At 41.4% G+C, this 288,358-nt stretch overlaps 1 protein-coding gene across 3 annotated transcripts; it reads right to left on the bottom strand.

The window, feature by feature from the left end:
* Positions 1 to 10,552: 10,552 nt before the first annotated feature.
* HPCAL1 (hippocalcin like 1) lies at positions 10,553 to 182,956 on the bottom strand. Of its 3 annotated transcripts, none has more exons than XM_075201441.1 (6): positions 182,537 to 182,956; positions 113,074 to 113,136; positions 65,701 to 65,778; positions 17,381 to 17,783; positions 14,828 to 14,933; positions 10,553 to 11,582 (listed from the first exon to the last, which is right to left on the bottom strand). In XM_075201441.1, the coding sequence occupies exons 4-6, from the start codon at positions 17,756 to 17,758 to the stop codon at positions 11,485 to 11,487; spliced, it is 582 nt and encodes a 193-aa protein (XP_075057542.1). In that variant the 5' UTR covers positions 17,759 to 17,783; positions 65,701 to 65,778; positions 113,074 to 113,136; positions 182,537 to 182,956; the 3' UTR covers positions 10,553 to 11,484. The 3 variants fall into 3 exon arrangements, with proteins under 3 accessions (XP_075057542.1, XP_075057543.1, XP_075057544.1); XM_075201442.1 differs by having other exon boundaries at positions 113,069 to 113,136; XM_075201443.1 differs by lacking the exon at positions 113,074 to 113,136.
* Positions 182,957 to 288,358: the final 105,402 nt, after the last annotated feature.

The raw sequence follows: 288,358 nt of genomic DNA on the forward strand, positions 1-288,358 counted from the left end.
CTGTTGACAGGTTCAGCATGGACAGATTGACTAGATCCACCACCCTTACCCTTACTACCAAATACCCGTTCCTTGTACTGTTTCTTTTTCTCTTCTTAATTATTATAAACTGCCTGTTGCTACTTTGTTATGTACAGATTATGTGATTATTTCTTTAATTACCAAAACTCAATCAAATTAAATGACCAAAAAAAGCAAAGGTCTCAAGTACTGAAAGACTCTTAAGTTTCTAATCCAATCTACTTAACGCTTCCAAAAGAATAGTTCTTTCTCCCATAGTCTAAGCCACTCTTTCCAAGCTTCATTCTGAACTGGTTTATTAAAAGAAAGAAATAAAAAGTCGAAATTGTCGGATCTTGTTGTAAAATTCATCGAGAGGAAAATATCTGTTGATGTGACATCCAGGAAACGTACGCTCAGAGGACAAGCTAATCAAAACTAATAAGAGCTCTATCACGTCATCTCCTGACTGACAGTGATTGCCTTAACAGCTCACAAAAACGCTACCACCATGTTTAACTTGATTGTTGTAATATCACACTTAAGAATTCAACCTATTCAACAGTACATGTCTAGATATCTGAAGGGCTTTGTATCGCGCAGAGCTCCCACATCAGACAAACACAGGCATCAAAAGATAAATAGCACTTTCAGAAGGCCCCATATAATTTTCTTTGCAAGAGTGAAAATATAAACCTTTACCAGTGTATGTTTTGACACACTTCCCCTCTTTAAGTGCACAGTATACTATTTACTTTAAATCTAAATCTATTTATTGACTCAAATTGAAAAGGAGGAAATTATACACACAAAAGACTCCATGAATTATGACCCATCTTATTTATACTTCCATAACCTCATTACCAACCTTCCACTGCTAGTTTACAGGCGGGAAGAGCCGCCTTATTAGAAATTGTCACAAAGGGGAATGTTATTACACATCAGTTCACAGGCTATGATTAGCCTTTATTGCTGAACTACATCTATATCACTTATAGACTTCTAAATGCAAGCTCAATTTATCTTAAAAAATGTTCATTCGGAAAGCAAGGAGAAAGGTTCAACGTGTGGTGTGTAATTACATTGAAGTCTGTATATTGTCCTTCCTGGAGGATTGGGGGAGCAAAGAGAGACAGATTGTGCAATGTGACGTCTGTATATTGTCCTTCCTGTGGATTGGGGGTAACAAATAAAGGCAGATTGTCCATGTTGGAGAGATAATGTTTCAATTGGAGCTTAGTGCTGAGGAGTGAAAGGAGGGAGAAGACAACCCCACTGGCCAAATGCCACCCGTGCTTATATTGCTGATATGAGAGTTGGGGGAAATGTATTTTGTTGGGAGGGGCTCACGAGAGCCCCCTGTCTCCTTTTGACCCAGGAGGGGGGAGGGATGGGCACGCACAGGCAGGTGCTACCTTGCTTTGGCATAAAGCCACATTTGTATGTTCATTGTAAAAAAACAGAGGACACCTGTGACTCAAATGTTCACATTCATTAGGGGTACTGTGGGGTATCATGTAATGTGAAATGTATTTTATATTCATACTGCCATGGTATTGGTATGCTGTACAGCTTACACTGTGATTTTTCAGGCAAATGTGGTGTATAAATTTTTCAAGGTTACATGTGTGTGCGCATATGTAAGTTGTGTGTGAGTGAGATTAGCTAGGCAGCCCCACTATGGTGTAGTTTAGGGTGCCCAGCAAATCAGGGGAAAGTGAAAGGCCCCCTATTGGTGTTTTAGTAAACCATGCACCCCAGTGAATACAGAAGGGGTCACCTGATGGGCGAGTAAGGTGTTTGTGGAAATAGAAGGGACTCAAGCTTGTTGATATGGTGACAACCAGTCTGCTAGTGACTGAGAAGGAGGTGCTGTAAAAAGAGGGAGGGGGTACAGAGGAAACAGTGAGGGAACAGAGGTGATGTGAGAAGCTGAGGACCTCCCAGGCTTTCCCTGGGAACCCGAGCGCAATGACTGCGCCAGGGCAAGTATTGTGTGCTCTGAATAGGGAGAGAGTCCCCAGAGCAGAGAGCCAAGGAGAGTAGTGGGGGATTGCTGCAATTGGCAGCATGTATGCAATAAGGGATGTAAGAGCAGAGACCCCTGAAGAGAAGGAGATTGCTGCAAGTGGCAGCCTGCATACACTAAGGGATGTAAGAGCAGAGACTCCTGGAGAGGAGATTGCTGCAAGTGGCAGCGTGCATACACTAAGGGATGTAAGAGCAGAGACCCCTGGAGAGAAGGAGATTGCTGCAAGTGGCAGCGTGCATACACTAAGGGATGTAAGAGCAGAGACTCCTGGAGAGGAGATTGCTGCAAGTGGCAGCGTGCATACACTAAGGGATGTAAGAGCAGAGATCCCTGGGGAGAAGTGGGGGTTTCTGTAAGTGGCAGCGTGCATACACTAAGGGATGTAAGAGCAGAGACCCCTGGAGAGAAGGAGATTGCTGCAAGTGACAGCGTGCATACACTAAGGGATGTAAGAGCAGAGACCCCTGGAGAGAAGGAGATTGCTGCAAGTGACAGCGTGCATACACTAAGGGATGTAAGAGCAGAGACCCCTGGAGAGAAGGAGATTGCTGCAAGTGGCAGCCTGCATACACTAAGGGATGTAAGAGCAGAGACCCCTGAAGAGAAGGAGATTGCTGCAAATGACAGCGTGCATACACTAAGGGATGTAAGAGCAGAGACCCCTGAAGAGAAGGAGATTGCTGCAAATGACAGCGTGCATACACTAAGGGATGTAAGAGCAGAGACTCCTGGAGAGGAGATTGCTGCAAGTGGCAGCGTGCATACACTAAGGGATGTAAGAGCAGAGATCCCTGGGGAGAAGTGGGGGTTTCTGTAAGTGGCAGCATGCATACACTAAGGGATGTAAGAGCAGAGACCCCTGGAGAGAAGGAGATTGCTGCAAGTGACAGCGTGCATACACTAAGGGATGTAAGAGCAGAGACCCCTGGAGAGAAGGAGATTGCTGCAAGTGACAGCGTGCATACACTAAGGGATGTAAGAGCAGAGACCCCTGGAGAGAAGGAGATTGCTGCAAGTGGCAGCCTGCATACACTAAGGGATGTAAGAGCAGAGACCCCTGAAGAGAAGGAGATTGCTGCAAATGACAGCGTGCATACACTAAGGGATGTAAGAGCAGAGACCCCTGAAGAGAAGGAGATTGCTGCAAGTGGCAGCGTGCATACACTAAGGGATGCAAGAGCAGAGACCCCTGGGGAGAACTGGGGGTTGCTGTAAGTGGCAGCATGCATACACTAAGGGATGTAAGAGCAGAGACCCCTGGGGAGAAGTGGGGGTTGCTGTAAGTGGCAGCATGCATACACTAAGGGATGTAAGAGCAGAGACCCCTGAAGAGAAGGAGATTGCTGCAAGTGGCAGCCTGCATACACTAAGTGATGTAAGAGCAGAGACCCCTGGGGAGAACTGGGGGTTGCTGTAAGTGGCAGCGTGCATACACTAAGTGATGTAAGAGCAGAGACCCCTGGGGAGAACTGGGGGTTGCTGTAAGTGGCAGCATGCATACACTAAGTGATGTAAGAGCAGAGACCCCTGGGGAGAAGTGGGGGTTGCTGTAAGTGGCAGCGTGCATACACTAAGTGATGTAAGAGCAGAGACCCCTGGGGAGAAGTGGGGGTTGCTGTAAGTGGCAGCCTGCATACACTAAGTGATGCAGAGCAGAGACCCCTGGGTAGAGGGTTGTAGCAAATGACAGCAGTTGTGGGAAACCCAGAGAGGGGCAGAGAGAACTCTAGAGAAGAGTGTTATAGCCCAAGGGATTTTAGCCCTGCTTGCAAAGCTGAAAGCTACACAGAGAAAGGGTCAGAGCTACAAGTGTGTTGGAGATAAGCTACACTGTGAATCCTTACTGTGTATACTGGAAACAGACAGAGGCTGGACTGAGTATCTGTGGAACTAGTGTGACCAGGAGAACCTAGTATGTACTGTGATAACACCAGCAGTGTAAGATGTGTGCAGGAGGAGCAAGGAGCTGTACTTGTAACCATATTCATATTGCTCATTAAGAACTGTGCTGTAAAGAGTAAGGAGCTGTATATACTGTGTATATATATATATATATATATATATATATATATATATATATATATATATATCTATCTGTATTGCTGCCACCATTATGATTAACGTGCTGGAGGAAGAGGAGTGTAAATAAAGAGTTCAGCTTTTCATAGAAAAAAAAAAACATGTTCATTCTGCTTTTGAAGGAAGACCCCATATTGATGCACAAGAAGGGAAAGGTCAGCTGTCCACATTCAGTTTTTGATGGGATGCGGAAAATACGAGCTACAATATATAGTATAAGGGATTTTCTCTAGCACACGGTGTCCTCTCATGTAAGTAGATCATGTAGTTATCGGATCGCTCTGTATATATAAAATGTGGAGATGGACGTGATGAACCTCGGTCATGAAGGGCACTGGATGGGATCTGGTGCACAACCAAGGAGTCTTGCGGCATCCTAGATGGACCTTCTAGTGCTCATCGAGGTTCATGCCTATCGCCTCTTTGTGCACCTCTGTAAACTGGAAGTGTGCTTAGTTGTGTGTAGAGGCGGATAAATATGGCTCTATATAAAGGAGGATAATAGACTCTGATTTGTTTCTAATAAAGATTTATTTACACCACTGGAGTGCTGGCGTTCTTTGTATTTTAGTTTCTTACATTCATCATTTATCTTGTAAAATAATGAACGGCTAGACTTTCTCATTTCCTAAAATTTGCCTAAATATTTACTACCTCTTAAGGGGGAGATCTATCATTGGGCGATTTTGTTCAGAATTGTTAGTTCTTCCCGCAAACTCTCCAATCTATGAAAAATTTATTTATTTTCAACTAAGGTAATTTTTGCAGATTTTACAATAAAATGAATGGGACATCTCATTCATCTGTCTGAAACTACTGAGATTATTTATGAAAATTTCCATAGTGTTTTTGTAAACACCCTTTAATAGCATCCCCCTGGTCCACATTTCACAATGCAAAAATCAATGGTTCCTATGGCAACCGGGATGTCATTTCTGCTTCTCGGCCCGACCGTTGCTAGGACAACGGTCGGACGCTGAGCTGTCAGTGTTTCGCACCCCGGTGAACAGAGGGCAACCGGGCGCATGCGCCATTAAGCCTGCGGGCTGTTATCTATAATTATATTTATTGGGCCACACCTGGGGAGGTCATTATATCAATTCATTGCATGTCCCAGTTAGTCACGAGGTCCCACTGACCAACGCCTCGATGTCCGGGTGTTTACTTTGCCAGTTAAAACAGTACAGAAATATCTGCTCATTTTCCCTCACATCTCTATTTTAGTAAAACTCTGATGCGATGTCTCCGTGCACTGTTCCACATCATTGTGTCACCTCACAGCTAATTGAATCTTCCCATGAGACTACAGTCTCCTTGAAGTTTAAACTGTACCTCAAAAGTTATATCCTTCCAGGAACCACCTACCACTTTCTGGCTGCACTGAGATTTTCTGCAAGTAACTGGGAATTCTATCTCAATTTCTTGTTCCAGTGATGTCATAACTCCTCCTTCCCAGCCTGGAATCCCTGTTCTGCTCTGGGCCAATCAGTACAACTAAAAATAGCCCAAGTTTTAGGTCCTTACCTCAGTGGCAGTAATACTGTCCATGAGATTAAGTATATATACGAGCCGCGGGCTGTTATCTATAATTACATTTATTAGGCCACACCTGGGGCGGTCATTATATCATTTCCTTGCCTGTCCCTGATTGGCTGTCTTGACTATTTAAGGCAGGGAGGGCTTAGCCTCCCTGCCGGTTATAGCGTGGATTCTGTCTGTTGCTGACCTGCTCCTGTCCTGCTCCTGTCTAGCCCCAGTGTTCCTGTGGATACTCTGCCCGCTTACTATTGGACCTCCTGTTGTGACCTTATTGCTCCATTTCTGGATTCTGCTCTCGTGCTGGTGACCCTGACCCTTTGGCGTGTTATTTGACTATTCTGCTTGCTTCTGACCCCTGACCTCGGCTTACGTCTGACCATCCGTTACCATCTGCACAGCCTCCTCTGGTCCTACCGCTGCAGTATTGTTAATGAACTTGGCAGCCTAACAGTATAATACTGACTCAGTGGTGTAAAGAGGTGCTAAGTGGAGGAATGATGCTTTCCTCACCTTAGAAGGTGGTGGTACAATGTCGTGATACAACGTATCTTAGGAGGTGCGGGTTAGCCAGGTAGCAGAGCATCTCCTGTGCACCCCTGCTCCCTGCCAAAATATGTGAATCATGCTATCCAGAACTATCTTCTATAGAATACATCTATTATTACCAGCACAATTCCAGAATTCTGGACATTTTCTAAATCAATTATTCTGTACAGTCAAAATGGGGTTTATTATTTAATTACATATGCTTTATTATGTTAAATATTCTTTCTGTTGGATGTATCCTAGCCTCAACAACCTTCATCGTTTCCTTCATAATTCCCAGACGACAAGTTCGGATTTAATGACCCAATCAGCGCTCTCTTGTGCCATTACAATTTGTTATTGATAATTAGAAGTGATTTGCTGTGATACAGGGCGGCTTTACACATCTAACTCACAAAAGCCAGTATGTCCGGATCACAGTATATTATTTTATGGAGCGACGTTTGGCCGCACGTTTCCAGAGCACTACGGTATCCAACATTGCAGATTTTCCTGTGCACCTCTATGGGTGAAATCAAAACCCCAAGGGGGTAAATTTACTAAACTGCGGGCTTGAAAATGTGGAGATGTTGCCTATAGCAACCAATCAGATTCTAGCTGTCATTTTTTAGAATGCACTAAATAAATTATAACTACAATCTGATTGGTTGCTATAGGCAACATCTCCACTTTTTCAAACCTGCAGCTTAGTAAATATACCTCTAGGAATTGAATCGGGCCTATATGTTCAGTATGACTGGTGCTTGTCACAATATAAGGATTATTTATTAAACTTCATTGTGACAATTTCATTCCATGTAATAGCAAATCCATCTTTTCACAGAAACACAACATGGGATACATAAATACATGGGTTAAATTGGTCTTTTACATATTTTGCAAATCAATACATTGCAAAACCCATCTCTGCAGTCGGCTCAAGCAAATTTACTTTACATAAAGACATTTACATGAAGATTCATTTCGTCTGCCTATTTTACGTAACAATTGGTTGATATACAGCATAGAGCTGTTTTGTTATCCAAGGAGGTTTAAATTCCTTTACTCTTGTTTTTCGTCTAATAATATTGTTCCTCCCAAACCTTGCGATGTACTTATATGAAACCATCATCACCCCAAACTTCACAACTGTATTTCACTATCTTAGGGATTCTCATTTTTCTTTTACACAGGACCAATATCATGAATCACATTAGGGACCACTTGTTTAGTACTGAATACACGTATTTGTTTTACTGTGCTCAATAAAAACATATTAAGAAATGAGGTACAAAATAACACAAATATCATAATTAGATTATTAGCTGGAGCTACGCAATAGTTTTGGAGAAAGGACGCTCTTGGCAAAACCGGCTGTAATCTGCATTCATAGGTTGAGAACCCCCCAATCTAACCTATGCCTATTATCATGAAGATGATATCTACCCAGAATGAATTTTAGGTTTGGATTAGATCACTATGCTAAGCTAAATATTGTTTTACATACTTGGGGTGGAACATTTCCCCAGTTCTTCCAACAGACCAACGTTGGTCCACTCTACGCTTATCTGTTAATGTTATCTGTCTGAAACTTACCTGTCCGATTTTGGCAGGTAAGGGTATTGCCAAGGCCCTCCACTGAGAATTTGCCAATTCTAAGTTAAGCGCTTAGAAATAAAGACGTGATGCAGTGACGGAACTTTGGGGGCATGTCCGGGACTTGCCAGATGAGGCGACCACCGCACCCTGGTAATACTAGTATTATATGTTACTTCCCGGTATGAAGAGGAGATCCAGTGACATCACCAGGACTGACTTGACACATCACAGGGCAGGACCATGGGAAGTCCCAGAGCAGTGCACTAGTGATCTGTAATAGGTCTGTTCTGCATGATAGCTCTAGGACAGGGGTCAGGGAACTTTTTTTACCTTTAACCCCCAAATATATTTAGATACGCCGACGTTACCCCCTTGATTTGAAACGAAGGAAAACAAAATTTTATTCAATCTATTCAAAATTTCTTTGAAAGCTTCAACTTCAAAACTTCAGGTTTTGGAGAAATGATGTTGCTTCATTTTTGATACGAGAGCATCAATTGATGTCAGAACAATTTGGACACAGGCTTCGGCGTCCAATCTATTTCTCTGCTTTGTTTTTAATGTTCGTTAGAGTGAAAAATCCTTGTTCGCAAAGGTAGGTTGTGGCCAAAGGCAGCAACTTTTTGACTGCCTCCTCATGTGCAGTTTTGAATGACTTTGCAGCTGTTGACATCCAAAAATATGACAGATCTGCTTTGTTTTCAAATGCAATACGTTCTTCATTATTGCATCGAAGCTCAAGAAGTGCCTCTGCCAACCCTTGAGGCTCTTCTGGTACAACAGCAATTTCACATTTAAAGGGCTCTACAATCCAGCTGACAGCATGTGAATCAGCAGCATTACCCCCAGGAATTTCATTTTTACCCCATTTGGGGTAATTTACCCTCTGTTCCCTGACCACTGCTCTAGGAGATCCATCTAAATTACATCTAATAGGTACATCTCTATCCAATTTACACTGAATTATTGAGTGCTGTCAAACGGGAATATTTATAAAACAAACCAAGGTCTCCAACACTAAAAATAACTACAAATAAGAGAATCCAATATAAAATATTTTTTTAAAAAAAGTCGAAATAAATGCATTTTTCTTTGGCTTTGCTCGAGATTACCAATACCATTCTGAATATGTCCACAAGTATGTAATCTGTTATTCAAAGTGGAATAATACATTTCCTGGATACATTTTTTTTCACAGCTGGGAAAACCGTATCTAAAAAATACTGATTTAAAAATTCCTTTGCTTTTCCCCAATATTGCCTTGCCACTGAACTCCTATGCACACGTTTACCAGTGCTCCTCATAGTGTCCGTAGGAGGAGGGACTTGTAGACAGTATAAATGCTCCGCTTTTAAGGACTCTGGATAACATTTCACCAAATAAAAGATAGATGAATTATATTATTTTAATTGAATGTCCTAATTCTTAGGATTGGAACACAAAGATTTCTAAACGTTCACATTTTCATTGCAGACCCCCCCAAAAAAACAGGTTATTAAATATAAACTTCATTAAAATATCTGTGAAAAATCCAAAAAAGAGAGTGTGGTCCCGCAATAACGGATGTAGGCTCCGCTTCATAAAACCTGAAGCAATATTTCCTCTATTCCTGCCCACAGTCTCATAACACTACATCAGCTTTTACCTGAAAGAACCTGAAGAAAATTAAAATATAAGTTTTAGATTCAATTTCACAACCAGCAAAGGAAGGGGTTCTTTACAGTGAGGGCAGTCAAGATATGGAATTCATTGCCAGGGAAGGTTGTGATGGCAGATTCAATAGATATGTTTAAGAAAGGGTTAGACAAATTTTTAGCGGAATGGTGTATCCAGGGATACGACCGTTAATTAAAATGTAGGATAGTAGTGGATATAGGGTAAAAATAGGACTGCAGTATTGAGTCTGGGGGGATTTTCATGATTGAAACAGATTGGCGGTTGCTTACTCTGGATGAATTTCAAATATAAGTGCAGGATCGCAGGAGATCCAAAATAGGTTGAACTTGATGGACTGGTGTCTTTTTTCAACCTCATCAACTATGTTACTATGTTAGATATGAGCCATGAAGGTAAAATACTTTAATAACTAGACATCGCACTCCTACCTTTGTAATAGCTTCATCCAATTCAAATAGGACATAAGCAATACTGCAAGAACAGTCCCAAAGTCCCGTAACCCTCATGAGTAATTTAAGCCATAAATTATGCTAAATTGAGCAATATTTTAGAAGTAACATTCAATGCATGGTTGTAAAGTGGTAGGAGGTTGGATTATCCTGTGACAACGTTGATCAGTGCTCATTATGGTTCATCAACCTGCATGCACACCTAGTCGCTCTTCTAGATGTGGAAGTGGAGTTGTCTCCTGAGAGTGGTGAGCAGGAGTGTACTGGGTGGACCACATAGAAGTAACCAAAGCAATTAGCTGGGCACATCAACTGCAATTCTTAACTGGCTTCCACTGCATTATTGTCAAGCAAGTCAGCAAACTGTCAGTCACTCTGTGTCTGTGGTGGTTAGACCAGTACCTCCCTGCAAACATGGAAACCTGCTGTTGTGGAGTGTCAAAGAGCATGATGCATTTAAATAAGTATAAACATTTCAATGTTCTCAGATATATTATTTAAATCAGTCACACATAACCTTTGACATGTATTAGATAGTACTTGACTTGCTTTTTAAACTGTAATTATGATTCATTACTCCTAGATCCTAAATCTAGGATCAATCTACTTAATATGGACCAAAAAAAAGAGATACATTCTGAGCAACAACGAACGTTTTTTTCGTCTTTATTTTTTTTTTTTTAACACAATAGGCTCTGGAACAATTCACATAAGACAGGAATTTTTCTCCAAAAAAAATAAAATAGTTTGCATTCTGTAATTAAATAGTGAAAAAGCCACAATATAGCCGGTCATGCAGTTTCTGTTTAAAACAGCACATTTTTGTTTCCTCACTAAATGTATACGGGTCACAGGAAGAAATGTCCATTGAAGATTATTTGTAAAATCACATATACTGAAAGGATGGTGGATGGGAGGGTAAGCTTATGTGTACTGTCTCCACTAAGCCCATTAATAACAAAGGAGGTCGTCCCCTGCCATAGAAGGAATCAACTGGGAGACAAATGATAGATATATAATATACATAGAGCTGTACACGCACACTGTACATACACACACACGCACACGCATACACAGTAGGGTGTGTCTGTCTGTCCATACATGTACATGTGCAGAATAATCATTTCATTCATTACTAAATTTCATGCCATTTAAGAATTAAAGGAAGGAAAAGAAACAAATATTTATACTCTTGTGCTTTCAACATTGTCCGTATCTCCTTGTCGGCTTTCCTTGCAAAGTGAAACAGCTATCTATGTTCTTAGTTCAGTATAGTGTCATGACAGAGAATAATCGGAATTATTTCACATATTTAAAATCCAGGGCAGCGACTTTGTGTAGATTTTCCTCTGCGTCCGGATGTAAACATAACCTGACACTGGATGCGACATACGTGGAAGGAATGTTGTGGAAAATAAAATGGTTGCCAGGCTGTTTTCTCTCTTATACATAGAAAACAATCTGGCAAGGGTTGGTTGGTTATCCACTATACGTAGAGGAATGACTGAGAAGGCATTCACTTGCAAGCAAAGCTTGATTGACAAGCCAGTGTTTGGTTGCGGCTGTCCGTACGGGCGGAAATCTTTAGAACTGGCTTGTGCTGCTGGGGTCACATTGTAACAATCGCACGATTGAAGGATCACTCTTGGCACCTTTAATAAATTCTTCCAGGGAAAGTTTACCTAAAAAAGAGAGAGACGCATGGTGAGCCAGGAACTGGAAATGCTGCAATGGGATACAAATTTCACTTTTTAAATATGTTTTTGCTTTATTTAAACAAAATAGTTTTGTACTGGAATTGTGTGGTTAATAAACACAATGTTTTCTAGTAGTGACGTTCCTTTCTACTGTAAAATAAGGTAGTAATATAATATTGCCAAACCAACAAAAAGTAGCATCACTCTGTGATAGCTGTAACCATGACATATAAGATACATCTAAAGGCAGATGTATCTAACATTATTTTATCTATTCACAGCATCTTTATGGTGGAGGACAATATGCCATGAAAGTGGTGACCTTTAAGATATTCTGTATAACGTCATAGGCAAACCGAGGGGGGGGGGAAAGGGGGTTACTAGTGCCTAGAAACCCCCCCAAGCCTGGGGCACTGTATGATTGAGGTGGCTGGACCCTGCCCCCGCTTCACACAGCTCTGCTTGAAATGGGAAAGCTGCGAGCACCTAACAGTAGTCCACGCAGAATTGCCCATGTATATTATGGGGATAGGAACAGTTGGAGAGCAGCCAAGCACGGTCTAAAATTATAGCCACGCCCCCATGCATGCTGGTCACGCCCAATGGCGGCGTGGTGTGGAAAGCCCCCTCTTCAAATCTTGCGTTTGCCCCTGAACGTGGTCTTAATTTATCAACATATTGTACTTGACATCCCTGACTTTTATTGTGAACCCCCCCCTCCCCATTTTCTCTTCTGTACCCTACACTTGGAAAGGACTGTAAACCAATAAGGATCAATGAAATAGCATCAACAAAAAAAGACTAAGACACAAATCCATTGTAATGGATAAAATGCTAGTCTATAAGACTAAAAGTGGGCTGTCAGGGGAGGGCTTATAACTTGTGGCCCGAGCAAGTAGACGACACCAAGACCAATAATGTGAGAGTACCAGGTATCAGTCTATAGTCATCTCAGTGATTCCGTGCAGAGATGAAAGGAACCTCAATGCAGATTGTGTTAAAGTACTTGCACGAAAGCCACTTCCCCAGCATGTAATAGACTTTCTGCGATCCAGTGTTAGACCATCCTATAATCACTCTGCATGGACTGCTGTGATGGTCTGACTGGGCCAACGTCTACAGCAGCGGTCAGTCACTCACTCTCTCTATAAAAGTGCTACCAACGATTCATTTCTGGTACCTCATACTTATATAAACTTACTAAAAGTAAGTTCTACACTATTAAAGTGCCCCATTTTCTCCCTTCGTTATAGAATACAATATGTTGTCTTTTGTAAATGATGTCTGAATACTATACTGAAAGCGTATGAAATGAATGTTTTCTTTCCTGCTCTGGTTTTGTGTTTTACACTGATGTTTGGTTTAACATATAAAATATTTGTCCCCGATAAGGTTTTATAAGTGAAAATCAAAAAAGACGAGTTTCACGGATGTCATATCCTGCAACCTACTTTCAATTATATTATGTTGATAGCTGCAAAGCATCAGACCTGCTCCTAAATGGCATGTCATTATCTTACAATAATAGTCCATTTCTATGGCAACATGCTAATGGGTATCCAAATTGCAAAAAATAGATTTGCAGGAAGACTGCTCTCCTGTAGAGGTTTATAATTATAAAGCTTTTTCCTGCTATAAGTAAACATCGGGTAATTCCTAGTTTTCCCGAAATACTACTAACAAGCCTCTTTGTCGGAGCCTCTTTTTAGGGTATAAAACATGGGCAGAAGATGGATGAAGCTCGATGGGGCTGATTTCATAGACAATAACTCATAGGCTCATGTAGACTTGGAAGCAAATTGCATTTATAGTGTAGAATTCGCTTTTTTATCTTCTGAACACGCTCACAAAGCACTGGCTATGGTTGCGACAATATGAAGACGCATCTTACGCTTAGGGCCACTTGGGGCCCCTTATGATTGAAGAAGGGGAGCGGGGGAAGGAGGGGGTGTGTGTAAGGCCATGTTGGAGCAAATGAGACTTATGTAGACTGAGATTCAGAGGCGCTTACGCCTGTCAGGGGCCGGAAAACTTGTGGGAGCTCAAATAACTGGTGTAAGTTACAAACTGATAGTGATGATGATCAGCTTTGATGCATCCAGCTCAACATATCTATGTAAAATGTATCTTTTACGGATGCAATTTCTGATGACAGCACACACACATGCTGAAGCTCTTATTACCTGACCAGATTTTTCATCTTGTCCAATCAGATCTGCTCCAATCAGATCTTAATACCACAGTAAAATGTAGGTTGTATTTGGTTAAAATAACCAACCATCTTAGAAGCAGTATAACATATTCTGGCCAAACATTTGCTCCAAATGAATGTAGCAAACAAAAAAAATCAATATTTGGGCAGCACGGTGGCGCAGTGGTTAGCACTTCTGCCTCACAGCGCTGGGGTCATGAGTACGATTCCCGACCATGGCCTTATCTGTGTGGAGTTTGTATGTTCTCCTCGTGTTTGCGTGGGTTTCCTCCGGGTGCTCCGGTTTCCTCCCACACTCCAAAAACATACTGGTAGGTTATTTGGCTGCTAAAAATTGACCTTAGTCTGTGTGTGTGTGTGTGTGTATTAGCGAATTTAGTCTGTAAGCTCTATGGGGGCAGGGACTGATGTGAGTGAGTTCTCTGTACAGCGCTGCAGAATTACTGGCTCTATATAAATGAATGATGTTGATGATAATAATATTTCTTATCAAAATGTAAGGAGCACATATTTGTCAGTTAATCTAGCAGGGCAAGTTTAAATACAATTTTTTGGGGCTTTTTAATAACAATAATAGCTTCAGTTAATATAATATATTTGAACATTGCAATGTGTTTCATTAGAAAGAAAGGACATAGATTTGATTAAATTTAGTGTTTTATTCTGAGGCTCAATTTCCGTGTTGTCACCAGAAGACAGAGCTAGCGGCTTGTTCACACCTAAGCATGTGCCCGAGGTGCAATCACTGTGTGAAAGAGTCTCTAAAAATACGACTGTCGTAGGGATGATTGATCCCTATGACAAATACTCCTTTCTGTTATCTGAAAGCCCAACGCACTGAAAATAGCAGTTGTAGGGTTCCCAGCGTGTTAAACTTTTATGCCGCCTCGGGAAAGATCAACGGGCTGGGTGTTGGTTGCATTTTAGTCTAACATGTAAAATATATAGAATACAGTACATGCAAAAAATAATTGAAAGACAAAAGTTTAGTTTGCTTTAGTTTTATACAAGCAGTTACCATCGTTATTTGTGTCCATTTGCTTGAAGATTTTGTCTGTTCTCTTCTCCGGTGTAGACTCATCTTCCGGCATCTTCATCACAGATGACACCATCTTATAGATCGCCTGAGAAGGAAGTGGAGGAAAACAATATCTGAATTAACGTAATGTGAGACATGCTTTACTTCAGATTTATTTTAGTTTAGCCTTGCCTTCTTTACAAAATCTGTTTTATTATTACCAAACCTCCATATCCCCGATATAACTACTTGTTCCATGTTCCAGCCCTCGGTCCCACCACTTATCACAGCCGGCCTGCATTGGTTTCTCCCAGTTATACACCACTGTGTAAATGAATGACAATAATAAAGATGCACTGTGCCTTAGGGAATATGAGGAGAGACAGTGGCGCACGCAGGGGGGGTTTCTGGTTCCCCAGAAACCCCTCCCCTCCGGGAACCAACGGTACTCCACAGCAGCCGCGGCGCTGTCAAAGAAGCGTCTGCGGCAGTGCTGTATTGTAGTATAATACAGCACTGCCGCGAATGCTTCTTGACAGCGCCGCGGCTGCTGTAGAATTCAGACTCGCAGCAGCTCTCTCTCTCGCTCTATTTTTTTTCACCCGGGGGGGCGGAAACCCCCCCTTCTAAATCCTGCGTTCGCCTCTGAGAGATAACATCTAGGTCCACAACCTGTTGTATGTGTATTCCAATGGGTATCTCAGACAGCTATGAGGGCTACGTCAATCTGTTAACACTCAAAATAACACTACATTTATTAGTAAATAAACCCAATAAAAAGGGTACTTGTAATACATTTAAAAGCATAACAAATGGCTTGGAATACATTTACTCAGATAACGGGGTAATGTGAAGAAATGTACACACATTAGAAGGTACTTGGTATAAACAAACACAGTTTAGCGGAATATTTAATAGCACAAGTCAATGTGATTAATTCAAAAAGTTAGAGAATCCCTAAATTAGGAACCATGAATAATAAATTACACTGCAGTTTTTACTTAGGATAGCAATCTCCTTTGCATTTTCAACACACTCATAATTTAAGCATATTCTCAGTCCATACAATGCACGTCCAACTCAGGTTTACACAATTTCAAAAATCTATAAATTATAAGACCAGTGTTTGATGCTAGGTGGCAGCAAATTACAACAAACATAGATCAGACTAATGAACGATTCTCTTCAGAAGTTCTGTAAAAGCTGATAATATTCCCTGGGTACTTGTATGAGGCTTACAACTGCTAGTCAGTAATTACCTCTAATTTTTGTGAGGTTTTGTATTTTAAATTTGCTTTATTACTTTTGACCTTATACTACAAAACTTTTGTTTGACTGTAGGCAGTGATATAGACAGGTAACAGAATATGAAAGTATTATATCCTGAGGAGGGGAGCATGACTGGATGTTCTGAACTCCTAACAGTTACTTACAATTTAATAATGACCATTTCTACAAAAAAAATATCTATTTAAGTCAACAACATATTTCCATCTAAGTTTCACAATTGTTTACCCAACATTGATTATTTTGTAGGACTCTTCCCAGTAATTAAAATGTGTAGGCTACAGGACCACCTTAAATGCTGTAACACAGATAACAAAGTAATAGCCAAAAAGGGTCATGATCTTGTTTTTAAGAAACACAATAATTGCCCATTGAGATAAATTGCCCATACACCCTACCCTTATTTGTGATGGAATCCTATTCAATGCTTTCATACAAATTTAACTCATTAACAACTGAAAACTAAGCAATTTAAGGCTCAAAAGAGCATTCAAAAATGTATAAGACAACACTTGATAATACTGATAGTCTGTTACTTAAAAACAATTGTAAGGTTGATCAGATCGAACGATCATAATTCAATTACCGGCACATGCTCAAAATTTCAATCATTCTTCAAAGTTAACATAAAGATTTGACTGAAATATATAAATATATAATTTTGATTGTTTTCAATTGTGTATAAGAAGTTAAATAAGACAATGTTTAAATTACACAGATTAAGGGCTAGATTTACTAAGCTGCGGGTTTGAAAAAGTGGGGATGTTGCCTATAGCAACCAATCAGATTCTAACTGTCATTTATTTAGTACATTCTACAAGATGACAGCTAGAATCTGATTGGTTGCTATAGGCAACACCTCCACTTTTTCAAACCTGCAGCTTAGTAAATCTAGCCCTAAGAGTCATAACATTGTTGCATGTGTGGGTAGTTTTAGTGTAAGACAGATATAGGTAATTGGTGACTCTCCCGCAGTTAGGTGCTCAGACAGAGTTGCAGACGAGCATGCTGGACTTTGTAGTTCCACTGAAGAAGCCAAGGTTGGTCAAGCATGGTATAAAGGCGTTGATCCTGACACACATCACTTCTAAAGAAACTGAAGCCTGTCGGTGTATCCAGAAGATAACAGCACATCAGCAAACAATGGTCATCTTCTGGCCATTCTCATTATTGGGCAACTAGGTTCTTTTGGGATCATGCATGCTTCAATATCACAATATTACAGTTCATTTCTACATTCCGCAGTGTTAATGTACGGGATCTTACCTGGACAATTTCTAACATCTCTCCACGACTTATATAACCATTTCCATCCAGGTCATACATACTGAACGCCCATTTAAGCTTCTGTTCCAGTTTTCCCCGAGAAGTGACACTAAGCGCGATGATAAATTCCCGAAAGTCAATCGTTCCATCGCCATTTGTGTCAAATGTGCGAAATACGTGCTCTGCAAACTTTGACGCGTCACCGTACGGGAAGAAGTTGGCGTAGATCTTCTTAAACTCTTCTACCGTTAGATGTCCGGTAGGACAATCCTTCAAGAAACCTTTGTACCACTCCTGCAGCTCATGGTCCGTGAATTCTGTGTTTTCCCGGAGATCCTGGAGAATCTCAGGTCGCAATTTACTGTTTTGCTTCCCCATTCTGAATCTTCTTTAAAAGAGAAAACTGGAAAATAAATATATATTGCTCAGTTAGGAATCATGTATGGAATCAAAATATGTAAATTACATGTATGCAAATTATCTACTGAAGTTCTACTGCATTCTCGTATTGGCTCCACCCACAAAATGATTGCGCTGTGTGGAGGCTACAGGTACAGTTTAAGTATCTTTACAGCCCAATCAGTATTAAGGACAATTTTAAATGAAAAGACTAAATAAAGAAATACAGCACTATAGTGGTTCACAAACTAATGCTTCAAAGGGCCATGAAATCAATTTTTCTACAGTTTTTTTTAAAGTACAATACAAACATTGACACACTCCATATAGGAATAAAGACCAAAACAATAGAATAGTATACACAAAAACATGTTACACAAAATATACAAGGCGACCTCAATATATTGAAGGAAGAATTTACATATCTACACTTTTGAAATGTACAGTAAAATGAAAATTTTTTACCCAAAAACTTGTATTTAACTATGGTGTGGTCAAAATTACCAATTAAATCATCATCATCAGCTATTTATATAATATAGCGTCACTAATTCCGCAGCGCTGTACAGAGAAGTCACATCAGTCCCTGCCCCATTGGAGCTTACAGTCTAAATCCTCTAACACACACGCACACACTAGAGTCCATTCGATAGCAGCCAATTAGCCTACTAGTATGCTTTTGGAGTGTGGGAGGAAACCGAAGCACCCGGAGGAAACCCACGCAAACACAGGGAGAACATACAAACTCCACACAGATAAGGTCAATGTCTGGAATCGAACTAATGACCCCAGTGCTGTGAGGCAGAAGTGCTAACCACTAAGTCACCGTGCTGCCCCGTGTGACCTAAAAGTATTTTAGCAGAATACATGGGTGAAAGTATATAGGATGCAAACAGAATGGGGTGACACTATACATAGGTGCTAGACAAGAATACACCAAGTTTTGGCTACATACGGTGAGCGGTGCCGTCACAGATAAGGGTTCTGTGAAAGATAAACATCAACAAACAGGATCTCTGCCATTTGACTCTGCTTTACTGGGTAAAACAGAAGATGTGGACAGCCTATCCAATGGCAGTATAAGCACACTTCAGAGTATAAGAATATAAAGACAAACCTTATAAGCTACTTACTGGGTGAACTAAGCACGCTTATCCCGCCTAGTTACCAGGCCACAAAAGGTGAATTAAAGTTCAATATTTCACTTATAGGCTACATGGAAAGGTGATGTCATGTTACATACCATGTAATTACATTAGTTCATGACATTGTTTTACCAGGACTCCAAATAAGCACAAAGACATTTTAATAAGACTAACGTCTTCATAATTGAGAAGATGCAGAAATACGTATCTCTTTACAATACGGTCTTAATTTGAGTGTATTTTTAAAATATGTTTAAAAAGGTAGGCTTAAAAAACAAAGAAAGACACCTTTCGTCTCTACGTACACTGCCACCAAAAACATTATTTCTTCAAAGCTGGTTTACAGTCTACAGGAACCTTCCTATTTCACTAGGAAAGCTGAATGTACACCTGTATAAAACATTTATGAATGAATGACCAGGTCTGATGATGTTCAGTGCCAGAGATCACTGATGAATTGTCCGATGGATGAGGTCGGACAATGGTCGCGCAGTGACTCACAGCGCTGGGGTCATGAGTTCAATCCCAGACCATGACCTGATCCTTGTGGAGTTTGTATGTTCTCTCTGAGTTTGTGTGGGTTTCCTCCCACACTCCAAAAACATAGTGGTGTGTGTGTGTGTGTTAGGGTATTTAGACTGTAAGCTCCATTGGGGCAGGGACTGAATGAGAAATATTCTCTGTACAGTGTTAAGTAACTGGTGGCTCTAAATAAATAAATACTTTGAAATGAAAGAAAATAGGGCAGAACAAACAATTTCTAACAATTAGCTTTGGATCAGAGCTGGTCTATTCTCCAGATTAACACTTGTGCTACGCTGACATTATTGTGTTGAATTCCGAAGTTTAAAGGATAACTCACAGTTAAACGCTAACCGAGCTGCTTCTTCCCTTTAGCGGAACCCCGGGAACTGCATGCAGAAATAGTTTTCCCTTGGGCTCTAGCGCTGCAGGTGATGTGCAAATGGTCTGTAGGGGTGTGACCACATGGACCAATAGGAAGCTGGCTTGGTCCTGTGGTCACACCCCCATCTGTCAGATATATTCAGCTGGTTAACACTTCTAACAACAGCAATCATTATTATGTATAACCATGAATGAACAGAGAAGGCATCCCTTTATAAACCTATTTTTTACAGTTTACCTAAAAAAAGGGACAAATTAATTAATTAAACAAATAAATAATTAAAAAGTGTTTATATGTGACTGTGTACAAACAGAGAACACAGTCACATACATACATACATACATACATACATACATACAAGGGCTGAGGTGAATGTAGATAGCACCACAATCCCATCAACTCCCTGAATCAGTCTGCCATTGTCACTGTACCTCTTCATTGGTAGCAATAATGAATAAAAATAAATCTAAATTATTACAATCCACAGTATTCTAACTAAAAAACTGCAGATAATATTTTGTTGTACTGATCACAATAAAAGTAGGTTTTTATTGCAATTTCCATTTAAGGACCTTTTGGGTAATGGATTTAATCAGAGAGAGAATGGATCATTTCTTTGGTCTTGACACTAGAGGTTGAAGCTGCCCGCACACTGGCAGATCATGTTGTTTGACTAAATTGCATGGAATGGGTCATTAGCCAATTTGGATGATAACTCAGCACACAGGACAATAGGGATCACCTGCCAAACAGATTTATTGTTTTGCCATACCAATACAATTGGATGAGATTTTGATCACTCGGGATGTTTGTCAAGAGACAAAAGAGTTGCACTAAATGGCCAATTACAGCTAAATTGGTGGACCAGATCTTCCTGTGTGTGCCTAGCTTAAACTCCAACGACAAACATAGTTCAGTACTTTGGTACCTGGCACATAAGATATTGCATTAGGAATCCAGTAAGGTACACACAGAAAGCACTAATAACGTACCTTCTAAGTACAGATGCTTGAAAATTTCAAACCGGTTCCAAATTCTACTGAATTTCCCAAGATTTCTAACTGGTTCAAGTTTCAATTGAATTTCAAAAACTTGAACATGTTCACAACAGAATCCCCAAGTGACCCTGTTTTTAATTTGTGGTTTGAAAATTGCTTTCACTGTTTGCTAATGGTTGAACCAGAATTCAGCTAATTTTCTTGAATCAAACATTTTAGAAATTCCGCCAAATTTTCCCATCTGTGTACCGATTCAACAAAAAATTGTGGAATGATACCCGGCACCACTTCTTCTTAGTGCCTTCCAATATAATCCAGCAAAGGGCACCTGCAAGAGGAATCTATGGGACTGTGTGATGAGAATATTACCTACGTCCTCTCCTGGATGTTCTAGAAGAGTAGGCAAGCTTGATGAAAAGTGAGAAAAGATTCCTATAACTGTTTTAACTTACTTGGGACCCAAAATGAAACGTGGGGTTGATTTTATAGCCTGTGCATGCTTTAAGTCCCATGGTGTGCAACTTTATATCACAAAATTATGAGAGCCCTGAACATGGAAAGCTTGTTTTACCAAAATTCAGTGACAATTACAGGGGGGAATTCAATTGAGCGCGAGAATTTTTTTTTTAACACCGCGTTAAGTCATTTTAACGCTGTTTTTTTATATAATTTTCGAGCGGGTTAACTTTACCCGCGATTCAATTCCATTTTTAATGCTCAGTTTTTTTTCATGAAACGGTCCTCTCGCGCTCCAGTAGAAGGTCTGTTGAAAGTATAGGGTGGTTGAGAGGCAGCCGCGTTAAAAGCTATTCAATTGTTTTTTAACGTGGCGCGTTAAACAGGCCATTATGCTATTTTATCTCGCACCTCTTTGGGGTGTGCTAAAAATAAAAAACCTAAGAAAACTATTTGAATACATGTAATAATGAAAAAAAAAAAGATAAACTATGTTTATCAGAAATGCACAACAATAAAAAGTTGATAAAAAAAATATGCTAAAGAAAGTACTGTAATGTAGATATTATCAAATAAATAGGTTGTGTAATGCAATCTAATGTATGACAATGTATGCCAGTCCTTTTTTTTGTGTGTTATACATGACCGCATTAAAACCCCCCTTCACTCCCCTAAAAACTCACAAACACCAATGATTAACACGCGGGGGCAGCGTTCCCTGTTTTTCAATTGACTTGCACGAGTTTTAACGCTACGTTAACTTAAAACGGTCGCTATAGCAGTTAAAAACCTGCGTGTAATTTTTTTCTTTTTTTTTTAAGCGCTGCAGGGGACAAAAAAAAACCAAAACTCGGTCAATTGAATACCCCCCATAGATGGAAAATATTCATGTCACGTGAGCGTTCCAGATTATGGCAACTCATTGACGATATAGTGGGTCTGTCCGAGGCAGTTGCTTTCTTGTCTAGCAGAGGATAGCTCTTACAGCCTTGCTCTCGCTTCATTATAAGTCCCTGCCGTGTATTTGCAGAGACGCTGCAGTGGGAACAAATCCTGTTGCTTTTCAATTTTCTAATGGTAAAATGCTGCCAAACACACATCCTGTTCTGGGTTTGCAAAACACTGCTTAATGCTGAGATACACAGCTGCTCACCAATAAAATAGAAAACATACGAGCAGGAAATTAGACCCTGCATGTCCATTAATTAATTAAAAGAAGCCAGCTGCGCATATGCAAATGTGTTAAAAGACTGCATCATCTACAACCCTGAGATCGTTCAGCTAAATTTACACATAGCTGGATATTGGTTGTGTTTTGCTTTTAGAGGCTGACTGTGCTCACCTCGTTTAAGTCATTGGTTGTGTCCACTTCATCCACTTTAGTTTGATTAAAAAAGCAAAGTCTAATACTCGGCATTCCATGCTAGTATCCAGGGCCGGTGCTAGGGTCCATGGCGCCCTAGGCAAAATCGGCGCCCTCTCCCCCCCCCCTCAAAAATCGGCGCCCTCCTCCCCCCTTCTTTTCTTACCTTGTCTCACTACCGCCGCCTCTCTGCTCCGTCTCCTCCCCTCCACTCACTGACACTAGTGAGTGGAGGGGAGGAGACGGAGCAGAGAGGCGGCGGTGGTGAGCAATAGCCTCTTCCCCCCCTCCCCATGCATCTGAATGCTGTGCGGCGGCCGTGACAGGTATGGTCAGCGGTCGCCGCACAGTTTTAAAATTAATTTCCAGTTCTGTGGCGCCCTCCAGGCGCCCTCCAGAGCCTGGCGCCCTAGGCAAGTGCCTAACCTTGCCTAATGGGAGCGCCGGGCCTGCTAGTATCATCTATTACTGCTTCTTAGGACAGTCCCCTTTGGTTCCTCAATTCATCTTCTGACCACAATGTCCATCAACTGATTTTTCCTACTGACTGCAATTAGACTATTCATATTGCTTAGAAATAATCACTGGGCAGTTTTTAGGAATGCCTGCATTGAACGAGTGAAGAAACCACCAGCAGGTGGAGCCAAATCTGTTCCTGGAGAGGTTTTTGGGGATATACATACATCACAAACAACCATTACATACAGTAATTTACGGCTGAAGGGCAGGGCTGGACAAGCCCCAGGAGCCAGGCCGTTAATGAACCTAGAAAAATGGCTTCAGCCGCCTAACTTTTGGGAGTCATTTCTACTAATGTCAATGGATACACACTTAAGGCACAAGAGTATGCAGATCTGATAAAAGGATAATATAGGATGGGATCTATACCTTACAGTGTATTTCTTAAAGGGGTTCTCCATTTTAGGACAAACCCTACTCTTTAGGTCGTATCCATCCTTGGTGAAGTTGATTGAAAAAGAGAGAGGAGAGAGCAGAGAGGAGGAGTAGGCGTGACAATTAAGTCTGCAGAGCTTTGAACGAATAAGTGAACTCAGCACCTTATTGGACGTAAGTAGTGGCCATCCAATCAGATGTTGCATTCACTCCACTCCTTACATCCTAGCAGATGGAATCTCTAACAATCAAGGCTCTCTGCTTTTCCTGCTGTGCTCAACTTTCTCCTCTAAGGTAATAGTGGGTGGTCCCAAATCCACGATATGGATTCCTATCTGGGGTACAGATTCATCATGTATAGTCTGGGCTTCCTATGTCCTTCAGGCCCTCTCTAGAGGCCACGTCTCATCCAAAACTAAAAATTACAATAATTTAATGCTTGCTCCTCTCTGCAAAACTTCCCATCCAAACTCTTTTGTTGTAACATAAAAAATCTACACATGTACCCGACCCCATGGCCATTTCTAATGAAACTTTTACAATATTCCAGAGAGATGTCTACATTATGTGATATTTTACCATTACTAGAGGCTCCCAGTATTTTGAAAACCAGGACCCCCATGTGACAGGAACTTGGTAAGGCCATAAAATTCACCCTATACTTTTAAAGCCCAAATACGACAAAACAAGAACCTTTTCCAAACTGCGCTGCTAATTTGAGTTCATCAAAGGTTAAATAGTTAGAATAGAAGTACTGTGTTTTAAAGACTTTGGGTGGAAAATATTGGTTTTGGGAAAATTGGGGCACATGGGAGCCCTTTAATAGAATAATATAATTATCACTTATTCATCTTCTAAAAAAAGGAACTTTCTCTGCATTTAATCCAGTCAAGTACAATTTCTAAGGCTTATGTAACCTTGTACTTTTTCTGTATCTCACCTAACATCGATAAAGGGTAAGTATGTGGAATGTGCCCCCAGCATTTACAGGTAAGTCCCTACATTGTATCAAAAAGGAGGTGACAGAAAATGCTTCACGTTCCTGGCCTGATCGTCATCAGTTCCAATGACTCATCAGAATGATCGTATATATGGCACTTGGATCTTTGTATGTGACAACAGATGGATAGTCTTTACTAGCGACTCATCACTGTAACTTTTATCCTAAGGTCGTTGTTCTACATTTTCATCAGATCAATCAAGTAACAAAAATAGAACAACTGGGACTTTCACTGGTGCTGAGTCGTTAAACATAAATCAAGTAGATTTCTCTGAAAGAGCAAGTGAAACCACTATTTGACATTACTGTATAATGAGGTGTTATACAGAGCTTAGTAATCTACATTTAATAAGTGAAGCGTTTATACTTTACTAAACAAGTCCTCCGTGCCCTTTTCCACTTACTCTGTAACAGGTTGGGAGGGAGGTGCTTCTCTATCTGAGCCAGCACAGTCTGACAGACTAACTCTGCAGAAATCCAGTGTGCCAATTGGTGGATTCATACAAAAGGACAAGATCAGTTATGTCACAGAAGCTTAAGTGACTGTAATTTCAACTGTTTGTCTTGTACCATGTCCCAGCAGGATACCGATCTAAAGAGGTGGGGTGTAGTTTCTATCTGTCTGTAGTGTAACATATATACTTATTTTGCAAAGCTGAAGGTCTGGGTAATACTGAACAATGTATTTTATATCCATGACCCATATGGAGATAGATGAAGTTTGGGGGGTTTAGTGGTCCTTTAAGCAAAATCATATTAAAATATTTTCACGAGATATTCAATTAGAAAAAATAAACTGATATTTTCAGTTTCCAGTAATTCATGTAAATCTCGTACCATACACTGATCATCAAATTTTTTTCTTTATTTTTGAAATACAAAGATTATATTGCAGAGACTCCAAAACATGCAGTTAGTATATATATATTTTTAAAAATACAAGATACAGCAATTGGCGCTTGTAACAAATCACCAATAGTCCAGTATAGAGTCTATATTCTTTTCAGTAGACACTTCCCATGTGCAGGCGGCTGCCAATCCTCTTTACCAAGCGGTGTAGCATGGAAATAACCTATAAAAGAAAAATGGAGGAGGAGGCGCACAATAGTGTAGTATATTGATATAATATTGGGATCACACAAGAACCCACAGTAGGACCGGAAACACCAGTGGAGAGGAAACCAGGAAACAAAAACTGTAATATAACATCCAATGTGTAGATGTAAAATACAAGTTACAGCTTATTCTCAAACAGAGTCTCAGTGGGTGAACTCGCAGAATTTCCATATATTAAACACCCAGGACACACTTATGCAGATGTATGCGTACCAGATAGCAAAACTTTTAAGCTTTGTGTACGTAGATATCCTTCATCTGGTCTTCATCAGGAAATCAAACTGAACGAAACGCGTTGAGGCCCACAACTGTACTATCTGAGATCCTGTTTCACTGATCTACCCTGGAGTGACAAGTTTCCTCCAGCAGAGTACAAAAATATAATGGTAGGTTAACTGGCTTCTGAAATAAATGGACCCCAATAAATGTGTGTGTCATAGAGAACTTATATTGTAAGCTCCAATAGGACTAATGTAACAGACTACATGTCCTCTGTACAGGGCTGCATAATGTGATTGGGGCATACATAATGATAATAATAATAGTTTGTGTACTCATAAATCAAGATAGAAAGAGATAGAAAGTTTTCGTATACAATTCCAGATGTTTATTTTATATTTGTAAAATTGATTTGTCAGTTGTAAATATAAACCTCACGTGGTTTCATGTGTTATCATATGAATATCAGCGTTCTTTATAAACGCTTGAGCTCAGAGACCTACAAAGAGATACATTTTACTACCATCCTTGTTTATGTAAATACTTTATATATCTGTTGGTAACACTAGGACCGATCTGTATCCTATGGTCATTGCTCATATTTGATCTTTTTATTGTTATTATTAATAAAATTATTTTTGTCAGTGACAGTGTGTGTCTTAGTTATAATGTAATTCCCAGAAGTGCCATCAGAGCCTGCACTATTTCTTTATATATTGATTTGTTTCTAAGAATTTCCAGGTTTCAATTTGCAGCCTAGTTTCTCTTATCTGGGTGATTTTTTTATTTTATATGTTTATATTGGGATTCATTTTGGTGTTTGACACACTTCTATAACATAAAGCACTGTAGCACCATTTAGGTTATAAACAAGTACTCTTACAATCCATTCCGTAATTAATATCTAATCATTTATAACCTTGGATTTCTTTGATATATTTATGAGGAGGGTTACTGAGCGTAAAACGTACCACGGGTTCCAAGTCTTGTGGAATTTGGGCAGGGTATTATCTAAAAGCTGGTGATATATTTGAGGAAACAATCCACTTTTGGTTCGTCACCTTCTAGTCTCTAGGCTGTCTGATATTTGCAGCATTCTACCTGTGCATGTCCTGTTTGTTACTTTATCAATGGGATCCATTGGTTCATCGAGTAAGAGTACCGTCGGGTCTTTAAACACCTATGACACCGTCTAGGACAGGTCTGGCCAGCCTGTGGCTCTCCCGAGTGTTGTGAAACTACAAGTTCCAGCATGCCACGTCAGCTGTTCACTGGATATCTGCTGGCAGAGCATGCTGGGGTTTGTAGTTTCACAACACCTGGAGAGCCACAGGTTAGACAGGCCTGGTCTATGATGTCGATTACACCCAACCAAAACCTTGTTAGCCACAAAATCCCCATTAAAGGTGGAAAAAGGTCTGACATGATTTATCTTGATTTCAGGCTTTTACATCAAACACCTGTAGTTTCAATAAGGGTGTGTAGACTTTTTATATCCACTGTACATTATGTATTTTCCTGTGGATACTCTATTCACAGGAAAATAGTACCTTTAAATATACTAGAATGCAGTATTGTCCGTACAGCAATGTCCTATTAATTATTTATTATTACCATTTATTTATATAGCGCCACTAATTCCGCAGTGCTGTACAGAGAACTCATTCACATCAGTCCCACACACAGACAGACAGACAGACACAGACTAGGGTCAATTTGTTAGCAGCCAATTAACCTACCAGTATATTTTTGGAGTGTGGGAGGAAACCAGAGCACCCGGAGGAAACCCACGCAAACTCGGGGAGAACATACAAACTCCACACAGATAAGGCCATGGTCGGGAATTGCACTCATGATCCCAGTGTTGTGAGGCAGAAGTGCTAACTACTGAGCCACCGTGCTGCAATGGTTGAAAGTGTAATCACTGGACAAGTCCATCAGATGTGGTACATGAACCTACAAGGTCTTCTTATCATATTTGTTAACCCCTTAGCTGCTGCTGGTTTCCTCACCCTGTTCTGAGCACTTCTGGGCTCGATCTTAGCCCTTTAGAGAGTGATGTAGAGTCTACTTGCCAACTTTTTCTCTCCCCCCTCTGGAAGATTGCGGATGGGAGGTGAATTGGTAATTGCGCTGATTTGGCCCCACCCCCACAGCAAAATGATGCAATTCCATCACAGGAATGGAGCCAAAATGAAGCGTTACGTGGCAACCCTCGCCATTGAACCCGCCCATTGCCCACTCTCCCTGGGAGACCTACCCAGAATTCAGTGGGCAAATATGATGTAGAGCACAAGTCCTGCTCATCCTTAGCACTCAAAGGGTTAAATACGAAACTAAAACTTCTCACGTTTCAATCAAGCGTCTTCACATGTGCAAAACAATCCTGATTTAATTCAGTCCCCCTGCACCGCCACCTCTGAGTTACAAGCTAATGTGTAAAAGATAAAGAGCGATGCCTCATGTAAATACCCAAAGACCCGCAGCACGCAGTGATACTTTGTATCAGTTTTATTTCCCGACCACACAGCGATCCTGGCAGAACGTCTGGTAATGTTCTGCCTGTGCACAGCAATGTGACTGTGCAGCGTGCAGGGAAAATGGTTACTTTGTGTATACAACTACACTTCCGTTACTGCTAATCATAACTTGTAAAACGTGTAATTTAACCATCCAGGGAGCCACTGGGATTTCACACATTCACTCTAGGTTCATCTCTTAAAGGGCCAGTCCTCTGCACTGTCAACCATTGCACAGAATTAATAGTTCATTGCTGTACGGACAACACTGCATTCTAGTGCATTTAAATGTAATATTACTCTAGCCACAGGAAAATACATTATGGATATAAGAAGTATACCATACTTGCCAACATTGAGCTTTTGTCCTCCGGGAGGGGGGTGTGGTGAGAGAGGGCGGGTTGCAGAGAATCGCGTCATTTTGGCACCCTCCCCACGATGAAAGACATTTTGTTGTGGGAGGGGGGGACATGGGCAAATTACGCGATTCACAGCGATTTGTGTCATTTAGGCTCCCATCCTGCCCACTTCACTAAGAAGTGGGTAGGATGCTGGAGAGATGCCTGCTCTCGCGGGAGTCCGGGAGACCTACCTGGAATTCGGGAGTCTCCCCAATATTCCGGGAGAGCGGGTAAGTATGAAGTATACATACCCTTATTGAAACTGCAGGTGTTTGTGATGCAAAGCCTGACATCAGGAAAATAATGTCAGACCTTTCTCCATCTTTAATGTGACCTTACAACCAACAAAATGCAAGTGAAAAAATAAAGAATACCTTGTGACACCTCTACACCAATACTTTGTGGAAGCACTTTTTGCTTTTATTATATAGCATTTAACTTACTAGTATATTTTTGGACTTTGTGGAGGAAACCAAAGTACACGAAACACCAACATGGGAAGAACATACAAACTCCACACAAATAAGGTCATGGTAGGAATCAAACACATGACCCCGGCACTGTGAGCCTGCAATGCTAACCACTGTCCCAACGTGCTGCCCAACTTAAATGGTTTACCAGACTTGGGGTAAATTTATCAAGCTGCAGGTTTGAAAAAGTGGCTATGTTTCCTAAAGCAACCAATCAGATTCTAGCTGTCATTTTGTAGAATGCAGTAAATAAAAGACAGCTAGAATCTGATTGGTTGCTATAGGCAACATCTCCACTTTTTCAAACCCGCAGCTTGATAAATGTAACTGTAAATGTAATGTGCAAATGTAAGTATTGCCTTTTGTGACTGAATGTATGCATCTGTAGTATTTAACTTAATTGTTTTGACATTATTTGCATTAGTGTTACAATGCAATCTGAAACCATAAATATATAAAGAAAAAAAAGAAAAAAAAAAGAAAGAGAGAGACACATTTTAAACTGAAATCATGTAGTACATTGGATTTGTACAATAATAAGCCTCCACTATCTCCTTTCAGACAATGTTTTCCCATCACTAGAAGTATATTTCCCATTTGCATCCTTCACTTATACACTGTGTTATGGAGTCTGGTTCCATGTTACAAAAAAAACAAAAAACTTGGATTCATTTGTAGAAAACATTTCCGCCCACACCCCAGGCCACTAATTAATCAAACTGCATTAAAACAATAAGTTAATATAAAGTATCAACAAAGGGTTTGTTTATACACAATTCTAGCACAGAATGTCATGAAATATTGGCTCTGCGAAGACATCTACATCTGCTGATCCTCATGGCCCATTTCTAATGTCTGCTAAATACTTCCAAAACCCATTAACGAGGCTTCATCAGTAGGAAAGTCCCCTCCAGGCACATACGCTGGGAGATTTGTGGCCATAATAATGGTATAATGTGGCTGTAGAATGTATTGGTAAACAAGGATTAGTGCTTGCCAGCCGCTGCTCACAGATCATTCTGTGCCCGCTCCCATTCATAAAACATAGCAGGATCTGTCAATAACTAGCTACACTTTTATCATCCTCATTATTATTTTATAGCTGGATGGGTATCAACTGCGGTTGGCGTCGTGGACGGCCTTCTGTCACTTCTAAACATACTAAATGCTTTATCAAACCTAAGAAGAGGGGTCCACGGTCCCTTATAATGTTGTTATGCTGTAGAACAGCAATGAGCAACAAACATCCCTAGGACTGCGTGTGGCCCTCCCAGCCTTCGCCTGTGGCCCCCAGCTCCTTCCTGAATTATTGTCAGATGTGTTACAGCTTGTAACACTGGTTTACATTGCCTGCGGATATGTGATGAATGATAGGCGTCTCTTTATTTGATTAAATGTATTGTTTTAACTTATTACTGAAATTGATGGTAATGGGGGGGGGGGGGGCTCTTTGAGGGTTAGAGAACTGCTCACGTGGCCCCTGAAGTGTATCAGTGTGTCTATCACTGACATAGAGGAATACATTTTGGCTGTGTCAAGTTGTTAAGGATTATTTATGACAGATCTGCTATCCTGAGGACCTGCATCTAGTAGACTGTTTATTTGAGGGATAGCTGATGAAATATGTTGGGGGCAATTGGCAAAATAGCAAAGCCCCACCCCTTCTCAACCATGGCATGTGGGACTGCCGAGTCTGATGGGGGTATGAACCAAGCACGGGCAATTAAGACGTCTATTTGCCCTAAGAAATGTTATGCTGATTAAGTACATACTTACCAACTTTCACTGATCCCAGAGAGGAGGTCTGCTGGTAAGTGTGGGAGGGGACATGGTGACACAATCTTGTCCCTAACCGCACCCCCTGTCCCAATTCATGAAGTCCCACCCCTACCCTCGATCCAAGAGAGTATCTGCTCTTCTGGGAGGAATCCTTGATATTCCAGGAGAGTAGGAAAGTATGATTGAGCAGCTGAGACATCTATGCTGACAGTCATTTTTTTAATCTCTTAATTAGTAAGGTGTCCTAGATTAAAATCAAATCAGCTACCCACTACCATGCACATATCAGTGGACGGTGTCATGTACCATTCCTGATACTGTGATTTATTACCTAATCTATTTATAGATCTTTAGCTATGTGCACATATAACAGTCCTGAAATATTTCAGATACCCCTCTAGATCAGTAATACAGGGAGTTACTAACAAGACATATCCTTGGCCAGCCTCCGGTGACGTAAGTTACTATACTGTCATTGGCTGCTGGGAGAGCCACTTCAGACTGCACCACAAGACTTTGCTCTAATTTCATTTTATTTCTATCACTTCCAAGAATTGAATTAATTTAATTTCGTTTCAATAGTATTATGATCTCAATGACGCCAGTTAATACAAGGACTCATTATTTCTCCTGTTACACCAGAGTTACATTATTACACTCATCCAAACCCCTTGGGACTAGAGTGCATGTCTAGGTACACTACGAGCAATGTAATAGAATAGTCCCCCCCCCTCACCCTCATGAGTAACTCAGACCATAGATGAGGATGTGCAGGGGGTGCACCCCTTCAGATGCCCTAAGCAGAAATGTAGGCACACTTCAGCAATTATAAAAGCATTAAAATAAAAAAATGAGCATTAATGTGTAAAACAGGCTTAGGCTGGGTACACAACATAGTGTTTTCAGCCCCTTATCGGACCAATCACACTATAAACGACAGTTCGGCCTGATATTGCATTAGTGTGTACACTACAATGATGAACAATTATCCAATACATATCATTATTGTTTTATTTAATTCTTAAACGGGACTAAAAATCTCGGTCACCGATGGGACGATGTTGTTCCAATCCTGCAGTGTGTAAGCACTTACAACTGGCAGTGTCCATAGATTTCTATGGGGTGTGCAGAGTCACCATCTTTTCAGCCGACTGTTATGACAGATGAAGAGCACGGATCTGACGGTAAATCTTGTAGAACGTGTTTAGTGTGTACACAGGAATCGGCTGCTGATCGGGACTTTTTTTTTAAATTGTTGGTAAAATCATAAGGATATCACATTGGGGGAAATTTTCTGACGTGTGTACCCAGCCTTACACAGCTTCTGTGGTATCTCTTGCTTCATTTACTCAATCATCCAGGCTCAGACTGCCGAGGGTGTGTGAGACGATGTGTAAATTCTTCTTACACAAGACAGATCATTAAAAACTGTATTTAGTGTTGTGTTTAAGCACATGGTACATCAAGATCATAGTTGCCTGCTCTCCCGGAATGTCCGGGAGACTCCTGAATTTCTGGGAGTACTCCACGGACTCCGGAGAGCAAGGCAATTCTCCCGAATCCCAGCTGCCTCTGTAAATTAAACGGAGGGGGGGCAGGGCTTAGTGACGCCATGCACTTGTCATAGTGGTCCCGACCCGTTTTTATTGGTCCAAAGTATGGATGACCATTTTTTGGGTGGGGCTAATGACATGATTCTTCGAGCCCCGCCCCCACATAGCCACCTGCCCCCAGACCTCCAGGGAAGCAACTTCCCTATGTTGGCAAGTATGATCTAGATTACACACCATTATGATGACAAGGTCTCTTTAAGCATTTGCTTTCCGTCCAGATTTTTACACTATATTTAAAACATTATTGCACTAAAAAAAATATAAAAGTAGTTCCTAGAAGTTACTTTGTGCAATAATTCCAATAATTCCCAGCAGTAAAATAGTCATGAGTGAAACTGAGCCGGTCTACATTAATTCCAAGAAAATACCCAGTGCTCTATAATTAAACTGGGCTCTGCGGCACTGAACGCTCATCTCAGGTATTCTACATGTAGGACTTGTATCCTATTCTATTTCACAAATCTGACCCTAGATTAATGAGAGAAAAGGAATAGCGGACAAATCACATAACAGAGAAACTTGATGGAGTCATATATGGTAATATATGGTCTTAAGGACACAGAAATTATTTAAGTCTTTACACAAGGCTGGCAAAAGTCTGAACCTTGCCATTTAATAAGCGTATGGCCATGAGTGAGTTCTCTGTACAGCGCTGCGGAATTAGTGGCGCTATATAAATAGCTTATGATGATCATAAACAATCCCGTAGGTTGTGAGAATTCATTTGGATATGCAATGTGTGGTGTCTGCTGCTTCAACATGACAATAGTTATATCATAGATCAACGCATAATATAGTCGCCACTATATAAATGTGAGGGGCTTACCCGGTCCCGACGGTCCTCTTGGTTTGGCCGGGACGGTGAGCCAATCAGGGCTCACCTCCAGGCCATCAGAAACCCGGCAGCGGCGGCGGGCCAATCAGGACCCGCCACCTCATTGCGTAGCGTCGACGCTACATGATGACGTCAGCTCGTCGCCGACTATTTAAGTCGGCGCGTGCGCCGCCATCTTTAGTTCGTCGGTGGAGAGAGAAGGAGCAGGACGTGTAGCGGAGAGCTGCGGGATCAAGACCAGAAGAGAAGAAAACAGCGGAGACCAGCAGTGGCGGCAGAGAGCCCTTGTCAGGGCTAAGAGCGCCTCTGCTGCCTGAAGACCGGCATGATCAAGACCAGAAGCCGGCAGCAGAGCGTGGAAGCAGCGGCAGAAGGGGAAGGAGTCCAGGAGAAGCTCCTTGAAGACAGCAGCAGGTGAGGCCCTTGCGGCCAACATCTCTCCCGGGCCCACGCCCGCAGCACACCTGCTAAGGTCGGGCACTAGGCCCGTGGCCACGGTCGGGCACAAGGCCCGTTGGCATAAACTAGGGGGACAAGGCCCAGGGACCGGGCAATAGGCCCTTGGTTGTGAAGTAGTGGGCCAGTAGGCCATAAAGTTGTTAAAGGGCACAAGGCCCTGTTAGCTAGTTAGGCAGGGGGGGCTCAGAGTCCCAGGTGTACAAGGGCACAAGGCCCTTAGCTAGGTAGTGGCCTAGCAGCCATAGGAAAACCACAGGGCCTGGTTAGGGGGCTGAAAGCCCATAGACTGAAGGGCACAAGGCCCTAGTAGCTAGATAGGAAGGCCCTAAGGCCGAAGTAGGTAGGGGCTAGTGCCCCTAGGTGGCAGGGCACAAGGCCCTAGTTAGAGAGGGGGCCAAGGCCCGTAAACAGAGCACAAGGCTCTGTGTGTAGCTGGGCAGAGGCCCATGGTGTGAAGGGCGGAAAGCCCTGGTGGTGTGGCAGAGGTGTGAGAGCCTTGTGAGTGTATGCGCGGTCTTGTGTGAGGTGAGCACACGGAGTTAGGAGGTACAGTAGAGCGGAGGCTCCTGTGGGTGCTATAGCAACCGGCTGGTTGGCTAGCAGCTGTGTGCTCTGGTGAGTAGCGTGCAAAGTACTGTATACTGTATTTATTCTGTCTGTGCGGCGAGTATTGTCTGTATTACTGTATCTTTGGGTGTGCTACATAATTGTGTCCAGGGGCAAGACGTCAGGCCCCCATTAAAGGTAGGCTCTTGTTTCCTGTGCTAACCCGTGCTGTGGGGGACAAGTGTAGTTACCAGTCACATAGTCAGGGAAGAACATACGTAGTTTTCCCGTCCCTTAGGTCCCTGGGGTCACGCTGGTTCCCAGAGGGGGTGACTGAGTGAGTCGGTGGCAGTGCAGCACACCTTGAGGCAGTTCCAGGGGCGGCCCGTGGTTCCCCAAGCCCGAGTTCCGTGCAGGTTATCCTGTGGTTCCGGGTGTAAGGATACGTGTTTGATACCCGAGTACAGGCAGTCGGGCGGTTCAGTTTCGATCGGCTGTTCCATGCGGCAGTCAGCCCGCGGGTTAGTGTGCTGTTCCAGTGACCCTCAGTCGGGCCTGGTGCAGCCGGTCCTTAGGGTCCGCGGGTGACCCCATAGTAAGGAGACAGTCTCTTTGGTTAGACCTGGGTGAGGGGGTTAGGAAACGCCCTCCGGTATAGTCCGTGAACACCGGCTGGTGTTCCCCATAGTGGTTAGTGAGCAGTTCCGTTAGTGCACCATACCTAGTTAGTCATAGTTGTTTGACTTAGTTGCGTTGCCGACCATTAGAGCGTTGTTAGGGTCGGGTCGCTGTTGTAGTCAGTTTAGTTTTGTGGGTGCCCATCTTAGTCTCACTGAGAGTGCAGAGGGAGGCTGTGTGTTCCTTGTCATCCGCAGGTGTCGGGGAGGTGCAGGAGAACCGGATCAGAAGCGGGAGTGTCCCGGTGAGTATCACGCTCGATTCCCCCTTTTGGTTAGGCCCTCACCGGGAGGTGTGCGACTAGTCCTGGTCTCAAGTGCCTGTAGTCCCCCGTGCCTTGGCGAGAGCAAAGTGAGGAGGCGGCAAGTGGGCTTGGACTGAGAGTGTCCTTGTTCATTGCCGTATTCTCGGACAGCCCTTACCTGGTAGGCTCGGTTTAACTCTGTTTCTCCTCTTGGGTGTTATTCGTGAGCGTACGGAGAACTTCCTGATCCGGGACCGAGGTAGGGTCCAGTCATCCACGCGAATCGTGGTAAGTCTTGAGGTACTAGGAGTTAGTCGCCCTGTGAGGCACATCTCCTCGAGGGTCCTTACATTTACAAACAATAATAAATCCTTTACTGTGTAACGTCCTCACTGGGGTGACCATGCCCCCTCTTAACAAGACAGAACCACACCCCACACTGATTTCAAGAATTGGAATGTTGGGTGATGGAATGTTGGGAGATGAGGTGTAAACGTTATGTTATAATGTGTTCCTGCAGTAAAAAATGCTTACTGTAATCCTGTGGATCATGAATTAGGTCTATGCAAAGAGGATCACTGCAGAAGAATCTCCATGAAAGCATGTTTTTGTACTGAATAATTTGTATTCATAATAGAATGCATTTCCTACACCTCAATAGCATACTTGCATTCTCTCCCGGAATGTCTGGAAGACTCCCTAACTCCAGGTAGGTCTCCCAGACACCCGGAACAGCAGGCAATTCTCTCGCATCTTGCCCACTTTGAGCCTCAATGACGCGACTTGCGAGGAACTGCATCATTCTGCCCCCCCCCCCCAAGAACAAAATGTCAATTTTGTTGCGGGGCAGGGCTAAAATGAAGCCATTGGCAAACCCTGCCCCCTCCACCAGGATCTCCCAGAGGATGTGCTCAATAGTCTATTCATCTTTACATCACTACATGACAACAGTGGACTAAGTTTTAAGGTGCATTTGACTAGACAGTGGAGACGTGTACCCTGTAATCAGGACAATCAGATGAATAGGTTAGTCACAGCAGTGCAGAGTATTTCTGGAGGCGAGTGTGCTGATCTTGTGGCTGGCAATGAGCGCTCTAATTGTGCACCTGTGTAATTAAGGGCAGACCTGCTGCTGATGGACCCCGTATGATATCAGCCAACACACCAGGATAGCGGAAGGAGCAGGGTACCCAGAAGTAGTGCTAATCAGTGCACTCACAGTGTAGTGTGCCCCTGTTCCTTTTACTTTCTTACTTGGATTTTTAATTGATTGAAAACACAAATATTATTGCGGCCGGACAGCCCAGTGGACATGGCTTTTATTACGACCAGGGCCCTATCTGTGGTGGGTTTGTAGGATCTCCTCGTGTTTGTGTGGGTATCCTCTGGGTAACATCATGTTAGGAATGGTCAAACAAAACTAAACAAAGAATTCTCAGCGACAGACTAGTATTAACATTTGGCAATCTTTAGCAAAAGGTAAGTGACTACAATTAGGTATGCATTTTGAGGTTTGGGATTAGTTCATCTTTAAGTCATTAATCAGGTCCATTTTGATTTATGCTACATGTAAGATTTGCAGAGGGATCCCACGCTCTCCACCCTCACTCCCAGTGCACCCTTTATGTGGAGTCCAGTGTGATCATACTCATGGAAGCCTGTCTGCATTCCAATTATACAACGTATCCTCTTGGGATCTGTGCACTCCCCAGGGCCCAGGTCTATATGGGTAGATATCAGAAACCTCATGCATGTGCTGAACCATTATATGAAAGTGAAAAGTCTTACAAGCAAACAGCCAAGTGTTTAAGGAGTAAGGGAGCTCTTCCTGTAATGACAGATTAGGGGAACGGACAATGGGTGCAGATGAGTGTGATCATGAAAACAAGAGAGGAGGGAGAGGCAAAGAGTGAGCACAGAAGAGCAAGGGGATCAGGCAATAAGAAACGAGGGTATAAACAGTATTGTCATATTAGATCAGTGATAGGCATCCTGATACAAGGGCTGTATGTACAGTCCTCTAACCTTCTAAAAGCCTCACATATCCATAATCTCTGTAATAAATTAAAACAATACATTTAATCACAGAATGAGACATCAAATGCTCTTAGAACAGATCCCACAAGTACTCCAAAATACCCTTCAGATTTCCCCCAAAACATCCCTAAATGTCATATACAACAACTTTTTACCTCAAAACACCAGTTATACCAACCACTTACCCTAAAACACCCCACATCAGCCTGCTCACCTCACAAATTTCTGATCCATCTCAGACTTCATGCAAAATGTTCCTGAAATCCCCAGTTCGTCCCTCGCTGGGAGTACCAGTGATCCCTTAATGATCTAATAGCTAATAAAACGTTGCTTAAAAATTCCTCTCTTTGCTTTGATGAAGTACGCAGGAAGACACAGCTCTGTCCTGTGGAGGATGGGGGGATATCACACAGTGTAGCCTCTGAGTGACCTACCTGCATTGTGTGGAGGAGGTGACTTTACGGGAGTAGGTCACTTGGCGTGGCAGTCGGCTACTGTGGGCAAATATTAAAATCAAATTCAGTCATATTCTGTACTTTATGACCTGCCAAGCTTCATCCACAGTACCGGCTCTTAGTCAATAAGAGCTGGACCACGGGTGAAGCTTGGTGGGGCATAAAGTAGAAGATAGGTGCTGGGGCCAATGGGGAATAAGCTGGGGGCCACAGTTGAAGGCTTGTTGGGCTGCATGTAGAAATTGGGCTGTCTGTTGCCCATCACTGGTGTAGACAGCTCACTAACTGTATTATTATACATTGCTGTCACTTTTCTAACATTGGGCTAAGCTCATACCTCCATAATGTGAGCTCTCACGGACAGGGCCCTCTACCCTCTGTCTCATGTCTGTCTACTCTCTATCGTCCTTGTTGTCCCCATCTTCTCTCTATCTGCTGAATGTCTCTGTGTGCCAAGCCATTTGTTCTCTTCGTTGCATCCATGCATTATTATTCGCTCTGTACCCATGTATATGTTATTATGTATGTCATATTTGTACTAAGTACTATGTCAGGTGGAATCTGTAGCCCCATACAAATAAACGATGATGACGACAGATTTTTAAAAACATATTCAGGGAATTTTGCAATATATTTGTAAAAGTAAAGCCGCCTTTTTGTAGTCTTACTAAAATTCTATTTAAAGGACAAATAATCTCAAATAAAGTGGAAGTAATTTATAGGCAGAATTACACTGGAAGTGCTCAGCTGCAATCTGATTTTCAGAAACGAGGAGCCACTTCTCTTTCATATGAATTAGAGCCTGATTACTGCCATTTTATTCCCCGCATGGAAGAGATTAGGAAGATATCTCTACACAAACACGACATGAAAGGAGAACATTATATAAACTATATCCCTGATTATAGAACAAGTAATGAGCAGTCCTGACACAGACGTAATCTGTGAGTGAACCTTAAGATAGAATGTTCTCAAGCAGGAAAATCAGGAGCAGAGCTGCTGTTCACCATGTTGTTTATTTTATCACTGTGGGAGCTAAGCCGTGATGGTTGATAAATAGGCGACCCCATGCAGAAGGATGAGGAAGTACTTACCGGTCAGAGCCATAATAGATTGGACTTTTTTTCAAGTCACCCTATCTGTGAAGAAAATAGTCCTTTAAGCGGTGTCCACTTCAACTACTATGCCACCACGGCCTCACCCTCCACATCACCTTTTTCTATACAAGAAATAAGAGTATTCTACAACAAAAATACATATAAAGTAACAACAACAACAACTCTCTAGCTTTAAAAATAAAGAAAAGTGTAGCAAAATGATGAAACAAGGGGCAGCCTCCCCAATTTTATGAACCTAATAACTGGACATAGGTCATATTTACCAACTTTTTCCATCTCCCATCCGGGAAGGTGAAGTAAGGGGATGACAATGGGCGGAGAGGAGAATCGCGTCGTTTTGAGGTGGGGGACGGCGTCATGGAGGCTCCCATCCGGCCCACTTCACTAGTTAATGGCAGGATGTAGGAGAATGGCCCGCCCTCTCGGGAGAGTTGGGCAGGTAAGGCATAGGTGGCCTCTCCAGAAATCTGTGCCTGTCTGTAAGACCTATTGTCAGGACTCCCACATTTGAACCTTGATGGGAGACGGGGGCGTGATCAGGTCACAGAGGGACATGACACGTACCCTCGGGGTTATGTCCAGAGCTTCAGAAGCACTAATCCACAACCAACACCCTTCCCTTAAAACCCCTTTTAACGCTGGATACCATCAGCAAGAGCACATGGTGCCCAATAGTGGGAGATATTTCCCAACTGTCCTAGAATCGGGACAAAAGTACTGATTGGCAGACAGTCCCCTCGAATTGGGACTGTTCCACCTAACACTGCAGTTCTGAGGAGCTAGTCCTTTACCCTACGGTGTGCCCTTCATTTCTGCTGTATTCTATGTTTGACATGTAGAGGCTGCTGTTTAAGAGGCTGCTGTTTTATTTCTTACATCTTTACCTCATGCATAACATAAATTTGGGTTTTAGGACCACAGATTCAAAGAAAAAAAACCCACAAGACAAAATCTACTCATTTCTTTCCCAAGGTCGATATGAAATGTCTCTTGAAGGTTTCATAGCTTACTTAGTAAAATTAGAAGTGCCGATATCCAAACTCAATCTATTAAATATATATATATATATATATATATATATATATATATATATATATATATATATATGTTTTTCCTATTATTATAAGCACATAATCTATGTAGACTGGCACCAGTTGATGCAATTTACTGTCTATCACTGTTCAATCAATTTATATAGTGAAACTCAAAGATTGTATCACTGGAACTTCCCATCTGAGAAACGGCCGACTCCAACGCAAACTTCAGTATGCCACAACTATGATCATCTCTACAGAGCAACTTATACATAAGTTATTTTAAGTCAATAAAACCAACACAAAGCTTTATATTTCAAACGGCTGGAGAGGAACAGAGCATTATAAGTTTACTACAGTGTGCCCCTCTATATAGCACTGCACACACTTTACAACTATTAGTAAATATCCATCACATAACATCTATCACACCACCTTTACTCAGCACCGTAATATGTATAAGTTCCACCATATTGCACTATATCAGTTTGACCTGTGATGTATAATGGGGGAGTATTGTATATGTGACTGGATATTCCTTTTAATGGCAAAGTAATAAGCATTATATCCCTCAATCCTATGAAAGACAATTCCATAGACAAAACACATGGGGGGAAGAGTAAGATGACAGAAATATTTATGTAGTTCCATTCTGCTAACAGAAGCAACCAAGTGACAAAATGTCATTATTAAATGTACAATAACTGTTTTTATGCAAATATAATCTGTCCAGTAGGTCATCGGTTATCTTTGTATCCCTTTCATACCAGATGTCCTTTAACTGTCAACACAAAGCTTCTTTAAGGCTTAGGCTTCTCATGCCCAAACCATCCAGGCTCCTATTTGCATCAGATAATTCAACGAGGACTATATTACACAATGGTAGCGGGAGAGAAACCAGAGTGATTGTTATAGCAGCACAAACATAACTCACCTCACCTTGTTAGGGACGGCGAGGCTGAGATTTATGGCGTGCGGCCGCCATTCACAAAAGATAGACACATGGGTTAATGTACACTGCATAAAGTAATTACTGTCAGCAGACTCAGCTCAGCATTAACCCGGAGCCAAGAATCAGGCAAATTGCAGAGAAACTATCCTCTCACAGACTTACTACAGGCACAGAAAGCAGACATCTGCCTGGTACTCTCACATCAAGGGCTAAACATTTCCATATCCATTATTTGTCAGAAAACATTTTCTTTTTTTTGTGAATGATCCATTTTGATATACAGTAACATTACAAAAGTGCACTAAGGGACAATTCACTTTTGGATAACCCCTGCTATTTAGCCAGCAACCCCTATCTCTTAACCATCCACCGATTTAATGTGTACAGCACTTTGGAGTATGTTGATGGTTTATAAGTAATTGCACTGGCGTGCTCAAATGTTTTGATGTCCGCACAAAATGCAATAGTGGATGCCAGGTGTATGTGCAGAACCTGTATTAACAGGTACCTTTTAGATACACTCTGTGGCAGAGTATATCTAACCCACAATTATATATGAGTTGAAATATTGCCATTCATTTTTTTTGTTGATACCGCCAGGAAATCATCTTTTTTTATCTGCATGTGGTTCATTAAATCAGCGGTTATACAGATAAGTCTTTTATTTTTCATTTGAATGTGAGTATTACTTTGTTCTGTATGCAATAAATTGTGTAATTACAATATTACACTATTTGGATTTCTATTGATTCATTTCCATGAGGTATCTGGCTGCTTTTTGGGACCTGGAGACCATTTTACCTGGAACAGAGAGTGTTTGGAGACCATACAGATAAGCCTCAAAGGTTTATATCTGAGGTCTGAGGATTTGTGCATCCAAGAGGTAGATCCGGTCAATACGTTTGTATTGAAGTAGCTACATCCTTCTTTGATCTGATACGCATAGAATTGGACTATTGTGGATTATATAATTGAGCGCCCACTCATTCTTTGAATCATATATATTATATAAAAAAATAAATATAGTCACATACATATACACACACACACACACACACACACACACACACACACACACAATGCATTCTTCCATTCCTCTGAAGCAGGATGCACTGTGAGCATGGAGGTGTTGCCTAAACCAACAGACACAAAGTGACTGACAGACAGAACAGCAATGTGTATATTACTTGATTACTACACCAGGGCAGTGATGTTGCAGTAGCTCCAGTGACTGCTTTCTCAGTTTGTTCTTTTAACTTGACTGAGATCCCTTAAGGACACTGGGGAAAGAGCTTCCATTGTCTAATAGAGTGGTAGAGTGATACTTTACTGGTGAACATAGCTGAAGTAGAGAATCAGGTTACCACTGAAGAATGTATTTACCTTCATGGTTCCCCTTTTAAGAGGTAGAAATCTAAAACTAAATTTTATATATTGGGTGACTAACCTCTGACATTCCTCTGATCGGTCAGGTCACCGTGAAGGTCTGATGCTGTTCTGCCCTGTCCTGCTCTCATTCACATTAATGTAGGATGGTCGTAGGAGAGGGACATCAACTATATTGCTGTGTGTTTACTACAAGCCTGCATGATATACTAGCAGCAGACAGCAGAGTGGCGCTGGACTGTTGGGTTGCAATGTCCCAACAATCTAGTAGGTCTCTGCAAAGGCTCCATCTCTGCAGTTTACCGCAACCTGGTCAACCTCACTCAAAAAACTAAAAATTTAGAGCGCATTGAAGTGAAACCAGACCAACCACACTTATAAGGTAGGTATATTTTCCATTTAAAGATCATATTATAATACAAGTTAACCCGTGCATGATACTCATGCATTCTAGTCAAATCAAGCTACTTAAGGTCTTAAAAAGGTTCTTGTCATGCATTTGGGCCTAGCCCAGGCCTCCTCAGGGGAAGAGCGTTACTTCCCGACACAAGCTCCCTTTTTAATGTGTGTTCATGAGGTAAAATTACCTCACGAAAATGAGTTTGAGCCCTCAACTCGTAAACTTAGCCTTTACTACCCCTCCCACGGGGGCAAGGGGGGATGATGGAAGTTAACTGACTTCACTATTCTAATTTTTTTGTCAAATAATGTCAGTATAGTATAGTAGACAGTATACTTTCTGAGAAAATAGTTTTTTCCACACACACACACTAACACACGCTGCTAGGCTTTTACTTTTATATATTAGATAATGCTAAGAATTTAGTAGGTCAGTGTATAACTCCGCGCAGCAGGTGGCGCTGCAGCTTTTTTTTTTTTCCACACACAGACTAACACACGCCGCTAGGCTTATATATATTATATCCTGTATTGCAGGAGGCGCATTATGTCAGAAATATTTGTTTGCTGTTAATAAAGTTTTCTAGGATGGAGATCTGTATGTGCAATTTGGAACTAATTGCAATATTCTTTTCCAGTATCTTGGCCAAACTCTAATGGAACCATAAATCACTGGATCCAAATGGGGGAAACTGAAATATTGCATTTTATCATTTTCCCTAAATAAAAATATAACTTTCTGAAACCAAGTGCTTTGCAGTAACCATGTCAGCTTGCTAAACAACACAATTCTTTATTAATTGTATACTTTAGATGTATTCATATATTCATGTAGTTTTTGCAATTGGAAAAAAAATGACACTCCACACACAGCCTTAGAAGGTGTCATAACGCCTGCTGGCGGAAGGGCGATAAATGCTTAAAATGCATCTGAAAGGTCATGATACAGTTGAAATTAATCCTTCAGGATCAAAACTCGTTCAACTGGGTATCAGCTGGCAAAGGAAGATGCTGTCCAGGAAGTCACATTAATGATGTAATTAATTTCTACTTTGACGGTAATGGTTGAGTGCTAACAAACATTTACATTCAATGTCTCAGAGGATTTACAACGCTGGGATCTCAAGGGCAGGGGATTAACAAGCTATGCATAACCCTGTAACGCTCAGAACGATCCTGCAAGATGTAATGGAATGGGCTATGTCCACATAGAATTAGAAAAATCACTTCTGAGATAAATATACCTTCTTACTGGGGCTAAACCTAAGGGAATAACCAAGCAAGGTTTCTGAGCTGTGCAAGGTATTTCATGTTCCTGGTAATTGTGTGAAAAGTCCATTTCTTTTTATAGGCGCATAGTTCACTACAAGGAAGTAGGAGAGAGCAAGTGCGCAGGAGAGAGCAAGGAGGTAGGAGGGAGCATGGATGCAGGAGAGAGCAAGTGCGCAGGAGAGAGCAAGGAGGTAGGAGGGAGCAAGGAGGTAGGAGAGTGCAAGGAGGTAGGAGAGTGCAAGGAGGTAGGAGGGAGCAAGGACATAGGAGGGAGCAAGGACGTAGGAGGGAGCAAGGATGTAGGAGGGAGCAAGGAGGTAGGAGAGTGCAAGGAGGTAGGAGAGTGCAAGGAGGTAGGAGGGAGCAAGGACATAGGAGGGAGCAAGGACGTAGGAGGGAGCAAGGAGGTAGGAGAGTGCAAGGAGGTAGGAGAGTGCAAGGAGGTAGGAGAGTGCAAGGAGGTAGTAGGGAGCAAGGAGGTAGGAGAGTGCAAGGAGGTAGGAGAGTGCAAGGAGGTAGGAGAGTGCAAGGAGGTAGGAGAGTGCAAGGAGGTAGGAGGGAGCAAGGAGGTAGGAGGGAGCAAGGAGGTAGGAGAGTGCAAGGAGGTAGGAGGGAGCAAGGAGGTAGGAGAGTGCAAGGAGGTAGGAGAGAGCAAGGAGGTAGGAGGGAGCAAGAAAGTAGGAGAGAGCAAGGAGGTAGGAGAGAGCAAGGAGGTAGGGGAGAGCAAGGAGGTAGGAGGGAGCAAGGAGGTAGGGGAGAGCAAGGAGGTAGGAGAGTGCAAGGAGGTAGGGGAGAGCAAGGAAGTAGGAGAGAGCAAGGAGGTAGGGGAGAGCAAGGAAGTAGGAGAGAGCAAGGAGGTAGGAGGGAGCAAGAAAGTAGGAGAGAGCAAGAAGGTAGGGGAGAGCAAGGAGGTAGGAGGGAGCAAGCAGGTAGGGGAGAGCAAGGAGGTAAGGGAGAGCAAGGAGGTAGGGGAGAGCAAGGACGTAGGAGAGAGCAAGTACGTAGGAGAGAGCAAGGACATAAGAGAGAGCAAGGAAGTAGGAGAGTTCTTGGTCTCCTACTTCCTTACTCTCCTACCTCCTTGCTTTCCTGGTAATTGTCTGAAAAGTCCATTTCTTCTTATAGGCGCATAGTTCACTGCAAGGAGGTAGGAGAGCGAGCAAGAAGGTAGGAGGGAGCAAGGAGGTAGGAGGGAGCAAGGAGGTAGGAGGGAGCAAGGAGGTAGGAGAGCGAGCAAGGAGGTAGGAGGGAGCAAGGAGGTAGGAGGGAGCAAGGAGGTAGGAGAGCGAGCAAGGAGGTAGGAGGGAGCAAGGAGGTAGGAGACTAAGGTATATTATTTCCTTTGTGATACCTTTCTGTACAGCGTTTTGATTTATGTTTGTACTCTTACTGATGTTTTTTTAAACCTATTTTAAAATATTACTTTGTAGTTTTATGTAGTCTTTTAATAGTCTATAGTGCTATATTCATATTACATTCCTAAAATGATTAATACAAAATTGAACGGGCAACTAAGAAAACGAGTTATCTTCATGGGTGATCTTAAACATCCAGATATAAACTAGGACAATTACAAGGAAAACTATTTTATCTATTTTAAAAGACAACAACGTTTTGCAAGTGGTAGATTAACCAACTAGGGAGGGAGGTCTGCTGGACCTGCTACTATCTGATAGAAGAGACATTATATTTAATGTGCCAGTGTGAGGGGGCATTTAGGGAATAATGATCACAACATGGTAATGGAGCAAATTTTAGGTCAGAAATGTAACATAGCTTGTAGTATGAGCTTAAATGGAGGCATAGAGAATAAAATGGGAATTCTAAAATATAATTCAATTAGTAATTAATTTAATTACTATTACAAGTGCAAACCACATGACTACAACATTTCTAGGGATACAAGGCTACCAGTGTGATTAAATGAGTATTTCCGCTCATATGCAAGAGCAGTACGCATCTCAAGATGCCTCAGCATCATATGTGCCTGGTTTACGATATGTCATCATCATCAGCAAGTACCTGCACTGCCCTATGGCAGGTGCATATTAAATGCTTCCTAGCAGGTGTATGCGTGTGTTTGAGCAGGTCTGCCTGAGCTGTACTCGGCCTGTGCTTGCACGCCCCTTCCGTCCCCCCCAACCCACCTCTCCAGGCACAGGCAGAATCACGCAGGTCCGCATAGGAGCATATACGTGCGCCCACTCTCTGGGCATGTGCAGAGTGGTTTCGCGTGAGATACACTGCGCAAACTGGTCTATGTCCCAAAACGTTTTTCAAGCACATGAACAACAACAAGACTAAAACATATTCTGGGACTAAATGACAAAGTAGGAAAATTAAAAGAGAAGATCATACCACCCAACCATCCCGATTTAGCTCTGTCCTGCCATCAGGATCGGGACAGCTTTCCTGATCGGTGGGAAATTCGGGAGGTATTGCCTGTTCACTGTTGCTATGGTTTGGCAGAGTATCATCATCATCATTTATTTATATAGCGCCACTTATTCCGCAGCGCTGTACAGAGAACTCATTCACATCAGTCCCTGCCCCACTGGAGCTTACAGTCTAAATTTCCTAACACACATACAGACAGAGAGAGAGACTAGGGTCAATTTGATAGCAGCCAATTAACCTACTAGTATGTTTTTGGAGTGTGGGAGGAAACCGGAGCACCCAGAGGTAACCCACGCAAACATGTGGAGAACATACAAACTCCACACAGATAAGGCCATGGTCGGGAAATTAACTCATGACTCCAGTGCTGTGAGGCAGAAGTGCTAACCACTGAGCCACCGTGCTGCCAGTACTGACCCGGTCCTGAGCGCACTGGTGCGATGATGGAGGTTATGGAGTGGAGGAGAGAACGGGCAGCCTAGAGCCCCGAGGGTGTGGCAACACCCCTATCATCATAGCCACACCCCATCCCGAGGCCATCTACCCAAATACTGGTAGGTATAAAGAGAAAGCTTATCTTCAGAATGTTTTATCGGCATTTACAAAGAAAAAATAATACCAGAAAAAATGTTGCATAGCCACAGCCTTTAAATGTTACTTGTCTAGCACAGGTGCTCTTATGACTAAAGGAGATTCACCCATGTGTGCTAAAGGAGCTATGCTTGGCAATTGTTAGACCCCTCTGTCTTATATTTATGGATTCCCTCATAACCAGGTCAGATTTGCAAAAAGCAGATGTGACACCAATCTTAACAAACAAACAAAATCAGAACCAGAAAATTATAGACATTGGAGGCTGACTTCTGTTATGGGTAACTACTTGAAGGTTTCTAAGGAATAAGAGTCTGAAATGTATGGTTGAAAATAATATGATATCTCAGAGTCAGCATGGTTTCATGAAGGACCGGTCATGCCTAGCAAATGTGATTATACGAGGTAAGTTTCAGACTGGTTCTTAGTAATTAATGCTATATTATTTCATTTTGTGAAAACTTTATGTACTGTTCCATGTTGCAATCTGATACATAAGATGAGAGTACTAGGCCTAGGATGAAATGTAAGCATATGGGTAAGAAACGGATTCAAGGATAGAAAGAAAAAGGATATTTATAAATGGAATATATTCAGACTGGGCTGAATGTGTTAGTGATGTACCACAGGAATCAGTATTGGACCCTGTCCTTTTTAATGTTTAATAATTACCATTTTGGTGGCCTAGAAAGAAAGTAACATGTCCATATTTGCTGATATACTAATATACGTAGGGTTATTAACACAGAGTAGGATTATTGCTGCAGGAAGATTTAGGCCAAATAGCAAACTTGGCTGTAAAATGGCAAATGGAATTCAGTGTAGATAGCGGTAGAGATATGCATTTGGCCATGGTAGTAACTACGCTGCTTACACCTTAGACAGAAGCAGAAAAACAGAGATGGAAAAGAAGTTCGGAATACTAGATAACAGACAGTAGCAGCACAGTGTCAGGAAGCAGCTGCAAAGGTGAATAAAATCCCGGGATGCATAAAAAGGGGCATAAATAAATGTACTGCAAATATAATTTATCCATTGTATAAGTCATTAGTTAGACCACATCTAGATAATGTAGTACTGCTTTGGACACTGCTTTTGCAGTGAGGTGCTTTGGACACCTCACTGCAAAAAGAACATAGGAAATGGAAGGGTTCAATTAGAATGGAAGGTAGAAAAAAAACTAAATTTCATAGAAAGAAAGATTTGTCTAACAACATTATGTCCAAGGACCATGGAGGGGTCATCAATTGCAAATGGGAAAAATACTGTTTCGCCACGAGCATAGGAAGGGGTTCTTTACTGTAAGAGTGAATGAGTTGTGGAATTCCTCACAACATGAGGTGGTGATGGAAGATTCACTAGCAGAATTTTAAAAAAAATGGACGGGATGTCTTTCTTACAAAATAAATTGTATCTGAAGATATAATTAGATGAGCTCATTACAGAGTGATTGATGCAGGAAATTTATCCGAATGACATTTTTCGGTCAATTATATAACTTGTTTCTCTGATGAAATATAATAATGTCATAAACAATGTGTGTGGTGCATTTAAAGTTTTGCTGAGTAGGAAACTACTTTTTTTGAGGATTCTTATCTCCCAATTGCTAATAAGATAATTTTCCAATTATTGTCATTCAGAGGCGTTAGTCTATAGATCATGGCGGAAAGAGGAGTAATATGCTTTCATAAATTTGCTTATTGGCATGGATTAAGTTTGACATTTTCGTGGTATAATGAGATCTAATAATACTAACCAGTAATTAAACATTGAATGTAATCTATAGAATTATCTCCCACACATTGATTTATCTATATTCCACACACACACATGGGTGCAGTGTATGCCACATGCATCTGGTGAGATTTGATTAAAGGTCCCCTTAGTTTGTTGCTTGTTATGTATATATATTTTGGAAATAGAGAATGCACACCCTTCTCAAAGAATACACAATCTGTCCTTCTGTTCAGCTAACATGAAACGTGAATGGATAGTAGGTGTAAAATATGAACGTTCTTGCTTTATATTATGATTATATATGATTTATATTATTGATGATTATGATACTAAATTAAAATACCAGACACAGAAGATCTAATGGATAAACCTTACAGCGAATAGGAAACCCCCTTTAAAACCATCGTCACTCATTCCCAACATGTGTGCACTGAAAACAAGACACATTCCCTCTTTACTGCATCTTTAAAACACACACACACATACATTTATCTCATAACTTGCTGTGAACTCCTCATACACTAACTTCACATGGAATGTCATGTCTGCATGTTTTGCAACCAATCAGACTATAGTTATCATTTATTTAGTACATTCTACAAAATGACAGCTAGAATCTGATTGGTTGCTATAGGCAACATCTCCAATTTTTCAAACCCGCAGATTAGGTAATACACCCCCTAGTGGCTTAACTCCCTTCCTAATCTCAGATTTCCATTTGTCCCATCCATACAGACTCCCTTCCTCCCTTTACTCACCCTCCCTGTGCTGTGATGTCCTTGGCCGCACACCAATTTTAAGGAAACCTGTTTATTCATGGTGTGTGCACAGTGCCAGGGAGTACACGTGGAAGGAGCACCTGAGAGGTTATCAAGAGAGGGCTGATGTTAAAAGCTTAACAGATGTATATGAAGCATATAACAATTCACACAGCTCTGCAGATAGAAGGCCTCATTAAGTTGCATGTATGTCTATATCAAACATACAAGCAAAAAGACGTACACACACAGACACACAAAAAAAGGCATACTTACATATGTAACTCAAGATGTGCATAACTCAAAAACAGTACTATTTGCGTCAGGCGTCCTAGTGTGTAACCTTGCGCGCATCGGTAGCATATACATGTGGCTTAGTGTTAGGATATAAGGTAATGCCACTTATTAGCATTTATTACTAAGGCAGCGATAGGTAACCTGACAGGCTGCAGGGCCCACTAACTTTCAAAAGGGCTGCACGCTACTCTTAAATTCAGTCATACGTTAAAAAAAATAAAATTAATCAAAGAAAGACACTTATCTGTACGAACAGCACCCATCTCCTGTGTATCAGTTTTTCCCATCGCCTCCCCTGTGTATTTAATCATTGAGCTATTCCCAAGTTTCCACCATAATCCTCTCTCAGCCCACAGGCGTCTGACTGAATCCTCAACAGACATTGGTTCATAAAAACCCCAATGAGCAGAGAAGGGCGGCTTGTTTTGTAGTTTAATTGTGAGCGAGACACAAAAGTTGTCATACAAGCTGCCGACCTTACCCATGGAATGTAAACCGGAGACTAAAAAAAGACCCAAACATGGAGAATGTTCAACAATCTAGGACTTCATGTTTATAAAACTTCTTTTGTATTATGAATGTTATTTCCATTTTAGTTATCTTGGAGAAGACTTCAGTTTAACAGAAAATTAATTTCCAGAGAGAACGTAGTGTGACTTAGATTTCTAAAACGTCCCCGCGGGTACTTCACTATTATTATTGTTTATTTATAAGGGACCGTAGAGTGCGGGTGTGTGATAGACTCTACACACGACCGCTTACCCTCACCTCACCAGAATGTCTTTATTTCTTTAGCACAGGGGTCAGCAAACCTCGGTACCCGTACCCGACGTGGCACACGGACCACTTCTGATGGCTGAAACCATTTGGCTGCTTTAGTGAAGCAGCTCCCAGATGTGTGTGTCCACTCCAACGGTAAGCAGTAAGTTTGAAGTCTAAGTGGGGGCACAGTTATGTGACATAATAGGAACCGTGGGCACAGCTATGTAGCATAATATGAACTGCGGGCACAGCTATGTGGCTTAATATGAGCTGTGGGCACAACTATGTGGCATAATATGAACCGTGGGCACAACTATGTGGCATAATATGAACTGTGGGCACAACTATGTGGCATAATATGAACCGTGGGCACAACTATGTGGCATAATATGAACCGTGGGCACAACTATGTGGCATAATATGAACCGTGGGCACAACTATGTGGCATAATATGAACTGTGGGCACAACTATGTGGCATAATATGAACCGTGGGCACAACTATGTGGCATAATATGAACCGTGGGCACAACTATGTGGCATACTATGAACCACCGGCACAACTATGTGGCATAATATGAACTGTGGGCACAACTATGTGGCATAATATGAACCGTGGGCACATCTATGTGGCATAATATGAACCGTGGGCACAACTATGTGGCATAATATGAACCGTGGGCACAACTATGTGGCATAATATGAACCGTGGGCACAGCTATGTGGCATAATAGGAACCATGGGCACAACTATGTGGCATAATAGGAACCGTGGGCACAACTATGTGGCATAATAGGAACCACGGGCACAACTATGTGGCATAGTAGGAACCACGGGCACAACTATGTGGCATAATATGAACCGTGGGCACAGCTATGTGGCATAATAGGAACCATGGGCACAACTGTGTGGCATAATAGGAACCGTGGGCACATTTATGTGGCATAATAGGAACCGTGGGCACAACTATGTGGCATAATAGGAACCGCGGGCACAACTATGTGGCATAATAGGAACCGTGGGCACAACTATGTGGCATAATAGGAACCGTGGGCACAACTATGTGGCATAATAGGAACCGTGGGCACAACTATGTGGCATACTATGAACCACAGGCACAACTATGTGGCATACTATGAACCACGGGCACAACTATGTGGCATAATAGGAACCGTGGGCACAACTATGTGGCATACTATGAACCACAGGCACAACTATGTGGCATACTATGAACCACGGGCACAACTATGTGGCATAATATGAACCACGGGCACAACTATGTGGCATAATATGAACTGTGGACACAACTATGTGGCATAATATGAACTGTGGACACAACTATGTGGCATAATATGAACTGTGGGCACAACTACGTGGCATAATATGAACTGTGGGCACAATTATGTGGCATACAATGAAATTGGTAGCACTACTGTGTGGCATAATACGAATTGGGGGAACTTCTGTGGCATAATATGAACTGGGGGCACTATCGTGTGGCATAATATAAATTGAGGGTATTACTATGTGGCATAATATGAACTACTGTGTGGCATGGCATGAACGTTTATTTGTTGGTTCCATTACTATTAATATTATTGTATATACACAACTGGCACACCTGGGCTTGACTAGATTTTACCTTGCACACTGATAGAAAAAGGTTGCCAACCCCTGTTTTAACAGAACAGAGCAAATAAATGTGGCTTCATTTTGGATGTCCTGAATTAATCCCTATTGGAATAATTACAATCGGGGGCTTTGCAAAACTGCATCAATTTTAATTACCATTCATTTGAATTTTTACCATTAACCTGTCTGAGAATGCAGGTCATATTCTAAATGCGGACTTAATTAGCAGCCTACAGACAGACTGCAACGCATCAATGTGAGCCATGGCCTTCACTTTTCTAGAAACTTGGCCGACTAAGTTCTAATATAACTTTCTACTAACAAAGTGATCTGCTCGCTGGCTGGTGCACTGTGGATATACACACGGCACCAGCTCTCTTATTCATATCACAGTGTGATTGTTCTTATACTGTATGCTGTATAATTTAATACTTGAATGACAGTACCTAAAATATAAGACAAATGCATGATGCTTATGTCCAATGGTATTGTCATGTTGAAGGGTGTAACCTATGAAGTCACCTTCATGTTCACTAACCAATGTACTTCAGTGTAGTAATTCTTCATCACAGTGCTTTAGAAAAAAATATTAAGATAATGAGATAGATGCAAGCCCTTGTTTTTACTTATATATCCCCAAGTGCTGTGAACACTAGAAAAAAATGGGTATATTTGGGGGGTGCTCATTTTATGCGAAAAACAAGCAAGGACATGCACTGCGGTAATGAGAAATCCCCATGTTAGAAATAGCACTAGCGCTGTAACTCATTATGTGCTGGGAGCTCTTCAGAGAAGGGCTAGTTTAGCGTCATTCTAAAAGGTTTTGTTTTTTTATCAATCCAGGATCCCGTTGATGTATTGTGGTTGTTTAGTGCTGGTACTAGTAAAATCAGGTGGACCCACGCTTTTTGGCCACTGATTTTGATAGTACCAACCTAATCTGGCAGCACTAGGGTTGATTAAGCTGTTTGGGGGGGGAAGGGCGGAAACAGGCTTTGTTTTTTTTAATCATTATTTCTGGGTATTTATTCATTTTTAATGCAGTGCCGGTGGCGGCCAATATACTTTTTAATTTTTAGTGTAGTGCCAGCGGAGGCGATGCCGCTTTCAATCTAATGTATTATGTCGACATTGTGACTGTCGACATTAGAACCTGTCACACTGTGGCCCTTTTAACTGTGTTGAGGTTCTGATTGTCAACAGCATGGTGTCAACATTCTGAATGGCGACATCTTCATTGTAGCCATTACGACTACATCCCCATGTCTGACACTGGAGTCTCTCTGTGAGACTCCCAGACTAAAAGTCCGGGCAGGAGACAGTCTCCTGGATCAGCCTGTACACTGACCTTTTCATAACTCCTCTATGTTTGGAGAATACCAGTTCTGTGCTTTTGTTTGTATACCTGTTTACAGAACAAATTAGTACTGTACAAAAAAAACCCATCATTTGGGCTATAATCCAGGTATGTATTCCTACACCCATCATTAAAAGTCAATTTATCAAAGCTTTTTTTGCAAAACGTATTCAGCTACCCTAACAGTGAATTATCTCCCTGGAAAAGTAAACCTGTTATATAAGCTTTGCTTCATATAGTATTACATCCGACAACACCATCTTTCCTCACCAGTATGACAACAGCCTCACAAGTGTTTGTAGTGAGTTTAGCCCTGAAAAAGTTACGAAAATAATTGAAAATAAGTCTGCATTTAATTTTTGACCTTTGGGGCATTGAGTAGTTAATATTTGCGTAGAGTAGCCTTTTGCCACTAATTCTGAAATCCCTATCAAATATTACAATGACTGCCACAGTGTTTATCTTAGTGTAAGTCCATGGCATTATCCTTAGAATTATAACCACTCCTTAATCACATCCCTTTATCTATATCACCCTCTCATTACTCTAGTCTCATCTAATTAACACTTACAAACTTGTTTCCAATGTTCCTTCCTCCACTGCAATATCCTCAACCTGTAGAGACAAAATAATGCCATATACATCTTTTGAATCTTACAAAAACACTACACTGTCCTATCCTGGTACTCATCGCACCTATCAAACTCCTCATTCAGTGATAATTTCTTAAATGACTGACCAACCTCCTCTCCGTTTCCTTTATCAGTTAGAACACTATTGGAAGGCTCGGTCCTAGGCCATCTGCACTTCTCTATCAATGCGTCTTCTCTTCAGAAATGAATTAACTCCTTTGTATTTCAGTATCCCCTCTCTGTGGATGAGACCCACATATCTATCTACTCCAGATGCTTATCCCCTCCTCAAAATCAATCTCAAAAACTGAGCTAATACCCTTTCCACCAGTCAACAGAAATTACCTGCTTGACATCTCTATTTCTGTTGATGACACAACAATAAAGCCTACCCCTAAGCTTGCTGCCTAGACTCAGAACCGTCCTTCGTCCCCATATCAAACATTTATCGAAATCATGTTACATACTCTTAAAAAACATCTTCAAAAACACACTTATCTCACACAGGACATTGTCTATCTACCTTCTCTTCTGCTCCAACTTCAATATATTTGCCCTGCTTGGAGCCTCTGAAGTCCTGGTACTACTCGTTTATTGTTTTGTACTGTTATTCCCTGTACAGTCCATTGTTTGTACTGTGTACGGCGCTGCGGAAACCTTGTGGCGCCTTATAAATAAACGATAATAATAATAATAATATCTCGTTGAATAGCATCATTTTGGTCATGCGCCACCCACCCTGTGGGAGGTCGGAAGGGAAGATTATAAAGTTGATAAGTATGTAAAAAAAAGATATTTTAAAATCAAAAACAGGTTTACTCTTTTAGGAAGATACAATTCTTTTATGGGTGATCAGAATACGTTTAGCGACAAAAAAAACTGATTGATTTTTTTAGGCGTAGAAATACATACTTGGACTATAGCCCAAAGGATTTTTTTTTCTTCCTACTATAAACGTTTGTTCAGTAAACATGTATGCAAACACAAGTACAGAGCTGGCATTCTCCAAGCACAAAGGAGTTAGGAATAAAGGTGAATGTGCAGGCTGGGGACTGTCTGCTGCCTTCGGTCTCAGAGTCTCAGAGAGGTTCCAGTGTCAGACATGTGTCAGTATGACCTTCAAGAAGAGATGATGAGCCTCCCACAATATGGCTGCCTCCACCGTGTATGGACCTCTGTACAAGAAGAGATGCTGAGCCTCCCACAATATGGCTGCCTCCACCGTGTATGGTCCTCTGTACAAGAGATGCTGAGCCTCCCACAATATGGCTGCCTCCACCGTGTATGGACCTCTGTACAAGAAGAGATGCTGAGCCTCCCACAATATGGCTGCCTCCACCATGTATGGTCCTCTGCACAAGAAAAGATGCTGAGCCTCCCACAATATGGCTGCCTCCACCCTGTATGGCCCCCTGTACAAGAAGAGATGCTGAGCCTCCTACAATATGGCTGCCTCCACCGTGTATGGTCCTCTGTACAAGAGATGCTGAGCCTCCCACAATATGGCTGCCTCCACCGTGTATGGACCTCTGTACAAGAAGAGATGCTGAGCCTCCCACAATATGGCTGCCTCCACCATGTATGGTCCTCTGCACAAGAAAAGATGCTGAGCCTCCCACAATAGGGCTGCCTCCACCATGTATGGTCCTCTGTACAAGAAAAGATGCTGAGCCTCCCACAATATGGCTGCCTCCACCCTGTATGGCCCCCTGTACAAGAAGAGATGCTGAGCCTCCTACAATATGGCTGCCTCCACCGTGTATGGTCCTCTGTACAAGAAAAGATGCTGAGCCTCCCACAATATGGCTGCCTCCACCGTGTATGGTCCTCTGTACAAGAAAAGATGCTGAGCCTCCCACAATATGGCTGCCTTCACCCTGTATGGCCCCCTGTACAAGAAGAGATGCTGAGCCTCCCACAATATGGCTGCCTCCACCATGTATGGTCCTCTGTGCAAGAAAAGATGCTGAGCCTCCCACAATATGGCTCCCTCCACCATGTATGGTCCTCTGTACAAGAAAAGATGCTGAGTCTCCCACAATATGGCTGCCTCCAATGTGTATGGTCCCCTCTATACAAGAGATGCCAAGTCTCCCACAATATAGCTGCCTCCACTGTGTATGGTCTCCTCTATACAAGAACTGATGCTGAGCCTCCCACAATATGGCTGTCTCCACCGTGTATGGTCCTTTGTACAAGAACAGATGCTGAGCCTCCCACAATATGGCTGCCTCCACCGTGTATGGTCCTCTGTACAAGAACAGATGCTGAGCCTCCCACAATATGGCTGTCTCCACTGTGTATGGCAAACAGGGACAACTTAGCAGATCACTTTGTTAGAGCTGCAGACTGTGCAGAGAGTGGCCAAGAGGAAGCGAGAAACAAGGCACACGTCCGCTTGGAAAAGACAAGCATGTATTTTAAGAAGTAAAACATTTCCTTCAGACAACAGGTTTCAAAGAAATGCCTGCGCTTATCTCCTTACAAAACACATTTCATCCAGAACAGTGCATCACTTGAGTAAAGAGATGCAAACACACCATCAGTAACATCACTAAGCACCTTAATCTATCCCAGTGAGAGTGTGGCTGGTTATAAGGAAACACAAACTCTCCTTACTTTGCTTTTATGCATTTTCTACCTCTATAAAATGTATGGTACGGAATACACAAGGAGAAAGTATTCTGTACATAGCATGTTTACTCTAAATATTTCTTATATAGACATCAGTGACAAAATCATTTCGTCATGGAAATAAAATGAAATCCATAAGAAACGCAGGTGTGAAGGTTATACCCCCCTCACCACTGTATACAGTACGTATAACTCCACTTATATAAACCATGATAATAACACCACCATATTATGCAGATTATATTTGTCATTCACATCAGTCCCTGCCCCAGTGAAGCTTACAGTCTAAATTCCGAACAAAACAAACACATATTAGGTCCATTAGTACTAATTTAGCCTATCATGCACGGGGGAGGAAACTCACACAAACACGTGGGAGAACATACAAATGCCACACAGATAGGGGCCTGGTTGGGAACTCATGATCCCAGGGCTGTGAGGCAGCAATGCTAACCACTGTGCTGCCCCCACTTAGTGCAGAAATGATAACCCCCAATGAAGAGCATCTCACACAGCTCTCATCTGAACAGCATACTCAGGGTCGCCGAGGGGGGGGGGGGGGGACGGGGGGCGGGTACATTTTACCCGGGCCCGGCCATGCCAGGGGTTGGGGTGGGGGGTATTCGTTGGTGGGGGGAGCTGGAAGAAAAAAAAACAAACGATACTCACGTGATCGCGCGGCGCCGTGTCCCTCCTCTCCTCTTCTCCATTCACACTGACTGCCGGGCGTGACGTCATCAAGTCACGCCCGTCAGTCAGTGAGGAGCGCCGCAGCCAGCAGGAAGAAAGAAGACAGAAGAGGAGACAGAAGAGAAGAAAAGAAAGGAAAGAAGTTGACAAAAGGTAAGTAAAGAAACGGAGAGGCAAGGGGAGGAAAACAGAGAGGGACAGTACTATAAAGAAAGGGGAGAGAGAAACAGAGGAGGAAAAAAAGCAGAGAGCCACAGAGGAATAAAAAAAAAAGTGGGAAAGAGGAACAGAGGAGAAAAAAAAGGAGAGAGGAACAGAGGAGAAAAAAGTGGGAAAGAGGAACAGAGGAAAAAAAAAGGTGGGAAAGAGGAACAGTGGAGAAAAAAAAGTGGGAGAGAGGCACAGAGGAATAAAAAAAGTGGGAGAGAGGCACAAAGGGAAAAAGGAGGGAAGGCAGCATGGAGGGCGCAGTGTGAGCATAAGGGGCACAGTGTAGTTGTGAAGAAGGGGCACAGTATTGTGTGTGTGATGGCACAGGGGGCTTGTTGCAATGTAGTGAGTGTGAGGTAGGTGGTGGCTAATTAATGGGTGCTATTTTGTTTGTAGGGTGATGGTGGGGACTATTAATTTAAGATGGGGTGGTTTGGGGGCTATTGAATGTTGGGGTGAGTTTAGGGAGAATGAGGTCTATTTATTAAATGTGACTGAATTATTTAATGGCAGTGATGATTGCAGGAAATAGGTACTGATGGGGCTGTTTGCAGGAAGGGAAATAGGTTTATTTATATATTATAGGTTTATAGTCCACTTTAAATTCATCCTTTCATCCTACAGCTCTGCCCTCTCACTTGCTAAACAATCTTTCTTTAAATCCCTCATCTCTTCCCAGTCCTCTAACCCCCGCCGCCTCTTTGCCACCTTCAGCACTCTCTTGGCCCCCTCCCCTCCCCCCCACCCCCTCCTCCCTGACTGCCTCTGATTTTGCCTCCTTCTTCTCCTCTAAAATCGAGGCCATCCGACTTGAAATCTCCTCCTCCACTCTCTCTTCCACCCCTCCCACTCTTCTGTCCTCCCCCCCCAACCACCTTCCCCTCCACTCCTTCCATCCCACCACCGGCGAGGAAGTCCACTCTCTCATTTTATCCTCCCCCCCCCCCACTACCTGCCCCCTGGATCCCATCCCCTCCCACCTTCTTCGCTCCCTTTCCCCCACCACCTGCTCCCACCTCACTCACCTCTTTAATCTCTCCCTCTCCACTGGCATCTTCCCCTCCTCCTTCAAACATGCTCTCGTATCCCCCATTCTTAAGAAACCTAATCTCGACCCCACTTCTCTCTCGAACTATCGCCCCATATCTCTTCTCCCTTTTGCCTCCAAAATTCTCGAGAGGCTCGTCTGCAGCCGTCTCACCTCCTACCTTTCTGAATACTCCCTCCTTGATCCTCTCCAGTCTGGTTTCCGCCCCCTCCACTCCACTGAAACTGCCCTGGCTAAAGTCACCAATGACCTCCTCTCTGCAAAAGCCAGGGGCCACTTCTCCCTTCTCATCCTCCTTGACCTCTCTGCAGCCTTTGACACCGTTAACCACCCCCTCCTCCTTCACACCCTCCAGTCTTTCGGCCTCTCCGGCCCAGTCCTGTCCTGGTTCACCTCTTACCTTACTCACCGTTCCTTCTCTGTCACCACCTCTGGGTCTCTCTCCCCCCCATCCACCCTTCCAGTCGGGGTCCCTCAGGGCTCTGTTCTGGGACCCTTACTCTTCTCTCTATACACCTCCTCCCTGGGTGAACTCATCAGCTCCTTCGGCTTTAGCTACCACCTTTACGCTGACGACACTCAACTATACCTCTCCTCTCCTGATCTCTCTCCCTCCCTCCTCTCTAGGGTGTCCGCCTGCCTCTCTGCTATCTCCTCCTGGATGTCCTCTCGATTCCTCAAACTTAACCTTGCCAAAACTGAGCTCATAGTTTTTCCTCCCTCTCATACCCCATCCCCTTCTGACCTCTCCATCACTGTCGACAACACCTCTATCTCCCCTGTCCCCCAACTTCGCTGCCTTGGTGTCATCCTCGACTCCTCTCTCTCCTTTGGCCCCCACATCCTCTCTCTTGCTAAATCCTGCCGCTTCCAGCTGCGCAACATCGCTCGCATCCCGCCCTTCCTCTCCCAAGATGCCACCAAATGCCTTATCCACTCTCTGATCATCTCCCGCCTAGACTACTGCAACCTCCTCCTCACTGGCCTCCCCCACTCTCATCTCGAATCCCCTTCGATCCGTCCTTAACGCTGCAGCTAGGCTTATTTTCCTCTCTCGCCGCTCCTCTTTTGTCTCCCCCCTCTACCTAGCCCTTCACTGGCTCCCATTCCCCTTCAGAATCCTCTTTAAGCTCCTCACACTCACCTACAAGGCCCTCGCCAACTCCACTGCGCCCTACATCTCCACCCTCCTCTCTATTCATGCTCCATCCCCCCCTCTCCGTTCTGCCTCTGACCGTCGCCTCTCTTCCCCCCTTATAACCTCCTCCCACGCGCGTATCCAAAACTTCGCCCGCGCTACCCCCCTCCACTGGAACAAGCTCCCTCCCTCCATCAGAACTTCCCCTAATCTGTCCAGCTTCAAACGGGCCCTAAAAACCCACCTTTTTCTTAAAGCCTTTCTGTCTCCCACTTAACTTCCTACCTTATCTTCTGCCTCTGTCCCCCTACTCTCCCTCTCTCCCCTGCGTCTCTCTGTCTGTCCACCCCTCCCCTTAGATTGTACGCTCCTCTGAGCAGGGCCATCTCTCCTCCTGTTTCCATAACTTCTAACTCTGCTCTCCAGCTACTTAGCCCTCCTCCTCGAGGGTCCTCCACCCCACGTCCACTCTCGCTCCCTCCTCCCCCCTGGGGGTCTCCCTGTCTTCCGCGCCCTCCTTCTTGGGCCCCGTCGTTTGCGGATCCTCCCTCCCCCTTCCCCGCCCTCTCTAGCTGTGCATTGAGCGTACTGAGTTGCTGTGTTTACTGTACTGTGCTGTCTCCCATTGTATTGTGATTTTGTTTGTCTCTGTACGGCGCTGCGGATGCCTTGTGGCGCCTTATAAATAAATATTAATAATAATAATAATAATAATATTTATTAAATGTGAATAGTATTATTTTAATGTTGGGGCTGGAGGAAGACCTAATTATTAATCGTGAGTGCTATTGATTTAACGCCGGGGCTGGCTGTAGTTTTCTAAATGTAGCCATTTTTTTTTCAAAATAGGTCCTTCAACATTCCTGGATCCGGACAAGCCACAACTAAAGAAACCAGCAGCCACAGGTGGAGAAAGTGAGAAGAACAGGTAGGAGAGAGCAGCACAGTGTGTGAAATGTTGTGATTCTAGTAGGGACAATGGCAATTTTTGGTGAATGTTGTGCCCAATGTAAGGTGTAGGCCAAGACTGAACTGTTTGTGTACACACTGCATTCTTTGTATACTACACTGTGGTGGTAGATGTCCTGAAAGTCAGGAGTGCTTGAACATATGTGACGCTCCGGCGAATTGAGAGTCTAGTGATTATGATGCTAGCCACGCCCCAACGGCACATTTGCCACGCCCCCAAATGCATGACCACACATCCGAAAAATTCTGCACCGCCGTTAGGCTAGCCACGCCCCAACGGCGCATTGCCACGCCCCTGAATGTATGACTACACACTAAAAAAAAAATGCGGCTCCGTAAGGCGGTGCAAATTTTTTTTGGGGCTTACTCGACTATGAGGGGGGGCCCCATGAATTTGTTGTACCCGGGCCCTGAATTCCTCTTGGCAGCCCTGAGCATACTATGTAACTTGCTATGTGACTGGTATACCATGCAGTCCCTTCTTGCTAGAATAAAATACAGTCCTCATCCAACGGTTAAGTGTAACCCGTATATACTTCATCTGCCCATACTAAATGCAGGAAAATATTCATCATTACTCCTCCAGCTTTACGAGCTTCTCATTAAGACCATTGAGTTTATATTCGCATCAAACCCGTGCTTGTAACCGGTGCACAGGCTGTTTGTCCCTCAATGACCTCCAGCAGCTACTCACAATTCATTAAACTATTTTAAGAAAGAAAACTTAAGGACCCAATGTTTGTATTGCTACAGCCTGCTACAATCACAAGAATACAAATAAAATAATCTAGGTGTGTTAGGGTCATTGCTATGTATGTCCTGATATAAATAATGCCCCACAACATGCCAGGATCCTGTACACAGGAAGGAAGATGAAACGGACACAAGGCTGAAAATATACTTCCTGCAATTCCTATGAAAGATAAACACATTTATGTCACCCATCGCCCTGCTTCACTTATTTCAGCACAAGGAGGACTATTAACATGGACGGTGTTCCTAGCCTGGATGTCAATTGACAGAGTTATGAAGACAAAGCAACTTTTTCGGTGATTGAAAAATAAAATAGTGATCACTAATAAAATGATATCCACATGTAAGCTCAGGCCCGGCGCTCCCATTAGGCAAGGTTAGGCACTTGCCTAGGGCGCCGGGCTCTGGAGGGCGCGCCGATTTTTGCAAAATGCCTAGGGCGCCATGGACCCTAGCACCGGCCCTGTGTAAGCTACACACAAGATGTGAAATAGATTACAACCTGTGTGTCTAGCGCTACGTTCGGTACAGCAGCCTGTAGTATGTACTGAGGGTTCCACTAGATTCACTCACATTAGACATACAGTAAATGGTTTTGTACATACAGAAAAAGCGCTCTCCTAGTTGCACTGCAGGTCACATCAATGTTGTGGGTGAACATAAACATCAGCATCTGTGGTAGTTTGCTGAAACATAAAAGCTTATCATAGCGCAATACTGTAACACATATGGAGCAGAGTTCTGTGTAAAACGGAGTTGTGTCTTGATCTGAGGGTCACCACCAGTCACCTGTGCTCCCCTTTCATTTCACACCCCAATGGGTTTATGCTCACAGAATTTAGATGAATATATCGCCCCACAAATCACGAGGATCCTCCTTCCGACTATTACGTGGATATCTGGAGTCTCATACACGCCTGGTTTATTCCCGGCAAACAGCCAATTCTTAGGATCAACCAGTAGGTACACTCCACCAATATTCCATAGAAGGTGTCATATAAAAGAAAAGGAATACTCTAGTGTTTCACCTTTTAATAAAAATTGCTCTAATACAATCTTTGAGCTTTAAAAAACAAGGTTTTAATCGTTGGACCTGACAGCATTTCACATCAGACGAGACTGCGGTGAGCCCATGTGATTCACGTTATGTTTATGCCTGTTTTGATTTGTGACATGGTACGGGTCCTGTTTTTTAAAGCTCAAAGATTGTATTAGAGCAATTTTTATTAAAAGGTGAAACACTAGAGTATTCCTTTTCTTTTATATGACACCTTCTATGGAATATTGGTGGAGTGTACCTACTGGTTGATCCTAAGAATTGGCTGTTTGCCGGGAATAAACCAGGCGTGTATGAGACTCCAGATATCCACGTAATAGTCGGAAGGAGGATCCTCGTGATTTGTGGGGCGATATATTCATCTAAATTCTGTGAGCATAAACCCATTGGGGTGTGAAATGAAAGGGGAGCACAGGTGACTGGTGGTGACCCTCAGATCAAGACACAACTCCGTTTTACACAGAACTCTGCTCCATATGTGTTACAGTATTGCGCTATGATAAGCTTTTATGTTTCAGCAAACTACCACAGATGCTGATGTTTATGTTCACCCACAATATTGATGTGACCTGCAGTGCAACTAGGAGAGCGCTTTTTCTGTATGTACAAAACCATTTACTGTACACACAAGATGTAACACGCGTGATTTGAGCCTAAACAGGGTTATACTACTTTTATTCAGATGGCAGGAACTTGGTAGAGCAGAGGTACAGAACACATTTACCTACCTCATTCAGGCCTTAAAAGTAATCAAGAGAGTGAAGGGAAAGTGTTGTCTTTATAACATGTGCACTTTTGTGTGATTGAAGATCTGTTTTTTACATTGGGCAAAGTGCGATTAGAATTGTGCTCTTAATATAACCGACATCGGCTGCAGTCACTGCGTGGCCTGCACTCAGCAGCTACTGGTGTCCTCTGTGAATGGTGGCACAAACACACACAACAGTAAGATGCCCATTTGGCTGAGCAATACTTTTCCTTGCCATTGGACGAGCGAGCACAGGGATGTACATGGTGTGCATTATATGTCCTCTCAGTCCGACCCTGAACGCAGCCTATTAATCCACTGGGTGCAAGTGACGAGACACTTTAAAACAGGGGTAGGCAACCTGCGGCTCTCCAGGTGTTGTGAAACTACAAGTCCCAGCATGCTTTGCCAGTAGATAACCAGCAGATAGATGGCAAGGCATGCTGGGATTTGTAGTTTCACAACACCTGGAGAGCCGCAGGTTGCCTACCCCTGCTTTAAAACATACTTGTCAACTTTTGTGTATTGGCCTTCGGGAGATCCCGGGGGTAGGTGGGCGTCATTTCAGCCTCACCCCCAAAATAAACATTTTAGCTTATTACAACAGGGGACTGGCCACAATGATGCATGATTCGCATCCCTAAGCCCAGCCACCCCTCACTTCACTAACGAAGGGGGCAGGATCCGGGAGGTTGCCCTGCTCTCTTGGAAGTCTGGAAGGGCTCCCAGAAATTCTCAAGTCTCCCGGATATTCCGGGAGAGTAGGCAACTCTGCTTTAAAAGTACGGGACTTTTACAGGAATCACTGTACCAACTGGATGGGAGAATTTGGGAGGTAAGTAATGTGTATTATTTTATTTATATCCCACTTTATCCACCCAAAATTAGCTTTTTATTTTTGAGTGGAGTAGAGTTAGCCTTTAAACCTGAGGAAAAATTTGGGAAGATAATACTTCCCCCTTCAACAAAATTGTATAAGTAACAGAATGGAGAAGAAGTTATAGTCCATGGCCAAGCTGAGGTTATACACACGTCACGATCGCCCACCCTGTCTCAGGTACAGCAATGTGAACAGCTGGCCGTGACTGGTGTCACTTTAGTCACTTAACAATGAATACACCTTCTCTGCCACAACAAAGAATTTATTATGGTGTTCTTACATTCACCAGAACCACGTATTAATGTTTCACACTTAAATCACATACACATGAAACATGAGCTTCCCTGGGCTTCATAAATTCACAAAGAATCACAGAGAATCACTAGAATAAATTTATTTAATCTGAAAAATGTTTCCAAGGCTTATTTACAAAAATGAACAACAAGACATACAATATGTTGCACAAATGAGTTTCAGAAAATAAAATAGGAAATAAAATCAGAGTTACTACTTACTAGATAAGACCTGATGTGTGAGGGAACACAATTGAGAAGGGTGGGACATTTCAGTCTTGATAGATTCCCTCATGAAAATGTATACTGTAATACTGATACAAGGGATTTTTAAACCATTTTTTGTTGGCTCTTCACCCCCCCCACCTGAGAAATTTTATTTTCACATAAGTTAGATGGATTCGCAAAATGACACAGGGCTTTCGAAGTAAATTATGGATGTCCTGAGAGCAGGCATTTCATAAGACCGGAGTTCTCACCTCTGCTTGTTCGGCAGGGCTAAGTCTAACTCCTCTTCATACACAAACTACTCAGAGATTTTATCTGTCTCTGGGCTTGGCTACTTTCAAAAGACCATTAACACTTGCCTAGGTCAGACTCAGGTCAGTTAACCAAATACACTTTGAAAGGTTACATAAAATATTCAGTGTTATACATAAAAACAACAGAAAATAACAATCAGTCATTAGATAAACTACATTTCGTCACACACACACATTATGGCCCTACTAGGGCTTTACATATCATTAGCATACAGGGAGGCGTTTGCCAAAGGCTTCTAAAAGAGGAGACCGGTATTTAGCTGGCAATCTGCAGAGAAAGGCTGCAACAGAGTTACACATTTGTGCAGTAGTTCACCTAAGTTAAAGAGATACAGGTGGAGGACATATGTGTGACAAAATAATAGTAAAGAGTCTGATTTAACTTACATGTTTTGAAGTGGTTTAAAAAAACATATTTTCCACAACAGGTAGCAGCCCGACATAAATAAATAAAACTGATAACAAATAAAACTGATGCTGTTATAAGTAGGCTACAAACTCACCTATGATCAGTATGGGGGAAGAAGTATCTCCCGCAGGAACCTTATACAGATGTACACAGAGAGAATGCCACTTGCGTGCTGTGGGAAAGAAAGAAAAAAACATGTTAAATGAACAGGGAAGAAGATAAAAACAAATCACTTGAAGTGTATTTAGTGGGACTGTATAATTGTCTGAAAAAATAAGTATCCTACTAAAGTGAGATCACTCCTTGTTACTATCATCATCTCTATTTATATAGCGCCACTAATTCCGCAGCGCTGCACAGAGAACTCATTCACATCAGTCCCTGCCCCATTGAAGCTTACAATCTAAATCCCCTAACATACACACACACAGAACGAGAGGGACTAAGGGCAATTAAATAGCAGCCAATTAACCTACCAGTATGTTTTTGGAGTGTGGGAAACCCACGCAAAGACAGGGAGAACATACAAACTCCACTCAGATAAGGCCATGGTCGGGAATTGAACTCATGACCCCAGTGCTGTAAGGCAGAAATGCTAACCACTGAGCCACCATACTTCCCACTATCATTCTTACTTCCTAGAATAAAATTATATACTTTGTTTTTATACTTCTGTCACCTGGTATCACCCTCACATAAAACCACACTGAATTCTGCTCGCCTATGTAATGACATGCTGATAAGCTGTTTGTCAATTCTACAATCTATAGAGAAAATGTTTGTTACTTAGGAGACTGCAAACTAATCGGTCAGAGGATTAGTGGAATAGCTCCTCAGTAACTGCTCTGATAATGTCTTATTTACATCCACCTCTTCAATTTATAGAACCCATTACAGACAAAAGCATGAAACCAAGACTGGCAATCCCCACACCGAACTATACCCTGATGACCTGTCTATATGTTGGCCAGCAAGTTCGGTGCTGGTCACCTCGTCTACACCCCAAACTTCTTATTAAACTGTAAAAGACATCCATCCTACCTACTAGCTGACACTTCAAACAGCCGTGTCTCACATCTACTCCTAATCATCACATGACTAATACTCCCTCCAAGCTTCATCTTCCCCTCATCTCAGTAACCTGTCTCACACACAGCCTGCAACTTGATTGACACGCTCTATCCATTACAGCACACAGTATGGCTACCACCCCTATTAATACTAGACTCCTGCACTAGCCACACTAGCTAGAATGAATGATTGTGGAGAACTTTGCAGAGATTTCTAAATCATGGCATGCTTGGTAGTTTTTATTAGGATACGGGGTCAAGCAACGACAACAGTCCTACTCAGGGGCTCTTGCTAGTTGACCTCTTGATCACCTATGTAAAGGGTCCATTAAGAGTTGTTGGTGCATCACACTTGTTTCATTGTGAATGACATGCGATAGGTACATAAAGACATGAGAACCTGAAAACGATTACAATAAAAACCAACAAACTAGACTCTAGAAATAGACTTTATTAGGAGTTTTGAAAGCTCCTAAACTATCAGCACACGCCTCTGAAAACAAGAACCAGATCTGAAAGAATTAACTCCCTTTGTAACAAAAGACAGATGTAAGTTTATTTTCTGTCAGGTGTGTCCTTTAATATTCTATTTACAAAAAAACTAACACCCACATACAAAAATAACACCCTTTCACCTCCCTAAAGTTAAAAAAGTTAGAATGAGCGAGCAATCCTAAAATCAAACCATGACAGGACTTTCGAGCAGCTAGTTAAGCTGTAGATAGTAGTGCGACATGGAAGTAAGTGATTAATAAAGATTCTTTAGGCCTGAGTCATTAAAGAGAGCAAAGCAAATGAAATGAGTAAGTTTTCTCCTGGACAAACCATGTTACAATGCAAGGGGTGCAAATTTGTTTATTATTTTGCACGTAAGGTAAATACTGGTTGTTTTTTCATGTAGCACACAAATACTTCATAGCTTTATTTATACACTGAAATTTAAAGTTGATCTAGGACATACCCTATCACAATTATGAATCTGTCCCCACATTTTAAATTTACCTCCCCTTCCAATGCAACATGGTTTTGCCCAGGTGCAAAGTTACTCCTTTTATATACTTTGTTCTCCTCAATGACTCCATGTCTATACATGAAGGTCATTGAGTTCACTTCTGCAGCGGTACGTACTGTAGCAACTTCAGTAACATTATGAAAAACCTTTACCATTAGCGGGTCTATTAAAGGGATAAAAGCACCATTACCTATCTATCAAATGCTACCGCCATGCTATCACCCGCAGAAGTTCCACAACGATAAAGAGATTCGCTCTCGTCTCCAGTCAAGCTTCCCCATGCAAACCATGTGAATGTGTATTTAAGAAAGATACATTCATAGCTGTACAAAAAAAAATTAAGAAACTTAGCTACCAAAAAGTTTTTTTGTACAAAATCTAAAGAAAAAGAATGCAACAGCCAGAAAAAAACACTAATGAAGCAGAGTTCGTAAATAAACAGAAGTTTTAAAAGAGATCCACGTTTATTCCATCACACATGAGAGGTTGTCGTGGACAGTTTTGTAAAATTAGTATTGGACAATCTGGAAGCATTATATATAAAAAAAAAAAAATTAAATATCGCCCAAATCACTTAAGATGGAAAGGGAAGCGCTTAAGAAACTACAGTACAACACGGAATGTGTAATTAAGTTGGATGATAAAGGAGGGGGTTGTTATTATGAGTAAATGTAATTATGAGAATGAAGACCACTCAATGACAGTAACACCTGTAAAAGAATCAGGAAGGAGCCAAATGAAAAAATGTATGCAAAATGTAAGAAATTTATTAAAAAAAAATAAAAAATTGATAAGGATAATTTGTTGATTATTTAACATTCTTCTATGCCAGTTTTGTATGTTCTTCCGAACAATCCATAAAGATGAAAGAAACCCCCCCAAGGTAGGCCGATTATTACAGGCACTGATTCCATCACTTCAAGCTTAGCCACATTCATTGATAACCCCTGGTTACTAAAAACACATCCTATTTAAAAGTCACCAAGATTGTGTTGAATAAACTTAATGAATTAAACTGGAAAGATAATGTTTTTGGTTGCAGCAGACTCGACCTCTCGACACAAAAGGCACATGGCGTAAATGCAAATGAAGGGCCTTATGATGGAAAGTTGAAGGAATTTATAATTGAGGATATCCTATTTTCTTAAATTACAATTATTTTTATTTTATTAATGACTATTAATGACTAAGCATGGTGGCTCAGTGGTTAGCACTTCTGCCTTACAGCACTGGGGTCATGAGTTCAATTCCCAACCATGGCCTTATCTGTGTGGAGTTTGTTTGTTCTCCCCGTGTTTGCGTGGGTTTCCTCCAGGTGCTCTGGTTTCCTCCCACACTCCAAAAACATACTGCTAGGTTAATTGGCTGCTATCAAAATTGACCTTAGTCTCTCTGTCTGTCTGTGTGTGTGTATGTTAGGGAATTTAGACTGTAAGCTCCAATGGGGCAGGGACTGATTTGAATGAGTTCTTTGTACAGCGCTGCTGAATCAGTGGCGCTATATAAATAAATGGTGATGATGATGATGACTATTACCTACAGGTAGGCACAACCATGGGCACTGGCTTTGCCCCAAGCTATGCTAACTCATTTATGAGTTTTTGGGAAACCACTCCTGCATGGATTAGGCATCCCTGTGGAGGATGGTGGAGATTTATAGATGATATTCTGTTTGTTTGGGGGAGCGAAAAAGATTTAAAATTGTTTTGGCTCCCATCTTAATGAAAACATATATTCATATGAAAGTACAATAATCAGGTAAGTAACTCCACTATCCATTTTTTAGTCTTGACCATATATATTAAATAAGGAAAATTATGTATCCGCAATTACAACAAACCCACTGATTCTATTATCCAACTGCTTAGTGTGGTACCGCTTGTAGCCTCAATGTAAATTTTAGAGAGGTTTAATAGAAACTGTTCGGAAAATACGATATTTGTGGAACAAGCTAATATCATGAAGGAACAATTTATAAAGGATATGCTAATGCAAAAAGTGAAGAGAGCATTTTAAGATGTGGAAAAGATGGAAAGAGAATGTTTATTGTCCCAAAAAGAGTAATGTAGATAAGAATAAAGGGGGTTATGAGCTTGCCTTTTACGCAAAGTTTAATGATCAGTATAAGGGTGCTTAACATATATTTAAAAGACACTGGAAAAAATTGCTAGAAAATATACAATTTTAAATAGGATTTTACCTAGTAGACTGATATTTGTATATAGGAAGGCTTCACGTTTGAGAACTAAGTTAGTGAAAAGTATGTGATAATACAAGAGAAATACCATAAAACGTGGGTCTCCACCTATGTGGAGAGTGTTTGGCCTGCGTGACCTGTAAAAGTGATAATCATTTGTTGAATTAGTAATTAATGAATGGAGTTATTCAATAAGGGAATTTGTAACATGCCACATTAAAATGTTATTTATCTGATAAAGTGTAGCTGAGGTTTATTTTACGTAGGACAGACATCTCACCTATTACAGATTTGCTTGGCAGAGCATAACAGGAACATTAAAAAATTGATTGGACAGTCAGTCATTCAGTCTCTGCACATAATACCAAAACATCATAATTGTTCAGAGAAACACATTAAAACATTTGGGGGAAATTATTATAGTTAGAAATAGTTGGAGGAGTAGAGACACAAACATCAGCTTCGCAAAATCAAAAATGAAGTGTGCACATTAATTAAAAACTCACTTTGAATCTCTTAAAACATGAATTCAAATTAAATTGTTTCAATCAATAGACCCAGTTATTGATAATATTATCATATAGAGTTTTGTAGTCACTAATGGTCTACAATAGTTTTTATTGGTTTGAAATATCATATGACCAATTGAATTAATTTTATCAACACAGAAACATAAGTTTTCAGTCACGTTATCATGAAAACAGAATTGTTCCCATATGTGATTTTAATTAGGACAATGAAATATTTGTCTGACTTTATAGATTTTGGTCCACTTATACTGGAGATTTTGCTTTCTTTGGAAACTATACCTACTACCTGTTTACAAACTTAATGCTTTGGGACATTCAATGTAATGGAATCATTGTGAGTTGGCAAAGCTTCCTAATTGATTTGTAAAATCAGATGACCCCCAATACCACTTTTATTCATACAAAATACAAAGGTTATGAGCTGTGTTCCGATGGTTCGAAATGAGTTTCCTTTGTGTTTGGTAAAATAAAATAAACAATTGTAGTAAAGCACACGTTTTAATTTGAAACCCATATTGGAGATCTTAATATCATGTAAACAATATGCCATCTCTATTTATGACCTGAATGTTTTTGGCCAATCAATATTACGGATATATAAAGCCAACCGGATTGGCTTACAGAATCATCACCAAATTCAACTTTATTAACACACACAATACAGAAGTTTCAAGTTGTGCTCCTATGAAAACCTAACTGTTTTTGTATATTATTGTGTGGCTTACTGACATTTTAAGGAACTGTACTGTATAAATATAGGAAGGTAATATTATTATGGAATATTTGTAAATATATTTGATTTTAAAGATATGATATAGCGGACATCTGATTAGATTTATAAATCTGAAGTTTGCCATCCTCATCACCTTGAAAAAGAGTGGAGGAGGTCAAAATGCGTTGGGCGAGTTCACAGTCATAGGCCCAACCCACAGTTTCCTCGTAAAGATTGTCTAATACTTTATGTTATGTGACATCTGGAATCTGTTGGTTCAAGTTACGTGAAGAAATTTGAGAAGAATCAGAGAAATAACTCAAATCAAACCGCTTCTGGCACTTTCATGGGGATAAACATCTCCTTTAAGGCATTTCAAGCATTTTTCCCAGTAACTGCATTCAAGAGAGGGGTGTGGGTGCACGAATATAGCGTGCTGTGCAATAGTACAGGAGGGGGTGTAGTACCAATAACTGCTGGTATTCACCACACATCGCAGTGGATACTTTGGAGAACAGGAAGTTTTCAGTTACTTGTCACTTAAGGTGGAGGTAATATTTATGAATGTGTGCCACTATATATTATAGTTCTGTCATTCTATTAACAATAACCCGCAAAAAAACAATAAAAAGACACACAAGCTTTATATGTTGGTTTGAGATGAAGACGGAACACATGAAAGAACTTTTGGACATTAAGGGACTGATTCATTAAGGAAAGTAAGGCAAAAATTATTGGTAAATTTTCTCCTGGACAAAACTATGTTGCAATACAAGGGGTGCAAATAAGTTTATTATTTTGCACATAAGTTAAATACTGACTGTTTTTTCATGTAGCACACAAATTCTTGAGAACGTCGTTTTACACTGAAATTTAAAGTTGATCTAGAACATGCCCAACGCCAACTCTAAATCTGCCATCACTTTTTAAATTGAGCTCCACTCCAAAACAACATGGTTTTACCAAGGTTGAAAGTTACTCAATTTTTTTGCTTTACTTTCCTTAATGAATCAATCCCTAAAATTTGGAATTTTTTTCTGCATTAGTAAGGTGGAAGTGTCTAGACATTTATATTTTTGTTTATGTAATGTGGATGCCTATTTTTCAAGGCTCGCAGAGGTACAAGCAAGCCAGGCTATGCATGAGCAGACGTACCAATACTGGCCCGGGAACAGAAAATCTGTGTTATAGCCACATAACAAATAGGGGCATAGATCTCTTTCCTAGTAGAACATTTTTTTCTTCTTTTGAGGGTGAATGGATTAAAAGCAACAGGACTATGTGCTTCCCAACTAACTATCCTATGGCGCTGCATTTGTGACTTGGCTTATATTTAGAAATTCACTCATTTTAAAAGTACCTAGTTCTTATAGTCTGCAGAAAATGTAACCGGCAAATAACAGAGTTTTGTTACTCTGTGATGTTTGTGGCTTAGTGTAAGAGACCTGTGCTTTGGCAGTTTTATGAATAAACAGAAGAAGTGCTGAATTATACAGTTTTCTAAGGCAGTAGGAGAACTCCTGCTATTGCTATTACTGCTGTATGTGCCACAAATAGAAGTCCAGCACCTACCGCAGATCCTCATCATCATTTATTTATATAGCGCCACTAATGCCGCAGCGCTGTACAGAGAATTCATTCACATCAGTCCCTGCCCCATTGGATGAGTTACTATGCAATGGGAAGGTAAGTACATAATGTTTTTGTTTCTTTGTACATAGCTGCCCACCCTATATTAAATTATACTTTTTGAGTAGGGACACTATTTAAAATGTAAAATTATCTGAGTTATTTAAAACAGTTTTAATACGTTTAAATCCTCCGTACACTCATATAAGCTCAGGCTAATTACCAATAATGGGCGGGTCTGTCTGGTCCTTGGAAACATGAGCTACTTGTTACCGAAAGTTAATTTGTTTTGTAACTGAGGGCTTTTCCAAACTTCAATCTTTATATAATGATTGAATCAACTGCCTATTGGAAAGATTAACATCTGTTTGGTCAGTTATATATGTAATTTTTGTGGTCTGGATATCACTCACAACTTCCTCATCATGCATCCTACTCGCCTTTGAATTATCCTATACTATTGACCACGCATGAGTGCCCGTATTAGTAAATTAATGCAGACAGATCCGGGATAATAGTTGGAGGTCCAGTGTTCTCCCCAGCACCTATTTCCCGGGTGCTCCATCTGGCTGTTTTTACTTGTCACCCGGCTCTTGCAGCCCAACAGTCCTACTATAATAGAATACATCATTGTATCTCTTATTAGAACAGGCACTATGTGAGCACTACAGCCAGCAGTGTGTATTAGACCACTGACCACCAGTCTGACCAGTCCTGGCAGGTGTGGGCAATAACCTCCAAAATGTTTCAATATTATTACAACTGCCCCTACCCGGCTGCTTCTTAATGCCACTCAGCTGGCAAAGTTGCCTGGGGAGAACACTGAGGGGGGATGAATAATTTTGAGCCAGTTAATAGTTAATCCCAAGATAAGAAAAGCATAATTCAGTAAATAAAGGAGACTGACCGGATATACCTCTAGCAAATGGATTGTACCCAGGTGGCCATAAACCAGTTTATCAATACCAGGTCAATACCTGACAAGCTGACTACAGACACGGGATTATTGGTGTGTAAGGCACCAACTTTCAAGTAAACACAACTCTTGGAGGACAAATCCAAAAGAGGTCAGTGTATATGGTATTACCACAGCATGCGCCCTACTCCAAGAATATAGGTCACCCCCTCCGAGAACCGGTCCATTCAGTTTGTCTCCTATGTACTTAACAAATGCCTTAAGAGCCTGATAATCTGAACAGCAGACTTCTCCTAATCAGAACAGAGACGCCCCTGGAGTTGGTGGATAAACAGTATTTTAACTGGGGGGCACCTATATGCCTGCAATGTGTCAGGGAACATGTGCGTCTTTTGGAGATAAGGAATTGGTGGTACTTTATAACAGAACCGAGAACCAAAAGTTATTTGTTCCTTGTCCCTCATATTTCTCACATTCCAGGAGATAACACTTATCTTCCTAGTCTCACATAACATATGTAAAGTACCTGGTGGATATACACACCCTGAGATCATCAGAGATATAAGAGTACAGAAGATAGCGATATTGTAGTAAGAATGTTGTGGATTCGTACACAGTGTAGTGTGTAAGATGTATATTCAGTTCAAGCAAACAGAAAGGAAATACATAGACATTTACAATGATACATCTTGATATGCAACATGCCAGGTTCATATTTCAGGAAAAAAAATATAAAACAAACTAAATAGTCCTCATTGAACCTCTCCTGTACCCAGCCTGCTTATTCCATTTGCGGGCAAATATCTCGCACCTTGTCGAGCCACTAGATCAGGGGTGTCCAACCTTTTAGCTTCCCTGGGCCACATTGGAAGACGACGAGTTGGTTTGGGCCGCACATAAGATACACTAATAATAACGATAGCTGATCATCCAAAAAAAACATAGAAAACATAGTTAACATATATATTTATATATGAGAAAAAAAGTGATTATATATATATATCACTTTTTTTTCAAATCCCCATATACTTACCTTTCAATCGCCCTGTTCAAAAAATCCTCTCTAGTTATTATACTATAATCACTTTTTGTATTGTTTCGATGCAATATCAATAAAGTGCATTTAAGCCAGGCATTGTATATCAGGGTGCCCTGACCAGGCCTGCGGTATCTGACATATACATCACTGTGACCCCAAATTGTCACCTGTTTTGATAATTACACCACTATGTTAGTTAAGGGATAACAACTTATAATGGGCCAAAGAGAATAATATATAATGCCCCATTAGTATTACAAGTACAAGTATGTAGCAGGGAGATAAGGTCCATGATGCTCCAGGACCAGGTGACTTTTATTCACTTGTCAGTGTCCCTTGAAATAATAAAAAAAATCCCCCTAACTTACCTTTTAATCGTCTTGTTCTCCTGTCCTCTTCTCTTCTTTTCTCCAATTCTGAACTGCTGATTGTTCTTCTCGCGCGGGTGACTCCTCTGTGCTGCGCTCCGCAATGGATGTAGGGCATGATGACATCACGCCCGACATTCCCTGCGAGCACCGCACGGAGGAGGAGACAAGGGAGGGAGCCGGAGTACCAGCTGACGTGACCGCAAGGTATTTTCTTTTCTTTTTTTTTGCAGGATTTTTTTTTTCCATTAACAGCGCTGCCCCCTTGCCACAACCAAAACTCCTTCTGGGCCACATTTACAGGCGTGCTGGGCCACATGCGGCCCGCGGGCTGCGGGTTGGACAACCCTGCACTAGATTATTAGTGCTGCTAAATATCCAAAGTCTCAAAAATTGTAATCAGCAAGGTATAATTTGCACAATAGTATGAAATATTAACAATGATACCTCTACGCCTTGCATTGGAAAATGTGTTACTCCCAAAACATGAGAGTACAGAATAGAATGTTCCATCAATGTTCTATCGATAGTATCGCTGTTCCAGGCAAATCAAACAAGTGGGTCTTACAATCAGCCTATCTGGGATATGACAGATTCAGTGAGTGCACTGATGACATTTTGCTCTTTATCTGGACCTCCAAAGTCAGTCAGTCAGGATAGAATAAAATTCTGGCTCCATGTAGAATGATTTGCTGATTTTCCATGGCTTTTCTCAGAATGACATATTTGTCCCGGTAAGTATAAGCCAGCATTGGGTGTGCGGTGGTCCAGGCTCCAATGCTCTTGGGCACTATGTGCCTGATCAGCAGAAAAAACAGGTATAGGTCTAAAATTACTATTTTACAGCACTGTTGAATGTATTCTGTTTTGAACTCATGGAATGGAACACAGATGATTCACGATCAGAACCACCACAGTGGTTGTCTCGCTTATTACTGATGACATACCAGGGAAACAGATGACACACAGAGTGCTATGAGGACAGGCAGGCTGCCCAGAGTCACGGTTATAGTGCTGTGCGGCTACCAGCAGACTGTGCAGTGTTGTAATTTATCAAGTGAGATGACCACTGTACAACCCCAATACCCATATACAGTTCAAATTACTAAAACTAATATAGTTTCTATAAATTTGCTTATTACACTAGAGTAAAATTTACAGTATCACCTACAGTCTACAGATGATCTGACCTGCAGTAACTGGGACTACATAGCTCAAAGGTTAACACCCACCAGTTAGATACCAACACAGTAACACAAGTGTAGTGATTTATTATACAAGTTCTCTCTCTAACCACAGTAATTTTATAGTGACTGGATGGAAAAATATGAAGGGACGAACATTCATCTACAATGAAATGTCTGGTGGACGGAGCAAATGGAACTCTGAATCTTCGATATTAACCACCAATACCATACAGTACACACCATCGAGGACACACCACAGAGTACACACCATAGAGTACACACCACAGAGTACACACCATAGAGTACACACCATAGAGTACACACCATCGAGTACACACCATCGAGTACACACCACAGAGTACACACCATTGAGTACACACCATAGAGTACACACCATCGAGTACACACCACAGAGTACACACCACAGAGTACACACCACAGAGTACACACCACAGAGTACACACCATTGAACCTTCACCTGAAGTTTTGGAAGGAAATAAACTCATTTCGAGGGAGTCTATGAACCTTTGCATTGTCTCTATATTAATTATCATTTCTTATCTCAGTGATAAGAAATTAGTTAACATAGCAATGTATCAAAATTGTTCAGCCGTGACAGCGGCTCCGATAAGAGCCCGTACCGCTGAAGAATCTATAGTAAAGTGATTGCAATCACTTTACTTCCAGTTTCTGACTGGAGCTATGAACTGCGCAATTAGTGGAAGAGGAGCATGAAGTCTACTGGGGAGGGATCAGTAGATCCCTGTCCTGCGATGCTCTCCCCGTAGTCTAGGACAGCTAACGCCATCTTCAGATGACGATGGCTATCGGGATCAACTCCGAAAAGCTAGGCTTTGGAAACTTGGTCCAGACAGTAGTTCCAATTGAGATCTAATCTCGGATATCGCTTGCATTAGGCTTTGTTAAATAGCCCCGATAGATAAATTTGCCTAAACCATGCAGAGACAACCGTTTCCACATGTTTAAAGCTTGATAAATAGGTCCAAAGGAGAGGTGAACCCAGGATCAAAATTTGTCAGGGGCAGCCCTGAGGACAGCTACAAATCAAATGTTCACATGGGCTGTCTAAGTGTCAATCTACATGACACCATCACTGACAATAGCTAAATGGTGAGTAAAGTGTGATAATGCAAACTAGATGAATACATTTGCCCCTTTCCCAACAATTTATACATTACACTTTTTCTCTTTACTATATTTAGCAGTCTACTTACTAGGAAAATAATGGAAAATACCAATGCCACATACCATGAAGCAGTCAGGTCCCATAACATACATACATTAATGAGGACTTTCAATTTATTTGGCAGATCAAAGAAAAGGACTCTAAAAATTAACCTCATGTCTGTCTATTGTAAATCTGGAAAACATTAAACAATGATTTACAGATAATAAGATACAATAAATAAAAGTGAAAAGTAGTTATGTTCTGTGTCAGCGAGAGGCCACAGATGGAGATAATTATTTCAGTATTGGAAAATAGTAACAACGGAAACGATGCAACATTCAGACGTCCTGCGGCTTCCAGCTTTCGGGCTGAGACTGGGAGACAAAGAATGGAGGCCCTGGAAAAATGGCTGCAGAGAGTATGCCCCAATAAGAGGTGCCCTAGACAGGTAGCGGGGGCAAACGCAGGCTTTGTAGAGGGGGGGTTTTCACACCACGCCACCAGTGGGCGTGACCAGCATGCATGGGGGCGTGGCTATAATATCAGACAGCGCTTGGCTGCTCTTCAACTCTTCCTATCCCTATAATATACATGCGTGCACTACTGTTCGCTACAGCTCCCTTTTCAAGCAGAGCCGTATGAAGCGGGGGCAGGGTCCAGCCACCTCAATTATACAGTGCCCTAGGCTTGAAGGCTAGTGTCCAGGCACTAGGAACCCCCCCCCCCCACCCTCGGTTTGCCTATGTCAGGGGGATTTTTTTCACCCTGCCAAGGAGTAAGGCTTAAAGCAACTGCAGCCATTAAGAGTACTATGACATCAGGATGATTTTCTAGCTCGCTGTTTGTTTCCCTTGTTATGACATGCGCCTATCTGGCTCTCTCTATAGGCACTAGTATTTGTCTCTTGCCGCTCTTTATAGATGGACCTGGATGGACGCATGCTGGTAACTTCGACCATGCCAAAGTGCTGTCATTAGTGTTCCTTCTTACAGAACTCCTTCTATTTAGTTACCAGCTTTACAGTAGGGCTGACTTGGGTAGTGGCATTCCATAGCAAAGTCCAAGAATACTAAGTTTTCCATTGAATTCCACACCTCATGCTAGAGAGCGGAAGCTGCCAACGGAGACTGCAAGCAGCACAGTAAGGTCCAGTTTTCAGTCCGAGTCATTACATAGACCTTATGTTGCATTTAGTCCCCAACTGACTGTCACACTTTTCAAAATGCTCTAGGTCTCAAGTCCCTGCCATAAGTTGTGGCCAGTATGATTTAAATGTATGCATACTAAAAATAGGGGTATACTAATTATGCTACTATTATGATGTTATTTTTATTCATTATTTGTTGTAATATTCCTAGATAGCCTCGTTAACGTCTTGCACCCTTTCCATACTTAGCACTGTGCTATTTACACCAACCATCATTCCAGTACTTTGTAACACTTAATACACAAAAATCTGTGCAGTTAACCACAAAGTCTGCATATCAGTAATCAAAAGTACACACCAATATTAGTTATAGATAACCCACAATCACAGTGCAGATATACAAGACGGATCATTTCTTACTTAAAATATATCTTCAGAAACATACAGACAGTACACAAAGTCTTACACACAGTACACATATGTATAACACAGATCCACAGGGAAGATACAATACCAGTGAACCACTCATGGATGAAAATCTAGTCATACCCAGAAATATGCTGTTGCTATCACGTATGTGGCTGATTATATGTGTGCTGGTCTTTTTCTGTGTTGCTATATTCTCTATTACTTTCCTTTGAGTTTTTTTTATCTTTGCTTCCTCTCTGTAGTATGCTCTTCCTAGTTTCTTTATGTGTATAGTGTGCTCCCTTTCTGAGTATGTGTGCTTTCTATAGAGTTGCTGCTATTCCTGTTTAAGCATAGGTGATGCCTCTTCATCAGTGTGTGTCCATTGCTAGTTACCTGTAAGGACTTGAAGCTCTGGTCCCTGCTGACAGTGGTCTTTGTAGTTGTACTACTATACTCCAACCTGAGGTGCTCCTGTATCTTGGATTTCTGCTGCTCCAGCTATGCAGCAGTAAATCAATGCTGCTGCTTTCCTCTGCATTTATCCGGCTTCACCTGTTGCCTGATCGGTGAGCTTATTGTGTCACAGTTACAGTTCCTGTGATCCTGCTATCCTAAGTTCCTGACAACATGTTACCAGTGTGCTAATCTGAGTTACTGACACCCTGCTATCAGTAGGCTATCCTAAATTCCTGACAACCTGCTACCAGTATGCTATCCTAAATTCCTGACACCCTGCTACCAGTATGCTAACCCGAGTTCGACACCCTGCTACCAGTGTGTTATCCTGAGTTCCTGACACCCTGCTACCAGTGTGTTATCCTGAGTTCCTGACACCCTGCTACCAGTGTGTTATCCTGAGTTCCTGACACCCTGCTACCAGTGTGCTATCCTGAGTTCCTGACACCCTGCTACCAGTGTGCTATCCTGAGTTCCTGACACCCTGCTACCTGTGTGCTATCCTGAGTTCCTGACAACCTGCTACCAGTGTGCTATCCTGAGTTCCTGACACCCTGATACCAGTGTGCTATTCTGAGTTCCTGACACCCTGCTACCAGTATGTTAACCCGAGTTCCTGACACCCTGCTACCAGTATGTTAACCCGAGTTGCTGACACCCTGCTACCAGTGTGCTATCCTGAGTTCCTGACAACCTGCTACCCGTTCTCTCCAGCCTAAGGACTCAAAACTATTTTCAATTCTTGAATGTTTTCAAGTGTAAGACTCCAACACTGCCACAGACCTTTGACTCCATAATTCCTCACATTACCTCTTTGTGCCCCTCCGTTTTTAAGCTCTTCCTTGATTCTATGCAATCCCTATGCTTTTCTGTGTGTAGAGAGCAAATTAGAGTTTGTATTCCTTATACAGGGGTGGAAACCTGTGAGAGAGTTCAGAGTGATGGGCTCTAGTTTATACGGGTAAGACCAGTACTCCCAGCGTTCACATGTGCACAACTACATCACTCACAGTGGATGCACTCCGGACATGATATAATGGTACATGGTCAGCGAATTCCAAAGAAATGTGGATGCATGCAGAGTGTGGACTCACCTCAGCATGTGTGTCAGGTGGAAGGCGTGGTTGTACATATGCATTGCACAAAGACATTGCACCACCTATAACCATCTCTATTTCACTACAGCTCATCCGATATAACCATACTTGCCTACTTTTGAAGGCAGCTGTCTGGGTGGGGGGCCATCGAGAGGGCGTGGCCATGCATGGTGCACTGTTAGGCAATGCCCCTTTTAGCCCCGCCCCCACCCTCCTCAACAATGAAGGTGGCTACATCTGGGACGTTTGCCTGCTTTCTCGGGAGTCCGGTAGAACTCCCAAAAATTCGGGAGTCTCCCGGACATTCCGGGAGAGTAGGCAACTATGGATATAACTAGTGAACCACCCACATTTTGACGTTACTACTAGGGAACCAACATATCTACGCCCAACACATATACTGTCTTGTTGAACTATGGCTAATGACCATTTCCATCATTTAATAGTTTACCAAACTTGATTATAATAGGCTCGTTTCATTTTTAAATATTTATCTGCAACAAACAGTAACGTATAAGGCATACAGTGTCAGAACAGCATCTAATATGAAGACAAAAATATTTTATTATGCACCTGGAAATCAGAGACAGTTGGCAACTATAGTAAACAATGACATAATGTATTTTGGCATACATTAACAGCTTTTGTTCTACAATCGTTCCTTTAAGAGGACAGTTTTACAAGTATACTTGTTTTTAAAGTCATCGTACAATACATGTAATCTCTCTTGGTGAGAAAGATGCTGCTTTTTAAGTTTACACATCGCCTCTGCCCAGTGTAAGCGGCCATTTTGTGGTCTGGGCCAGTAATCATAAGAATACAGCCAATCAATTCACTAGGAAGTAGTGACATCACTGAGGGATGAGTCACTGTACCTCTGTAGTCATTAGTTCTGTGTGAACTGATCAGCTGAATACAGATACCATGTAGGTGACAGGTAAACTACAAAGGAAAGAAAATGATAGTTACATGCAATCAATGAATACATATAAAGAAAACAAGGTCATATTTCCATAAACAATTGGGTCTGTTCTTGTTTACTTTAATAACACATCAGCCATTGTCTGATAACGCAGGTGTGACAACTCATGTTTAGACAAGTTCAAATTTAATTAAAAGACAGTAAACAGGTTGAAGAATAGCAGTTGCTGCACCAAACACAACATTTCATTCATAGCAGAATCATTTCCAAAAAGGAAATTAGTAGAGAAAGTCTGATTCCTTTTTACTCCCAGCAAAGAGACTGCAAACAGGATGTCCGCAAATGAAGCAATATTTAATAGCTAGATCCTTGATAACACAAGGGACCTGGACATTATATTTTAACCACGTCCACTCCTTCTAATCCACCTTTTTGGATTCTGTATGGAAGTACATATTAGTATGAAGGTTTAGCAAGATGTGACCATCTGTTGTTTTTTTTCCATTTGTAGGTAAAATACTATTGTGTTAAGTCAGATTTGTCCCTACAATGTGTTTTAAGAGCGCTCGTGGACATGGATTAAGGTGCACCTGCTGCCTACTCAGTGACGGTAGCGATTTTGCGAGCTGAAACTATTTTCGTACAAATCCAGTCTATCAATGGGGTATGAGAACTCTAAAAGTCAATAAAGTCTTCGGTGACCAATCTCACAAACCAGAACGACCAGTCATGGAAGCGAAAATACTGCAAATAAGGGAAGGAACATGGAAACAGAGAGACCAGGCCTGTTATACTCCCAGATGATAGACCAAGAAAGATCAAAAAGCTTAAATAACCATCTACCTTAGCACAGATGACTAACAAATTATGCACACATACTGCAAAAGAATGTGGGAAGAGCTACAGAAAGTGCATGAAAGAACAAATCTCAACAATAAATTGTATTTAATAAGAAAACTATATCCTCCAATGCTGATTAGAGGCCAAGTTATGGAGGTTATAATGAGTACCTTAGAAACAGTAGTTTGCCTGCGCTGTGCTGGAAAATAAATAATATACTTCCTAGTAACGGTGTTGCTACTTAGTGGTCTTCCAAACAACTTTGGAAAGCTTGTGACCACACTTAAGGCTGGACCAGACCGCTAGCTCAATTTGTGTGGTTGATAAATGATGACCCTCACCTACAGATGGCAGTCTTCAGCTGAATGTATTACTAGGGCATACCCCAGCTGTGTCTTGTCTAATAGGTTAGAACACAGAAAAGTCTTTCATTCTGAAGAGCTAGTTATTCATGGTAAAAATTTCAATCCTGTTTATGCTGACAAAACTCCAAGCTGAGTGGGAACAGAGATAATTACATCGGACACCAGTGATTGGAATCATTTGTTTTGGCAATGAAATATAGTCATATAACAGCAGCATTTCTAAAGAAAAAACCCAGTCTCCTTTAAGTGATATATACTTCTGTGACAATAGGAGGCGTTAATGCACCTTATAGTGATATCTGTAGATTCTAAATCTGGCTTAAAGAGACCTTCCAAGTATAATCCCCTTGAATCAAAAGGAGAAAATATTGAGATCGTTTACCAGTTGGTGAAGAAAGACCTTATTGGTATAAATAGATCTAAGAAATTTAAAAAGAATCTCTCTATTTTGGAAAGGAAGGCACTTAAACATCTTATGGATAATGATGAGATCATAATTAAACAGGCCGATAAGGGGGGGGGCATAGTGATCCTTGCTAGGAATGACTATATACTGGAAGCAAACAGAATTTTAGGGGATCCAAAATCATATAAAACTTTGGAGCAAGATCCCACTGATATATATGTTGATGAATTAAGGAAGCTACCTAATGAAGCTCTTGCTAGAAATGTTATCAATAAGGATGAGTATTATTTTCTCTTACAAGAGAATCCAATTATTCCCATCTTTTATTTTCTCCCGAAAATACATAAGTCCCTAGTTAATCCTCCGGGAAGGCCCATCATTGCTGGAATTAATTCTTTAACTGCATCAGCATCCCAATATGTGGAAATTTTTTTTAAAGAAGTATGTAACTATGTTGCCAGCATATTTGAAAGATACCACCTCTCTGCTCCAATTGTTGCAAATTCTCGAGTGGAAAGAGAGCTATAGATGGGTAACTATAGATGTGCAGGCTCTCTACACATCTATAGGACATGCTCAAGGGGTTAAAGCTGTTGAACATTATTTGGAACTCGATAGTGATATTACATCACTACATCGAGATTTTATTTGTAACTTGGTACGTTTCATTCTTACACATAATTATTTTAAGTTTTTGGACGCATTCTTTATTCAGTTGTGTGGCACTGCCATGGGCACAATTTTTGCGCCCAGCTTTGCCAACATTTTTATGGGGAAATGGGAGGCTGATTTTATCTATTCCAATAACCCCTTCAGGTCCAATATCATTTTCTATAAGCGTTACATAGACGATATCGTCTTAATATGGGAGGGCTCTGTTGATAGTCTTGATTTGTTTTTCAATTATATTGAAGTTAATACACTGAATCTGAGCTTCACCCATAAGACTGACAGTGTTTGTATAGATTTTTTAGATCTAAATCTGTTAATAAAAGAGGGGCAAATTGAAACTAGCACGTTTATAAAAGAAGTGGACAGTAACAGCTATGTCCACTACGAAAGCTGTCACCAAAAAAAATGGAAGGATAACATCCCATTTTCCCAATTCAATAGAGTTAAGAGGAATTGCTCTAACAATGAAGTTTGTGAAACCCAATCTGAAATCTATTTTAAACGATTTAGGGAACGTGGCTATCCTGTTAGTATATTGGATGATGCATTAAGTAAGACTAGAGAGAAGGGGAGAGAGGAGATTTTAACTTATAGGAAGAAAAATAATAAGGAAATGGTTCCATTTATAACAGAATTCTGTATTGATGAGAAGAGGATTAAACATTCTCTTAATAAACATTGGAGCATTATTAAAATGGACCCTATTTTGGGGGCAGAACTAAATGATAGACCCGATATTGTGTTTAGGAGAACTAGGAATCTTAAGGCCATCTTGGCCCCTAGTATGTTGTTGAAAAGGGTTGAATCGGTAAATAAAGGGAATTTTTTGGCAGATTTTAGTGCAGGCTTTATGAAGTGTAGTAGATGTAATGTCTGTAAATGGGTTGATCCCAAGAGTAAAACCTTTTTTGATTCCACTGATGTTAATGAGTATAAAATTAAGGGTGGTATGAATTGCATGACTACATCGGTAATTTATATGCTCGAGTGCTCCTGTCATTTGAAGTATATCGGAAAAACTAAGAGAATGTTGAAGCTTCGGATTCAGGAGCATGTACGAGCTATTAAAAATAAAATAGAGACACATGCAGTCTCTAAGCACTTTTCAATTTTTCATAATGGGGATCCTAGGCATCTTAAATTTAAAGCGATAGAAAATGTATTTTTAGGCCCTAGGGGTGGGGATCTTGCCCGTAAATTATCATGTAGGGAAATGTATTGGATTTTTAAGTTGAATACACTTGCTCCATCTGGCTTAAATGAAGCATTTGAAATAGCCCCGTTCATTTAAGTTATTAATTTTCTCTTTTTTGTTTTTTTGTCTTTTTCTCTCATGATATTTCCCTTTTTTTGTCTCCTCTACGATCAATATCATATATATGATTATCTGCTAGTTTATATGTATAATTATTGTTATAGATTTTATGCACTGAGTAGTGATATATTGGCTCTCTAGTCAGTTTATCCTCTGTATAGCTTAGTTCCTCCATTGTCCAGATTTTGTGTATTGTACTTGGAGGGTATAGAAATGATGGATTGTTACATAATATATAAATACTTACCTGCTGTTCCTTGTATGTTAGGTCCTAAGTTATAAAATAATTTTTATGGTTGATGTTAACTAATTTTATTGAAATCTATTATGTGGATAACTATTTTGGTCCAGTTATTAATAATACTGTTTAGATCCCCTATATAAGGGAGACAGTAGTGCGATTTATACATACTTCGTGTTTTAGTAGTAAAAGTTTTGTATCCTTGAATTGAATGATTTGTAATGGAAGTGACGTTTCTGTGGAAAACGGAAGTTGATTGGATAGTCTGAAGGGCGGAAGTGTTAGTGAGGCAGCGCTTCATACTGGCACTGACAACTTCCGGTTTCCGGCGCTTCTAACGTGGAATTGATGAGAAGTGGGCATTATAAAAGAGGGCTTGTTATGTCTGGCAAATATTCATCCTTTTGATAAAGTCTGATAGACGAAACGCGTCAAGGATCTTCTCTGAGGTGCACTCGTTTTTGGAATCACCAGCTGAGGACGCTATTGTCACTTACTTGAAAAGGGCTGAGGAATCTTATCCCCTGTCGGTATATTGATGTCAAGGAGCCAGGATTACCGGTGTCTGGCGAGATCATAACTGGACTGTGGATGATTCTAGTGCACAGATAAGCTTGAATTGATTTTATATAATGTACGGGCAATGAATTTGCTGTTTATGGATACAATTTTATGAATTAAATGATGTTTCACTTTTGTTAAAACGCACTACTCTATTGTTTGCTATTTTCTATCTGAGTTCTAGTCTGGAATACCCTAATCTGCATAAGAAGGATTTGGAGTTCGCAGAGGGATACTATCTCAGATAAGCGAAATTATATTATTCATCTGGTACGAGGATAATTTGATAATCAATCTGATCACTGCTCTAACTTGGCAATATCACACTATGTTCTGGCGCTTCTTTTTCTCATTTGTTAATGCACCTTATTTCGCCCACTGGGACCAGTTCATCTTCAGATACCTCACTTATATTTTCCCAGTACTAATCTATTACGTTTACTGTGTCTAAACTATGATTTGTGCATGTAAAGTCAGGGCCAACTCCACCATTAGGCAGCTGCCTAGGGTGCTGGGCTCTGAGGGAGTGGCACTGTGGCTGGGTACACACACATTAGTAGTAAGGCGGCCAGGGCGATGCAATCTCTCGATCACCTGCCAGCTCTTTACCCATGCTGCTGTCCCTAACTGTAAAGAAAGGCAGGGTGAGGGGGCACCAGAAAATGTGGAGAGAGACCTACAGAAAATGGGGAGAGAAGGGTCTAGAGGAAATGGAATGAGAAGGGGGTACAGAAATTGTGGAGAGAGGGAGCTGAAGAAAATAGGGGGTAGGGGAGGGTTACATGCATTAATCCCCACAAATTACATACTAATAAGTTAAAGGAACTTAAGGTTTTATTAGTCTGCAGTTCCGTACCTTGCAAACAAACTGCAAAGGGTTCACTCAGGGAGGTTACCACAGCTAACTTCCTCAGCAGTTATTAGGCTGCATTGTGGAGAACTGTTGTACAAGCCTCTTATCTCCAGACTTTGTGGAACCAGCACCAGCAGGGTGTCCAGGAATGAGAAGTGCCTCTCCTAGGTCCCTGTCCATTCACCTGGAGATGAGGGTTACCAATTGGGTGGCCAGCAGAGAAAGTACCCTCCGTGTACCCAGAAGCCACGATTGTGGGAACCAAAGCCATGATAAAACACTGTGCGCGGAGTCCAAAATAGAGACTCAGTGATTCAGCTGCAAGATCGTGGAAGATGAATGTCAGGACTGACGAGAGGAAATGGCTCCTGCTGGACTGACCAAGAAACAGAGGTTACAGCGATGGACTAAAAGGACCAGCAATATTCTTCCTTCATCCTCATTCCCTGTGGGTCTGTGTGCCCGCCAAATGCAGGCGGATATTGAAGCAGGACTGCTGGCATGCCAGCAGAAATGTGAGAGGAGTCTTGTTATTATTATTATCATCATCATCATCATTTATTTGTTAGGCGCCACAAGGTATCCGCAGCGCCGCACACAGTAGACTATACAGGGTGAAACCATACAGAACAATGAACAAAAAGTACCAATACTTCAGAAACTCCGGCTAGTCATATGCAGTAAAGACGGAGCGGAAGAACAGGTAAGGAGACAGGAGGGGAGGGGGCCCTGCTCATACGAGCTTACATCCTAAGGGAGGGTAAACAGACCAAGCACAAGAGGAGCCAGTTGAGGCAAGAGGAGAGAAGGGAGGAGGAGCTAAAGGGAGGAGATGGGGGTTAAGTAGATGGTTGGTAGGTTTTGATGAAGAGGTGAGTTTTAAGTGTACGTTTGAAGGAGCACAGAGTAGGAGAGAGACGGATGGAACGAGGGAGGTCGTTCCAGTGAAGGGGGGCTGCACGGGAAAAGTCCTGGATTCTGGAGTGGGAAGAGGTGATAAGAGTGGAGGAGATGCGGCGGTCGTTGGCCGAACGCAGGGAGCGGGCAGGAGTGTGAATGGAGAGGAGGTTAGAGATATAAGGGGCAGTAGAGTTGGAGAGAGCCTTGTAAGTGGTGGTGAGGAGTTTGAAAAGGATTCTGTAGGGGAAGGGGAGCCAGTGTAATGCAAGGCAGAGAGGGGAGGCAGAGGAGGAGCGGCGTGAGAGGAAGATGAGTCTTGCGGCCGCATTGAGTATAGAGCGGAGGTGGGAAAGACGGGAGTGGGGAAGGCCAGTGAGGAGGAGGTTACAATAATCGAGGCGGGAGATGATGAGTGCGTGGATGTTAACATCAGATTGAGCTCAAAGTGGGTACCCCAAGGAGACAGGAATGGTATTGTGCTGTGTTTCTTGTGTGTTATCTGTTATAGTGTGATTGGTATCACCCTTCCATAAAAGTGCTATAGCAAGGTTGATGATTTGTGTTAACAAAATAAGAATATATAAGCAGATATTTGCCCGGGTGTGAAAATCCATCCACGCCGTTTGTGGGCCAGATGGCATGTGGCAGCCTGGTGAGTGCTGACTTTCAATAAGAGTTTAAGCCGGTTAACCCCAGGTGCACTCTCCACCAATCAGTGCAGGCAAATAGCCTGGGGGGCATCCCAATATAGTCATATCTCCAAACTGTCGCAGTTTAGGCGGGGCATTCCAGATTTGAAGGCTTTGTCCTGCCATCCCAATTGGGACAGCTTTGTCACGCAGTTGACAAATTAGAGAGGTACTGGTCATTCATCGCTGCTCTGTATGGTATGGCAACAGCCTAGTGCTTCAAAAGCACTAGGCAAGAACCCAGATGTGGTCTCGCCCCAATCTGAGGTGATAACGCCCACATCGTAACATGACTATGCCCCTATCATGAAGTGGCCACACACCCCTGTCCCGATGCCAAACTTTGTGAGGAATGTATGGTGACAGCATCTTGCGCAGTTGTTGCCACTCTTTACTACCCAGTTTTATTACGAGAGGCTTGGAATTATTATTATTATATACAGTATAGCGTACCACAATATTCTGCCACTACAATGGAGTATTATACATAAAACATAGGTAAACAGTAATAAACTAGTAATAAATTAAATAAAAATACTGAACAAACATGCAGCATAATATGGAACATACAAGAAATAGAAGGGTGGACATCTTGATGTCATGGGACTAGACAAGAAAACAGGAGGAAAGAGGGCCCAGTTCACGAGAGCTTATAATCTATTGCAGTTTAACAGCTCTAAGTAAGGAGTATATACAGTACTCTACTGCATTGTTATTGCTCTGAAATCTTATATATAAAAATCATTGATCTGTTTGTCTGTCCGGTTATACATTCGGACACCCCTACACCGATTGGGATGAAACCAAAGCGAGGTGCTCCAGTTGGATCCTGGCCAGGTTTTAGGGGGGTTAGGGTGCCGTTCAGACCTCCCGCTGCTGTACATTGGGCAGAACGTTGACCCAGCAAGTTTGTTCTGGGCCTTCCACTGGATGGATTTGGACAAAAACTTTACAGAGTGGTAACATTGGATCCCAGAAGACGTACTAGTGGGTTTAAGTCCCGTTTGGACTTCCCATTGGTGTACACAGGGCAGAACGTTGACCCGGGGAGCCTGTCCTGGGCCTTCCACTGGATGGATTTGGATGAAAACCTTACAGAGAGCTGCCAATTGGTCTGGGATGCCTAATGAAATGGTTGGGGTCCCGGTCGGAACTCCTGTTGGTGTACGCTGGGCAGGCAGAAATTTGACACAGGGAGCCTGTTCTGGGCTTTCCACTGGATGGATTTGGAGGACATCTTAGCTGCTAATTAGTTTTAAAATGTTGACAGTTACATCCAGCTCATTGATAACTTCATAACTTAAAGATTTAAACCCGGGCAACGCCAGGTACTTCAGCTAGTTGTTTCATATATTATATTGTTACTTATTTGTAAATGGAGATGTAACACGTATAATACTGCATACACTATGTATTATGTGGCTATTAGGAAACATCCTAAGAACCAGTATAGATTGAAGACACTGTCTATTCCTACTGACAAACCCGGCTTCTGTGCCAGACAACTACAAGCCCCCTCCCTGGGGGGGGGGGGGGGGGGGGGGGGGTACACGTCACCTTTACGGATTTGCTGCAGCTGCACAAAATGTGACATCTGCATCATGAAATGCTAATAATAACTATTCTTACAGCAACTTTGCACATTAATGTGATTGAGAAGTAAATGGAGGGAGGCATTTATTACATGATAAATAATATAACAGTTATGCAGCAGATGTATACATTATCTACCACTGCCATTAGTCGTATGGCACATTTGAGGCTTAAGAAGACAAACTGTATTATTAAATTATGAGATGAAACAGATCTACATTAAAAAGAAATCTGTCACATTTTTCTGTTCCTGAACATCAAACACAACTTTTAAAATAACACAAAACAGAATCTATAAATAAAGGGTATAAATTCTATCCTTTGTCTCCTGATTAATTCACAGGCAAAATGCCAACTAATGATAACCATAAAAACAGGGTAAAAAAGGAAACTTGTCCACCCTTACCAAGAAATAACACTTGAACAAGACATTTCTAAGACCTGGGGGTAAATGTATCAAGCTGAGAGTTTTCCGGCGGGTTTGAAAAACCAATCAGATTCTAGCCATCATTTATTTAGTACATTCTACAAAACGATAGCTAGAATCTGATTGGTTGTTACAGGTAACATCTACACTTTTCAAACCCGCCGGAAAACTCTCCGTTTGATACATTTACCCCCTGGCCTACTCTGGTTATTGAGATTTTGTCTGGTGTTTATCATTTATTTATTTTTGTAGCCAATATGGATCCAGTCATTGGTTGAATTGCAGTCACCAGTTTCCAACAACATTCCTGCTGATAGTGCAAATTAGCAGGCGACAGTCCTGTGATTTTAGCACCAAAAACGGTTATGGTCTCGGCTGAATGGGCGTGGTTTGGCCTAGTTGGGACATGGTTTGGGATAGTTGAGGCACAAACCACGTAACAAAACACAAGTAACCCTCTAGGAGGTTTAATTGGCGCTCACAGGAGATCACGACGGGAGGACAATCATAAATCCTGTAGAACTAATGGAAAAGGAGGTACTCCTAATGGTTGGTTTCACAACTGCTGCGAACCCGTAGTGGATTGCTGTAAACCACTAATAGAGGTCAAAGACACAATAAAACAGACATAAAGGGTTGCGCTGTTGAGTCTACACAAAAGGTAATGGGTAATAGCATATGGACTCTCTAAAGAAATAGAGAGAGGCACTGGGTATAGTGATAAAAAAAAGTTATAGTTGAGGCACAGCCTAATTTGTCCTGGGAATGTTGGATGGCATAAATCGTTCTACAAAAGCTGAATGCAGTGTTTGTAATACATTATTGTGTACATATCGTCACCATTTATTTATATAACACCACTGATTCTGCAGCGCTGTACAGAGAACTCATTCACATCAGTCCCTGCCCCATTGGAGCTTACAGTCTAAATTCTCTAACATACAGAGAAAGAGAGAGAGAGACTAAGATCAGATTGATAACAGCCAATTAACCTACCAGTATGATTTTGGAGTGTGGGAGGAAACCGAAGCACCCGGAGGAAACCCAGGCAAACACAGGGAGAACATACAAACTCCACACAGATAAGGCCATGGTCAGGAATTGCACTCATGACCCCAGTGCTGTGAGGCAGAAGTGCTAACCACTGAGCCACCGTGCTGCAATGGTTGAAAGTGTAATCACTGGACAAGTCCATCAGATGTGGTACATGAACCTACAAGGTCTTCTTATCATATTTGTTAACCCCTTAGCTGCTGCTGGTTTCCTCACCCTGCCCAAGGTTAAAGTGTTTGTACAGTATATAAAATGCTGACTCCTCAGTAGGAACTCTACCTAGACTTCATAGAGCCTCCTTCCTGCTTCAGACAGACTCATCGCTTTCATAATTAACAAAAATGACCTAGCCAGGCCGGTGTGAGGCGGTAGACGTGATCATTTGTATAATATGCTTGTTTAAAATATTATTATGTAAATTGGTTATATTGAATGATGGTCAGTATGCAAGAAAAGTGTGACTGAGTGAATGTACATCTGTGTTTTTGTAAATTTCTCTGTATTTTTTTTTGCTTATTTGTAATCTTGTATTTTACTGTGTGGTTTTGTTTATAAATGTTTGTTTTAATTTGTGTCCCAATGACTGTGCGTCAATGTTCCACTGCCCGTCATCCCATCTAGGAGCCACATTGATGGAATATTGTCAACTGTTGCTATTCTGGACTGAAAGGTTCTTACTTTCTTCTTTCTCCAACAGATAAAAAAGTAAATGTTAAAACAGCACATCTTTAGCTGCGTTTACAAATGATAAATTACAATGGACAAGCAGTTCACCAAAAGAATGTCTGCTAAATGCGCATTTCTACAATTTTAGCTTTGACACGGACGATAAGTGCAATTTATCTAGAGAGGAAAGTAAATGAAGTTTCCACCAACAAAAGAACTTTTGGAATGTAAATCCTTCTTTATGCAATGTTTGTGAACATTTTAAAGTGTACAATGTAATATAAACCATGAAATAAACAAAAAGTACACAAAGTAATAGAGGCAGTCTGTCCCTTTTCTGCTCCTAATGCATTTTAATGCTAAAGCAAGTAGTGCTTTAGGAGAATCAGAAACCATTAAATTAATAAGGGGGGTGGCCCTGAAGTGGAAGTTAGTTGGATTTTGATAGGTTACTGTGTGAACTCCGCTAATTTTTTCCAGCTTCCTCAAAATCACAAATATAGCATAGATTGATTTTTACATAGGCGATCCCAAAGATAGAATGGGCGTACCTTGAAGTACGGTTGTGATTACAATTGCAGCAAGTGACTCGAAAAGAACGGATTCTCGACCAAATCTTATCAGGCAAGATAGTAGATGTGGTTCAAAGATACCACTATCGACCTGTGTACGTGTTACCACCTTACCACCTACAGACTGTATTAAATGGCTCCAGAGGTACCTATAGATTAAAGGTTTTGATTTTGAGTGTATTGTGCTCTGTTTAGTGTTTTGCTGTGTGAATTATTCACAAATTGTTGCTTTTAGCCTCTTTCTGTGCTCCTAGTGATTTTTGCAGTGATATAGTAAATTAAATCTTTACTGACAATGTTTTTTTTCTTTAAAATAGTTTACAGTCCATATTTTATTGCTTGAGATTATTGTCTAAGTGTGGGCTTAATGCATGCTCTGTGACCCCCACTGGGGTGTATCATCTGCAGGCGTGGCAATTGGGCAAGAAAATTCCCTGCTACAGATTTTTACTCAGGGAGTTTGCATATCCCTTATTTTATAGTAATACTATATCCATGATTTAGTAATAATACTATATCTCCATAATATAAATCACTGTGTTCTAAAAGCCAACTCACATGACTAGAAGGCAGACCCCAACTTTCACAAAGTTAGAATGACTATTTGTGGATGTTGTCTGGGCAGCACGGTGGCTAAGTGGTTAGCACTTCTGCCTTACAGCACTGGGGTCATGAGTTCAATTCCATGGCCTTATCTGTGTGGAGTTTGTATGTTCTCCCCGTGTTTGTGTGGGTTTTCTTCGGGTGCTCCGGTTTCTTCCCACACTCCAAAAAAACATACTGGTAGGTTAATTGGCTGCTAACAAAATTGACCTTAGTCTGGGTGTATGTGTTGGGGAATTTAAACTGTAAGCCCCAATGGGGCAGGGACTGATGTGAGTGAGTTTTCTGTACAGCGCTGCTGAAATTAGTGGCGCTATATAAATAAATGGTGATGATGATGATGATGTGGTCACTATAATTCCCAACTAGTATATAATGCTAGTAAGACTGGAATAAATCTCAGCTCACTTAAAAAAAACAAAAACAAAAAAAACAGCAGCAAACACAACAACTGAGGCTGTTTACATAAACAGTAACTAAGGAATGATTAACCATGTTGAGAGAGCATTGTAATAATAATTACAGCGTTGGAATAATGAAATGAAACATAAAAGTAAAAAGGAAGAACAGCTGCTTCTCAGCGTGCCCTGAAGGTGGCTCACACAGAGCTATCCCTTCACAGTGTACACATTACCTATCACACGGAAAGCCTGGAGCCTGAAATGTATTTACTCTATTGCACTAATGGTATAATTCCATTTCTCTGCACGGTATGAGAAACTACAGATGAGTACAAACCTAAGAAGGTAGCTCTCCCCCATCCCAATTTTCTAAACCACGTACAAGCCACAGGCTAGAGTGAATGAATGTAACCTCCAGCAATTAGACATTGAATCTGGAGCAGCGCTTACTATAATGCTACACAAAGATGTTTACTAGTCCTAACAATACAAAATAACCAGGATGCAATGCTGCAGTAACTATCTCTTATAAAAACGTATAACAGTAATAAAGTCCAACGGCAATATCTGTTCTTGTTTAACAGTTGGATTTAATGTTTGTTTATAATAGAGTAAGCAGCATTATGGGTTTTTCCAGTGATCATTTCAAGCCGTGGGTTTGGAGTCTGAAAATTGTACTGGAAAGTGCTCTGCATGACCTACATAAATGCATCTGCTGGAAATTAAAAGGCGGCTTTAACAAAGTACACATTTTAGTTGCTTGTGATCAGGAATTATTTAAAAATTATTTAAAATAAATAAATAAATTTCTTCAACCCCTGTCATTCATCCAAGAGAGCCCTAAAGGGACAGGACATAGCATTCTGATGGTTAGCCTGGGCTCTGCTCTGTCTCACACATCACCGCTACTGGAGATCTAGACCAGTAAGGAGCAGAGACGGGCAGGCGGGAAGAGGCACAGGCAGAACGGGACGAGACACAGGCAGAACGGGACGAGACACAGGCAGAACGAGACGAGACACAGGCAGAACGAGAAGGGCAGGTGGGAAAAGAATTGGGTACTAAATTGCGACTATCATCACACCGACACTATTTACACCGATATCCTCATCACAAAACTGTTATTCACATCTCTTGAAAAAGCTGACTTGCAAGAATTTCCACCCACGTACAGTCCGGCACATAGAATGACGTCAGTTGCAAGCGTGACCCTATTATTGGTGGCGTTAAGGGGGCAATGCAAGTACGCGCTGGCTGGACAATACTTTTTAGTAATCCTTCTACATCAGTGTTTCCCAACTCCAGTCCTCATGGACCCCTCTAACAGTGCAGGTTTTCCATATCTCTTTGCTGGAGCACAGGTGTATTCATTACTGACTGACACATTTTGAAAGATCCACAGGTGGTATAATTATTTCACTTGTGACCTGGAAAACCTGCACTGTTATAGGGGTCCTGAGGACTGGAGTTGGGAAACAGTGTTCTACACTGTCCAGCCGGTGTGTACTTGCATTGCCCCCTTAACGCCACCAATAATAGGGTCGCGCTTAGAAATAACGTTATTCTGTATGCCGGACTGTGTGTGGGTGGAATTTCTTGCAAGTCAGCATTTCACGTGTCAAGAATGCTAAGATGTCGGAAATAACAGTTTTGTGAAGAGGATATTGTGGTAAGTAGTGTCAGTGTGATGGTAGTGGGAGAATGACTACCACCGGTGGAAAGGGACAACCAGGTGGAACGAGACAACCAGGTGGAAAGAGACAGGCAGATGGAAAGAGACAGGCAGATGGAAAGAGACAGGCAAGTGGGAAGAGATTGAATTATTATGGTTATTGACATTGATTTATATAGTGCCAGCATATTCTGTAGCGTGTTTTAATTGGAAACAAACACAGCAATAAAACAAGACTGGGTAATACATACAGAGAGGTAAGAGGGCCCTGCTCACATGCTTAAAATCTATGGGACAATGGGAGTTGATACACGAGGTTACGTGCTACATATTGCATATTGGTCCGGCTAGACTGCATAGGTAGAAAGTGTCCAGTGGGTATATGACCCAGACACACAGCGGTGAATCTCTTTGGCTTTGAAAAAAAGAAACAAAAAACACATCTCTGTAATAAGCACTTGAAGTGGGTTGAAGAGGTCAGTGCTCGGTAAATTCATATGTAACGTACACAGAAACAAATAGTTCCAGCACATCCAAATGCCAGAAAAACATTCTCAACGGGCAGCTAATCTGGGTATAAACAAGCCAAAAATGCATAACAAATGTATTTATATACTTATATTGCTTCTAAAAATGCCTGCATAAGTACACTAGAACATTATTTCACTGAATAAATGAATGTAACAAAGTACGGTAACAATGTTTGCCTCCAAAAGCACATTTCTATCAGGGGCCGGCTGGCAAATTTAAGCCCAGGGGGGAAATAATACTCAACTCAGCAGCCTGTTAGGAACAGTCTAAAGGAAAATAAATGCAGGTGGTCCAGTGACCCATCCCAGGGTAGTCCACTATAGGACCGGCCTGGGATAACCCCCCAGCCAAGCCTGCCTGATTTCTATGCATAGTTGGAGCAATGTGATAAAAAGCTCCCACGTGTAATAACGACAGACCGCATACCCCCCTCACTCTCACCATTCATTTAGACTTTAAAAGAGGTTAAACTGAGCAGTATTTAAGAGGAAATATATGTGTTGGGAGGAGTTATGTTTACACTTTTGCACAATAAGAAGAAAACTTAATGTTAAAGCTACATCATCGCTGAGGAAATTCTTTTCCTAGGTGGCCCCCTTCCTCTAGCCGGAGCCTCGGGGGCTGCTCTGCGCAGCCGTTGTCCCGGATCTCCTCCGTTTCTTTCACAGCTCTGGCCAGAACCCAGGAGGGAGGGGTAGGTGGTGGTTCTCAGCTTCTGATTGGTCCTTACTCTCTCACATCACCTCTGCTGCCATTTATAGATGGAGACCTTATTTTATTTGCCGGATCTGTATTACAGAATAGGCAAATCTGCAGAAAAAAAACAATTGCATGTAGCAGCCCAACTAGGAGGACAGGCCACCTTACCTTGGTGGTAATGCAGCTTTAATAAAAATATATAGCCTCCCCCACTCCTGCTTCACACCACTCCCCTTACACCAACTTTTTCCTTTGCATAAATACCCCAAAAATCACAACCACTTGTTTTCAACCCAAAAGCCTCTGCCCTTTCCTACTGGTACCTTTAAGTCTATCTTGCCTTTACTCAACCTCATGGCACAATTATAGTTCCATTAGGCTGGTCCTATGAATCTTACAATCTTTTATAACCACCTTTTACTTAAAACGTTTATGGTCTGTGCTTTTGTCTTTTAAGACACACACAACACTATCAATAATATCGTAAAATAATAATTCACTCAGTGTTTACTAACATTATTTTTAAGACTGTTAGGGGCATATTCAAATGTTTGTTTTCCGCGCCACGGAAAAACTATTACCGTTAATACAGTAATAGTTAGCTGGATTTCAGCTCGCGGCTCAGGGAGCTGTGAGCTGAAATCCAGCGAGAAAATTACCGTATTAAGGTTTTTTCCGCGCACGATTACCATAATAACGGTAATTGCGCGTGGACCACGAGATTCTCTGCGTTTTCGCCGAGAATTGAATATGCCCCTTAGAGGCACAATTACAAAAAAAAAGTGTTCTGTGATTATGAATACAAAGGTAAATAGCAGCTTAAGTACCTTTTCATCATTATCATCTATTTATTTATATAGCGCCACTAATTCCGCAGCGCTGTACAGACAACTCACTCACATCAGTCCCTGCCCCATTGGGGCTTCAATTTTGAACACCCTAACATACACACACACACAGACCGAGAGAGACTAAGGACAATTTAATAGCAGCCAATTAACTACTACTACTGGAGTGTGGGAGGAAACCGGAGCACCCAAAGGAAACCCACACAAACACGGGGAGAACATACAAACTCCCCACAGATAAGGCCATGGTTGGGAATCAAACTCATGACCCAGTGCTGTGAGGCAGAAGTGCTAACCACTAAGCCACAGTGCTGCCCTTTAAAACATGCATCTGATTTTTTTTATCTTAGCTGTCCTTATACAAATCATTATCTTGTTTTCAAAATCTATCTGGAGGTTACAAAATAAGGATGCCAGTTACACAGGCTCACAGCTCTCAGTATGTCATGTGAAAGCAGAGGAAGGAGGATAAAGGGGAGCAGACAGAGCTCAGAGAGGAAGCCTCTCTGCTCACTACGTCTTGGCAATGTATTCACATGGCAATGTGACTGTGGTTGCCATGGTGGCCAATGACACTGTAAAATTATAAATCATTAACAGCAGCCTGGAGAAAAAAAACAAGCTAAATGTTAAATGTCCACATTTTTTATAGCCTGCCATAGTGATTTATGTTAAAATAAAAAAACACCTCATTTTTCATGGGATTTCCGCTTGAACTTCATATGATTAGTGCTAAAATTTGTTTGTTATGTTTGAAGTTGCTCTCTCTAAAGCCACAAAAGGATAAAACCTTCATTTAGGTGTTCCTTTAACAGTAATCTAAAGCAGTTAGGTTTCTCAAATGGCCGTTTCAGAATCAGCCCAACTCCGTACAAGGTCTGCTACTCCACATAGCCCTGACGATTGTTAGGTTTTTTCATTTTAATCCAAGGTCGCCATCCATTATGAAGAGAGAATCAGAAGTGTTTTAGGTCGTAGGGCTAGTAGGATTCCAGGAAAGAGTAGACACTGTAAATGGTATTGGACTTCTTGTAAAATGGAATTGCTTTCATGCACTATGAAGAATTGCCTTTTTTCCCCCACCAGTGTAAGTATATAAATAACACTGGAATTTTCTCAATTGATTTTAACTTCTTTATTTTATATTGTTACATTTGCTGTTCGTCATTCATTTCATAATCCATTACTTGTATTTAAAATTACATTAACTATTCCCTACTTATGTTACACTATTTGAAAGCCTTAGCAGCTGATTTTGAACATCCCAAAGTGAATAGTTTTACACGCTGTTACCAGAATTTATCTCCTCCTAGAAGAACATGGGCTACACTTTAATATGGCCATAATGTATATTTTTCTGCATTTGATATTCATCTCAATAAATGTTTATACCTTCTTGTATCTGTAAGAACAGTTGCTAATAAGCGACACTGTTCTTATGTTTAAATATTGACCAAATGCACAAATTAGAAATGTCCGATGTTCTACTGGCTGTAGATATGGTTTTGAAGTGGTTTGACCAATATAAGCCATAGATTAACAAAATGACCTAAACATGCAGGAATCATGTTGGCCATTCAGGCCCTGTGATATTACAGCCAATATATGTCAACGCTACCGACCCGAAAACAACATCTTTATGAATGTTTGCTCAGTAATAATGATCCTATAAAAATCATTGTACCTGGATATATCTGTGAATGCGATTGGAAATTGACTGCGGACGGCCAAAGATAGATCCTAACCAATTTTGTGACCTATATATATGGCCCAATTGGATATTAAGCCTGTTGCCTTGTGTTTGCACATATCAGTCTTAGAAAGATTTAAAGAGAGGGGAATGATAAACATCTATTGACAGTGTGGAATGGCTGTAAATTCCAATTTTAGTCATCATATTTACCTTCATCTTTGAGGCAGAGTCATAGGAATTAATCATGACCACATGGAAAAATGAGCATCTAAGGTAGGCGTGTTAGTACTGAGTAAATAAAGCCACCACTTGAATAAATGATCATTTTTCAAGACGTAACAGTTCAAAGTAAACTAAGTGCACAGACAACGCTATACAAACAAAGGAATTACTCGACTACAGACCTCCATTTGGTGGGACAGTATTTCTTTCCGTCACAGAAGTGGTTCCGTCACAGAAAACGTACAGAAGATTGTATTAATAAAAGCACAATACAGCAAAAGCCGGGTAAATACATTAAAACTACATCATCACTAAAATGCGTTAGTTTTACTGCGTTTTACCCATTTTCCTAGCACATGTGTGAACGAGCCCTAAGGGGGGTATTCAACTGACCACACGTTTTGTTTTTTTCTCGCCGCGTTAAAAAAAAAAAAAAAAAAATCACCCGCAGCTTTTTAAGTGCTATAGCGACCGTTTTTAGTTAACGCAGCGTGAAAACTTGTGCAATTCAATTGAAAAAGAGGGAATGCGCGTTAATCATTGTGTTTGCGAGTTTTTAGGAGAGTGAAGAAAAGTCTTAAGGCGGCCATGTATAACACAAAAAAAAAAGGATTGGAATACATTTTCATACATTTTATTGCATTACACAACCATTCTAGTTGATAATCATCTATACCATGTCAAAACACATTAGTACAAACCTATTTGTACCAAACACCCATACAGAAATATATTTAATTATTGAATTTTTTTTTTTTTTTTTTATGATCTTTTTTATTTCATTACTTTTTCACAAGAAAATCAACTTTTACATGTTAGGCATTACTGACAAACATGTTTTATCTTTTTTTTCTTCTAATTATTACATGATTTCAAATAGTTTGATGTAAAAAAAACGGAGCGTTAAAAATACAATTGAATCGCGGGTAATGTTAACCCGCTCGAAAATGATGGGGAAAAAAAACCCAAAAAACAGCGTTAAAATGACAACACGGTCAAAAAAAATAATTCGCGGTCAATTGAATTCCCCCCTAAGTATGCATCTCTTCAGTGACTGCCACACAAGCTGGATATGTTGGCTTGCACTGAATTAGCTCCATACACTCACATTCAAGATTATGTCTGTGCCCCTTGGCTCGGTGCAGGCAGTACAATCCGTGCCTCCGGTGGCTCATTGCACCAGACTTGCTCTATTACTATAGATTACTGCAGATTTGGAGTTTTGTTTTTTTTAGTAAAAAAACATTTGCTGCCTTTCAACAATCGACTATTTGTACTTTGTCGCAATATAATCACATCAGTTACTTTTCACCAATTAATATTTGCTTGAGTAAATACAACCTCTTTATGGCTGTTCTCTGCAAAGTAAACTCTGCAGGCTTACAGGGATTACAGCTCTTCCTGCCTGAATAACAATGTAGCGCTGAGCTCTTTTTAAGCATCGGCAAACAAAACTATTGCAGGACAAACCGGCCTGCTCTGATTCATGCGTAAATGATAAGGCCTCCGTTTCTTGGGCTGACGGTGTAGCCATTCCGCTCCCAATGCGGACTGTTAGTATAACATTTACTTTCCATGGGTCACGGAGTTAAAAAGAAAATAAAAAAAGACCAATGCGTTGAAGAAAAACTAATCACAAATGAATGCATACATAAACAGTGGCAGTATTAATAAATCAGGACAAATATGTCTGAAATAGACCAAACATTTGCTCTCGGTATTATTTTTCCATAAATAACCATAACTGTAATCAATGACCAGAAACTGATTGCCAACAATGACCAGCATATTATTCCACTAATGACCAAGATATTATAGTCAGCAATGAGAAGGACATTATTTCCCATAATGCTCTGCAGATGCAAGCCAAGTGACTAGCATGTTATACCCAGTGTTTCTTCTCCTCCTCTGCATCCCCTCTCTGCCTGGCCCTCACTGGCTCTCCATCCCCTACAGAATCATTTTCAAACTCCTGACCACCACGTACAAGGCTCTTTCCCAGTCTACTGCCCCCTATATCTCTAACCTCCTCTCCATTCACACTCCTGCCCGCTCCCTGCGTTCGGCTAATGACCGTCGCCTCTCCTCCACCCTGGTCATCTCTTTCCACTCCAGAATCCATGACTTCTCCCGTGCAGCCCCCCTTCACTGGAACGACCTCCCTCGCTCCATCCGTCTCTCTCCCAATCTAAGCTCCTTCAAACAGGCACTTAAAACTCACCTGTACCTTAAAGCCTACCATCCTTCCACCTAACCAGTTATCCCTTCTCTCCTCCCGGTTCCTTCTCTCTCCCCCATATACGTCAACTGACTCCCTTTGTGCCTGAGTCTTGTTCACCCTCCCTTAGGATGTAAGCTAATTTGAGCAGGGCCCCCTCCCCTCCTGTCTCCATACCTGTTCTTCTGCTCCGTCCTTTCTGCATTAGCCTGCCTGGAGCCTCTGAAGTTTTGGTATTTATTGTTTATTGTTCAGTAATGTCTTACCCTGTATAGTCTACTGTTTTTGCAGTGTACGGCGTTGCGGAACCCTTGTGGAGCCTAACAAATAAAGGATAATAATAAATAATAATAATAATAAGAAGAATAATAATAATAATAATATACCCAGCAATGACTAGTCTATAGTAACCCAAAATGACCAACATATTATTCCTCACCTATGACCAGCATGTTATCCAGCCCTAGTGAGCAGCATATAGCATCCAGCTGTCTAATATTTGTTTGACAACTACAATCTTCACCAATGTTTCATTAAAAGGGATATAAACCATAACATGCACTGACTGACCCCATACTTTCGAAGCTTGGAATCATATAGGGAACGGTTACAGGTACATAAACATGGAATCCAAAGTATTTCATGTGAGGTTTATTTTGGATTTCCCTAAAAATTGCAGCGTTAAGACAGCCAGGTAAAGGTGAGATATTTCTGTGTGACACTGTTGTGTTTTCTTACCTCCAAGGATGAATCATTGCCTTCGTGTTTGGTGCCTATGACAACCTGTTACCTCTGTTTTATCACCACTCAAACCAACACTCTGGAGAGAGTCACTATGACAATCAGCAAATTACCAGGAACAGCGCAACAAAACATCATTGATTATTCCTCTGGAAGATTATGAGGGATTGTGGTGATACTACTGGTAAGATTGCAGGAGCTTCTATATTCCATAATAAACATTTTTATGATTTGGCAGCAGGATGCTTCTTAGTTTGTGACATGTGATAGGCAGAAAAAATGCAGGATTTCTAGAGCCCCCCCAAAACTCGGTTTTACAAGAAAGCAAAAAACAAACAAACACCAAGGAGTATATTTACTAAACTGCGGGTTTGAAAAAGTGGAGATGTTGCCTATAGCGACCAATCAGATTCTAGCTGTCATTTTGTAGCATGTACTAAATAAATGACAGCTAGGATCTGATTGGTTGCTATAGGCAACATCTCCACTTTTTCAAACCCGCAGTTTAGTAAATCTAACCCCAAAACTTGCTGCAATAAGCCTGCAACACTTTTCTTAAGTAGTAAAATAGTTTTACTATAAATAACAAGTAGAGATGAGTCAAAAAGTGCAGTGGAAGTTTCTATTTAAGTGGAAGATCTTATTTACTAAGACAGACTATATTTTTTAAAAAAACATTTATGCTTTTACACAGTACGCTTATGTGACCTCAATATATGGGTCGTAGGGGGCAGAACAATGGAAATACGGAATCACAGGAGGTCGCTAAGTGTGGTGCAAACAAAACAGAAACACAGTAAAATACTTGCATTCGAAAATGACAGTATGAGAATACTTTCAAATATTAATATGCACATATCTGAACTGGTTACTTTACCCAGTATAAATGTTTAATTGGATTCGGATCATGTACAGTCAGAGTAGTATATGCATACCAGTGATGGGCAACAGGTGGTCCAAGGGTGGCATGTGACCCGCTGACCCTTGTCATGCGGCCCCCAGCTTCTCCCTACTTCAGGACTCATTCTTCCTTTTCTCATGACCCATCAGTCTCAACTCTTATTCTCTGCTTTATACACCAATCTTCAACCATAGCCCCAGCTAGGGTGCCAGGGACGTGGGTAAAGCTTGGCATTGTATATAGCAGAGAATACACTGAACTTGATGTTATTGTGCACGTGGGATCTATTCTGAAGACATATGACATTTCTTTAATTAAATATACAGTTTTGACTTACTGAAATTAAGGGTAATGTGGCAGGGCCGTAACTAGGGTCTGTACGAGCCGGGCATCCTCCCAAGGCGCAAAGATGAAATTGGGACAACATGGTGGCTTAGTGGTTAGCACTTCTGCCTCACAGCACTGGGGTCATGCGTTCAATTCCCGGCCATGGCCTTATCTGTGTGGAGTTTGAATGTTCTCCTCGTGTTTGTGTGGGTTTCCTCCGGGTGCTCCGGTCTCCTCCCAAAAACATACTGGTAGGTTAATTGGTTGCTATCAAAATTGTCCCTGGTCTGTGTGTGTGTGTATGTTAGGGAATTTAGACTTTAAGCTCCAATGGGGCAGGGACTGATGTGAGAGAGTTCTCTGTACAGCGCTGCGGAATCAGTGGTGCTATATAAATAGATGAAGAAAGGGTCACAGGGTAATGAACATTGTAGGTTAATTTAATTACATTGAGGGCTAGGGGCAGGGATTTTTTTAAGCACTAAAATTTCTAGTTATGGTTTTGATGTTTGAGTTGCATTATCGCTGACATAGTGGAACTAGTCCTTGCACAAACACACAGACTTTCTCTTATGCATCAAGCAGCTAGTACTCATTAAACACTATTACTTTGCCATCATTCCCTTTTCTTATCCCAAATGCACCCTCTAACTGCAGTAGGAGGGGCTTAAGCTGCTGCTACCACTGGACTCCTTAACGGCATCCAGAACCGCGTTCCTTCTGGGTAACTGCCGCTGTTAGTGTACCTGCTGGTGCACCTGGGCTGGTAGCCCTGACCTCTTCCTGTAGATCAGGGTTGCTGTGTATGGATCCCCCCTGGCCTATCACACTGGCCAGAGCTGCTGGATAGCGGGCAGAGCGGTGGTATCGGAAAGCTGGGTCCAAACCTCAGAACAGATGGAAACGGATTAGATTTGGGTCTAATCTGTAGATCCCAGGAAATACAGCAGGGAAAAGTTGTCAAAGCAGGATCTTGAAGCAAGTGATGTCTATTTAGCTCAAGTGTCCAGACAAGGACAGTTCACACTGGTTGAAGGTACCAGTGATCAGAAAGTCAGATGCAACAATAATGATACATTTCAGTACAAACCAGTGCTGTTTTATAGAGTTTTGTACATAGCCTCGCAGGTAGTAAGCCAGCCCCCTGAACTCTTTTCTGGCACCAAGAAGTTAAGAGTTATTTTCAAAATCAGGATGAAATATGTTTCCCCAAAAATGGATTTAAATGCAATGCAAAGTTAACAAAATTTACACTAATTTGCTATATCCCAAAACCTTCTGTGTGCATTATTCGGACAGGATCTAAGATGCAGGATACAAGCCACACAGATAGAGAGGCAGCGATGCCCCCCCCCCCTGCTGTGTATACAGGCTGAACAAAAGTGTTGGCCACTGTGGTCTAATTAACATGAGGGACTTTCTTTAGAAGAGTTATACAAATCCAATCATGACATCCTGTCTCAGAAGTTACAAATCAATACCTCAGAAATGAAGGCATTTCCTATACAAAGTACCACACAATATAAAGAAATAAGTACATTTCCAATACACAGTATCAATAATCAGTACATTTGCAACAGTATAAATTGGCACACTGTGTTAAAAATTTAAACATAATATTACAATAAATTATTTATAAGTAATCTAGCTACAGTCAGCACAGTGGGTCTAAAAGATACGTGTGAAAAGGCGCCCTTCCAACAAACACAGGACTTGATTCGGCAGCATCTGCGTTGGAACACCCTTTACTGTACACGCCTACGCCCCTTCCACCAATCAAGTTACAGACGTAAGATTCAGTTGTGTGTGGACAAGAACTGCATGCAATGGTGTACATGAATCATCTTCTGTTCTTCAGCAGACAATTGATCATTTTTCTAGTCATCATCTATTTGCCACTTATACTCGGACCAAAGCATCAAGACTAAGTGCCCCATTTTATATATTAAGCACTCAAACGATAGCAGAGCAATCCAAAATATTTGCGTATCAGCCAATTTACCTCAGACAAACGTTCTTTTCATAAAGTTGACAGTTTTAATCCAACAGCGAAAGATACAATCTGAATTGTTTAAATCTGCAAGAAATAGATCTGTCAGCAAACAGATGTTGAAAGTTTCTCCACAGCGACATGAGTCAACGCACATTTAGTTTGTCTAATTTGCACAGTAACTGTGAGCCTCAGGGATCAGTAAGGATGGAGACAAAGTGTTTATACAGCAAGCTGTCTCGTGTCACTGTATTGAAGTCACTGCTGATCAGGACAAACTTCAACTGCAATAAATTGATACTTTACTAAAAATGATGCTGTGGTTTCTAGATGTACGACAACACTCCGGCCTGAGTCATAGGGTGATGCTTTGTATATACAACACTTTAATAGTTTTTAAGTGAAAATAATACCATTCTATTTTTATTTACATTCAAAGACCTGATAAAGAATGTATTACTTCGTACTGCAGTTACCAGTGCAGAGTTTTTAGGCTTTGTCCTAAATGGCAGGAGGTTGCAACAGGTAAGTTAATTGGTAGGACAAACAGAGTGAGGAAGAGAGAAGAGGGGAGAGAGCCAAGAGAGGAGAGAGAGCAGAAGAGGAGAGCGAGCGAAAGAGAGAAGGGAGGAGAGCGAGCGAAAGAGAGAAGGGAGGAGAGCGAGCGAAAGAGAGAAAAGAGCAAGAGAGCGAAAGAGAGAAAAGAGCAAGAGAGCGAAAGAGAGAAAGGAGCAAGAGAGCGAAAGAGAGAAAGGAGCAAGAGAGCGAAAGAGAGAAAAGAGCAAGAGAGCGAAAGAGAGAAAAGAGCAAGAGAGCGAAAGAGAGAAAAGAGCAAGAGAGCGAAAGAGAGAAAAGAGCAAGAGAGCGAAAGAGAGAAAAGAGAAAGAGAGCGAAAGAGAGAAAAGAGAAAGAGAGCGAAAGAGAGAAAAGAGCAAGAGAGCGAAAGAGAGAAAAGAGCAAGAGAGCGAAAGAGAGAAAAGAGCAAGAGAGCGAAAGAGAGAAAAGAGAAAGAGAGCGAAAGAGAGAAAAGAGAAAGAGAGCGAAAGAGAGAAAAGAGAAAGAGAGCGAAAGAGAGAAAAGAGAAAGAGAGCGAAAGAGAGAAAAGAGTAAGAGAGCGAATGAGAGAAAAGAGTAAGAGAGCGAATGAGAGAAATGAGAAAGAGAGCAAAAGAGAGAAAAGAGAAAGAGAGAAAAAGAGAGAAAAGAGAAAGAGCGAAAGAGAAAAGAGAAAGAGAGCAAAAGAGAGGAGAGAGCAAAAGAGAGAGAGAGAGATTACTGTGTTATCTGTCCATAAAGCTCCCTCTTTCTCTAACTGTACCTTGTTTGGATGGACAGCACCTCTTTTGGACCCAAATCCCCCTTTCATGTGTACATGCATATGGGTTAGGGAGTTGGTGTTTGTTGATGTGAATAACTAGGTTGTTGCAAATTTGCATCCAAACATCAGAGAAAGCAATACAGCCTGTCTATGCATCTGGTCACAGTGCTCTTAAACGGCTTTCTTTGGCCATATAAAATGTAGGGAGGTGAAGGACTGAGGGGAAATTTACCAGCAGTATATTTTGTTTTTTAGATGAATAAAACATATAATGGCAGGTAACCATACATTTTGTACCCTTTCATAAATAACTTCGTTAACTGAGAGCAGAACATTTTGAGCTGGGCTAAAAAAAAAAGAAAAAAATATTTTGTAACACAAAAATCAATTCAGCAGCAAAACACATTGTGAGAAGCATATCTAACACAAAAAGATACTTTAAAGCAAAACAATTTTGTAGGCACAAATTGATTCTTTTACTTAAGTCACAAAATTACTTGCATCAAAGTAATGTCATAACATGATACAACTTTATTTTGTAAAATGTAATTTGCAGACACAAAATCAGTGATGTCAGAAATATGATACTACAGAAATTGCAAATAATTACTAAAATAATCTATAGTGTCAAAATAAACAAACAAAATAAAGTATATCCCCACGTTTAAACAAATAGGAAAAAAAATATTTGGCAATTTGCAGAACCAGTGACATACAAAATCAATATTGTTCATTAGTTGGGTTTTTTTCCCGTTAAACATGACATCATTTTTGTCCATCAAATTATTCAAGATTCCTATATACTTTTGCTCCTGTGTTTAATAAGGCTAACTTGGCATGGAAAAAAGCTAAAGGAACAATAGATTTGCCAAAATATAATCATAGTTTGTCAGAAAGAAATATCTTCCATCGGTACATAAGGGTAAGAATTAAGGGCTAGATTTACTAAGCTGCAGGTTTGAAAAAGTGGGGATGTTGCCTATAGCAACCAATCAGATTCTAGCGTTCATTTATTTAGTACATTCTACAAATTGACAGCTAGAATCTGATTGGTTGCTATAGGCAACATCCCCACTTTTTCAAACCCGCAGCTTAGTAAATCTAGCCCTTAATCTTATTTTATATTTCAGCTTACAATTTTTTTTTTTTTTTATCTAGGAGATCTGTGGATTACCTTAGTGAAATAACTTTAAAAGAGGAGACTCCCCTCTTTCAAACAGGAGGGTTGATATTGAAGTTTTATTTTATGGTCTCCCCTGTCCACATTCCATTACTAGAAGGTTTAATGTTTGGTGGACCCCTGCCCTGGTGGCTACATGGCAATTGCCCCCTTTACCCATTTGTTAAATTGGCCATATAACCTACGCAGACTGTGTATTTCACATAGTAATTGTCAAGATATATACAATTGATTGAGTAAATAGGTCAACTGTCATTGTGCCACTTTTTGTTCCCATGGTTTGGATTGGATAGCTTCACATGATGAACTGAGCCAATCAACTATCTTCCCTTTGAAAATCGTCATTGGCTATTGGTCAAGCAAGGTCTTCTATGATGTCAACCATTTCCTACATCCAGCCTAGAGCTCTGTGTTTCACATTTTACTTTTAAATTAGCAGAGACAGGAGTGGGGGACAGAACTGACAGAAAAAGCAGTGATGACTGCTACCACCACTCCAGATCTGGCGGTCACAGTGTTGTTGAGTACTCTGGGTTATGGCAGAGAGGTAAGCACATACATGCCAACTCTCCCGGAAAGTGTGGGAGACTCCCAAAATTCGGGTCAGTCTCCCGGGCTCCCAGGCAAGCTGGCATTTCTCCCGCATCCTAATCTCACCGAGAATCGCGTCATTTGACGCGATTCTCGGCGAATCACGCCATTTTGGAGGGCGCGACGTGAATTACGTTTTCGCGCCCTCCAGTCACGCCCCCTCTCCCGGGAGTTGGTAAGTATGGGTAAGCACCGGGAACCTATATCAAACTATAGGCTAAATGCAGGACATAATTTAACTGTGTGGGGGATGCTGGTTAAGTCCGCACATACTAGCTATGCCCTGACATTGAATGTGACGATGTGCGAGAGATATATCTAAGTACAGTGGCTATATTTGGTTATGCACAGTGACACAGTGGTTAGCAATGCTGCCTCACAGCACTGGGGTCATGAGTTCAATTCCCACCTGGGCCCTATCTGTGTGGAGTTTGTATGTTCTCCCCGTGTTTGCGTGAGTTTCCTCACACACTACAAAAACATACTGGTAAGTTAATTGGCCTCTGTCAAAAATGGACCCTAATTTTAAAACATTTGTAATTAACATGATTTTGGAGTTAAAATAATTTTGTAACTGAAAAAAACCACAAAATCATTACACAACTTCATTTTGTGACATTGAAGTAGATTTTGTGTTAATAAATTATTATTACACAGAAAACATCTATTTTTAGCACAAAAAAGTTAAATATATTTTATAATAAAAGCCTGATTTGTGCATCTGGGGTAGTTTTGTCAGAATTAGTTTGACACATGTTTATTTTGTGGAACAAATAATGTGCAGGTTTACACCTAAATATGATGAAAATTGGATACAGACACCTGTTTTACAATGTATGAAAGATCTTATGGGGGTAAAGTAATCATTCCCTGGAAGCTTCAGGCAAAGGAACACTGATAAAACAAATACAATTGGCTAACCCAGAGCATTGCTTTGAAGGGCAGAGAAAGGTTTAGCTATGGTACAGTGTCTCTTGGCTATACTGTAGTCTGCGTAGAGAAAGGTGCATTAAAAGCATACAAATATATATTTTATCCCCTAAGAGAAATCCCGGAGGGGAGGAGAAGTGAAAGTGTGGAAGGGGGTGGGGCGTAAGAGAGGGGCGTAGGATCGAATCATTTTTCTCCGTCGCCCACCCCAATGTAGCAATGCCACCAACACGTCATTTCACCACCGGGTGCAGGCCAAAATGATGCATTTCAAGGGGAATTCCATCTTCGAGGACCACTTCCCTAGGAAGTGGGCAGTAGAATGGCCTGCTCTGCCAGGAGACCTATCCGGAATTTGGGATTCTCCCGGACATTCCAAGAGAGCGGGAAAGTATGATTTAAAGCACCTTAAAGTCTTGGGACTGTGACAGTAGATACTTTGACAATGGTTTAAAGTGTTGTGTTTGTAACAGATTACAAAGCTAGGAATTTCAGTTGCAGTACATCCCAGCTAATATTAATAGTATTTGTAAATCTTTGTTTTTCAGCTTCTGGTGGAAATAAAGCACATAGTAAAGCTGTTTTATCTGCAGACTTCCTGTTTTACTTCTATCAAGTGAAAATGAACAAACAAGTCTTTCACACTCCCTCCCATTCCTAGCTCTGACTCATTCGCCACCACAAACCTTGTTAGACACCCAGTAGAGGTATTTGACCTTTGATAAAATTTATAAAGAATTACCCTTATACTAGTCACACAGACAGGTCGATCCTGTCATTTGGGTCTAAGCTGGCCAACGCCATCATTCGGCCAAGACTGGATCCATTCTTAACTTGGCCTCTCACATGGGCGGCCAATTTGGACAGATACAACTATCTGGTGTTCAGGCCGAACAATCAGATAATGGTCAGTACATGGCCACACACATACACAGACCAGTAGCAGGCATTGATATCAGGCCAATTAAAAGTTTATGTATTATGATAACAATATACCATTTTCCATTAGGTGTACTCTAATACACAGTGAGAGTTAGTTCACTAGATTTATAGCGAACATACCGTATAACCTAAATGGGAGTCACCGAGTGGAAAGTGCCACAAACCAGTCTCTGCATGACACAATCACGAGGTATGACCAGTATACATTAGATAACAATGTATGTTGATACTCATGAATATTGCAGAAGCCCACAAATATGGCGGCCTCTGTTTGTCTACGGCTCCGTGTGTCCTGGTTTTCACAGGAATGATCCTGTTTTTCCACACAAAATGCTCAATTGAAAATCACGATGCACCCAAATTAAAAGATAAATGGAAATAGATTCTTAGATCTGCTTTACCTTACTTCAGACCTAAAAGGAAGTATGAGGTGGATTTTTTGACAGAATTTCCAGTCACATACAGTGTTTCATAAAAGAAGAGTTACTGTCAATAGGAGCTTACCACCTGCATACTTTGCAAATATTTGTCGAACTGCAGCAGGTGTGATCCCAAATAAAAAACAGATAATCAGAAAGTACGGAAGCACCACAGAAGCCTGGCGTTCGGCTTTCTGACAGTTATATAATAATTTCACAATCATAAACATCTAATATTAAGGGAAGTTCACTGGAGAGTATGGAGCAAAATTTCATTAGCAATAAAATAAGTGTAAAAAGCAAGATCAGAGGAGGGTGTTTTGGGTCGAGATGACCTGTACATACTAATCTGCGCCGCCTGATTCATTCAGCAAAGCTTATTCCACAAAAGAAGTCTACATTGTATGCCTGACACACCGCTCTTTGTGTTCACAGCTAATCCTTTACAGCAGCTATCAGCAATCGTATTCCATTTATTCTGCTGCAGAAATACACCAAGCTCACAACACGCTTTACTTTGTTTTCAGTCTGAAAAATAGAATTAAACCTCTAGCTCCCACATAGAACGTGCATCATAGGATACCTCATGCCTCAGTCAGGTCGTGGTTTCTAGGCTTCATTCTTGTAAATATTGGTTCAGCTACAAAATGGCTGCCTCCATGGTCTGAAGGCGTCGGTTGCCCTTTAAAAGCTGCAGATTTTCAGGAAGCGAGGAGTCAAAATAAATGTAGATACTAATCTTAGAGATACTAAAATATATACTAGTATGCAGGTAACAGAAATCTCAAGTAATTACGTCAGAACTCACTGTTTATACAGATATCACTTACAGTAGTTTATAAATACATATTGATATCATTCAAAGGTTCTTGCTATGTAAAAAACAGCTACTGTTATGTTGTCGCCGGCAGCAGCCTAGGCCAGTTAAGAGATTTACTGGGGGAAAGGGGGGTGCGGCTCACAGGGGGGGCCTCACGGGGAAATGGAGGCCCCCTTAGCGCAGGGGCCAAGGGCAAACGCAGTATTTGAAGAGGGGGTTTCCACACCACGCCACTAGTGGGCGTAACAAGCATGCATGGGGGCGTGGCTATAATTTTAGACAGTGCTTGGCTGCTCTCCTACTCTTCCTATCCCCATAATATACATGGGCAATGCTGAGTGCACTACTGTTAGGTAACAAGCTGTGTGAAGCGGGGCAGGGTCCAGCCACCTCAATTATACAGTGCCCCATGCTTGCAGAGGGGTTTCAAAGCACTAGGACCACCACCCCCCCCCCCCTCGGTTTGCTTATGGGGGCCTCCATTCCTTTAACCTGGCCCTGGATATACCGAGAGATAAAAGCCTTATTTATTATTTAAAGCATTATTTCTAAACAAAATTATTTTAAAAATAATGTTTTAAACATTTTTTTTTTCTTTTTTATAAGTGGAGCTGGAGCCAATACTTGACGTGCACCGGTAAAGTTGATTGCCTCGGCGATATTTTCTTTCTATCTGCGTCGATAACCGATTTTCTATTGCTGAAATAAGTAGCGATAGAAAATCTGTATCTTATTAATAGACAGAGGTCTCCTTCTTGCAGTATAATTAATCACCGTGGGGTTGGTCACCTGTCTAATTCAGTAAAACTTAGGCTAATTATTCTTAGGAATATAGTCATGGGTTCCATAAATGCTAACTTTTAGAAAATAATTTACAATTATAATTCTAACATAAACATACTAGTAGGTTACTTGGCTGCTATTAAATTGACCTTCGTCTCTGTTGATCTGTGTGTGTATGTTAGGAAATTTAGACTGTAAGCTCCAATGGGGACTGATATAAGTGAGTTCTCTGTACAGCGCTGCGGAATTAGTGGCGTTCTATAAATAGATGATGATGATGATGATGATGATAAGGGCGACGACTGTCTTTTCCTGCACCTCCAATGTCTTAATTTAAGTAGACAGGTGAAAAATGATGTGGGGGCAACAATTTATACCACATGTTCTCACAAAGGAATATCCTTAAAGCATTAACTTTTGAGGAAACAACAACACAGGGATTGCTTATTAAATCATTATTTGATCCTTTAAAAGCAAAGCAGTTTTATGTTGAAATGACAAATCAATTTTAATCATCCTTTACAGCCCTAACTTTTGCAATGCACAAAAAAACAAAAACAAAAACAAAAAAAAAACAGGAGAGGATGACAAGTCTGACCTTACCAAAATGGAGACTTCTGCATCAAAACCCGAGTCGGTGCAATGTGAGACTAGTGGAGTGTGATCCTGTAGCAAAAGAAATAACAGAGAGTACTTTAACATCAAGCCACAGGGTATTTAATGCATAGTCACATTCTGAACATAATAAGTCTGGTCAGGGTAGAGTGACAAAAATTCTCCACAGCATATTACAAAAGAGGCTGCCAGCACTATTCATCCCATTGTCATACCCTGGCTAAAGTGTAGACGAGGATTATGGGTAGAGACATGCATATAAAACACAAATTAGTGCCTAACCAACCTGTGCATTCTTCAAAGCCTACAATGCAGCCACCTGATCAGGATTACATGCAGGAATTTTACAGGGGTGTTTTTGGCTGCTACAAAACTTTTTCTATAAAAGGTCTGGAGACACACACTTGACATGTGTGTTCGTGTCTGTATATTGGAATGTTTAGGACTTTCCAGATAAGGTTTTTATGTAATTTAAAGCAATAGACTTAAATACACAAGATTAGATTTAAAAATGACCCCCTACCTTTCCCAGAAAATGCCTGAACATTCCCTTAATCATCATCGTCATCATCTATTTATATAGTGCCAGCAGATTCCATAGTACATTACAATTGGGAACAAACAGTAATAAAACAATACTGGGTAATACATACAGGCAGAGAGGTAGGAGGACCCTGCTCGCAAGTTTACAATCTATAGGACAATTGGAGTTTGAAACACATGGGCATGTGCTACATCATATTGCACATTGGACCAGCTAGAATGCAGAGGTAAAAAGTATTGAGTGGGCTGTGTAATCAGTCACACAGCAATGTTGGTCAGAGGATTGTTGTCTTGTGTTAACTGTGTAGAGGGTGGTAATAGGGTAATCTAGGGAGATTAAGAGGCTGGTTAAGGAATATTATAAGCTTGTCTGAAGAGGTGGGTTTTCAGTGAACGCTTGAAGGTTTGAAGACTAGAGCAAAGTCTTACTGTGCGAGGGAGGCAATTCCACAAAGTGGGTGCAGCCCGAAAAAAGTCCTGTAACCTAGAATGGGAGGATGTGATGAGAGACGCAGATCTTGTGCAGAACGGAGGTGTCGAGTTGGGAGATATATTGAGACAAGTGAGGAGATGTATGTCGGTGCAATATTGTTGACGGCCTTGTGTGTTAGTAGAATAATTTTATATTGGATTTGTTGAAAAATATGCAACCAATGTAGAGACTGACAGAGTGGCTCAGCATTACATTGTTTAGCTGTACACCTGCCGGTGATCATAAGAGGTGTTGCTCAGTGGTCAGATTTGATTGTAAGATATTGTTATCCAGCAGCAGCAATTATTTACTTTTTTATGTGCTGATTTTCTGAATTTACTAGATAATGAGATTGCGGATAAGAGATCTTAATTATATAGATATGTTACACACACGCATAGATAGGTTGTGGGGGAAAAATGGAAACACCGTGGGTAAATGTGCCTATAGCAACCAATCAGATTCTAGATATTTATTTACTACATTCTATAAAATGATAACTAGAATCGGATTGGTTGCTATAGGAAACACCTCTACTTTTTCAAACCCAGTTTAGTAAATATACCCCCTAAATTTGAATGAGGTGTGACTGAAAGGGGTGCGTTTGGCAGGAGCTTCGGTAAACAAGACAGCTCAACTTCTTAATGTTTCGCGAGCAACAGTGTCTAAGGTGATGTCCGCATGGAACTCTGGAGGAACAACATCAGCAAAGGGCAACAATGGGCAGAACAGGTTCGTGGTATCTGTGAATTAACTTGTGCAACACAATATAGGTGAACAGCTGCAGATCAACTGACTGTATACTTCCAGCTGCAGTGTGAGCAGACGGTTTAATCAAAAATGGTCCGAGGAGGACTCCAAACAGCAGGACATCACAGTCAGACTAATACATAACCGCTCATCAAACCCGGCAATGCACATTTGTGAGTTTAGCGGTGATCAGAGCACAGACCTACTGACAATGAGCAGTGGAGGTAAGTAACATGATCAATCATCCTTCCCCACGTTCCTGATGGACAAGTGCACATGTGGTGCCAACGTAACCAACTCTGCAGTCTTGAGTGCTGGTTTCCAACAGTAAAAGCTTCTATCGGTCAATATGTTATCGGGTGCATTTTCCTGGAGCAAATCATGCTAAATATTTCATGTGGGTCAAACCGTGGAGAAAAAAAAAAAAGAATGCAGTTGGCAGATATCCTCTATCCGAGTTCTGCCAAGATGCTATCTGGAGGAACCTACCAAGCCTGGATAAATGATTATGGGTAATGAAACATATTTTCTTAAAGAAGTATTAGAAGTAAAGTTGTCAGATTATGGAGAGAGACGACTGAACGTTTGGCCAACACATTAGAAAACAGGGGAAGGTTTGAAAACTCTCATAGAAAACTTGAAAATTAACATAAAGTAGTTAATTGATAGTCTATGTTTGATGTTTTTCACAGGAACCAGTAAATAGAAGTGTAAAATCCTGGCAAACGGGGAAAAAAATCTAAAAAAGCCCCTAACGTCCAGTAAAATAAAGCAAAGCACGCAAGACAATTTGCAATTGACGACATTGGATTATTCTGTTAGACAATTTGTTCCAACATGCAAAATGTCTACAAATAGTGGACTTTTAAAAGCAAAAAATAAAATAATCTAAGTTTACCTTTATATGAGCTATCACGTACTTTCTTATATATTGTATGTACACTAGTTAACTTTTGCATTAGTTATGGCACTGAACACTTTCAATGATACACAAGAAATATACTGTACAGCTATATGACCACACAAAATACTGTACATCATCTGGGTAAAGTTTGTGGTGTAAATTCGGAGAAGAGGACCCGTTGGAATATATCGGTGCTCGAGGAAACCCAGAAGAAAAAGTGTAACTTCCAAGAACGTGTAAAATCAGGGAACATTAAATGCAGACTTGACTGTACTTTAATAGTAAACTCTCTCTTTCCTCTGCATCGCTATCAACTCTTCCCAAATGCCACTGACATTCTATGCAAGGCAAAGGAGACTGATTCATTCTAGCTTTCCAGGATCGTAATTAAGTGTTAATTACAGAGGATGGTTGCAATGTTTAATCAATAAGGTAAATTCTTATGTTTTAATGACAAAGGTGTGATTTAGAGTTGCACACACATTTGCAAGTTTGCGCCCACACAAATACACAAGGATGCAAGTTAAATACGTCCGCGTATTTAGAGTTGTAGCGCGCTCAGGCGTATCCGGAGGCGCAAGTTAGTACTTGTATGGTACACGTAGAACTGGCACTTACTTTGTGTCGGGACCAAAAATACAACTAAAAACCCAGATTTCAGATGTAACTCTAAACTGAAGTGTGTGTATAAATCAGGGTGACGCAATTATCGAGGCGGGTGGCGCAGTTATCTTATCTATAACACACTTTCCTCCAACTGCAACCATCCACCCTCAAAGTCTTTACTCTAAACAGTTCAAAGCAGCTACAAATATAGGAGTTGTCCAAGAGTGAACTCAGGTTATCCCAAAGAGGATCTCTTTCCATTTGTTTAGCTGCATAACACACACCCTTTTGGGATAACTGTGGCTACAGAAGTGTATATCTGACTTCTGTTTCCCAAGCACCGAATACTTTCCTTTAACAAATGCTATAGAAGTTTTTGACCTTCGTCTCAAAAAACAAAAACATAACATTCTAGCCTTCAAAAGACTGAATTTATCTGATGGGTACAAATAATTTTTCAAGTTTAAGGAGGCCATTACAGTGCTTCACAGATGTCCCATGTTTATTTACATTCTAAATGGCTAAAGCTGTATTCTTGTGTGCAGAAGCAGGGGGTTTAAAGCTACGTGCAGTGTGAGATGTAGAATTAAATAACAAGAATTTTTAGAATGTTATAAATCCTGCCCATGCCAATATCATTTGTCAAATTTTATTAAAGGTGCAGGAAGTTGGGATTTCTGTTTCTAATGAGGAAACAACTTACACCCTCTTTTCTTTACTTACTGAATTCTATGACAATTGACACAAGGCTTGCATAACATAAATACTTGGAATTTTACCAGTTTCTTAGCTTTGATTAATGGTTGTAAGCATGGAACAAAAAAAAAAAAAAAAGCGTTTATAGTGCTGGCAGGGATAAACTATGACGATGGTAGTTGGAAAGAAGGGGGAGGGTTTGCTTAAAAAATTGTTTTGGGTGGAATTAGTGTTTAAGGCATACCGGAGCTTTCATTCCGTACTTTTTAGTATGCATGATACTGTTTAGTGATAGAAGACACGTGAAAGTGTTGATGACCATATATGCAGTACAATAGCAATAGAAGCTGCTCTGACTAAATATTGTTTTAAATGGGAGTTTTAAACTAGTTCAATGCTATGAAGCAGCTGTGATGTGTATGAGCATCAACCACAGAGAAAAACACATAAGACGTGTAAAAACAATCTGTAATTGTTGGCGTTGAAAATTTTGTTGTCTTTAAAAGGAACGTAAGATTAAGACTGATATAGCACCAGTTTCATCCATGTGAGTTAAGGGAGCTAAAATCAGTAACACTATTTTCCTGGCCAGTCGATGGCAGGTTTTTGGTCTATTTACATTCTTAGTGGTGGTATTTCTTGCCTATAATCCCTCATAAAGAATATTTGCCAGAAGGTCTGTGGGTGGCCCAGACTCCGGGGTTTAACTTCCTGAAGTAGCAGCCGAGTTGAAGGACGGTGCTGGGGATTTTAATGTCCAGAACAGACTGGTGGTGGCTCTTAGAGTGCAGGGCAATTGTAGTGGAATTCATAGGAATATTTTTTAATTGTTCTTGGCGTTGGTGAACACAGAGGCAGAAGGGGCAGTGCGATAGCACTTTTGCCTCACAGCGCTGGGGTTATGAGTTAATTTCCCGATCATGGCCTTATCTGTGTGGCGTTTGCACGTTCTCCTTGTGTTTACGTGGGTTTCCTCCGGGTGCTCTGGTTTCCTCTCACACTCCAAAGACTGGTAGGTTAATTGGCTGTTGACAATATTAACACTAGTCTGTGTGTGTCTGTGTGTTAGCGAATTTAGACTGTAACCTCCAATGGGGCTGATGGAACTGACAAATATTCTTTGTCCAAACGCTGCAGAATCAGTGGCACCATATAAATAAATGATGATGATGGGAAGCTGCCCCTCTTCAAGATGGCAGTACAAGCTCACTTTTCCATTGAGCATGCTCAAGGAGGACAGGGACTCACCAAGCAAAAATGTATCATTTCTGTTCCGTGGTGTGGTTGTTGTAGTACTAGAAACACTTACAACCAAATTCTGCTGTTAACACATACACAATTTTGTGGCAAAACAAGATGAATATTTTGCAGCACAGTTTTAAAAAGGTCTCTTTAGCTCCTATTTACAACCGATCACATATCTAGACTAATCTGGCTAAAGTATTCCAAAATGTAAACCATGTTTCTAATTCAAAGACAGAACAATTCTGATGGAATACTTTACAAACTAACTTGAAACGTCAACATTTTATAGGTGACTCTTTAGTTGCAATTTCCTAATGAATGCAACATTAAAATTACAGCCTCTTTCACGTGCAGCAGTTTAGCATCAATTATTAACTCCACTACAAACACAGCAAACACTCCAGCTACTTAGTTACACTGAGTCCTTCACATTATTTATACAAGACAAAAAAAAAAGTTTGTAATTCATCTGGCTGAGTAGCTGGGTACACACTACAGAAATTTCAACCAACTTTTTATGCCGAGCGATTTTACATGCGATCGATGGTCTGATCGCTCGGTCCATGGACTGCATACACACTAGCCTTGTTTAGGACGATAAAGGGAAGAGTGGAGGTCCCTTTAGCGACTTTTTACAGCCATGTTGTCGTGAGCAATGACTGTAATTTCATACTCACTGTTGTGGATCGGTCGGAAGTTTATACAAACTACACAACGGAAACGAGATTGGAATGAAAATATTAAACGGTACGACCAACCAAATGAGGCGACAATCGTCCATTTGGGCAGACTTTCGACCATCGTGTCACTGCACACACTGACCCGACTTTTGAACGAGCGGTCGTATGTCGGCTGATTTAGCCGATTATTGGATGAAAACTGTGTAGTGTGTACCCAGCTTAAGGAACAGTAAAATCACCACATTTATGTCATTGTATGTGAAGTTCAATATCTGCCGGTGTTCATAATCCACAGTGCTCACAGCATACCAAGAAATATTGTCAATCATTCCCCAAAAATAAGAGATTTAGATAAGGTTAAAAATTTGGAATTTGCTTGTCCAACGCATCAAAAATTCATAACAATCTTTCCATATGCATGCAGATCCTGATGCTTATGTGACTGAATCTTTCCCCAATTTGTCCACCCGTGTTGTTGAAAAGATGAACATTGATCAACATTTGATCTGTCCGCTAGTATACAATGCAGACCCCAATCTGACAGCTAGTGTACAACACAGACACTAGTCTGGTAGCTAGTATATACACATTAGAAGCCTATCCTGATGTCTAGTGTAAAAATCAATTCTTAAACTTGGTGACTAATATATAAAATCTCCACAAATTTTAAAATGATCTGATCTGACGAACCAAAGGAAGATCCAAATCTCTCAGATAGTATACAAATCATACCCCAATTTGACTAGACTAAAAAAACGACCATAGTCTGATGAATAGGGTGCAATACAGAACTAAGGGCCTGATTCATTAGGGATCTTAACTTAAGAAACTTCTCATTTCAGTCTCCTGGACAAAACCATGTTACAATGCAAGGGGTGAAAATTAGTATTCTGTTTTGCACATAAGATAAATACTGACTGTTTTTTCATGTAGCACACAAATACTTGATAGCTGATTTGTACACTGAAATTTAAAGTTGATATTTGTGTGCTACATGAAAAAACAGTCAGTATTTAACTTATGTGCAAAACAGAATAATAATTTACACCCCTTGCATTGTAACATGGTTTTGTCCAGGAGACTGAAGAAGTTTCTTAAGTTAAGATCCTTAATGAATCAGGCCCTAAGTCCGGTGGCTAATATACACTTCCGATTCCAATCCTGGTAACCACTAAATAAAGCAAACCCTCCCCTAAATTATATATATTATATAATTATATATTAGGGAATTTAGACTGTAAGCTCCAATGGGGCAGGGAAAGATGTGAATGAGTTCTCTGTACAGCGCTGCGGAATCAGTGGCGCTATATAAATAAATGATGATGATGATGATGATAAAGAACAACCCGGGTGTTTGATTTTTCCAGAAAATAATTTCATATACCTCACAATATAAAGGGGTAGATTCAATTTACTTGGAAGTAGTGACATCACTGAGATATTGGGCACTCATGCCACAGTGAACTGATAATCAGACCATTGAGTGGATGACAAAATGGCTGCCTCCTTTATGTGGAGACAACAGCCTACACTTTAATGTCACTATCTTGCACACACTGTGTACATACTACAGCATCACATAACAACTGACAGATCAGCAAACGAGAGACCAGAAAGTGAAAGGTTAAATATTAATCCTGCGAGCTGTCCTCTCACCCTTCTTAACTATCACAACCTGTTCTAATGCTATGTGTAGTTTTTTTTTTTTTAAATATAGTAAATCTTGTTAACTCTGTGCTGTAACTGAAAAGATGCCTAACGCTTCCCTAATGCAGATTATATAAAAATAGCACCACCTGAGAAAAGCTGGAGGATAACAATGTTTGGTAATCCCAAGCTATTACAGGATGAACATTACAGAACGTAATGAATATGTTATCTCCTATATATGGCACGGTACCTTGCTCTGCCTGGACCACAACCAGCTCAGTCATTTACCATTCTACCAAACAAAAAATACAATGTTGCAGAAATGATTCACATTTTTCAGTTTTTTGCTTTTCTGAACCTGTATTATTATCCGTTTATTTCTATAGCTCCTACATAGTCCACAACGCTGTACAATCAGAGAGCACTTGACTCCCTGCCCCAGTCAGGCTTACAAACTAATTGTTCTGCAACAAGCATGCAAATATAGACCTTGGATTTAGTTACAAACCATAATGACCACTGTCATTTTATTCTATAAATAGTCCCAAAAATGTACATTTTATTTGTATGCAGCTTTCTAAATACCAGGGCCGACACAAGTACGACAATGGCACTAGTCAGTAATAGAGAAACAAACAGTATTACAGTTACATCACTACACTTGCCTTCCCTATTTATTATATGGAGCTGAATCCCAGTCCTAAATGCCGCATGCTAAGACCTATTGCTGTGTAACTAGGTGTGAAGAGCATTTTACTATGAAACTAATACTGCGCTATTATCATATTCGTAACTCCCCTCAATAGAAGTAACATCCAGTCGTGATGGGTGGATAAATCTGAATCGCAATGGGTTGGCCGGAATCAGATATTAATCACTAAAGAGTAGAGCTGTAACTTAAAATTTTAGTACCTAGGGCGAGAAGGAAAACGGTCGCCCCCTTCCCAGCCCTCAATTTCAACCAAATGAACCTAAAATATCCATAAACTGTGTGCCCCTTCAGCGTCGCACCCTGGGCGTTTGCTCCTGTCGAATAGCCTTGGTTACCGCCCTGCTAAAGCTCGACTGTGTTCAAGTCACAGTGTGATTGTCCGCCTAGTGCTGGACAACTTTGAAGTGGCTTTCCCTTGATATACTGCAGATTATGTATTACAGGGTTGTAATAAGATGTCACATGTAGATTCCATACCTCCCAACTGTCGAAGTCAGCAAATTGGATAAAGTCATTTCAATTGATATCGAGCAGATTTGGTTGTCTTTGTCTGAAAAGATGCGTATTGCACGCTACAGCGTAGAAGGGCGTACGCAGCCGTAACACGTGGCAATAGCGGTTTTTACACATTTACACACAGTCGCACCAATACGCATCTTTGTAAATAGTACACATTAATTATAGTCACAACACATAGTTATTTATGTCAAAATATAGTAGTGTTTATGTGTAATATTATAAGTTATATGCACATTAGTAATACATATGGTACAGGTTAAAGGAAACGTGTCATGTCTGGTATCATATTGATTCCCTTTACATCAGCAGCTGTCAGGTTCATTCAGCGAAGAGATCGCACATTGCATACTCTAGTTATTGATGTTAGGGAATAAACCTTTAATATGATGCTGACTATAAAATGCTAATGGACTAGTTGTAACTGGAGTCTTGGCGGGAAGAAAGGAGCACATCCCCTGGAGAGATGACCCCCACCTTTGGATTCTTTAGTTTGAACTAGCCTATGATCTGCAACCCCCTGGACCTTCCTGAAGCCTGGACCAATAGAAGCAAGCCACACCATCTGCATTGTTTTACTGTATTTCTGTTTGCATATAAGCAGGAGCTTTTCATGTAGTGTTCAGTCATATTGACCACAGACTTCAGACCTGAATGACTGTTCACTGGATCCAGAGCGCCTGCGATAAGTAACGGCTGTACTTATTATTATTTTGCTTGAATTATTTGCTACTTTTTGAGAATAAATATTTGTGCATTGGAAACACATATCGGGATTCGACAATCGTTATTGGATAGCGACAAAGCGTGCATAACACAACATTGGCATTCTGGGAATCAGGACAAGCGGGTGTGGCCGCCCTGCTATGGGGAGTGGTCATGCCGGTGGAGGTATTCAACATACTCTGGGGGCTTGCCTAGTGCTATCCTGCCCCTGCTCCATTTAAAAACACCCTTGAATTAGCATGGTGACTGGCGCAATATCTCCCAACTTCTACCCCAAAGTCGGGACAAAAATGTCAATTATTGCTGACTATTGGAACAGTCCCCTCAAATCAGGACTGTCCGGCTTAAATTGTGACAACTGGGAAGTACGGGACTCAGGCTTACAAATGTATAGCAATTTGCAGACCAGGACGGATGTTTTCCATATGCGGTATATTAAGAGTTGGATGCAGTATATGTATTTTCTGACCCACTCAAAACTAATACCCATGCTTACATTTTACTTCTGTCTACCCACATAAAATGTGTGCAGACACTGGCTTGGTACTGTGCTTGTTCACACCCCTTCACAACTACTTTCATGGTAAAAATTAGAATATAAAATTATGCAATGTGATTTTCTAAATATTATGAAAGCATTACAAAACGATGACTAAAATAACCCTATGTTCAATGAATGGGCTGAAAGCTGCGCCACATGAAAGACACCAGACCGACTGCCAAAACCACAAAGTTTATTGATGGCTATAAATAACTTAAAACAAAAAACTGTCAGCTAAACTCAGGAAGTAAAATATAAGACATTTAAATATAAGGGTGGCTGCGTTGTCCAAATGACCAGCAATGATTTCACATAGGATAGCTACATGGACTACTAAGGGTGACTGCACATTTATTATTAAATTTGTAAAATAATATTGGTTTTAAAATTAAAAGTCATTTCCATGAAGGTGTCACGGTTGGCTTATGGAAAATAGATCCCTAGGCTCTGCTGAACATGGCTTGGCTCACCCACAGACGCGGAGTCTAACAGGCAGGTGGTTTTCACCAGGAACCCCCGCAAGGAGGTATGGTCTTTGCAGCACCAAACCTGCAGGTCGCGGTCCTGTGAGTTGGTGAACAGCAGAACGGTCTAGGGGAGCCAGGCGAAGCGGGTAGAGACTAGAACCTACAGGTATATGGTTTGGGAACAGGAACACTAGAGATAAGACTGATGCAGGGGCGGATCTAGACTTTATGTTTAGGGGGGGCGATTTTGCATAATCACGCCCCCTTTGCTCTGATTGGCTGCCCCGCGTTAAACCCCGCCTTCCACCTGCGATTGGCCCCGCCCCCTCCCGTTGTGATCACCGGCTGGGACCTAGCTTTTTGCTGCCCCGATCGCCCCCCCCCCCCCCCCTGGATCCGCCACTGGACTGATGTGCAGCAACAAACGAGGCACTAGGAGAACGGGTGTCCTGTGGTATAACAGGGAAAGAGCAGAAGCTGTCACAATGGTGTATCCAGGAGTGATTGGTAGAGATACTGGAACAGCGGGAGTACAGCACTGGAGTTAAGCTGAGCACACACGGGAAAGCAGAGGTAGCTGAGGGAGAACAGCCGATGAGTCACCAAGGCAGTTGTGGCTCACAGTGATAGCGGTTAGAGAACTGGAGCTGTCACGATGAAGTACATCAGAGATGGTATAGAAGTACTGGAGCTGCAATAGTTCAGTACAGCAGGAGACTGAGAGTAAACTGACGTGATGAAGGTAACTCGTAGTAACAGCCGATGAGTCACAGTAGTAGTAGCGGCTCTGAGTGGTGGTGGTGAGAGAACTGGAGCTGTCACGATGAAGTACAGTTGAGATTGTAATATCAGTTCTGGAGCAGCGATAGTTCAACACGGCCAGAGACTGAGAGCAGACTGGAACACAGGCAAACCACAAGAACAGGAACCAGAACCACAGGCTGCAGGAAGTAACCTTGAAGAACAGGCATCAGACAGGTGAATCCAGGAGGTTTAAATAGTGCTTCAGGAATGCTCAGCCAATAACAAGAGGAGGGAGGTCCAGAAGTGCAATAGAAGTGCACCTGTGCAGAACTGAATGTAGCTGAATGAATGAAGTTTGTCTGATGCTGGAACGTGGCAGTTTCCAGATGAATGAAATGTGGGTAACGAGACAGGTACTATTTGCGGGACCGATGCGTTACAGAAGGCCATCTAGCCAATCATTTTTTATATACACAGTTATACTCGGATAATCTAGAATCACGTCTGTAGTTATCAAAATTTTTCTGAGAGTTTCTCAAGCACCATTAGCTTTCAGGGTCACTGAAATGCCGTAATACGGGCACAGGCCACCTTATTGTGGATGTGAGGTCACCATACGAATCAAAGGTCAGGGTCAAAGACAGCCTGGATCAGGAACAGGTGATCAGAAATACAGGGACAATAGGACAAGCCAGGACAGTAACGGTTACTCCAATGTTCACATAGCCAACAGAATATAAAATCACAGAATACATGTTGTTGAAGCACCGCAGTGTGCCGTAAGCTATCTCTTTAAATCAGGTATTGCACATTTAAGGACAGAACAGGGGAGAGAAGGAGCAGACAGGTGCCAGGATTAGTAGCAAAGATGGCCCAATATAGTAACACTGCTGACAGTAGCACGTTAAGGTTTGATAAGAGAGACATCGAAGATGTTGGAAATACGTTGCGTAACACATTTCAATAGTAGTGTCCAGTGAACCAAAGACTTAGCTCTCCACTAAAAAAATATTAAACACATTCTCAAGCTAAGTAAATAGAGATTGGTCAATGCTCGTCTCCTCTTGTCTTGTGATGATGGGGGGCCTTAAGGACGGCATTGTGAGCTTAGTTGCACAAGTCTTGGACATCTGAGATTGTCGATAATTATTGGCAAATCCCAGGAAACGCTGAATAACCTTCAGACCAGCGAGTTCTGGCCAGTTTAGAACTGCCGCCACTTTCTCAAGTCAATTTAAAGCCTAGATTCAAAGGTTACGTATCCAAAGAATGGAAGATTCCATTGACAAAAATACATTTCCACAACTTGGCAAATAATCCATTCTCACAAAGATGCTGTTGAATAGTTTTCAAATTTTATCTCTGTTTTATTCCAGATCTGGAGGTCCCAAATGTGGTCAAAGCGATTAGACACTCTTGGTAAATGGTACCAATTTTTCAAGGTTATCTTGTTTAGCTCCCTGTAATCAATACAGAGTCTTAGAGAATGTTCTTTGTTTTCTCCACAAAAAAAAAGAAAAAGAAAACACCATTAGCAGAAGTAGATTTTTGGACAAATCCATTTTTTAGATTCTCTGTTATAAACGTAGATAGCTTTGGTCCTGGGTACTATAACGTGATACACACAACATCTGGAAAGAGAGGCCCCTGGAAATCAAAGGGACAGTCTGGTGACAGAGTTGCATTGTCAAGTTCTGAATATTCCAAAGAGAAGATTGAAAATCTGAGACTAAAAAAAGGAAGAAAAATATTGCTGGGGAAGGTGAGCGATACTCCGTAGTGACAGTGATATTGGCACAGGGTGGGAAGGGTTAACCTGTTTAGCTGGCCCAGTCTCTGGGAAGTCTCCAGCTTGCGAATGCACAGGTTTGGAGTTTTTAGTTCCATTAATAAAAATAAATATAAACTTCTGTGCAGGGTCGTACACCCATTATGGAGAGTCCCCCCCCCCCCCCCTCCCCTTCCTGTCCCTTTCCCTTCATTCCCCTAACAAAAAATAAATAAAAAATAATCTAAAAAGATTAAAAAAAAATAAATGTAAAAAGAAAAGATATTTTTTTTAAAAATAAATATTTAAAAAACTTTTCAACATTAAAAATCTGACCCTTCGTTCTGCTTCATCCTTTGTTGCTTTGATCGCTCAGCTGAGGTCAACCATCTATATGTGATTATAGGACAACTAATCAAAAACCTTAGGATACCTTATATAAAGAGTTGGTACAGTAACGTTTTCAGAAACTTACAGACGAAAAAACATTTCAATCAGTTTGAGGCATTTGAGAAAACATATTTCTATGCATATCAGATGTGGGTAAGACAGCAGGGAATTTAGCAATGGACAAGAGTGTGCGCTCATCCAGGTATAAAAAGGTATATACACAACATCAATACATGCTAAAACTATTTTCTTAATGGAATAAAATTTATTAGATTAGCAGCCCATAATAGACGTCTTCTAACAGCTTCTGTTATTAAAGGAGAACACAGTCATATAGGAAACCTCCCTTCCCCAGAACTAGTACAACAACAGGAAACGCTTATATTATAACCATAAAAACAAACTCTGGACCTCACTAAATGATTCCATGGCTGCAGGTGTTGTTAATAAACATTTTTGATCTCTTGGCAGCAAAAGTGTGTTTCTGAGTTTACAGCAGGTGATTTCAGGATGGTATTCTATTTCAAGCATCAAACCTTATTCCATATGCTTTCGATTAGGCAACATCATTTTTGAATGTAGTTACTCCTTAATCCTGCAGCATACTTAAATTATGCAAGCCCTCCAGAGACTGAGAGTGTTGAGGAGGATCTCTTCCATTCCGTGTTTGTCTTTTTAAAATGAAAATAGTAAAAATAAATGCCCATAATGCAAATAACTAATGCGGTCTATAAAAATACTGTAGGATGTATATTTAATCTGTTGATGATCTCTAGGAAAGGGTTTGTGGCATCACTAATACCTTACTTTCCATGACCCCCTCTATGGAACTCATTAGTTTCTTGTGTAATAAAGACGTACAGCTGATAACATCAGATACTGTCATTGGCTTCTCCTTGTTACCCTTTCCCAGAACTTTTTGATTGCTTCCTCTTGTGTAAATAGTTCACATCTCAAGAAAAGGCTGAAACTGATTAATAGCTCAACTCTCTCCATGAACATATCTTACGGCATTAATTTATACAGTATGTACTGCTGTCATCTATGGACACAGATCGATCAGTAATAATTATCACAGTTTAAGAGGAAAAAGCAGAGTTTCAGGTTAAAGTCTGAGATTTTGGGGGGGGTTTTTCCCACAAAAGTTTGAAGCACCAAGCCACAAACTATATTTCCTGTCCTCCGACTTCCCCCCCTGCCCTCCACAATTCAAATCATACTTACCAACTTTTTACTCTTCCCCTCCAAGGCGGAAAAAGAAGTGGAAGGATTGAGGGGGCAGGGCATGACACATTTATGTAACTTTGGCCCTGCGATTCACCGTGAATTGGGCGTGGCATGGCTCAGAAGCCTATTAGGAACATTCCAAAGCAAAAAAATGCAGTGGTAGCCCAAGGCAGCCCACTATGGGACTGGGCCAGATAGATGCCCCCTGCCACCCAGCCAGGGGCAGGCTGGACTGAGGGACAGGGTGGCATCTGTCCCCTGGGCCGGTCACATAGTGGGCTAACCACATACTTGCTAACTCTCCCAGACATGCCAATATTTGGGTCGGTCTCACGGACTCGCGGGAGAGCTGGCAAATCTCCCGTATCCCGCTATTGTGGGGCTAAAAAGACGCGATTTGCGACAAGACGGCATATTTGTTTGCGGGGGGCGGGGTCAAAATGACGCGTTTGGCCGGTGACCCGCCCCCTCCTGCCCTCTAGACACGCCCCTCTCCCAGATACCCCTTGCCAAAAGTAGGCAAGTATGGGCTACCTTGGGCTGGGTCACCTGCATTTTCCTAATAGGCTGTTGAGTCCAGTCTTGCACCCTGGGCTAAAATTTGCCAGACCTCCCCTGCACCAGCCCTTATTATGTTATGTGCCTGTGGTTATATCACAAGACAGATAACATCACTGGCCTCTTCCTATTGCTTTAAGCCCTTCCAAAAAAATTAGGAGAAGTCGGCTACCTGGTAATAAATATATAAGCTTCCCGGGGGCATTTATTTTAACCTAAATTTTACAGGATCTACAATGCTTTGCATTACCCAAAATATGGCTGTATTTATCAGTACTGATCGGTATCACTATATGTATGACTACTGTTGATGGTTATATATTTTATAATCCATTAAACTCACAAACTACACTATCTTTCCTCTACATTACATGAAATGAAATACAAGACTGCGGGCTGACAAACCATAATCGATCCATGGAATGGGCGCTGGATTCCTTACAAGCGTATACAAGTAGAAGTGTTCTATACTGGTTATATTACACCTGAGCTATCAGTAGGGTCCAGTGATCAAATTCCAGTTCAGGCTCATTGCAGAGCTGAAATACTGTATTTCACGTAGTACATACACAGGGCCATTTAGGAACCATAAACATGATAAAACGCAGTACAAATGCCATATATTCATATTTCGTGACATTGGGCATCTATTGTGAGTTAGCTGCAATCATTCACTTGTATTTTATGCCCAAATGAAAAAGATATATTACATTTTGTGGGGCAAGATTAGCTTAATGGTGAAGAGATGATGTATTTAGGGGGTGTACCTGGTTTAATGGGAAACTAGTTTCTTTGTATGAATTGTACCACCGAGACACACAAAGCCATACAAATCCACACAAACACTAATGTCATTAGAAATAATAAAATGTATAAAGCGCCCCGATGTCCTCTTCCTGTCAGACATCAAGGAGGCACCAGCTAGCAGTATTTCAGGAGAACGACATAAAATCAATGAAAGGTAAGAACAGACGGCATTTTTACTTTTTCTGCCACTCAACAAATAACTGCACATAACATCACACAATGAGATTTCCAAAAAGCTGAGATGGGGTGCACCCGGTGTATGCTGTAAATTACTGTGACAGACTATAAACACAGAACTACAAATGGTATAGAAGAATATGGTTAATGCAGGGGTGGAAACCGGCATGATCAGGCCCCATAGCAAATGTAACCCCTGAGGATGATGCAGTTGGACTTGAGCATCCAGGGGCTACTAATCACAATTGTATCAGTAAGAAAAGCGATGGATATTGTCATTTACTAGTCCAGGAAGAGAAACTACATCTCCCACAAGGCTATTGTGAAAAGGGGGCAGAGCCTAACAAGACTGAGAAACCAGAGAGCATGGAAGTGAGAGAGAAGAGCACCCTGGGAGAGATTGAGCTGTGTGACAAGTCCTGATAGGTGACCCTAGGCAGAAGGGCACTGGATTGGTGGTCTGAGCAGAGAGAACAGACAGTCTTGGGAGATATCAGAGCAGAGTGGAGTGGTGAAGAGAACCTGCTGGGAACTCACAGTTTGAAGCTGTAGGAGGAGGTTTGCAGGCAAATGTGAAGAAGGACATTTTGCAAGTCAGCCATTTTTTACCTTTTAAACCAAAGTCTATTTTTCTATAAAATCTTAAAAGCTGCATTTAGTGGTTCCAGTTCAATAAATGCGCCCGATTGGCTTTTGCAGCACACAGTGTGTTAGTACTGGGTAAGGGGTTTCCCGAATCTCCCCCTTGTGTATTTCAAGAACACCCAAGTAGAGGTGAGAAGCATCATTCAATATATATACACCCTCACAATGCATAATACTGAAGGGGGTGTTACACAAAATTTGGGGCAGACCTGGCAAATCCAGTCCATCCCTCTGGTCCTGGTTCCGATATTGTAACAGTTGTCGGGAGAAATTGCCAGAAATCCACCCTTGAAACAGCAGCTGTTCTCATATGTCATACAGGGATTTGAAGCTATAGGTCGGCTTTGTTTGTTGGTTGCTTTCCTGATCTTTGGGGCTTCACGGTATATGCTCAGAAGAGACCCCTTGATGGTGATCCAGCATTGCTTGGCGCCTGTAGCTGCCACACTCCGGGGAAAGTGGCTTAAGTACTGCCAAAGGGCAAATGATTGTGGCACATTGGTGGAAAATAATGCCAGTTATACATGTTTCTCTTGTGTTAAACAAGTTACAAGTGCCCACTGAGACTTTGGGCCCACCATTAGGGCTCCCGGCAAGTTTAATGGGCATTTCAATCTGAGCACAGCAATAGTTGATCAGAGAATGAGAGCACTAGTCCGTAGATAGATAATGCTGCTGATTGGACAGAACGGTGGCTCAGTGATTAGCACTTCTGCCTCACAGCACTGGGGTCATGAGTTCAATTCCTGACCATGGCCTTATTTGTGTGGAGTTTGCATGTTCTCCCTGTGTTTGCGTGGTTTTCCTCAAACAGTTCAAAAAACATACTGGTAGGTTAATTGACTGCTATCAAATTGACCCTAGTCCCTCTCTCTCTGTCTGTCTGTGTGTGTATGTTAAGGAGTTTTGACTGTAAGCTCCAATTGGGCAGGGACTGATGTGAATGTGTTCTCTGTACAGCGCTGCGGAATTAGTGGCGCTATATAAATAAATGATTGTCATCATCAATGCGTATCGCTGCACCAGGACTCCAATATCCGCTAAAGTTACACCTCTGTGGATATGTATTTTTAGATGTGTCAACATTATGTAATTACGCTATAACTATACTCAGATTACGCTTGCCTGCCCCTACCCACCCCCACTGTTCCTGCCCCTACCCACCCCCGCTGTTCCTGCCCCTACCCACCCCCGCCTTTCCTCCTCTCCAGGCGAAAGGGAGCGCAAAATGCAGAAAAATTTACATGAGATTTGGCGCTTAACTATGCTGTGGCATATAAATACATATGAATCCTCAACTATATCAATCTTCCAATCAGTAATTTCCAGTGACAATTTTTCAATATTTACAAATTATTGGGAACTTGATACATAAAAGAGGAAAAGAAAAATATAGTGTAGACAGTAAATACAAATTCCTACCCAAAGTAAAATATTGCACGTACTCAAAACAACAAATTTGATGCCTTCAGATATGACCATGTGAAATATATCACACAAAAACCTTCAAATTCCACTGCAATCTCCAGTGCTCAGAAAAAATAAAATAAAAACATATGTAGTCTGTACAACCTCATGAGAACGGCTACCATATAACATCAAACACATGAGCAACATGTATAGAGTTATGGAGCCTTCTAATATTATCCAACACATATCGATGTTCCTCAAGGGAGTAAAAAAACACAGAGAATCAAGACCGTAGTATATTAGCCTTTAATCATTAAATTGCCAATTATGACAACTGAACATTTACATGGGGAAATAACTTTTCTTAACTTGTGGCTCAGGCTCAAAGGGGACACAAATCAACAACACACAAAAATCTATATACAGATTAGAGATGCTCAGGCTCGGTTCCCAGAGAACCGAACATACCTGAACTTAGCAGATCAGCGTATCGATCCAACTCGGTACTTTCACGCTTTTTCGGATTTGAAAACGAGGCAAAACGTCATCGTTACGTTGTCGGATCTCGGGATTTTTGGATTCCTTTTTAAGATCCAACATAACGGTGGGTAGGAGATAGCGAGGGAGGGCGGGCCCAAGGACAATTCCATCTTGCACCTTTTTTCTTTCCTGCCACTGCCGAGTGCCAATGTGTCCTAGATGTGGTAGGAGCTGCCGTGTGTTTGAGTCATTGCTCTGTCCCTTACCATCCAGCCAGGTCGCTGCAGTCTTTGTCCGAAAGTGTATAAAAATAATATTGTGATCTGTGAGGTGGTCAAATCGGACTTCAAATAACTTGAAATTAGTGTTATTGAGGTTAATAATGTAGGAATAATAAAAAAAAAAGAGCAAAATTATGTGATTATAGCATATTTTAGGATTTTTTCTAAAAAATCCAAAACACACGAGGGCGGTTTTGCCAAAACCAAAACACGAAGCTAATCCAGATCCAAAACCAAAACCAGTTCACGGGGGTCAGTGAGCATCTCTAATACAGATTATGGAGAGCATGGGCAGTATTGAAAAGTATCTTAAGTAATTCAAAATGACGTATGTCCAAGCCACAAGCCACTTACACAACACTGCCACTGATCAGGGGGATACAAACGTATACACCGTTGATGCAATCAACCGCAATACCACCCAATAAATCAAATCTCAATAGATGAAGCCGCCACGAGAAATGATTCACTTTTTCTTTTAAAGGGCAGATATCTCATTTTTAGGCAAGATTTCTATTGAATAAAAGGCCATGTGAAATTGTGCTTTAGACGTCCCAGTGATAGCAATTTCCTGTTGAGTTTCATTTGAGATTCAGATCTTTATTATGTCTGTAAATCCTGATGATCCCTGGTGATTACACTATTGAACACAGCAAGCCTAATCTAATTAATTAATGCCGTACATTGCACATGACGTTACCTTGTTAGCAATAAAACAATCAGGCAAATGTCTACTGAAACACCAGAGTTCGCCTCTGGCAGCACAATATGTTACGATATAAAAGCTTACGTTTTAAACAGGAAGCGAGTAATGAATATGAACACTAACAATATTAATAATCCATTTTAAAATACACTAGCAGATCATTAAATCACCTGATATTAGGGTAGCAACGATGTGATGTAATGATCGCTAAACAAGGGAAGCCCTTCTGGTGGCGGGAGTACCCACATTGATTCAAAACCTCCTTTCTTTGTACCCAAATCCTAATGTCCCCCCTTACTACTTAAGTAAACGCAAGTGTTTTGAATACAAAATGCATCAATTAATACATATTTTAAGGACAATAAATTTTAATTGGCTTAATTGTGTCTTGTCTAGTTCATGCGAGACATTAATTCATGCTGTTGCTCTATGAACCAAATTAGAGGTCTGAGATTGTCTCCTACTTGTCAGCTCTGACATATTCTTGGAAAATATCTGGAAATAAGAGTGACAGGAAGGTTTCGATAGTAGATAATAACACTATGAGACAGAGAAAAACACAATGGCACTCTACTGAGCGATAAACTCTTCAAACAACCCCATTAACAATGTAATAGAAAAAATCCTGCAAAAAGAAAAAGTATGAAAAAGAAAAAAAGAAAACGAGTGTACCTTTAATGCATTATATACTTTTAATGGGAAACCATCATGGTACATGGTACAATACCTTACATGTGTGTATTGTCCTTTTAAACATATTACAATTGTCCAGGCATGCATGTTACAAGGCCATAGTTCTGTACTATGCAATTCAAGACAGGAGGTCATCATGGCTGAGGGCCCTAGGTGGGGCTTGGTGGACCCTGAAAAATATTTCTTCAGCACGTTTTAAATCACCTAACAAAGTGTAATATTCACATATCTTTGAAGATATTACTTGAAGGACATAACACGTGCGTCCTACATCCACCAGCTGTGTTTACTTTGGAAACCGATTTGGTAATTTGTTTTATTAAGCAGAAACATCTCTACTGAACAGCATTTTAAAACTTCATCCACTTCAACCCTATTTGCTGGTGTCCTTATATGTGTGTCCTTATGGGTGCTTCTGTCATTGAGTAGATTGAGGAACCTTCCCCGTCTGATACTGTAAGGCTCCCAGGCACCATTGGCTGGCAACAGCTTGCTCTATTCAAAATAGTGAAGCTGGTGTTATCGCCTCTCCCCCTTTGTATGCATCACACAAGATTGAGACTTGTATGTATTGTGTTCAGCACCCCCCAGTCTATTCCTGCTCAACGCTTCCTCTGATGACCCTTCACCTGAACGGTTTGACACCTGATCCGCTCAAGCTGTGACCACTCTCTGATGTGCAGGACAGTGTGCACCAGGACTGCTTCTGTGAGGCAAGGGATCATCATCATTATCATCAGCAGCAGCTATTTATATAGCGCCACTAATTCCGCAGCGCCATACAGAGAACTCACTCACATCAGTCCCTGCCCCATTGGAGCTTACAGTCTAAATTCCCTAACACACATACACACACACAGACTAGGGTCAATTAAATAGCAGCCAATTAACCTACTAGTATGTTTTTGGAGTGTGTGAGGAAACTGGAGCACCCGGAGGAAACCCACGCAAACACAGGGAGAACATACAAACTATTCACAGATATGGCCATGGTCAGGAATCGAACTCATAACCACAGTGCTGTGAGGCAGAAGTGCTAACCACTAAGCCACCGTGGGGATATCCGTTAATGTAGTTTTCCAGCTCCCTGTGCACAAGATGATATAGTGGCAATGATGGAGTATAGACTCCAACCTATGTACAAAAGTACGTTACAGGACCAATTTCCAAATAACGAATCAGGTACTTCTGGGGCTCCGGTCATTAAAATAAATAACATGCATACACTTCTTTATATTATACAAAGCCAGGGAATCTGAGAAGGAAACTATTCAAACTAGTGATCACTTCAAGCACCGACTGGCTACAGCTCTCCTTTATACATATTAAAAGTATTTTATTCAACCTTACTTCACATGGTGGTGCTATACGCCATTTATATATATATTTTTATATGTGTACTGTGTTAGGATTTTGTATCAGAGGATTGTGGGGATGGACAGCCTTGGCATGTGAGAGTGGCAGTCTACAGAACAAATAAAGGTCAAGAACATAGAACCTGTTCATACGGAGATGCAGAGAACAAAGCAGTCATTATTACACTAATGTAAAGCAATGTGTCCAGACATCTAGGGAGATGTGTGTATGGAACATACAGATATATCAAAATATGTGTAAACAGGGTTTAAAGTCTTTACACCTATTGTACAGGATTTACAACATTCTAAACATAGCTCTCGCTTATTACACTGGCTTCAAGGTTCAGATAAGGTTATTTTTAGAGTAAAACCAGTTCTGCAACAACTAGTACTATAAAGCGAGACAAGATGCAGGTAATACGCACTCTCTTTTAAAAGTATTAAGGGGAACTCAAGTAATTGTCATTGATTTTGAAAAAAATCCCAGACAACTGATGTTGTTGGTGGTATTCCCATAGATTGTAAGCCTGCGAGCAGGAGCCTTCCCACCTCTTTGTCTGTTTTACCCAGTTTGTTTATTAGTTTACTATATTTGTCCCCAATTGTAAAGCGCTACGGAATATGTTGGCACTATATAAATAAATGATGATGATAAAGTGGTCGGCAGACATTTCAGCCATAATGGATAGTCATTATATCCACGATAAGGGAGCAGATTGCAGATGTAAAAGTATTTAAAAAGGGAAATATATTTTGAGTTAAAAAATGAATCATGTATCCCTAGATAAAAGACAAATAAGCTCCAAAATGCTAATTTAAAAATCTGAAGCCTGATGGCAAAATATAGCGGCCATTATCTAAGTTCACTGGATGCTCACTGCAAAATGCCTCGGCCTAGCACACATGAAGATTACACTAACACTTCACACACGGGAGATAGCTCTGCAAAGTAGAAGGGATTGGTCTACAGTCCTGACTGAAAAAAAATCTCTATACATTCCAAACTACGCTGCTCGTGGCTTTGACTGACCGACAGAAACCCAGGGACGGAGCGCATGAGGCGGAGGAGGAAGACTCCTGGAGGGTGGTGGCCAGCTCCTTGTGTGCCAGGTTATTGGAGGAAATGCTTTGGGATTAGATGTCTCTCTGACGTCTGGAGAGATGATGGAGGCAATAAAGTGCTTTCCTCCAAATAAAGGGATCTCCATAAGTACCTAGAAAATGTATTCATAGGATATATTTCTACAATCACTGAAAACCTTTAGGAGGCATGGTGACCCCTATATATATATATATATATATATATATATATATATCTTACCCAAACAGTAACAGTCACCCCACTGCCACCAAAGTGTCTACTGGTAACTGGGGCCCAAGAGTCTGACCCTATTACCACTACACTGCTTTAATGCATGGTGGCCACAGAGACAAATAAAACATGTGATTTAAGCAATCAATATTAAATAAATGTTAAATAAAAAGCAACAGAAACAGCAAACAAAAATAATTGAAAGATCATTGATCTGTGAGGTATATTAGCAGTTCAATAAAGGGAACAGAAAACCTCTCCATGTCTACACTGTACTTTTTGTAGTTCATAGATTGAAAAACACCACAAATAATTTCTAAATAAAATATTCCAGATTCTTAAACACACAATAAACTAAGTACATACCGTCTCTGTCACGTATAGGTAAATACATACAATACCGTCTCTGTCACGTATAGGTAAATACATACAATACCGTCTCTGTCACGTATAGGTAAATACATACAATACCGTCTCTGCCACGTATAGGTAAGTACATACAATACCGTCTCTGTCACGTATAGGTAAATACATACAATACCGTCTCTGCCACGTATAGGTAAGTACATACAATACCGTCTCTGTCACGTATAGGTAAATACATACAATACCGTCTCTGCCACGTATAGGTAAGTACATACAATACCGTCTCTGTCACGTATAGGTAAATACATACAATACCGTCTCTGCCATGTATAGGTAAGTACATACAATACCGTCTCTGCCACATATAGGTAAGTACATACAATACCGTCTCTGTCACGTATAGGTAAGTACATACAATACCGTCTCTGTCACGTATAGGTAAGTACATACAATACAGTCTCTGTCACGTATAGGTAAATACATACAATACCGTCTCTGCCACGTATAGGTAAATACATACAATACCGTCTCTGCCACGTATAGGTAAATACATACAATACCGTCTCTGTCACGTATAGGTAAGTACATACAATACCGTCTCTGTCACGTATAGGTAAGTACATACAATACCGTCTCTGCCACGTATAGGTAAATACATACAATACCGTCTCTGTCACGTATAGGTAAGTACATACAATACCGTCTCTGTCACGTATAGGTAAATACATACAATACCGTCTCTGTCATGTATAGGTAAGTACATACATACCGTCTCTGCCATGTATAGGTAAGTACATACAATACCGTCTCTGTCACGTATAGGTAAATACATACAATACCGTCTCTGCCACGTATAGGTAAATACATACAATACCGTCTCTGCCACGTATAGGTAAATACATACAATACCGTCTCTGTCACGTATAGGTAAATACATACATACCGTCTCTGTCCCGTATAGGTAAGTACATACAATACCGTCTCTGCCACGTATAGGTAAATACATACAATACCGTCTCTGTCACGTATAGGTAAGTACATACAATACCGTCTCTGTCACGTATAGGTAAATACATACAATACCGTCTCTGCCACGTATAGGTAAGTACATACAATACCGTCTCTGCCACATATAGGTAAGTACATACAATACCGTCTCTGTCACGTATAGGTAAGTACATACAATACAGTCTCTGTCACGTATAGGTAAATACATACAATACCGTCTCTGCCACGTATAGGTAAATACATACAATACCGTCTCTGCCACGTATAGGTAAATACATACAATACCGTCTCTGTCACGTATAGGTAAGTACATACAATACCGTCTCTGTCACGTATAGGTAAATACATACAATACCGTCTCTGTCATGTATAGGTAAGTACATACATACCGTCTCTGCCATGTATAGGTAAGTACATACAATACCGTCTCTGTCACGTATAGGTAAATACATACAATACCGTCTCTGCCACGTATAGGTAAATACATACAATACCGTCTCTGCCACGTATAGGTAAATACATACAATACCGTCTCTGTCACGTATAGGTAAATACATACATACCGTCTCTGTCCCGTATAGGTAAGTACATACAATACCGTCTCTGCCACGTATAGGTAAATACATACAATACCGTCTCTGTCACGTATAGGTAAGTACATACAATAACGTCTCTGCCACGTATAGGTAAATACATACAATACCGTCTCTGCCACGTATAGGTAAATACATACAATACCGTCTCTGTCACGTATAGGTAAGTACATACAATACCGTCTCTGTCACGTATAGGTAAGTACATACAATACCGTCTCTGTCACGTATAGGTAAGTACATACAATACCGTCTCTGTCACGTATAGGTAAGTACATACAATACCGTCTCTGTCACGTATAGGTAAGTACATACAATACCGTCTCTGTCACGTATAGGTAAGTACATACAATACCGTCTCTGTCACGTATAGGTAAGTACTTACAATACCGTCTCTGTCACGTGTAGGTAAGTACATACAATACCGTCTCTGTCATGTATAGGTAAGTACATACAATACCGTCTCTGTCACGTATAGGTAAGTACATACAATACCTTCTCTGTCATGTATAGGTAAGTACATACAATACCATCTCTGTCACATATAGGTAAGTACATACAATACCTTCTCTGTCACGTATAGGTAAGTACATACAATACCTTCTCTGTCATGTATAGGTAAGTACATACATACCGTCTCTGTCACGTATAGGTAAGTACATACAATACCGTCTCTGTCACGTATAGGTAAGTACATACAATACCATCTCTGTCACATATAGGTAAGTACATACAATACCTTCTCTGTCACGTATAGGTAAGTACATACAATACCGTCTCTGCCACGTATAGGTAAGTACATACAATACCGTCTCTGTCACGTATAGGTAAGTACATACAATACCGTCTCTGCCACGTATAGGTAAGTACATACAATACCGTCTCTGCCACGTATAGGTAAGTACATACAATACCGTCTCTGCCACGTATAGGTAAGTACATACAATACCTCCTCTGTCACATATAGGTAAGTACATACAATACCTTCTATGTCATGTATAGGTAAGTACATACAATACCGTCTCTGCCACGTATAGGTAAGTACATACAATACCTTCTCTGTCATGTATAGGTAAGTACATACAATACCTTCTCTGTCATGTATAGGTAAGTACATACAATACCTTCTATGTCATGTATAGGTAAGTACTTACAATACCGTCTATGTCATGTATAGGTAAGTACATACAATACCGTCTCTGCCACGTATAGGTAAGTACATACAATACCGTCTCTGCCACGTATAGGTAAGTACATACAATATCTCCTCTGTCACGTATAGGTAAGTACATACAATATCTCCTCTGTCACGTATAGGTAAGTACATACAATACCTTCTATGTCATGTATAGGTAAGTACATACAATACCTTCTATGTCATGTATAGGTAAGTACATACAATACCTTCTATGTCATGTATAGGTAAGTACATACAATACCTTCTATGTCATGTATAGGTAAGTACATACAATACCTTCTCTGTCATGTATAGGTAAGTACATACAATACCTTCTCTGTCATGTATAGGCAAGTACATACAATACCTTCTCTGTCATGTATAGGTAAGTGCATACAATAACGTCTCTGTCACGTGTAGGTAAGTACATACAATACCGTCTCTGTCATGTATAGGTAAGTACATACAATACCATCTCTGTCACGTGTAGGTAAGTACATACAATACCGTCTCTGTCATGTATAGGTAAGTACATACAATACCGTCTCTGTCATGTATAGGTAAGTACATACAATAACGTCTCTGTCACGTGTAGGTAAGTACATACAATACCGTCTCTGTCATGTATAGGTAAGTACATACAATACCATCTCTGTCATGTATAGGTAAGTGCATACAATAACGTCTCTGTCACGTGTAGGTAAGTACATACAATACCGTCTCTGTCATGTATAGGTAAGTACATACAATACCATCTCTGTCACGTGTAGGTAAGTACATACAATACCGTCTCTGTCATGTATAGGTAAGTACATACAATAACGTCTCTGTCACGTGTAGGTAAGTACATACAATACCGTCTCTGTCATGTATAGGTAAGTACATACAATACCATCTCTGTCACGTGTAGGTAAGTACATACAATACCGTCTCTGTCATGTATAGGTAAGTACATACAATACCATCTCTGTCATGTATAGGTAAGTACATACAATACCTTCTCTGTCATGTATAGGTAAGTACATACATACCTTCTATGTCATGTATAGGTAAGTACATACAATACAGGATGCAGGATGCAGATATTGGTGGTAGGAGTTAGCTCCGGTTATATGTGGTGATTGGCAGCCAACAATTGGTTTATGTTATTTAGTTAATAGAAATTTGTAACTTGGCGCTGCTCCCATTCCCAATCTCTGCCTAAACATGTAAGTCAGTAAAGTATTTAATAATAGACGTACTAAGAAACATAATAAGCTGAAGCCTATTAATATCATACAAATGCTCTCAGGCTAAAAGTAAAGCGGGAGGGTGATAGTACGCCAGGCACTGCTGTGGCTAGTTACAGCTCAGTAAATAGGTATTCAATTCAGACCTCATTTTAAACATCAATTCATATTTTCTTAAACTTGGGGACAATCTGCCTCTTACAGAGAATTCATTTCCAATAGATACTGTGAGGTCATTATTTTGAATTTACAAATCACCAGCATCAGGGTAGGGCAACTTTTGGGCACTGGTCAAACACAGATAAGTAGGCCAGGCCTTTGCAGCAGTATGCCGCCATGGGAAAATGGGCATGAACGCATAATATTGTTATGCTTTTATACAGCCAATCATTTTACCCGTAATCAATGTAGAGTCTATTTTAGTGAACAATGCAGAATACAGAGAACATTCCCATGCCCACTGTACAGTAGCTAGTAGTGTCTACTGTACAATGCCAACCCTGTTGTGGAGGCTACTATACAATGCCAACCCTGTTGTGGAGGCTACTATACAATACCAACCCTGTTGTGGAGGCTTCTATACAATGCCACACCTGTTGTGGAGGCTTCTATACAATGCCACACCTGTTGTGGAGGCTTCTATACAATGCCACACCTGTTGTGGAGGCTACTATACAATGCCACACCTGTTGTGGAGGCTACTATACAATGACACACCTGTTGTGGAGGTTACTATACAATGCAGACCCTCACAAGTTCTCTGGTTCCTTTTCCATGCAGACCACTTCCTATACCCAATCTCTGTTGGCGACACAATCATTGGTGGAAGCACGCTGCAGACTGTAAGAGATTATTTAACCCTCCTGCAGACCCTAGCTACTTCTCGGCGTACTAGAGATGAAGATCGATGTGTCAGGAAGCCATGATACACCGTACATGGCCCAGAAGAATCATTTGCTGTAGAAAGTTTTTCCAAACTGGCCAACCCTGTCCGAGTCGCCCGGGTGGAAAATGCCTCTCTGCCACGCTTGCCAGTCCACTTTTGACGTGCACATTCTGGAACACTGTGTTATTTAGGGTTACATTGAACAATACATACAGACCAAATCAAAAGGTAGGCAACGACGTGCTCCGGAGAGATTACCCCATAAAGGAGGTTGTCCAACCTGTGCTACATGAATTCCCAGGTTATTTCTGACATGTCAACCTGTTAACTTAAAATAAACAAACAAATATATAAAGAAATATTTAAAACTATAAAGTATTTTGAAAACATTTGGGCAGCGGTGGGCAACAGGCGGCCTGCCGAGCCTTCACCTGCGGCCCACCGGCTGGCTGATCCCGATGTTATCAGCTGACTTCCGCGTCATGCAGGAAGGACAAGTGGCATACCCGCAAGAGCAGGGAGTGCACTGCGCTCTCCCTCCTCCTGTGTGAGGCCCCTTTGAAGGCTGGAGGGAAGCACGTGCGGCCCTCCATCTATTTCACGTCGCCCCTCAATGTATTAGGGGGTATTTGGTAAACCCTTACAGACATTAATGTCTTTAAAAGTTTACTAAGGATCCCTAAAAGACAGGACCGTTTTAGTGAAGAGGCAAAAGGAACAACTGCCTTGGGCCCACCAGGACAGGCGACCCACCACCACTAATAGAGCCTGCAAGGACAGCTTATTAGTCGGCTCCCTGGTGTTTGGGAAAGACGAGACCCAAAGACAAGACGCTCTACATTTAAAATGAAGTTTAAGATAATCTAAAAATATCCTTGGTTACATGAAAACATGTATTGATTTAACCATAATCCATCAGGCCTAGCGATAGATCACTTTCTAAAAACATTTAGATCGTTCCTCCCTGAATAATAATACACATAAGAAACCCTGACACTGTATAGTCATAACAGTGAAATATAAAAGACCTGATATTGTTTGTTTTATGTCTTTCACTTAAAAAAAACCTCATCTACAATTAGAAAAAAACAAACACATAAGGGAATAAACTCCTAAGTCTATAGCGCACGTTTTGTAGAACAAAGTAGCAATTCTCTTTAAATGTAACCAGTTTTGCTATATGTTATGCAAGTCTCCTGTGCCAAACAGACAGCAGACGGTGACTGTATACGACATGTGGGGACACATAATTCTTCCTAAATTGAGTTCGTATCCCTTGGAAAAGTAAACAGCAACAAAGATCACACGATTATTCAAATACAATATGACATATTGAATTGCCCAAAGTTTCATGATGCTATTGGCTAACGCTGCCTTGTACCATTGACATTTCTGAAGGGATCAATGCTCATTTAGCTGCTGCCTGGTGTCTCATCGCTAGATGTTTGTATTGAATACAAAGGACTAGGATTGAGCACAGGGCAATTTCACAAACTCTTTATTAAAATGGAAAATACTGTATATCCAATTTATAAATACGGCTTACTTTTACTTTATTTTTCTATATTAGGGTTGGTTCTGTAAATAACTATTTCTATTCTATTTTAGCATAACAAATACACACAGATTAGAAATGTATAAGTGCTGTGAAATTGCCACATATTGCGTTGAGTGCCCATAGCACAAATCTATATAGTAAATGCAGAATTTTGAGGTGGAACAGCCATTACCACAAACAATTGAGAGACCAGACCGGCTCCCTAATACACACCGGCCCTTAGGGAAAATTAATGATTTTCCAGATTGCCAGTTCCGACCTGTAGTGATAAACTGGCAATATGCACTTTCATGGATCGGTTTTACTGGCAGCATTCATTATAACTTCTCTCAGTGTGGGTGGTACTAAGCTGTACCCCGAGAACACATGAAATTGCAGGATAGAGAACAGAGAGTTATAGTAAATGGAGGCATTCACAGGAGGGACAGGTTAGCAGTGGTACCCCAAGGATCTGTACTTGGACCAGTACTTTTTAATATCTTTATTGGTAACACTGCAAATGGTATTGAAGGTATAGTGTGCATTTTTGCAGATAACGCAAATATATGCAACAGGGTAGACACACCAAGAGGAGAAAACAAATGACTGATGATCTAGGTAGACAAGAGGAATGGTCAAGAGAGTGACAACTACAGTTTAATGCCAAAAAATGCTAAATGCTTAATATAGTATAATGGCACTATAATGAAGACTACTGAAGAGGAAATGGATCTAGGAGTCACTATTTCAGGTGACTTACGGGCAGGTAAGCAATGTAACAAAGCAATGAGGAAGGCAAGTCAGATGCTTGGTTGCATATGGAGAGGAATCAGTAGCAGAAAGAAAGAAGTAATAATACCACTGTATAGGTCATTGGTACGGCCTCATCTAGAATACTGTGTTCAGTTCTGGAGGCCATGTCTCCAGAAGGATATAAATATATTAGAGACTGTACAAATAGGGCAACTAAAATGGTGCATGGCCTACAGCACAAAACTTACCCGGAAAGATTAAAAGATCTTAATATGTATAGTTTGGAGCAGAGAAGGGAACAGGGGGACATGATAGGAAATACAAGGTACATGAGGGAAACATTCTTCAAAGGAAGAGAAGTATTAGAAAACAAGGACATGCACTGAGACTGGAGGGAAGTAGGTTCAGAGGAAATTTGAGGAAAAACTACTTCACAGAAAGTGTAGTGGATAAGTGGAACAGCCTCCCATCAGAGGTGGTAGAGGCTAATACAGTAGAGCAATTTAAAAATGCTTGGGATAGACATAAGGATATCCATAGAAAGAATAAAGGATCAAAACAGGGTTGAAGGTTACCATAGGTTAAAAATTGGGCAGACTAGATGGGCCAAGCAGTTCTTATCTGCCGTCAAATTCTATGTTTCTAAATTCACCAGTAATTCACGTATAGGAAGTAGCACTGCCAATATGCCATTTGTGAAACCGGGCCACTTTTGAACGCTCCTGCACCACTTTCCCCCCTGCACGTCACGGCTCCTGGCACTCTGGCCCAGTAGAGAACGCAGAGATTGGACATACGCGGAGGGAGGTGGCACTATAGAGACATAGCGCAGCCCAGCAGTGATGTAAAAGGGAATTACCATGTGAGAGTTGGTGCCTCTCTCCAGCGATTACAATATAGGTGGTACTGACTTCTCCTTAGGGAATAGTGAGGAGCAGGAGAACTTTTAAGGTAATCCATGCACTTTAACATAAATTAAATCCCTGTCACTTTGATGGCAGATCCTCTTAAAGTGCTGAAAAATCTAACATGAAATGTTCTTCTTATGCTCCTACATAAGAAGAACATTTATATATTTAGTCTTTCTCAATCACTTAAGTTGTAGTTCACAATGGTACACCAGCTTTTATAATTCAATTACACATTTCCTCTTCCACTTCCACCACACATAAATATAATGCTCTGGACCACAACAGACAACTTCAAAGCATGTTGACAAGAGTAAAAGATTCAACCGATTGACACATCATTAAAGAAAGATCAAAATGATCTCTTAATAGAAAATGAGAAACCCTTCTGTATACATTAAGTTCATTAATCTGTATATAATTTATTCCTGGAAAAGACAGTTTTGGATCATATCAGCTCATTTTGTGACAATTCCACATTCAGAACCCTATTTAGAATTAGGCGCAAATCTAATCTAGCGATGGGGTGCAAATTTACACCAGGATAAACCATGCTGTGTTTTAGGTGTAACCCCTTGGGATGCTGCAGTTGGACTTGAGCACCCAGGGGCTAATAATCACAATTGCATCAGTAAGAAAAGAGATGCATATAGCTATTTACCAGTCAAGGAGAAGGAACTACATCTCCCAGAAAGCTGTTATGAAGAGGGGGCGGAGCCTAAGAAGACTGAGAAACCAGAGGGCGGAGAGAGAGAGGGAGAGAGGAGCATCCTGGGAGAGACTGAGCTGTGTGACCAGTTCAGATAGGTGACCCTAGGCAGAAGGGCACTGGATGAGTGATCTGAGCAGAGAGAGCAGTCTGCAGAGATATCAAAGCTCAGTGCAGTTCTGAACAGAACCTGCTGGAAGCCACAGTTTGAAGCTGTAGGAGGAGGTTTGCATGCATCTCTGAAGAAGGACATTTTACAAGTCAGCCATTTTGGAGATAATCAAGTTCAGACCTGTGACACACTGGTGCAGATAAGTTACTGGTTATTTTTATCTATCTGTTGTTGTTCAAGTGGGGTTTGGACTATATCTGGCCACAAGGGCTGAAGAGTTAGGGATAGATGGGTGGGCAGGTAAATATGCACCAAGTGTGTGTCTAATCAGCACTTGTGGAACTACAAGTCCCAGGATACAAATTAGAAAGGATTTTACAGTTGTTGCTAGAGGAGGGTCTGCATACTGTGACTGCTGTACCTCACTGCAAGTGATTTAAAGATCTCCAAAATCTGCAAACTGGACACATGATGTTTCCATGCCATGCTGCATACATACAGAAGGGCCCCAACTTGCAGTGCACTGCTCTATTTGTGTGGTGTGTTTGAATACTGCTGTGTGTGTTTGGCAGTACATTGTAGGGCTATAAGGGAAAATATATAAATTCACCCTGCAAGATATTCACAGTATCAGGAGCAAGTAAGATATCTGATATATTTTTTCATGTGTATAAAGCTGTGACAGTTAATGGTTATATTGTTATATATTATATTATATTGTATGCTGTTATTGATTTATTGCGAGTTTTTGTGTTAACTTGGTGTGCATAGTAAGAAGTGGTGCGCCACTTTCATCCACACTTGTTTTATTACTGTATTGTATTGTTTGCACTATTATTTCAAATTATACCAAAGTATATTTTTCTATAAAATTACAAAGCTGCATTTAGGATTTCCATTTAAATAAATGTGCCTGGCTGGCTTTTGCAGCACATATTTTGTCACAGAGTGTTAATACTGGGCAGGGGGTTTCCCGAATCTCCCCCTGGTGTATCTTTTGAACACCCCCCAGAAGAGAAAGCAGAGATTCGGGTGGAGGCACTGAAAACCAAGTACCAAGGTGAGAAGCATCTGCGTGGTTCAATATATATATATATACCCTCACAACGCTTAATACACAAGGGGGTGTTACAGTGGAGGCACTGCTGAGATACTGAAGACACACTCAGTGAAACCCATCAGCACAGACGTCATGGATAGTATAAGAGAAGAAGTGTTTCTGTGGTGTGAACAACAGACTGTGGCCCCAACTCGATGTTTAGGGATCTATGGTGACTCTCAGGGAGTGACAGATGAGGAAGTCCTGCATGTGCTCCACAGGATTTATGGGGTAGAACATCCTAAAATCCTTGGATGGAAAGGTAGAGATCAGCATAAGACCAGTCTGATCCTCTGTGAGACGCAAGCAGAATTGGATAAAGATTTTCTTCCCTCCCTCGTTTCTGGGCCACAAAAACAACAATGGCATATTGTGATACCGTTAAAGCCAAAACAGCTAGTCGCAGCACCTCTTAATGCTGAACTTCCAGATGGAGATATTAACCGACAAGTATTCCCTCAGGCCAGGGAAGAGAATTCTCAGTCACCCTCCAGTACTAGGAAAACTGATGAGGATCAAAGCGAACTGTTCCTCACTGCTGTACAGAAACTGGTAGACCAGTTAGGAAAGTCACAGCATGAAGGGGGCTACAGAAGGCTCCGGCTCTTCTCAGGAATAAAACCAGTCCCTACTGGGGAAGAAACTTACGAGGCATGGAAAGAGATGGCTTCCCAATACCTGGAGGAATGGCATTGCTCCGAACCCTATAAGAGACAGCGGATCGTTGAAAGTCTGCGAGGTCCCGCTGGAGAACTAATCCAAGCTGTACGGAGAAGTGACCCCCAAGCCACTGCACGACACTACTTAGCGACTCTAGATCAGGAATATGGAATGGCAGAGGATGCAACAGATCTGCTCTATCAGCTACGCCACACCTATCAGGAGTCAGGGGAGACATTGTCCAATTATATCTATCGGCTGGACAAGCTGATCCACCTTATTGTGTCAAAGAAAGGAATACCCCTAGCAGAAGTAGACGACAGGCGTATGCAACAGTTGTTACGGGGTGCTCTGTCCCATGACCCAGTAGCGATGAAGATAAGAAATGCTCAACTGGGACAACCATCACCTACTTTTCTTCAGTTGATACAAGATGTTAAACAAGAGGAAGCTATAGTTAAATCCCGAGAGAGGGTGACCCAGAAAGTCAAGGTCGTACAGTCAAAGCCCGAGGCTGACCTTCCCAGCACTGAGTTAATGAAGATTGTGGAGAAACAAGGTGAGCAGATTGCTCAGTTGTTGGAGATGCAGAAGCAGATTCAAGCACAGATGCTGAAATACCACACTACCGAGCAACTGCACTCGAACATCCACCCCCGGCAAGTTCTCGAAGCTAACACTACTCGGAAACAGAACAATTGTTTCACTTGTGGAGAAGTTGGGCATCTCGCTAGACAATGTCCTCAGAGGAAGGGAGGAAGGTGGTCACCCTCACCATCCCACCGGGATAGGAAGCTTTCGGAAAACTGAAAGGGAGGACCAGGAACCCCCACACTGGCCCTCTAAAGAAAGCTGACATTAACACTGTGGGGAACTCTCACCTGGAATGGGGTCTTTTGCCCAAAGGATTGCTGGGACCCTCTCCTCACGTGCCGGCATGTCTAAATGGGAGACCTTGTATGGCCTTGCTAGATAGTGGTTCACAGGTGTCCATTGTGTTCGAGAAGTGGTACCGAGATAATCTATCTGACTTGCCCATAAAGCCATTGTGTGGACTGACCATCTGGGGTCTGAGTGACAAGAATTATCCCTACCTTGGGTACATCACTGTACCTTTAAAGTTCCCACGGGAAGTAACTGGAATAGAAGAAGAGGTGAACGTGCTTGCACTTGTCTGTCCTGAGGCCGAAGGAGAACTTAGAGATGTCTCAGTGATTATTGGAACTAACTCCCATTTGTTCGAGATACTGGCCAACTGGTGCCAAGAGGTGGGAGGAGCAAGTTATAGTAAAACACTTAAGATTCATCCTATGTGCCTTGCTGCTTATAAGAAGAAAGAGGAAAAAAAATCTCAGAAAGAAACCACATTACAAATAGGAAGTTTTGATCAATGCTTTAATGGAAGTGATGCTAGTCAAGAAGACCGACACTGGCTAGTTATGCAAATGCTACAAAGAGAGGCTGCCTTCTCTTCGGGGGACTGGGATTTAGGTCTAGCGACAGGAGTGGAGCACCACATAAGGCTAACGGACGCCAGACCTTTCCGAGAACGGTCAAGACGCCTAGCCCCTGCTGATTTGGATGATATTCGGGAACATTTAAGGGAGATGCTAGAGAATGATGTGATTGAGAGATCTGAGAGTCCCTATGCTTCTCCTATTGTGGTGGCTAGAAAGAAGACGGGAAAAATACGGATGTGCGTGGACTACCGGACATTAAACAAGCGCACGATTCCTGATCAGTACACTGTCCCTAGGATAGACGAAGCCCTTGATTGTCTTCAGGGAAGCAAGTGGTTTTCTGTGCTAGATCTACGCAGCGGGTACTATCAGATATTGATGAGTCAGAAGGATGCTGAGAAAACCGCCTTCATCTGCCCGGTTGGATTCTTTCAGTTCAAAAGATTGCCACAAGGATTATCAGGGGCTCCAGCCACTTTCCAACGATGCATGGATGATGTTGTGGGTGACATGAATTTCAGGGAAGTGCTGGTATACTTGGATGATTTGATAGTATTTGGCCAAACATTGAATGAGCACAACAAAAGACTCCTCAAGGTATTGGATCGCTTAATAAAGAAAGGGTTGAAGTTGTCCCTTGACAAGTGTAGCTTCTGTAAAACCCAGGTCAAGTATGTGGGATATGTTGTGGATCGGGAAGGAATTTCTACAGATTCAGCGAAGATAGAAGCGGTGATAGAATGGCCTCGACCAACAATACTGAAGGAATTAAGGTCTTTTTTGGGGTTCTGTGGCTATTACAGAAGGTTTGTCCCAAACTACAGTAAACTTGTCAAGCCTCTTTCAGATCTAACTCGAGGTTATCCTGCTCCAAGAGGTTCCCATCGGAAAGAGAAACCATTGTTCCGGGTAAATGATGCGTTCGGGGAAAGGTGGAGTGAGGCTTGCGAACAAGCTTTTGAAGGATTGAAAACCTGCCTGATTCAAGCGCCTGTTCTGGCATATGCCGATCCAGAGTTACCATACATTCTGCATGTAGATGCCTCCTTTGAGGGACTTGGGGGAGTGCTATACCAAGTGCAAGAAGGAAGGTTAAGACCAGTCTATTACATCAGTCGAGGTCTCTCACCCAGTGAACGGAACTACCCGGTGCATAAGTTGGAGTTCTTGGCCCTTAAGTGGGCAGTTGTTGACAAACTTCACGACTACTTGTATGGAGTACCATTCGAAGTGCATACAGACAACAATCCCCTCACATATGTGCAGACCACAGCAAAGCTAGATGCAACTGGGCACAGATGGTTGGCGGCGCTGGCCATTTACAATTTCACAATAAAGTACAGGCCTGGGAGAAGAAATGTAGATGCCGATGCTTTGTCAAGATTACCGGGAAGGTTTGTGGAATCTCAGGAAGAAGAATGGATAGAGTTGCCAGCTCCAGAGGTGAAGGGGATGTGTCACGAGGGACGTGTGGTCGTGCCTCCAGTCAAAGAATGCTTAACAGCTCTAGGGGCAACGACAGATGCACTACCAAGACAATATTGCTGGCTGAGTCAAATGGAGCTCAGTGATCTTCAGAAGTTGAGTTCAAGCCAAGTCAAAGAAGATCAGCAGAATGACTCCTCTATAGCAGCAGTTAGGTGGTCTGTTAAACACAGACAAAGAATCCACCCGAGTAGTTTGAAAACGGAGGAAGCTATTTTGCTAAGCAGACAGAGAGAGTCATTGGTGGTGAAGCAGGGGCTACTGTATAGAGAAACCAGCCGCAAAGATGGCAGAGAGAGGAAACAGCTAGTATTGCCAAAGAAGCACCGTCCCATGGTTCTCCGTGCGTTGCATGATAAACACGGCCACCTGGGAATAGAGAAGACCATGAGTTTAATTTCAGATAGATTCTACTGGCCGAAAATGGAGATAGACATTGAGAGTTATTGTAAATCTTGTGGGACATGCATACTTCGAAAATCCCTCCCAGAAAAGGCTGCCTCCTTAAAGAATATATCCAGCAATGGGCCTTTAGAGTTAGTCTGTATTGACTTTCTATCAGTGGAACCGGATGAAAGCAACAAGTGTAACATTCTAGTGGTGACAGATCATTACACCCGTTATGCTCAAGCCTACCAGACAAAAGACCAGAGAGCTGTGACCGTGGCAAAAATCCTATGGGAAAAGTTCTTTGTCCACTATGGACTGCCTGCCCGCATTCATTCAGATCAGGGTCGGGATTTTGAGAGCAAGCTAATAAAAGAACTGTGCGAGGTCTGCGGGATAAAGAAGTCCAGGACTACTCCTTTCCATCCCCAAGGAGATCCGCAGCCGGAGAGATTTAATCGGACCCTTCTCAGCATGATGGGCACTTTGGACACTAAAAAAAAGGCACATTGGAGTAGGCACATCAGCCATTTGGTCCACGCCTACAATTGCACGAAAAACGAGTCCACGGGGTACTCCCCATATCTCTTAATGTTTGGAAGGGAGGCTAGATTACCAATCGATATCTGTTTTGGAATGGACACTGCTGATCCCCAAGAAAAGCCCCATTTGAAATATGTGGAGCAGCTGAAACAAGAACTAAAGGAGGCCTACAGACTAGCGGAAGCAGCTGCATCAAAAGCTGGACAACGAAACAAGGGTCGTTATGATCTACAGATCAAGGAGCATATTCTGGAGCCAGGTGACAGGGTTTTACTTAGACACTTGGGCCTCCCGGGGAAACACAAGTTAGCCAATCGTTGGCGAAAGGATCCTCATGTTGTGGTTGCAAAATTGCCAGACATCCCAGCCTATCGAATTAGGCCCGAGGGGCTAACAGGCCCTATAAAGACATACCATCGACAACATTTGCTTCCCATCAGAGATGGTGTCCGGTTTTGGGAGGAGCCTGAAACAGATGAGCCAAAAGTGTCCACACCCAGAAGATCACGGCGAATCAGAGAACCGACCACAGAAGAAGATGATGGAGATGATTGGGGGTATGATGCTCCAGGTAAATTGGGAGAAATAGATTGGAGACAAGATATCAGAAGGCTCACTAGGTCTACCGAGGGGGCCGCTGTAAGACCTCCACAAGTAGAAGAAAGGAGAACTATGCCTGCCATTTCAGATGAAAGTGTCAACCCAAGAGTAGCTGGACGGTTGGATTCTCAGTGTTCAGTAGAGGAAGGCTCTAACCAGGAAGTTGACATGGATGGGGACGTCGTTGATCCAGATGGAGGATGCACTGAACGCCCCAACAGGGTGTTGGGGGGAGAGGAAGGGAACCCACCAGTCCAGGGTCGGCCTAAAAGGACCCCTAGAGCCCCAATGATGTTGACTTATGATAGTCTAGGTCATATGACTGAGATTCCTAAGGTGATTCATCCTAGCTGGGTCTATCAGTGGCCATATCTGACTCCCATATCTGTTATGCCAGGGCCTGTTGTGTATGGATGTGAAAGTGTATTTAGACAGGATGTCTTAACCCCTTTAAATTTGCAGGATGTGGGACAAGCCTCATCATTTGTTCATTGTGGACTTGCCCCACAGGGGGAGTGTGTAACCCCTGGGGATGCTGCAGTTGGACTTGAGCACCCAGGGGCTAATAATCACAATTGCATCAGTAAGAAAAGAGATGCATATAGCTATTTACCAGTCAAGGAGAAGGAACTACATCTCCCAGAAAGCTGTTATGAAGAGGGGGCGGAGCCTAAGAAGACTGAGAAACCAGAGGGCGGAGAGAGAGAGGGAGAGAGGAGCATCCTGGGAGAGACTGAGCTGTGTGACCAGTTCAGATAGGTGACCCTAGGCAGAAGGGCACTGGATGAGTGATCTGAGCAGAGAGAGCAGTCTGCAGAGATATCAAAGCTCAGTGCAGTTCTGAACAGAACCTGCTGGAAGCCACAGTTTGAAGCTGTAGGAGGAGGTTTGCATGCATCTCTGAAGAAGGACATTTTACAAGTCAGCCATTTTGGAGATAATCAAGTTCAGACCTGTGACACACTGGTGCAGATAAGTTACTGGTTATTTTTATCTATCTGTTGTTGTTCAAGTGGGGTTTGGACTATATCTGGCCACAAGGGCTGAAGAGTTAGGGATAGATGGGTGGGCAGGTAAATATGCACCAAGTGTGTGTCTAATCAGCACTTGTGGAACTACAAGTCCCAGGATACAAATTAGAAAGGATTTTACAGTTGTTGCTAGAGGAGGGTCTGCATACTGTGACTGCTGTACCTCACTGCAAGTGATTTAAAGATCTCCAAAATCTGCAAACTGGACACATGATGTTTCCATGCCATGCTGCATACATACAGAAGGGCCCCAACTTGCAGTGCACTGCTCTATTTGTGTGGTGTGTTTGAATACTGCTGTGTGTGTTTGGCAGTACATTGTAGGGCTATAAGGGAAAATATATAAATTCACCCTGCAAGATATTCACAGTATCAGGAGCAAGTAAGATATCTGATATATTTTTTCATGTGTATAAAGCTGTGACAGTTAATGGTTATATTGTTATATATTATATTATATTGTATGCTGTTATTGATTTATTGCGAGTTTTTGTGTTAACTTGGTGTGCATAGTAAGAAGTGGTGCGCCACTTTCATCCACACTTGTTTTATTACTGTATTGTATTGTTTGCACTATTATTTCAAATTATACCAAAGTATATTTTTCTATAAAATTACAAAGCTGCATTTAGGATTTCCATTTAAATAAATGTGCCTGGCTGGCTTTTGCAGCACATATTTTGTCACAGAGTGTTAATACTGGGCAGGGGGTTTCCCGAATCTCCCCCTGGTGTATCTTTTGAACACCCCCCAGAAGAGAAAGCAGAGATTCGGGTGGAGGCACTGAAAACCAAGTACCAAGGTGAGAAGCATCTGCGTGGTTCAATATATATATATATACACCCTCACAACGCTTAATACACAAGGGGGTGTTACATAGGCATACATGGAAAATATTTTCTGCTTTTCTGTGTAGCACACAAATACTTGATAGCTTTATACATTGCTATTTAGAGTTGATTTTGGAAAAATTCGGACGTGCCCTCTCCTAACTGTCCCTCGCCGTGCAACATGGTTCAGCCAAGATGCAACCTGCACTACTAGATTGTCTTATTCCTAATCCTAATCAAAAAAGTGTATAATCTCTATTTGACATCACCAGGAGCGGACCAAGATGTTTTTGTTTAGGGGGAAAAGGGGGGCGTTTTAGCATAGCCACACCCTCAGATTGATTATCACCGGCAGGCCCCGCCCCTTCTCTTTGATCAGAACTCTATGCAGGATTGTTGCTGGGGGATCGGGACAATCGCCCCCCCTCCCCACTCCTTGGATCCGCCACTGGACACCACTAGAGGGGGATTCAAGAAAGCTGAACTGATTTGACTGCATTCCAGCCGGTTAGACCACGTTTGGGTGTGAGCTTCACTTCATAAATTTTAACTGTTTTAATGGGGAATAGTGAACTGTGAACACACACTGCATATGTGAAAGGCGAACTTGGATACAGCAGTATTCACAATTGGAATTTAAAAATGCTAAAACACTTTTTTAATATTTGAAAATCTTATTATTTATGTAGTGTTTTCAAAAGATTTAAAAATACAAATATTAATGCAGAACTAAAAATTGTGATCCTCAATTGACAAAAGTGAACATTCATTTCCAACCACAAATTTGAACTGTGGTCAAACTAGTGAAATTAGATTGAACTTTCAACCGGTTCAAAATGATCAAGCATCTTTACTCATCACCAGAATTTTTAATACATACATACATACATACATACATACATACAGTTGAGGTGGCCATTTTGTTGGCTGAGCCAATATTCACCGCTACGGAACATGCTAGCGCTATATAAATAAATGTTAATAACTGATCCACTGGGAACTAGTGACATGACTGAGGCATGAGGCACAGAGTAGTGAAACATTTCCCTTAATAACAAAACCGCTATCCTAATTGAGTCTCTTCAGTAAGATGACATTTCAGCTGTACATTGGTGTCGAGCTACTTCAGTAACCTCACCAGCAAGTCTGCACTGCAGGACCCCAGCTCAGCGCTACAATCAATACACTGTTTGTTCGTATTTTTACATCCTTTTAAGTCATTCCTCAAATGCATGACACAACCTTTGTCTGAGATCAGCAACTGCACCAAAATATAGAAGAACGAGCCAAAAAATAAGTAAAACGTAGATGTGAAAAAGACTTAAAGTACAGTTGTAGAAACGAGAAGAGACGGTCTAGACATGTTGTGATGTCATTTTGAATGTTAATCCTGTCTAAATTCCAGTGGTTAAAAATATGTTACTTTCAAAAGACATAATCTGCAGAAATCCAAACTTCGTTGGCCAGCAAACTGAAGACAAAATATTAGGTATAAATAGCAGTAAACCAGTAATTTAAACTGTGTGCATCAATCACCTTTCCAACAACACAGCTGTTATTTTAGGTCATAAATAACATAAATCTACAAGTAAAGCCACCCCCCCCCCCCCCAAAAAAAAAAAACCAGCAATATAATTAAACGTGCCAAAATATTTCAGAAAAATTAAAGGGGAAGGATCCCAGATGAGTAAAGGATATGCCTTCATCATCAATTTATATAGCGCCCCTAATTCCACAGCGCTGTACAGAGAACTCAATCACATCAGTCCCTGCCCCATTAGAGCTTACAGTCTAAATTCCCTAACACACACACACACACACACACACACTAGGGTCAATTTAATAGCAGCCAATTAACCTACCAGTATGTTTTTGGAGTGTGGAAGGAAACCGGAGCACCCGGGGGAAACCCACGCAAACACGGGAAGAACATACAAACTCCTCACAGATAAGGCCATGGTCGGGAATTGAACTCATGACCCCAGTGCTGTGAGGCATAAGGGCTAACCACTAAGCCACCATGCTGCCTTGAACAGAAACATCTATCACAATTGGCTGGAAAGACTCCACAGTGACGGGTTATATCTCATACTTGCCAACTCTCCCGGAATGTCCGGGAGACTCCCGAAATTCGGTTCAGTCTCCCGGGCTCCCGGGCATTTCTCCCGCATCCTGGATTTCTTGACGCCATTTTGGAGGGCAGGAGGGGGCGGGACGAGGCCAATCGCGTCATTTTGGCCCCGCCCCCCGCGACGTAAATTACGTTTTCGCGGGGGGGGGGGGGGCGGGACCAAAATGACACGTTTGGCCTCGTCCCGCCCCCTCCTGCCCTCCAGTCACGCCCCCTCTCCCGGAAACTTGTTTACGAGAGTTGGCAAGTATGTTATATCTGGCCTAAGATGATATCTCAGGATTGGAGGAGAGTCGATTATGTGATGCTCACATCCGGTTCGGTGACATCCTATTTGCCAGGTACACGCCAAGGCTACTGAGTCACAACCATGATAAATATAGTTATTGGGCACGGGATGTGCCTCCTCTAAGCCCAGAGATATTGTGGCTTTGCAGGAGAATATCGGAGACAGGGAGCAATGAATACATTTTCAGTACATGCACACAGCCATAGTTTATCACACACTCTTGCTCATTTTAGTTGTACTCTTCTGATTGAAGCACTAAAGGCGATTGCAATAGCAATCTCAGAGATAAATAATGGTGGACCATGACTCATAGTTGCTAATCATTCATTAACTGAGTTAATTAAAATCACAATAGTCAAACAGTAAGTGAATACTGTATACAGTATGTATTTCTTTGTTTTATTGTTTTTTTTAAAAAAAACTGGGATATATTAAGTTAGACGAACTGAAAGAATCTCTTATATTTTATACATATTCAATACATGAAATATATGTATCCAGAATTATATACACTATGAGCAAAACCAATTTGTGTGAAGGAGATTGGGGATCACCTTCACCTTGTGCCAGGCACTAAAGTACTCTCCTGCAGTAGTGTGTGCACCCGTCCCATTATACCAGGATCTAGAACACCCCAATAATACACAAGTGATATTAGCATTCTAAACTCCCGTACATAATATCTGTATAAATAAATCAGTGAGTTCTGATGTCACCACTTGAGTGTTCATTAGGTAAACTTAGAATAAACTCTACCTACAGTAAATGATTACAGAGATTACAATTTTCCCCAGACTACTGTGACAATATCAAGGCACAAAGGTGATATAATCTCCTTACAGTTTACATTAGGGGGCATAAAACTAAGCTATTGCAGCAATAGGAAGAAAGTTGAACCCAGTGACGAGTCAGGAGGAACTAGCCACATTCACCAGCAAAGAGGTGCTTCAGCAGGTATACACAGTACCAGGAAGTACGTAGTTCCATGTGCCAGTGAAGGAGCCTTGTGATGGCAGACCCTACAACTGGTGCAGTTGGCACTCACCATCGATTAGTGTCTGGTGGTAAAATAAGTAGGAGTGGTCAGTAATAGCAGGTTACCCACCATTGAGACCACCACCTGGCATCCCCTCTCTCCATCAGATGCAGACCACTGACATAGCCTCCCCAACCATCATGTGGGGGCTGCCCACTTAGTCTCCCCCCATATGGAAACCACCAACCTAGCCACACCCTCTTATGGGGACAACCCACGCTTATGCATCCTACCAACTAGCCTCACCCTTATGGGAACCACTCACCTAGCCACCCCCATATAAGGGTCACTAAACAAGCCTCCCCCTCACAATATGTTGACCATTCATCCTGAGACCACCTAGCTTCTGCCACCAACCTCTAATTTGCCTCACCCTTCAAGATCCCAGCCATCATGAAGGGGACTACTCATTTTTGCATCTTCCCACCCTTTTGTTGAGCAAACTCATTTACCCCTAGAAACACCCCCCTATTGATTCTGCCATCCCTACCTAGAGGACAACCAACCATCCATATAAAGATCACTCATCTAGCTACTTCTGCTCCCTTCACCATTGTGACCACCAACCTTTACTCTCCTACCTCTACAAGGACCCTGCCATCCCACCATGTGGACCACTCACACCTTACCTTGTGCCCCACATCCCATATGACAATCATGCACCTTGTCTCCCTCCCCCTACCTCTCTCCCTATTGGGAATCACCCCGGGTACAGTTCATTTGGTATGGGAACCAATATTTTACAATGTTCTCTCGTATTCCTTACCTGCTGCATTTTGTTGGTTAGGAAAGTCTGCTGCTTGTACAGAACTTGGGCCATTTGCCTCTGTCTCCTTCACAATACTGGTGTGAGATGACAGTAGCTGAAGTCTGTCTCAGCATTTACAGGTTACCAGTATTCCATGCATTATGATGTCACTGGTTACCAGTATTCCATGCATTATGATGTCACTGGTTACCAGCCAACCAAGCCAAACATTGACCATTAAAGTCTACTGTTTCTTGCAGGATTCTTAATGTGATGTCACTGGTCAACTTGCTTAGCTTTCAGTGGCTGTCCAACAGGAATATTTTGTACATTTTCATCTTGGAACATTTAATGTCACTAAATTTATTCAGAGAATGTATTTTATGTCTTTGAGAAATGCAATTAACATTTGTCATGTTTAATTAAGTAAAAAAACAGAAAGTAAAATTATTTTTTTATTAGATTTCTATTCCTCAGCCTAAAGTTTCAAAAGCAGGAACGGTTTACACTGCAAGAGAGCTGCAGGATTTCCCTTTCTACAGACAGGTGATGGCCCTAGGGTCCGATGTGACCCTGTGAGAATTTACCTGCTACCCCCAGCTGATTCCTGTTTTATTGTGAGATGTTTGTTATAGTTTGTAACATTTTTTTTATTTTTTTTTTAAAGTTTAAAATGCCTGCTGATATGTTATAATAGGTAGATGTCTCTTTCTTGGATTAAATTTATTACCGAGGTTAAGAGTCATGTCTGGCCCATCTGATGGTTCCAGTTCCATCCATGCAGCCCCTGAAGTGTATCAGGCCGTCTACCGCTCATAAGTATATTAAGCATAAAGATTTGTAGACGGACCACATAGGTGAATACTATATTCATCAACAAATATCTAGGTGCCCACCTTGCCTCAGCTGGCAAGATCTAGGGGGCACAACTCAGCATTTTCCTCAACTGTTTACTGGTCATCGCCACGTCTCAGACAGGAGTAAACAGGCAATGATTGGTTACTGAGGAAGTGCTCAGGTGAGAGCAGAGGGAGACAAGTTCCAGAATCTCTGCTGTCGCCATTGTTCTGCTCTTACCAGATTTCTACAACAGGGTTCCCAAATGCTTGATTTCAGAACAAAGCAAAAGAAAATTAAAATTGCCACAATATGCTTTCAACAGACACTTTTACTTTATGGTAAATGAGGTTGAAGTGTTGCTTATTCATATTGTGTGTTATATAAAGAAGAAGAATAAGACAATCAGTATATTTTTACATTTAGGAAAACATTTTCGGTGAACTTCTAGTGATTAGGGTTAGTTTATGGATTATGTATTTCTTGCAGGGGCTAATTTAAATTTATTGGCCATAAATAAATAAAGTAAAAATGGTGATAGCAGCACTATTTCAGTAGCGTGTTTGAATTCCTTGAAAGCCTAAAAGGTTACAGCTACAGTAATAGCTGCAGGACTTTGTCATGCTAACCGTGATATGACCGCCACCTCTCCGACATCTGTTCCCCTTGCCCCCTATTGGCAGCCTAGCATGTACCTGACACCATGTACAGTCATGGCAAAAAGTTATGAGAATGACACAAGTATTGGTTTTTACAAAGTCTGCTGCCTCAGTTTTTATGATGGCAATTTGCATATACTCCAGAATGTCATGAAGAGTGATCAGATGAATTGCAATTCATTTCAAAGTCCCTCTTTGCCATGGCAATGAACTTTATCCCAAAAAACACCATTTCCACTGCATTTCAGACTTGCCACAAAAGGACCAGCTGACATCAGGTCAGTGATTCTCTTGTTAACACAGGTGAAAGAGTGTTGATGAGGACAAGGCTGGAGATCACTCTGTCATGCTGATTGAGTTAGAATAAGAGACTGGAAGGTTTAAAGGGAGGGTGGTGCTTGAAATGATTGTTCTTCCTCTGTTACCCATGGAAACATGTGCAGTCATCATTGCTTTGCACAAAAAGGGCTTCACAGGCAAGGATATTGCTGCTAGTAAGATTGCACCTAAATCAACCATTTATCAATCATCAAGAACTTCAAGGAGAGAGGTTCAATAGTTGTGAAGAAGGCTTCAGGGCACCAAAGAACATCCAGCAAGCACCAGTACAGTCTCCTAAAGTTGATTCAGCTTCGGGATTGGGGCACCACCAGTGCAGAGGTTGCTCAGGAATGGCAGCAGGCAGGTGTGAGTCCATCTGTATGCACAGTGAAGCAAAGACTTTTGGGGGATGGTCTGGTGTCAAGAAGGCCAGCAAAGAAGCCACTTCTCTTCAGGAAAAACATCAGGGACAGATTGATATTCTGTAAAAGGTACAAGGATAGGACCGCTGAGGACTGGGGTAAAGTCATTTTCTTTGATGAATCCCCTTTCAGATTGTTTGGGCATCTGGAAAAACGCTTATCTGGAGAAGGAAAGGTGAGCGCTACCATCAGTCCTGTGTCATGCTAACAGTAAAGCATCCTGAGACCATTCATGTGTGGGGTTGCTTCTCTGCCAATGGAGTGGGCTCACTCACAATTTTGCCTAAAAACACAGTCATGAATAAAGAGTGGCACCAAAACATCCTCCAAGAGCAACTTCTCCCAACCATCCAAGAACAGTTTGGTGACAAACAATGCTTTTTCCAGCATGATGGGGCACCTTGATATAAGGCAAAAGTGATAATTAAGTGGCTCAATGATCAAAACATCAAAGTTTTGGGTCTATGGCCAGGAAACTCCCCAGACCTTAATCCCATTGAGAACTTGTGGTCAATCCTCAAGAGGCCGGTGGACAAACAAAAACCCACAAGTCCTGACAAACTCCAAGCACTGATTAGGCAACAATGGACGGCCATCAGTCAGTATGTGGCCCAGAAGTTGATTGAGCATGCCAGGGCGAATTGCAGAGGTCTTCAAAAAGAAGCATCAACACTGCAAATATTGACTCTTTGCATAAACAATAATTGTCAATAAAAGCCTTTGACACTTATGAAATGCTTGTAATTTTCCTTCAGTGTACCATAGCAACATCTGACAAAATGGTCTAAAAACAATGAAGCAGCAAACTTTGTGAAAACCAATACTTGTGTCATTCTCAAAACTTTTGGCCATGACTGTATGTCCTACATAAATTATATTGTGATATTCCACATACACCATGAGACCTTTGACTTGGAAAAATATTTTCTTTCTTTTTTGCAAAACATTAGTCATGAACAACTGTTCTTATTGGAGAAAAGTGTTATCTGGCTGTACTATATATACTGTTTGGGTAAGCAAATGTATTTCAAACTTGAGCTTAAAGACCAATATATGTTTAGCTGAATTATTGGAAAAGTGCATCCGAGAATGCTATAGATATATTTCTTCAGTACTAAAGTAATTAAATAATGGTACTCTCATAGACATATTTATTCAAAACTGATATTCCAGAGTGGACAATAAACTAAGACTAACTCTATATATGTGTATAGATGGAAATACAAAACAGTTTTATTTGTTCACTATATTGTCTGAGATTATTTTAACCTACTATCATCATTATCATAATCAGCTATTTATATAGCGCTACTAATTCCGCAGCGCTGTACAGAGAACTCACTCACATCTGTCCCTGCCCCATTGGGGCTTACAGTCTAAATTCCCCAATGGGGAGAGTGAGAGAGAGAGGAAGAGGGAGAGACTAGGGTCAATTAGTTAGCAGCCAATTAACCTACCAGTATGTTTTTGGAGTGTGGGAGGAAACCAGAGCACCCAGGGAAACCCAGGCAAACATGGGGAGAACTCCACACAGATTGTCGGGGATCAAACTCAAAACCCCAGTGCTGTGAGGCAGAAGTGCTAACCACTAAGCCACCGTGCTGCCTATCAAGTGTCTCCACATATATATTACTTGTATGAATACATTTAGAGAACATTTGCTGTGTATGCCAATTTTTCACCCAAGATGTAACCAAGATTGTTATAAATTCAATCATTGTCTCCCACTCCCACGCCAAGGCTTATACAACTCCCACATAGATACTCACATATCCAGCTACTTTTCAAAATCCTAACCTACAAGAGGTCCTAGCTAATATGGTACAACCAAACATTGCTGTCCTTGTCTATAAGTATTCTCCTAAGTGCCCTCTCCAATCTTCTAGTGATTATTAATGTTCCAGTCATCACAATGTTTTCTCATTCACAGTTATAAGACTTCTCCCGTGCTGCCCCTGGTCTGTGGAACTCTTCACCTCAAGATATTAATCTTCCAGCCTCCACATTTTTATGAAGTATCTCTGAACAAACTTTTCACAGCACAAATGTAATGTACAAGAAGTATGAAATGACTAAAAATTCCACATTCCGCAGGAACGTACCCAGCCCCTCAGAGGCTTTCTCCGTATCCAAATATGTTGGGGCCAATGACACACTGCCTGGGAGTTCCTAGGGCTAATACTTCAGGAGGTTCATGAACTTGGAAAGTATATTACACTACTTAACCAAAACACTACAAACGGATAAGCAAATATTCTAGCTAACCTGAAAAAAGTAACTATCTGTTGCATGATTCTGGCTACATATAAACCAGTACAGAGCTTGTATATATGTATAACTATCATATGCATTCACATCACAAAAAGTGTCATTAGTCACATCGGTATCAGGAAATACTTAACTCTTGTAGTAGATGTGTAAATTAGCTGTAATAAGTGCAAGTAATCACATCAACTGTAGAAAAGCCCCCTTGAAAAAACAATATTCAAGCAATTACATGAGCAATAACAAGAAAACAATATCCATACAATTCTGAATCAAGTTCAATACACACAGTAAGACATAAGATATACTTACAAAAAAAAGTTATATAAAAATAAGAAACATTGCTTTAATTTGTCTTTAAGATTGTCCGTCTATATACTTCATATTAATGTTATATTATCGTTTTGGCCATCGTTTTCTCCTCCTTTTATGCTAATAAGTAAAAAGTGGGCGTGGGTTAATTAAAGACTTTAAGAACATTTTCAGATTCCTCCACCTTTACGTAATCCCCCTCTATACGCTATGTAAAAATTCCTTTCCAAGTATTAATATAACCAATATATGAAATTGCACCAAACTGACAGGATGACTTTTAATGCCATGTGCCACAATTTCCTATCATGCCAACATCTAGGAGCACTGTTCAAAATCAGAAGGTGCGTGGCGCAGGGCCAAAGACAGCGCTAGGCCTGTGTCTGGCTGTGGGAGGGGCGGTTCTCCCTCTGGGCAGATTGGAGGGTAAACCTTTTTATTTATTTTATTTGCAAATTTAAAGTTAACTGAGAAAAATCAACTGATGTAAATTAATAGAGAGAAGGGAGAGTGACTATATTCTGGTCTGTGACACCAGAGTTCTGTGTAAATGAGGTGGTGGTAATGGGTGGGGAGAGGATTAGGAAGACCCTACAGCAGTGATGGACAACAGGCCGACCAGAGGGTTGCACGTGGCCCTTCAAGCCTTCACCTGCGGCCCCCAGCTCCTCCCAGCTTTATAGGCACATTGGTTTGCTAGTTTGTAAAACTAGTTTAAAATGCCTACTGATATGTTATGCATTACTTTATCTTATTAATGAGGTTACAGGTAATGTGCGGCCCTTTTGAAGATCATAGGGTAGCCCCTGATATCCTTAATTGTATCAGGTTGCCTATTACTGGCTCCTATGTTGAAAACCAGCCATGATGTTAGACACTCCTCATTGGTTAATAAGAGCCATATATATATATATATATATATATATATATATATATATATATATATATTTATATTTATGTGTTGTAATGAAAAAAAAACAACATCCAAGCAATTACATGAGTAATAATGACAAAACAATATATGATCATAATCAGTTAAGTCGATAGAACATTGAACAGTGTCAGGGTACACAACCCAGAATTACAATCCTGCAAAAGGTTAAGGAAGATTTAATAGCTTTGTCCTGCACATTATATTTGATGATGAAACATCACAATATGAGCTATGTGAAATACTGCTAGGAGATTATTCACACAAATGTCATTACGACACAAAGCCTGTACTACTAAGAGAGGACATTAGTTTGTCATTGTCATAACAGAGGCCATCCCCAAGCTTTCTGTGAAAAAAGCTTGGAAGAAAAAAAAAGCTGGCTTGTTATGGCGAAACGCATTGTGGCATTTGCTATCAATGACACAGTAGTCTTATTTTAATCAGAAAAGACCTAGGGGCATACATATATACATTTCCAAGGGCCATTCATACTCGTCTAAAACGTATCAAAAAAGTTCATGCATTTTTCACGCATTCAATTGAATGAATGTTAACAAATAAAATCTGCATTAAGACACAAAGAGGCAACGCAGTAAAAACGTGCTTTATCATATAAAGTGTGCTGGGTTACCATTTACATGTGATTATAACATGGTAACAAACATGCAGACAACATTCCAAAAAAAAAAAAAAGTGCTCATGCAAATGGGTCCTTAATCTGTGTATAAACAATCTGTGTATAAACTCAAAACTAAGACATTCAGAAAACATTATTTAAATAATTTAGACTACATTGAATCATTGTCTGAAAGCTGCTACAAAGCTATGTAAACAGAAATCAACATCCCAAATGTTTGCTTATACTAAGGTGGAACCAGGATTTCTCCAGTCAGATGTTTCCTGTGGCATATATTTAATCAAAGTCTAGAAATCAAATTGCGTCTACGAAAACAGGTTTAATTAGAGTAACAACAAATTCTTTTTGTCTTTCTTAAATATAATGGAGCCAGGGGTCTTTTATTTAATCGATTACGATCAATACTCTGAGTTAGACAACATACCAAGTGCCATTTTACTAACTTTTTTAATTAACTAGTAAAAAGGCTTATCTTCCTCTCTGATCAGCTCTTCTCATTCATGCCCCAGGTCTTCTCTAATGATGCACCTGTTATCTGAAACTCTCTTCCTCCTGCCCCTGGACACTCAGAGTTTCCAAGCTTTTAAACAATCCATCAAAACTTATCTCTTCAGACAACATATACAGAACCTGACCTTATAATAACTCTCTCCATTCACCTAATCTACCAGAATTTCTCTAATTATAATACGATTTACAATACACAGTTTATGTGTTGCATAAACGTCGAAACAGTGGAAATTATGTCTCTACACACAATATCTTATTTATCTGGGTTTATATCTGTTGGTGTAAAGACACAGATTGTACTATCTGGGAGCTAGTGAATGCTTCTTGATTTAAAAGATTTACTGTACTGTGAAGAGAATAGGACTTAGTCAACATTGTATTTTGGTTGCTCCGTTAGACTAAATTCATTGATCATTCTACTCTATGCCGGTCCCTCAAATCCAATCAAAACCAGATAAAATTGTATTGGGTATGTTGGAAAGCCAATCAAATGGTAACCCCTTCACTAAGCAATAGAAGCAATTTGACACAGAAATTAGAAGTGAGAAAGCCTCAATTATTATACAATTGTTATGTATCCGTCTATAACTTCACTTCTATCTTTGACCCATAGGAACTGAAAATTTTATATATACCAGGTAAAATGTAATCAATATGAGCTTAATTTTACCCATCATAAAACTACAGAGAAAACAAATTCTACATTGTTAGGGTGTTTTCGACCAGGGTCATTCTTTAATTCCTTAACGTCCATGTGTACCCAGCTTGGAAGTGGGTGGGGATAGAACCTTTAGCCAATTAGATTATCAGAATGTTCAGGAGTATTTCAATGGGGGAGTGTTCCACTCTTGTGGGAGGTAGTAACCTACCCAATTATGCCATTATGTTAGTGCGGATCGTGCTGCATGTGACGGGGCAGTGTTACGATGTGAGGAGGGGTAAGTAAGAAGACACATACTGAGACTTTCACAGTGGAAGGAGCAGTCGTGTGGGAAGATTGTGGTGTCAAATCACAACCCCTAAAGGAAACAAACTACACACATTCCACTAGAGCCTCATCTTGTAATGGGAGACGGAACGGTATGTATAGACCTAAATGATTATTTACAAAAGTGGAAAACTACAAAGTTGCAGAGCACTGTGAGACAGTTAGCAGACTCACTGTCTGGTGGAGGAATGCTTATATAAAGTCATCTCAATGTCCTGCACACTATCATATTTAGACCACCCTCTTAAAATGCTGTTAGAGTCTCACTTATGTCTTCAATAAGTCGTGAGAGTGATAAGGGAACTCTGGGACTGTTTATTTCCTGTGTCACAAATTAATATTTTATTGGTATTCGTTTATGTGCTCATACTAACGTGCCCATATGCAGCATGAGAGTTCCCAGTCAAAGTAATGGCTTTTGCCCAAATGCCGCCAGCTAAAGGGACGTATAATATCAGGTTAGTTTGCGCAGGGTCTAGTGGCGCATGCAGGGTCTCCAGAAACCCCTCCCCTTCGCTAACAAAGTGCTCCTACATACGGCACTGTACTATACAGCAGCCGCGGCGCTGTCAAAGAAGAGTCCGCGGCGGATGCTTCATTGACAGCGCCGCGGCTGCTGTATAGTAAAGTGCTGCCGAAACGGAGCAGATGCGCATGGAGCATGCGCAGCAGCTCTCTCGCTGTTTTTTATTTTTTTTCGGTGGGGGGGGCAAACCCCCCCTAACAATCCTGCGTGCACCCCTGGGGTCATAACTAGGGCTGTGCGATAGGGGCGACCGGCCAAAGGGACAATGCTGAAGAGGGGGGGCACAGTTTATAAAAATTTTAGGGTCATTTGGCTAAATTTGAGGGCTGGAAAGGTGGCATTTTTCCTTCTCACCCCAGGCGCTAAGCGGCTCTTTGCGTGGCTAAAATGTTCTGTGGACACGGAGAACGCCATCTAAAATTTGCAGTCTCCACCTCTCACAGTTCATTACAATATCACCACCTTTTTTATTTGTGCAGGATTACTAAAGACAGGTTACCTTTAGCATAGAGCGCCACATCCCACTCATGTATCCAAAATTCTGAAATGATGGACAATTTGTTTAAGAAAATACAAGCATGAAAATTGTTAATAATTAGTGATTATAAAATTAATTGCTGTTAAAAAGGCAGTCACTCAACAAGCGCATTCACCGGAATTTGCAAATGAGTAAATGGACATTTCAGCAAGTAATCACCCACAAGTGGAGTGATGTTAAAAGCATGTTTTACAGGGATGGGAAGGAAGTGGCTGTCAGACAAACAACCTAATGTTCGTCTCTGATAATGGATTTGACGAAATTAAAAGCTAAGTCTACCTTTATAGACTCCCCCCAAGGGATCTATTTTGTAAATATAATTCCTGTTATGTCATTGGTTAGGTATACCCTCTACCTGAGTGTATCCAACAGTACATCTTCTAAAGGTCTCTGCTCTCCAGGGTGCCAATGCAGTCATCTGTATATGTCCAATCCGCTACTGACACATCATAGATCTGTCCCTACATCAACAGGCTGAAAATCACTAGTGCCCAGTAATTCCGAACCAGCCGACATTGGGTAGATAACGTAGCAGTAGAGACCTTGTGAAGAGCAGACTTCCATAACAAGTGAGGAGAATGGGCTGCTATCAAAACAGCATCAAGCCAATCATGGTCAGAAAGACCAAAGGTAATTATATACAGACACTCAACAAGTTAGTACCCGACACCACAAATGTTTAGCATTTGACTTTGTCTGTTTTATCAAGCATTACTTAGAAAGCAAAGGACAATTCAACCACAACATCGAAATTTTAAGATTGGAGGAAATTCTACTGTAACTCTGCTAAAAAGAAAAGTATTAACATCCCCCTCAATTACAGACAGCTAAAGCACCTCCCACATATTTAGGACATAGTCCAGACGGGATCTGGTGAAGGTCAAAGAGCTGAAACCGCTGTAATTCGAGTAGTTGAGACATCACTGGTCCTGCCCTGTCATCCAAACTGAATCCACCAATCCGAACAGGACACCAAGCAACTCGGCCAAGTTGTCACAGAGTAATATCTCAGAAAGAAATCCCACTTCTAACACCAATACCTCCCAACACTGGAGGACCAAACCTGCTGCAGAGGGATGAAAAAGAACATGGTAGACATATTTAGTTAGAAGAAGTTTTCCTTTTTCGAAATATATATATTTTTAATAATCCTACCTAACCTCAAATAGCACTCTGCATATAGCTGGGAGTACTGCTGCTCAGTGAGACAGTACCCAAAACAAAAATGGTGGAAGTTTAAGGGGAGAGACCTCCACCAAGTACTATTAATCACGTGAAGGGATGGCAATCAAAAAAAATATATGTGAAACTGGAGACACTCTTTAAATATAGAAACGGTTATTCCATGTATATTATTCAATATAATACATAGCCTTTGGTATATATTACTGTCAAATACTGGTTTTACTTGCAAATTAACAGGAGTAATTGAATCATGCTTCACAGAGCACTTATGGATGGTTCATCAGTCTGAAATAGATGAATGACCCCTCCCTTCTCCCCCCTAGGGATATTGACATAACCGAATAAGGAGACAGCTGACAGCAATCAGAGTGGGCAGATTTTAACAAAGCAAAAACAAGACAACAATTTAATTGATGTGTTTGTACCAGAAATGACACAGACAGCAGGGCCGATGACACAAGCTCCCTATTGATACACTTCACATGGCCTCGGGCCCGTGTCTGTTTATTGGCAAATTCATAATTGAATTTCCTATGTCAGATATTGTTTTGTCCTCTAGCTGTGGAAATCTTCTTGTGTCTCCTTCGTTAGTTCAAATGTGTAAAATGTCACAAAACGAGTATATACAGCGCTTGTGATTTATTTAGACAGACCGACCATATGAAACAATTTTTTTTTTTTACTGCAAAGCTTTCTCATTAAACAGATATAACATAAGATTATAACCCATTAGCACTAGGACGCATTCATTTAGCACATGGTTAGTTTTTTGTTTCTCGAAGCTAGATATAAGCTCGTACTTACCGACTTTTTAAACCTCATCTCGATGTTGGCGCAGTGAGATTGTGGCCAGATCCCCACCTATCACATGGACGAGATGACTGCTGCAGCATCGAATGGGTTAATATCAGATGTTGCTGTGCTGAAAGGGTTAAACCTCATCACTAAGGGATTACAGATGTATTATAGGGTATATTTATTCATTTAAATTCATGTATTGATTTTTTGAGGTAATATACCAATGTTGGAGAAAGCTTCCTTTTGGAAGAAAAGAATTCCCATGGAAATTAAGTGTTTTCATCTGTGACTAATTTATCTTTTTAGTTTGAATGCACAGCAGGGGGTGTAACATTTCTATCATGTGTAGTTTTTCACCCTGTGTCTTAGAACCTGTCTGAATAATGGAACAGCAAGTGATTCGGGAAAATCCCAGAGTGATGTAAATTTTGCTACGTTTAAAATAGCGTTATCTAAAAGTCTAGACAGTATCACATTGTGAGGGTAAACATAGGATGTAATATCTCAGACCTTGTGGTGCCAGCTAGGATCAGAGGGTTACCCCCTGCAAACATGTGTGTCAGAAACTGTATAAAAAGACCCTTGTTTGACCATATTTTGTATTATTCATCTGTAAATTCAGGATTAAAAAAATGGACACTCTGATGCAAGAGATTGGGCTCATACATACAACAATGCCAGCTAAAAGGGTAGACAAAGCCTTGTAATCTGTCCAGTTAATAGCATGTCCTCAATGCCCCTCTGCAGTCAGGGGCTGATTTAGACCTTTTTTTTTTTCTTTTTTTTTTAGTGGGGGTGTTTAAACAGAGCCCGCACCTTCCTGCATTGTGGTTAGTGGCTAGTTCCAGCCAGAGTATGGAGACCTGCCACTACTTTGATTGGTGACTGGACAGTGCCATCCACCAATCAGAGTGCTACTGGGGATGAGGGAACGATGCAGATAATTTTGAAACTGAAGCAAACTGAATAAGCGCAATTTGGCACAGATATATAGAATAGGTCCTAGCGAGCCAAGGCATATCTTAAGGTACTTTCATCAATGTAGGTGGGATCTATCAGCCTCCCTCCAGGCTCTCACATTACATCCCTTACCTAAAATCTTAGTTGTGGATTTTTAAGCTTACAGCCCTGAGGATAAGATAGTTGACCATTGTTACCACAGTAAAGTTAATGGACACTAAAGGCCTGAGTCATTAAGGAGAGCAAAGCACAAAAAAGGAATAAGCCTTCTCCTGGACAAACCATGTTACAATGCAAGAGGTGCAAATTAGTTTAATATTTTGGACAAAAGTTAAATACTGTGTTTTTTCATGTAGCATACAAATATTGGATAGCTTTATTTGTACACTGAAAGTTGATCTATGAGATGCCCTACCCCAACTATAAATATGTCCCCACATTTAAAATTTACCTCCACCTGCCCAGGTGTAAAGTTACTCCTTTTTTTATGCTTTACTCTCCATAATGACTTAGACCCTAAGAGAACGTAGAGGCAGAGCATAAGACAAAGGGACAACTTGGAGTGATATTGTATTTGTAAGATCCCATAGTTCAAACAGGCAAAAAAAGGCCCGATCATTAATTCACTATTGTTCTACCGCATGAAGAAATAATTGGTGGACATGCTACTATAGCAGCAAGAAATAGATCCAATTTGTCAGAGGTAAGAACCAAATTCAGCGCTTCTCTAAAGCTTCTGTCATTTGAATGTACTCAAGAAACAGGCCCTTCCCACTTGTATGACATGATCCATTTTACAACTTTAATAAGAAAGCAGTGAAGGCAAAACACAGCAATATAACTGAGACTTGCCTCATACAAACATATTGTCATAGTAACAGAATTCTTCAGTGCCCCCTCTTTATAACACCACTCTCACTCAGTTATTTTGTGGCACAAAATGGCATTAGAATTATCATCATCAGCTATTTATATAGCGCCACTAATTCCGTTGAGAACTCACTCACATCACTCCCTGCCCCATTGAAGCTTAAAGGAGCGCGAGAGACTAAGGGCAATTTAATAGCAGCCAATATATAGGTTTTTTGACTATGGGAGGAAGCCGGAGCACCCGGAGGAAACCAGCAAACGCGGGGAGAACATACAAACTCCTCACAGATAAGGCCATGGTTGGGAATTGAACTCATAACCCCAGTGCTGTAAGGCAGAAGTGCTAACCACTGAGCCACTATGCTGCCCCCATTTTATTCATTCCATTATATATACATACTTTCCAACGATCCCGGAACGTCCAGTTTAACTCCAAAATTTTGGGTAAGTCTTCTGGACTCCCGGCAGGCGCAGGCTGGCGAGTTTAAGCCCGGGGGGCGCACGCGTAATTGATGACGCGGCGCATCGCGTGTCATGTGATGTGGCCGTCTGTGTGCTGACGCGGCCGCATCACATGTGATGTGGCCGAAGAAAATAAAATTAGTAATACTGCATCAGAGAGGGGGGGGGGCCCGGCCCTAACAGTGGTTGGACTGAGCGGCCCCCCTGCCCCCCGGCCCAGCCCGCCCCTGACTCCCGGGAGAGCCCCTGACTCCCGGGAGAGCTGGCTATTCTCCCGTATCTGCCCACTTCCTACTGAAGTGGGCAGATTTTGATCCTCCATGATGCGATTCTCCAGGAATTGCATTTATTTTGGCCTGCCCCATCTAATAATGCAAGTGTCATTTTACCGTCACGGGGGACAGGGCCAAAATTATGTGATTTGGGGCGCCCCGCATCTTCACGCCCACCTGCCCTCCGAGAATCTCTGAGGCGACCCTGGAAAGGTTGGCAACCATGATTATAGGTCATCCTTTTTTTTTCTTTTTTTAATACCACCCATTTTACCCTAAGTTTTATGCCGATGTTATAAAGTGGGTGCAGTTTTCCTCTAATATTAAGTGCTTAGCTTACAGAACATTTTATTTTTCCCCCCATTTATAATTTTAACAATATTAGACATCTTCAATGTTGTAACATGATTTCTGAGAACTTTATTCAGCTACAAATAATTTATATAATTATTTTATATCTATTCCATGTCGCATACATTTTTTGCTCTTCTTTTTCAATATGTTGGGCACAGCTCATTGAGCGGGTTACCCGATATTGCTGCCATGAGAAATGTCTTTCTGTTAGCAGAAAACATGGCACCACTGATTGTTGATTGTTGGAACGTCCTCAATCCAAATACAAAATATCAGAAACATACTTTCAACAAAGCATCTCTCTAATCTGAGCACTCTGAAGTCAAGAGTCAAGAGCTTAAAAACCTTCACTCTGAACACAGAATTTCTCATATATATTTTTTAATACTATACTTTCCCTATTAATCACCTTAGAGGGAGCAGTTAGCATAACTGCATGTTATGAATCCCACAATCAGCAACTGCTAGTCCCTATACACAACCTGTGGTGCCGGATGTTTTTCACCATTAGCAGCCACCTTTCCCGGAACCAGAATGTTCACTGGTACTCGGATGCCCCCTTGATTTGATCCCAGTAGTGTATAGTTGTTATTGGCTGTGATTGAGATAGAGTCAGGTAGACTCGCAACTATGGAGCAACACGCACACAAAACAAGACAAACAGGACACAAAGAGAATGGTCAATTGGCAATCCGTGTCAGAGAACAGGAGAGGTTCACAAAGTCAATTAACATGCCAGGAGCTCAAGGGCAGGCAGATATCCAACAGCAAGGTCCAGTAAACAAAGGCATGGTCAAACACAGAAATCCAGCAGCAGAAGATAATCCAATCCCAAGATAAAGATTCAGGAACTAGCCTAGGTAAACCTAACACCAGCAGGCAATAATGGCAATGAGTATATTTATGTAGGTCCTGGCCAATCAGCTGCTGGGTAGAAATCATGTGAGCAGCAAGTGTGACTAATCAGCTGCTGGGTAAAAAGCATGTGAGCAGAGAGTGATGACTGCTCAGCTGTTAAGTAGTGAGCAGTGATGAGTCTAATCAGTTACAGTGTGGAATCCTGGTTAGCAGCACAATAAACAGGGCGAGTAAGGTTGCCCAGCAACAGACACACAACAACTCTGATATTCAGCAAAATGTGGAATGGGTTTCTGAGACAGAGCAGAAAACAAAAGGCAGAGCAGCAAAAACATAACAGTGCACCAATGTCTAATCAGCAAAAATGAAAGGGTTATGTCCACTAGGTATCACATACCACACAGTAAGCGCCATTGTTGAGTCAGAAGATAACGCCTGCATAAGTATTGATCAGCAATCATCTATGATCGCACTGCATCTGATAACTAACTGTGAACACCTGAAAGAGCAGGAGAGAGGAAAGCCTCTAAACACTAAGTTGCATGGGCGTGATGACACAAATTGCATCATCAAACCCCTGCTCGTTTACGAATGTGGGCGGGGCCTGACGACATCATTACCCTATCCACCTCATATTTTCCTACTTCACCACTATCTCCTGAATGCATTTCTAAACACTGTACCCATTTAAAGTTCATTACTCCCACTTATATCAAACGAATACTAAAAACACAAACAGCAATGCTAACACTGTGCCACCAAACCACCTATACAGTTGTTTGGCTGAAGAGACCTTTTTTAAACAGCATTTTCCCCTTTCAATAAAAGTTCTCTATATGTTAAACAGTAACATATAAATATAATATATATATATATTGCATCAGTAAAACCATACAGAGCAATTATATTATTTACATTACAATGCAGCCAACAGAACATGTGTTGGCTTGTAAAATAACATTACAAGAATACCACAGGCAGAAAAATGTCGGTTTGGTACTAAAAATAGCAAATTGGACGATAAGCAAGCATAAATCAGTTATAGATTAGTGTATACACATGAACTACCTCGTGTCACAATGGACAGAACAGCCATATTAACTGTTAGTTATCTCTGAGGCAGCAGGATTGTTCTGAAAATGTACCCTGTGACCTATAATTGCTGATGACCGGCCTCTGAAATAACGGAAATGAAGACACAGAGCTGTGCATTCCTCAGATTTCTCTCCAACTCACACATGGCAGAAGAGCAGACTTAGGGTTCTTACACAGGCGTTAAGTAATGGATAAAAGTGTAGAAAAAACCTTGTATTTTCTCTTCGTATTTAATGCAGCGTTCTAAGCATGCTCTCAGCGTCTCTGCAGCATAATGTACATACCAAGAGCTCCCATCATATTTCACTATATTTTGCCAAACGCTGATGCCAAAACTTATGCAAAGTTTAAGCGTATGCTTGTCATAAAGTGTGTGTAAAGGGCCAATCTCCTATATTATTTTTTTAGCGTAAAAGTGTGTTTTATAGCCTTTAAAAAAGACGTGTTGAAAGTAAAATTTGCACTTATGTGTACATAAAACAAAGAAAACAGTTCTGGCTTTCAACCCTATTCTAATATAGCTACTGAGCTGTTTAAATGTGTCCTTCTAAGACATTTTAGAGGACTATTCGATTTCAAAGGAAAATATTTAAGCACGCTGACTCTCATGTATGAAGCACACTTAATGCTCACTTGATACACACTGAATGACCCCTCTACCCTCCAATCTCAGACTCTTCCGCAACAGGAATGCATCTAGCTCTGAGGAGAGACAGATCCGAGGTGCATTGTGCAAAAAAGTGTAAATGTCACATTAAACGCCAATGTACTACCACTTTAAAGCCACCAATTCAGATTTTCCCTTTTCTCCTAAGATCCTGTTCAGTTTAGCCTCATATATTTGTTACTTTTGGCACCTCTCAGCCACTACAAGTGAAAACTTCTGTTATTCAGAAATCCAGGTGCAAATGGAGGTGAACAGCGGAATCAAAGTTGGTTCTGCACTGTGCACCGGTCGTTTTGTGGTTTGACAATCACCTCCAGTGTTCAGCCTTACCCCAAGATTCGAGTGCAGTTATGTTAAAAAGTAAATTGAATCAAACAATTTCTATCCTCTGCACTAGACAGCCAAAGCCACATATCCCACCTTTAAGACACTGTCCTAGGATCTTTTACAGGACAAAACATTTAAAATGCAAAGCAGAGCATGTCAGTTAGTTTTGCTATGACATCACTGGCCAGGCTGCTGTGCATGAATCCACTGCCTGTTCAGAGCATGCGTTATCATGAAAACTTGCTTGCCAACAAATGTCAGTGCTTTGATATGCTAGCAAAATAAAGTCACTACAGACAGAAAAAGTAATGAAGCATAAGTATATTGTTTGTTTTGTGCATATTATTTACCTTATCAGTTTTCATGTTTGTGTTTATGTTAAAACTCTCTTTAAGTCATATGCTTTCTAACTAAATAGAATGTAGCATCCTTTCTGCTGCAATACCACAAAATGCAAGTCGACTGTTGACTGCTAGATCCTTGGGCTAGCAAACATTTGCTTTGGGACCTATAGGACGATTGCATCAGTTACATGATCGACATTTACATGGTCGACACCATAATATAGACAGGGTTAGAAAGTTGACAATAATGACATTGACTTTATTACTAGGTCAACAATTCAAATGTAGACAGTATTATTATGTCAGTAATTCAAATGTAGACAGTGTTATTAGGTTGACAATAATATCCCCATACCTACAGCATAACCCTAACCATATAATACTGTCTACATTTGAATTATCAATCTAATACGGTCTACATTTGAATTGTCCACCTAACAATACTGTCTACCATGGGAATTGTTGACCTAATAATGTCGACATATGAATTGTCAACCTAATGTTGTCAAATTTCTGAATATTCACCAATTGAATGTCTAGCCGTTGGCTGCATACCCATATTGCTAGGCCCAGGTAAATTAGGTGGCTGTGATGAGAATTGCAATCACTAGATTGTCAGCTCTCTCACAATCAGGATCCTCCCGATCTTTCATTTTCATGTCTGTATATTATATTTTCTATCTTGTATGTTTCTCTTGTATGTATGCTCGATTTTCCTCTCTGTACAACTCTGCAAAGCACTTTGGTGCTTTAGAAATCAATTACAATAACGGTAATAGGATTAAGATGAACAATTTGCAATGAACCATAACTACCAATCAGCAATTAGCTTTTATCAGTGCAAGTTAAACAATGCAAGTGTCAAATCATGCGCCTCAATGCAATGTTAGCATATGAGCCCTAATAAATGGGAATGCTAGCAGAGGAGGCTTATTAACTACAAAGGCAACAAAACCGCAGAAATAGCAATGGCACATTACCCATTAAAATTAACGAGTTGTGGCTGTGCTACCAGTGTACTCCCAATTAGATCCGTGAGCAATAGGAACCACCCATATAGGCAACTGGAATTACAATGACCCATTTCTACAACCCAGGCAGTAGTGGACATCTCCGTAGCATGTGTAAGAGGTAGCCAGGGGTCATTTATCATATTAAACTGCCAAGAACAGAAACCAGAGTCACGGTAACACACACTTGCCTCCATCCTATACCTCCCCTCCTTGTGACAGATTCTACTAGTTCAGGCTGCTGGTGCCAAGGACACAGGACAGAAAGTACAAGTTATGCTAAAGGATATTCCAGCCATGATATTACAGTGCACCAGGTGGCCGCAGCGGCTCCCACAGGAGAGCAGGCAAGGTAATTCAAAGTCACAGCAGATTAATTGCACGGTAGCTTTACTTTACAGATACAGCTGCACGATGTAGAACAATACTTACTGCTGGGATGAAGAAGAAAAGCCAAATGTAAGAGGCACCAGCAACCTCATCAAGGGAGAAACAGTCTCTGTGATTGCGAATAAAGTTATTCTTAACGGTCTAGACATGATAAAGACAAGACTTTTACATTTAATACTTCCAAATAATCTATAATGCTGTGAATACAGGGAGAGCAAATACAGAAGAGCTGGTCAACAATGGGTGGTAACTATGCACAGATTGATGGATACTCCAAGAACATTAGATATTAAGGGAAAAACTATTTATTAACATAAGAGGAACTTTAGAACAAACCCTTCTCATTAAATAATGCTCTCTTAATATTAATGATTCGATGGGAACCTCTGTGCCCCAAAACACTACCATTATTCAGTATTCAGAAACCAATGTCAAGGTGGAGGGACTCCAACGTTACCAGTGCTGAGCAACATGGTAGTCCATAGCATTGTGTGCTACGGAAGGAAGGTAATAGCCAATTACTATGTAGTTAGCAACAAATAAAAAAACCATATAACCCATTTCAACCGAGAGATCAAAGGACAAAAAGAAACAGAGAATGATCCTATCCTGAAGTGCTTACAGTCTAATTAGCTATAAGTAAAACACAGTGAGAAACACAAAGAATGAGAATTACCCCCCTCTTCAGAAGCGCTGTCTCCGGGTCTTCTCCTCATTCTTTTCATTCTTCAATTGCGCATGTCCAGTTCCAAGAACTGGACATGCGCACAAAGATCCCCTCTCTGTCTCTGCAACTATCGTTGCAGAAAGAGACCGCTGAGTGACAGGGAGGGATCATGTGATCCCTCCACACATGCGCTGTCCAGCTCTGCTCTTCGGAGCAGAGCTGACAGCATTGGATTTCTTCAATTCTGATAATGTACGCCAGCTTATTTCTTAAATATACCCCTAGGTGACCAAACTATATGTTAAGAGCACATAGCTTTGTAGAAAACGAATGGCCAACCTGTATCTCTGCAGCTGGAAGGCAAAGCATGCTGGGACATCGCTGTCAGCGAGGTAGACTAAGCTCGCTGTAGTAAATGGAATGTGACATCCAGTGGTTTCTTATTTTCTAAGGGTGATTTGTGAAGAATTTTAGGAAGAATGATTAACAGGCATGTGCTGAAGAACAAGAATTCCAGAGACCACATAGATGACTTAATAATACGCCTTTGTTAGTATGAGGTATGGAGGGCAGTCATCAGAATATAAGCACTATGAACTTAATTTGGGGTGTCAAACACACAGAGGTGTGTTTGACACCCCAATTTTCCCACCTTAGTTTGACAAGACCTTCATATCACTAACCTGTGCTGTTCGGGAGACCCTGCTCCATCCACTATCTATCCCTTAGTATGGGACTTCTTGTCTGCTTCCCTATTTCTTCTCACATAACACTGTAGTTGTCACATGCAGCCCTGTCATCACCAACATAATCACATCATAGGCAGGTTACTGCCTCCTATAAGATCAGCCCACTCATACCTAAAACATTCTGTGCTGCTGTGAACATTCCGATGATCTGATTGGCTATATGCTGCTCTATCCATTCAAAGCTGACTACACATGGATGAGAAGGTGACTAGGAATGACAACAAAAGGCGATCTGACCCTAGTGAAACGGACCAGGTGGTAATGTCTGAGACATGTTGGATGCAAGAGAACACAGTTTTAAAGGATTGAAGTACAATAATATGTATAATAATAATAATGACTGCATGATAAAGTGCAAAGCGACTATAATATATTAGAAAAGACATATAGATTATGTTCAATTTCTGGTAGTAGCATTTTACAGTGACAAGAGAAACCAGTCAGTTGAAGAGAGTTTGTATAAGCATGTTCGCAGGAGACAGAAAGTCAGACAGAATCAATTAATCTTGTGCAATGTGATTCTGCGCAGAAAACAGGTCATTATGGTACAGAACACATTGCTCGTTTTTGCCGAAGATTATTACCAGACACATAGGGCCTGATTCATTAAAGCACGCCAAATGAACGTATTGCGCGTTTTGTTTTTTAAACTCATGTAAATCAGGTATATGTACATCTGTATTCAACAAGGAGCGGATGTAAAGATTCGTCTGTTAATGAATACGGGTCCGTTCCGCTCTACTAGACACTGCAGGATACATCCAATACATATGTGGAATAAAAAGTCCTAAAAGAACGCAGACAAAATAAATAATAATACTTCAATTAATGTCATCGGTTAATGATATAGTCATGACAAAACATTTTATTTTATTTTATTTGCTTTTTAAAGTGTAATTTTTTTTATTTTTCTCCCCATAAAGTACATTTATGAGGATGTTATGGATGTCTACATAAATAAAATGCATTTTTACAGTTGCTCCTGTTTTCAAACACATGTTCTAGCATGCAAACACAGCAGTCATCACTAGTAATCGGCACTTACACCCGACATGTAGCTTGTGCAAGTGATACAAGACAAAAACACACACCTTTGAGATGCACAAAGCTTGAAACGGACGTTGCTGCGTGTAAATGCTGATAGGTGCCGTATTTTACGAAACATTGCACTAGGCATGCTTAGAACCGTACCCTACGCCAGAGAAAGCAGCAACAATCTTCAAGCGCAAAAGACCCTTACTACAACCTGTGATTTCAGGGGTAGACCTGGGAGGGGCCTGGACGCATGCACGTACTCAATGTACAGTGAGGGTGTGCCAACCTCGGGCGCATGAAGCAGTGTCTGGTTCAAGCTTTGGGTACATGTTTTTCTTGTGTATCACTTGCACCAGCTACAGGTCTGGTGTAAATGATGATTACTGGTGATGACAGTCACTTATGTATGCTAGAACATGTGTTTGCAGTCAGGATCAACTGTAAAAATGCATTTTATGCACAGCAGGCAGTAATAACATCCTAATAAATGTATTTTATAGAGAAAACTAACTTTTTATTATTTTTTCATGTTTTGTCATTAATGATTATATTATTAACAGGTGACATTAACTAAATAGTTTTTTTTTCTGTTTGTTCTTTTATGACTTTATATTCCACATATGTATTTTATGTATCCTGAAGTGTACTGTCTGTTAGAGCAGAGCAGACCGAGACCCGTATTCATCAACAGATGTATCTTTACATCCGCTCCTTGGTGAATACGGGCGTGCGTAGGACTGATTTACGTGCGTGTTTAAAGAAAATATGTTTGTTTTCCGTGCCTTAATGAATCAGTCCAATTAACTGGATTTGCTCCTAGTTGTAAATAAGGTCCAGTGGATGAAGGTTAGCAATTCAATAGTGTATAGATGTAGCGGTGACTTAAATGTATTATGGGAATAGAAATGAGGAAATATATAGTGAGACTCAGACATCCAGCAGGAGATAATAAAAAGCACCAATATAGAAGTTGTAGACCCAAAATAGGAAAAGAAACCTCCGCCTTTGGGAATACCTAAATAAAAACGTACAGCTGTGGAAAAGTTGTTAGAAACAGAAACACTGGCGCACACAGGCACACAAGCAGGAAACCAAGCGTGCACTTAATCCCTAAAGTCAACAGTTCTCAGCGCATCAAATTAAGTTTTTGTTCTTTATAGCACCATAGACACTCCTAGTTCAAAGCTCTATGTCTGTTAACAGAACCATTGTTTCACACCTAGTTTATTTACCTGTATGGGATATCGAAAATTGCCAGTGACTTCGTTCTACTGCTTATTAACAGCAGCGGAGAAGAAACACTTAACAGACTTTCTAGAAAAATAAGATGTTACAGAGAACCAGTCTGTCAGAGACAGGGCAAGGAGCCAGACAGTCGCTGGTTACATGAAGACCATGAAAATAGGGCCCAAGATACACATATCAAAAGTGTTAACGCTTTCATATTGTTTAGACAAAGTGGAAGCAGCCATTTTATGTACTGAACCAATATTTAGAAGGAACAAAAGGGGTAATGAGAGGTTGTGATATTGTGGGCGTGTCACGGTCTGTGGGGGCGTGTCACATTCCGTGGGGGCGTGTCATGTTCCGTGGGGGCGTGCCCAGAAAGTTTCAGAGGTGCTAGGCGGCCCCAACCTCTCTGCTTTCCATTAAAATAATGTCAAATGCACCAGCAGCAGGTGCTTGCGGCATCCAGTAAAGCAGTACCCGGGACATCTCTCCAAACAGTCCTGTGCAGTGGGGACTATGTCCTGACTGCACGGAACAGTAGAACACTCCCTTCCAATCAGGACTGTCCCATCATCAGCAGTACAGGTAGTAACTACGCTGTAACGTCATCAGGGCATGCAAGAAATGTACATCCCAGAAAACTATGCTATTCCTGCGAATTTGTATGAATAAGATCTGGCGTGATATGTCACACTAATGATTATACAAGAGGATGGAGTTTGTGGTGAATTTGTTTATATACATAAACAAGAGCGATGAGAGACTGCAGCATTATCTTGTGTCACAGTAAAATGTATGCTCCATTCTATGTGGGAGATTCAGTTCAAAGCAATGTGACGCGGGACATCATTGCGAAATCCGGCTGCGCACCTGGCCACCTATTAATGTAAGGGGGCAATGTGCACAATAAGGTGGTATATTATCATTACCATATATATATATATATATATATATATATATATATATATATATATATATATATATATATATATATATATATATATATACACACACACACACACACATATACACATAAATACACACACACACACAGAATAAAAAATTAATAAAGGCTACTATATAAGCTCATCCTCATTCTACTCCTAAGTGTCATTTTGCCACAAAATAAATAATAACTCAGAAATTATGAAACAATGTCAAGAATGTTCTACTTCATGGGAGAATAAGTTATGTTTCCTTGCAAACTTGGAGGATTACAGTCATATTTTACTTCATAATTGGGTTATGTAATAAACCATATACACAAAGGCAGAAGGTCAACTGCAGATTAATTCTTCCTTAAACCCTTGCAGTTCCTCTCTCCATTCTCAGTGTGACACTGCATCAGGGTAAAACAGGTACAGTAATAAGTGCATTAACTTGAACACACCTTTCAGAGGCTGTATCTATATGCTCTGCACAAATCACTTTCTACTACACTATTCCTTAAAGGGCAAAGGTTAAGTAGAAAGATTGGAATGAAAGCAGGACGAGGAAGTTACTACTAGATCTGATAATCAACATGCATATAAAAATTCCAATCACATCACCTTGAATAATCTAGAATTTCTAGTAGAAAAAGGTGGAATAAAAGATAAATACATTCCAGCGTAAATGCTTCTTGAAGAACATATACTTGCCACATAAACAGTAATATATATATATATATATATATATATATATATATATATATATATATATATATGTATGTATAGATGAGCCAATGGAAGATATAACGGCTTGCAAAAAGAAATCCATCTATAGCATTTTGCCAGAAAATATCCCTCTGAAGCAGGCAAAGCTGTTTAAAACAGCAGAACTCACAGACATACCAAGAAGCTGCTGTGCACCACGATGGTATCGTAAAATGATGCCAAGGGGTTAACTTATCCCCAGGTCTTACTAACAGTACAGCTGGGTCCACAGACACAGAATATCAAGTATAACAAATAGTAGTTCTGCTGTCATACGGGTCCCCATGCATTCCTGCTGTCATAAATACCAAACTCCATAAAAGTGTATTTTATCTCTCTAGAGAGTAACTGTTTAACTATCACTAGACTGGCCAAGTTTCATACAGAACAATCCCCTTGCTGAGCTGGGGCAGAGAAAGAACTGGATAACCATTCAGCTGCTGGTGCAAGTTAAACACTTTAGTGATGCTGTGTGACCTGTAATATATCCTGTAATGCTGATTTAGTTGTGTAGGAAAAGTTTAACCCCTAAACTGCAAGCATATGACACCAATGACAGCCAGATGAAATACAACTGGTTCAAAAGTAATAGGATAGAATAGAAACACAGTAACACCCCTCCTGTACTGAAAGGATAAATCTCAATGTATGCCCACTAACTAGGGAGTACCCAGATACTAAGGTGGGCTCCTAGTACCTGCTGGTACATTATATAGTGAATCATCATCAGCAGCTATTTATATAGCGCTACTGATTCCGCAGCGCTGTACAGAGAACTCACTCACATAGTGAATGGCATAGAACACAAGGGCTATCCTAGGAATAGGGGATGCACAAGCTCTCATACTAGTTTTATTAGCTTGTCCCCAGCTCAGCAGTAACAGGCTCACTTACCAGATGGCTGCTCCGCTTCTCCCTCAAGTTCCCTCTCGCTGGTTACTTTGTATCTGGGTCGCTTCCGCAGACGTGATCCGCACTGACAGCCCGAAGACACCGATCATATAACCTCCTCATCAGTCATCAGTGGGTAGAAAGAGGAAATGAGATGCGGGGCGTGAGCATCCAAACACACTAACAACAACAAGAGCGGATAGTTACACACTGTAACAAAGTTCAGAGAGAGGGAGCAGAGTGCCCGGCTGGCTGCATGCGGGCGGGCGGGCTCTGAGCTGCTGTCAGGTTCCCCTTAGTGTGTACAGGGAACTTTGCATAGTAAAGAGGAGATAGCAGGGCAGCGGGCTAATGTAATATTACAGTAGAGCTCACCAACACGGCAAGAGGGGAGGGGAGGGCGCTGCGGCTCAGGAAATACGCGTTCGGTGCAGCTGCGCCTGTGAGAGCGCAGAGGGGATCGCCGCGTTACTACAGATCGCGTAATATCACTCACAGCTGGGATCACACTGACAGTCAGCGGCGCTCCTGCAATCCCCCTCTTACTGTAAACGTGCTCCTCTTGTATATGTCATGGTTGGTACATTCCAGTGTGAGCCCTGTGCTGTGTAAGTAGCAGGGTGGAGCTGCTTGGCAGGGTGGACGGGGCTGCAGAGTTGCTGGTGCCAGTGGCGAGCAGTAGTCATGGGCATGAGATGTGTTATATGTAATATGTAATAAGAGCTGCTCTTCTGGATAATAGATAGAAGGCTCCCTCTAGAGATTTCATCTTAAACGTCAGATTATATATTTAAAGGCGTCTGATCAGTGAGCGTTATGTTTGACGCTCTGGGAAAAAAACGGGGGTTCCCCCCAGGAGCGTGCGTTTATCCATCGCGTTCTGCTGGCTCCCGGGCAGGCTTCCCCCGGCCCGCAGAGCAGCCGCCCTGCAGCATGCATTGTGCAGTCTGACAGCTGGGCTAGGAAGCCGGGTCAGGCTGGAGTGGTCGCCGGCAGAGGAGACATAGCGCTGGATAGGGATAGCTTACTGCATAGTGGTAAAGCAAAAAAACAATTATATCGTCAGAGTAACTAGTGGTTATCTTACAAAATGCTGCTTGTGCTTTCATCATGACATCTGTCACAGCATTAGGGAAGGCAGCTGTTACAGATACAGTCAATGATTCAAGCCCACGTATAATGAAAGGGTCATTACTACTTGACTGTATATACTGTATGAAACTCCTCAGCATCATAGGTTATAGTAGCTCTAGGGAGTGGTGCAATTCAAAGGCACGCCCGATAGGGGGCGCTGAGAGGCGCTGGAGTACATCTATCTGAACATAATGATGCAATTACAATTAAGGGGCCTGATTCATTAAGGAACTTAAATTAGGAAGTTTCTTATTTAAGTCTCCTGGACAAAACCATGTTACAATGCAAGGGGTGAAAATTAGTTTTCTGTTTTGCACATAAGTTAAATACTGACTGTTTTTTCATGTAGCACACAAAGATCAACTTTAAATTTCAGTGTACAAATAAGCTATCAAGTATTTGTGTGTTACATGACAAAAAAGACAGTATTTACCTTATGTACAAAATAATAAACTAATTTGCTTGCATTGTATAATTTCAACCTAAATCAGTAATTGTCCTGCCTGGTCAGGATGCACCCCTAATGATTACAAAAAGCTGAACATGAAGATTGTATTGTCGTAACTTTGCACCTCTGCGGAATGGTCATCTACAGGTCTTGAACAGACTTGTAGATATTATGGGCAAGTTCAAATGCAACTTGCACATAAGTTGAATGTTTAAAAAGTGAGCAGAACTTGTGCGTAGTTCCGACCATATTCAAATCCAAGCGTATCTCAAGACACGTTTTCATTTAAATCAGGGTGGAAGCACTCTTTGCCTAAACGGTACTTACTGTATACATGCATATGTATAATAAAAGGTCACAAAACACATAACATTTTTATTTGATCATTGTGACAGGATGGATCTCCTATGCCACCCTGTCTGTTGTGCTGGGGACCGGTTGGGCTTGCCTTGCCACCGTCCCCTTTCCTTATCACAAATGCGCCCCTCCTGTCACAGAAGAAGAATCCTGCTGCCATCACTAGGCTCCTACACTGACACCTAGTACCTCTTCCTTCTGGATAACTTTCACTGCCGGTGTACCCCCTCACTGAGCACCTGCACTGATACCCCTGTCCTCTTCCTTTAGATGGTGGCTGCTGTGAATGGTTCACCCTGGCCTTATCACACTGGCCACAGCTGCAGGGTAGCGGCAGAACATTGGTACTGGAATCCTGGGTCCTATCCTCAGTTAAGCCGGATAACGGATTGGTCTAATCTGTAGGTCACAGGAATTGCCGCAGTAAGTAGGCGTCAAAGCAGGATCTTGAAGCAATGATATTTTATTAGCTCAAGTGTCCTAACAAAGACATTTACATATGCCAGTTTGTGGTACTAGCGATCTTTCCAGAAGTACAGATGGTATAATACATTACATGGTCAAATAGTGCTTTTTTGTACAGTTTTGGGCACAGCCTGGCAGGGGGTAACACTGATCCCAGATGTCTCCGCAACGTCTGAAATATTACATCAGATCTCAGGACGTAAAATCCTCCAGACTAGGGGCTAGATTTACTAAACTGCGGGTTTGAAGAAGTGGAGATGTTGCCTAAAGCAACCAATCAGATTCTAGTTTTCATTTTGTAGAATGCACTAAATAGATGATAGCTAGAATCTGATTGGTTGCTATAGGCAACATCTCCAATTTTTCAAACCCACCGTTTAGTAAATATACCCCTAGGAGTTAATGGGCTTTAATCTTTAGCACAATTTAAATCAATCTCTTGATTTCCTGCATCTTGTCTTAGAGACATAGGAAACCTACCAAGTTTAATTACCCCTCCCCCCCCCCCGTGCCTTCATGCTAAGGGATGGGTAGGACACTGAGATGAAAAGGTCTAATTAACGTGAGATTACCTGCCTTCAGACAGTCACAGAATATGCATTTCCTCCCCTGGCATATGCCTATGGCCTCATAAAGCAGTACATTGCTAATACAGAAATATAACTCAATGTCAAAATTGATACATTTGCAATGATATAAATTGGCGCCTGCACCACTAATTCAAATAAATTTCTACAATAAATTATTTGTATGTGATCCAGCCACAATCATAATATAATATAATAACTGTTATCAGCATAATCATTTATATAAATATTAATTTTCAAATATAATTTTTTACATTAATTGCATAAATAAAGATGCTTTCAATGAGTACTGTACATACAATGCATTTTTATAGTCTATCTTAGTTTCATACAGTTGTTCTGTTCTAGCTAGTGGCAGGCATATGTGCAACTTTGCAATCCAAGACTATGGCGTGTCAGTCATCACTATGAATTGGCATTCATACCAGACCTGTAGTGGATGCAAATGTTACGGCTGAAGAGAAGCGCACTTACAATAAACACAGGACTTGAATAACTGCGTCAGAACGTCCTTACTGTACATGGCCTACGTTAGTCAGCCTCCTTCCCTCCCCATTCCACCTCTCAATTCATTGACAGTGGTAAGGGTCATTTGCATTCAGACATACATTGCTTGCAATCAGAGCTGGATTAAGGCTTTGGGGGGCCCGGGGCACTTAAGACAGGGGGGCCCCTAAGATCTAAAATTAAGGCAGTGGTTCCCAAACTTTTGCAGTTTGCAGCGCCCTTAGAGTCTCGATAATTTTTTTCAAGTCACCCCTCCAAAATAATTACTGAGCAGTCCCGTTTTATAAGTAATTGGGTCAAAATAGCGTAATAAGTATTTAGGTCAGGACAGAAATACTTATTTAGTTGTATGCAAAAATAATACACATAAATCCAAAGGAAAATAATATTTTTAGATATTTCTTTCAATAATATTTCTGTCAAAGAATAATTTACAGCTAACTCACTCTGTGCCCCATCATCATCTGCATCCACACTCTGTGCCCCTCTGCATCCACACACTCTGTGCCCCTCTGCATCCACACACTCTGTGCCCCTCTGCATCCACACACTATGTGCCCCTCTGCATCCACACACTCTGCCCCTTCTGCATTCACACACTCTGCCCCTTCTGCATTCACACACTCTGCCCCTTCTGCATTCACACACTCTGTGCCCCTTCTGCATTCACACACTCTGTGCCCCTCTGTATCCACACACTCTGTGCCCCTCTGAATCAACACACTCTGTGCCCCTCTGCATCCACACACTCTGTGCCCCTCTGCATCCACACACTCTGTGCCCCTCTGCATCCACACTCTCTGTGCCCCTCTGCATCCACACTCTCTGTGCCCCTCTGCATCCACACTCTCTGTGCCCCTTCTGCATCCACACTCTCTGTGTCCCTCTGCATCCACACACTCTGTGCCCCTCTGCATCCACACACTCTGTGCCCCTCTGCATCCACACACTCTGTGCCCCTCTGCATCCACACACTCTGCCCCTTCTGCATTCACACACTCTGTCCCTTCTGCATTCACACACTCTGCCCCTTCTGCATTCACACACTCTGTGCCCCTTCTGCATTCACACACTCTGTGCCCCTCTGTATCCACACACTCTGTGCCCCTCTTCATCCACACACTCTGTGCCCCTCTGCATCCACATACTCTGCCCCTTCTGCATTCACACACTCTGTCCCTTCTGCATTCACACACTCTGCCCCTTCTGCATTCACACACTCTGTGCCCCTTCTGCATTCACACACTCTGTGCCCCTCTGTATCCACACACTCTGTGCCCCTCTTCATCCACACACTCTGTGCCCCTCTGCATCCACACACTCTGTGCCCCTCTGCATCCACACACTCTGTGCCCCTCTGCATCCACACACTCTGTGCCCCTCTGCATCCGCACTCTCTGTGCCCCTTCTGCATCCACACTCTCTGTGCCCCTCTGCATCCACACACTCTGTGCCCCTCTGCATCCACACACTCTGTGCCCCTCTGCATCCACACACTCTGTGCCCCTCTGCATCCACACTCTCTGTGCCCCTCTGCATCCACACTCTCTGTGCCCATTCTGCATCCACACTCTCTGTGCCCCTTCTGCATCCACACTCTCTGTGCCCCTCTGCATCTACACACTCTGTGCCCCTCTGCATCTACACACTCTGTGCCCCTCTGCATCCACACACTCTGTGCCCCTCTGCATCCACACACTCTGTGCCCCTCTGCATCCACACACTCTGCCCCTTCTGCATCCACACACTCTGTGCCCCTCTGCATCCACACACTCTGCCCCTTCTGCATTCACACACTCTGTGCCCCTCTGCATCCACACACTCTGTGCCCCTCTGCATCCACACACTCTGTGCCCCTCTGCATCCACACACTCTGTGCCCCTCTGCATCCACACCCTCTGTGCCCCTCTACATCTACACACTCTGTGCCCCTCTGCATCTACACACTCTGTGCCCCTCTGCATCCACACACTCTGCCCCTTCTGCATTCACACACTCTGTGCCCCTCTGCATCCACACACTCTGTGCCCCTCTGCATCCACACACTCTGTGCCCCTCTGCATCCACACACTCTGTGCCCCTCTGCATCCACACACTCTGTGCCCCTCTGCATCCACACACTCTGTGCCCCTCTACATCCTCACTCTGCCCTCTCCCTCATTCTTTTGCCCCTCCATTGCTGTTTCCTATCACCATTCCCCTCCGCTTCTTTACTTACCATACTTGACCTTCTTTCTTCTATTTTTTCTGTTTTTTTCTTCTTTCTTCTTACCAATTCAGCGGTGCCTGGGTCCCAGCATCCTCTCTCCTGCCGCTGCTCACTGAATGTCGGGCATCATATATATATTAATATTAGTACAGGTACTTGTAAATTGTACATGCACCTTTGTATAAAACGCATGTATAAAACGCATGTAAAATAACGCCATTGGGTATAAGGCCATTAGCATTGACACATCCTGCATTACATCACCTACAGCCCGCAGTATGACACTTACAGCTCTCACAGAGGGCTCGCCAAAGTTGTCTGCATAAGACAAATCATTGCTTACTCAAACTAAAATACTGTACATTAAAACAATCATCAAAAGCCCACATTAAAATGGGTATTGACACCACACATTAAAACTAGCATTGATACCACACATTAAAACTATCATTGATACCGCACATTAAAAATACCATAACGCACTTTAAAAATACAATGTATAGTGCACATTACAACTAGCAATGATACTGCACATTTAAACTAACTTTGATAACGTAACACCCAATTTTGACTATATATATATCTATCTATATCTATCTATCTATCTATCTATCTATCTATCTATCTATCTATCTATCTATCTATCTATCTATCTATCTATCCATCCATCCATCCATCCATCCATCCATCTATCTATCTATCTATCTATCTATCTATCTATCTATCTATCTATCTATCTATCTATCTCTATCTATCTCTATATGTGTGTGTAGCTATGTATATATGTGCATATATATGTGTCGACACACACACACACACACATATATATATATATATATATATATATATATATATATAATATATATATTCATGCAGGACCCTCTATTTTATTAATCATTACTAAAGTAATTATCAAAGCCTGCCACTTATATTAAAGCTTTAATTAGATTACATAAATATGTGTATATAAATAAATAAATATAAATTATATATAATGTACTACAATTTTATTCAAACTTTAATATAACTGGACGGCTTCAGTAATTACTTTACTAATGATTAATAAAATAGAATCTGCCACTCTGGCATTGGCTCTACCAGTCTAATGTTAATGTTGAATGTATACTTATTGAAACACTACTGATAAAATAAATAATCATATCTATGTACATATTTAAGAAGACCCCACATAGCATGATTATTACTTGTTTGCTTGATTAAATATGTAAAATGTAGCCACTATATATATATATATAGAAGAAATAAACATGTTATGAAGGGTTTTCTCTATATATTTATTTATGTATAATTTTTGGTTCCACTCACCTACTCTCTTTTCCGTCTTCATGTCGAGGAGGAGCTGCTGCAGCTGGACATGCGCAGCAGCTCCATTTTGGCCATTTTAGATATTACAGCAGCCGCGGTGCTGCTAACACAGAGTGGGCGCATCGCGCATGCGTCAGTAGGGACCCCGCCGCTGTCAGATGTCACGGTTGCTGTCAGACAGTAACTGACAGCAGAGGAGTTAATGCAGGTGACAGGGGGGGGGGGGGCGTGCGGAGAGTGGGGGCACTGGGAAAGTGGGGGGCACGGAGCGGTTGCTGTCAGTTGCTGTTAGACAGTAACTGACAGCAGGTGAAGTCATGCAGGCGGCGGGGGGCCCTCGGAGAGAGGGGGGCCCGGGGCACGTGCCCCCTGTGCCCCCCCCCCCCTTAATCCGGCTATGCTTGCAATTACGTACTGTCTGGTTCTGGGCCTGTGCAGAGCTTATTCCTCAAGCGCTACGCAAACGGACAGTGACTTTTTTAGTTCCCCATAACAGAATATTTTGGTCTTTGTAAATTTGAAATATACCAATTGTTGAAACAATAAAATGTAGGAATTAAAATTCAGTAAGAACACAATAATTGAAATATCCCTGTGCGTACTGTATCTACTTAGAGGCATGATATCTTAATAGATCATTGTTTGGGTGGCAGATTCTACATATGTTAAATACCATATTTAAAAAGCAATTACATATACTTGTACATACATCCATATACAGGGCTACCATCAGAAATCGTGGGGCCCAGTACAATGAAGCAGACAGGGCCCCCCGATGACCCCCCCCGCCCCCACCCCGATGAACCAGGGCCATCTTTCCGACTGGGTACGATGGGCAGGTGCCCAGGGGGAAAGAGGGCCCAAGGCAATGAAAAATACAAATCTTGCAGAAAAAAACCCAACTTACCTTTTTGTGGTCACGATCCGGCTTCCTCCCTGGTCCCCTCTTCCGTGAAGGGGGTGGGACTTAGGTGATTGAAAGGTAACTTAAGCATGCCCCTAATATATATATATATATATATATATATATATATATATATATATATATTATGGTGCTGTTCCTTGTTGTGCTCCTGGTGCACCTGTTCTCATTGATTTCTACAAACTACCTGTTCACCTGCATCAGCCATGTTCCTGTTATCTGCCTTCTGCAACTCCGAGCAATCCCTGTGCTATATCTACACTATCCTAATATCATAAGATGTGGCGCAAGCTCGCGTTTGTGTGAATTCTCCCACTGGTGTGGACCTGGGTTAATGGTATTCAGCGGATTCTACACTGGGTGTTCAAGTGATTGTTTCAAATATACTATACTATGTACGATTTCCATTTTCTTTTGCTTTTGTGGTGAGATCCCAAGATAGGATTCTGAGAACCAGACGGACACTTGACATATGATATATTATGAGCGCTGACAAGCATCTATCTGTACGCATATTGCTCACCTATATTAATCTCATATATCTTGACAATATTACACCATGTGGCGCCTTGCTGTTTTATCATTATAGATTGTTCCTTCCGGATTGACCATCTGGCTTCATGCAATTGGGCTGCCGCTTGAACATAAGATTGTGCACTGTCATTGTTGGACTTTTATATATTGGATCTGATTTTGTCACTAGCGCCTGTTACACTGATCTTGTACATTTGCATATATATATATATATTATTTTAAAAAAAAGTGCTTATATATATATATACAAGTTAACCCGTGCATGATACTCATGCATTCTAGTCAAATCAAGCTACTTAAGGTGTTAAAAAGGTTCTTGTCATGCATTTGGGCCATAGCCCAGGCCTCAACCACCAACCACTCCCCACTGTCACCCCCGGCAACCACCAACCACTCCCAACTGTCACTTCTCCTTCAAGAAATATATATATATATATTTTTAAATCTTTATAAACACTTTTAACAATTAACAAATTAAATTAACAAATTAAAAACATCTTAGTATACCAAATTTCAGCCCTTTCTGAATTTTTTTCCCCACACACACTAAGAATTTAGTAGGTCAGTGTATAACTCCACCCAGCAGGTGGCGCTGCAGCTTGGTTTTATTTTTTACACACACAGACAGACTAACACACGCCACTAGACATTTATATTATAGATATTAGTAGAGGGGAGAGAGGGAGAGAGATTATTCAGGCCTTAACTTCCGCAGTAGAACGCATGTGCGTTCCACTAACAGGAAGTTTGGCATTTGGAACGCATGCATTCCACTGCGGATGTTAAGGCCTGAAGGTACAAAGTTACGGCTCTGCCTGCTTTCCACCAGTCCCGGCGTCTCCTCTGTTGTTTTCAGCCTGGTTGTCACAGTGACAGCAGCGGAGATGCCGGGACTGGAGGACAGCAGGCCCCCTGGTAAGTGTGTGCCACGGGGCCCCCTGGTGAGCCCGGGCCTGGTACATGGGGGTACCCCAGGGCCGCCTGATGGTGGCCCTGTCCATATATAAGACCTATGAATTCAAGCATTTTATTTGCACTCAAGACAGGAACTTAGTACAGTAACATATTATCCTTAATTTCACTAAAAGCCTCAAAATTACGTCCTCATCACTCATCCCAAACAGCTCCAACATGTCACGCATACCTCACATTTGCCAAGAAATGCCCCCAAATGCTACACAGACCTCACACTTCTCACAAAGTGATCCCACTCACCCCAAAATCACCACTCCAATCAGACTTCCCCATATGTCAGTCACCCACCAGTTACCCAACATGCCACACTGCAGTGCACTCCTTCATCCTACTCTGATTGGATGTGCTGCCCTGTCTGGAGGAGGTCATGTCATGATCAGCTGCTCCCATCACATTCAGTATTATTCTCTGCTTATGACATAAGGACATAGAGCTGGTGGCCGGGGGCCATGTGTTGTCCATCACTGCTATAATGTCTATTGGTTCATGGTAATTTCTTGCTACAACAGGCCCTCTATGATAAACAGAGAAAGTCAAACTTTAGTGGAGCCACTTGGAGACATGTTTTCAAACTTGCTGGTAGCCATAGTATCCTGCATACAGACCTAAGGTCCCCTCATAATCAAAAATAAAGTGGCAGATGACAAGAGCTCCATTTTCCAGATGTTTTCATGTTCTAGCATGGGAGTGTGACCATGAGGCAAATATTTTATATCATCTGTAGACTCCTCTAACAGCATAAGCTACGGGTAAGGATCAGGCTAGGACGTGGTCTCCTTTGAGGTGTGAAGTCTAATGGCTTTCACCATATTCACTAGACAACGCCACAAGGGACTTTGTTGCAAGTGGATCTTAGGTGAAAGCTCCAAAATAAGATTTAGTATAAGGCTGCCGACTATAAATAATAGAACAAAGTAAAGTGAAAACAAAATACAGCTAAAAGTTCATGGGAACATTCCAGAACAGGTCAAAATTGGGACAGGTGGCTATCAATCAAAGATTTTTGTTTTTATTGAAAGTCCCAGATTGGTGTTCTCGTGCCCTAAGTGCGAAAATAAAGAGCACAAGGGTGCAGTAAACTTTAGGCACTCCTTAAAAGAGGAGGGGCCCTTCTATCCTAAACCTCTGCAGCCATAAGGCCCCTTAAGAATCAAGGGCATTCAACCCTCATAAGCCTTGCCCTGGGGTCCAGCAAAGCTTCACCCAGGGGCCGTAAACTTCTGCCTCCACCACCACTGCGCAAGTGCAACAGTTCAGCACTTCTCCGGCTGTCATTTATTAAAAATGACAGCCGGAGAAGAGCTGAACTCCTGCGCTTGCGCAGCAGTTCAGTGTCGGATACGCAGTTCCTCCCAAGCACCATTGCGGACCGTTTTACACCTGGAAGAGTTAAGTATAAAATTATATCATTTTTTATTCATTTATTAGTGTCCTAAAAAAAATATGTATGTAATTCTGAGGCCATAAGAGTCATTGGGGGCATTACTGTGGCATAAAAGATATTGGGGACATTACTGTGGCATAAAATGTATTGGGGGAAACTGTGGCATACTATGTGTTTCTGGGGGCAACTGTGGCATACTATGTGTTTCTGGGGGCAAGTGTGGCATATTATGTGTTTCTGGGGGCAACTGTGGCAAAGTATGAATTGAGGGCAACTGTGGCATATTATGTGTTTCTGGGGGCAAGTGTGGCATATTATGTGTTTCTGGGGGCAACTGTGGCAAAGTTTGAATTGGGGCAACTGTGGCATATTATGTGTTTCTGGGGGCAACTGTGGCATATTATGTGTTTTTTGGGGCAACTGTGGCATATTATGTGTTTTTTGGGGCAACTGTGGCATATTATGTGTTTCTGGGGGCAACTGGGGCATATTATGTGTTTCTGGGGCAAGTGTGGCATATGTGTTTTTGGGGGGCAACTGTGGCATACTATGTGTTTCTGGGGGCAACTGTGGCATATTATGTGTTTCTGGGGCAACTGTGGCATACTATGTGTTTCTGGGGGCAACTGTGGCATATTATGTGTTTCTGGGGGCAACTGTGGAATACTATGTGTTTCTGGGGGCAACTGTGGCATACTATGTGTTTCTGGGGGCAACTGTGGCATAATATGTGTTTCTGGGGGCAACTGTGGCATACTATGTGTTTTTGGGGGGCAACTGTGGCATACTATGTGTTTCTGGGGGCAACTGTGGCATATTATGTGTTTCTGGGGCAACTGTGGCATACTATGTGTTTCTGGGGGCAACTGTGGCATATTATGTGTTTCTGGGGGCAACTGTGGAATACTATGTGTTTCTGGGGGCAACTGTGGCATACTATGTGTTTCTGGGGGCAACTGTGGCATAATATGTGTTTCTGGGGGCAACTGTGGCATACTATGTGTTTCTAGGGGCAACTGTGGCATACTATGTGTTTCTGGGGGCAAGTGTGGCATATTATGTGTTTCTGGGGGGCAACTGTGGCAAAGTTTGAATTGGGGCAACTGTGGCATTGATATGTGTTTCTGGGGGCAACTGTGGCATATCATGTGTTTTTGGGGGCAACTGTGGCATATTATGTGTTTCTGGGGTCAACTGTGGCATACTATGTGTTTCTGGGGGCAACTGTGGCATACTATGTGTTTCTGGGGGCAACTGTGGCATATTTTGTGTTTCTGGGGGCAACTGTGGCATACTATGTGTTTCTGGGGGCAAGTGTGGCATATTATGTGTTTCTGGGGGCAACTGTGGCAAAGTTTGAATTGGGGGCAACTGTGGCATATTATGTGTTTCTGGGGGCAACTGTGGCAAAGTTTGAATTGGGGGCAACTGTGGCATATTATGTGTTTCTGGGGGCAACTGTGGCATATTATGTGTTTTTGGGGGCAACTGTGGCATATTATTTGTTTCTGGGGCAACTGTGGCTTATTATGTGTTTCTGGGGCAAGTGTGGCATACTATGTGTTTCTGGGGCAAGTGTGGCATATGTGTTTTTGGGGGGCAACTGTGGCATATTATGTGTTTCTAGGGCACAATTATGAGGTATGATGTGAACTGGGGCACTACTGTGCGGCATAACATTTTTTTTTGCTGGTCCCTTACTGTTAATATGATATTAGCCTCATAAAATGAGAACTAATTATATATATATAGCCGCCGAGAGGGGAGAGGGTGGCTACAAATTGCCTGGGCCTGCTTGGTGGCTCGAGTCCCCTCTGGAGACCAATTTTGAAAAAAAATAAAAAATATTTTAAAAGTACTTTTAAAAAAAATTTTTTATTGAGTGCAGGGGGATCGGTAGTGGCTAAATCCCCTTCAGCTCAGGTACCTTCAGACGCCAGGTCATGTGACTGCAGTGGTCACATGGTACTCGGCGGGCTGCTGGATATCTTCCCATGCTGTGCAGTGGAGAATAAGGTAAAAAGAAGGTGTGCTGGAGAGGGGGCATTTGTGACGAAAGGTGATGGAGAGGGGCATGTGTCACTAAAGGTGCTGGGCAGAGGGGGGGCAAGTGTGATTAAAGCATGTGGGCAGAGGGAGGCACGTGTGATTAAAGCATGTGGGCAGAGGGGACATATGTGAGCTGGGGACAAAGCTGCTGAGCAAGGGGGCATGTGTGAGTAATGCATTTTTCTGTAAGAGGGTGGCCTGGTGCTTTTCCCCTGCTAGACACGCCCCCAATGATGTACTGCCACACCCCGAATTGTACGACCACTTGCATGGTAAAAAAATGTTGTGCGGCACAACATTTTTTTAACCATGCTTAACTATAAGGGAGGACCCATGGAGTTGCTGTACTGGGGTCATGAATTTCTCTAGGCAGCTCTGTATGTATGTATATATGTGTGTGTGTGTGTGTATATTATATATATATATATATATATATATATATATATATACACACACACACACACACAACTGGCACACCTGGGCTTGACTAGATTTTATCCGGCACTCCGATGGAAAAAGGTTGCCAACCCCTGCACTGGAATAATAGTTTGTGTCTGTTTCACCACCTGATGGCCACAAATGGTACTGCACATAAACTAACTGCACATTTTATACAGAGGCTAAAACATTTATACATACATCCTGATTACCCCTATAGTTTTACATTTCAGTACGTTCCAAAGTGGACCAAAAACTTACTAATTAAAAAGCTGAGCAGCGATTGTGGCAGGGGGCACAATCCACCAATGTTCAGTGCTCAATGGCAATAGCCTAAAACATAAGCCTTTAATTTACTGAAACTCTCCTTAATTCTGAATATGGTCACAATATTCCATTTTGATTGGCCAGGATTATTATGTTCATAAATATATATATGGAATACTTCAAACTGCTACGCTTTAAGAACCATCTCCGTATCCACAAGGACTGTGGAAGAGCCTTCCGTATCTCTAATCATCTAGCTGCTCATCCCAAGATCCATGAGCAAGATGGACCTTAAGCTGTTCACTCTGTAGCAAGCACCTTTTTCTGCCGTTCTAGTTTTGAACAACAAAAACAGCAACATATATATATATATATATATATATATATATATATATATAAGGCCTTACCAATATCATCAAATAGAAAGCATATTAAGAAATTAATGCATTGGATTAATCTCTTGGGCAGTACATGGTCTTATCCAGTATAACTTCGTTGTACCATCGCCTATGGGTCAGAAGGTGACTGTGTTGCATATATGGATGTGCCTTTGGTAGGTATATTTTAGTGTAGACTATATTATATGTACTCTGTCATTTGCCTTCAGCTTTTTAAGTCCCTTTGGGAAAGGCATTCCTTCACACATCTATGATTGCAATCTTATCCATTTCATATTTGTTGTTGACAAATTGGAGATTGAAAGGTCATGTTGGGTCCACAATATGGTCATACATTAAAACAAACTTAATTGGACAATTATTAATGAATATTATCCAGTATATTGCTTTATAGACAGGACTGTTTATATACCTTTGGGAACCATGGTTATATTACACCTCCTTATATTTTAATATAATTTAATCTCTGACCTCTAATTCACTTTCCTTCTATTTTATTTTTTAGCCCCTCCCATCGCCTCAGGAGGTCCAGAGGCTATATTTTTACCATTATGCTACTTTTTCTAAAACTCCAACTTTCACAATAAACCCGTAAGACTTTGCTACAATTATGTAGACAAGTAATATCATCTGACGCAAAATTTTGAAAATGTAAATAAAAGTATTTCAAGCAGAAAAGCTCAGCAGCATCGCCTCCTCTATGACTCAGGGTTAGCATTGGCCTTTGCGTGCTGCCTTCTATCCGTCCAATTATCTGCAGGTTTGTAATGCTGTATGTGAGGCCTGGCCAACCTGTGGCTCTCAAGGTGTTGTGAAACTACAAATCCCAGCATACCTTGCCAGCTGTCTACTGGCTATCTACTGGCAGAGCTTGCTGGGTCTTGTATAAGGGAAAGCTTATGCACCCTGATACTAAAATATGCTTAGTTGTGACTGTTCAGTTTTATACACACTTCCTTTCACCTGCTCCAAGTTTTTGGCAGATATTTTGAATTTCCAACTTTTACCATTACTAGTTATTATAAAACACTGCTTAATTATCATCATCATCATTCATTTATTTATATAGCACCAGCAAATTTACGCTTTTACAATTGGGAACAAACATTAATAAAACAATACTGGGTAATACATACAGACAGAGAGGTAAGAGAACCCTGCTCGCAAGCTTACAATCTATGGGACAATGGGAGTTAGAAACACAAGGGCATGTGCTACATCATATTGCACACTGGACCAGCTAGAATGCAAAGGTAAAAGTATTGAGTGGGCTGTGTGTGTTGCAATATTGATCAGAGGGTCTAGCTGTGTAGAGGGTGGTAATAGGGTAACCTAGGGAGATTAAGATGGTGGTTGAGGAATATCATAAGCTTGTCTGAAGAGGTGGGTTTACTGAGAGCGCTTGAAGGTTTGAAGACTAGAGGAAAGTCTTACTGTGCGAGGAGGGAATTCCACAAAGTGGGTGCAGCCCGAAAAAAGTCCTGTAACCGAGAATGGGAGGATGTGATGAGAGTGGAAGAGAGACGCAGATCTTGTGCAGAACGGAGGTGTCGAGTTAGGAGATATTTTGAGACAAGTGAGGAGATGTATGTTGGTGCAATTTTGTTGATGGCCTTGTATGTTAGTAGAAGCATTTTATATTGGATTCGTTGAAATACAGGCAAGCAGTGTAGAAAGTGACAGAGTGGCTCAGCAGAGGAAGAACGATTTGCAAGGAAAATCAATCTAGCCGCTGCGTGCATAATAGATTGTAGGGGTTCAAGTCTGACTTTGGGAAGACCAGTAAGGAGGGAATTGCAATAGTCGATGTGGGAGATTATGAGTGCATGAATTAAGATTTTTGCGATATATGTATCATATCTTTAAGGGCAATAGTCTGTTCTATATCAGGTATTGCTAACTTATGCATTAAATCAGAGAGAATTTGGCATGTTACTTGTCACCCATTTACAGTGACTTGCACTAAATGCAGTTAATAGACTATGCTAAGATAGGCTTAATATTTCCATCCAGTTAGGATGTGTTTAGTATCAATATTTGTGTCTATGCTATGTATATACTTTGCATATTTAATGAATCTTAAGAATTCCACATAAAGGTGGATGTGTGCAGTAGTTGTCAAGCAAATCAGTTATAGAAAAGTACATACCTCCTAATATTTAGAATTCCAAAAGCGGGACAAAACAAACGTCACCTGATCTTTCCAAACCACACCCACAAAATAGGCAGATTTAGGTAAAACTCCACCCACTTTCTTTTAAAGCCCCACCCCTTTTGCGTCCGACGAATTGAGATGTCCCACCAAAACCTGGAGAGTTGGGAGATATGTTTGTATAGCCTGAATTCTGTGATAGTTAAAGTCACAATTTTCAAAATAAACCCTCTTTGGCCCTCATTCATGAAGCGCACTAGAGGCGTATCACAAATTACTATGGATTTTCACCAGTGTTCGTATATAGTTATACCCAGTGCACGCCTACTTCCAACTCTTGTGAGACACCTCTGAAAGCTAGCAGTGTGCTTAGACTTGCAGAGGAGTGGGACAATCTGAAGAAGGGCATCATAAAAGTAGAACTGTCAGCTAAAGGTCCAGCCTCCTACCACTGTATAACCACCCCTTTCACCAAATGAAACTTCTGATTGGTTCAGCCAATGACAATGAGGGGGCATTGGGACTGTCTTTAATACATGCAGCACTTTTGTGCAAATGAGGGTTTGGTTTTTTTTTAACGTTTGGCAAAATGTGTCTAGAAATACACTTCTCCACTAAAGTGCAATTATAAGGTGCAAAATACATCCTATTAAAAGAATAGGATGAGCTGGTGCAAAATGCAAAAAGTGTTTTTGCATTGTGAAAATGGTTGTGTTCCCTTCTGCCAGAACCCCCATAAGACTGCATCCTGTCCACCCCTTTTCTAGGTGCCTGAATTAGCAGTTCAATTACTTAACACTTTAAAGGTTATATTACTATAGACTAGCTAGCGAAAATCACTTTCATAGTGACAGCTGCCAGAAGAGTGTCTGGATGGTGTGTTAAACTCACAATCTCTAAAGACATTACACATAATAATAATAATAATAATAATAATAATAATAATAATATAAAAACTAATCAAATTACAAAAATATAATTAGACTAAAATCTGCATTCAGAAATGAACATTGTACCAGTACCTTCCTATACATATTTTATTCAGACAAAAAAGAGAAAGTTCTGAGTTAATTTCCATATATTCCAATGGTATCATCTGACATGACTATATGGTTACAACATCTAGCATGATCAATAGCCCCCCCATTTCAGTATACTACCTGTGGCCACCTCCCACTTGGCCAAAATGCAGCATCAAGTGGGTCAATACCTGATGTTGCTGTGCCGAATGGATTAGATCTCAGCACTAAGGGATTAAAGTTGTATTACATTGTATATTTATTAATTTAATTGTAAATCTTTAATGTATGGTCACTGTGGCACCGATTAGTAACTAGCGCACACCTAACTAGCGCACACCGCCAGAAAGGGCTCAGTCCCGGCGCTGGGAGTGTAAATATTTATTTTCATATTGTTCATGTATTGGTTTATGAGGTAATATGTCATGTTGGGGAAAGCTTGTTTTTGTAAGAAAGGAAGAATGACAAGAGGGTCCCATATTGTTAGGCTGACGGTCTGATCACCAACCCACAGAACTAGATGGCGGAGGTCTTCACCTATAGCGGCCGCCTTTCCTTAACCAATTGATCATCTAATTCAAGCTTCATTTTGAAGACTATTTGATACTATAAAAAAACGGATATGTTCCCTCGTTGACACTCTTTGAAATGTTCTCATATAGAGACGAAACGCATCAGCTATTCTAGACGGGGAGTATTGACACTACAATTGTTTCACTTGCAATACGGTAACAGAGTTATCTTACCTGGAATAGTGCAGATTTGCTGGAAGGATTTGGTCTATTTTTGTACTTGGGATGGTGAAAAAATCACTCACCTGGGAGACTACTGTATGAAGGTGACCGGCTAAGTCATGTACTGTGGTTAACACATACTTGCTAAATGCGGAACATGTGGAGATTTCAAAGTACTAGTTTTGCTTACCAGCTAATACTCTGCTTTTGGATCTGATATCACCACCACAGGATGCTTTAGCAGTTTCTATGGATATAATTCCATATTGAAACAAACTGTTTGTTAGAACAACGTGTGGAATAAGGTTTTAAAATTGCCATAGAATGTACTAATAACCATATATTGCCTCTCATTTAAAGGTGATTTGTATATTCAATCAGTCTGTCTATATTAGAGGGTTTTATAGTGTTCACTAATGGAATCATTATATGATATATGTAAATGTTTTAATAAATGTTTTTTTTTTATATTACCAGTAGCTTCATGTCATATGAAATATACAGAGAAGGACATTTGTTATTTGCAGTTTTGGTGGAGTTTATAGCACGACTCCCTGCAGTTAATTCTCATTAGCTATTTGTATTATACTGACCAAGTATATTGGGCCTGATTCATTAAGGATCTTAACTTGAGAAACTTCTTATTTCAGTCTCCTGGACAAAACCATGTTACAATGCAAGGGGTGCAAATTAGTTTTCTGTTTTACACATAAGTTAAATACTGCCTGTTTTTTCATGTAGCACACAAATACTTGATAGCTTATTTGTACATTGAAATTTAAAGTTGATATTTGTGTGCTACATGAAAAAACAGTCAGTATTGGATCGCGCAGCTTTTAATGTTTTCAATTTAGTGCATTTCCATAGTATATCTCACCTAATCACATGACACCCTCACTGTATAAGCAAATATTGCACATTAGTAAATAACCCCATTGATTATTGCATGCCATAACATAATGTGGTCTCTGGTTATCTTTACAATTGTATTTTAAGTGTTTGCTTGCATACATTTTAGCTTACAGCTTAATAACGAGACTAGACAGTGAGAATTGTATCGTGTACTGAATAAGAGAAGTGGTTCTGTGCAGATAGTCAATATCTCTGGTTGCTGTTACTTTTCTTATCAAAATTTTGAGCATTGCAATGTATGGCCATATTATCAGGTTTATTCTCTAATGTTCTTTCTCACTTCCCTATCACCTTAGATTTACCCTGTTCCTTGTATAAAAGTTAAATAAAAGTTTTCTTCATTTTGGGCATATGCTGAGTTAATGGAGACCTGTCTAATTGTTCTACAATGTAATTACCAATAGTAAAAGAGATGCCAGTGTGCAGAAGTTTTCCATTATTGCTAATGCGCCTATTTATCCACCTAACACCTAGGTACACAGGGGCAAACGCAAGATTTGTAGAGGGGGATTTCCACACCACGCCACTAGTGGGCGTGACCATCATGCATGGGGGCGTGGCTATAATAGTAGACAGTGCTTGTCTGCTCTCCAACTCTTCCTATGCCAATAATATACATGAGCAATGCTGCATGCACTACTGTTAGGTGCAGCTCTCCCTTTTCAAGCAGAGCCGTGTGAAGCGGGGGCAGGGTCCAGCCACCTCAAGTATACAGTGCCCCAGGCTTGGAGGGGGGATTCCAGGCACTAGGAAAAAAACCCTCGGTTTACCTATGGTATACGCCCATATTCTGGTCTTGAGAACTATCCCAAGAAATCGAATCTTCATCTCTTTTTGCAGGAGGTGGGTCTGACTGTTAATGGGCATGGAAGAAAGTGTGAAGCCATCACTACCAAGTGCCTCCTATGGCCACTTTAGTTCCATCCACATTTAAGCTTTAATTTTTTTTTTCTTAAATGACTGCTCAGTTTTACTCAATTTCTGCCTTAAATTAATTATAAGATTGTCGGGATTGTCTGAATGACATGCTTCACTTTTGTGTAAAGTTCTTATACATTCATTGAAGTGCGCCCAGGCAGAATTTTTTTTTTATTGAAAGCCTGGGAACAGTGGTTTTGTGCTCAAAAGTGCAAAATCCAAAAAAGTGCACTAGAGGATGCAAAACTAAGAAAAGCCCTATCCCCAACCCCCGGAACCAAAAGATTCCTTAAGGGACAAGGACCTTCAAACCCTTTTCACGCAATAATTAAGGGAGGTTGGAACCTCAGGACCACACAGCCCCCCCCCCCCCCCCTAAACCTTCAAGGAAATCTAAGCCAATAAGGGCCTACCGCACCCCTACAATCCGTGGAAAAAAAGAACACAAAAGTGAAGGTGACATTCCAAAAGTGTAATAAATAGAAAAATAAAAAAGTGACCAGTGGGCACTGCTCTAGAATAATGGCTGGGCTATTATAAAAGGCCAGGGCAAAAGAATAAGGGCAAAGGGTGGTGTGTAAAAGAAAGTGGTCTAATGTGCAGGGTGCTAGACCAGTGATTTATGGCACCCTTGGCTTGCCACTCCGAGAGCACTTTAGTCCTGGGCTTTCAATGCCACTCTCCAACCCCTGGCTAGACCACCAAGTACAACATTGCTGCAAATACACATCATATTAGCAGAGAAGCGCCTAGAAAGCATTTTCTCATAAAAAGTGCACCTCTTTGAAATGATTGGCCAATGTCTGGCTTCCACCACCACTGAGAATGTGGCTCTCCCGTACATGATGTCATGTTATGGTGACTTTCCCATTTTATTACTGAAAATCATGGATAAACAATGTGCTGGGGTTAAAAGAATGATAGAGGGATTTCACCCTAAAATATTGTGCATTTGTGATGTTCAATAATAAATTAGCAAGGTTCATCCTAAAATGTTTAGAGCAAGGGCCTTTTTATGCACATTAGTATCACAGGATCTTCAGCCTGCAGGATAGCCCACACCAACAGCTAACTTAAATAATGCCTAAGGCACCATAGCAGGATATACCAGACACAGAGGGAGGAACATTGTTGTATAAATGATTTTCTCAAGAATGGGATGTGATTTAAAAGTTGAGAATTGCAATTAGGCTTTTACTCTGGTTGTATTATTAATCTTTGATTTTTTCAAAATTGTATGTCAGAAATGTTGATAAGTGGATGTATCATGTCCAGATAAAATTATACTGGTATCTTTTTATCATCGAAAAATTGTATAGTCGATTTGTGCAGTTATCACAGGGAACATTTCCATTTTTACTATTGGAATGTAACTAAATCTGTCTTTTCAATCTTATTTGCATACATATCGAAATTTAAGACAAGCCAGAAGGAAAAGCAAAAGCCAGATATAAAAATGGGCAAAATAACTAATAAAATAATAATAATAAAATATGATGTTTTTATTTACTTATATATAACAACAGTGAAAAATCTCAATTTATATTTACAGATGCACTTTTGAAAATCCTGTTTATAAAATGTTGGACCTATACTTACATGATACCAACCTGTTTATCAACTCAGTGAAGCAATATTTTATACAGCAAGAATTTTGTGATAATTATTTACAGGCTTTCGGTTGTTTCACACAGATTATCAGTCAGTGTAATTACCCTGAATGTCTAAGATAAGCAGAAATATTGCTGTGACTGTAGATATCTCTCTGCTGACACAACAGTACTTTGTATGAGTTTATATTGTAAATGTTGTGCTGCTCGTGAACTTCTATAAATAAAGTCTGTGCACACTGCAGATTTTTATAAACCCGAATACCTTATTTGTTCACCTTTGGGCCTGATTCATTAAGGATCTTAACTTGAGAAACTTCTTATTTCAGTCTCCTGGACAAAACCATGTTACAATGCAAGGGGTGCAAATTAGTATTCTGTTTTGCACGTAAATTAAATACTGTCTGTTTTTTCATGTAGCACACAAATATCAACTTTAAATTTCAGTGTACAAATAAGCTATCAAGTATTTGTGTGCTACATAAAAAAAACAGTCAGTATTTAACTTTTGTGCAAAACAGAATACTAATTTGCACCCCTTGCATTGTAACATGGTTTTTTTTGTCCAGGAGACTGAAATAAGAAGTTTCTCAAGTTACGATCCTTAATGAATCAGGCCCCTTGTGGTGTAACAACACAAGTCTTCCTGTATAACATGTAACGGAAAAAGCTACAGGGTGCGAGTAGATTGCATGACAGCACCAAAAGAGAGGGAGAGCTAACCGAAATTTGGGAGTCTCCCAGACGTTCCGGGAAAGTAGGAAGTAGACTATGAATTCACTAGGTACCAGTGACATCACTGAGGCTTGTAGCATTTTGTCACTTAGTGATGTCATTGTTAGTTTGATTCAGAAGTTTGCCTCTAGGGTGTAAATGACTGATAGACTGTACTGTGTGCTGTGCATTTGTACCTGTCGCTGTGAGCACTGACCCTGTGATAAATTCTTTGCTACTGCTTTGTAAATAGTAGAATTGATCGTGTTTGCTTTAGTCCACAAGTCTGCTGGATACATTTGTATTAAATTACACATCTCTGGGAGTACACAAAGCAGCCAACAAAACAGGTTCTGATGGAGATAATTACTGCATGCAGAAAATATTTTGGAGAGTGGAACACTTCCTAGACTAGACAAAGGCATTAACCCGTTTCTTCTTTGAGAGGACTAGAACGTGACAGTATGCACTACACAAAGCGCCAAATGTGGCAGGATCTTGCAATTTTTTCATTCTCTCACGACTCTCATTGTTTAGAGTTAGGACCACCCTATTAGCAAAAGCTCCGTGGAGTGGCTGGTGGCTTTAACATACATTTGCAAATGTGTGCAACTAAGAGTTTTGCATTTTTATCTACAGTAGAAATGGCAGATCTGTTGCTGGCTACAGCCGTGTGCTGGGGGATCTCTCTGTGTGTTTGTTCCCTTTTAGGATAACCCCACCCTTTCATGCACCTGCTATAGCCTATAAATTGATTTGAGCAACTTTCATTTCTTTATTTAATTTTTTCCTTTAGCAACATTTATGTGTTCTCCTGACCTCCAAATATATTGTTACAATAGTTGTACTCCTATGCTGTTATTTTAGTTGTATCTAATAATGGAACCACCCTCCACAGGGGCGCACAGAAGATTTTTCAGGGGGGGTTTCCCCTCCACCCCCGAAAAAAAACAAAACCTAGAGAGCAGCACTGTACTATACAGCAGCCGCGGCGGTGCTGTATACAATAGACGCTTCTTTGACAGCGCCGAGGCTGCTGTATAGTACAGTGCCGCTACGTAGGGCACTTTTTTAGCGGAGGGGAGGGGTTTCTTGAGACCCAGGAACCCCCCTGAGTGCGCCACTGCTCCATAAACTACTTGGGTTTTCTTTTATTATTATTTTCATTTGGTTATTGTGTGTAACAATATGTATCATTACATAGCTGCTATCTAGACATAGTGGATCCAGACATTTTGTGGGATCAGCTAATATTCATGTACATGCAACCAGTAAATTCACACAGAACCATTGATATTACCGTAAACACAGAGGTTATACACCAGTCTGTGATTTTACCCTGTGTTTGCTGTTATCATTTCTTCTCAAATTTGTTCTTCCCTGTGATTTGCTGTAATTACATTGTTGACAGGTATCTGCTCTGTGCATCAGCCACTAGTTTTGGAATCCTCTGTCTTCTAATTCTTCTAAGACCTTTCTGAGTTCTGATTAGCTCATTGCTTTCACTTGTGTCCCTCCTGTGGTCAATTCTGGTAATTGGTTTCCTATATTACCCCTCTATTCCATTTATTCCTGGCCTGTGCAAGTGCTTTGTTTGTGTCACGCTAGCCATGAGAATTAGACTCACCTACTGGTATTGGCGCAGCTAGTCTAGGAGGTGCGGAGTCTAATGTGCCACAGGTCTTCGCTAGGAACCCCCCGCAAGGAGGTTTGGGCTTAGAGGCAGAGACACGCAGGTCATGGCCCTCCAAGGTAGCCACCAGTGAGATGATTAGAGAGAGGTCGAGTAATCTGGGTCAGAGCCGTGCAAGAATACAGAACCAGAGGAACAGGCAAACGCAGAGTCAGGAATGCAGGAGTCAAGCCGGGAAATCCAAAATGCACCTAAGGGTCTTTCCAGGAGCAGAGTCATGAATGCAAAGGTCTAGCCCGGAGGTCCAATATGAGCCAAGAGGGTTTTCCAGGAGCACTGTCAGACAATCCGGGTCACAAGCCAAAAATATGTCAGGATGCAGAGATGAGATATACAGAAGCTAGAGGCACGTGAACCTTGATACTCTAGTCCAGAATGGCGCCAGAGGATCCCTTAAATAGATGCAGAGGAAATGTCATTGGTGGCAGGGAGGTCGGCGGTCAGAATCAGCTGACCACTGACAGGAAGCCAGGGAGAAGCGTCCCTTTGCCCAGCAACAGAGACTTGTTAATGCGCCGGCGCTAGCCGGCCAGAAGACTAGACGCCTCCCGTTGCTAGGCAACAGGACGCGTTTGTTCAGCGGAAAAGGGGCGCCCGTCCCCGCCACTTCTTGAATGTGCGGGGACGGCGCCTGACAGTTTGCTGTGCAAAAAATACATAAGTATTAATTTTGCTGGTTCATGACTTTGTCTTCTCTTTGTGACTGATGCTGGTCACTGACCCTTGGCTTGTTTCCTTCATTGTTTTTGTCTCATCATTTGGTACTCCACTCTCTGGTAGTCAGCGGCCTCCTGCTTCTTTGGGGTCCGTGATCTATAGTCATCTTGCAGTGGGGTCCAAATCCCCTTGTGGGGTGCTCTGGTGACGACAGAGGAGGCCATTATATTTTACATACAAAATGAGCCTCCAACCCCAATCCATATAGCAGCCTACCTACTGGTTAGGCTGTTTACACACTATACAAAATTTCCCCCGAAGCAATATCCTTCACGATTTCATCAACGATAAAAAAAAGGAAAAAAAAAATCTGATCAACATTCATGTGTACACACTAAACACATTTCACAACAGCTACCTTCAGATCTCTGCTCCTCATCTGTCATAACCATCGGCTGAAAAGATCGTGACTCTGCACACTCCATAGAGATCTATGGAAACTGTCGGTCCAGAGTGCAAACACACTTCAGAATTGGAACAACATAGTTCCATCGTTAACCGAGACTTTTACTCCAGTTTAAAAATCAGATGAAATGATGTGTTAGTGTCAGGATTCAAACCCAGGGCTTCTGCCTCTGTGAACTGCTGCTCTACTGACTGAGCTAATCTGACCGCTGAACTGTTGCTTTCACTCTGTGTTCCAGATCAGTCTCAATGATCTCATGGTGTTCCAGCATGCCTTAGCTCCACCCCTTAACTTCCTATAAACGCCTGGACAGTTCCTGTCTCCAGTGCCTGATTATGGTCTCCAGTGCCTGTAATCTAGCTCCTGTTCCGGTTGCTCCTTCTGCTTCCAAACTTCAACTGCTCGTATACCTACCTCGGCTTGCCCTCGACTTTGCCTCTTCCTGAACCCTCAGACCTTTTTGCTTCACTGTGTACCGAGCCTGACGACGTTTGACCATTCTTACCATCTATCTCTTTGAAGCCTGTCTTCCTCCCTGCCACTGCGCTCCTATTCAGTCTCCTGACTGTTACAGATGTGCTTTGGAACGATAATCGTTCATCGTTGCACTGTACACACTAATGCGATATCGGGCTGAACGATCGTTTATCGTGTGATTGGCCTGTTAATCGACTGAAAACCCTCTAGTGTTGACCCAGCCTTAGAAACCAGTGCAGCACTGAGAATGCAGCTTATCTACTGATTAGAAACCAGTGCACCAGAGGTTCCTAGTGAATTCATAGACTGCCTCCTTAAGAACGCTGGTACAACTTACACCATTGGTTACATTACTATGAGGTTTTTTGGATGCTGCTTGTTCCATTTTTGTGCGCTTAAAGCATGTCAGCAACCTTGAAAAAGCCTATAAATCTCTATAGGATTGCATTGTATGCATACTCACTAGGGGTTAACGGAGGGGTTTACAGGGTTGAGCATTTTTTTCTATTTATGTCAATGGCTCATTGATTTCTACGGCTTATTCATGCAGTGATATTGTGCCCAACATGTAGAAACATTTTGAATGGGCCACAAACATGAATTGGAAAATCTCCATGCTGCTTGTTTTCTGGATGCAGTTGCATCTAAATGTGTCCAATGTATCTATACTGCATGTGAATTGCATATCGGATGACAGCGCAATCACATACGTTTTATATGTATTTTCATATGTGTTTGCACTTGTGTTTATGAATGCAAATAGCAGTGGATAACTTATTATTGACTGAAATTTGGGTATATTGGGAACGATTTTGTTAAAATATTGCATGAAATAATAACTAGAAGCATGAATAAATACAAGCATGTTTAACAAACAAAGTGAATTATAACTAACCTCTGTCATTTACAATTAAAATACATTTTTTGTTTATTTTATAACATAATACATAAATGTTTTCCTGTTAACAGTGAATTTGGTGAAGGCAGCTTCACAGCCACTCTGAAATGTTATGGTGCTATTCTGATGTCTGCTTAATAAACTCAAGATTTTGATTCATGGAAGCTGTGTCGTCTACATGTTTTGTTTTGTTCTGGATGTTTAGTGAGTGGGCTGAGCTGGGTGTGCCCAGGACGTGTGCCGTTTTACCTGTCTAACCACTGAATTATTATAGAACACACAGCCAGGTATTGTGACACATAAATGTGTCCTGACACATTTTTTAGGACTCACAGGACTGAATGGTAAATGATGCTGGTAAATGATGCTAATAATTATGAACGATACAGATAAATGATGAATGAAGCTGATAATGAATAATGATGAATGATGCTGATAAATGATAAATGATGCTAATAATGATGAATGATGCTGATAAATGATGCTAATAATGATGAATGATGCTGATAAATGATGCTAATAATGATGAATGATGCTGATAAATGATGCTAATAATGATGAATGATGCTGATAAATGATGCTAATAATGAATACTCATTATCGCAATTCCAAACGTAAAGCCTCCCCATTATATTTCACAGGTTGTTCCACCACAGGGTCTATGAAACACATATGGAAGGAGTGTTTAATTGAGAGATATATTTGGAGATGTCCTCGACTAGGCAAGTTTTTAAGGTGGGTACATACTGCCCTCTCCTGCCTAGTTTTCTGGTTCCAGTAAACTGTATTAAACATGTGCCCACAACTGCCCACATGTATTAAACATGTGGGCAGCACGGTGGCTAAGTGGTTAGCAATTCTGCCTTACAGCACTGGGGTCATGAGTTCAATTCCCAACCATGGCCTTATCTGCGAAGAGTTTGTATAGTCTCCCCGTGTTTGCGTGGGTTTCCTCCCACATTCAAAAAAAAACCATACTGGTCAGTTAATTGGCTGCTAACAAAATTGACCCTAGTCTGTGTGTCGTGTATGTCAGGGAATTTAGATGTGTAAGCCCCAATGGGGCAGGGACTGATGTGAGTGAGTTCTCTGCACAGTGCAGCGGAATTAGTGGCGCTAGATAAATAAATTTAAAGTAATAATAATAATAATGTTCACAGTAGCCAAATAAATCATTCTTCTTGCTGGGTAAGCCAACTCATTTGGGAAACTACATTATAAAAGGTATTATGAAAGTTTAAATGATATATTAACAAAGTCCCTTTCCACATATATTCTTGTCTGGAATCTATGGATAACCCCACAGAAGAGTAAGAGAGATAAGAGGCAGCATACAAGTTTGATGTTCTCCGTCCTACTTTAGACAATCCACCATTCAGAGTGGAACTGTGCTGCAGAATCTGTGGCACCTTATGAATAAACGGCGGAGATGAATATTATTTACTATATGGATATAAGATCTCTATGAGGTCGATAACTCTATTGTTCATAATATATTCAGGAAATCTCTGTATCATTCACACCTTACCCCCTCAATACAAAAATAGATGTTCTCCCTTCAGCAACATCTCATTCACCATTATGTATTTCTGAACCTTACATCGCGTCATAATGTTTCCAACGGTCTCATGTTCCAGCAGCATTTTCCCAGTCCCCATGCTGATATTATTCCATAGCTTTCCTCTCTGCAATTTTTGGAAGCCTCCTTCAGCTTTTAATTTGATGCACATGCTGTATAACAGAGAACTGCCTTTTATAGTCCAAATCTAACAGTGCTTTTGTTTCCTATTTATTTCTTTTGTTCTCTAATTTCTTATGTGTCCTGACTTTGCATTACCTAATGTCTGACATTTAAATACTTGTGTATTTTTATTTCGTTGAACCCAGTTTCATGTATCAGTAGTGATGTTCTCCCTGTGCTTTATTCTATCTAAGACTGTGCTTGAGCAGACTGAAACCAAGGTCATGATGAGAAGGTACAGTAAATAAAGCAGTAAACAATATAAGATATTTTTATAATCCAGCCCTGGGACAAGTTTAGTTTTATATTACTCTCCCCAGGGCCTGTGCTAGAGTTCTCGGCCCCCTAGGCAAAATTTCCAAATACAGCCGCCCCCCGAGCTCAATGCCCCCCCTCACCACACTGCCCCCCCACCTGGGTCTCAATGTCCCCCCCTGTCTCAATGCCCCCCTCCCCTGGTCTCAATGTCCCCATCCTGGATCTCAGTCACCCCTCCTTGGATCTCAATGTCCCCCCCTGTAGCATACCAATGTCCCCCCCCTCCCCTTGTAGCATACCAGCGTCCCCCTCCCCTCTCTTTCCTTACCTTAACTTGACTCCATAAAGATGCACCTCTCTGCCGGGTCCCGTCCCTCACTGACACTGTCAGGGCGTGATGATGATGTCACGCCCGACAGTCAGGGGAAGGGGATTGGAGGGGAGGAGACGGAGGGACGGTGCACTCCATTGGCTGTTGGAGGGGAGGACGACGGTGGCGATCCATAACCCTCCCCTCTCCCTGTGGATCTATCTGAAGCTGTGCGACGGCCGTGGAAGGTATGCTCAGCGGTCGCCCCACAGTATTAAAGTACAATGCTAACTGCATTTTACTTCTGTGGCGCCCACCAGTGCCCGGCGCCCTAGGCAACTGCCTAAGGTTGTCTAATGGGAGCGCCGGGCCTGACTCTCCCTCCAACTTGAGATGCATACGTAATAGTGAGTGATAAAATAATCTCGCAGGAAGGCCTAAATAAGGCTGGGTACACACTACAGGATTTTCCGACCAATGTGTTATCTACAATGATTTTACTAACGACTTAAAAAAAAGTCCCGACCAGCATGCGATCCATTCGTACACACTATACATGTTTTAAAAGATTTACCCTCAGATCTGTGCTCTTCAACTGTCATAACCATTGGCGTAAAAGATCACTCTATGGAGATCCTGATCGTGGGCGCATACACACTGCTGGATTGGAACGACATTGGAATGAGATTTATAGTTCTGCTGAACAATCTAATCAAACGTTGGTTGGTGCTTTGGAACGACTTTTGTTCATCGTCTAAGTGTACACACTAATGCGATATCGGGCTGAACAGTCATTTATCGAGTGACTGGTCCGATGGTTGGCTGAAAAGACTGTAGTGTGTACCCAGCCTAAGACAGTACTCTTTAATGGTATCATCTGGTATCTGGTATTTACTTTTAGCAGGGTTTAAGGCTCCTCTTCTGCTACAAAAAAAACTGGACTTGGCATTCAGTGGTTTAACCTAAAGAGAAAGGCACTGGACTGGGAGAGTCGGAATATTTGCATCTACTATCACTCCTAGAATGAGTAACAAGTAGGTCATATTAGGGGTTAAGAGCACTAGTGACAAGGCTAAAAGGTAGATCATGTTCATGATTTAAAGTCTTTATGGTAGGAAAGGCTGGATAGAAAATTACATTGGTCTCTAGTCCTGCTAGGGTCTAGGTGCTCACACTTCGAGGCATATGAAAACCACTGACAAATGATTTACAACACGGAAGCAAAGATACAGTCCTGCCACCTGCACGTCAGGCACACATCCTCCAGTCTCCCACCACTCACTGACAGTGAAGTTCCCCTCCTTTCATTTTCAAGTCAAACATAGGCAATGAGTTAATATGGATGGCCTCTACCATAACTCTCAAACTCAACCATAGCACCAGCTGCCATACTGAAACAGCTGTGCACATCTATATAGAATTGCATCTTTTCAGGTGACTGGCAGAGTGCAGTCATGCCTCTTAAATTGTCTGCACATCTGTGATATATTCGAGCAACAACAACAGAGTATCGATAGGTGGCGCAGGGGGTGCGGTCACAAAGGAGGTGAGGGGGCCTCGATTGCTCCACCCTCCAAAGCCTCTTCTTTGCTCTCAAAAAAAACAGAGTGGAGACCTCTACTGAGAGTTGCATGTGCTCAATGCACATATTCAGAAGAGGTCCAAAGCTCTGCTCTATTGAGAGCCAAGGAGGCGAGAATGGCATTAACGGGCTCTACCCAAATTTTGCTATTGGGCCTGAGATTGCACTATTCCGCCCCTGTCCAAGAGATTACTATGAGGAAATGTTGTAGACCATCTTCTCACAGCTTCTGAGCTGCATATACCAGTGCTTTGCTGCATTAGTAATACAGTGTAGTGATTAATATGTATATATATATATATATATATATATATATATATATATATATATATATTTATATCCTGGAGTACTTCCCTGGCAGCTGTCTCACATTGTATACAATTTAAAATGTAATGAGAGAAATGCACAAGTTCCTTAATGCAGGAATGTACACACAGCTATCAGCACACGGAGCTGCATTACCAATGCTCATTAAGAAGATCAGACAGAGGGTTACACAGACCAATACTCTATCTTCCTGAGGACATAAGGGGGCTCTTTAAAATTGAAGGAAACAGAAATTGTAAACTGTCCTTAACATGGAGGTATATGATAATGATAATATTCTAGTGTGACAATCTGGTAAGCCAAATAACAGGGCTCCATAGATACTATTATTAGGGATGGTTATAGGAAATAGGTATATTTATTAAAGTAAATGCTATTCATTTTTTACCTGTAATGTATGGGGAGGGGAATAAGTTTATTTATTAAATGGGAACACTATTAATATAATATTGGGGCTGATTGGGGGAAAATTGGGCCATTTATTAAATGTGTATGCTATTAAATTAACGTTGAGTCTGGCTAGAGAGAAATAGATATATTAAATATGAATGCTATTAATTTTTATTTAATTTAATATTTGGGGCCATCAGCAATCTTTTACCACCTCTTACATCTGTTGTAACATTTTCGATGACTTTTATTTTAAGGCTTGCTGGATTGACTGAATAGTCATAAACTTTAAAATGACATGAAACACTAGGATTGTCAGTCATGCTCCTTATATTTTGAACATGTTCTAGTATCTATTTGAAAATGATATTATCATACTATTATTATATCTGAAGATTGTATTATCTTTACCACAATATATATCTGGCAATGATTGCAAGGTTAGAAACATTCTGGGTCTGATTCAAGTCCGAAGAACACGGAACTTGGCCGTATTTCCGACTCTATTCAAGTCCAAGTGTATCTCAAAATTTCATTTCTGGGTATAAGTATGGTCTGTCTAAACAGGTCGTAGACAGACAGAACACACTGCAGTATTTGCACAAGCATATGGCCAATAAAAGGTCACATTAAAACACATTAAAAAAATTTGTAATATAAAATAAAAATACAACTCTTAACAGTTAATTCATTTATAGATATATGTATTTTAAATGTATTTCTTGACCATTATTTATGTATTTAAAGATGCTTTTTATAGTATATATCACTTGCGTACACATGTTCTGTGCTGGTTAGTGGCATGCATATGAGCAACAAAGACTATGCCATGTTAGTTATCACTTTCAAAAGAACGAATTAAGGTTATTTTGTGGTTGCTAAATTGAAAAATGAAAGTAGTTTTTTTGAATTGGCTCTAGTTCTTGAAATAATAGATACCCTCAATTAATAGGGGGAACTTAGCCATAACACGTGCTTATGGGAATCTACCATAACATTCTAGGTGTTCTCTCTGTAATCATTCTAGAATATTCCCCCTCTGTATTTAAGTGATCGATCACCCAACGAGCAGTCAGTTGGCAAATGAGAGGCTTTCTTATCTCATCTTTATAATATACACTGTATGGACAAAGGTATTTGGACGCTTGACTATTTCACCAACAGGAACTGTAATGACATTGTATTCAAATACATATACTTTAATATGCAGTTGGTCCCCCTTTTGCAGAGATAACAGCTTCCACTCTTCTTGGAAGGCTTTCCACAAGATGTTGGAGTGTTTCTGTGGGAATTTGTGCCCATTCATTCTGTAGAGCCCCTCTTTGTCTGTTTTACCCAGTTTGTTTATTAGTTTACTATGTTTGTCCCCAATTGTAAAGCGCTACGGAATATGTTGGCGTTGGAATAGAAAAGGGCCTTACCTGAACTGTTGCCACAAAGTTGGAAGCATAGCATTGTCCAAAATGACTTGGTATGCTGAAGCATCACTGGAGAAAAGGGGCCTAGCCCAAACCCTGAATAACAGCCCCATACCATTATCCCTCCTCCACCAAACTTCACAGTTAGCATAATGCAGCACGGTGGCTAAGTGGTTAGCACTTCTGCCTCACAACGCTGGGGCCATGAGTTCAATTCCCAACCATGGCCTCATCTGTGTGGAGTTTCTATGTTCTCCCCGTGTTTGCGTGGGTTTCCTCCGGGTGCTCCGGTTTCCTCCCACACTCCAAAAACATACTGGTAGGTTAATTGGCTGCTATCAAAATTGACCCTAGTGTCTCCCTCTCTGTCTGCCTGTCTGTCTCTGTGTGTGAGTGTGTGTCTATATTAGGGAATTTAGACTGTAAGCTCCAATGGGGCAGGGACTGATGTGAATGAGTTCTCTGTACAGCGCTGCGGAATTAGTGGCGCTATATAAATAAATGATGATGATGATGATGATGAATGCAGTCAGACAGGTAATGTTCCCCCAGAATCCGCCAAACCCAGACTTGCCCATCTGACTGTCAAACAGAGAAGAGTGATTTGTCACTCCACAGAACATGTTTACTACTGCTCCACAGTCCAGTGTTGGTGTGCTTTACACCACTCCATCCAATGCTAGGCATTGGTCTTGGTGATGTGAGGCTTACATGCAGCTGCTTAGCCATGGAAACCCATTCCATTAAGCTACCGTCACACAGTTTTTGATGCTTACATTAATGCCAGTGGAAGTTCGGAACTCTTCAGCCATGGAATCAGCAGAGCGTTGGTCACTTTTACGCACTATGTGCCTTAGCAGTTGTTGACCCCGCTCTGTGATCTTACGTGGTAGTCCGCTTCGTGGCTGAGTTACTGTTGTTCTTAAATGCTTTCAAATATTATCAATTACAGTTGGCCGTGGAATATCCATCAGGGATGAAATTTCATGAACCGTCTTATTGCATCCTATCACAGTACCACACTTGAAGTCACTGAGCTCTTCAGTAAGACCCATTTTGTATCTTAAATGTTTACAAATGGAGACTGCATGGTTAGGTGCTTGATTTTATTAACCTCTGGTAACGGGTCTGATTGAAACACCTCAATTAAATAATTAACAGGTGTGGCCAAATACTTTTGTCCACATAGTGTATTTGTTTACATGTAATTAGTGTAAATAAGTCTAGTTGGAGTGGTTGTAGTGACATTATGTATATACACAGTGTTTCAAGTAAGAATAAAGTTAATTAACGATAAAATGTGACTATCATCAGGTTTGCAAACTCGTATAGAATGCTTGTGACACTGGAAAAACGAGAAAGGAAAAGTGTAAACTTCGGTGTGTCTATGATGTGGCGAGAGCCAAAAAACCAATGCGACGATTGTTATTTTTGTGTGGTTAATGTACAATTTTTTAAATTCAAGTGGGAATATACTGATTTGGAATGAGCAAGATGACCTGTGCCACACAGCGAAGACGTTCCCATACCAGTGTTTACCACAGTGCCTGAACTTCCATTGTCAGACGTAGAAGAAATTCAGAAATTCAGGACTTAGGTGGTAGCAGTGAAGTGAATATGAAAGAAGCATTTCAACACCTCAGCAGTGCTCCCAAGTAGGACTAGATGATGTGATACGGGACCTCAGTCTATTAAAGCATGCATCTGAACTTTTAGCATCCAGACTAAAAGAAAATAACTGTCTACAGCCAGAAACTAAAATAACAGCTATTGGACAAGAGAGTTCAGCCAAGATGAAGAAATTGTATACTGCAATAACATACCTGGCCTTCTTCTTAAAATGGGAATGGAATGTCGACCAGGTGGCTTTTTATGGACAGCTCCAGTAGAAACTTGAAATGAGTTTTATTGCACAATGGTAACCGATATGCATCTCTTCCAATTGCTCACAAAACTTAAAGAAGAATATGAAAATATCAATATGGTCTTACAGAAGCTCCACTATCATGAGCACCTGTTGTCTATTTGTGTTTATCTAAAGTTTGTAAACGTCTTTCTTGGGCAGCAGTGTATATTCGAACAATCCTTGTTTCTTCTGCTAATGGGAAAGTAGGGCGAAGCAAGATCATTGGAAAAAAGTGAGCATTAATATGAGCATAAAGGTACACTTTCATCATAGCCACTTACACAGATTTCTGGATAATCTTGGTGATTTTATTGAGGAACAAGGGGAGGTTTCATCAAGATATAAAGATGATGGAGGAAAGGTATCAAGGCAGATGGGACAGACGCATGATGGCTGACTACTGCTGGATCGTCCAGCGTGAATGTCCTGATAATCCCCATAAAAGAAAATTAAAATTGTACAAACAGTGTTTTACTATGCATTATTTTTATTTTTATGTTTTTCAATGAGGTACCAATTATCTCAAAATTAGAACCAATCTAACAAAGCCCATGTCATATTCGGAATCAGCATCACAAAGTTACCCCAAACTCACTACAGGGCCCTCTTAACAACATTTTGGGCCCCCGGGCAAAGCAGTGCACCGGGGCCCCTATATATACAAATATATATAGTAGTGAGTCAGGGCCGTCTTTCCCATTGGGCACAATGGGCAGGTGCCCGGGGGCCCATCGGAGGCAGCACAAAAAAAAAAACCTGAAAAAAAAAAGAAGACAATACTTACCTTGCAGTCAGCTGGCGATCCGGCTCCCTCCATGGTCTCCTTCTCCGTCGCGCTCCGCAATGGATGTCGGGCGGGCGTGATGATGTCACGCCCTACATGCACTGTGAGCGCCACACGGAGGAGGAGACCATGGAGGGAGCCGGATCGCCAGCTGACTGCAAGGTAAGTATTGTCTTTTTTTTTTTTCCAGGTTTTTTTTTTTTTGTGCTGCCTCCGACGGGCCCCCGGGCACCTGCCCATTGTGCCCAATGGGAAAGACGGCCCTGACTCACTATTATGATTGGAAATAAAATGAGTGTTGACCAGTGTCATTACACTGGTCAACAAGGGTTTTCTTAAATGAATAATTTAGACTGATTTTTTATGTATTTTCTGGTGCCAATTCCAAAAATGATGCCAGAATTTGACCTAAGGGCTCCATTTTTATTTTATTTTATTTTTTTAACTTAAAAGGTTTTTATTAAGTTTTTAGCAAATGAATATGTAACAAACATGGCAGTTACAACAGAGTACAGTGCATAATGTAGATCCAATAAATCAGTCAGAACTGCGCATAAACAAACAATCAAAAAAAAGACAACAAACAATAACACAGGAAACATTCAAATACACATAAGACAAAGACTTCAAGGGGGGTGGGGAGACAGACAGGGGGGCAAGAGTCGGAGACTGGCTGTATTAAACCCAATCAACCATAAAAATACATTTTGAAAACAGGACATCTACCCTCCAGAGGGGTATATACAGCATGGGAGAGTTAGGTGGGTTAGGTGGCAGACACAGGTCTGTACCCTAAGAAAAATTCGTACCATGTGAACCATTTAAACAGGGGTGAGGAAGCCCTTGAGGTGAAGTTAAACCCTATGGTTTCCATCTCATAGCTGTGTTGAACTTTGCTGATGATTTTTGTAAGGGATGGAACCAAAGGGGATTTCCAGCTTTGAGCTATTGCGGCTCTGGCTGAGATGAGAGGGCTCCATTTTTTTAAAACCGACATATTTTTTTTTAAAATATACAATATATAAGTATTTTTTTTAAATATTTTTTAAAAAGATTTATTTTTGTTCCATGACTTTCATAATGAGCAAACAATCATGTTAAATGCATTAACTGTTCCCTATGAATCAATTATGTATAAACAGAAAATAAAGTAGTTAAATCTGCTGAGTATATGATGAAACTGTATGAGTCACTTCTCCATGTTTAGTGTCAGTTTATAAGTATACCTCGTAGTTCTATAAATCATCCAAACTATTTTTTCTACAAGTGTGGTGAATTAACATTCAAGTCGCAAAGAAGAAACAATACTTCTTTAGTAAGCAAATAATATGAGCTCTGCTTTGGGTGTAAAATTGGAGATCAGGACAAAACTCAGGCCCCTCATAGTCATATCTGTTGTGCTTTGTGTGGAACTTTGCTTAATAGTTAGCTGCAGGGGCGCACGCAGGATTGTCAGGTGGGGGGTTTCCCCCCCGGACCCAAAAAAACCCCCAAAAAACCCCACGAGAGAGAGCTGCTGCCCGCGCATGCGCAGCAGCTCAGTTTCGGCAGCGCTGTCCTATACAGCAGCCGTGGCGCTGTCAAAGAAGCGTCCGCGGACGCTTCTTTGACAGCGCCGCGGCTGCTGTATAGCACAGTGCCGTTGTGGTGGGCACTAAGTTAGCGCAGGGGGGGGGGTTTCTGGAGACTCAGAAACCCCCCCCTGCGTGCGCCACTGAGCTGAATAGTAAATCTCGTCATATGCCATTTGCAGTTTTCATGGTAAGGAGTGAACCGAAGGACCATCCCACAGACTGTTATTTTTGTATCACACAAATTAGTGGAATCACAGCCAAGCTTAAGAATTCAGTTATATATCCTAATATTCCTTCAGCCATCAGGCTTGTTCCTCACAGTGCAGAGCTACCAATCCCAGTGCCAGCACAAGCATGGAGCTTAGATTCAGAAGAAGTAGGTGATGCAGACTTTTCTAGAATAAGAGAAGCATAAATCAAAGAGAGGATATTTGTTGGATCACAAATACGAGAGCTCATAAAGGTTTAAGATTCTGAGAGAAGCTTTAATGAGTCTGAGCCGCTGCATGGGGATCAATCCAAAAAGTTGTGAAATACTTCCTGGGAAACAAGAAGGTTGAGAATCACAAAGAACTGGTTGGTGAACTTCTTAAAAACTACAGCGCCCTGGGATGCAATATGTCTTTGAAAATACATTTTTTGTATTTGCAGTTGGACTTTTCTCCAGAAAATCTTGGAGATGTAAGTGACAAACACAGTGAACGCGTCCACCAGGATACATCAACGATGGAAACGCTTTACCAAGGAAGATGGAATCCAAATATGCGTGCAGATTACTGCTGGGCAGCAAACAGGGATGTTCCTCCAGCTAAACACAGCAGAAAAAGCACTAAAAGTTAATTTTATTTAAATCTATGAACTATATTGTGACTATTCAAGGAAAATTCAAATTTTAATTATTTTTAATAGCATGTTACTCAAAAGCCCAGCCCTCCATGTAATTTGGCAAACAGATTTGAAATCAACCAAAAAATTACTTTAAGAAACACCCTATCAGATCAATTTAACATTTGAAAAGTAACATTTTTGTAGACCAGTGTTATTATTATTATTATTCTTTATTCATTTGCATTTTGGATATAAAATGATATTTGTGTGTTTGCACTTCTTACATTTAAACTTTACAACTCTCTGCACCATTGTGCCAAAGAAGCAGAGGATTCCGATTACTAACACTGCAAGCACACACTGTAGGAAACATTTATATTTTCTTAAAGCTATAGTCAAAAAAACATTAGCTCCCCAAGGGTAATAGCAGCAATTCTATAATTCAGAGAAAATACCCACACCATTGACTGATTGATTCCAGTGTGTTTTAGGTTGTTAATTGGTTGTGATAGCATCACAAAAAGTTCACAATCCTTTGTTCATGAAAAGCACTATTGTGAGACATAGGGCTAGATTTACTAAGCTGCGGGTTTGAAAAAGTGGGGATGTTGCCTATAGCAACCAATCAGATTCTAGCTTTCATTTATTTAGTACCTTCTACAAAATGATAGCTAGAATCTGATTGGTTGCTATGGGCAACATCCCCACTTTTTCAAACCCGCAGCTTAGTAAATCTAGCCCATAGAACCTAAATAATACACAGTGCTGGAGAAGTCCCTGCTTGTTCACAGCATCATGTATGGAAACGTTAAATGCATAATGGACAATAATGTATATACTCTGACTTAGCTTCCATGATCTGTCTTCATTGAGAATTACACTATACACCTTGTTCTGAATCTTATAATTGTGAATTGCCTGCAGTTGAGCTCATTGGCGTAATGTCTGTTTTGGTACATGTCCAGTGCAAGACACGCCACACAAACGTACATACGCCTAGACTTGAATCAGGCCCTCAGTCAATGAGATCGTCAGGGATAGAATTTATGTTATCATAGGACTTTCCCACCCACCTGGCAGGTAAGTACCCTAGCAGGGGAATTGCCAGCTCTCTCGGCAACTATGATTATTCAGCAGTAGTGAGTCACCAGCTCTACGGTGTTTTAGTTTATTTGTCCGGGACGAAGTAAACTGATCAATCAGATGTAAATTTAAAGGATTATTGACACTACTATAGCAACTTTTTTTAAATATGCCAAATTCTGGATGATTAGTTGGACTGTCATAAAAGAAAAATACAGTATATTAAGGAAACTAGAAAAATGAACGGATCTAGGTTTATCTGTGAGAGTGATAGTCCTTGGGAAGCAGTGGATTTATATTTTGCTTTGTGACAATGACAGAACTGGCAAAGCTACAGGATTTTCTACAGAATACAGAAGGTGCAGCTAGTGGATTAGGAGTGCCTAAAGGACCACAGGGATGTGAGCTTGCAGGCTCCAATAATGTCAATGTGGCCTTAGAATAAAATTCATTGTTGTGGAGTTACTGGATGCAAATATTTTTTTCCTCCTATATCTCATAATCTCACAATGTACCACCAGACTTATACTAGTCACTGAGAGATCTTTCCATAACAAACTAGTAAGTAGTACTGGAGACTGATCACACTAAAACAGAATTTATTGATCTGATATTTTTTTTCTTAGATTACATTAGAATTTAACCCACAACAATTATATTACATTTATGATTTTACATGACTTGTTTCAATATCTCTTTACTGAAACTCTGTATGAAAAAAATATTTTGTGATATTTTCTAATTTATGACAACAGGGTATTTAAGGTTTTCTTGCAAATATACTATTATAACCGTTTGATATGAACCATATCCTCATTATTGTTAAACTTTATTTTATTCATAGTTAAATATTTAAACTTTCCTTGTATATTGGATCGATTGTTATACTTGACATTGTACATTTAAACCATTTGCCTCTGTCAGGCTTTTGTTATTGAGAGGATTGAACAAGATCTGTACAAATGAAATGTAAAGTTTGTAACTTGCAGTCAAAACCGCCATCCAATTTTCCGAGTGCGTTCAACCTTATCTAATACCTACTTCTCTTTTTCAGAGTTCTTAAACATTTCTCAGGAGGTGTTTACAGGAGCCCTGCACAGCTAAATGGAACCAATAACTTCTTTAAAAGATTGGCAAAAAATTTAACCCCTTAATGACCAGGTTACTTTGCAGCTTCATAATCAGACTCATTTTAGGTTTTTTTTATGTTAGCTGGTTAAATGACCATCCTTTTTGTATTTGTTAGGGTATTACAGTACATGTTGTATATTTTTTGTGACAGATTGGTAGGGATTTTAAATAACTTGTTAATTATACAGTGTCACGGGCACTAGGAGTCTTTACCCAGGGATCACCAGATGGTAGGCTTACCAGAGCAATGTAGATGGTAATCGAGTACTCTGGTAGCTGGGTGATCACGGAACATGAAATGATGGCCGATGAGATGCTCAGGAAAGTCTATGACTAGCAACACTGGTAATAATGAGGTAATAATACACAAGGAACTGTATGGACAAGGACACGTGAAGGTAGTCAGTGGTCTGCGATAGCAAGTTGTACCACTGCTATAGAGAGGAGGAATGTCCAACAGAAACAAGGAGGTGATGAGAGTCAGCGGTCTGCGGGTAGCAAGTTGTACCGCTGTCTGAGTGAAGGAATGGAATCCAAGTGGAGGTATCCGGGTAGTCAGTGGTCTGCGGCAGCAAGTTGTACCACTGCTATGTGAGAGGATGATGGAACAGGTGATACCGGAAACAGGGATCAGTGGTCTGACATCAGCAAGTTGTACCACTGAATATATATGTGAGGAGGTGCACAGGGGAAGACTGCAACACAGGATATACACAGGCACCTTATACACGATCCACAGTAATATGCACAATATAGATCTATATATGGATATAAATGACTGAGCAGGTCTGCAATCTAGAAAGTCTCTTGAAGTAGTCCAGCACAATTATAACACAGTCAATGATGGCAATAGACTCAGCGGATAGCAGACTCCAGAGAGAACCAAACACAGTCCAGCAAGATATGCAATACACAGCACAGTCAATGAGAAGTATGCATACCGTGGTTCAGCAGTAGCAGTCAGATGGGATTGCAGCGGTACCTGAGCGGCGGGAGGCCGACTGGATAGGAAGTCCCTGGATAGGTGAGGCAGCGGTCTAGCAGGTGCAGCGCACAGGTGAGTAGACCAACAGGGACACGAATTCACAGGAGTCAGCAACACGTGGAACTGGACTCATAGGAGACCCAGGAGAATGGAGATGATCCAGCAGAGGGTAGTAGATGAGATACAAATCCAATGCTGACAGGAGGGTAGAGACCAGTGGAACACGTGAAGGCGTGGAGAGTGGATCAGCAGGAGATGGACGATAGCGCTGACCACAGCAGCAGGACTCAGCGGCACACGGAGGTAACCAGTAGCAACCACAGGAACCAACAGCGATGGGAAACAGGAGTGCAGCGCAGGGCAGGAGCTGTTGATCACGAAGTGTAGCAGATGGTAATGAAAGCGGCAGGCTCGAGGAAGTCACAGCAAAGATGAGATGAGACTGTAGTGCACGGAGGCAGCGGATAGTAATCAGCTGGCAGTCACGATGTTGAACACAGGCGAGTTGCAAGCAGAAGACTGTAGTGCACGGAGGCAGCGGATAGTATTCAGCTGGCAGTCACGATGATGAACACAGGCGAGTTGCAAGCAGGAGACTGTAGTGCACGGAGGCAGCGGATAGTAATCAGCTGGCAGTCACGATGATGAACACAGGCGAGTTGCAAGCAGGAGACTGTAGTGCACGGAGGCAGCGGATAGGAATCAGCAAACGGACTTGATGAGAAGCAGGTGAGTGAAGTAAAAGCTGGAGTGCACGGAGGCAGCGGATAGCAATGAGCAAACAGTCACATTGATATAAAATAACGTTGAAGTGGTTTAGAAGACTGTAGTGCACGGAGGCAGCGGATAGGAATCAGCAAACAGTCATGATGATACAGTTGATGGTAGAAGTGGTATGGAACCACAGTAGTAGAAGTGGTTTGGAAACCACAGGAATCAGCAGCGCTGAATACACGAGTAATACAGGAACACCTTCAGAGACTCATGAGGAATGAGACTCCAAGATCAGGCAACGTGGTGTTGACCACAGGTGCTTAATATAGGGAGGTTGCCTGATCTGCCAATTGAGTTAAAGGGGTATACACTGAAGTATAGAAAAGGGCTGCGCATGCGCAGACCCTCAGGATGGTGGACGACCACGGTTCCTAAATGTCCGGGAAGAGGCACTCACGGTCCGGTGAGTGACAGTACCCCCCCTTTTAAAGGTGGGCACAGAACGCCTGGAACCGGGCTTGTCCGGATTTTTGGAGTAAAACTTCTTCAAAAGGGCAGGAGCATTAAGATCTTCAGCTTTGATCCAAGAGCGCTCCTCAGGACCAAAGCCCTTCCAATGAACGAGAAAGTGGAGGACTCCTCGCGAAATTTTTGCATCTAGTACCTCGGTAATCTCAAAATCCTCTTCCTGATGAACTTGAACTGGCTGCGGAGCTGAGGGAGGAGTTGAAAAACGGTTGATAATAAGAGGTTTGAGCAAAGATACATGGAAGGCATTAGAAATCCGAAGACTCTTAGGAAGAAGGAGTTTCACACATACTGGATTAATAACTTGAATGATCCTATATGGACCAATAAAACGAGGGGCGAATTTCATGGATGGAACCTTCAAACGAATATTTTTTGTGGATAACCAGACACGATCTCCAATTTTTAGTGGTGGAATAGCCCGCCTTTTCTTATCAGCGAAAGATTTATATTTGACAGATGTCTTCTTTAAACAGGTTCTGACCTGAGACCAGATATTTTTAAAGGTCTGACAAACAGTTTCCACCGCAGGAACTTGGGTGGGCGGGAGGGCAGGAAATTCCGGAAAAGACGGATGGTGACCGTAGACCACAAAAAATGGAGTTTTGGATGATGACTCATGGTACATGTTGTTATGGGCGAACTCAGCCCAAGGGAGTATCGTCACCGGATGGCGAGCTCCCTCCAACAAGTATCTCCATTCCTCTAGTGCGGCTTTGATAGCCAGTAATTCCTTGTCCCCGATGGTATAATTCTTCTCTGCGGGTAGGAGACCCCGAGAATAGAAGGCACAAGGGTGGAATTTTTGCTGTTCCGAGCGTTGGGAGAGAATAGCTCCTAAGCCCACATTAGAGGCATCTACTTCTAGGAAGAAGGGGAGTGTCACATCAGGCTGTCGAAGGATTGGAGCCGAAGAGAAGGACTCTTTTAATGTTTGAAAGGCTTGAATAGCCTCAGTTGACCATTGCTTAGGATTAGCCCCTTTTCGAGTCAGGGCCACAATAGGAGATGCAATGGAAGAAAAGTCTTGAATGAAGCGTCTATAGTAATTGGCAAAACCTAAAAAACGCTGGATCGCACGAAGAGTAGTTGGCTGGGGCCAATGTAGTACAGCATTTACTTTGTCAGGATCCATCTTCAGGCCAACTCCGGAAACTATATACCCCAAGAATGGAATCTGGGGTAATTCGAATGAACATTTTTCTAATTTACAGAACAATGAATTTTTCCGTAGCCTGGAGAGGACTTCTGCCACATGTTGGTGGTGAGAGGGCAGGTCCTGTGAAAAAATCAATATGTCGTCCAGGTAGACGACGACACATACATATAATAAGTCCCGAAAAATCTCATTGATGAAGCCCTGAAAAACAGCGGGGGCATTACATAGCCCGAAAGGCATTACCAGATATTCGTAATGCCCGTCTCTGGTGTTAAACGCTATCTTCCATTCGTCACCGGAACGGATTCTGATTAAATTGTAGGCACCACGAAGATCCAACTTAGTAAAAATACGGGCTCCCTTGATGCGGTCAAATAGCTCAGTGATCAACGGAATGGGATACCGATTCTTGATAGTAATGGCATTGAGTCCACGAAAATCTATACAAGGGCGTAATGATCCATCCTTCTTTTTGACAAAGAAGAACCCAGCTCCAGCGGGCGAGGTGGAAGGTCGAATGAACCCACGCTGGAGGTTCTCCCGTATATATTCAGATGTAGCTTGAGTTTCAGGTAACGAGAGTGGATAGACCCGGCCCCTGGGAGGAGTCTTGCCAGGAAGAAGGTCAATCGGACAATCCCAAGAACGATGAGGAGGAAGACGTTCAGACTGAGCTTTATCAAAAACATCGGTAAATGAAGCATATTGAGGAGGGAGTCCCGGTGAAATAGCTGAGATGGAAGCTTGCTGTACCTTGAGAGGAATGACTTGGGAAAGGCAATGATGGTGACATTCAGACCCCCAAGACGTGACTTGAGGGGTGCGCCAGTCAATCTGGGGAGAGTGACACTGAAGCCATGGAAGGCCTAGGACAATCGGACTTGTCGTAACAGGAAGAATTAAAAACGATATCTCTTCATGATGCAGAGCACCAATCTGAAGGGTTACTGGAGACGTACTCTGGGTGATGAGACCGTTGATGAGACGTGATCCATCGATAGCCGTCACAGTAATGGGAGTTTTTAAGGTAATCACTGGTAGAGACCATTGATTTACTAACGATTTGGAAATAAAATTTCCTGCTGCTCCGGAATCAATCAATGCCTGTGACTCAAAGGTTTTGGTAGCAAAGGAAAAAGTCACATCAAAAGCGCAGACTTTAGATTTCATAGACGATGGAGAGGACTCCAGGGACCCTAACTTCACCTCTCCAGAACTAGTTAGGGCCTGGCATTTCCCGATCTCTTAGGGCAGGAGCTGAGGACATGAGTGGAATCAGCACAATAGATACAGAGTCTATTCTTGACTCTTCGTTTCCTCTCCTCAGAAGATAACTTGGAACGTCCTATCTCCATGGGAATCACAGCGGGTGACACTGGACGAAATTGAGGGTTAGAGCGAAGAGGTGCTTTAGCAGAAGTCGTTTTCTCAGCCTCTCTTTCACGAAATCTCATATCAACACGATGGCATAGAGAGATCAAATCTTCAAGTGACGAAGGAAGCTCTTGGGTAGTCAGTGCATCTTTAATTTTATCGGAAAGCCCCTGCCAGAAGGCGGCAACTAGGGCTTCAGTGTTCCACTGAAGTTCAGAGGCTAAGATCCTAAATTGAATGACGTACTGGCCTACAGTATGAGATCCTTGTCGCAGACGGAGGATGCTGGAAGCAGCGGAGGTCACACGACCTGGTTCATCGAACACACTTCGGAATGTAGAAATGAATTTGGCACTATCTTGTAATATTGGATCGTTCCTCTCCCACAGAGGGGAGGCCCAAGCCAGGGCTTGTCCTGAAAACAAAGAGATAAGATAGGCCACTCTGGAACGATGGGTAGAAAAATTTTGAGGTTGGAGCTCAAAATGGACTGAACATTGGTTAAGGAAACCCCTACAAGTTTTGGGGTCTCCATCGTACTTTGACGGAGTAGGCAGGTGAAGCGTGGAAGCTGTAGACACCTGGGATGGCAATGGGGAAACGGAGGAAAGCACAGGAGCTTCAGTAGTAGCTGTCACAGTCTGTCCAGATGTTCCTTGGGAGGTTAATGACTGATAACACTGAAGTAACAGCTGTTGGCGGGCATCCTGTTGCTCCACACGGCTAACCAGATGTTGCAGCATCTCTTTGGCGGTAGGTTCCACATCTGGGTCTGTCATGGCCTGATCTTACTGTCACGGGCACTAGGAGTCTTTACCCAGGGATCACCAGATGGTAGGCTTACCAGAGCAATGTAGATGGTAATCGAGTACTCTGGTAGCTGGGTGATCACGGAACATGAAATGATGGCCGATGAGATGCTCAGGAAAGTCTATGACTAGCAACACTGGTAATAATGAGGTAATAATACACAAGGAACTGTATGGACAAGGACACGTGAAGGTAGTCAGTGGTCTGCGATAGCAAGTTGTACCACTGCTATAGAGAGGAGGAATGTCCAACAGAAACAAGGAGGTGATGAGAGTCAGCGGTCTGCGGGTAGCAAGTTGTACCGCTGTCTGAGTGAAGGAATGGAATCCAAGTGGAGGTATCCGGGTAGTCAGTGGTCTGCGGCAGCAAGTTGTACCACTGCTATGTGAGAGGATGATGGAACAGGTGATACCGGAAACAGGGATCAGTGGTCTGACATCAGCAAGTTGTACCACTGAATATATATGTGAGGAGGTGCACAGGGGAAGACTGCAACACAGGATATACACAGGCACCTTATACACGATCCACAGTAATATGCACAATATAGATCTATATATGGATATAAATGACTGAGCAGGTCTGCAATCTAGAAAGTCTCTTGAAGTAGTCCAGCACAATTATAACACAGTCAATGATGGCAATAGACTCAGCGGATAGCAGACTCCAGAGAGAACCAAACACAGTCCAGCAAGATATGCAATACACAGCACAGTCAATGAGAAGTATGCATACCGTGGTTCAGCAGTAGCAGTCAGATGGGATTGCAGCGGTACCTGAGCGGCGGGAGGCCGACTGGATAGGAAGTCCCTGGATAGGTGAGGCAGCGGTCTAGCAGGTGCAGCGCACAGGTGAGTAGACCAACAGGGACACGAATTCACAGGAGTCAGCAACACGTGGAACTGGACTCATAGGAGACCCAGGAGAATGGAGATGATCCAGCAGAGGGTAGTAGATGAGATACAAATCCAATGCTGACAGGAGGGTAGAGACCAGTGGAACACGTGAAGGCGTGGAGAGTGGATCAGCAGGAGATGGACGATAGCGCTGACCACAGCAGCAGGACTCAGCGGCACACGGAGGTAACCAGTAGCAACCACAGGAACCAACAGCGATGGGAAACAGGAGTGCAGCGCAGGGCAGGAGCTGTTGATCACGAAGTGTAGCAGATGGTAATGAAAGCGGCAGGCTCGAGGAAGTCACAGCAAAGATGAGATGAGACTGTAGTGCACGGAGGCAGCGGATAGTAATCATCTGGCAGTCACGATGTTGAACACAGGCGAGTTGCAAGCAGAAGACTGTAGTGCACGGAGGCAGCGGATAGTATTCAGCTGGCAGTCACGATGATGAACACAGGCGAGTTGCAAGCAGGAGACTGTAGTGCACGGAGGCAGCGGATAGTAATCAGCTGGCAGTCACGATGATGAACACAGGCGAGTTGCAAGCAGGAGACTGTAGTGCACGGAGGCAGCGGATAGGAATCAGCAAACGGACTTGATGAGAAGCAGGTGAGTGAAGTAAAAGCTGGAGTGCACGGAGGCAGCGGATAGCAATGAGCAAACAGTCACATTGATATAAAATAACGTTGAAGTGGTTTAGAAGACTGTAGTGCACGGAGGCAGCGGATAGGAATCAGCAAACAGTCATGATGATACAGTTGATGGTAGAAGTGGTATGGAACCACAGTAGTAGAAGTGGTTTGGAAACCACAGGAATCAGCAGCGCTGAATACACGAGTAATACAGGAACACCTTCAGAGACTCATGAGGAATGAGACTCCAAGATCAGGCAACGTGGTGTTGACCACAGGTGCTTAATATAGGGAGGTTGCCTGATCTGCCAATTGAGTTAAAGGGGTATACACTGAAGTATAGAAAAGGGCTGCGCATGCGCAGACCCTCAGGATGGTGGACGACCACGGTTCCTAAATGTCCGGGAAGAGGCACTCACGGTCCGGTGAGTGACATACAGGCACCACTTGACACGGAGCAGCTGTGTAGGATCCTGCCTTGTGTCTTTCACTACTCTCTGATATTTTTTTGGTTTTTACCCCATCCTCTTCTGCATGCTGCTCACTCAATCATAAGATCGGGCGGGCGGGCGTGCGCCAAGAAGGTGTGTGGTTTGATCGGCAGCGTCAGCTATTGGGCACCCAGTCTCCTTGGTCGCTCAAGAAGTTGATACCCAAATCCCTGGAAAGATAGGTGGCAGAGTTCAGGTCAGAGTGACTCCTCCATTTCAAGGGATGGGAATATAATTAACAAGCATTGCTTAGTCTTATTATTTAGGGTTATAAAAGCTGAATTAAACAGAAATAGTAAAAAAAAAGACATGTTTCCTTGGTAATTGAAGCATTTAGTTTGATCCTAGGAATATGTCCTTAAAGGTGTTCCCCTATTTATCCCATTTATTTTGGCACCTAATAAGTATACTTTTCCCTAGTAGAGGGCTAGGGGATAATAATGAGAATGTTTTTAAAAAGAAAAACATAGAAAAATGTTTACATTTTTTATTTTTATATTTTTTTAGCCTTAGTATGTTTGAATAGACCTTGAGGAACACTGCATAAATATTTGAATTTTTATAGAAACTGTTTGTTGACTCTTACTGAAGCTGAAATATCAGTACCAGTTAGAGCTGACACAAGCAGTTAAGTGTTTATTTATTTTACGTTTAGTTTTTCTTAGATCTGGTAGTTTTCTGTCCTGCAGGGAAGTGCTGGGGATCATGTCGTTATCATGGGTATACAGGATGCGGAAGTACCGCCAGTTGTACATGAACACTGTGCTGAAATTTCCAAATCGTCAGGGACCGTCTCACTGGCTTAGGGGTAATTTTATCAAGCCGCGGGTTTGAATAGAGATGTTACCTATAGCAACCAATCAGATTCCATCTGTCATTTTGTAGAATGTACTAAATAAATGATAACTAGAATGTGATTGGTTGCTATAGGCAACATCTGCACTTTTTCAAACCTGCAGCTTGGTAAATTTACCACTTGGGGCTGTTAAATATGATTTTTTGTAAAGGCCTCATAAGGCCCTTGTTTAGCCATTTTTGTAACTCGCATAGATATATTATTTGCTAAAAGAGATTATTCATTTTTCTGCTGAAATGCAGTTTTACAAGATGTAAGCCCATGGTCTTGAGGTTAAGTTGACATATAGAACTCCTGAAGAATGTAGCAAGATCTGTGAACAATAGGTAGTTTCATTTTCAGCTAGTACTGTGGGAGCTGTGCCCATGATGTTGGATATGGCATACAGGAGATAAACCTCCAGCTCCCCTTGAGATAAGAACAATTGACACATCTGTCCTGAGAAGGGGGAGAAAGTAAACACCTCAAGAATACATGAGATAGTTAATCAGCAGCGCATCCCATAGACTATTGTATGCTTATGACGTAGGATTCATATATTCAGTAGGCTATAAAAACTTGTATCTTGATATCAATAAACAGAGAATATTCCTTGTATACAGAACTTGGTCTGTGTCTATTCTCTCCAGCTGATTGAAGCGCTTCCAGATATACTTGACACCACAGGCAAACTTGGATCAGATTTTAGATCTGACAGGGCCAATTCAATTTGGCCGTGTTATTCTAGGAATAATAATGTTCCCACTCATGTTTTAAATTTAACCAATACTTCTTGAAGAGAAGTATTGGTTAAATACTGGTTGGTTATTTTTGAGTATCAGCTTTGCATGTGTACCCAGAAATTTTCAGCATAAAGCTGAATAAGGGATGACATCTGCAACATGATATTGGTCTAAGTTGACTATGACAAGTCCTGCCATTTATTAGGGATCTTCAAATTCACCAAAAAAGAAAGGTTAGATCCTACCGAGGCCAAACTTTATTTTCATATCAATCAGTAACCAACAACTTAAGATGACAACTAAAAGGACTAGGATTTATTATCATGTTGGTAGATAGAATGTCTGAAAGAACACAGTAGGAGTCCCAAACAAATGGGTTCCTTATTTTAACAAGAAACAGTGGGCAGAATCTGGCCAAGAGTATTTTGATGTATCTACTTCTCAGTGTGGTAAAACTCTGGATCTTGATCAGACTTTACATTGATACCTTCAAATCTGGAAGAAGACTTGGATATATTTAAAGAGCGTGGGGTGGTCTGGCGTGATGGGAAGTGACATACTATTAGCACAAGCAGCTGTTTGGAGCCAATTTTTGGTGGACGTCTAAGAAAAATGCTATCAAATTGTGTAAATCATTTTTGCCAGAAGGTCATAAACATGAAGTTAATTCTGAATTCATTTCCTGGGCAAATACCATCAATTTTAGTATGCTATTGGCCCAGTTAATAACCTTCCTGGAAAAAATGACTTACACAATTTGAACTATCACTGAAGGTTAATTACCAGGACTGTTTATTATCAAATCTATTGTTCTTCAACTGGAAGTGGTGGTGAGGCTAGCAACATGATTATATAAGAAAAACTTCAGACTAGTACCAGGAACATTCACTCTTCTTTTGTAATTTAGTGTGAAAGTAAGGATAGTTTTCTTTACCTGAGCTGGATTGCTGGAACTGTAGACATTATAGTGAAGTTAATACTACAGTTAAAGAAAGTTATTATAGCAGTATGTTCCTGTTTCATGTCTTGCATGGAAGTGGTCTTGCAATGGGTTTACAAGGCTCCACAGACCCAAGCCATGATCCACCCACATTCAGCAGGGGAATTTTTGGACCAAGTCAACATAGAAAAAGTTTGTGGATTCCCTGGAGTTCATCCAGCCCAATGTCATCTCTGGCATTCCTATCTACAGGGTGATGGATTGTCAGGGGCAGATTATCAACCCCAGCAAAGACCCCAAGATCCCTAAGGAGAAATGCTTAGTGGTGGTCACACACTATATATTATGAAGCTGGGTTTATAGTTGGCTGCTGGGGCTGACCAATTAGAAGGTGGAGGTGCAATCCTCACATGACTTTAAGTTGTTGGAAACTTAAATAATTAAAACAGATTAGATCTTTTATTATACTTTATTCTATTCTGAGGCACAGCCACAGCATGGATTCAGCTTACAAGTTAGTTAATGGAATACAAATAAAAGCATGCTACTGGCTTCTTATATTTTATTAAATAAATGTGTATATATGTACTCTACAAAGTCAATGTGGAAATGCAAAATAGCCTTTAATATGATTGGCTATGCTACTGTTTACAATTTTTTTTATCTTCTTAACCTTAAGCTACTGTCTACATAAATTGTATTGATGGTATTATGCTTATCACTTTTCTTTGCAGTGCAATGGACCATCTCTTTCCTTATGTTACTATCAATGACAATTCCCCAGGATGCATCTCATCACATATTCCTCACACACTGCGTAGAACCTTTTTGTATCCATCTTTTAACATTCATAATTTTTACTCAAGCCAAAGTACAATAAAATGTAAAAATGGAGTATTTACTTTTTTTTTTTGATCACAAGTAATGTGGGATAGTGGGTACTGCTGGAGCAGTGCTGCAAAAGACAAAATGAGGTCAGACGAAGCAGACAGCAGTAGGTTGGGTTTGGTGGGCATATATTATTACTATTACTATTATTAGTAGTTTATGTCACGGATCAGGGGCGGAGATCCGTCTTGCCATGAGTGCACAAACTAAAAGAGCCCTAGAGTGTGCCACAGGTCACCACAGCGCAAGGCCTTCATGTTGCCGGCTCTTAGTTGATGGCTGCACCATTTGGAATAAGCTTCACACCTAGGCAATTATACCAGAAAGCAAAGACTATTTTTATTTATGAGTTCTACAATGTATCTACTCATATAATATTCATCTACGTCACCTAAAAAGGCAATGTGGTCAGAGCAGGGGTCTGGCCCATGCAACTAAAGGTCATAAGCCTCTGGACAACGTTCTCTCACTCTAGGCTTGTAGAGGGAAGGGGACATTGTACCTATCATTGTGTAAAAGTAACTGTCAGGAGCTTCAGATACCAGATGTTACTTACCGGATCCGTCATCCAGTGCTCCTTGTGCTGCTTTCTCCGCTCTTGACCTCCATCTGTTGTTCTCCTATGCTGCAGAGACTCGGCCCTGCTCTGTATTGCAGTAGGCTCGTGGCTTTGTGTGGAATTTAAAGGCACAGCCACATGAATTACGAGGTCACCAAATCCACCTAGTTTGAATTGGCCAAACTATTTAATTCTCCTCTGTATACAGTTCTGTACCAGTGTATTAGGCTCCTATCTGTATTCTGGGGTCCCCGTGCATATTTGTGGTTGTTCTTTGTGAATCTGACCTGGACAGTTCCTGACCTCTCTTCTGGTTGTTGTTTTGGTGCAGCTACTGATCCTGATTGTTGCTTGTTCTGATGTTCCTTCTTGATCTTTGCTTGGGGCAGTCTTTCCCTGTCTCGGCTTCATTGACCTGTCATTTTATTTTGCCTAGCACCAGTTGTCACGCCTAGGGGAAGCTATGAGGGCCCTGACCAGCAAACTAACAGGCAGCAATTCTCAAAACCCCTTGGTTGGGGGGGGGGGGGTCCCAGGTGAAAACCAGGGGTTTGTTAGTCTCTGTGCCTATGTTCCTACCAGCGCTACCTCAGGTCAGGGATAGAGGATCCACTAAACTCCCCTACTTTTACAGTTTATATTTGATTGTTTCATGTATGATTTTGTTACTGTGTATAATTAAATATGATAAGGTGGGTCCTGGTTAATTATTGGTAGGTTATCTATCACATGTCCTGCAGAGGGATTGCAAAACCCTTTCCCACCAGGAGACAGGAAGTCCTAATCAGCTGGCAGCCAGTTTATGGGGAAAAATAATGGAAGGAGTTAAACTGAAAGTCAATTAGTCTTTACCCTTTATCTAAAGCTTCAATATGCTGTACATTGAGCAGAACATGATAATAATAAACTACAATGACATGAACCAGAAGATAACGGTGGCTCTGCTACAATGGGCATATTTCTGAGTGTTACTACTATAGGCAGCATATTATTTGGCATTTATTTAGTGGTATATTATTTGGCATTATTTTTACTGCTGGACATATTACAGAGCATGATGTCTATTAGTTGCTTATAAATGGGCATTATTGTTGGTGTATTACTAGGCTTTACTGTTACTGCTGTACATTCTACTAGGCATTACTGCTGACATAAATAATGAAACTGTCCCTTCCTGCTTTGCCCTTTAAATGTGGCTTGACCTCACATGTGGGTCTGAGATAAGAGACCATGACCTTGAGGTTATATTGAGCGGTGCATTGTATTGATTCAAGTATCAGTTTAGTTACAGAAGACCCATCATTGAATAAAAAACTTTTCTCTGCTTGCACCTGATACACTGGTTTATAATACCATACCCTTTTATGTGTCCGGCGTCCTGAGAAGCACCATATAACAAATTTATGGGGCAAACCGGAGTACGTCTCCATAGAACCTAAGACCCAAGGACTGTGTATGTGTAACACAAACCCTAAAAAATAGCCCATATTCTCAGCATAGAAAATAAACTGTTGCCTCATGGTTTACTGAACATTTAAAGTAAATAAACTGGAATGTTTTTCATTCAAGGTAACACACAGCGATTCTATATACCCCCCTCAGTCAACGAAATTATCATCCAACTTTCCTAGTAATGGCTAAGATAAGACATTTTTTATTAAAATAGATCAGGAAGCTGCTTCTATCAGAGCCTGTAGGGGTTTTCTTATTGGGAGCGGAACAAGATATAATTATCAAATATCTTACCATCAGAAACATCATGCCGAGCCTCCCTAAGTGAATTTATCATGCACAGCAGAGCAATGAACGAGGTAGACAACCATGAAATTCCTACATGCTGCACATGTTGATGCCTATTCCGTAAAGACAGTTAAACCCAAATGTATTTTTAGATGGCATCCTATATATATAATATGGCATCTATATGTTATATATATATATATATATCTATCTCTCTATATCTATATCTATCTATCTATCTATCTATATATATATATATATATATATATATATATATATATATTTACATATATATTTACCATCTTTTATTCCACAATATTTTGACTGACTTTTATTCATTTTCTCAGTTCTTATTCTTCATTTGTTTTAGATAGAAATGGATAGTTGGTTATATAGACTGATTGATCTACCTTCTGTGGACATTATACTCATTAAAGATTTTTTCTTTGTAAAAGCAAGTCATATCTCATACATGTTTGATTTCCTTAACTCTGAAACTGGTGCTGGAAGCTTGTCCAAATATCTATTCCTCTTTCAGTAACATAATATTCATCGGTTTCATGAAATGTCAGCAGTAGGTTGGTCAGCAAATCCCAGGGATTCCGCAGGTCAAACAAATATTCTTCTCACTCATTGCTCATCTGACACTGAAGGTCTTGTTTTCATTTTGAAATACAGTTTGCAACTATCTCTGAAAGTTTTAAATGTGCTTTCAGAAGGAAAGGAAGGTAATAAAGCCAACTGCATAGCATGGTAATAATCTCTTCATATGCTAAGTTGTGCTTGCAGTTGGTTTTACTCTGCTGGCTGCTGTCTATGTACCTCCCCCAGGAGCAGGCTGGGCTGGGGAGAGTGGGGCATCTGTCCCCCAGGTCGGTCCCATAGTGGGCTACCTTGGGCTGGGTCACTGGGCCACCTGCATTTTTGTCCTTTAAAATGTTCCTAATAGACTGCTGATTCGAGTCTTGCCCCACAGCCTAAAATTTGCCAGGGCTCATCTGACCTCATCCCTGCTTTGGTTTCTTTCTGCCCAGCCCAATTTCCCTTTATCTTCCTTCTCACCTTACCTTCCTGTCCAACTTCACCTTACCTTCCTTCTCATCTTACCATCCAGTCCAACTTCACCTTACCTTCCTTATCACCTTACCTTAATACCCAAATTCACCTTACCTTTCATCTCACCTCACCTTCCATCCCAATTCCACCTTATCTGACTTCTCACCTCACCTTCCTGCCTAACTTCACCTTACCTGCCTTCTCACTTTATCTTCCTCCCCAACTTCACCTTACCTGCCTTCTCACCTTAACTTCCTGCCCAACTTCACCTTACCTTCCTTTTCACCTTACCTTCCTACCCAACTTCACCTTACCAGCCTTCTCACCTTATCTTCCTGCCTAACTTCACCTTACCTGCCTTCTCACCTTACCTTCCTGCCCAACTTCACCTTACCTTCCTTTTCACCTTACCTTCCTACCCAACTTCACCTTACCTGCCTTCTCACCTTATCTTCCTGCCTAACTTCACCTTACCTGCCTTCTCATCTTATCTTCCTGCCCAACTTCACCTTACCTGCCTTCTCACCTTATCTTCCTGCCCAACTTCACCTTACCTGCCTTCTCACCTTAACTTCCTGCCCAACTTCACCTTACCTTCCTTTTCACCTTACCTTCCTACCCAACTTCACCTTACCTGCCTTCTCACCTTATCTTCCTACCTAACTTCACCTTACCTTGCTTCTCATCTTTCCTTCCTGTCAAACTTCACCTTACCTTTCTTATCACCTTACTTTCCTGTCCAGCTTTACCTTACCTTCCTTTTCACCTCACCTTCCTTCTGAAATTCACATTACTTGCCTTCTCACCTTACCTTCTTGCCCAACTTCACCTTATATGCCTTCTCACCTTACCTTCCTGCCCAACTTAACCTTACCTTCCTTCACACCTCACCTTCCTTTCAAACTTTACCTTACCTTACTTCCGATCTTACCTTCTTGCCCAACTTCACCTTACCTTTCTTATCACCTTAAATTCCTGCCCATATTTAACTTACTTTCCTTCTCAGCTGTCAGCTCATCCCCTGCCCAGGCTTCATTGCTGCCTGCATCAATATATCATACACAGCCACAAGGGTGAGTGTCCTTGTCTCTTCTCCCTTCTTACAGGGAGTCTAGTAATCTAATATCCCCCCATGCCCATTAATCCCCCTATTTGAATTATGCCCTGTGTGGCCATACTGTTGTCACAAAAGTACCTAACCCTGGTCCTCTCAGTAGCCTCATCAATAGACTAGACCCAACCCACAATTATGCAGGGTTGGCATCATGTGCTCTGGTTTAATCAAGTTTAATTTGCACTTGTTCAGTGATGTTTAATTGGTTTCCAAGTTTTTTTTATAGACGTTTACTTGTATCTGCAGAGTTTTATTTAGGTCTTCTTAATATCTTGTCTTAACTACTGAGTGAAACATTTTTGTGTTCGTGCTGTTGCAGAACAAACACATATATGCATGGTTCAACAATTAAGCGCCGTTAAGTGGCGGGTGGTTTACCATGCATTTGCAAATGTGTGCAACTGGGATTTCTGCATTTTTATGTACAAATAGAAATAGCACCTCCTTTGCTTGTTATACCAGTGTGCTGGGGGATTTTTCTATGTATTTGTTCCTTGCTAGATAACCCCACCCTTTCAAGCACCTGCTATGATCCTATAAATTGATTGAGCAACTTCCCCTTCTGTTTTATTTTTATGTTGTAGACCAAAGCAAATGTTAAAATAAGTCTAAATCGCACAAGTGGAAAGAACGTGAACACGAAGAGGACAAACTAAAATTATTGTTACACTACTTTAAAACTGGCAAAAATCAACAAGCAAGATGTTGTTCAAAGTAATTTGACAGTGTCTCATGAGACAGGAGGTGAACACATTCATAAGGATGCAGAACCGTTTTATTGCAGTACTATAGGACTATAGGTACTGATGATGGTCCTTTATTTGAAGCAAATAAAGGAGATTAGACTATCAACTGAAAGGATACAGCTCTATGGCCAGACACACAAAAGATAAAATAAAAAGATAAAACAGAAAATTACACCTTGATGACACTACAAAGAAGTTTTTCAACGTGAATCGGGACTGCCAGACCACTTAAAAAATAAAAATAAAATAAAAATAAAATAATAATAAATAAAAATAAATATATAATAAATAAATCAATGGAAATCAAGCAGAAATACATAAGTTTATCAACCAAAGAACTTTGTGAATCATTGATGACACAACAAGCAATAAAAACATTAATTTATTTAGGTAAACTTACTCTACATACATACCTATAAAAAGTACTGCGGTATATAAAGGTTCAAATTAACACACAACCACATATATAAAAAGCATATAGTGTTCTCACTATCTAGTAAAACTTTGATGCTAATTATGGACCAGTAAAAAAGGCAATTAAGCTAATGTTAAAAAAGTGCATATATCAGCAAATAGACACTTGGGGGGAGGGGTTCAATTAGCTGCAATGTTGTCAGGAACATCACGGCTGCGCAGTTCTATTGTTACTACAGTAAAAATATACGCTCAGTTTTCCTTGCACCTCTATGAGGAACGAGGAAAAATTATCGTATATTTCTGCAAAAATACACATTCGGGAATGCCTGTGAGACACTTCTCGCTGAATTGAATTCCCCCTTAGGGCCAGATTTACTAAAAATCGTTAAATAATTAGTGTCACCTGTGGATATATAGCGTTAATTGTTTACACCTGTAGTCCTGTTGTGTCAAACGATTTACAAACAACAATTCTACCATAAATACATGGCGTAGCTGAATGATTAAATAAATGTCAATCCTTTAGAATAAAACACACATTTTAATATAAAATAGACATTTCCATTTCAGGGAGCAATAGCTCTGTATAAATATGATGCAGTCATGCGGCACTAAAAGATGAAGACAGAAAAAGGATAGAACAATGTGCATTGAAGAATGAAAATCAATTAAAGGACATAATAAAATGTATGCCCATGAATTGTGAAGTGAATCCCGGCATTTTTCCCATGCAAATAAAATTAACTGGTCGTGAGAAATTTACAGGGGATTGGCTCGGATGGAGGGCAAGTAAATGTATATTGTACGCTGCCACCATTCTCACACTTCTTTCTGAGCTAGTTTTCTCTGTACGAAAGAAGGGTTGGAACTTTCCTAAACTAAGTGGTATCATCATCATCATCATTTATTTATATAGTGCCACTAATTCCGCAGCGCTGTACAGAGAACTCACTCACATCAGTCCCTGCCCCATTGGGGCTTACAGTCTAAATTCCCTAACACATACACACACACACACAGACTAGGGTCAATTTGTTAGTAGCCAATTAACCTACCCGTATGTTTTTGGAGTGTGGGAGGAAACCAGAGCACCCGGAGGAAACCCACGCACACACGGGGAGAACATACAAACTCCTCACAGTTAAGGCCATGGTCGGGAATTGAACTCATGACCCCAGTGCTGTAAGGCAGAAGTGCTAACCACTATGCCACCGTGCTGTGGTATAAATTACTTACAAGACTCCCAGAACATAGAAAGGGTAGTCAGCACAAAAAAGTTAGGGAACCTTCAGAAATCATTCAGAAATGAGGAGGACACAGAAATACAAAAGATCACACAAAGAGAAACAGAGAAATGTGCTGCCTTGGACCGATTACTAGATGTGACATCGTTTTTGGCTTCAAGGAATTTGACGTTCACAGGGGGTTTTCAGAGAATTGGAAATGCACACAATGGGAAGTTTCTTGGTGTACTTGAACTGATATCACATTATGATCCACTGCTGTGAGAACATTTAGAAAAAGTGAATAAGCTGATAGAAAGGAAAAATAGTCCAAGCTGATTATTTTTCTCGGAACACCCAACCAGAATGAATCAATCTATGTGGAAATTTTGTCCTCAACACAATACTGTCAGAAAGGGAAGAAGCTAATTATTTTTCTGTAGAATGTGATGCCACGTCAGATAATTCACACACAGAACGGAATGTAATGGTTGTGTGATATGTTCACAGAGATATGGCAAGAAAAGATTGGCTCATTCATAAGCAGTGTGTTGAATTCTCTGTTATTTTTTTTTTACATAAAACTAGAGAGGAGAGAGCAGACACGTTTTAAGGGCCTGATTAAGGGTATTAGCAGTTTACTAATAAAAAAAAGTTTTTAACAAATGGAGAGGGACAAACGTAGGATTTGCAGAGGAGGGTTTCCACACCACACCGCCAGTGGGCGTGATAAGCATGCATGGGGACGTGGCTATAATTTTAGACAGTGCTTGGCTGCTCTCCAACTCTTCCTATCCCCATAATATACATGGGCAATGCTGTATGCACTACTGTTAGGTGCACGCAGCTCTCCCTTTTCAAGCAGAGCCGTGTGAAGTGAGATCAGGGTCCAGCCACCCCAATTATACAGTGCCCCAGGCTTGGAGGGGGTTTTCCAGGCACTAGAAACCCCCCCCCCCCTCGGTTTGCCTATGGGTGGGGGGACACAATCAGCATAGCGTTACCCCACAACAGCAGCAGCAACCAGCACCAGGCTTTGTCAGGCAGGGCTGGTCACACTATAAAAGGGAGAACCACAATGAGGGGTCCACTCTGTCACTGTGGGATTCCCCCCCCCCCATGCCTTGTCAACACGGGGCTCTTGGGGGATCAGGCCAACCAAAAACATGCACCCTGCTCCACCTAGAAAAATCCAGCCCGGTGCAGAATAGCATCATTGCTGATCCCCAGCCCCAAGGCTGATGTGCTAAAGTTAGGAAAACTTTAGTTTACTGTGGGAAACTACAAGTCCCAGCAAGCACTGGCAGCCACTAACAGCTTGAGCATGCTGGCATTTGTAGAACTACAAATTTCAGCTTGCACATGGCTGCCAGTGGCTATCTGTTTATGTTGGTGTTTGCAGAACTACAAATGCCAACATGTCGTAGCACCAAGGGGGTGCTGGGCCTGTTGTTCTGCAAAGAAAACTAAAAGTAAATATACAACACTTGAAAAAATACATTATTAGATATAAAAAAAAAGAAATCTCCTATACCCTCTTTATAATTATTATTGAATTTCTAAGTCTTTAAGGTTATTATTTTCTTCCATGCTGAAGTAATCCAAGGGTTAAAAAAGAATAAAAAAAACCTCCTTGAAATGACTGTGGAAGTCAAGTAATTGGATGATATAGGCTAAATAAATTAATATTGGTTTACTGTGCGATTGCAATCAGTACGCCAAGTGTAATAATGCATTTGCATGAATTAATAACACACACACTTACATTCACACTTACACTTATAAAAAGTACACATTATCTTAAAGGTACAATTCACACTCGATTATTTAATAAGTGAATTAAAGGTTATTTATACAGATAATTTTATAGTAAAGTTATTCATAGTTCAGGTCCTCGACATAGAAGCGATTGCATCTGGCGGTCGCTAGTTATGAGCAATATGAGATTAATACTCAAAAGCACTCTTCTTATGGGTCAGTTTAAACCGGTTCTTCGGTGGGAAGACACGTAGGCAACAGTTGGAGTACCTCCTTTGGTAGAAGATCAAATAACTGACATATGACCAGCAGACAACAGGAACATTGTAAAGCCTGGATCAATGAAGACCTCTCTTAGTGTTATCTGTGTATATTCATGACATCATCAGTGTTTTTTTCTAAACTTAATTTGCATAAAAGCAGCCTCTGATTCAGGAACAGTCTCTCTCATTGCCAACAGACATCAGGATTGACGGACTGTTCCTGCATCCAAGGCTGCGCAGCGTATGTATAAGTTGTACTTTGTATTGCTATTGTGATCTGCTAGATTTTGCTATTAAATCACTTTTGTGCTTTGGAACTACATTAATCACATCAGACAATATTTATTGATAGCGTCAATCCGGACATAACATGACACATGATTTGCTCCTTGCATTGTCGATTTGTTAATGAATGAGAAATGGCCTGTCCACGAGCAGTGAATCAGAGCAGCTTGCCTATGATTGGCTGGAGCGTAAGAAAACTGATTAGCTCGTGATCAGTGTCGTTTATTCATAATCCACAAGAGGTAACAATGTACTCGTACATAATGCCTTTAATTTAACCATGATAAAATAATTAAGACATACGCAACACTAACAAAATTGAAAAATAAAATGAACTACAAGTATATAAATATCAAATAATATATTCATGGGGCGACAATACACACATCACTGTTCAATATGATATTCTACTTATAATATACTTCCGTTCACAAAAGGAGTCTAGTCTATTCTGATAGTCATACAAGTCATATTAAATAAATGTCTGAAGCATTAGTATGACTAGTGTTAATCCAAAACTATCATCCAGTTATGTTATTGTAGTTCAAGAAATATTAGATTATCGATTTCCAGTTCCCGGAATGTGAGTAACGGGGATGTTATAAATATTCAGTATAGTCACAACACAGCTATTTGTAATCCTTCATTACTTATTAATCTAGTACAGAGGTTCCTACTCTGTGTGTCACCTTGCTATTTAGGGAAGGTTGTGATAGTCATCTTTCTTGAAAACTATTTTATGTCACCAACAAATAAAGTGATGATTTATAATATATTTTTTTTGCTTGAGTATGTAATTTTTCAGTCATTAATCAACTTTTCATGACAATACTACAATACTCATTTAAAGCTGAGCGCAATATTCAGTCCCAGCACATGCGTAAAATGCAGACTGCAAAATTGAGTTCTTGGTTATTTTGAATTCTGTATATCTTAAGATACATGAAACTGAAAATAGCATGTTAGAATGTGCACAGAATAAAATACGCTTTAACAGTGATTTGATGTGGCTGTATACTAGATACACCAGTCATGATGATCACTGGTGTTCTAAATGTGTATTACGAATAAAACAAATAAATCCCCCATCCCCCTCCACCAAAGATGAACCAAACACCAATGATCACAGTCCTAAGGACTATGTGCCAGCAAACTCATGACTGCCAGAACACAGGGCCATCTTAACAACATTATGGGCCCCCGGGCAAAGCAGTGCACCGGGGCCCCTAGATATAGATATAGATATAGATATAGATATATAGATGAATACAGATATAGATATAGATATATAGAGATAGAGATAGATAGATGTACTTGCTCAGTGACCCTTGAAGGTTTTTTTTTGCAGGTTTTTTTTCTTTTGCAGGATTATTTATTCTCATTAAGAGCCGTGCCTATGGGGCCCCCTTGCCCTTGGGGCCCCCGGGCAGCTGCCAATCGTGCCCAATTGAAAAGATGGCCCTGACAGAACATACTGTCACTTGTAAAACTACAAGCACCAGCAAGTCCTAATATCCAAAATCCAAAAAGCCTCTCACTTTGGCTAGAGCAGGCATGGTCGACCTGTGGCTCTCCAGATGTTGAGAAACTACAAGTCCCAACATACCTTGCCATCTACAGACTACCTAGTGGAAATGCATGCTGGGGTTTGTAGTTTCACAACACCCAGAGAGCCACAGGTTGGCCAGGCCTGGGCTAGGTCATGAGAAATCCACTCTGAATTGCTATTTGTTTACAGACCCCACTTGGGGTATCAATTAACTTCATTGTATTAACAAAATTCATTCATAAAACGTATCAGGACAGCCACTATGTCCTCTCTTTGAAAGATTAGAAATGTTGTGGATAGACATGTCTCACAGGGCAGTGGATCTGGGTCTATTCATTCTGTGAAATGCAGATTTACTAATAGAGAGGAGTGAAACAAACGCAGAATTGGAAGATTGTAATGCCTGAAATTTGCACCTCTGGAAGATGGCGCTTTCAGATCATGACTCGTGTGACATTGTAAGGCGGTTCAGCTCATTTACAGGTAATTGGTGAAGTCTAAGTTCTAATCTCCCTGGATCCATGTGTAATCCTGAGCTGCCAATTACATATAACAAATGGAACTTCAGAATTTTCAAAAATACATTTCTAAAGTTTAGCATACAAAGAGTCTTCTCTAAACTTAGCCAACACTAATTGGACGTGATTACGACATTCCTCCAAGGAAGAAGAAATTATCAATACATCACCAAGATAATTAGCTACAAATCGTCCTAAAACCTGTCTGAAAATGTCATTGGCAAAATCCTGAAAAATATCTGGAGCATTGCAGAAACTAAATGACATGATTAAATATTCATAATGCCCCTCTCTGGTGGTAAAGACCATTTTTAATTAATCCATTTGTCAGATTTGTAAAAAATGATATGATCCTCTTGAACCTATCTTAGTGAAAGTGTTAGTTCCTCACCTTTATTTGACTAGGTCAGTTACAATTGGGTAAGGGATATATATTCTATATTATACATTTTTTCACACCTCAATAAGCAATACATTATTTTACTAGCAATAAATAAAATCTACCCTGTCTAGAGAATTGTAAGAATTAATGAAACCACTTTAAAAGTTGTCTAATACATATTCCTGGATAGCCTTGCCTTTATATTAGGGCAAATCACAAACCTTCCCTCTAGGGGGCTTAGCATTAAAGAACAATTGTGTAGTCAGGCGTATATTTACTAAACTGCGGGTTTGAAAAAGTGGAGCTGTTGCCCATAGCAACCAATCAGATTCTAACTATAATTTATTTAGTACATTCTACAAAATGACAGCTAGAATCTGATTGGTTGCTATAGGCAACATCTCCACTTTTTGAAACCTGCTGTTTATTAAATATACCCTTTGATGTTAGAAGTTTTTTTTAATGTTAGGCAAAGTGTGTCTAAAAATGTACTTCTTTGCTGAAGTACAACTGGAAGGTTCTCTGCACCTCTACAGAGAAAAGGCTCCCTGTTTTGCACTAAATAAATGATAACTACAATATGATTGGTTGCTATGGGCAACAGCTCCACTTTTTCAAACCCACAGTTTAGTAAATATACCCCTTAGTTTCCAGTAAATTATACTGGATAATTGCATGATGCTTTTCATAAAAATCTGGAATAGGATATCGATATTGTGTCTTTTATACCTTCAGAAAGACAAAAAATTGACTGTGGAGGACAAAAACATTCCCTTGAGTGTCAGTAGCTCAATGGTGAAGGCTGTATAATATTCCTCAATGGAATATGGCAAAACTGTCCAGGTCCCCAAGTCTCAGAGAATAAAATCTGAGTATTTAAACTAAAGGCCCAAACTCGAGGATCTGATTGAAGAAGTCAAACAATTATTCCCGCTAATTGACAGGGCTTGAATTTATTCCATGATAATCTGTGTTCCATTATATATGTACGGATGGCCTGATACAATTATATGGTCTCAAGTGACTCCAGCAGGTCAGCCATTATAACCAGGATAGTTGTGGTTCTAAATGTTGCCTAGACTTATATAGGGCTAGGTTGTCACCGATATAGGGCTATGTGGTCACCATAGCAACCAGCCAGTGTCCCTTTTCACAAACACCTAATTCACCCCCCCTCATATGAGAGATTATATGAGAGATTTATATGGCTGCCACTTCAAACGAGTCTCGGAGAAACATTTGGGGCCTGATTCATTAAGAAAAGTAAAGCAAAAAAAAAAAAAAGAGTAACTTTGCACCTGGGCAAAACCATGTTGCATTGGAGGGGAAGGTAAATTTAAAATGTGGGGACAGATTTAGAGTTGGGTTAGGACATGTCTTACTTTAAATTTCAGTGTACAAATAAAGCTATCAAGTATTTGTGTGCTACATGTAAAAGCAGCCAGTATTTAACTTATGTGCAACATATTAAACTAATTTGCACCCCTTGCATTGTACCATGGTTTTGTCTAGGAGAAAAATTACTCCTTGTTTTGCCTTACTTTCCTGAACAAATCAGGCCCCTGATCTCTGAGATAGTCAGTCACAAAGTGGCCATGTGATCGCAGAGGAAGGAGGGGGGGACGGGGCAAGGGTGTTATTCTATGAACTTTCCAAAGTCTCTCTGCTCATGACATTACAGTCATGTCATTTGACTGTGGGGCAGCATGGTGGCTAAGTGGTTAGCACTTCTGCCTCACAGCACTGGGGTCATGAGTTCAATTTCCAACCATGGCCTTATCTGTGTGGAGTTTGTATGTTCTCCCCGTGTTTGCGTGGGTTTCCTCCGGGTGCTCCAGTTTCCTCCCACAGTCCAAAAAACATACTAGTAGTTTATTTGGCTGCTTTCAAAATTGACCCTAGTCTGTCTGTCTGTGTGTGTGTTAGGGAATTTAGACTGTAAGCTCCAATTGGGCAGGGACTGATGTGAATGAGTTCTCTGTACAGCGCTGCAGAATCAGTGGCGCTATATAAATAAATGGTGATGATGATGTGACTGTGCTTGCCACGGGAATCTCATGATACTTTGTGAACTGTAAATCATTAATTGCAGCTATGAAAAACTCAAAGGAAAAAAAATACAACTCCATGTTTTCTCTTACTGGTAACCAGAGTGTTTTAGATTCGCCTTTCAATTGAAATTCACAGTCATTTCTCAAAATGAATTGCTTTGTTTTCTTGCACAGTAGATTTCTAGTTCAAGAAGATTAATGTGTCTCTCAAACTTTTAAATAGCAAATGATTATTCTGCCAGTGATTTTACTTCTGCCCTTTGATTATCTATTAAATGAGTCCATAATTATTTCTTACTTATGTCCAGCTGTAATTTCATGATGCTGTATTAACAAAGAAACCAAGGGCGGTGATGGCGGAATGGTCTCTGTGCCATCAAACGTTAACTATAAATTAGTGTTATATTTTGGGCAATGTTTGGGCCTAAGGTGCATTACTTTTTAATTAATGTAATACTGCTGTCTTACCTCTTCTATTTTGTAGAATGTACTAAATAAATGACCGCTAGAATCTGATTGGTAGCTATAGGCAACAACTCCACTTTTCAAACCCACCAGAAACTCGCAGCTTGATACATTTACCCCCAGGAGCTGTGCTTTGCATGGTGTAAGACACTTCTACTAAACTGAAGAACATACATAAAGTGACACATTTTACAGCAGACTACAAAACAGCACCGTAAAACAACACAGTGGTGAAACATGGTATTGCAGGCCTGAACAGCAAACCCAGGTAAGAACCCATGTTGGACAATCTAGTTGAACTTCCCGTGGCAATAGGAAGCACATCAGTTTTATTATATTGTACCAAGAGCATGCAGATTTGAATGTCGTTTGTACAGATCGCAGAGCCAGGAATCAAACAAAACAGATCCTGGCCTCATCGATTGCACCTGAGGATGGCTATTGACAGTACAAAGTTTTGGGGGAATGGGATGTTGCATAGGATAGTGATCTCCTACCTATATTGATGACGTTTATAAATGTCAATCTACTGTTTGGCACAACTAGATGTGATTTTTATAAACTTACTTTTGCAGTCTGCGGTTACATGACCTACTTAGAAAAAAAGTTGTTGCTTATAAAACAGCTACAAATAATATTCACTTACACATATGTTTCAATAAGAATGGAAGGCATTCAAGTTATATTTGTGATTATGGTGAGGGGGACATTTTTTTCTTCATTACTGTAGAAAACTTCTTGGGCCTGATTCATTAAGGATCTTAACTTGAGAAACTTCTTATTTAAGTATCCTGGACAAAACCATGGTACAATGCAAGGGGTGCAAAATAGTATTCTGTTTTGCACATAAGTTAAATACTGCCTGTTTTTTTATCAGTGGCGCACGCAGGGGGGGTTTCTGAGTCTCTAGAAACCCCCCCCCTGCGCTAACTAAGTGGCCACTGTCCTATACAGCAGCCGCGGCGCTGTCAAAAAAGCGTCTGCGGCGGTGCTGTATTGTATACATACAGCACCGCCACAGACGCTTCTTAAACAGCGCCGCGGCTGCTGTATAGGACAGCGCTGGCGAAACGGAGCTGCTGCGCATGCGCAGCAGCTCTCTCTCGTTTTTTGGGTTTTTTTGGGGGGTCGGCGGGGGGAAACAATCCCCCCCTGACAATCCTCTGTGCGCCGCTGTTCATGTAGCACACAAATACTTGATAGCTTATTTGTACACTGAAATTTAAAGCTGATATTTGTGTGCTACATGAAAAAACAGTCAGTTTTTAACTTATGTGCAAAACAGAATACTAATTTGCACCCCTTGCATTGTAACATGGTTTTGTCCAGGAGACTGAAATAAGAAGTTTCCCAAGTTAAGATCCTTAATGAACCAGGCCCCTTGTCTGTAGTTATGGTGAAGGACACAGATGAGATCATTTATAAAGTACAAAACAGAGTGCAAAATGCTGTATGCCTTGATGTGTGCTGATGGCCTAGATTTCCTCCAAAGGGCATGGATTTTCAGAAAAAGGTAGCGAAGGAACAGGACTTTGCACCAACTGATGGTAGTAGATAGGGTGGTGTGCAGGACATTGCTTGCAAACTATGCAGTAGGCACACGATTGTACTTAGTTTTTTGGGGAAGAGAACAAACAAGATGACATTTTCTGGAGTGAGATTATTAAAATGAGATAAATTGGTGAAGAGGGTGCACAGATCCTTCCAGTTGTACTTCAGTAAAGAAGTACATTTTTAGACACACTTTGCCTAATATAAACAAACCTTCAAACACAAAAGGGTATATTTACTAAACTGCGGGTTTCAAAAAGTAGAGATGTTGCCTATAGCAACCAATCAGATTCTAGCTGTCATTTTGTAGAATGTACTAAATAAATGATAGCTAGAATCTGATTGGTTGCTATAGGCAACATCTCCACTTATACAAACCCGCAGTTTAGTTAATATACCCCTAAAACCATCAGTCATGTGTACTACGGACAGGCCCGATGTCCATGCACTCTCGTGATTACTTAAAGTCATAAATGAGGCTAAACTGAGCAGCATTTTAGGAGAATAACTAAAATATTTTATTGAATGGTAGGAATGGTTGTAAAGTGGCAGGAGGGTGGAATTGTCATGTGATGTTTACAACCTTGCGCAGTACATCTCCTGACATTTTTCTGCCTCCACCCAAACCTAGGCAAGTCTACCGAGAGTGAGGCACAAGGCAGACCATGAAGGTGCACTAGCGTAAAGCCAAGGTGTTACCCAGGGCACTTCATAAAAAAAGAGGATGAAAACAGAGAACAACAGCTTGTGCCCAACTGCAAAGCAAAACTCAAGCACATTAGGATGTCTCAAGGTATGGAAAGCTGTACATATATAGACTCCTGGTGTACCTCTTGGTAAGTTAGCTCTCAGTTTAAAGACACATATAAGTATGACCCAAAATAGGGACTCTCATTATTTAGAGTTAGGACCACCCTTTAAGCAGAAGCCCCTTGATGGGGCGGGTAGCTTATTATGCATTTACAAATGTGTATAACTGAGAATTCTGCATGTTTATAAAGAAGTAGAACAGTGACTCCTTTACTGGTTATAGCAGTGTGCTGGGGAATTTTTCTCTATTGTTTTCCTTTAATTAATGTAGCCCAGCCTCAGGTATGTGTGAGGTACATTTGGGAAGAGGAGAACAGTACTGTAGCTATATTCACAGAATAAATACTTCCATAGAAAAGAGAGAATTCAGCAAGCTATCGTCTCCTGTGGATGTTAAGGGAGGAACATGAAACAAGTTAATGAGTCATAAATTCTACCTTTGGGCAAATGGTATTGAGAAACAAAGTAATAATTTATTAATATTTGTGAGTAGTTAGAAGAACTTCACATGACCTCAAACTTAACAATTTCCTTTTGTATCTTTGCCGGATAAAAAAAAAACACCTGGTTTGTGCAGACTTGTAGATAAATAAGCACTGAAGAGACTGTGTATAAACAGCAATAGTGTTTTACAAAGATAGTTCTTAGATAAATCAGGTACATAAACAAAAAGCTACCATATAACAATCAGAACAGAAAAGGCCACTAAACCACAAATTTGAACATTTCCTATGTGAAGCATGGAGGGAACATACATTGTTCTGTGTATTGTTCCACTGCGACTCTATTGAAAAGTAAATAGAGTATTTCTTCCACCAATCCATTATAGCAAAAGTAACATTTCACAAAATTAGTTCTAAGAAAATCTGATAAAGGTCAAAAAGCTGAAATATCAGCAGTTATGTTGCTGTGACATCGCCGGACCTGCAGATTTTTATAACTGTAGAGACTGATGGGCACTACCAACTTAATTACAGAGGTCGTAAGGGCGAAACTTTTACAATTCCAGGAGCGGATACATGTGAATTTTAAAGACAAAACAACCGTTTTGCTCAATAAGGACATTAAGCCTAAAAGACCGAAGAACAAGGGATAGATTTACTAAGCTGCGGGTTTGAAAAAGTGGGGATGTTGCCTATAGCAACCAATCAGATTCTAGCTATCATTTTGTAGAAGGTACTAAATAAATGACAGCTAGAATCTGATTGGTTGCTATAGGCAACATCCCCACTTTTTCAAACCCGCAGCTTAATAAATCTAGCCCCAAGTGTTTTATTTGTCACAAAATTGGACATAAGTCCTCGGAGTGCAGACTGAAAATGCAGAGTGGCGTGAAAGGCAGCCGTGATAAAAACAACAGGTCAGTTTTGACTGTGGCGGACAGAAAGGACTGTTGGTACATGGATTCAAGGGAACTAGACACTTCAGTTGTAGTAAGCACTTGGATGCTTTGTTGAGCGAATATGATTCCATCACAGTCAGAGGGACTGGAGACAAGATCCTCAAAGCAATGAAAATTGAAACAATTACAGCTCACCTGAAAATAATAATTAAAACTTTGATTACAAACATTGAATAAGTTTTTTTCACACAGATTTAAGAACTAATCTGATTGTCGTAAGTGTCTTGTAACAGAGTTCGCATAAGGGAAATACACTGTGCAAATAAAAGATGGACTTCAATAGCGACAGCTACCCATTGCCAGCTAGTATGTCTTGAATACTGAAGAGTGTTATGCGATGGCTACTTCTGATGCAAGTCAGAATATGGAACTGTGGCACAAGCGATTAGGACATATTGGGTATGCTAATGTGCAGAAACTTCTAAATGGGATGGTAACACGACTGGTTGTAAATAATCCTTATAGACCGATATGTGAAAGTTGCATCAAAGATAAACAATCTCGACATCCCTTCCAGAAGTTAGTGATAAGAGCTGAGGTGCCTGTGACAGGAGGGACCTCCTATGCCATCCTGTCTGTGCTGCTGGGGACCGGCTGGGATTGCCTTGCCACCGTCCCCTTTCTTTATCCAAAATGCGCACCTCCAAATGCAGTATGAGGAGCCTGCTGCTACCACTAGGCTCCTTCGCTGCACCTAGAGCAGGTTCCTTCTGGGTAACTCTCGCTGCTAGTGTACCCCCTTGCTGGGCACGTGAGCCGGTACACCTGACCTCTTCCTTTAGATCAGGGTTGTTGTTGATGGCTCCCCCTGGCCTATCACAATGGCCAGAGCTGCAGGTAGCGGGCAGAGCGTTGGTAGTGGAAGCTGGGTCCCAACCTCAGAACAGCCGGATAACGGATTAGATTGGTCTAATCTGTAGGTCACAGGAAATTACAGCAGGTAAGTAGCATCAAAGCAGGATCTTAAAGCAGTGATATTTTATTAGCTCAAGTTACACGCCAGTTTGTGGTACTAGCGATTTTTCCAGAAGTGTCAGACAGAATGATACTTTATATGGTCAAACAGTGCTCTTTTTATACAGATTCTGACCGTCACGTTGGCAAGGGGTAACCCAGCTCTTGTACCAACGTCTGATATATCACATTCAATGATTACCATTAGGATGTAATATCTAACCTTAGAGCTAAAGCAATTTAAACTTTAACAAAATTTACATTACTCTGTGATTTCCTAACACTTGGTGTTACATTTCCCATATTACTTGAATTCTGTCTTAAAGAGATAGCAAGTATAATTACCCCCTCCAGTGCCTACAAGCTATAGGATGTTTTGGACACTCACACCTCAGAAGGTCTAATTAGCATCGGAGACTTTCTTTAGAAAAGTTACAAATACAATAAGCTTCCTCCAACAAATGGCTACTGAATATGAAAACAAATACATTTATACTGCCAGCACCCAATGAAGGGACTTATCCATTTCTGGCAACGCTCACCAGTTACTAACTGGCACCACAGCGCCCATACATTAAATATTTACATTTAAATTAATAACTACACCCTGTAATACATCTTTAATCCCTTGGTGCTGAGGTTTAACCCAATCCGCACAGCAACATCAGGTATAAACTCATTCAATGCTGCAGCAGTCATCTTGGTCAGGTGGGAGGTGAGGGGACCCAACCACAGCGCCAATACCATTGGTGCATATGGATGTATGGTCCCATGGAGACTGAACATTAATTGATGACTATACGAGGATGACTCCAGTGAATTTTCTTAAAGCAAAAAGTGATACACTAGATCAAGGAATACAAAATTTTGGTGTAGACTCAAACTGGTCATCGACTAAAAATTTGGAGATCTGATAATGGTGGAGAATATCTGAATAAGAATATTTAAGACTTGCTGGGAAATCATGGAGTTCAACATCAGTTGACTCTTGTTACACATGCCTGGTCAAAATGGTATAAGTGAGTGTGCAAATTGCATGATAGTTGAAAGAGCATGAACGATGTTAAGTGATGCTGGCTTAGAAAATACATTTTGGACTGAAGTAGTACAAACATTAACATATATAAAAACATATGCACCCACTATTGCAGTAAAAGACACGAACTGAAGCGTGGTCTGGAAGAAGGCCTAACGTCAATCATCATCCCAAAAGAAAGAAGACGTAAATTGGACTTTAAATCACAAGACTGTTATTTGCTAGCATATTGTCTTGAGTGTAAAGGCTGCAGGGTTTGGGACATTGTAAACGAGAAACTTACTAAGTCCAGAGATGTCATATTTCATGAAACAGCATCACCTAGTGGAGAAATAGAATGGGAAGTTCAAGAAAAGGTACTAATACTTGATGTACCCACATCCGCCAGTACATCTATGTCAGAGACTTTAAATCTTGACAAGGAGCAGGTGTAAAAAATTTCAAGGAGAAGTAATTTAGGGAATCCTCCAAGGAGATATAGTGAGGAATATGCCAACATTGTGTTCTCAGAACCACAAAATTTGCAGGAAGCGAAACTCAGTAATGAATGGGAATATTGGAAATCAGCCATAGATAAAGAGATGACATCTTTAGATGAAAACAAAACCTTGACCATTGTCAATAGGCCAAGTCATCATAAAACAATGAAAAATAAAATTAGTTTTCTGTAAAAAATTAAATACATACGGATCAATTGTCCATTACAAAGCTCATCTTGTTGCAAATGGCTTTGCTCAAAGGTACAGAATTGATTAATGGGAAATATTCTAGCCTGTAGCAAGGTACGGTTCAGTTATTGCCATATCTACGTTGCATGATTTGTTGCTCTACCAATCAGATTTTGACTGTGCTTTTTTAAAAGGGAATTAGTTGACAAAATCTAAATGGAGCCTCCAGAGCATTATAATGAGAACATGTTTCCAGAAGTAAAAAGATGTTACTGAAAAAATCTTTGTATGGTTTGAAGCAAAGTGGTCGATGTTGGTACATCAAGATAGACACTATTTTGATTGACATGGACTTTGTACGTTCAGAGACTGACCATTGTCTATACCACAAAATAATAGATGGAAAGCTGTCCATCATTGTTATATATGTGGATGATTTCTTGCTTGCAGATTAGAAAAATCACATTGACAGTGTAAAAAGACTGTTGGGAGAAAAGTTCAGATTGACAGACTTAGGTCCTGTACATCATCTGTTGGGAATGAGAATTTCACAAAATCTGAATGTTAGGACTGTCACCATAGACCAACAAAGTTACATTGAGGCTATACTTAATAGGTATGGGATGACAGATGCTAAACCAGTAAAATACTCCTGTTGACAAAAGTACAAAATTAACCATAAGTATGTCACCAACAAGTGAATCCAAAATAGAGGAAATTAAAGGAATACCCTATCAGAATGCAATTGGAACTTTAATGTATGCAAATGTTGGAACTCGTCCCAACATTACACATAGAGTGAGTCGAGTTAGTCAGTTTGCAATAAATCCCAGAATCCTGACATACCTGAAAGGTACAAGTTCATTAAAACTAAAGTTTTCAAAATCCAAGACTTCAGAACTAGAGACTTTCTGCACTGCTGCTTGGCAAATAGGAAGCAGGCTACCGTTGCTTTTTCTAGTACCGAAGCACATTATATGACTTTGATGCAAGTAGCTAAAGAAGCCCTATGGACTAAAGAGATTTTGTGTGAAATACAACTTTTAGGTAGAGTTGAGACCATCAACATCAAATGTGACAACAATGGTGCTATTGATTTGTTAGCCAGTACCAAGTATCATGGCAGATCTAAGCATATTGCCATTAGACATTTAATCTGAGAAGTTATTGAGAAAGTCAATTAGTATAAGTTACTTTATAAGTGAGTAAAACACAGTTGATATGCTTACCTAAGGCCTTACTTCACAAGTGTTGATAGCATTTGATATAAAATGGGATGCTATGAATACTGATATTTTTGCTGACATTATCTGTCGCTCTAACCCCATGTAACAATTACAGGTGAGCCATGTGAAAGTTTAATGATAAGAATAATACTTGTGTTTTGTGACCAGAGACATCTAACCGAGAGGCGGTGTTTAGACTGATGGACGTTGCGTGCGCTCTCTGGTGGTCGGGTGCCGGACGCCCATCTGGAATGTCTACTGCGCATGTGAAATGCTCCATCCTTACTGTACATGAGTGTCATAGTGCTGCACAGATGTGCAGTACCTAGTTCCTTATATATCTATCCTGATTCCACAAGACTGCTTATTACATTTATCACCTGTATCATGTATTCAATAAACCAACATTCTGGTTAAGAGACAACATTTGGCTTATCCTCCTTACTCACATTTTCTGACACATATTACAATCTAATAGGCATTTGCCAACCATAACTCCACTCATCAACACAGTGGAGGCAATTTAGAAATCCAAAATCTTTTTTTGGTGGCACTGTGTTCCTTGATCTGTACAAGGTACATCTAGATTTCTGCTAAAGTACCATGGAATGTGGAGCAAGATGGAGTTGTTTGCATTGGAGCAATAGTTTGTAGCAGCAGACAGGAGGATTAGGCGGAGTGACAGCATTCCATTCTCATTACGTGATAAGAATTGTTGCACCTATTTTTTATGTAGCAGTGCAACAACAAGATTTCAATGCAGGGAATAAGATCATCAAATGAGACAACGGGATTGAGAGGGTGCATTTTTAGGGGTGTTATTTGGTTTGCAGAACCCTGCACAACCAAAAACCCATTAATTCCTCTGTAAAAAAACACATGCTTTCAGTTGGAGAAGATCGGATATTGTCTTAAAATATTTTGGAATTTCCAGTTATACTTCAGATATTCTAGGCACCACTTGCCTAAAAACTTTGAACACACAAACATACCACATATAATATTGGCAGCTCTGATGTCCCTTAACTCACAATGAATTAATTATATTTTGGGTAAAAATGAAAATGTTCAGTTTGATGGAAGGTGGTTTTGAAGTGGACAATGGTTGGATTTCAATGTGATGTTTACACTTTGCACAGTGCGCCTCTTTGGATTAAAGTTTGCAGATGTGTCTCCCAATAGCGGAGAGTTGGTGTGTGTAAAATTTGCTGGGTGGATCATGAGTCGTTGTGCAATACCAAGGCTTTTTGTAGTGCACATCCAACGTGCTTCTTAAATGAGACCTAGTGTATTTAAGCAATGCAAGTCTGCAGTAATGCGAAAAGAGGAAGAAAAGCAAGTCTTTGTGCTGGCCTTTAACCCATGCTTTCTCGTATCATGGCATCCTGCTGCAAAGAGGTGGAAGAGAGCATGATGAACATTTTAATTAAGAATTAAAACTTGTTTCAGCTGTTCTATTCAGTGAATACTATACACTTTTTGAGATTTATTAATGTTCTTTAGTTAATCAGTTTTACTGTCTGAATCACTTAATGTCATTCAGTGACAGCAGTTTAAACTATTTAGCATGTACCTCAGCTACATTAATATTAAACATGTTGTTTGTACTCTTACTGTTACGGCTAATGGCAACGACAAACTCCTAGAACAGATGGTAGAAGTCTTCGCCTCTAGCTGGTCAGCAAGTAGGGCGCACAGACACTATAACCGGCACGGAGGCTAAGCCCTCCCTGCCTTAAATAATACTGGTAGCCAGTCAGCAGTTCAGGGCATCAGCCCTATAATTATCCCCAGAGGCTGATTAATTAATCATCGTGGTCTGTGCACTTGCCCAGCTGTCAAACTGGCCGGGGCAAGGCAGTGATTAGTAGATATTCCCGGCTTCGCCGGGACAAAGGGGGCATGAATAATGTCTTGCTGTCAGCGTAACAGCCAGTATGTGGCCCCAAATGTAGACAGATGAGCCATGGTAGCAGTGGCTCGTAACATTTGCAAAGGTTTCCCACGTTTCCCCAGATACCACTGCCATTTCATCAATGCAGCAGGGTCTTAGTATTTACTATTTATGGGGATTTTTTCTGGTCAGGTGTTGTAATAATCTAAGAGTGTTGGAGGAGGAATGCATCTGAGACAACTTGAAATTACCCAATGACAATCCAATTGCCATTCATAGCCAGATGTCCTCCACATCTACCACTGCTTATACATCAGGAAATTCACCACCAGATATCCACACATGCAGTAATAGCCTGAAAGTTATTTTTATTCTTTAATACACCAAAGACTGACTCGGAATTTTGCATTTATGTTAGACTATGTACTATGAGTTTGCTTTCTTTACTTTTTTTAATTAGTTATTGTGATACTTTATTATATTGCCTGATACAATAAGCCTTTGTGGAGGAACTCTTTTGTGTATCGTGATGTGGGGAAATGACTTATTTGGGGTTTTGTACCTTTCTTTGGGAATGTGTATTCTGCGACTGTCTGAAGAAAGGACCCATGTTAATCTCATGTTAATTAGACATTTTGATGTGTGAGGGTCTAGCACCTGAAGGCACAGGAAGGAATAATTAGACTGCTGTTAGATTTCCTGTGTCCAAAATAAGATGCAGCAAATCACGGCAAAGTATTAGGATATCACAGATAAGTGTAAATATTCTTAGCTTTGCATTGCATGTATCTCCATGTTTGGGTAAACAAATTGCATCCTGATTCTAAAAAAAGGTCAGACCTCAGTGGGCTGGCTTCCCCAGTGAGGCAGTGTTCAAATCTGTATAAAAAGCACTGTCTTGTATTGAAAATTGTTCTTCATGTTCCATCTGATCTGCTCCCCGGTACCTTCAACCAGGGTTATCACATAAACATCACTTGCTTCAAAGACTGGCTTGGAAACATCTCTATCCCTGTGACCTATGGATTAGACCCAAAATCTAATCCATTCCCGTCTGTTTCTGAGGTTTGGACCCAGCACCCAGTACCACCGCTCTGAGGCTACCCAGCAGATCTGGCTAGTGCGATAGGCCAGTGGGGATCCATCCACAGCAACCCTGATCCATAGGAAAAGGTCAGGAGTACCAGCCCAGGTACAGCAGTAACGGGGTACACTCTCAGCGTCAGTTACCCAGAAGAAACCCAGTACTGGATGCCGGTAAAGGAGTCCAGTGGTGGCAGCATTTGTAAGCCCCTCCTACTGCGGTTGGGATACCAAAAGGGAATGGTGGCAAAGTAAGCCCAGCCGGTTCCCAGCAGTAACAGACAGGGTGGAATAGGCGGACCATCCTGTCACAGTGTTTTTAAAATGTTTACCCTCATCTAATTTTAATGCACTGTATTATACACCATAGATTGACAAACATGTGTTTTTCTGTGATACTCAGGTTGGAGATGTACAACTAGCACAATACCAAGGTTTACTTTTTAAACTAAGGTTTTTGTGTGTAGTCAGCGTTCCTATGTATCTGTGTTAAGATCTGCTTTGCATTACAATAGAAATCATCTGCTGGATGCTGTGGCTTTAGCCCCTCACTCTCACACTAGATTATACTCTCCAGGAGATGTTATTAATTCATGTGTTCATAATCCTCTACTTGACATATAATGAATAGAATATGGTCTTGTGTTATAAAATGTAGCTTGATTAAACCATTCCAAGTTTTTAATACACACCATGAAATGCACACCTCTCCAAGTCAAAACATTTAAAGTTTAATTTCATCAGTTCACTGTAGTAAATGAACTGTAGTAAATCAACAATTCAATGTAACAGAGCAATGAGAAAGGCAAGTCAGATGATTGGTTGCATAGGGAGACTAATCAGTAGCAGAAAGAAAGAAGTAATAATGCCACTGTATAGATCATTGGTACGGCCTCATCTAGAATACTGTGTTCAATTCTGGAGGCCATATCTCCAAAAGGATATAAATACATTAGAGACTGTACAAAGAAGGGTAACTAAAATGATGCTTGGCCTACAGTACAAAACTTACACAGAAAGATTAAAAGATATTAATATGTATAGTTTGGAGCAGAGAAGGGAAAGGGGGACATGATAGAAACTTTCAAAATATATCAAGGGTTATAACAAGCTACAGGAGGGAAATATTCTTCAAAGAAAGATTATAACACGAGGACATGCACTAAAACTGGAGGGACGTGGGTTCAGAGGAAATGTGAGGAAACAATACATCACATAAAGGGTAGTGGATAAGTGGATTAGCCTCCCATCAGAGGTGGTTGAGGCTAATACATTGGAGCAATTTAAACAAGCTTGGGTTAGACATAACCTCAAATGAGGTTTGAGGTTACCGTAGGTTAAAAAATGGGCAGACTAGATGGGCCATGCGGTTCTCAACTGCCGTCAATTTCTATGTTTCTGTGTTTATATATAGGGAACTATATTGGTCTTTAGTTTTGCTATCATATTCTAGTACCTATTTTTATTATTTAATCTTTTAGAAAAAACAAAGGCCAAGTAAATATTAATGTAATATATCTCCCTCTCTCCCTATTATAAAATGTGCAGATGTTATCATGCAGATGAGTCCTGCAGGGTCTTTGTCACATAACATTTCCAGAGGAAGGGTGGGCGTTCCAAGCTTGACCTCAGATGACCACCTGAAGCTAGGAACAAGCTTATTGGCACCAGGTGGGACACCTGGAATTACCTAAAGTCTATATATCACCACCACTTGGTCTCAATTAGCCAGCTGCAGAACATGGTTATATCTTAGGTGCCTTTTGTTAAAGGGATAGCTACTAACATTGTGAAACATTTTTACAGGGACCACCTTTTTGCTGAATAGTTCATTCATGAGAACAATAAATTGTGATGCACTTGGTATTGCAAAATTTGAGGTTGCTTCTATGCAATGTTTTGGGTGTGATATCATTGGTGGGTGTGTGTATTGTTATTTTGTTAAACAAATAACTATTCATGCACACATATGCATTCCACAATAAAAACATATTGCAAACTACACTGAACAATAACCACTATATTCTAAATATATATTTATTATGATATCAGCATTGCCCACCATTACACCAAAAGTGACCCTACACATACACAAGTAGTGATAGAAAAGTAACCTCAGGCACTCAACCCAGAGGAAAGCTGCCCTATCAGAACACAAGGTACCACCCCCTTGTAAAAATAACAGTACTTAATCTATTTTGTCTGGTACTGGTGCTAATCCCACTGCAACAAGCACAATCAAATATTATCCTGAATTATAAGGAATATGCTCCAAAAATATATATAAAAATATCAACTAAAACACATATTCATTGAGTAACTTATTGCCCAGCGGTGTGTGGGAATAACCTTACTGCTTTCAGCACGTGGCTGGGTACACCAAGGAGGGAATCCGCTTTTTTAATTTTGTAGACCCGATCTCCCTGGGGAAACCAGCCCTGTGCTGATTGGCTTGGGGCTGTTTGGCAATCTGGCAGGGGGACCCCATGCTGCGGGTTTCCCTGTCAAGTCCAGGCTGGCAAAGACTAGTGGTGGTAATAGTAAAATCAGGGAGAACCTACACTTTTTGGACTCCCCTTTTGCTAGTGCCAGCTTAGGCTGGCCACACTAGGGTTGGTTATGCTGGTGGAGGGGGGGGGGGGGGGTGGTGGGAGGATAAGCCAGCTTTTTTTACATTTAGTTCTTTTTTCCCCCCCTTATTGCATTGCCATTTTAAATATACTGCTTCATGTCTACCTTTTAACTGTGTCGAATTTATGACATTATGACGGTTGTCCTTATGGTGCAGAAATTATGAATGTTGACATGTTCAACCCAAGGGGTTGCACATAGTCAATGTACGGTAAAGGCGTTCCCCAGCGGATATGAGCGATTCAAGTTCGAGCGCACGTAGAAGTACGCTGCTTTTCAGAGGTAAGGTTTGCTCAAGGTCAAGTGTAACTGACGAATGATAATGGTAACCACATACAGCATTCACAGCCTCCTCATCTAATGGGAGAATTGACAATTCTCCTGCACACGTGACACAACCCATCTCATTAGACAACGCTATGTAAAACCAACAGAGGGAGATTATATATAGTGCCATTTCGTAAAATCAGATGCGTCATTATATGCCCCTGATTACCAAATGCAAGTGGATTTATATACGAAAGACGTAGATGCATTCAGTAATATTTAAAAAGCTTTGCATAGTTTAATCACGTGCAAACACTTGTTTTACCCTTAATAATCATTTTCAGACACTTGCACACTTACAACGTAGTAATTTCACACTTTAGCAATGCTGTTATCTAATGTAAAATGTTACATGCGTGATGTTTAGCTCGCATATATTTGCATTGCGGATGTGTGATTTTAAAGCTTGTGAATGTCTTGTCTATGTTGTCGACTATCTGTGCCTATATAGTAACATACATTTGTAAAGCAGTCTTCTATTTTTTTTTGTAAAAAAATTGTCATGCTTCATAATTTTCATGACGTGTTTGTTTTGTTGATTATTTTACGGAAAATTTATGATTAAAATGAATCCATTCTTACATATAGCCAGACATGGACATGGTGAAAGCTTGGAATCTGTAGGATGACAGGCGTTGTCCCCTTTGAAACCAGCAACTTGTTCACTGTTGCCATTCAGAGAGTATTTCTTCAGGCCACATGTCAGCCTCTATGGGTTGTCTGATGTGTAGGTGGTCCATTGTTATCGGCTTTCACCTCATGTCATCATGGACATCCTAAGAATTGTTCAGAGTGATCTAGAGGCTTTGTGAAGCAATACCATCATTGACCAAAGTCCACAGTGGGTGTCGCGGCAGGTATGTCCCAAGCCACCTTCGGCTATCTGCTGAAGGTTGTGCTGCGATCTTTCCTGTTGTGCATCCATCACTTCATCCATCTGCCACTCAGTAAGGACTCCCCTGTGCCCATAAAGCGGCAGTTTGTCACAGAGCTGGCTTTCCGGACTTAATAGGGGCAGTAGATGGTACACATGTAGCCCTGGTCCTGTCGAGTGGAAATGCTTTTATTTATTTGAACAGCTAACATTTCCACTCGATTAATGTTTAGCCTATATGTGATTTATTTCTCCAAATTTAATGTCTGTTTGCTAGATGGCTGGGAAACACCTATGACTGATTTGTCTTCAGGCAATCAGGCATGTGGTGCAGATTGCAACAGAGACAAGGAGGTGCAAGGCCACATGTTAATGAGTGGCTATTAGGCTCTATTTTCTACCACATCTTTATTTACATTTAGCCCTTTGGTGTCCCAAAAACTTTGGTATACATTGTTTTCTTTTTTTTCTGGCAGCAAAGATTCCCCCTCCCAAAGATTGATGGAAAAAATAGAAAAATAAATAAATATGCAAATACGTGGAAAAGACTTGTGTTTTATTTTTTATACGCAAATAAAGTAATGTGATTGTTGAAGTTTAATAGTTGGACGATGGTTGTAATCAGTCATTTCTGTACACTATTATCGGCTACGATACGATTAATACGTAACCTAATCATTATCGTAGCAACATGTAAATAAGTTTATTATCTATCATGTAATATAAAATACAATGTGGTACAGGAGCTAAGTTGAGTTTGGTATCATTCTGTTCGCAAATGCATGAGAACGTTTATGGTAGTGTTTATGAAGCGTTCGCACATTGCGAATACTAGTTATAACTCATTTTACTTTTCATACACCAAATAGCAACTCCAGAGATGCCATAAAAGAACCAGTTTATACAGGTCCAGAGGCGGGAGCCTGAGGAAGGACACCTGGCCACACATGAAAAGGTGGAAAACCCCCCTTAAGGAACAATGACCAGAGGAATCAGCCAATGGAGCGTTGAGTTCTTGGGAGGTCATGACCCATCAACCTATGGATGTGCATCTTAATCCTGTAACTGTATATCTCTGTGATGTCACTGCTTTTTATGACTGTACAATGTATAAATTGTTCACCTCTGGCTTTGGAAACCAGAGCCTTCTGATAGAAGCTTATGTTAGTGCCGACTGTCAATGCGTATGTATGTGATACTTTGCCCTGTAATGTATTTTGCGAATAAAACTCTTGTGCTTTGAAACCACAGCGATTGCATTGAAAAAATCTTTATTTCCTACGATATATACGGGCGTATCATGAGGGATGAATATAATAATAATAATAATAATAATGTTCTATGTGGGTTTGGAATATAATGCAATTACACCTTGATGTGTATAGGTTGATGTGATAATGCATGATACACAGGGTTAAAACGCAAGGTTATTATGACAATTATGTCATGAAACATGTGTACAATAAGATGAAAGAGAAAAAGGAAGGAATTGCACAATTGTGCATTTTTAAAGAGTCAATTGCACCACTGCTCTAATAAATACCTGTTTATAGTAAGTGAAAAACAATGAACAAGTGCAATTTATAGCCTTTCAGAAAAACAAGAAGAAATGTAAAGGAAAATGTTAATGCTTTTTTTTTAAAAGTAATTTGAATATATTTTACTTTCTTGAAATGTTTATATGCTACCAAGATTCATTGCCATGCAGCAACTCACTGACTTCGGCTTTACCCCATAGAACCTTTTTGTTTTTTATGACTTTGTCTTGAAACGATTTCACCTATTAAAAGCAGATATTCAGGCTATCATAATTGGACATCTGAAGTGTGTTTAGTAAGCAGAAGGAGAGGAATGAAGAGTGTGATGGCAGATAACAATGAAACAGTGGGCGATAGAAAATGAAAAGGAGCGAGGGTTAGTCAATCAACATAATGACTGTTGTTGGGTTTGTGTTCCTGGAATCCTGAGGCTATTTCTGCTGGAGAGTTTTGAAGAGTTTGCAGTACAAAATTCATGGTAGGTTGCTAAATCTTTTGATTTATTTTTTTCAGGCTTCAGGGAATCATAAAAAAAATACAGCATATAATGTTTCTTCATCGTCTGCTTTTTTTGTTATTTATTCATTTTAAAAAGTAAGAATAAAAACAAGGATATCTGCATCTATTAAAATAATGGCTATACTAAGAACTTTAAAAGTCTAGCTTGTGGTCCTGGGTTTGGCATGGTCACTTCTCCAAATCAAGATGCTTGAGAAAAGTTCCCACATTGAAAACCAGTTGGAAGAGTGAAGTGTTAATGTTGGTTTACTTCTGTGACTGCGGTTTCACGAGACTTGTTGGTGATTGACAACTATATCCCCAACCTACCAACTACTGGATGAGTTGATCCACCACATAAGGAAGACTAGTTACTTTATGGTGACCTCATGGCCATTGCTTGCAGCTATGCTCCTGTCCAATACAGACAAGTCTGTTTCAATCCAAACATATGGAGGGTAAAATTGATTTTCTACTTCCTCATCTTTCATTCTAACTATTGATTTAAAAAGCAGCAACATATTTTTCAATTAGAACAATTGTGAAGCAACACTGCATTATTAGAGGTTGCTGAAGAGAGGGAATAAATACATATTTTATGAGGGCAGAAAACAATACGTCAGGTTATCTCTAAAACTAGGAGAGATGAAATGAGTGATGATAATGATGAAGTGGACAAATAGGATATCATTGGTTGTAGCTATGTCCAAGACAGATGAACCTTCCAATACAGAGTCTACAAACAGTGCATGTGTTCCATATCTTCTGTCTCAAACCAAGGCTGTCTGACCTGTTCTAGTTGGAGTTGGGATTGATGAGCAAGCATCCAATTGGGCGATTCCAGGTGTCTTGATGTGATTGGCTTCTGGGTAGACTACATCTCCCATCTGCCTAGGAGACAGGGACTCTGGTGGGAAGAGAGGATAAATGTCCCAGCAGAGGCAGGAACTCGCTTTATCTGGTGAAGCCAACGTCAAGGCAGGAGACTGGATGAGTTTGAGCTAGAAGAGAGCCATGCTGGATTCACGCGCGCACTGGACCTGAACATGCTCGGAAGAGGCCCTCGCTCTGTTCTACTGTGAGCAGGGATTTCGGGAGGGTTCACATTCAGGCCCTGTAGTGGATGCACCCTTACAGTGGAGGTTGTTCTGCCACGGCTGCAGGGCCTGATTAAGGGTTCTGGCCGCCCTAGGCTAATATGGCCACAGCGCCCCCCCCCCTCCTCCGAATATATAGGTGTATAGGAACACTCCTGAATATGAATGTTCAGGTGTATTCTCCAGCATTCAAATTTAGACAGATTGTGCCATTGTCTCTTACTTGTTCTTGCTCTTCTCTCTTGCAACTTTGTTATCCTCTCGCTGGCTTCTGGAAAGTTGGCGTCCTGTTTTGAAAATGCAAAAATGTATTATAATGCAAACCCTGAATGATTAGGCCCTTTAGTTAAAACAAAACACTCCATTATGGCCAGCTAAAAGTACCCCATTGGACAGGCATATATAAGCAATATCTGAATATTTGTTGTCAATCAAATACAAACCTCTACCAGCCCCATCTCACTAATATTTAGTATTCTAGTGATTGCTGAGACCACCAATGTGACCACCACACAATCATGAGATTCTGCCCCCCAAAGCTGCTGTATTTTTTAAATACCCCCTGCAGCCATTTTCCTTAACCACAACCCCCCCCACAGCCATTTTCCTTAACCCCTGCTGCAGCCATTTTCTTTACCTCCCACCCTGCATCCATCCCCCTTGCAGCTATTTTCCTTACCTCCACTCTGCTAGCTAGCTATCCCCCCCCGTCACATCAAAACTCCCCCAGTCACATATATCAGCCCCCTCCTCTGCCCTCCTTCATACATATCAACCTCTCTCCCTCCCTATAGATTTGTATGACAGTCCCCCTCTCCCTCCCTATACATATGCATGACAGTCCCCCCTCTCCCTCCCTATAGATATGCAGGGTAGTCCCCCCCCTCCCTATAGATATGCAGGGTAGTTCCCCCCCTCTCTATAGATATGCAGGGTAGTTCCCCCCCCTCCCTATAGATATGCAGGGTAGTTCCCCCCCTCCCTATAGATATGCAGGGCAGTTCCCCCCCCTCCCTATAGATATGCAGAGCAGTTCCCCCCCTCCCTATAGATGTGCAGAGCAGTTCCCCACCCTCCCTATAGATATGCAGGGCAGTTCCCCCCCTCCCTATAGATATGCAGGGCAGTTCCCCCCCTATAGATATGCAGGGCAGTCCCCCCCTCCCTATAGATATGCAGGGCAGTTCCCCCCCCTCCCTATAGATATGCAGGGTAGTTCCCCCCACTCTCTATAGATATGCAGTGTAGTTCCCCCCCTCCCTATAGATATGTAGGGTAGTTCCCCCCCTCCCTATAGATATGCAGGGTAGTTCCCCCCCCCTTCCTATAGATATGCAGGGCAGTTACCCCTCCCTATAGATATGCAGGGCAGTTCCCCCCCTCCCTATAGATATACAGGGCAGTTCCCCCCCCCTCCCTATAGATATGCAGGGCAGTTCCCCCCCTCCCTATAGATATGCAGGGCAGTTCCCCCCCTCCCTATAGATATGCAGGGCAGTTCCCCCCCCCCCTCCCTATAGATATGCAGGGCAGTTCCCCCCCTCCCTATAGATATGCAGGGCAGTTCCCTCCCCTCCCTATAGATATGCAGGGCAGTTCCCCCCCCCCTCCCTATAGATATGCAGGGCAGTTCCCCCCCTCCCTATAGATATGCAGGGCAGTTCCCCCCCCCTCCCTATAGATATGCAGGGCAGTTCCCCCTTCAATTACCTGTAGTTGTGCCAGCGTCGCTCCTCTCCTCAGATCAGCAGATAGGAAGTGAAGACGTCCTGCTTCCTGTCTGCTGCACAGCAACAGATAGCCTGGCGATTGGCTGTGTGTTGCTAACCACTGACCACCATTGCTTTTGATTGTCGAGCCCTCCACCCCCCCCCGCGGCGCCCCCCCCCTCCCCCACCCCGAAAAAAAAATGAATGAAGAAAAAAAAAAAAAAAATGTAAAAAAAAAAAAAATTTTTTTTTTTTAAAAAAATACCCACAGGGCAGCGCCCCCCGGGACCCAGCGCCCCAGGCTGCAGCCTGGTCAGCCTAGTGGTTGATCAGGCCCTGCACGGCTGTGAGCCCAGAGAAGAGAGATTCAGGTGCAGGCACTGTGCTTTCATCAGTGAGTGACAATAAAAGAACACACCATAAAGCAGGCCTTCTCAGGGGCTACATGCAACACCGGTGTATTAATTAGTGACTGATTCAGTGGGAATCAGCCAGTGGGGCATTAAGAAACTAAGATTTCACCTGTTTCTGTGAGGAGGTGTCATGGCCATATAACTAGCTCAAACCATGCAAACAAAAGGTAAGGCAGTAGTATTTTGGGTTAACTTTCTGGGGCTGCACTTTTTGTGTAAAAGAACCCATGGGAAGAATTCAAAAAAGGGTAATTAATTTGTAATTATGTCTACTTGTTATGAACTATGATACAATATAAATGCTCTTTCCCTTCTGAGAAAAAAAAAAAGATGTCAAAATTTGCTTAGTTAGTCCCGGCAAAAAGTTGTTTGTTTGTTCATTATGGTGCAAATTACCCCCAGTCATGAAGGGATTAGATACAATGGGCCTAAATCATTAAGGAAAGTAAATGCTGATACGTGACATATTTTGCGCTAAATTGCACTGCGTTTGCCCAGGAATGGACTATACGCCAGTGAACACAGCAACATCCAATTAATCTTTGAATGCAAAAGGACACTTTTGACAGCCTATGATTTAATGGGTGTAACTGTAACAGGAAGGGGCGTAAGCACGGTACATGACAGGAGTGTAACAGGGGCAGGGGAGGGTGACAGTGGGGCACAACAGGACAGGAGTGTAACAGGGGCAGGGGAGGGTGACAGCGGGGTACAACGGGACAGGAGTGAAACAGGGGCAGAGGAGGGTGACAGCGGGACAGGAGTGTAACGGGCAGAGGAGGGTGACAGCGGGGCACAACGGGACAGGAGTGTAACAGGGGCAGAGGAGGGTGACAGCGGAGCACAACGGGACAGAGGAGTGTAACAGGGGCAGAGGAGGGTGACAGCGGGGCACAACGGGACAGAGGAGTGTAACAGGGGCAGAGGAGGGTGACAGCGGGGCACAATGGGACAGAGGAGTGTAACAGGGGCAGAGGAGGGTGACAGCGGGGCACAACAGAACAGAGGAGTGTAACAGGGGCAGAGGAGGGTGACAGCGGGGCACAACGGTGCAAAGGAGGGTGAAAGCTGGGCACAACGGGACAGAGTAGTTTAACAGGGGCAGAGGAGTGTGACAGGGGCGCACAATGGGACAGAGGAGTGTGACAGGGGCGCACAATGGGACAGAGGAGTGTGACAGGGGTGCACAATGGGACAGAGGAGTGTGACATGGGCGCACAATTGGACAGAGGAGTGTGACAGGGGCGCACAATGGGACAGAGGAGTGTGACAGGGGCGCACAATGGGACAGAGGAGTGTGACAGGGGCGCACAATGAGACAGAGGAGTGTGACAGGGGCGCACAACGGGACAGAGGAGTGTAACAGGGACAGAGGAGTGTGACAGGGGCGCACAATGGGACAGAGGAGTGTGACAGGGGCGCACAATGAGACAGAGGAGTGTGACAGGGGCGCACAATGAGACAGAGGAGTGTGACAGGGGCGCACAACGGGACAGAGGAGTGTAACAGGGACAGAGGAGTGTGACAGGGGTGCACAATGGGACAGAGGAGTGTGACATGGGCGAACAATGGGACAGAGGAGTGTGACAGGGGCGCACAATGAGACAGAGGAGTGTGACAGGGGCGCACAATCGGACAGAGGAGTGTGACAGGGGCGCATAATGGGACAGAGGAGTATGACAGCAGCAGAGGAGGGTAACAGCGTGCCTGGATGCAGAGGGGGCAGTGTGCCTGGTTGCAGAGGGGGCAGTGTGCCTGGATGCAGAGGGGGCATTTTTGCATACAACTAAATAAGTATTTCTGTCCTGACCTAAATACTTATTACAATTTTTTGACCCAACTACTTCTAAAACAGGACTGCTCAATAATTATTTTGGAGGGGTGCCTTGAAAAAATTTGGAGACTCTAAGGGTGCCGCGAACTGCAAAAGTTTGGGAACCACTGGACTATATTATTAACAGGTCCCAATAATCGAATAATTTTTTCTTTTGTACGTTTATATTGCAAATATGTATTCTCCTTATCCTATACGGCAAGTGCCGTATATGTAGAGCGTACCTACATCCGTATTCAACAAGAGACGTTTCTTCAGGTCCGCTTGTAGATGAACAAAGATGTGAGAATGTCTGAATTACATGTGTTTTAAAGAGAAAAAAGTACAATACATTCGCTTTGCGTGCCGTAAGGAATCAGGCCCAGTACATTTAAAACACTGATCATTACAAGTCAGTCTTCTAACACTTGTATTAATTATACACTAGAGATGCTTAGGCACGGTTCCTCGAGAACCAAACACACCCGAACTTAGGGGATCCGAGTCGGCTCGGTACTGTCGTACGCCCTCGAAATCGAAGACGAGGCAAAGCGTCATTGTTACGTCGTCGGATCTCGCAAGTTTTGGATTCCGTTTTAAAATCCAACTCCCACGGGGGGTGGGAGGGAGGGCAGACACCCATTTTTCTTTTTTGCCACTGCTATGTGCCAATGTGTCCTAGATGTGCTAGGAACTGCCGTGCGTTCGTGTCATTGCTCTGTCACTTACCATCCAGCCAGGTCGCTGCAGTATTTGTCCGAAAGTGTATTAAAAATAATATTGTGATCTGTGAGGTGGTCAAAATTGACTGCAAATGACTTGCAATTAGTGTTATTGAGGTTAATAATAATGTAGGAACAAAAAAAGAGCAAAATTATGTGATTTTAGCATATTTTAGGATTTTTTCTAAAAAATACAAAACCAAAACCAAAACACATGAGGGCGGTTTTGCCAAAACCAAAACCAACACCACTTCACGAGGGTCAGTAAGCATCTCTATTATATATGCTATTTTCATATCTTGATACATTTAAACGTCAGTACCATTCAATGTTTTAAGAACAGTATTCCAGGGAGCATGGTGTTCTCCGTTATTTTCAGGTATGATCCTGTATTCATAACTGTATAAAGTGCACAGTTGTTAAGTGCTATCCTCTAAAGTAAGGGCATAATTCAGCCTGTATATTTTCAAGAGTCTCCATATGGAAAATTTGCTTCCAGAAATAAGAGATGCTGTATATGAGAAAGCAATGGAGCACAAATGCAAATTGTACACAAGAACCAAAGGTCTGGACAACCTGTAACTCTCCAGTGTTGTGAAACTACGAGATTTTATTGCAAGATAATAAGAAAAAATCCAAAATCTTAATTTTCTATATGTCATACTTGCCAACTTTTCCTCGTTGGCTTCAGGGAGATCCTGGAGGAGGTGGGTGTGGCTTGGTGAATAGCATCATGTTGGCTCCGCCCCTAAACAATTGTCACAATTTTGGCCAATTACAGCAGGGGGCGGGGCTTAGATGACACACTATTTTAATATTTGCCCCCACCACTTATCTATTGGAGAGAACCAGGTGGTTGACCTTCACTCCCGAGAGCCCTGGAGGTCTACCAGAAATGCGGGAGTCTCCCAGACATTCCAGGAGAGTAGGCAACTATGCGTTAAAGAAAAGCAGCTAATGAATCTCTAGAGTTTGAAGTGTCTTTTACATTTCTGTCTCCATTACTGAAGTCATGTTGTCTTACCTGTCAGTCTTTGATTAAATCTTGGTCTCCATGAAAATGGCCGCCTCCATAGGCATCAATGCATGGACATAGGACACAAATTCTGAACTGTGTCATCATGCCACAGATGGCAAAACCAACCACGTCTTGTACTGGCTCAGCATCATGAAGAATGCCAGACTCTTCAGGGAGTGAGGGAGATCACCCCTATTTCAGGGAGTCTCCCTGACATTCAGGGAGAGTTGGCAAGTATGAGCTATAAGTTAGTGATATGTAAATAATTGCTTATAGAGCCCTTACCACATTTTCACAGCCTGATAACAGACTGCCACGCCAAAAGACTGTTCATTTTTGTTAAGATTATACAGGATAAATGAATCACTGGCTGTTTATTGATTTACTCCGGTGTTTTGAAGCAGGAGTGATGTCATTAACTCGGCAGTCCATTATTTGAGGATCTGGAACAAAGCCCAGAGAATTATGGGACTGAACAAGTCTCTTTTTTATCCCAGCTGAATTATTTCCTATTACACAACTGGCATTGCAATATTTTACATTTACGAGCATTATAAATGTAATGTAAAATGAGCTCTGTACATTACATCATGGGCACCGAGCTTAAATTAGTCAGACAGCAGAGAGACTTTAAAACCCCCAAAATTGATGTTAGCGAAAATGTTACCATAAAATGAACTAGGTTTAAATTACACTGAGATTACTTTTAATATAATTAGTGTAAATGGTGAAAACACATTGTCAAAAGCTTCCGTGTAGCCTTAGTACACTTACATATGTGGCAGAAGTTGTTGTGTGTTCAGAGAACGTGTGGGTGTGTATGTGTGAAAAGAAGTTTGATAACTGAGCTGCCAGAAGCAAAATATAAAGCAAAATTAAAAGTAAAATAAACTTAGTTTAGACTGATGAAAAGTTACCTTACCCGTACTTCATTGAATTTTAATACTTAGAAACTGTGAATGGGCCAAGCACTGTAGAGATCTGGATTTGGACAGTTTGTGACGTGATTGTGACTGGCGTTGCTTTGAAACATGTCACTTATACATAAGGGGACTTAAGCTTTGTGGATTTCTGGAGATGAACGGAATTTTCGAAACTGTTCTGCATTTGTCTGGAAAATGTTTCCTGTTTGGCAGCAAATTTCTGCCTCAAATATTCCTTTTCATAAACAAACACAACTGCAGTATGGTAATCAACTGAATAGCGAAGCAACAATGGAATTTGACATTTTCATTGCCATAATTTCGCACCTTTGCGAAACGGGCTGTTATGCCGGGAAACCTGACCGACAATGTTGATCAGAGTAATTGGTGTAATATGGTTGTGTTGTTTTGCCATATGTGGCGCACGTTATACAATGTTTCCCTACTGTCCCTGAGCTATTTCTTCTTTCTAGCACCATAGTTTGATCAAACATTTAGTTCAGGTACGAAGGTACATTTATTTCATGTAAGTTCTGATTTACTAGAAAAAATTGAAATGTAATTAAAATTATACTTACTGTGCATCCCTACAGGGAAACGTAACGATGGGTTTATAAAGCACAATGCATTAATTGGATAGATCAGTCTTGCAGGCCATGTGAGTTAATTTGTTTTCTGCTGATGTATAATATATGTATATCACTAGTGCTATAAATGTAAGCAATTTGTTCTCTTATTTCTTTAATGTTTTATGTAATATTTTTGGCACAACATTTTTAAGGTACATTTTTCCTGCATGCTAATTTTCTTTGTCCCCTTCACAGCTTCTGTAACAAGTAATCTCTAGTTTGCATTTGAAGCTAGAGGGCTCCCTTGGATGTCTGAAAAAAAATAGCAATGATATAATACTGATAAATTAAAAGTTGTTCAGAAGCGTGGGTATCCCATAGTTGCCTACCCTACCGGAATGTCCGGGAGACTCCTGAAGTTCTGGGAGTCCTCTCAGACTCCCAAGAGAGCAGGGCAACCTCCGGGATACTTTCCAGTGGTGGGGATGGAGCATAGGATGCGGTTCATGCGTCATCGAGGCCCTGCCCCATGCTGTTATAGGCCAAGAATGGTTATGACAGTTTAGAGGGCGGGGCCAAATGACACGATTCGATAGGCAGTCATTCCCATAGGCCGTAGTAAGCATTTGAAATTATTCTGTTGGTGTTTTGTGCAATTTTACTAAAAATTTCAAATTGACACGTTCAACTTTTAAACTTAGCATTTTTTCGGCACTCTACAGAAAACACAACCAAACTAAATGGCGACTCACAATCAACTGAACGTCATAGAGTGTTGCAGCTTGTCATGCAGGTTCGGACCGGTTCAAGGTTACTAGGTATGTAATTATAACCAGTTTTGGCTGCTTTGTTTACTAGGTGAAATCACTTTCTCGTTATTAAATAGACATACCTCGTATACCAATCGGATTTATACAACTGACACATGGGGATAGATTTATCCAACCTTCTAAAATAGAGAAGTGCCCATAGCAACCAATCAGATTCCAGCTATCATTTATGTAGCACATTCTATAAATAATAGCTAGAATCTTTTCCTTTTTACAGAAGTCTACACTATAATAAACGTTTTTGATATCATAGTAATACATTTTACACTGCTGTATAACAGCAGCTTCTCCTCTGTCTTTGTTTAATTGGTGTGTTATTAAATTTGAATATTTGTTGTGGCTTTCCCACTGTGCAGCTGGAAAGAAAAAGCAATTTGGCAGCATTTTGGAGCACGGCGTAAGGTAATTGGGGAAATGTGACTGTTTGCTTAGCTTGTTAACCAGCTGAATCTGTCAAGGTGGGGGATTCATCAAGTCGCTCAGCTTTGCGTGGAGATAGATGTCACGGGTAAGTGAAAATAAAGGGTCGAAATGTTCTGTATTGTACAGTAAAAATTGGCTACTACATACTGGATCATTATAAATAGCTGACAGCTATTAGAATGTGTAATAATTGTTAAATATCTATATGTACTTTATAGAGAAATGAACCGCTTTTTGTGATGAGCACGTCCTTCCACCTTCCACCTCTGTAGCTGCATGAGATGTCAAGTTTTGCTTAATTGGCTTCTTAGTGAGTCTATATCCTAAGTGCAAATGTCTGATCCGTGTGAAGTTTTAATTTTCCTGGCAGCTGCATTTGTTCTGATAAGTTTAGAGTTCAACAAAAGTTGGAAATCAGGGTATAGCTTTACTTTTTTATGGTAAGTTTCTGTAAAAGTTTGTGATTTCTTTTGCATGGATTTTGTTTTTATTAAATATATTTTTAAAACATTACTTTGTAGTTTTAAGTGATCTGTTAGTACTCTGGAAGTACTGTATTTAATACACTAATATTATACTCATATTCTACAAATTTGATTAGATTAAGTTGCCCCTGTATAGCTTAAGTAAATTGTATTTAGTATGTGTTCCTTGATCAGTAATGCCACTCAGTTTGAATCTTATGCCTTGTATGTAATTCAGGAACAACTGTTTTGGGTGTGAACACTGCTTGGATCTAAATAAGGAACTGGTGGCATTGAGGTTCATTGACAATATTAAGAGGCTTTTGCTGTTCACTGAGCAGATACTGGTTATAATGTAGAATGTGGGACACAGGAGGAACAGGATTACAAGATAGGTAGCTGGATTACCATTAGAAATAGGGCTGAACGATGCTGATTATAGAGATGGGATGTAGTCAGAATGTCAACAATGTGCATGTTGATAATCAGAACGTTAACATCATAATGGTGACAGTCAGAATGTTGACACAGTTAAAAGTTCAATGTTCAGAATGCCTAGTGTTGGTAATATTAAGATCGAGGGGAGACCCCAGGCTTTTTGTCCCACCGATTTTACTGCTACCAGCCTAGACTGGCAGCACTGGGGTTGGTTAAGCTAGTTTGGTGGGAGGGGTCATGCATTTTTTTTTTGTATTGCTGGCGGTACTGATGGCGATGGCAGTGCCAGTATTGCCATCGTTTAAATCTAATGCTAAATGTCGACATTATAACTGCCGATTTTACATCCTGTTGACATTCAGAATGTTGACATTCTAACTCTGTTGACCTAATGAACATGTCAACATTCTGAATGTCCTGATTTGATATACCCCAATATATATGCCAAATTGGCTTATATTAGAGACATTTGTTCAGGATTGTCACACACTGGACCTTCTGCTTTATATACCGGGGTCCAGTGTGATCCTCCAGGCAGCTCAGGCAGCGCCATGGTCTTCTCCCTTCTCCGAAACCGCAGATGGTGTCAATAGGTGGTGGCCGGTATCCTTATTTTTTGAGCATGTGCAGTTGAACGTATGACCATCCCTCTCTTCTCCTACTGGTTTCTGTTTACTTATCTGCCAATTGCCTCCACACCATTTAAGGCATCTGTGAATACAAAAAGTGGGATCAGTCTATGAAATCTCTTGTTCAGATAAGTTGGCTCCTGGCTCCTGCAGTGTGTTCCTGGGAATTCTGCTACAGTACCTTTCTAATATTCTGCTATAGTGTGTTCCTTATTAGTATATCCATTCCAGTGTGTTTCTGGTTATTTCATCCACACCAGTATGCCCTGGTTATCCCATCCACGACAGTGTGTGCCTGGTTATTTCATCCACACCAGTGTGTAACTGGTTATTCCATTCACACCAGTGTGTTCCTGGTTATTCCATCCACACCAGTGTGTTCCTGGTTATTCCATACAGGACAGTGTGTGCCTGGTTATTCCATCCACACCAGTGTGTTCCTGGTTATTCCATCAACACCAGTGTGTAACTGGTTATTCCATCCACACCAGTGTGTTCCTGGTTATTCCATACAGGACAGTGTGTTCCTGGTTATTCCATCCACACCAGTGTGTTCCTGGTTATTCCATACAGGACAGTGTGTTCCTGGTTATTCCATCAACACCAGTGTGTAACTGGTTATTCCATCCACACCAGTGTGTTCCTGGTTATTCCATCAACACCAGTGTGTTCCTGGTTATTCCATCCACACCAGTGTGTTCCTGGTTATTCCATCCACACCAGTGTGTTCCTGGTTATTCCATACAGGACAGTGTGTGCCTGGTTATTCCATCAACACCAGTGTGTTCCTGGTTATTCCATCCACACCAGTGTGTTCCTGGTTATTCCATCCACACCAGTGTGTTCCTGGTTATTCCATACAGGACAGTGTGTGCCTGGTTATTCCATTAACACCAGTGTGTGCCTGGTTATTTCATCCACACCAGTGTGTACCTAGTTATTCCATCCACACCAGTGTGTACCTGGTTATTCCATCCACACTAGTGTGCTCCCGGTTATTCCATCCATGACAGTGTGTTCCTGGTCTTTCTATACACGCAAGTGAGTTCAAGGTTATTGCCTATCCACCATATAATCATGCTTGACTCCAATTACCGGCCTGTCATGTCTGATACCTGTATAGAAGGCCTCAAAAGCATCTTGTTCCTCCTTGCAGGGGTCCCTGGTGTAATACCTAACGTTTGTTAGGCTCTGCACCTTCATTGCAGGTAAAGGCAAATCAGTCTGATTGATTGAATCCTGAAGTTCACATGTGACCCCTTACAAGATGTAGCATTGCTACTTACACTAGCAGTCATGGGAATAACTGCTCCAGGAAATATGGGAACAGGAATGTAGTTAATGACAGACAGGTGCTGTTGAGTTGTTGCAAGGACTGTGAATAATAAAAAAAATTGCTGTCCCCTGGGTGTTTGGGTTCAGCATATTGTGAATTGAGTCAATATATTCTTCGGGGGTGTACTGGGAAGGATCCAGTGACTATGATACATATCAATACCAATGACAAAGTTACAGGTAGATGGATGGTCTTCAAAGAATATCATGAACTTTAAGCATGGACTTACAAGAGATAGCATGAGCTTAGAGAGGTTAATAAGTACCTGAGAAGTTGGTGTATGAAGGAGGGTTTGGGTTGTTGGAGAACTGAGCCGATTATTACTATAAGCCAATGGGAAATACATAACTGACTGTACCGTAATAAAACAAAAGCAGATTCCAATGAAAAACATGGTGTGCTGCCCTTAAAAATGCATTGCACCCTCCCTGCATCAGAATGAGGAAATTTTGCTATATATGTTAATTATTTTTTATTGATGCCATCTGGTTTCCATTTTGCTAGTGTGTTTAAAATGCAAGTAAATAAGGCGAAAGCAATGGAAATAATAACACCCATACCACATTGGAGACAACCATGTTAGGCATATTCCCAACACTGGATGGAATTATTTGGCTACCATTGTGTCCGTTGCTAACGTATAGTTCTAGAATGAATACATACATACTCTAAGATACTTGAAACAAACATCTACTATAATGATTTTATTATGATAAAAAATTAAACATATGTTCTCTTATGAAGAGAAGATAATTTTAGATAATGAGATTCTTCTTGGATTTACTATGTCATTAAAGATTATTTAGGTTATGCTTAATAAATTATTTTTAGATTGTAGCTATCTTAATGCACTAATTTACATGAATTTTATATTCTCGACGTCTCCAGGAGATTCATTATCAACGTTTCAGTAGCAAAGAAATTTTATTGTAATGTTGAACTTGAAATATGAAATAATTATATATAAATATATGCCATCAAAGGATTTTTTTTTACCAAATATAATTATTTCATGGTACAAAGGGGCATTCAGAAGAAAGGACAAATTTCTCTTGATTCTCAGATTTAAAAAACACAATTTAAATATAAGGATTATTATGCTTTGTAGATTTGGCGAATGGTAATTTTATTACATTGATGATAATGTACCTAATTAAATGCATTAGGAAAAAAAAAAGGCAAAGAACAGACTGTGCACATCAATGTGACGTAATGCTAAATGACTAAATTATCTTGAACCATTAGCAATCACACTGTCACATACATTGAAACAAAATGAAGTTCCTGGAATAATATTTGCAAAACTTTTTAATTTAACCCACTGTAAATGTCAGTTACGAAAGAGCATAGACCCGCTTAGCTTTTCATTTTGTATAATTGGGCTGTATTTTTAGCCATGTGTATAGATATATATATGGTACACGCCCCCATTCAAAGGCTGGCTGGCAAATTTTAGCTTGGTGGGCAAGCAAACAGCACTGGCCCATGAGCAGTGGCCCATCCCTAAATAAGGAGTGGTCACGTCACAATAGAGGTGTGGTCACATCACGATGGAGGTGTGGTCACATCACAATGGAGGTGTGGTCACATCACAATGGAGGTGTGGGCACATCACGATGGAGCTGTGGTCACCTCACAATGGAGGTGTGGTCACATTACGATGGAGATGTGGTCACTTCACGCTGGAGGTGTGGTTACGGCCGCAGAGGACTGCCTGTAAAGCGATTGGCTGCCGCTCGGAAACCTCGCTTCCCCTCCTAACACAGCAGTACGCACGAGTAGCGGGTAGGCTCTGAACGGAAGATGCCTTCCAACTGGCAAGACAAACATGTCTGTAGGTGGGACAGCAGGACAGAACCCTAAAATTAGGACACTCCCACCGAAACAGGACAGTTGAGTGGTATGCTAAAAGGTAGTTTAAGGTATAGAATCCAGGAGCTGATTTATCATATGATAAAAAGACCTTCTGCTGGAGAAAACAGGTATAATTTATGGAGAAAGGGCATTTTTACACTTTACCTCATATAATAATGGGGTTGCCACCAGTGATAAACTCCGTTGTGAAAGCCTACTTATCAACCATGCTCCTTTCTGGAAACTCTACCTTCACATGGCGTTACCACAACAGTAGCTATAAAATAAATGCTTTGTTTTTGGAATAAATCAAAGATTTTTAAAGCAGTACTGTTTACATATATTTTAATTTTGTTTTAAGAAAGGGAATTGTTAATTATATGGGCCCCAGTGTAGCTCACCAGTGCTGGGCCCCTTCTTCCACTTAAATCTTCCACTGCTGAGCTCATGTTTAAATAGGTCATCCCGTTATACTGGCAGCGCAACATTTGAAAACAGCGGCTCAAGTGGAAGAAGCAACGCAGTATTGGTGAACTACAGCGGCATCTGTATAGTTAATAAGTACCAAATTAAACAAATATTAACATACACAACATTTTAAATATGTTCTATATTTGCTATATTTTAAATATGCTGTGCCTGAAAGGCTATTTTATAAACCTAAAAAAATAATGATATATTTATAATAATAGTAACAGATAAAAATACTGTACATGCACTTGCCTAGAGCAAAGTTAATGTAATCTCTTCTTATGCGACCCCCATAGGACCAATGCTGGAATAGTGAATGATTAATACCACCCAGCCAGCCAGATGGCAGCCCAAGGCAATCAATAGTGGTCTGGCCTGGAAGTACATGCCCATCCTTGGTCCAGCCTGGTCCTGCCCACATTCTTGTTTTCGGTGAAAAATATGTCTTCGCCTACATTTCCAGGATAGCAGATACAATGGGCACTGTGCAAAGAGTGCAAAAGTTCCTGTGAGGACCGAGCATCCCAGTGGGGTCTTTGAAAATCACCTAGGCGAATCGTTTGCAACCAAAGCCTAGTTTATTTAGCAGATGCCACAACAAGCAAGTTAATTTACAGACACAAGGCAGGAGAACTCCTTACAAGCCCAGCGTATTCCCGTGACAGAAGAGCAGTTCGTAGTCACCACAAATGCAAAAGCCCAAATGCACAGGTTATATAACCCTTATTCCCACTGTGGTGGAGCTAAGGGGGGCGTATTAGGGCGCTAGCTAGCTTGTGATAGGTGGAAAGATGATAGGTCTAATACTGAAGTGTCCTCCCAATTGCTGGTTATAATCTTGTGAATGTGCCTAAGTCAGCACTTTAGCCTACCCCGTTCTCAGCTTGGAACGCCCCAAGAGGCACAAAGTCAAGGTGCATCTATTTAAATATGCCTAATTTGCACAAAACAAGCAGAAATAACATGCACTGCTGCAGTTTTGTAAATGACACTTGCTGTCTTGTAGATGTAGCCATGATGCTCCTTTGATTCTCTAGACACTAAACAAATACTAAAAAAATACTTTACAAATGTGAAAAACATCTGAATACATGGCATGTCATATTTCTTTGCATTTGTACAATTTTTTTTTTCTGGCTATGTGCATGAGTTGCACGCATGGGTTTGCACCTGTGCTGCTGTCTTGACTAAATCTGGGGCCTTCGGCTAAATTAAATCCTGGGGACACCACTGTGTATCTCATGGGAGGGAATGCACTGTATGTTTGGGGAGAAGTGTATACCTAAATAAAGGTGAGAAATCGTTACTTGGGTTAGACTTTGGGCTTTTTTCCTGGGGTACAAAAATTGCCTTAAGAAAATCATAGCTAAAATTCATGGAAAATTTTACATATCTAATATATACATTTCTATTTTTATAATCAAATTAAAATAATGTTTACAATAAATGATAGAAAAGCCCTATCAATTGCATAATAACTTGACCTGATAGCCTGGTTTTCTTGGTGTACCCATCATATAGCAATTTTTAAAAATTGGTCTGATCTGAAACCAAGGCATTAATATCAATAGGAAGCACATAGAGTAAGTTAATTATGTGTAGTACTACCACTAAAATAAAACATGTGCAAGGAAACAGGCTCCATGCGATTGGTGTATGTTGGTTTAAGCATAATGTAAAGCTCATTCACACTTGTCCTCTGCTCTCTTGCTGCCCTGAGCATTGAATTTGAAGAACATCTTTGACTCGCTTTAAAACTACTTTTTCTAATTACCTGAAAACACATTTTCAATGTACTATGAGGACCCTCCGAGAGTTTGTGTCACTTCCAAATTCCTGGCTGCTTTTCACCAGGAACATAGAAAAGTGACAGCTGGTGGATTTAATTTCTATTGATTGGAATCTTTAACAACCCAAATGAATTGAGAAAACCTTCATAGTTTTTGCCTTCATCCTAATACTGAGACGAGCCGATAAGAAGAGGCATTATTGGGTGTTCGGTTCAAGCTCCTTTATTTTCCAAGAAATTTCATTGATTATACCCACCTGTCCATTTAAAGGTAAATTAAATCTTATTTTATATTATGTTAATATAGTTTTGAATTGTTTCCTGTACAATTGCCTTCTCCCATGTTTCTTTGTTTTTATCCACTTTTCTGTAGTTTTGATTAACTAGTTTTCATCCTAAGGCCTCAGCTGGAACAGCAAAATACCTTTTTAGGCCCACAGTATCTGCAGATGAGGGCTATAGTCTCTGAGGTAAAAATGTCATCATTAATTATATGACTTGTCAGCTTTCCAGCAAAGTATGTTTCGCATAATGTCCTGTACACTAGGACCAAAGCTGCAGACAGAGTTACACATTTATAAATTAGTGCACCTACTTTAAAGATATACAGGTGGAGGACATATGTGTGACAAAACAATTGTATAGGCAGGGCCGCCATCAGGGGGGTATAGCCAGTACAGCTGTGAAGGGCCTGTCCGGGCCCCTCAGTCTGACCGGCCGTGCTGCAGCTCCCAGGCTCTGATAGGCTGGGAGCACGGCGTGGTGATGTCTTTACTGCGCGCCGCACTCCCAGTCTCTCAGTGACTGGGAGCTGCAGCATTGTGGAGGAGAAGGTAAGTTAATTGGGTATTCATTTTATAGAGGAGGGCAGGGGAGGGGCAGATAGAAGTGGGGGACATTTATTGTGATTGCAGGGAGGGGAGAGGGACACATTAACTGTAATTGGGGGTGGGGAGAGGGGCACATTTACTGTGACTGTTGGGGGAGAAGGGAACATTCACTTTGGGGGAGGGGAGGGGTACATTTTTATTGTGATTTGGGGGGAGAGGGGAACATTTACTTTATGGAGAGTGGAGAAGGGTACATTTACTATGGGGGGAGGGGGGAGTAGAGAGGTGAACATTTACTTTCGGGGGAGGGGAGAGGGGAACATTTGCTGTGATGAGGGAGTCATGTACTGTGATGAGGGATAGTAGGAATCTACTGTGATGAGAGATAGGGGTCTCATGTATGGCGAAGAGGGACGGGGCACATGTATGGGGAGGGGGGGCCCTGCCAGATTAATTAACACTGGGCCCCACAGTTTCTGATGGCAGCCCTGAGTATAGGGTCTGATTTAACATACATATTTTGAAGTGGTTTAAAGTATCTTTTTTTGACAGCTAGCAGCGGCTGAAGGGTTGTGTATGCAGTGAGACTAATCAAGCAGAGCACCTGAAGAGAACTCCTCTATAAAGACCTGGTGGGAGTGTTATCTGTTCATCAAGCTTGGGCTGTGGAAGGAGTGTAAACTATTTAAGTCTGAGTTGTTCATTTTACAGTGTAACCGATGCTGAACAAGTTGGCTGGTGACTAGAGAGTTAACTTGGCATTAGAGTCACAAGAAATTGTGTACAATTTTGTGTTATGAGCTACTCTGCCATCCTGACAATAAAAGCAAAGTACAAGCAATAAGTTGTCGTGTGTGCATCATGGGAATTGTGCTTGTGTCACAATATATATGTATATATATAGTGATAAAGTATGGCAAACACGGCTCTTCTGAAACAGTCATCATGCTGTTTATGCTGTTGAGGGAAATATCAGGATAGCATTAACTGCAATTTCATTTACAATCTCTCCTGCAACCCTACGTCTGGCTATACATAGTCTTTTTATGCTCCACCCCAGCACTACAAAAAGACCATAGAAAACAACAAATCAATTACACCCATGTATGTGCTGAAAGAGGAGACCAGGCTAGTCTGGGTTTTTACCCATTTCCCTATAGGAGAGATGTGACAAATAAGCCTCTTCGCCACAATATACACATTTATATATACATATATATATATATATATATATATATATATATATATATATATATATATATATATATATATATGTATACTAAAGCCACACATAAAGCTTTGTAATAATGGTTGTCGGCAGGACAGCAGGAGATGTACTCAATTGAGAAAAAGAATAAATTGAATGAATGAATGAATGAATATGTACCTTGTGAGGGTTCTGGTGATTGAGAAAATAATTTATGATATTCCCATTGAAAAGGGGGGTAATCATCCTAAAACAGAAAACGTATTTGGTTTATCTACTTAATTATTATTATGATTGTTGTTGACTTGTAAGGTGCCACAGTGCTCTGCAGTGCTGGGAATACAGAGCATACATAAAAAATGTACAAGGTAACAAAATAAAAGGAGGACCCTGCTCATGAGTCTGGTGGGAAAAGGGCACAGCTGCGACAAAAGAGCAAGTGGAGTGAATGGGACACTAGCGAGGACATACCACTGTGAGTAGTATTAATGGGAGTAGGGTTGACTTTAGAATACAGGTGGGTTTTCAGAGATTGTTTAAAGATTTAAAGATTGGGAGAGAGTCTCCATGTCTGAAGGCAATTCCATATGTAAGTAATGGCATGTGAGACATCTTGCAAAAGGAATTTAGAGGTGGTTATCAGAGAGGAGGTGAGGTGCAGGTCAGAGGCACAGAACATGAAGAATAGTGTTTCAAAATTAAGTTTAAAGGGGTGGTGCCATTGAGGGTATTGAAGTGAATGAAGGAAAAGACAATTTAAAAACAAGTTTGGTGAAATGGATTAGGAGAAAGAGAAAATGTAATTAAGTATTGGTTATACCTTCTGATGTTATTAAAGGTATCAGTGGTGTTAGGTGGATGTGAAGCCACAGATTCTTTGAACTTAAACAGGTTGCTGTTTATTGGTAACAACACTTTGTTATGCAGATACTGACAGTTGGTTGTAGTACAGCAGCAATCAGACACTACAGTCGAATGCCGGTTTACACTTGTATATGGCAGTATTCTTCACATACATATATAGACAGATAGATATGCAGGTAGGTTTGGTATGCTATGCACTGTTATATACTGTAGCACTGTGCTCGTCCATGCAGCAGTGTATCTTTTGTGACAGACTGACCTATAGTATATATGGAGGCCTCCGGGTCACTTTGTGGGTGTTTTGATGGCTTTACTAGTACACGGACAAGCAGCTGGCAAGTGTTGGGTCCATCTTTCAGCTCAGTTAATGGAAGCCTTGGCACGAAAGTCGAACTTCCGGCTTCTGCACACTCCAGGCACTCAGGTTCTGTCACTTATCTTTTCTCTGCCTTTCCAAGTTGTCCCTGCGGTCTTCAGGCTCTGCTGGTATCAGGGTTGTACATTGTTCATGGCCCCATACTTACATTACCCCCTTAAGAGCAGCGTGAACAGTGTCGGCGAGGTCAGTGACGTCATGCAGTGCAGCCGGCATCTTCTGTTTTCTTGATAGATTGAAGTCGCTTCAGTGAAGAGTCTTGATGGTTACTCATCGTGGAAGCAGCCAGCCGGACTCCAGATGTCATGGTAAGTGTTGTTGGTGTAGTCAGATATAGGGGGGAAGGAGCAGCATGGCACAGTGTGAAGAAGGGGGGACCAATATGGCACAGTGTGATGAAGGGGGGAAAAAGCGGCATGGAGGGCACAGTGTGATCATAAGGGGGCACAGAGTGGTGATGATGAAAGGGCACAGTAATGTGTGTGTGATGGCACAAAGGGCTTGTGGAAATGTGTGTATGATGGCACAGGGGGCTTGTGGTAATGTGTGTGTGATGGCACAGGGGGGTTGTGGTAATGTGTGTGTGATTGCACAAGGGGCTTGTGGTAATGTGTGTGTGATGGCACAGGGGGGTTGTGGTAATGTGTGTGTGATGGCACAGGGGGGTTGTGGTAATGTGTGTGTGATGGCACAGGGGGGTTGTGGTAATGTGTGTGTGATTGCACAAGGGGCTTGTGGTAATGTGTGTGTGATGGCACAGGGGGCTTGTGGTAATGTGTGTGTGATGGCACAGGGGGCTTGTGGTAATGTGTGTGTGAGGGCACAGGGGGCTTGTGGTAATGTGTGTGTGAGGGCACAGGGGGGTTGTGGTAATGTGTGTGTGATGGCACAGGGGGGTTGAGGTAATGTGTGTGTGATGGCACAGGGGGGTTGTGGTAATGTGTGTGTGATGGCACAGGGGGGTTGTGGTAATGTGTGTGTGATGGCACAGGAGGCTTGTGGTAATGTGTGTGTGATAGCACAGGGGGCTTGTGGTAATGTGTGTGTGATGGCACAGGGGGCTTGTGGTAATGTGTGTGTGATGGCACAGGGGGCTTGTGGTAATGTGTGTGTGTGTGTGATGGCACAGGAGGCTTGTAGCAATGTAGTGTGAGGTAGGTGGTGGCTAATTAATGGGTGCAATTTTGTTTGTGGGGTGATAGTTGGGCAATTTAAGATGGGGTGGTTTGGGGCTTTTGAATGTGGGGGTGAGCTTGGGGAGAATGAGGTCTCTTTATTAAATGTGACTATAAATGTTTTAATGGCAGTGATGGTTGCGGGAAATAGGTATATTTATGAAATGTAAATACTATTAATTTATTGCTGGGGCTGTTTAGAGGGAGGGAAAAAGGTTTGTTTATTTATTAAATGGGAATACTATTATTTTAATTTTGGGGCTGAAGGAAGATCTAATTAATCTAATTAAGCTATTGATTTAATACCATGGTTTGTTGACATTTTCTAAATGTGCCTATTTTTTTCCCAAATAGGGCCCCCAACATTCCAGGATCCAGACAAGCCGCAACTAAAGAAACCAGCAGCCACAGGTCGTCAAAGTGACAAGAATGGGTAGAAGAGAGCAGGACAGTCTGTGAAATGTTGTGATTCTAGTGGGACAATCCCGATTTTTGGTGACTGTTCTGCCCAATGTAAGGTGCAGGCCAAGACTGTGAACTCTTTATGTACACACTGCATTTTTTTTATATACTATACTATGGTGCTAGATATCCTGAAAGTCAGGAGTGCTGGGACATATGCCACGCTCCAGCGAGTGGGCGCTGCACCCTTGTGCCAAAGGTGTACACAACAACGCAGGTGTTTTTCTGTAGGACGGTGGCCTAGCGCTTTTCACTGGCTAACTGCACCCCAATGATGCATAGCCACGCCTCCAATTGTATGACTACACATACTGCCACCTTTTTTTCAATGATCAACTATAAGGGGGTCCCCATGAAGTTGTTGTACCGGGTCCCTGAATTCCTCTTGGCAGCCCTGCCTATCGCACAGCCCTAGTTATGACCCTGGTAGTCCAGTAGATCCTCTAAACAACCTTGTTTTTGGTGTGATGACCAGGGCCTGATCAACCACTAGGCTGACCAGGCTGCAGCCTGGGGCGCTGGGTCCCGGGGGGCGCTGCACTGTGGGTATTTTTTTTTTTTTTTTAATTTTTAATTATTTTTTTTTCATTCATTTTTTTTTCGGGGTGGGGGAGGGGGGGGGGGGTCGCCACTGGGGATCGCCGCGGGGGGTGGGGGGATCGCTGCGGGGGGGGGTGGAGGGCTCGACGATCAAAAGCATTGGTGGTCAGTGGTTAGCAACACACAGCCAATCGCCAGGCTGCCTGTTGCTGTGCAGCAGACAGGAAGCAGGACGTCTTCACTTCCTATCTGCTGATCTGAGGAGAGGAGTGACGCTGGCACAACTACAGGTAAGTGAAGGGGGGAACTGCCCTGCATATCTATAGGGAGGGGGGGGAACTGCCCTGCATATCTATAGGGAGGGGGGGGAACTGCCCTGCATATCTATAGGGAGGGGGGGGGAACTGCCCTGCATATCTATAGGGAGGGGGGGAACTGCCCTGCATATCTATAGGGAGGGGGAGGGAACTGCCCTGCATATCTATAGGGAGGGGGAGAACTGCCCTGCATATCTATAGGGAGGGGGAACTGCCCTGCATATCTATAGGAAGGGGGGGGGGACTACCCTGCATATCTATAGGGAGGGGGGGGGACTACCCTGCATATCTATAGGGAGGGAGAGGGGGGACTGTCATGCATATGTATAGGGAGGGAGAGGGGGACTGTCATACAAATCTATAGGGTGGGAGGGGGGGGGGGCTGCCATGAAAATCTATAGGGAGGTAGAGAGGTTGATATGTATGAAGGAGGGCAGAGGAGGGGGGCTGATATATGTGACTGGGGGAGTTTTGATGTGATGGGGGGGATAGCTAGCTAGCAGAGTGGAGGTAAGGAAAATAGCTGCAAGGGGGATGCATGCAGGGTGGGAGGTAAAGAAAATGGCTGCAGCAGGGGTTAAGGAAAATGGCTGTGCGGGGGGGATGTGGTTAAGGAAAATGGCTGAAGGGGCTTTTTAAAAAATAGAGCAGCTTTGGGGGGCAGAATCTCATGATTGTGTGGTGGTCACATGGGTGGTCTCAGCAATCACTAGAATACTAAATATTAGTGAGATGGGGCTGGTAGAGGTTTGTATTTGATTGACAACAAATATTCAGATATTGCTTATATATGCCTGTCCAATGGGGTACTTTTAGCTGGCCATAATGGAGTGTTTTGTTTTAACTAAAGGGCCTAATCATTCAGGGTTTGCATTATAATACATTTTTGCATTTTCAAAAAAGGATGCCAACTTTCCAGAAGCCAGCGAGAGGATAACAAAGTTGCAAGAGAGAAGAGCAAGAACAGGTAAGAGACAATGGCACAATCTGTCTAAATTTGAATGCTGGAGAATACACCTGAACATTCATATTCAGGAGTGTTCCTATACACCTATATATTCGGAAGAGGGGGGGGGGGGGGGCGCTGCGGCCGTATTAGCCTAGGGCGGCCAGAACCCTTAATCAGGCCCTGGTGATGACACTTCTCAGTGCTACTGTATCATTTACCAGCAGTAAATGACACAGCAATAAATTTGAAATGCTTTATATTTGTGAGAATATGATTATGTGGGAGGTAAAGTATAGAGCAGAATTAATGTACAGCTTCTCTAACTGCCATCTGCATGCCACAAAATCAATCAGTAAATCAAGTAAAAGGTCTAAAACAGAAGTTTCTGAATTTTCTTTTTCTAAATTTGCTTGTTAAAAAAAAAAAATGTTAGTGGTTAGAACGACTTTGGTTATATTGTTGTTGATGCCTCTTATTTGTCCTCCTCGAGGTTACACTCGCTTGGAATGCTCTTTATTCATGGTCATGATCCTCATTGTTTATTTATAAGGCGCCACAGAATCCTCAGTAACGTGGTGTAGTGCAATAGTCATTTACATGAATGAATTCACAGTCGATGGAAACACTTGTATCTTATTTCATGTACATGCTCTATTGCATCATTGGATCAAACTACCCGTGCTTCAAAAAAATAAATGTATTTTTAAAATAGTCAATGAAGTCACTGGTTAATTATTGCCTACAGTCATGTTTTCGTGCAAGGTTTTAGATACAAGGGGGCTGATGCAGAGGGTTGGTTGCCAAATGGAAGCAAATTACTCTAAAAGAAAGACCACGGAAAAATAGCGTATTTCCTCTCAAGATGTGTCCGCCTCTGCCCCAGCAACATATGCGCCTGGTTTACAATAAGTAGAGATGCTCACGCTCGGTTTTCTGAAAACCGAACCCACCCGAACTTAGGGGATCTGAGTAGACTCGTGAGCCGGCTCGGTACTTTTACGCGTCCTTGAATCTGAATCGAGGCAAAATGTCATTGTTGCGTTGTCGGATCTTGCAGGTTTTGGATTCCATAAGTACCTCCCTCCCCAGGAGTTCCAGCCCCATTTCTCACACAGAAATAGGGGTAGCAGTGTTCTTGTCACTCTCCATTCTCCAGTGACATTGCTCAGTGCCATTGGTCACACAGAAACAGGGGTAGCTGTATTCTTGTCACTCTCCAGTCTCCAGTGACATTGCTCAGTGCCATTGCTCACACAGAAACAGAGGTAGCAGTGTTCTTGTCACTCTCAATTCTTCAGTGACATTGCTCAGTGTCATTGCTCACACAGAAACAGGGGTAGCAGTGTTCTTATCACTCTCCATTCTCCAGTGACATTGCTCAGTGCCATTGCTCACACAGAAACAGAGGT

The sequence above is a fragment of the Mixophyes fleayi genome, chromosome 3, assembly GCF_038048845.1.
Source record: "Mixophyes fleayi isolate aMixFle1 chromosome 3, aMixFle1.hap1, whole genome shotgun sequence".
Lineage (NCBI taxonomy): Eukaryota > Metazoa > Chordata > Amphibia > Anura > Limnodynastidae > Mixophyes > Mixophyes fleayi.

Coding starts and splice junctions, on each gene's coding strand:
- HPCAL1 (XM_075201443.1), bottom strand. CDS start 17,758: ATGGGGAAGCAAAACAGTAAATTGCGACCTGAGATTCTCCAGGATCTC. Junction 14,934..17,380: donor AGATGTTAGAAATTGTCCAG/GTAAGATCCCGT, acceptor CTTCCTTCTCAG/GCGATCTATAAGATGGTGTC. Junction 11,583..14,827: donor AATGGACACAAATAACGATG/GTAACTGCTTGT, acceptor TCTCTTTTTTAG/GTAAACTTTCCCTGGAAGAA.